A 288,358-nucleotide genomic window follows, 5' to 3' on the forward strand; every position below is an offset into this window, starting at 1 on the left:
ACTGCAGTCAACATCTGACAGGATTGGGTCTGTGTACATTTCTATCTGTGCAATCTGATTTCAAACAATATGCATAAAATAAAAGTATAATTTTCACTGTTTATTGTATAGCTTTACTAAATATAAAATACTTGAATGATTTCTCGTGTGAACTGTCCTCCAGGCTCTATAAATGTATGCATAATATCAGGTAATAACATTTTCCCCTTCCCTATTTTATATGTCTGAGTTTTATTTAAGCAGCATATTTCTACTGTCACCTACATACATGCACTGTAAATGTAGCTTGCACATCAATAATTATTTCATAAGTGATATTTGCTGATGAATATATTATGAAGAAAATGAGAGAAACAATTGTAAATATTACATTGAGATGGGTATTCTATCTATCTAGTAAAACAGTTCAATATTAACCTTACAGCATTACTTTCTATATACTTACAGTACAACGTTAGCATTAGAACACATTTATATTCATTTGTATATTGCACTTTATATTATTTACTTTGTTGTATATTTATTATAATTGGATTCTTTTCTGGTTTACGTTTTATTTTTACTTTATTATAGATGGGTTCTGTCTCCTGATTTAGTCTTTATTTTACTTTATTACAGAGGGCACCCTTCGCTGGTTTAGACTTTTTTTTAAACTTTTTTATAGAGGGTTCTCTTCGCTGGTTTAGACTTTATTTTACTTTATTATTGGGGGTTCTCTCCCCTGGTTTAGACTTTATTTTACTTTATTATTGGGGGGTTCTCTTCTCTGGTTTAGACTTTATTTTACTTTATTATTGGGGGTTCTCTCCCCTGGTTTAGACTTTATTTTACTTTATTATTGGGGGGTTCTCTTCTCTGGTTTAGTCTTTATTTTTCCTTTATTATAGAGGGTTCTCTTCCCTGGTTTAGACTTTATTTTACTTTATTATTGGGGGTTCTCTCCCCTGGTTTAGACTTTATTTTACTTTATTATTGGAGGGTTCTCTTCGCTGGTTTAGTCTTTATTTTTCCTTTATTATAGAGGGTTCTCTTCCCTGGTTTAGACTTTATTTTACTTTATTATAGAGGGTTCTCTTCCCTGGTTTAGACTTTATTTTACTTTATTATTGGGGGTTCTCTCCCCTGGTTTAGACTTTATTTTACTTTATTATTGGGGGGTTCTCTTCTCTGGTTTAGTCTTTATTTTTCCTTTATTATAGAGGGTTCTCTTCCCTGGTTTAGACTTTATTTTACTTTATTATGGGGGTGGGGGTTTCTCTTCCCCTGGTTTATTCCTTATTTTTTCTTTAATATAGGGTGGTTCTCTCCCCTGGTTTATTCTTTATTTTCCCTTTATTATAGGGGAGGGTTCTCTCCCCTGGTTTATTCTTTATTTTTCCTTTATTATTGGGGGTTCTCTCCCCTGGTTTATTCTTTATTTTTCCTTTATTATTGGGGGGGTTATCTCCCCTGGTTTATTCTTTATTTTTACTTTATGATAGGGGGTTCTCTTCTCTGGTTTAGACTTTATCTTACGTTATTACTTTATTATGGGGGGGTCTCTCCCCTGGTTTCTTCTTTATTTTTCATTTATTATTGGGGGGTTCTCTCCCCTGGTTTATTCTTTATTTTTCCTTTATTATAGAGGGGTTATCTCCCCTGGTTTAGACTTTATTTTACTTTATTATGGGGGTTGGTTTTCTCCCCTGCTTTCTTCTTTACTTCTCCTTTATTATTGGGGGTTCTCTCCCCTGGCTTTTTCTTTAATTGTCCTTTATTATAGGGGGGTTCTCTTCCCTGGTTTATTTTTTATTTTTCCTTTATTATAGGGGAATTCTCTTCCCTGGTTTGTTCTTTATTTTTACTATATTATAGGGGGTTCTCTTTTCTAGTTTAGACTTTACTTTATTATGGGGGGGTTCTCTTCTCTGGTTTATTCTTTACTTTTCATTTATTGTAGGGGGGTTCTCTCCTCTGGTTTATTCTTTATTTTTCTTTTATTATAGTGGGTTTTCTCCCCTGGTTTAGACTTTATTTTACTTTATTATGGTGTTTGTGTGTGTGTGTGGGGGGGGTATTTCTCTCGGTTTATTCTTTATTTTTTCATTATTGTAGGGGGGTTATCGCTCCTGGTTTAGACTTTATTTTTATTTTATTACAGGGGGGTTCTCTTCCCTGGTTTAGACCTTATTTTTACTATATTATAGGTGGGTTATTTCCACTGGTTTAACTGTATTTTGTATGAATAAGTTTTTTATTGGTGATGTGAACTTACAAATTTAAATATACGCAATGAAAATAAATTTTTTATCTAAGTGGACCTGTTTGCTTAAAGCATTCCTCTTTCTACTTTTCTTTGTATGTAACATTCTTGTTTTTCCTTTATCTGCTAAAAGTAATTATAATTTTTTTAAAAAAGTCACAGGACAATAAAATATGAAAGTGGTATATAAAATGAGCACATAAACCCATTTTAACACGGCAATATTCTAATTTGTATGCAGACATTATGTTTTGCAGTTTTCGGATCACACGTATTAAACACCTAATACAGAATTTGTATTTATTTGAGTTTTTGCCCATTGTTTTACATGTATTGTCTACAACATTACAAAAACTAGATTATGTATTTGTATATGATGTTTGTGCTGCAGTTCTGAGGGTTAATGCCCCCTCCTTTGGCTCTTCATCTTCCTTGAGCCTTCAATGTTTCTTAGTTTCCTCTAGAGGTCTCATTAGGGAAACCCTAACTGCTATTTTCAACGTTTCCTCAATCAAGTGCCCTTAAATAGTGCTACACAAACAAATTGGCGGCAAAAACCGTAGATCTTGTCACTAGTGAAACCAATCCAATATTTCATCCGTGTTTGCTTTGTAATTACAGGTTGGGCTTGTGGCTGCAGAGTCTTGGGGGCAAGTCTCCCAATTGTACAGTGCCTTGGCTGTTTTCCTCCTGAGCATTATTGTCAAGATATGGCACAGGCTTGGGAAAATCAGACATTTTTAGTCCGTGATGTATAGGAGTGCAGGAGCTAAGCAGCTTTCCAATGCAGTCATGATTCTCATTTACCTCATCCCCAGGTTTAATGGCAGTTACAGACTTAACTTTAACACACTTCAGCTCAAGCACCTCCATTACCATAGTTTAATGCATGATTAGGCCCGAGTCCCCCGCCATATTTTCCCTACTACTATGATTTGTTGCTTTTTCCACAGCTGCCTTTTTCTTGTTTCACTCTTGTTTAAATCCTCTTAAAAACTGTTTAAGGAAGAAAAAATAAATTCCGAACCACATTGCTGTTCACTTCAGTTTCCTGGTCAGATATGTTTAGTTTATGTCTGTGCCTGGCGATATATCACTCAGCTGTATCAGATGGGACCAGCGCTGAACACTGAGGCGTTGTGGCATGTTGTTTAGACTGATATGTGTAGAAAGGATCTAATGATGCTGCTGGCCACCTTAACATTTGAGGCTACTCCCCAGAGCAGGTCATTATTATTATTATTATTTATTATTATAGCGCCATTTATTCCATGGCACTTTACATGTGGGGAGGAGTATACATAATAAAAACAAGTACAGTAATCTTAGACAATACAAGTCATGACTGGAACAGGAGGAGAGGGGACCCTGCCCGCGAGGGCTCACAATCTACAAGGTACACTTAATCACAAAATAACTCTCCAGCAGAGCATGGTCTCTTCCATTAGGTGCACCCTCCAGAATATTCTTTCATTCTGTCACTGGGGGACGTAGACAAAAAAGGGCCCCTGGGCAAGAACACTATATGGACTCTTTACAGTCCAAGAGGTCCTCATAATGCACAATTTCACCTGCTTTGGGGGTGGCAGTGGCCCCTTATCTCTTGGGCCCCTGTGCAGCTGTGCAGGTTGCAGCAATGATATGTCCGTTCCTGAATTCTGTAGTGTTCTTCCTCGTCTGTCAGCACATTAGGCAATTTAATGTATGATGACTTTTGGAAACATGGCTAAGGTTGTAGGAGTGTGTTCACATATGTCAGGTTGTGTTCATATCTGTGTAGGAGGCTCTCATCAGACCTTCTGTAGAATATTCTGTCTTAGGCATTGTTATTTATCCCATCAAAGTGATGGACACCTTAGCAGAACCTGAGGAACCTAATTATTAGTTAAGGGGTCCATCAGGTGTCTGGCATTGGTCATTAGATCCGGCACTGTGATGTGATGTGTAGTATGAATGGACACCATGACGGAGATGTGCATCTTCATCAGTTTTTATGAGCCTATAAACTGGTGCCAAAACTAATGTATCACTTGTCACTTTTTCAACCTTTTTTGCTGCAAAACATATTTCGTGACCCGTTTTTACCATGAGCATTTAATGAAAACCAAATGAAGCCTATTCCACAACACCGTATAATCCTGAGACCCTGCAGACGTTGCCTAGTCAGACTAGACAGTCTTAAAAAGCACTAGATTTAGTAAAAATGGCTCATGCTGTTTTATCAGTCTGGTGTAGTTTAGTTTGTCTAGTCTAAGTTTGCTTGTGTTTTTGTCTGAAATTTACGCCAAAATGTTGGTGTCGCACATTAGACCACACCTCCTCTCTGGGAAGCCACACCTCTTTCAATAAAGCCATATCCATTGATGGCCAAAGCCCAAAATGTGTCCAAAATACATAATAAATATGGAGCTAGTCAGGAAGGAAAGTTTTTTTTGGCACATTTTGCTTGATAAATATGTTGCAATGTTCCTGAGAATATCAGCTGGGCACAGTATCTACTATATAATTGTCTAAGGGTCACTTCCGTCTGTCTTTCTGTCTGTCTCGCATGGATATTCATTGGTCGCGGCCTCTGTCTGTCATGGAAATGCAAGTCGCTGATTGGTCTCGCCAGCGGCCTGTCATGGCTGCCGCGACCAATCAGCGACGGCCACAGTCCGACTAGTCCCTCCCTACTCCCCTGCAGTCAGTGCCCGGCGCCCGCTCTATACTCCTCGCAGTCAGCGCCCGCTCCATACTCCCCTCCAGTCAGCCCTCACACAGGGTTAATGGCAGCATTAATGGACCGCGTTATGCCGCGGTGTAACGCACTCCGGTTACGCAGCTATTAACCCTGTGTGACCAACTTTTTACTGTTGATGATGCGTATGCAGCATCAATAGTAAAAAGATCTAATGTTACAAATAATAATAATAATAATAATAATAATAAAAAATGTGACCGCGACGTCATCACAGGTCCTGCGCTCATACCAACCCTGGGACCGAAAGCTGCCGCGTGCACCGCACACAGGCGTCAGGACTACAAGGGGCCCCTCGGAAGGTGAGTATATGTTTATTTTTTATTTTAAGCCTTTTTTAACCTGTTACATACGTGGCTGGGCAATATACTACGTGGCTGGGCAATATACCAAGTGACTGGCCAATATACTACGTGTCTGTGCTGTATACTATGTGGCTCTGTGCTGTATACTACATCGCTGTGCAATATACTATGTGGCTGGGAAATATACTACGTGGCTGTGCAATATACTACGTGGCTGGGAAATATACTACGTGGTTGGGCAATATACTAGGTGACTGGGCAATATACTACGTGGCTGGGCAATATACTACGTGACTGGGCAATATACTACGTTGCTGGGAAATATACTACGTGGTTGGGCAATATACTAGGTGACTGGGCAATATACTACGTGGCTGGGCAATATACTACGTGACTGGGCAATATACTACGTGGCTGGGCAATATACTACGTGGTTGGGCAATATACTAGGTGACTGGTCAATATACTACTTGGCTGGGCAATATACTACGTGACTGGGCAATATACTACGTGACTGGGCAATATACTATGTGGCTGGGCAATATACTACGTGGCTGGGCAATATACTATGTGGCTGGGCAATATACTAAGTCACTGGGCAATATACTACGTAGCTGGGCAATATAGTACGTGACTGGGCAATATACTACATGGCCGGGCAATATACTATGTGGCTGGGCAATATACTACATGACTGGGCAATATACTAAGTGGCTGGGCAATATACTATGTGGCCGGGCAATATACTACGTCACTGGGCAATATACTACGTAGCTGGGCAATATAGTATGTGACTGGGCAATAAACTACGTGGCTGGGCAATATACTACATGGTTGGGCAATATACTACGTAACTGGGCAATATACTACGTGGCTGGGCAATATACTACATAGCTGGGCAATATACTATGTGACTGGGCAATATACTACGTGGCTGGACAATATACTACATGACTGGGCAATATACTACGTGGCTGGCCAATATACTACGTGGTTTGGCAATATACTATGTGGCTGGGCAATATACTACATGGGCTGTGCAATATACTACGTGGACATGCATATTCTAGAATACCCGATGCGTTAGAATCGGGCCACCATCTAGTAAGTAATAAATACCTAATCCGACCACTTGCCTGTCAGCCCCAGAGATTTGGAAAGGATGGGTAACAAGAATACATAATCACCACTCCAGTCAAATCTGTTCTCTCCATGGTCACACAAGGAAGAGAAAAAAGATCAAGTTCATTTGAACGTTGGAGGTCCCAATGGTGGGGGCTTAATGTTCTGCTTAACATTATTAAAAATTCCCCAGATCTCAGTCTCATTAAAAAAACCTGTGGACAATACTTAGAAAACAAGAGGGCAAACAAAAATACAGAAATTATGATAAGTGCCAAGCACTGATTAGACAAGAATGGGCCGTCATCAGTCAAGATTGGGCCCTGAAGCTGATGTCCATCATGCTAGGGTGAATTGCAGGAGCCTTGAAAAATAACTGACAACACTGTAAACATTGAATCTTTACATAAATGTGATGTATTTGTCAATGCAAGGATAAAAATGTATAAAGTACTGTATTTTCTGGCGTATAAGACTACTTTTTAACCCCCGAAAATCTTCTCAAAAGTCGGGTATCGTCTTATACGCCAGGTGTCGTCTTATAGGGCAGGTGCGGAGTAATCTGTGGTCGCCGCATATTGTGGGGGGAGCGACCCCAATGACGAGGTGAGGGGGCGCCTCACCGGGAAGGTGTAAGTGAAGCAGAGGCAGAGAAGGAGATAATAGGATACAAGGGTGAGCCAGATGAGTGAAAGAGGAGTGATTTCCTAGGCACAGCACCGCTCTCGCTCTCTCTTTTTGCATAACCCTGGCATCCCAGACGCTGACAGTTTGCATCACTTACACCTTCCTGGTGAGGCGCTCCCTCACCTCGACATCGGGACCACTCCCCCCCACTATATACGTCGACCGCAGATTGCTCCGCACCCACCCCATAAAACGACACCCGGCATATAAGACAACCTCCGACTTTTGAGAAGATTTTATATTTTAACTGGAAAAGTTGGGGGTCGTCTTATACGCCGGAAAATACGGTACTTCTAATTATATTTCTGTAAACATAGAATCATCTGACTTATAAAAAATGTAAAGACACTGAAGCAGTAAACTTTGAGAAAACCAAAATTTGTTTGAGCAGTCTCAAAACTTTTAGCCACAACTGTAAAGAGATTTGACAGCAAAATTCCACAACTATTATTATTATACATTTTTATAGTCCCATTTATTCCATGGCGCTTTACATGTGAAAAGGGGCAAATATATAGACAAATACAATTAACATGAGCAGAAAACTAGGCACTAACAGGTACAGAAGGAGGGAGCAAAGCAGACGGAAATACAGATTAACACTGTATTAAAAAATCTAAGTATTTGGCAAAGGTTGTTGACCTGAATGTTAGTATAAAAAGTTGTATGGATTCCCCAAGTTAAAAAAGAGCCTTAATTCTATTAAATTTGGAATATTTAATAGCCCCTCATTGCTCCTCATTCAGCACTACATGGGTGCTCCACCAGTCTCCATACTTTCTATTTGACTCAGAAGGAGTGCTGTCTTGATCTTTTTTGTACTATCTATCTATCTATCTATCTATCTATCTATCTATCTATCTATCTATCTATCTATCTATCTATCTATCTATCTATCTATCTATCTATCTATCACACCTAAATCTGTCATTTCTATTCTGCAATCTATTACAGTACATGTCACATGGAGGCACATGGACGGCACACGCATACACATGGATAGCACACGGACAGCACACAACTACACACGGATGGCACACTTGGAAAAACAAGCAAGTTTGCAGTTTATAGGATATTAAAATTAGCAACTGTTCTTGAGATATTAACTCTTTTCTTTACAGTTCGCTGTCTAGGTGACTGACCGCCGCTGTTGTCTAGCACCGCACTGAAGCTGGTAAGAATTAGGAGACAACAGTATTCTCCAGCAATCCCAGACAGCTTCATATCGAACATTGCCCATAAAGCGATTAACCCTTTAATAGCCACCCTTTAGTAGCCTTTAAGGGCCAGGTTTCTTGCTGGCCCTTATGTTGCCACATCTTGCCTGCCTGGAAAGAGCAGTATGCTTAGCATATATTTTACTCTTGTGGTAAAGAATGGCACAAATTGGGTTGCTCATATACAGAACACATAATGTACAACATGCCATATGAGTAAAATCAATTTTACAAATCTTCATATTATGTTTAGTCCAATGGGGAAAAAGAAAGAAAACCCAACAAAGTAAAAAGGGACGCGTACAGTAGTTATGTGTTGGTAAGAACAATACACTTTTCTGTTTCGTTGCCTTAATGTGAAAGGAAAGTGGGATGGATGAATCAATAGATAATATTTTGAAACATTTTGTAATTCCAATAATGTCAAAATGTAAAATGGGAACTAACAAGAGGTTGTAGAGGTCAAAACTTGTCTAAACTTTTTCCCTAAAGCAACATATTTTAGCATTTAAAGACTTGAGATAGTTGACCAATTATCAGAAAAAGGAATGTAAATGTGTCTATTTATCTTTTCAGATGTTGTGAAATATGATCTCACGCACTAATAGTACAGGACAACTGATATAATTGAGTAGTTTTGCTTTTTTCAAGTAAGCATCATATTCCTTAAAATAAAAAAAAATCTAAAAAAAAAATTCTCAGCATGGCACTTGTTGGTTTCTGTCAAAAACTCATTGTATTTTAATATTTAGAATAATTACCAAATTCAACAAATGGAAACAGACCATCATTTTATAGACAAGTATCAGTCTGAAAATTGCTAGAAGTTTGCTTACTGATCATACTTTAACTATAAGCCCCTCTCACATGAAATTTGTGCACACCTAATTCAGATGCACTTGATGTATTTTGACCCTTAAGGGTATGTTTCCACGATCAGGATGGCCGGCGGCTTCGTCGGAGCGGCAAACCCGCTCTGCGGTAAGCTCCGCCCCCTTTCTGGGACGCAATGATGCCAGATGTGTTCATAGCACACATCTGGGATCATCGCACCCCACCATAGGGCCCTGTGCTATACCTTGCGGCGACGCAGCGTCGCCGCAAAGGTATATGGACATGCTGCAATCTTAAAAGACGCGCCGCATGTCCGGAGTCGCAGGGCCGCCGCGTGCGTGTTACCACGCATAGTGGAGACGGGATTTCATTCAATCCCTTCCACTATGCTGTAACATCTGGACGCTGCGTGTCTGACGCTGCGTCTCTATGCAGCGTCAAACACGCAGCGTTTCCTGCACGTGGAAACATACCCTAAGTGTTTTTTTTTCACATTTTCAGTGTTCCACCAGTTGTTCTATGCCCGAGTGGAAATAATTATGGAAAAGTTAGGCACACCAGTCCAGCCAGACAGTAACACGTGCTGCTCCATTTTATAATTTTTCTCCTGGACCAGTTTGGCATAACAGCCAAATGGTAATGATTGGCAATTCTACAGAAAAAAATGTGATCAATTCTGGAATCACTAGATATTTGTAAATGAGTAAACACTGTTGGTGACTAGAGATGAGCGAGCACTAAAAATGCTCAGTGCTTGATCCGAGCAATTCCTAATACTCCCATGCTCATTTTGAGTAACAAGTATAATGGGAGTCAGTGGGAAAGCTGAGCTTTTTCTGGCAGATCCAACAAAGAGGTCTAGGGGGCAATGAAAATGTTCAAATGGATGGGAAAAGTACTGAATGGAAGGATAACAGGTTGGGAAAGACCCCTGGAAGCATCTCAGACTCCCAGATCACTGCTGAGAACAATGGTGTCACACTTTTACTCCACTTTAAGAGTCATAATAAACATTCAAAATCGAAGAGAAATTGGAGTTTACAGGAAAAAAATATAAACATACATTTTTCCCTGTGTAATGACTTGTATATAAGGCAAAATTTAAAATGGATTAAAAAAAATAATTTAAGTAAACCTGAATTGATTTTTTTTTATTATTAAATAGGAATTTTCAGTGTAATTTATGAAGGAAGCAAGGACTGCAAAAAATAAGGGACTCAGATACACCCTGTATTAGACATAAAGGAGGGCTTTATATATACATTCTGTTCAAATTGTAATGTATTGGTGCCCGTAGACTCACAAAGGCTATGTACCAACGAAATGTACTCCAGACCATGGAATAGTTTATGGGTGAGAGGTATAATAGCAATAAGGGTACGTGCATATGTCAAGTAAAATTTCTGCACCATTTCTGCATTTCTTGGGAGGAAAAACGCATCTGCAAAAACACGCATATTTGGTGAGTTTTTGGTGCATTTTTTATTGATTTGGGTGAAGTCAATGGTGAAAAACGCATGGCAAAAACGCTCAGAGAATTGACATCATGCAGATTATTTTCTGCACCAAATCTATAAGTCAAAAATACTTAACTTGAGTATGACACTTTAGGTTTCTCATTCACTTTGCTGTCATCAGGTTTTGACACAAATCCACGCTGAAAAAATGCGACAAAAACTCACCAAATCTGCAACATGTGCACACAGCCTAAAATTTTTAACTATTTTTGAGGCTTATAGCAACGAAATCTACCAAAGAATATGTAAAACTCTATGGATGAACACTGTAATACTGAATTTTTTAAACAAGTGTTTTGAGGCTTTTATAGCAACAAACTGCACCTATGCATGAGTAATATAGGTAAGTTTTTGAACAAGTTTCATCTTGTGGCAGTAAAAAAGCAGCTGCAAAAAAATGTGTTTTTGAAGCATTTTTGACTGATTTGAGTAAAGTCAATGGCGAAAACGCAGGGCAAAAAGGCAGGAATTTTTTTCACACAACTGTAGGCCAACGAAATGTACTCCAGACCACGTAATAGTCTATATGTGAGCAATATAATACTGCTAAATTTTTTAACAAGTTTTTTTGAGAGTTATATAGCAATGAAATGTACCCCAGAAGTTGTAATATCCTATGGATGAGCAATATAATACCAAAATATTTTTAATCACATTTTTTGTGGGTTATATACCAACAAAATGGACTTCAGACCATGGAATAGTCTATGGGTGAGCAATATAATGCTAATAAACTTTTTAACAAGTTTTTTGAGTCTTATATAGGAACGTAAGGTACCAAAGAAGATGTAATACCCTATGGATGAGCAATATAATGCCAATATATTTTTAAACAAGTTTTTGGAGAGATATATACCAATAAAATGTACTCCAGACCACAGAATAGTGAATAGGTGAGCAATATAATACCGATAAACTTTTGAGCAATTTTTTTGAGGGTTATATACCAACGAAATGTACTCCAGACCACAGAATAATCTGAGTGAACAATATAATACTGATAAGTGTATGTGCATGCGTTGGGTAAAATTTTTGCACCCTTTTTGCATCTCTCTCTCGGCAGGAAAAACTTAGCTGCAAAAATGTGCAGTTTTGATGCATTTTTGCCATGTTTTGGACTGATTTGAATAAAGTCAATGGTGCAAAACAGAGGGCAAAAATACACAGTGTGTTGACATGCTGCAGATTATTTTTGGCACTAAATCTGCAAATCAAAAATACTTAACGTGTGTATGACACTTTTTGAACAAGTTTTTTGAGGGTTATACAGCTGCGTGAAAAAATGTTTGCCCCTTTCCTGATTTCCTATACTTTTGCATGATTGGCACACTTAAATGTTTCAGATCACCCAAAAATGTAAATATTAGATAACACAAGTAAACACAAAATGCAGTTTTTTAATCAAGGTATTTATTATTAAGGGAAATAGAAATCCAAACCTACAGGGCCTTGTGTGAAAAAGTGATTGCCCACCTAAAACATAAATTAAATGTGGTTTATCACATCTTTGGGAAACTGAGTTCAAATTCTCTAGCCACACGCAGTCCTGGTTACTGCCACACCTATTCTCAATCAAGAAATTACTTAAATAGGACCTGCCCGACAGAGTGAAGTAGACCGAAAGATTCTCAAAAGCTAAAGATTATGCTGCGATCCAAAGAGATTCTGGAACAAATAAGAAACAAAGTAATTGAGATCTATCAGTCTGGAAAGGTTATAAAGCCATTTCTCCAGTATTGGGACTCCAGAGAACCACAGTAAGAACCATTATTCACAAATTACAAAACATGGAACAAATGGTGAACCTTCCATGGAGTGACCAACTGGCCAAAATTAACCCAAAAGTGTAGCAATGACTCATCCAAGAGGTCACAAAAGACCCCACAGCAACATCCAAATAACTGTAGTCTTCACTTGCCTCAGTTAAGATCAGTGTTCATAACGCCACCATAAGAAATAGACTGGGTTAAAATGGCCTGCATGGCAGAGTTCAAAGACGAAAACCACTGTTGAGCAACAAGAACATACAGACTTGTCTCAATTTTGCCAGAGAACATCTCAATGATCCCCAAGACTTTTGGGAGGATACTCTGTGGACTGACAAGACAAAAGTTGAACTTTTTGGAAGGTGTAATCCCTATCACATCTGGCGTAACACAGCATTTCAGAAAAGAAACATCATACCAACAGTAAAATATTTTGGTGGTAGTGTGGTGGTTTGGTGCTGTTTTTCTGCTTCAGGAACTATAAGACTTGCTGTGGTTAATGGAACCATGAATTCTTCTGTCTACCAAAAAATCTTGAAGGAGAATGTCCGCCCATCTGTTCATGAGCTCAAGCTGAATTGCACTTGGGTTATGCAGCAGGACAATGATCCAAAACACACCAGTAAGTCCATCTCTGAATGGCTTAAGAAAAACAAAATGAAGATTTTGGAGTAGCCTAGTCAAGGTCCTGACTTTAATCTGATTGAGAAGCTGTGACATGACATTAAAAAGATGTTTCATTCTTAAAAATCATCCAATGTGGCTAAATTACAACAATTCTGCAAAGGCGAGTGGGCTACAATTCCTCCAGAGCTTTGTAAAAGACTCATTGCCAGTTATCATAAACGCTTGATTGCAGTTTTTGCTGCTAAGTGTGGTCCAACCAGTTATTAGGTTTAGGGGGAAATCACTTTTTCACACAGTGCTCTGTATGTTTGGATTTCTTTTTCCTTTAAAGGGAACGAGTCACCCCCAAAATCGAAGATGAGCTAAGCCCACCAGCATCAGGGGCTTATCTACAGCATTCTGGAATGCTGTTCGGTTCGGATCCGCTGAACGGACCTCTGTTCTCCAAACAGTTCGCCAAATGGTTTGCCAAATGTATCCGAACTCCAGTAGATTCAATGGGAGGAAAACCCAAACGCACTGACAACACATTAAGGGGTGACAAAAAGCTTCCCAATCAGCTAAAATTAGGGGCAGACACCAGAAAAAGTGGCATCAACAGACCCACAGTAGAAATTTGCAAATGGCACAGCAGCAGTCAGCCATGGGTCATGCATGAGGTATCAGGGTCTGGGTCTGGCCCAGCATTTACCACTTGGAATTGAAGTTTTAATGAGTACCCAGTGGTTAAGGGAGTGGTGTAAAACGTCTTAGCTGGGAGACCTCAAGCCTCATGCAACACCTTCAATGTTTTTATATTCCAGCCACACTCAGATGGCACGAACATCAGTTTTATAGACTACTATTGATAGAAACGTGTAAGAACAGTAGCATAGTTGACTGAAAAATTGACCCACAGTAGAATCTCTTATAATGTCACACAAGCAGTCAGCCAATGGCCATGCATGAGGCACCATGGTCTTGTCTAGCATTTACAGTTTGGAATTATTGTTTTAATGAAGACCTAGTTGTTAAGGGAGCAGTGTTAACCTTCTTAGCTGGGAGACCTCACATCTTATGCAACACCTCCAAATTTTTTTTATTCCAGCCACACTCAGATGGCACAAACATTAGTTTTATAGACTACTATTGATAGAAAAATGTAAGGAAAGTAATACAGGTAGTTGACTGAAAGTAAGTGCAGGCCTGCCTGTCTGGGAGACCTACTTACTTGGGCAACCCACCAGATAGAGACTGAATTTGGAGTCTCCACATTTCAAAAAAATAATTGTCACACAGCACAAAAGTGGCATCATATTCCACAGAGTAGAAACAGTATAATAGGCCTCTGACACACCTTCCCCCACAGGCAACACACCTGATGGAGACCCAACTTGGAGTCTCCACATTTCAAAAAATAATTGTCACACAGCACTAAAGTGACATCATATTCCACAGAGTAGAAAAAGTATAATAGGCATCTGACATACCTTCCCCACAGGCAACCAACCAAATGGAGACCCAACATGGAGTTTCCACATTTCAAAAAATTGTTTGTAACATCAGCAGTAGTAGCAACAGCAGGCACAGAAGACACTACAAAGATGACTCAGACTGCAACAAGGTGAGATCAATACTTGACACTAAAATCGACATCATCGCCTAGTCTGCCCAATCTGCAATTGGGATGCAAAAGTCATTTGAGATCCATGACTTGTTCATTTTAATGAAAGTTAGGCAGTCTACAATTTGAGGGGGCAGCCGGATGTTCTTATCTGTCAGCACTCCACAAGCAGTGCTGAAGACACGTTCTGAGAGAACGTCAGCTGCTGGGCATGACAAAACCCCCAAGGCGTGACAGGTGAACTCAGGTCACTCTTCCATTTTTTAAGACAAAATTGTAAAAGGTCCCAAAGCCCCCCTGATGGCATTGCTATTGAGCTCCAGATACTCCTGCACCAACCTCTCCAGTTGATCACGTGACAGACTTGTACTCTGTTCCGCTGGGGCATGGGCTTGTCTAAAAAATGTGTTAAAAGACTCACAGAAATTGCTTATATCTCTTACACTGCTGCTGCTAAGTCCACAACTGGGATGAACACTGTGTAACTCATTGCTGTCTTGGGGAAAACCACTTTTAATATTGTCTCTGAGTGTATTTCGATACTCCAGCATGTGTGCATCCATTTTCAGTGGGGAAGGCATCTGGCTAAATTTATTCTTGCACTGTGGATCTAACAGAGTGGCAACCCAGTAGTCAACACTATTTATAATCCTAAGAATATGGATGTCGTGTTGAAGATAGTGCAGCAAGAATGCACTCATGTGTCAGGCGCTTCCATGGGGTCCAAGTCCATGCTGTGTTGGTAGTGAGGTAACACTGAAGGTTGCTTTCTCCTTCCCCTCCCACCAATCATTGACAACAGAGAGAGTATCATTATCCTCTTCTTCTCCTGACTGTTGCATGTCCATCACCTCATCTTCCTCCTTTTGTTCCTCAGCTCCAGTATCTTTAGTAACAGTTTGTCTGGTACCATGAGCCCCCCTCGATCGCTGTAAGCCACCCTCCCATGGCACCAGCTATTATTCTAACTCGGATACCTGTCCACAACTCTTGAGCTTTGTGACTGCAATCTCCAAGGCATATCAACTTAAACACTGTCTGATTGCGGTGAGCCATGGCTGCGCGGAACAGAGGTGGAGAGATACTGTCTGCACTGATTGAACGCATATCTGATTAAGTGAGAGGTTGAGGTACAGGTGGAGGCCCTAGAGGAGGCGGAGAAGGCAGAAGTAGTGGGAGAACTATGAGATACAGAGGTTTGCTCCACAATCCTTGGGGATTCAAAGACTTGTGGAGCAGCCCCCTGATCGCCTGCCCTTACAGCCACCAGAGTCACCCAGTGCCCAGTCAGCAAGATGTAGCGCTCCTACCCATATTTGCTTGTCCAGCTGTCAGTGGTGAAATGCACCCTGGCAGACATAGATTTTTTTTCAGGAAATGGGCGATGTTTTCGGCGACATGCTGGTATAGCACAGGCACAGCTTTTTTTGAGAAGTAATGGTGATTGTGCAACTGGTACTGGGGGACTGCGATGACCATCAATTGGGCCTTGTGACTGTACCACTATAGTAGGTCTAATGATTTCTACGTGGAATACTGCCATTCTGATTAGACAGAAGTTTTTGCCAACCTTGAGTAAAAATGCTCATGAAAGTCAACACGAATCTGAATGGGCTACGTTAGTTACAAATTTGAGGTTGGTGAACGTTTGCCAAACACATTCGCTCATCTCTAGCCACAACCAAGTTGGCTACGGCATTACAGTGATGAGCAGGCAATCCTCGCATGCTTATTGGCTGTGTAACAGGCACCAAAAATGCGGGACGGATATTCGAGTTTTACATGGAGCACCACCCATCACTTGCCAAGTAATGAGTACATCCGAGCATCGTGGTACGCGTGTGATAACCAAGTGTCGCTGAGCATGTTCCCTACTTCCTATTGGTGACATGACTGAGTTTAGTTTTAGAAGGGTTGTCCAGCCTTAGGTTACTCTATGTGACTGCAGACTTTTAAATCCTCTCGTAGCACAGACTGCACACTGTGAGGTTTCTCCAATGCCGTCGCTGGGAGCTGTTCGTGCGTGACTGCAAGTAAGTGAGAATGACTGAAGATTTGTAGCCTTTTAAGTCAGATAACGATTTAAGACCCTGATGACTTTTCCCCATATTGCTGTTTTAGGAGTTAATTAAAACAAGGTACAGCGTTGCAAAAGAAAAATGATTGTATTTATATATGTACCCTGCTATTAAAGCCTGTATTTTATTGTACATCTCCAAGAAATATTTTGATGATAAGGCCAATACATAACATTCTTTATATAAAGCTGTTGCGCTGGGTTTAGATGTAACAGTACTGTACTCCTTATTTCAAGTGAAATTAAAAAGCATATAGCTCCAATTCACAATTAAGACCTTTGGGGACCAGGCTGTCTAACATAAAAATCCATTCAGATTTCCCTCTAGACAAATGTCTATATGCTTTTTAATTTCACTTGAAATAAGGAGTACTGTTTCATCTAAACCCAGCGCAACAGCATTATATAAAGAATGTTATGTATTGGCCTTATCATCAAAATATTTATTTTGCAATACTGTACCTTGTTTTAATTAACTCCTAAAACAGCAATATGCTATATAATTTGTATAATAATGGATCCCAATCAATTAGAATTACCGTAAGCCCAATTTATCCCTTTTAATTTGTTCTAGCAATTTTTATTTTTAATTTTTTAATTGTAATAATTATTAATCACTACTATTTTTAATTATAATCTAATAAAATTATATTTTAAATACATCAACATGCGATTAATTTAATATCCGATCCAAATAAGAGGCAATATATCCAGTAGTCACACTTGTTTCAGAGCTAAAATGATGGTTTGGTATGTAGAGGGTTAATGACAATAGGTGGGCATAGTGACTGAGCATAATATATGTATATATATGGAGTCGCCTGTAGGGGGCCGTAACCCTGATGAAGAAGTGCGATCCACTTCAAAACGCGTTCCTTGTTCTGACCCTTTTGAAACTCAATAGACCAGTGACATCACTTTTTGGTCTTGCAGCCGAGCAGTATTGGCCATCTTTTTTCTTCCTCGTTTGACCAGGGACGCCTCCGGCCCGGACGTCTCTGGCTCTGCACGCTTCGGTGCTTTCCCCCTGCTTAACGCTCGGCAGTACAGAAACTACACATACCATCCAGCTCTGCACGGAGTCATAACTAACAGCCGCCCACTCAGCGGACCTCGGAGCTTCTCCATTTGGCACTTCATTTCTCACGTACCGGACTATATAACTCCCCTAAAAAAGATATGTAGAACCTATAAACATGTTAAATGAATAGCCAGTACCTGGAGTATTATATGGAGTACTAAACACAGCACTTTGACACAGAAACCTCTGAGTGTGATTGTTTTAGCTGAATTTAACTCAAAGTTGACTTGTATGAGTGTACTGTTTTTCGGCGAGGTAAGACACTATTCCTAATTCGATCTCTCATAGCGCGGTATTTTCTATTTAATAATCTCATGTGAATATAGTCGACAGAAAGTAGCACAGATCTGTCTAAATAACAGCAGCTTCCCCCCCCCCCGCTTTTTTTTTTAAGCACAGTTACACATAGCGCCAGTGTGGTTTTTTGTCAGTTACACTCTGCATCCCATCTTAACTGAAAAAAACCAGAAATATAGTAAAGTTTGCAAATGTATTAAAAAAGAAAAACTGAAATATCACATGGCCATAAGTATTCAGACCCTTTGCTCAGTATTGAGTAGAAGCACCCTTTTGAGCTGGTACAGCCATGAGTCTTCTTGGGAATGATGCAACAAGTTTTTCACACCTGGATTTGGGGATGCTCTGCCATTCTTCTTTGCAGATCCTCTCCAATTCCGTTAGGTTGGATGGTGAACATTGGTGGACAGACATTTTCAGATCTCTCCAGAGATGCTCATTTGGGTTTAGGTCAGGGTTCTGGCTGGACCAGTCAAGAAAGGTCACAGAGTTGTTCTGAAGCCACTCCTTTGCTATTTTAGCTGTGTGTTCAGGGTCATTGCCTTGCTGGAAGGTTAACCTTCAGCCAAGTCTGAGGTTCAGAGCACTCTGGAAGAGGGTTTCATCCAGGATATCTCTGCACTTGGCCGCATTCATGTTTCCTTCAATGACAACCAGTCGTCCTGGTCCTGCAGCTGAAAAACAGCCCCTTAGCATGATGCTGCCACCACCATGTTTCACTGTAGGGATTGTATTGGGAAGGTGATGAGCAATGCCTGGTTTTCTCCACACATACGGCTTAGAATTATCACCAAAAAGGTCTATCTTCATCTCATCAGACCAGAGAATCTTATTTCTTATAGTCTAGGAGTCCTTCATGTGTTTTTTAGCAAACTCTATGCAGGCTTTCATATGTCTTGCACTGAGGAGAGGCTTCCGTTGGGCCACTCTGCCAAATCAGATCTGCGCAATCAGATATGATCGCTGGGCCAGCCAAACCCCTGTTTTAAATAGCTGTATTTTCACTCTGTAATATGGAAAGGATCTGGCTGCATTTTGCACTGCCAACAAGCAAATGGAGCAAAAAAGTGTACTTTGGATTGCTATTGAAGAAATTAATCAGGATTTAGATGCACAAAAAAAAAAATATTCCTGGCCACTAATACCTGGGGCTAAGTATATACGGTAAATATCTGTAATAGGCAGCAGCAGACAGTAATGGAATGGACCCTCTTGCTGTATGCAATGAAGTATGCCACATAATGCCTGCCTAGACTATCTAGCACTGATACATATGTACACCGTAATTAGTCCTCAGAAGGACTGTTGGTTTAGATAGATATGTGGATTCAATATGGTATACCTACACTAACTTATACACCACCAAATCTGTCCCTATCTCTGCAGCAACTATCCCTACACTGCCGGAGCTGACTGTGACGAGCAGGGCGGCGCCAGGTCTGTCTCATATAGATCTGATGACGCTGTGCGGTCTGCCAATCACTGTAATGCAACAACCAACAAGGCTGCGGCATTACAGTGTGTGGCTGAAAATCCCTGTGTGTTGATTGGCGCTCTAAAGAGCGCCAAACATGCAGGGCGGGGACCCGAACACCCGCCGAGCAACCCCGGAAATGCTCGCCTCTCACCGATGCTATTTAAGGTATGTTAATCACATATAAGCAGTCATATGATGACTATTCAAACCATTAGACAGCTGATACATGCTGCCCAATCCACGGTAAGCATGTATCAGGCACAACACCGCGCTGAGCCATGCTGTAGACTAGTTGGACCGTTAGGGCCCCCGATGGCTTCTTCCTGCCTGCTGCCCTGTATTGACAAGTCTCAAAGGCAGAGACCTTTAAAACCAGGGCAGTAGGTGGGGAGAAGCTATCAGGGACCAGCCTGCCAATTAATCTACAGTGTGTTTCGGTCCCTGGCGGCTATTCAAGTATGTTTTTCTCTGAAAGGCCGCAGCATTTCAGAGACAAACATAGCTACCTGAGAACATACAGCAAGTGCCTTATACATGCTGTCCATGGATTGAACAGCATGTAACAGCTCTCATATTCACTTTAAGTGTGTATAGGAGGGGACTCAAACTGAATTTTTGCCTCATCTGCCAGAGAACCTAGATCCACCTCTACTTAATCCATGTCTTTGAAAGAAAGCTAACTCTGCACTAATCATTTCTCGGTATTTGCATGAAGATGGAATGACTGTTAATATTGTATCTAAAGAGAAAAGTGAAATAGACAGTTCAGGTTGTAAACTGACATGTGATCTATGTACTACTGTTGTAAAGAAACATTTGTACTTGAGACCTTCAACAAATAAATGAATGCTTGAAAGTCAACATTATAAATTGTTGTCAGTTTTGAGGGGGAATCATGGGTGTATTTTTTGGAAGTTTTAGATTGTTCTGTCTTCCTCCATGTAGGATGCTGTGTGGATTCCAACATACGGCTAAACCTTCATCCACATCCCAGTAAACAGACTGTGTTGATGCTTAAGTCTTATTTATTAGGGTGATGATAACCAAAACTATAACGTTGAACAACAATGGTGGACAGTATTCATAGTAGATGATCGAATAGTGAATGATGTTGATGTACAAAGTAGATGTTCAGTGAATAATCATAGTGGATGACTGATCATAGTGGATGACTGGTGAAAAACTGTAAAGAATAACAGCACTTCAGTATATGCACATACAGGGTGCAATCACATAAATAACTGGGACATAACAGCAAGAATTATACAGAGTGCATTACACAGTAATTCTAACAGCACTGCCCTATTCTATACAAGAATGCATCTATCTAAATGCAGAGTACACATAAACCTAACTGCAAGCTGCAAAGCACATCTGCCTAACTATATCTGACTATAGGAGATGCATAAGGCTTAAATACTAACATAAACATAAGATGCATTAAACCTTTATAAACGTACCGAGATCCGTTAGGACAGGGGTAAGAAAGTAAGCGAGACAGGAGCACGTGTGAGGCAGATCTGAGGAAAAATGGCTACTGAAGCTTGTCTTCACAAGAAGAATGTGGGCGGAACTAACCCATAAGACACTCCTCTTAGGAGGGAAAGGTTGGTAAACATGAAAAGTAGGCAACTGATGACCTCCAGTGGCCACAACTTGAATATCATGATAATTAACTCTCTGCACATTAAGATGGGCAGAACACTCCCCGCTTGGCGTCAACAGATGCCACAATTAGGTTCTTTTGGGGAAAATAATAATACAAGCTCGGTAACGGGTCTGAGGAACAGTTTGTTTTCTCCAAGCTTGCACACTCTGACCTCTACTTTCCGCACTTTCCCATCTTTACTGGGCAGGGTCTTAATGACTAGGCCGAGTGGCCACTCGTTCCGATGTGACTGACTGTCTTTGACGAGTACAACATCGCCAGATTGAATGTTTGGGCGGTCTTTCTGCCACTTTGTCCTGCTTTGCAGAGTGGAAAGATACTGTTTCCTCCATCTATTCCAGAAGACGTTGGACGCGCTTTGTACCTGCCTCCATTGTCGTCTGTAGAGGTCTTTGTCATTGAATTCTCCGAGTGGAGCTTTCGGGACACAGGTTTTCTGTGTGAGTAACATTGCAGGAGTAAGGATGGATGGATCTCCAGAATCACTAGAAAGTGCTGTCAGTGGCCTGGCATTCATGATGGCTGAGACCTCTGCCAAGAACGTGGATAAACTCTCTTGTGTAAGTCTGGTGTTAGCTTGCAAGAAGATAGAGTCTAATATTTTGCGTGCTATCCCTATCATCCTCTCCCACGCACCTCCCATGTGTGAAGAGTGTGGTGGATTGAAGGTCCAGGTACATCCTTGCTCACCTAGATACCTTTCCACATTATCGATGTCCAGATTGGAAGGGATTTGGAGTTCTCTTGCCGCTCCGACGAAATTCGTACCTCGGTCAGAACGAATATGCTTCACAGGTCCTCTGATTGCGATGAAGCGTCGAAGTGCGTTTATAAAACTTGATGTGTCCATCGATTCGATTACTTCGATATGAACGGCTCTGATGGACAGACACGTGAATAGAACCGCCCAACATTTTGCTTCCATAAGTATTTTTCTAGTCCGTTGTGTAGCCACAGACCAAGGACCGAATACATCTAGTCCAACATTGGTGAAGGGAGGTTCAGAACTGAGTCTGTCGGGTGGAAGATTGGCCATCTTCGGATTTTGGAATGTGCCCCGGAGTTTGCGACACGTAACACAGTCGAAGATGAGTTTGCTCACTTTTCTCTTAGCTCCGACTATCCATAGTCCAGCTGCCCTTAGGTTTCCTTCAGTGAACAAATGGCCTTGGTGTCTCACCAAGACATGATGGTGTTGAATCAGCAGGGTTGTTACGTGATGACGTCCAGGAATTATCACCGGGTGCTTCTCTGAAACTTCTACCTCAGCTTCTTGAAGACGACCACCGACTCTCAGCAGCCCTTCTTGATCGACAATCGGATCGAGCTTCCTCAGCCCACTGACCTCAGGAATAGGTTGTCCCTTGTTGAGGTTGTCTATTTCTCTGCCATAGGTTTCTCTTTGTACGGCATGAAGTATTATAACCTTGGCTCTTTCCAGGTCGGGAGCAGTAAACGCAAGCCTGCAGTGATGCCAACCTTTACAACGTCTCTGGCTATCAGGTAGTGCTGACTTGTAGGACTGGGTTACATGAAATAGACAAGCTATAGCTCGAACAAGTGACTTCCATGTGGAGAACCTGCTGAACCGGTGAGATTCGAGGTGGCAGCTTGAAATCTCTGTATGTAGAGCAGACACTTGAGGTCGGATCTCTTCATCTGTGTCTGGACCCACTAGTTCGAAAGTTTCAGGCCTGCTGATGTGGGACATCGAACGGTACAAAGAGGTAGGACCTGTGAACCATGAAGTGTCCTTCAGATGACTGGGTGCAACGGATCTAGTCGCGTGGTCCGCAGGATTGTGGTGAGTAGGTACGTAGTGCCACTGATTAGGGTCGGTGGATCTTCTTACCCGAAGTACCCGGTTGCTGACATAGACGTAGAAGCGTCGTGTCTCGTTACAGATGTACCCCAGTACCACCTTGCTATCGGTGTAGAACTCTGCATCCCCGATCTTCAGGCCCATTGCATCCGAGACCAGCTCGGCCAACTCAACTGCGAGGACAGCAGCACAGAGTTCCAGTCTGGGTATCGTGTGTTCACGAAGTGGGGTCAATTTCGTCCGGCTCATAACGAACCCGATATGGCATTGTCCGCTTACGTCTGTGGATTTGAGGTACGCTACTGCTACAATCGCTTTGACTGATGCATCACAGAAAATACAAAGTGTTTGCGTTTTGACCTCTGTGGATGGCACAGGAGCATACGGTCGTTTCACACGAAGGTTGGTCAGGGCTTCAAGAGACATCCTCCACTCTGCCCACAGGTCAGCCTTTCCTGCTGGAAGTGGATCATCCCAATCAGTAGTGTCTTGGGTGAAGTCCCTGAGCATCAGCTTTCCTTGGATGGTTACTGGAGCTACGAACCCCAAGGGGTCGTATAAACTATTCACGAAGGAAAGAACTCCTCTGCGCGTGAAGGGTTTCTCATCCTTGCTGATCTGAAAGGTGAAGGTATCTGTCTTCAGGTCCCACAGCAATCCAAGGCTCCGCTGCATAGGAAGGGGGTCGATGCTGAGGTCTAAATCCTTTAGATCGCTGGAATAGTCTTCAGAGGGAAAGGCTTCCATCAACTCTCGGCTGTTGGAAGAAATCTTGTGTAACCTTAGGTTAGACTGAGCGAGCATGTCACGAGTCCTCTTTAGTAGACTGATTGCGGCCTCACTTGTCGGTGTGGACTTCAAACAGTCATCCACGTAAAAATCCTTTTCCACAAAGGACCTGACGTCCCAGCCATACTCTTCTTCACCCTTTTTGGCAGAATGTCGGAGGCTGTAGATTGCGACCGCTGGGGAAGCACTGTTCCCAAAGATGTGTACCCGCATCCGGTACTCTGCGATGTCTTCGTCCGGGTCGTTGTCACGGTACCAGAAGAACCTCAGGTAGTTTCTGTGTTCCTCTTTGACGAGAAAACAGTGGAACATCTGTTGTATGTCGGCCATAAATGCCACTGAATCTCTACGGAAACAGAGTAATACTTCCAGAAGTCTGTTGTTGAGGTCTGGGCCCGACAGTAAGACATCATTCAATGACACGTCTTCGCATTTGGCACTTGAGTCGAATACCTCTCTAATTTGACCTGGCTTCTTAGGATGGTACACTCCGAAGATGGGCAGGTACCAACACTCCTCTCCGTGTCGAAGTGCAGGTGCAATCTCTGCGTGGTTGTTCTGGAATATCTTTCCCATGAAGGTAAAGAAATGTTCCTTCGTCTCAGGTGACTTCTGAAGCTTGTGTCTTAGGGAGATGAATCTGCTGTAGACCAATTCCTTGTTGTTGGGTAGGCGTCTCCTCTGAGGTCGAAATGGTAGAGGTGCGACCCAACTATTCGCCGTATCCTTGACTATTTGTTCGTCCATGATGTCCAGGAATATCTTGTCTTCTATAGACATCGCTACCTTGTTGTCTTCCTTCGTCCTGTGGAAGACTGTACATCCTATGTGGTCTTGTTCACCTTCACAGGCGTGATCTTCATTGATAGGAACTGAGAAAGGGCAAGGTAGGGGAGTGCTGCTCGGTAGTTCCTTTACCAGCAGACTATTGGGACATGGCTGGAAGAGAGATGGACGTCCATTTTCTAGTGTGCTGGTAAGCATACTGTTGACTGAGACCGGCTTGTGTGCTCCTCCTAGACAGACATCTCCTACAATGACCCATCCAAGGTCTTGCCTCTGCGCGTATGGAGCATTCAGTGAGCCGTTGATATATTCTCTAGTCTTGTGGACTCGTAGTATATCTCTTCCCAGAAGTAAAGCTATTGGCACTTCTGGTTCCAACTTAGGTATCAGGTGGGCTATACGCTTCAGGTGTGGGTGATACGTTGCCACCTCTGGTGAAGGTATCTCAGACCTGTTGTCAGGAATCTGGTTGCACTCCAGGATGGTCGGTAGTGACAGACAGGTCTGGCCATCCATGGACTCCACTTTGTATCCGGTTGCTTTCCTCCCCGCCGTCTCGACGGTACCTGAACATGTCCTAAAGGAGTAGGGAGAACTGGGGCCTACAATGCTGAAGTTGTCAAAGAAGATGGACCTGGCTAAAGACCTATTACTTTGGTCATCTAGGATTGCATATATCTTGAGCGCTTTGTCTCTGTGGCCTGTTGGATAGACTCGGACAAGGCAGATTTTTGAGCAGGATCTTCCTCCCTTGAGTCCCTTACAGATCTCCGTACATTGAGAGGTGACCGCAGGGGTGTCTTCGTCGGTGTTCTTCTGTTTCTCATCGTGCTCCTCTGCTTGTGACAACACTCCTGGAGGTGGTCCAGGATGCAAGGCTGTATTGTGATCCGTGCTGCTGCATTCTGCACATTTCACGCTAGCTCCACAGTTCCTGGCGAAGTGAGAGGTCGTAGCACAGCATTTGAAGCAGATGTTGTTTTCCTTGAGGAAACCTTTGCGATCCTCTAAAGTCTTCTCCCTGAAGGCTCTGCACTTTAGTAGAGGATGTGGTTTCCTGTGTAGAGGACACTGCTTACTGACATCCTGAGGTTTGCTCTCTTCTGTAGGGGGCTTAGTTGTCTTGTGTGGAGGACCTGTGGAATCAATATCAGTTTTATGGACTGCCACGGGTGTCTTACTGGGTTTGACACCAGGGGTAGTGGAACATGACAGAGTGAAATCAAAACTAGGGTCATTTCTGATCTTGGCTTGCTGGGTGACAAACTCAACAAATACAGTAAAAGGAGGGAATGGTACGTTATGAATTTGTTTATACCGTGAACCATGTATAATCCACCTTTCTTGAAGATTGTAAGGAAGTTTTTGTACTATTGGATTGACACCCCTAGCAGTGTCTAAGAATGCCAATCCAGCCAAGTGACCTTCCTTCTGGGCGACCTGTAACTCTATCAATAAATCATTCAATTCTCTAAGTCTTTGATAACCCTTGGGCCCTATCTTAGGGAAATCATCAATTCTTTTGAATAAAGCATTCTCTATTACTTCTACGGACCCATAGCATTCGTCAAGTCTTTCCCACACTTTACGTAAACCTATGTGTGGGTATTCTATGTTAATGTCTCTTAGTCTTTTAGCATGCTCGACCGATTCAGTTCCAAGCCACTTTACCAGGAGATCTAAATCCTCACTACTAGAAAGGTCCAGTCCCTGAATGGCGTTCTGGAACGAAGCTCGCCACGACCTGTAGTTTTCGGCTTTGTCAGTGAACTTTACAAGTCCTTTTGTTACCAGTTCTCGGCGGGCAAAGAACTTTGCCAAGTCTATGGTGGCTTGATCAGTGTTGGTACGAGCCGGTATGTTATAGCCATGTCTAGTGTGTGGTGCGTCACCATGCCTGTGAGACGCTCTTGGCTTCGGACAGTCTGCATAGTACCTTTCTGGTGAAGAAGATGTCTCTTTAAGGTGAGGTGGGAGCTGTACCTTCTTCTCAGTGGAACGGTAGCTGTGGTCGACTCCTCTGTGTTGAACGTCTTCTTGTTTGTAGTAGTGAAGTTCGGGGTTTGATCGATGATAATTGGCGTAGGCTGATCGTTGTAGTCTGTCGAGGGTGTTGTCCATGCTGGAGTGTCGATGAACGTACTCTGCGACGCGCTGAGCTGGATCTTGCTGCTCTAGATCTGTTCCAAGATCTTTGCTGCGTCTCTCATAATCAGGATCCTTCATGGCTTCCAAGTACTCTGCCTTAGCTATTGCAGCTGCTGCCTCTTTGTCTACCATAAGTCTTTCTAGAGACACTTGCAGGCGCGCACCTTCTGCTTCTTGCTCTGCCCGCAAACGTGCGGTTTCAGCCTGCAAACATGCATTTTCTGCTTCATGCTCTGCCCGCAAACGTGCGGTTTCGGCTTGCAGGCGTGCAGTTTGTTCTGCCTGCAAACGTACCTTTTCTGCCTCATGCTCTGCTTGTCTCAGCTTTAGATGCATTTCTTTCTCGGCAAAGGAGGACCTCGCTTTGGCTGCTTCAGCTTCAGCACGAGCGACAGCAGCCAGCTCTGCTAATGATGACCTGTTAGAGCTTGCTCGTGACCTCGTCTTGAGTGAGGATGTGCTGTTTCGAGACATTGTGCGCTTAGCTGCGTACTGCTGAGTGTTTTGGCGGGAAACTGAGTCTAGGTGCGGTGAGCTTCCGCGTGGCGGGAATGATGTAGCTTCTCTTGGCGGGCTGCAGTATAGTCCCGCGGCTGTATGGCGGCTGCTGTGATACCCGAATGCGGAGCAGTGTGGGTGTTAGCGGTTCCGTACAGTCTGAACAACTACAGCCTGCGACCGGCTATCAGTTTCACTGAAGGCAGCTAATCTGGTCTTACCTGCGACTGGCGGTCTCGTTTTTCACTGTTCTGTCTTCCTCCACGTAGGATGCTGTGTGGATTCCAACATACGGCTAAACCTTCATCCACATCCCAGTAAACAGACTGTGTTGATGCTTAAGTCTTATTTATTAGGGTGATGATAACCAAAACTATAACGTTGAACAACAATGGTGGACAGTATTCATAGTAGATGATCGAATAGTGAATGATGTTGATGTACAAAGTGGATGTTCAGTGAATAATCATAGTGGATGACTGATCATAGTGGATGACTGGTGAAAAACTGTAAAGAATAACAGCATTTCAGTATATGCACATACAGGGTGCAATCACATAAATAACTGGGACATAACAGCAAGAATTATACAGAGTGCATTACACAGTAATTCTAACAGCACTGCCCTATTCTATACAAGAATGCATCTATCTAAATGCAGAGTACACATTAACCTAACTGCAAGCTGCAAAGCACATCTGCCTAACTATATCTGACTGTAGGAGCTGCATAAGGCTTAAATACTAACACAAACATAAGATGCATTAAACCTTTATAAACGTACCGAGATCCGTTAGGACAGGGGTAAGAAAGTTAGCGAGACAGGAGCACGTGTGCCTCTCTGCAGATCTGAGGAAAAATGGCTACTGAAGCTTGTCTTCACAAGAAGAATGTGGGCGGAACTAGACCCATAAGACATTGCTCTTAGGAGGGAAAGGTTGGTAAACAACATGAAAAGTAGGCAACTGATGACCTCCAGTGGCCACAACTTGAATAACATGATAATTAACTCTCATTAAGATGGGCAGAACATAGATACTGTGATGAACTTAAAAATATACCTACAGTGCGGAAAAAAATCATTTAGTCAGCAACCAATTGTGCAAGTTCTCCCACTTAAAAAGATGAGAGAGGCCTGTAATTGACATCATAGGTAGACCACAACTATGAGAGTCAAAATGAGAAAACAAATCCAGGAAATCACCTTGTCTGAATTGGCAAGAATTATTTTGCAAATTATGGTGGAAAATAAGTATTTGGTCACTTAAATACCTGCAAGATTTGTGGCTCTCACAGACCTGTAACTTCTTTAAGAGGCTCCTCTGTCCTCCACTCATTACCTGTAGTAATGACACCTGTTTGAACTTGTTATCAGTATAAAAGACACCTGTCAACAACCTCAAACAGTCACACTCCAAACTCCACTATGGTGAAGACCAAAAAGCTGTCGATGGACACCAGAAACAAAATTGCCATGCACCAGGCTGGGAAGACTGGATTTGCAATAGGCAAGTAGCTTGGCGTGATGAAATCAACAGTGGGAGCAATAATAAGAAAATGGAAGACATACAAGACGATTGATATTCTCCCTTGATCTGGGGTCCCAGGCAAGATCTTACCTCGTGGGGTCAAAATGATCATAAGAACTGTGAGCAAAAATCCCAGAACCACACGGGGGGACCTAGTGAATGACCTGCATAGAGCTGGGACCACCATAACAAAGGCTACCATCAGTAACACAATACGCTGCAAGGGAATCAGATCCTGCAGTGCCAGACGTGTCCCCCTGCTTATGGCAGTACAAGTCCGGGCCCAACTGAAGTTTGCTAGAGAGCATTTGGATTATCCAGAAAAGTATGGAGGGAATGTCATATGGTCTGATGAAACCAAAGTAGAACTGTTTGGTAGAAACAAAACTTGCTATGCTTGGAGGATACAAACTGCTCAGTTGCATCCAAAGATCATCATACCTACTGTGAAGCATGGGGGTGGCATCATGCTTTGGGGTGTTTCTCTGCAAAGGGACGACTGATCCGTGTACATAAAAGAAAGAAAGGGGCCATGTATCGTGAGACTTTGAGTGCAAACCTTCTTCCATCACAAGGGTATTGAAGATGAAACATGGATGGGTCTTTCATCATGATAATGATCCCAAGCACACCACCATGGCAATGAAGGAGTGGCTTCGCAAGTAGCATATGAAGGTCCTGGAGTGGCCTAACCAGTCTCCAGGCCTCAACCCCTGGAGGGAGTTGAAAGTCCGTGTTGCCCAGGGACAGGCCCAAAACATCACTGCTCTAGAGGAGATCTACATGGAGGAATGGGCCAACATACTACCAACAGTGTGTGCCAACCTTGTGAAGACTTACAGAAAACGTTTGACCTCTGTCATTGCCAACAAAGGATATATAACAAAATATTGAGATGAACTTTTGGTAATGACCAAATACTTATTTTTCACCATAATTTGCAAAATAAATCTTACCAAATCAGTCATTTTGACTCTCATAGTTGTGGTCTACCTATGATGTCAATTACAGACCTATCACATCTTTTTAAGTGAGAGAACTTGCACAATTGGTGGCTAACTAAATACTTTTTTCGCCACTGTATAACATTTTATATGGTTACTGTGAGTGCTTACAGTCATGGCCGAAAGTGTGGGCACCCTTGAAATGGTCCCAGAATATGAAGTATATCCCCCCAATATTATTGCAATTACACATGGTCTGTCCACAAGAGAACTGCAGTCTAGCTTTTTATGTCTCTGTGTCAGCAGTTGGGTCCTCCTTGGTCTCCTGTCCCAGTGTTTAATATCAGTCAAATGTCGATGGATAGCTCGTGCTGTCACTGATGCACCTTGAACCTGCAGGACGTCACCGCTGTGCTCTGCTTTACGGCCACCGCTGACAGTCAGTGAAGGGAAGCTGACGGCGGGGGACGTGACAGACATCGGAATGTGAGTATGTACTGTTTTTTTTTTAACTTTTACAATGGTAACCAGGGTAGATATCGGGTTACTAAGCGCGGCCCTGCGCTTAGTAACCCGATATTTAGCCTGGTTACAAGTGAACACATCGCTGGATCAGGGTCACACACGCCATTCCAGCGATGACAGTGGGTGATCAGCGACCAAAAAAAGGTCCTGATCATTCCCCAATGACCAACGATCTCCCAGCAGGGGCCTGATCGTTGGTCGCTGTCACACATAATGAGATCATTAGCGGGATCGTTGCTACGTCACAAAAAGCGTGACGTTGCAATGATATCGTTAACGAAATCGTTTTGTGTGAAGGTACCTTTAGTGTGGCACACAGACACACAATGCAAAGATTGAGTTAACTTCTCCCCTTTTTATCTGGTTTCAGGTGTTATCTTCATATTGCCCACACCTGTTACTTGCCACAGGTGAGTTTGAATGGGCATCACATAGTTGAAACAAAGTTGTTTACCCACAATTTTGGAAAGGTGCCAACTATTTTATCAGGATGATTTTTATGTGAAATGATGTCCGATTTGCCTTTTTTTCCACAGTTTTTTGTGTTGTTTCAATACACACCAAGGAAATAAACATGTGTATAACAAAACATCTAATTGCAGTAATTATCTGGGAGAAATATGAATGTATTTAAGATGGCACTTAGCAATATATGCATTGGAGCTGGAGTTAAAGGGAAGCTGTCATCAGAAAATGTCTTTTGTGTTAAATGTTTCATTTATTAATTTTGGATATTTTGTATTTGTGTCCATATCACAATATATATTGAAAATACAAATTAGAAATCTTACAATTTTCACACTGACCAATGGGGCTTTTTTAGACGCTAACGTTGTTTCAGGAAACAACATAAGTGACCTCCTATTGTAATTGGTGTAAACTGTATTGTAGCTGTGTATAGATATTTGACCTGTGTTTATAATCCTGCTTCTGATGATAAGAAGTCTTGCTGAAAACTCTTCCTGAAAGGACAGTAAAACCATGTTCACATGTTCAGTATTTAGTCAGCATTTTACCTCAGTAGTTGTAAGCCAAAACCAGGAGTGGAACAATCAGAGGAAATGTATTATAGAAACTCGTGTAAAACTTCTGCATTTTTTACCCACTCCTGTTTTTATCTTACAAATACTGAGGTAAAATGCTGACCAAATACTGAACGTGGTCTAAGTACGATCTAAAAAAGCCCCACTGGCCATTATACAAAATGCAATATTACCAATTTACTTTTTTTTTAAATAAAGATCGCGATATAAAAAAAATTGTCAAAAATACAAAAAAATTTTTTTAATGCAAAAACCTAATTTAAGAAAGAGCTTCTTAACCCCTTAACGGCCGCCGATAAGCCTTTTAACGGCAGTAGTTAAGGGTACTTAACCTGTCACCTGAATTTGGCGGGACTGGTTTTTGGTCATATGGGCGGAGTTTTCAGGTGTTTGATTCACCCTTTCCTTACCTGCTGGCTGCATGCTGGCCGCACTATTGGATTGAAGTTCATTCTCTGTTCTCCATAGTACACGCCTGCGCAAGGCGTAGCCAAGACTCCAGAGAACATGATTCAGGTTGGTTTTTACAGACCCCGGGTTGCGATCTCCGGTAATTAATCGTTTACTGGTGACTACACATCAGAGGAGAGATAAATAGGGTTCCCGATCCCCCCGATACTTACCGGTGTCTCCCAGTTTCCATGGGTCTTCCTGCTTCCTCCCCCCATGGGCGGCTCCATCTTTTCCCAGAAAAAAATGGCGGGCGCATATGTAGTGCGCCTGCCGAGATCTACCGGCTGGTACTCAGCAGATCTCGGGGTCTCGGCTGCCGGGGGTAGCCGAGATCCCAAAGAACATAATTCAGGTCGGTTTTTACCGACCCGGTTTTGCGATCGCTGCTACTAACAGTGTAGCGGCGGCCGCAAAAAAGAAGTCCGATGTGCCATGTCATTTCTCTCTCCTCTGATGTGATTGCACATCAGAAGAGAGAGAAATAGGGTCCCCAATCACCCCACATACTTACCAGTGTCTCACGGTGCTCCTCGGTCCTCCTGCTTCCTCCAGTGGGGGCCACCATCTTTAGCAGGGAAAAAATGGCAGGCACATGCGCAGTGCGCCCGCCGAGATCTGCCTGCAGGCACCCGTCAACAGTAGGAAGATTTTTCCTATTTGTTCATTTTGGTCACTCTGATAAACCCTATCACAGTGATCAAAATAAAAAAAAAAGTAAATACCCCCCCTTTATCACCCCCTTAGTTAAGGAAAAATAACAAAACAAAATTAATTTATTTCCATTTCCCCATTAGGTTCAGGGTTAGGGTTGGCGCTAAAATTAGGGTTAGGGTTGGGGCTAAAATTAGGGTTTGGGTAAGGGTTGGGGCTAAAATTAGGGTTAGGGTTGAGGCTAAAAATTATGGGTAGGGTTAGGGTTAGGGTAAGGCTTCTTTTACACTTACTGTTGTTTTGCATCCCGCTTTTGCAGTCCCAATAGATTTTTATGGGGCTGCTGAAAAAATGGGCTGCAATAATTATACGGAGCGCCGTACACCGTATTGCTGTGAGGGCCGTATTTACGGCTGTGAAAAAATATCGAGCCTGCTCGATATTTTTCACAGCTAACGGACACGACTTCCATTGTAATTCAATGGGGCCGCAAAAACAACAGAAGGTTGTTTTTGCAGTGCACCGTGACTTCCGGTTTTGCTGACCGCCGTTTTTTTTTCCAGTACTTTTGCCATAGTATTGCAAACCCGAAAAATAGCAATCCGCAAGTTTTTTTGCGGTCCATTATTTGCGTCAGAACGTGAAAATTGCTACAAAACAGTCCGCAGAAAAGGCCAGCAATAACAGTCAGCAAAAAACCCGGAAAGTGTAAAAGATACGTTAGATTTGGGATAAGGGTTAGGTTTGGGATTAGGGTTATGGATGGGATTAGGGTTAGGTTTGGGATTAGGGTTATGGGCGTGTTGGGATGAGGGTTAGGTTTGTGGTTAGGGTTATGGTTAGGGTTGTCATTAGGGTTAGGGGTTGTATTGGGGTTAGGGTTTTGATTAGGGTTATGGATAGGGTTGGGATTAGGGTTAGGGGTGTGTTGGGGTTAGGGTTGTGATTAGGATTAGGATTATGGTTAGGGTTGGGATTAGGGTTAGGGGTGTGTTGGGGTTAGGGTTTGAGTTAGAATTGGGGGTTTCCACTGTTTAGGTACATCAGGGGGTCTCCAAACGTGACATGGCTCCACCATTGATTCCAGCCAATTTTGCGTTGAAAAAGTCAAATGGTGCTCCCTCTCTTCTGAGCTCTGCCGTGCACCCAAACAGTGGTTTACCCCCACATATGGGGCATCAGCGTACTTAGGACAAATTGGACAACTTTTGGGCTCCAGTTTCTCCTGCTACCCTTGGGAAAATAAAAAAAAATTAGGGACTAAAAAATAATTTTTTGGGGAAAAACAAAGATTTTTTATTTTCACGGCTCTGCGTTATAAACTTCTGTGAAGCACTTGGGCATTCAAAGTGCTCACCACACATCTAGATAAGCTTCTTCGGGGGTCTGGTTCCTAAAATGGGGTCACTTGTGGGGGGTTTCTACTGTTTAGGCACATCAGGGGCTCTCCAAACACAACATGGCGTTCAATCTCAATTGCAGCCAAATCTGCATTGAAAAAAGTCAAATGGTGCTCCTTCTCTTCCAAGCTCTGCCGTACACCCAAACAGTGGTTTACCCCCACATATGGAATATTGGTGTACTCAGAACAAATTGCACAACATCTTTCGTGGTCTAATTTCTCCTGTTGCCATTGCAAAAATAAAAATTTGGGGGCGAAAAGATCATTTTTGTGGAAAAAATATGATTTTTTATTTTCACGGCTCTACTTTATAAACTTCTGTGAAGCACTTGGGGGTTCACAGTGCTCACTACACATCTAGGTAAGTTCCTTAAGGGGTCTAGTTTCCAAAATGGTGTCATTTGTGGGGGGTTTCCACTGGTTAGGCACATCAGGGGCTCTCTAAACACAACATGGCGTCTGATCTCAATTCCAACCAATTCTGCATTGACAAAGTCAAACGGCAGTCCTTCTCTTCCAAGCTCTGACGTGCTCCCAAACAGCGGTTTACCCCCACAAATGGGGTATTGGCGTATTCAGGAGAAATTGCACAACAAATTTTGTGGTTCATTTCTCTTTTTACACTTGTGAAAATAAAAAAATTGGTTCTGAAGTAAAATGTTTGTAAAAAAAAGTTAAATATTAATTTTTTCCTTCCACATTGCTTCACTTCCTGTGAAGCACGTAAAGGGTTGATAAAATTCTTGAATGTGGTTTTGAACACATTGAGGTGTTTAGTTGTTAGAATAGTGTCACTGTTGAGTATTTTCTGTCATAAACACCCCTCAAAGTGACTTTAAATTTGAGATGGTCCCTAAAAAAAATAGTTTTGTAAATGTTGTTGTAAAAATGAGAAATTGCTGGTCAACTTTTAACCCTTATAACTTCCAAACAACAAAAAAAATTGTTTCCAAAATTGTGCTGATGTAAAGCTGACATGTGGGAAATGTTATTTATTAACTATTTTGTGTGACATATCTCTCTGATTTAAGGGCATAAAAATTCAAAATTTGAAAATTGCAAAATTTTAAATTCTTTTGACATATTTCCATTTCTTTCATAAATAAGCGCAAGTAATATCTAAGAAATTTTACCACTATCATGAAGTACAATATGTCGCAAAACAACAATCTCAGAATCAGCGGGATCCGTTAAAGCGTTTCAGAGTTATAACCTCATAAATTGACAGTGGTCAGAATTGTAAAAATTGGCTTGGTCATTAAGTACCAAATTGGCTCTGTCACTAAGGGGTTAATCTCCAAGAACATCCAGCAAAACACAATTAATGGAATATGACTTTGACGTGAATGCAAGTCTGTATTATATTTATTCATTCATTTCATTTTGATTCAACTTCATAACATTTTTTTAATTTGTGTTTGTTTTTTTCAAGTATTTACTTATTATTTTAACAGAAATGTGAAGAAATACAAAATAGAAAAGTTCCAGGTAATTATTTTATGAAAAATAAACTTTGAGCAAAAGTCATCCTAAACAAGAAATAAATGTGGCATTTCCTCACCCGCAGTTAACGCCAAACACGTCAGCATCCCTATTAAGCTTAGTAATAAATTCCATTTTTAATTCAAGAAATTACACTTAAAAGCATGATCATTATTGGAAACAGTGGCAATTGGAATAGCATTGCTATTAATGATTACCTTCGCAAATAATAACTGGAATTGGATAAATGCTTTCAGCTGTGGACTCTTTCTTAATACCTTTTAGCAGGAACCGGTATTCCTCACATGCAGTGAATTAACTGCTTTGGAGGTGCCTAGATCTGTGACTAGTTGGATTTCCAAATGGAATTAACCCCATCCAGTCAGAATTGCTTGGAAAATATGTTCATTCAATGTTAATTATGGGAACATAATTATCAACCTCAGGATGCACATATAAGTTTAAATATATAAAACTGGGACTTTAGAAGAATCATAAGTAGCACTGTGGTTTGCGATTTCAACTCCAATGTACTAAGTTAGTATTGAAACTTTGGTGCAGTTGGAAAAAGTCCATAGATCAAAAAAGAAGTTAATTTTTTTACCTAAAACATTTACTTTTCTATATAATTAGGCTGAATTTGACAGAACCAATCCAGTTTTCAGTTAAGAGAAAACTGTTACGCTCTTTTCCATTCAAATTAATGACTGCTTGCGTAGCTAGTCTGTCTCATCATAGATAACCAATATGAAATTGTAGACTGCTACATATTGGGCTTTCGGCACAAATATTTTGCGAGTGGAAACTTTGGCCAGTCAGCTATTTCCTCTGCAGCATGAGATAAGTACTATTACATAGCACTGGTCAAATGACTGTAGGTCTGAACCATCAACCTTTTAATGAATGTCGATTAAGGGGTGCAAATCTGCAGATCTGTCCTTTTATGGTGGCATTGTAGAATGAGATTGTTAGGAAAAAGTATAGGTAATAAGGACATGTGTGTTGAACATGGGCATTGTAAAAAGCCACCCAGCCGTGCCTAATCAAGTTTTCTTATCCTACAATGTTGATCCAAAAGAAGACAAAAAGTCATGTAGGGATGCTTCATTTTAGGGGGTAAATTGCTTCCCGATATCATATATGGTAATTTGAATAAATCCCTGGATCAATGTTCGATTTACAGAAATCTAATACACATCATTTGTGATATTATAGGCATCTGGGTCGTTTAGTTAACATGGTAAATATATCCCATCTAATTTTATAGGGGTGCTTTTAAATTTGCATCACTGCAAACTCTGAGAACATTTCTTTATACACAGTGATTGTAGAGGAATGTTTATAATCTGGCACCACAAGGCCTTAGTAAAGACAACAAGGTGGTTGAAAATCAGTTTTAGAAAAAGAGCCAAGAAGCAAACTGTACCCATAGGTAATTTCCCCATTTTTCCCAGCTGGGATTATTTCAATGATATTTTTTATGATCTGAAATGCCATGGCATCAGTAATAACAGTATGGTGCTAGAATATTAGCTGTCATCTTTAGGCTATATGCATATGTTGTGGATTTTGATGCGGATCCGCAGCATTTTTGGATGCACGGAATTGCATCAAATCCACATTGTAGTGCACAAGCAATGTTAGTCAATCTGAAATTGAGAATTGTTATGCACATGCTGCGGAAAAAAATGTGCGGATTTGCAGCGTGTTATTTTCCGCAGCATGTCAATTCTTTTTGCGGATCTGCAGCATTTCAGCACCCATTGAATTCCATTGTGTCAGGCCAATCCGCAGCAAAAGGTTTAAAAAAGATCAGCGAATTTGCTGCAGATGTGCCTGCGAGAAATGCTGCAGATTGGGAGGGGGAAGAGTGTGCGGGTGGAACGTGGATGGAGACTATTTGTTTGGGCGGAGACTGTGTGTGTGCGGAGAAGATGTGCATGTCTGTGTGCAGGTGTCTGTATGTGTCTGTGTGTGTCTGTGTGTGGGTGTGTGTGGATGTGTGCAGGGCTGTGTGTGCGGGTCTGTATGTGGGCAGGCATCGTACGATGGGACTACTAGTCCTATCCAGCTATGCCTGCTGCAGTGACAGCTAGCCGAATGATGGGACAGTAGTAGTCCCATCATCCGGCTACTATGTTCAAGTGTAAAAAAAAAGACACATACACACATATAGACATACAGTACATACAACATACAGTACATACTCACCAATTCCTTAGTCCCCAAAGCCTTCGATCACCTGCAAAAAAATAAAATAGAATACCAACAGTATGCTCCTTGATCCGATGTAATCCATTTAATAATGAGTGTCCCACGACGATCTCCCGTGGAGAGCTGTCACATCGGCAGATGCGACCGCTCTCCAGGAGCTCCGGTGATACTGTGACAGGAGGTAATCCTCCGCACTGTATCCCTCCACCGCTGTGAGTGCAGAGTTCATACTGTCACTTGCGGCACTGCTGCATGGGAAAATTCTCATGCAGCAGTGTTGTAAAGTGAGAGGCCATTGAACCCTCAGCGATAACACTGCAGGAGCCATTGTCTCCTGTCAGTGTGTCACTGGAGGCCTATAGAGCTGTCACATCTCCTAATGTGACAGCTCTATAGGGAAGATCGTCGTGGGACACTTGTTATTAAATGGACTGCTTTGGACCAGGGAGTATTTGTGCTGGTTTATAATTTTTTATTTTTTTGCAGGAGATCGATAGCGTTGCATAGATTGGCTGAACAATAAAGATGGAAAAACTGTGTTGTGTTTTATTTCATTAAAACACTTTATTCGGGCTGTGTCTTTATTTAACCCTTTCACAACTATAGGATTAGTAATGGATAGGTATCTTATTGACTCCTCTCCATTACTAAGCCGCCTTGATGTCACCTTACAATTCAAAGGTGGCATCAACCCCCAACTATTACCCCATATGCCATACAGGGCAGTGGGAAGAGAGAGGCTAAGTGCCTGAATTGGCGTATCTTACAGATGCACCATTTCTGGGGTGGCTGTTTGCTGGTGTTCGTAGCTGGGGGGCAATATCCTTGGTCCCTTTCTAAGCTATGAATATCAGCCCGCAGCTGTCTGCATAGCCTTTTCAGGCTAATAATTATAGCGGAAACCCACATAGTTTTTTTTGGGGGGTCCCCCTATTTTAATAGCCAGTAAAGGCTAAATATACAGCTGCGTGCTGAGATACATAGCCTGGGAAGATCCATGGGTATTAGCCGATTCCCAGGCTATAAACATTGGGCCCCAGTCACTGGTTTTCCCTCTCTGGCGCAGAAAATTGTGCGGGAGCCCACGCCATTTTTCCAATTTTTTTAAAAATTAAACAGATATTGCATTTAAGGCCAGGATCACAGTTGCGAGAAACTCACATGAGTCTCGCACCTCAATACCCGGCACTGCCGCCTGCACTCGGACCAGAGTGTGCAGCTGCATGTATTTCTATGTAACTGAACACTCCAGTCCCAAGTGCTGGCGGCAGTGCCAGGTATTAATGCGAGCGACTTGTGCGAGTTTCTTGCAAGTGTGACCCTGGCTAACGCAGATTTTGTGTGTGTGTGTGTCTTTATTTAACTCTTTATGTACCATTTTATTATGTTTATTACTAAACATTGGGCTTGGTATTACCTATCTATCCATCTATCTATAGATACAGTATATCTATCTATAGATAGATATATCTTTAGATAGATGGATAGATAGTTCTATAGATAGATAATAGATAGCTAGGTAGATCTATTTATAGATAGATAGATAGATCTATATATCTATAGATCTATCTATCTATCTATCTATCTATCTATCTATCTATCTATCTATCTATCTATCCCATATCTATCTATCTATCTATAGATCTATTATCTATCTATCTATCTATCTATCTATCTATAGATCTATCTATTATCTGTCTATCTATCTATATGTGTATGTGAACATTATTCTTCAATGGAGTATGTAAATGAGGGGGTTGTACAAGAAATTACATTACAATTCTTTTTTTTTTGTTAAATAATAAATCTTTATTTAGCTTAAAAAAAGGATACAAATCCGCATGAAAAAAAACAGCATGAAAATCCGCATCAAAAAGGCATCAAATCCGCGGGGATTTTTATCTGTGTTTTCAGCCAAGAGATGCAGAATCTGCGCAGAAAGTTCCACAGGCAAATCTGCAACATGTGCACACATCCATAAGCTAAAATTGGTGCCTTTTGTTCTAGGCATGTCAAGTGTTGAGTAAGGCAGGAGTCAAACTAGCATATACTCATAGCATTGTATGCAATACCTTAATGACCCTCTATTACACGTCTTCTGCGAGCGTGAGCTGCGTGTCAGTGCTCTGTGCTCCGATCCTCTCAAATGAGAGAAACACAGCACAGGTGCAGAGGAGACGGAGAAAGTAATTTCTCCATCTCCTCCATTGCCCGTGTCTGAGGGAATTGCACTGCAATTGGATATAACCCTTGTATGGGTGCATGCAATCCAATTCTCGCAACTATTCGCCACATGCTGTTTTCGCATGCTAAATTGGAATGTTTCTTTATTTACCATATAAGTATAGGATTAGTAATGGAGAGGCATCTTATAGACGCTTCTCCACTACTAAACTGTGGGCTTGATGTCACTTGACCATACAAAGGTGACATCAACCACACAAATATGAACCCCACTTGCCATCGCTACAGGGCAAGAGAGAAGAGACGGGCAAAGCATTCGAATTGGTGCATCTAATAGATGTGCTTTTTTTGGGCAGCTGCGGGCTGCTATTATTAGGCTGGGGGGAGCCAATATACGTGTCCCCTTACCAGCCTGAGAATACCAGCCCCCAGCTGTCTGCTTTAGCTTGGCTGGTTGTCAAAAATGTGGGTGACCCCACACTGTTTTTTATACTATTTATTTAAATAATTAAAAAATATGGAATGGGGACCCCTCTATTCTTGATAACCAGCCTTGCTGAAGCTGACAGCTGAGGGTTGCAGCTCCCAGCTGTGAGTTTTGCATGGCTGGTTATCAAAAATACAGGGGAACCATGCCATTTAAAAAAAAAGATATTTATTTAGATTGCAGGAACTGGCTGATGAATATTCCCATCAGCCGCTCTTGCTCTCACTGTTATTAGTGGGAGCAGGCACCCGCTGATGGGAGCAGTAGTCCCATCAGCTGACATCAGTGACCGAAGGTAAACTTTATACCTCTGATCACAGCTGCGGGCTCCTGCTGTCATTTGACAGTGTGGGAACCGCCGTTGTCTGACTAGCTGCGATTATTTTACCGCCGATCAGAAGCAGTGTTTGCCGTGCAGTCATGCATATGTTCATGCCAGTGTTCGGCGGGCTAAACCTGAACAGTAACAAGGACTTTCTGGTGAATTTTACTGTTCAGGTTCGCCCATCTCTAGTTGACACAATTTAAGGTTTTAATACTACAGACAGGATAGAACCATCCTGAATGGGTACACCTTGTCATGGTAGGGATGGCTTTTACTCTTTTTTTGATCGAAATAGTGTTAACTAAGTAACTTATGTTATTTATGTATTTTTGCTATTTATGTATTTTCTTACTTTAGACTATATCCACATTTTGTATAGTTTTTTTCTTGGGTTTAACCTGTGAAATGGCCACAGTGTGAACATGCTCTTATACATTGCATGCATACCAACTTATGGTCTAGCTAATTTCTTTGGTTTTCTTACAAGATGTAGACTTTTTCCTGTACTGCTACTTGAAAAAAGAGTCTTCTAAAAACTGGCAGAAGGCTTGGGAGTTGATTTTCAGTCTATCCTCCACCCGAAGATAGACTGCACCCACAATTGTCACGCAGGCCATCATGTTAGTACCGCAAATAAGCATGGATGTGTCACCATGGCTCTCAAGAATGTGTGGACATCATAGAGATCCTCGAGGACAAGACGCTGGGGATAGCTCACACTCACATCAGTACTCACAATTATGTATACTTGTGACAGGTGTTGATGTGCAATTTCTTCTCAGTACGCTGATACCCCATATATTGGGGACAACGACTGTTTTGGCACACTGCAGAGTAGGACGGGAAGGAGTGCCATTTGACTTTTTGAGCGCAAAATTTGCTGGAATTATTAGCAGGCACTATATCACATTTGGAGAGACCTTAATCCCCCAGGTGCTTCACAGAAGGTTTTAACGTTCAGCCATAAAAAAAAAATCACATTTTACAGCAAAATTATTTTCACAAGGGTAGAAGGGGAAAATGAACCACAAAATAGCTCCTGAGCACACCAATACCCCATATGTGGTCAAAAAATACTTTTTGAGCACAGTTAAAAGCTTAGAAGGGAATTAGCCATATTGGAGTTCAGATTTTGCTGGACTGGTTTGAGGGTGCAATGTCGCATTGATAGAGCCCCTGAGGTGCCAGAACAGCGTAGCCCCACATACGTGAACCCATTTTACAAACTGCACCTCTCAATTAATTCATCTAGTGGTGCAGTGATCATATTGACACCATAGGTGTCGCATGCGGATGAGTGCGCTAAAAAAAGGATTACTGTCTTTGCATACGCATGCGCTCAACGCGCTTGCGTACTTTGGACTGCGCATGTCCAGGAACTGATTTAGATGCACCCATTGAGACATGCCCTTCTGGAAATATCAAACGCATGTGCATAAAAAGCATAAACGCATGAAAACACGCATACAAACGCTGCGTTTTTTTGTCGTCATGCGTAAGCTGATGCGGATAAAAAAGGCTGCTTTATCATGCGTTTGCATGCATTTGCGGTTGCGGACGATACACTGCACAAATGTGAAACTAGCCTTAGCCATACGGTGAGAATCGGGAGGGAATGAGCGCTATTTTCCTCCTGGAGCGCAGATTTTGCTAAAATAGTTTGCAGATTTCATATACAGTTACCTTATTTGGGAAATTATATCTACTATATATATCTACTATATATATTATACTATATATTTATCTACAGGTGTATTGACGATTTTAACTCAATGGGTGTTTTCCAGAAACAAGCAGTAGTGGATGTTGTTGAGTGAAAATTACAAGCTGCCTTTGCAGTGCCCAGTATGTTGTAGTCACCAGTACATTGTAATCAAAATAGCTTTATTTAAAGGATGACATACCAACAAGAGGCAAAAACTGCAGTCAAAAATGGGATAAAAACACATGTTAAAAACCCACAAGTAACCTAATTTCAGTGAACACATGCAGATTCACCTGCATTCAATAGCCGGCAGCACTCCGGACGCAGCGGACATGTGATGCGTCCAAAGTGCTGCCGATTCCTGACTGTGCACATACCCTTAAGAGTAGATGCAGTTACTGTAAAATGGGTGCTGTCATCGTGATGCACATCACAGAAGTGTTTCGAAGACCTGGATGGTGTTTGGGTTGATTTGTTGGAAAAGTCCTATATGTGCTTGGTCATATGATGACGTAAGGTGCGAGCAGCCTACATACTGTTTGGAACATTGCGTGCAAGAAATAATGTTAACTACTGAATTAATACTACAGTTAATAAAGGTATTTATAAGAAACCCCTCATTAGATTGCATAGACCTCACATATTTTGTATGTAGGGACATAGAGTACATTCTTTTTTACCACATTTAAAAATGCCTTTAGTAGAAAGCCTATTTTTTTCTTGGAGAATTATTTGTATGATAGTGGCTGGCATACACTATATTCTGATAGTAAGAGCCTTACAGGCTACAAAACTGCAGTCCATCTCCAATATTTGCTTTATGGTATCATCTGTGTATAGCATGGGTAAGTATTAATGATTGTAATAATTCATATGTAGTATATACTACATCTTCTAGAAAAAGTAATCATATCTTTATTTCTATTGTTATGTGCACAAGTCAGATGATCTTCTATAGTTTTGGCATCTGCCTTTGTTTTGGCTAGTTATATTAGATCTGTTGAATAATTATGCTCCACAGAACGTTCTTGAATATTAACGTGCTCAATTATCATCAGTGATGTCTCTTTCAGAGGCCGGTCTGTGTCCTCTGCGTTGTCTCCTTTCCAATGTCTGCTGACAGTTGTCGCTTCTCATTAGACACGGCGAGGTTGAGCACTGTCACTGTGCATTGTGCATGAGCAGGGAACTCACACATGCTCAGTAGAACAGACATCATTGATACCAGTTCGCTTCAGGTTGGAGAAATCAGCCGTGGCAATTACCGCAGTCCCTGCCCCCTGAAGATGTCCTGTTTCAGAATCATAGCATGCAATGGCGATTCTTAAAGGGAACCTGTCACTAGAAATGACGCTATTAATCTACAGATTTGCTGCTTATCTGCAGGTTTATAGAGCTATTATGCTGCCTGGCACCTCCATGTAGCCGAATGCAGAAGGAGAAAATGAACTTTATTCTCCCCGTCAGTTTCAGTCATGGGGGTGTATACTTAGAGTTATGACTGAACCAACGCCCCGGCCCTGACTGATAGTGACTCTGCGGCTGTCAGTCAGGGCCGGAGGTGCGGCTACAGCTGCTGCTCTGTATGCTCAGAGCGGTGTTTGAAATAGCATAGCGCCGCCCACGCCCGATAACCTGCAGATTAACTGCATATTTGCACGTTAATAGCGATATTTCTGGTGACAGGTTCCCTTTAAACACAACATCATAAAAACAGAAGTAGGGGGGAAAAAAGCAGAAAGAGAGAGCAAAGAAGGAAAAATAGGGAATTTAATCTACTATATAATTGTCTAAGGGTCACTTCTGTCTTTCTTTCTGTCTGTCTGTCCTTCTGTCTGTCACGGAAATTGCAAGTCGCTGATTGGTCACGGCAAAACAGCCACGACCAATCAGCGACGGGCGCAGTCCAACGGCAACATGGCCGCTCCTTCCTCCCGGCAGTCTGTGCCCGCTCCATACTCCCCTCCAGTCAGCGCTCACACAGGGTTAATGGCAGCGCTAATGGACCGCGTTATGCCGCTGTGTAATGCACTCCATTAACACTGCTATTAACCCTGTGTGACCATCTTTTTTATTATTGATGCTGCCTATGCAGCATCAGTAGTGAAAAGATGCAATGTTAAAAATAATAAAAAAAATTAAAAATCATTATATACTCACCGTCCGTCAGCCCCCGGATGCAGCCCAGACCTTTCCCGCTCTTCGCGACACTCGGGTCCATGCATTGTGGTCTCGTGAGATGATAATGTGCGGTCTCGCGAGACCGCTACGTCATCATCTCGCGAGACCGTAATACACTCTTGGGAGTGACCGGCACAGTCCGGCCGCTCCCTACTCCTCTGCAGTCAGTAGCTCCTCCATACATCCCCCAGTCAGCGCCTGCCACCCACATATCGCTGTAGCAGTCTGTTAAACTGACTGTGTTACACCACGGCATAAAGCGCGGGATTTAAATCACGCTTTGCTGATTGGTCGCGCCCAGTGCTCTGGTGATGGCAGGAATCATAATTCTTTATTATGGGGCACTCTTCATCTCAACCAGTCACTATTATACACAGCTTGGATATCGCCTACTATATTGTGAACCAGCAGAGATACACAAAACTAGAACCGATTATTTGGCATTAATGTAGAACTTCCAGTATATCATTCGGACTGCTGCCTTATCCCACTGTTTTAATCACATGACCCGGATGATATGACTGACATAATCACTATGTACACATATCGCGTGGGTCTACAGTTCTTAAAAAAGGTGGACAGGTGGTCTTGGGGCAGCTGAATGGTTGAAACAGGCTCAAGAGATTTGGTAAATCGAGTGACTCACACAGGATGGTAAATAGCAGAAATGAATGCACATTCGGACTTTTGTAGAAGTTGATACAACCCTGATACAACCCTGCCTAAGGTGGTCTCACACCAACCAATACTAACAAAACTACATTGTACGTAGACACTTTGAGACCTTTCCGACTATTATAATGGTAAAAACCATTTGTAAATTTATTCCAAAATGTTTAGTAGGAAGAACAATGCAATGACGTAATAGAGAGTTCTGATTAAAGTTTATCCAGTTATATTCATAAGGATTACTAAAACAGACATGACAGGCAATTAATTACAGTATCTTCTAAAATTTATAGCCAGTTAAACAATCTAATCTTTCAAAGAGGTTAAGCTAGCAATACTATTGAGATACTGTAGCTCATAGTGAAGATAAGGTGCTACACAAGAAAATTAGCATTGTATCACCAATGGGACTGAAGAAGGGGTGGAGTAGCTCTGGCCTGTGGGTCGTTTGCGGCCCACATGTCATTTGATCCAGCCCTCAAGACTTTCGATGAGCTGTTGGCCCTGGAATTTTTCTGTAGAGCAGTTGCACAAACATTCACTAATGAAAGTTGCAGTGAACGTGATGCTGGATTATGTCAAATGCTGTCCAGCAGATACGCCGAACTGTTGCATGATATATTTGCATCATTCACATATGTGAAGTATACAGCAGAGTCTCAGTGTATCTTATGTGATGTATACAACAGTATTTCAATGTATCCTATGTGATATATTCAACAGTCTCAGTGTAAATGATGTATATATATATTATATGCAGAAAGTGACGGTGCATCTCTAGAATCCGCCCTTTTCTCACCATGGAAACAACAAAAACCCTCACTGTTGCCCTGATCCACTCCCGCCTGGACTACTGTAATGCTCCATTAATTGGCCTCCCCCTCACTCGACTTTCCCCTCTCCAGTCCATCCTTAATGCAGCAGCCAGGGTCGTCCATCTGGCTAATTGTTACTCGGACGCGTCCACTCTTCACAAGTCGTTACACTGGCTGCCCATTCATTACAGGATACAATTCAAAGTGCTTGTTCTCACCCACAAAGCTCTGCACAGTGCGGCACCCCCTTAGATCTCCTCCCTCATTTCTGTCTATCGGCCTAACCGACCACTGTGCTCTGCAAATGACTTTCGACTAACCTCTGCACTAATCCGTACCTCAGACTCCCGACTCCAAGACTTCTCCTGTGCTGCGCCAATCCTCTGGAATGCTCTACCCCAAGATATTAGGATCATCCACAATTTGCATAGTTTAAGCGCTCCCTCAAAACACATTTGTTCAGAGCATCCTACCACGTTCACTAATCAAAATCATTTTATGTTTGTTTGTGTGTGTAGCCTATTCACTATCTCCATCTATCCCCCACCCCCTGAAGATGGCTGGACCATCATTATAAATACATCATTGTAAATACACACCTGTACTTTCTATCTCCCCCACCTCATTGTAAGCTCTCACTAGCTGGGTCGTCTTATTTCGCTTTAATTATTGTATTGTTAACGTTGTTACTTATGACTGTTGTGTTTGAAACTCTAAAGCGCTGCGGAATATGTTGGCGCAATATAAATAAAGATTATTATTATTATTATGCAATGTGATGTATACAACAGCTTAAGTGTTTCCTATGTGATGTATATGCATCAGTCTTGGTGTCATCTATGTGATATATAGTGGCATGTAAAAGTTTGGGCACCCCCGGTCAAAATTACTGTTATTGAGAACAGTTAAACAAGTTGAAGATGAAAAGATCTCTAAAAGGCCTACAGTTAAAGATGACACATTTACTTTGTGTTTTAGGCAAAAAAAAATCATCTTAAATTTTTTAAATTACAAAAAGGAAAATGAAGCGATGCAAAAGTTTGGGCACCCTGCATAGCTAGTACCTAGTAGCACCCACTTTTGAAAGTATCACAGCTTGTAAACTCTTTTTGTAGTCAGCCAAGAATCTTTTAGTTCTTGTTTGAAGGATTTTCCTTGGAAAATTCTTCCGGTTCTGTGAGATTCCTGGGTTGTTGTTGTGAATTCTGTTTTTGAACTCCCTCCTGTGGTCATGAATGGTACTTCGGCGAGTTCTGTCCATGGACTCCCTCTGGTGGCTGTGAGTGGAGCTGCTGCTTCTGAGGTTCCTTCCACAGGTGACGTAGTTTATTCTTTGGCTGGCTGTTCTATTTAACTCCACTCAGATCGTTACTCCATGCCAGCTGTCAATGTTCTTGTACTGGTTCAGTTCGCTCTTGGATCTTTCTGGTGACCTGTCTACTCCAGCAGAAGCTAAGTCCCTGCTAGTTAATTATTTGTTCATTGTTTCCTTGTACAGTTAGCTATCATGATTTTGCTTTGCTAGCTGGAAGCTCTGGGATGCAGATTGGCTCACGGTGCGGAGGTCTTTTTGCACACTCTGCGTGGTCTTTTGTAGTTTTTTGTGCTGACCGCAAAGATACCTTTCCTATCCTCAGTCTGTTTAGTAAGTCTGGCCTCCCTTTGCTGAAACTTGTTTCATTTCTGTGTTTGTGACTTTCATCTTAACTCACAGTCAATATATGTGGGGGGCTGCCTTTTCCTTTGGGGAATTTCTCTGAGGCAAGGTAGGCTTTATTTTCTATCTTTAGGGCTAGTTAGCTCTTAGGCTGTGAAGAGGCGTCTAGGTCATGTTAGGTACGCTCCACGGCTATTTCTAGTTGTGTGATAGGATTAGGGGTTGCGGTCAGCAGAGCTCCCACTTCCCAGAGCTTGTCCTGTGTGAGTTTAACCATCAGGTCGTTCCGGGTGCTCTTAACCACCAGGTCCATAAGAGTACAGCTGGCCCAAAGTATTAATGCATCTCAATAGAGGGATAAGAGAAATTCTGAGACCATTTTTTTTTCTCTGCAGTGTTTTTTGTCTTTCTTTTCCCCTTAACCTCTGGGTGGTTCAGGACACAGGTGTAGATATGGATATTCAAGGTCTGTCCTCTTGTGTGGATCATCTCACTGCAAGGGTACAAAACATTCAAGATTTTGTGGTTCAGAATCCGATGTTAGAGCCTAGAATTCCAATTCCTGATTTGTTTTCTGGGGATAGATCTAAATTCCTGAATTTCAAAAATAATTGTAAACTGTTTCTAGCTTTGAAACCCTGCTCCTCTGGTGACCCCGTTCAACAAGTAAAAATCATTATTTCTTTGTTGCGTGGTGACCCTCAAGACTGGGCATTTTCCCTTGCGCCAGGAGATCCTGCATTGCGTGATGTAGATGCGTTTTTTCTGGCGCTTGGATTGCTTTATGATGAACCAAATTCAGTGGATCAGGCAGAGAAAATCTTGCTGGCTTTGTGTCAGGGTCAGGATGAAGCGGAGATGTACTGTCAGAAGTTTAGAAAGTGGTCTGTGCTTACTCAGTGGAATGAGTGTTCCCTGGCGGCAATTTTCAGAAAGGGTCTTTCTGAAGCCCTTAAGGATGTCATGGTGGGATTTCCCACGCCTGCTGGTCTGAATGAGTCTATGTCCTTGGCCATTCAGATCGATCGGCGCTTGCGTGAGCGCAAAGCTGTGCACCATTTGGCGGTATTCTCTGAACATAGGCCTGAGCCTATGCAATGTGATAGGACTTTGACCAGAGCTGAACGGCAAGAACACAGACGTCGGAATGGGCTGTGTTTTTACTGTGGTGATTCCAGTCATGCTATCTCCGATTGTCCTAAGCGCACTAAGCGGTTCGCTAGGTCTGCCACCATTGGTACGGTACAGTCTAAATTTCTTTTGTCCGTTACTCTGATTTGCTCTCTGTCGTCCTATTCTGTTATGGCATTTGTGGATTCAGGCGCTGCCCTGAATTTAATGGACTTGGAGTTTGCCAGGCGCTGTGGTTTTTTCTTGGAGCTCTTGCGGTATCCTATTCCATTGAGAGGAATTGATGCTACGCCTTTGGCCAAGAATAAGCCTCAGTACTGGACTCAATTGACCATGTGCATGGCTCCTGCACATCAGGAGGATATTCGCTTTTTGGTGTTGCATAATCTGCATGATGTGGTCGTTTTGGGGTTGCCATGGCTACAGGTCCATAATCCAGTATTGGATTGGAAATCTATGTCTGTGTCCGGCTGGGGTTGTCAGGGGGTACATGGTGATGTTCCATTGCTGTCAATTTCGCCTTCCACTTCTTCTGAAGTCCCTGAGTTTTTGTCAGATTACCGGGATGTATTTGAAGAACCCAAATCCGGTGCCTTACCTCCTCATAGGGATTGCGATTGTGCTATTAATTTGATTCCTGGTAGTAAGTTTCCTAAGGGCCGACTGCTTAATTTATCTGTGCCAGAGCACGCCGCTATGCGGAGTTATATAAAGGAATCCTTGGAGAAAGGTCATATTTGCCCGTCATCATCACCGTTGGGAGAAGGGTTCTTTTTTGTGGCCAAGAAGGATGGCTCTTTGAGACCTTGTATTGATTACCGCCTTCTTAATAAGATCACAGTCAAATTTCAGTACCCTTTGCCGCTGCTGTCTGATTTCTTTGCTCGGATTAAGGGGGCTAGTTGGTTCACCAAGATAGATCTTCGAGGGGCGTATAATCTTGTGCGAATTAAACAGGGCGATGAATGGAAAACAGCATTTAATACGCCCGAGGGCCATTTTGAGTACCTGGTTATGCCATTCGGGCTTTCTAATGCATCATCTGTGTTTCAGTCCTTTATGCATGACATCTTCCGAGAGTACCTGGATAGATTCATGATTGTATATTTGGATGATATTTTGGTCTTTTCGGATGATTGGGAGTCTCATGTGAAGCAGGTCAGAATGCTGTTCCAGGTCCTTCGTGCGAATTCCTTGTTTGTGAAGGGGTCGAAATGTCTCTTTGGGGTTCAGAAGGTTTCATTTTTGGGTTTCATTTTTTCCCCTTCTACTATCGAGATGGACCCTGTTAAAGTTCAGGCCATTTATGATTGGACTCAGCCGACATCTGTGAAGAGCCTGCAAAAGTTCCTGGGCTTTGCTAATTTTTACTGTCGCTTCATCGCTAATTTTTCTAGTGTTGCTAAACCGTTGACTGATTTGACCAAGAAAGGTGCTGATGTGGTCAATTGGTCCTCGGCGGCTGTAGAGGCTTTTCAGGAGTTGAAGCGTCGTTTTTCTTCTGCCCCTGTGTTGTGCCAGCCAGATGTTTCGCTCCCGTTTCAGGTTGAGGTTGATGCTTTTGAGATTGGAGCAGGGGCTGTTTTGTCGCAAAGAAGTTCTGATGGCTTGGTGATGAAACCATGTGCCTTCTTTTCTAGAAAATTCTCGCCTGCTGAGCGCAATTATGATGTTGGCAATCGAGAGTTGTTGGCCATGAAGTGGGCATTCGAGGAGTGGCGACATTGGCTTGAAGGAGCCAAGCATCGCGTGGTGGTCTTGACGGATCACAAGAATTTGACTTATCTCAAGTCTGCCAAATGGTTAAATCCTAGACAGGCTCGATGGTCGCTGTTTTTCTCCCGTTTTGATTTTGTGGTTTCGTACCTTCCGGGCTCTAAGAATGTGAAGGCTGATGCCCTGTCAAGGACAGGGTGTTCCTGAGCCGGCAGGTATTCTCAAAGAGGGGGTAATTTTGTCTGCCATCTCCCCTGATTTGCGGCATGTGCTGCAGAAGTTTCAGGCTGATAGACCTGACCGTTGTCCAGCGGAGAAACTGTTTGTCCCTGATAGATGGACTAGTAGAGTTATCTCTGAGGTTCATTGTTCGGTGTTGGCGGGTCATCCTGGAATCTTTGGTACCAGAGATTTGGTGGCTAGATCCTTTTGGTGGCCGTCTTTGTCACGGGATGTGCGTTCTTTTGTGCAGTCCTGTGGGACTTGTGCTCGGGCTAAGCCCTGCTGTTCTTGTGCCAGTGGGTTGCTTTTGCCCTTGCCGGTCCCGAAGAGGCCCTGGACGCATATTTCCATGGACTTTATTTCAGATCTCCCTGTCTCTCAAAGGATGTCGGTCATTTGGGTGGTTTGTGATCGCTTCTCTAAGATGGTCTATTTGGTACCCTTGTCTAAATTGCCTTCCTCCTCTGATTTGGTGCCATTGTTTTTCCAGCATGTGGTTCGTTTGCATGGCATTCCGGAGAACATCGTCTCGGACAGAGGTTCCCAGTTTGTTTCGAGGTTTTGGCGGTCCTTTTGTGCTAAGATTTGTCTTTTTCTTTGGCTTTCCATCCTCAGACAAATGGCCAAACCGAACGAACTAATCAGACTTTGGAGACATATCTGAGATGCTTTGTTTCTGCTGATCAGGATGATTGGGTGTCCTTCTTGCCTTTGGCTGAGTTCGCCCTTAATAATTGGGCCAGCTCGGCTACTTTGGTTTCGCCTTTTTTCTGTAATTCTGGTTTCCATCCTCGTTTCTCTTCAGGGCAGGTTGAGCCTTTGGACTGTCCTGGTGTGGATACGGTGGTGGACAGGTTGCAGCAGATTTGGACTCATGTGGTGGACAATTTGACATTGTCCCAGGAGAAGGCTCAACGTTTCGCTAACCGCCGGCGCTGTGTTGGTCCCTGACTTCGTGTTGGGGATTTGGTTTGGTTGTCATCTCGTCATGTTCCTATGAAGGTTTCCTCTCCTAAGTTTAAGCCTCGTTTCATTGGTCAGTATAAGATTTCTGAAGTTCTCAATCCTGTGTCATTTCATTTGGCCCTTCCAGCTTCTTTTGCCATCCATAATGTGTTCCATAGGTCGTTATTGCGGAGATACGTGGCGCCTATGGTTCCCTCCGGTGATCCTCCTGCCCCGGTGTTGGTCAAGGGGGAGTTGGAGTATGTGGTGGAGAAGATTTTGGATTCTCGTATTTCGAGACGGAAACTCCAGTACCTGGTCAAGTGGAAGGGTTATGGTCAGGAAGATAATTCCTGGGTTTTTGCCTCTGATGTTCATGCTGCCGATCTAGTTCGTGCCTTTCATTTGGCTCGCCCTGATCGGCCTGGGGGCTCTGGTGAGGGTTTGGTGACCCCTCCTCAAGGGGGGGGTACTGTTGTGAATTCTGTTTTCGAACTCCCTCCTGTGGTCATGAATGGTACTTCGGCGAGTTCTGTCCATGGACTCCCTCTGGTGGCTGTGAGTGGAGCTGCTGCTTCTGAGGTTCCTTCCACAGGTGACGTAGTTTATTCTTTGGCTGGCTGTTCTATTTAACTCCACTCAGATCGTTACTCCATGCCAGCTGTCAATGTTCTTGTACTGGTTCAGTTCACTCTTGGATCTTTCTGGTGACCTGTCTACTCCAGCAGAAGCTAAGTCCCTGCTAGTTAATTATTTGTTCATTGTTTCCTTGTCCAGTTGGCTATCATGATTTTGCTTTGCTAGCTGGAAGCTCTGGGATGCAGAGTGGCACCTCCGCACCGTGAGTCGGTGCGGAGGGCTTTTTGCACACTCTGCGTTCTTTGTTCTTTGTTCCTGGCCTCCAGTCAATGTTCCAGTATTGGTCTTGCTCTCTCCTGGATCGTTCTTGTGGCCTGTCTGCCCTGCATAAGCTAAGTTCTGCTTGTGTTACTTTTGTTTGCTATTTTTTCTGTCCAGCTTGCTATATTGGTTTGTCTTGCTTGCTGGAAGCTCTGGGACGCAGAGGGAGCACCTCCGTACCATTAGTCGGTGCGGAGGGTCTTTTTGCGCCCTCTGCGTGGTTGTTTGTAGTTTTTTGTGCTGACCGCAAAGATACCTTTCCTATCCTCAGTCTGTTTAGTAAGTCTGGCCTCCCTTTGCTGAAACCTGTTTCATTTCTGTGTTTGTGACTTTCATCTTAACTCTCAGTCAATATATGTGGGGGGCTGCCTTTTCCTTTGGGGAATTTCTCTGAGGCAAGGTAGGCTTTATTTTCTATCTTTAGGGCTAGTTAGCTCTTAGGCTGTGAAGAGGCGTCTAGGTCGTGTTAGGTAGGCTATTTCTAGTTGTGTGATAGGATTAGGGGTTGCGATCAGCAGAGCTCCCACTTCCCAGAGCTTGTCCTGTGTGGGTTTAACCATCAGGTCGTTCCGGGTGCTCCTAACCACCAGGTCCATAACAGGTTGTCTTGCATGTACTGCAATTTTGAGGTCTAGACACAGATTTTTAATGATTTTCAGATAGGGGACTGTGAGGGCCATTGTAAAACCTTCCGCTTGCACTTTTTGAGGTAGTCTATTGTGTTATGTGATGAGTGTATTTTGACGTGTGTGTTTTTGACATGTGTTTAAAATCATTATCGATTTGTAGAATTCATCCTATTTTCAACTTCTGCTTTTTTGCAGAAAGTCTTTTGCTTGCATCAAGAATTTGTTGAAATTTCATTGAATCCATTCTTCCATCTACCTATGAAATGTTCCCAGTACCATTGACTGTAACAATACACCAAAGCATGATTGAGCCACTTCTCATGCTTAATGGCTGTATCACGATTCCTCTGCTCAGTGTGTGATTGCTATACTGTTCTATGGAAACTGTCTTGCTGAGTTGTCTGTGTCTGATTGACAGCTTGGCTGTTCAATCCTGTGATGGGTTTTCTGAGCTGTTAGTGCCTTGATTAACAGCTCAGCTGTCCAATCTGTGACTGGGAGGTGCGGGACTTTCTCCAGGTGTTCGGTGTTCTGGTGATTGCCCAGCTACTTAACTGAGCTGTCTGCCCCGATCCCTGCCAGATGTAGTTTGTGCTTCCTGGTGAGTGTTAGCCTGATTCTGTTGCTTTGAGTTTCGATCTTCCGCTGCTTGACCCCTTGGAGTGTTCAGACTATCGTTTGTCTTGTCGTTTGGCTTTTAATCTGCTATCTATTGCTATTGACCCTGGATTGTGACCTGACTTTGTCTTTTCCCTTGGCTATCTATGAACTCTCTTGGTATTGACCCTGGAACTTCTGACTATTCTGCCTCATTGTCTGTCCATGTGACTAGCGTCACGTTACGTCTGGCTATATACTTTTTTCCCTGAACAATGGATCCAGTTCATGCACTCTGTGATCAGGTGACAAATCTGACCCAGATGGTTCAGGATATGGCCAGGGATCACCAGAGGCTAGAATCATCACAGTCCCAGCTGCAGGGTCAATTTAGTACTCTGGGCGGTTACCAAAGCTCTCTGCTATGGACAGTAGTTATGACTTCTGGACCCGTTAACATACAATTGACCGCCCCCGAACCAGTTGTGGCACTTCCTGGCAGATATTCAAGGGAGAGCGATCAATATAGGGTATTTAAGGAGAGCTATAAATTATTTTTTACTCTACGACCCTGGTCGTCTGAGAAGGAGTCCCAGTGGGTGTGTATAATTATGTCCCTATTGTCCCAGACTTTGGCATTCTCTGTGTCCCCACTAGCCCCATAATGCTCTTCTGTTGATGCCTTTTTTATGCTTTAGGTATGATTTATAACAACCTGATAGAGTCCAGGTCGCAGAGGCTAAGATCATGAACCTGATGGGAGGGGGGCTGCACCGCTGAGGATTATAGTTCAGAGTTCCGGCAATTGTCATCTTAGGTGGAATGATGCTTCTCTCTGGCATCAATTTTGCTGTGGGCTTTCGCATACTCTTAAGGATGCTCTGGCTTTGCATTCTCCATCCTGTTTTTTGGGGGAGGCCATTCGTGTGAATATTCGAACTCGGGAAAGAACTGATGAGTTACAAGGGGTTTTGGTCAGTCTTCCCGAGTCGGTTTCCTTACCTGTGATGGTACTAATGGAGGTTGGAACAGCCAGCTCTCAGACTGCAGAGAGGAGACATCAGTGTGATCTGGGACTCTGCTTCTACTGTGGTTTCGCTGGACATTATTTCAAGGACTGCTCGATTTGCCCTCAAGCAAACATGCCATTGGGAAATACCTAAGTCTGGGTGATATTCTAAGAGGTCACCCAGGCTTCCAGGTACCTTTTTACTCCTCAGATAAAGTACTGTTTAACGTTGAACTATGTTTTCAGAACCTGTGGTTATCTACACTTGCTTTAATTGAGTGCGGGTCTGCTGCAAACTTTATTGATTCTGGACTGGTTCTTAAATTAGGATTAGGGACAGTTAGATTAGAAAGACCTATTCAGATTGTTGCTCTTGGCAAAATACCGTTACTCTAGAACTTTGTCCAGCTGGTAATGGTGGAATTCAAACTAAGAGTTGGAACACTCCATCTGAAAGACTTTGGAGATGTGTTCTCGGAGAAAGAGGCTGACATACTACCTCCCCATCATCCTTATGATTGTGCTATAAAACTTTTTCCTAATTCTAAACTGCCCAACGTTCGCTTGTATAATTTGTAGGGACCTGAACGAACCGCTATGAAAAAATAAATTAAAGTTGATGGAAGGGTCATACCCATCTCTCCTCCTCGTCTATAGCTGCAGGGTTCTTTTGTGTGAAAAAGAAAAATGGTGGCCTCCATCCTTACATTGATTTCCTTGAACTAAACAAAATTACGGGGCTAAATGGTTTTCTAAGTTTTAGTTTAGAGGGGCATATAATCTGATACATGTCCAGGAGAGTGATGAGTGGAAAATGGCATTTTTAATATCGGAGGGTTTGTTTGAAAATCTTGTCACCACGCGTTTTGGTGTAACCAATGCACCTGCAGTCTTTCAGAACTTTATGAATTACTTTTTTCTGATATTATTGGAAGGTTTATTGTGGTATATCTGGATGACGTTCTAATTTTTTCACCTGACCTGAATTCTCACTATGGTCACGTTCGGAACATGATTTAAGAAATACATTACAGCTCTCCCTAAACACCTTAAACTGATCCTTCTCCCCCCAAAAATTTGTCAGGAAATGCCACTACAGGTTCAGAAGAGACCAACTGCATGTCAGAAGGTACAGGAGTCATTGCTACAGTCGATGGTGGAGAGCTTTGGGAAGCATCCATAGTTCTAGAAAACTGACCCTGCGGCTGGGACTGTAAAGTTTCTAGTTTTGGTGTTCCCTTGCCAGATTCTGAACTATATGTGTTAGATTCGCAATCTGATCACAGAGTGCACGAATGGGATCCATTGGAGGAGAAATAAAAAGTACTTTTGAGGCCAGTCAAAATGTTCACAAATGTGACGCTAGACACATCCCACGGACAGTCCGTGAGTCAGAGAATTCAGATGTTCTGGGGTAAATACCAAAAGATCACATAGTAAACCAAGGTAGAATATGAAGTCGTAAGTCAGGTTACATGCCAGGGTTACATATCAGAGAAATAGCAGATAAACGAAGGGGCAATAACAAATGGGTAGTCAGAACACGGTCCAAAGGTCAGCAGCCGAAAATCAGAACTTACAGCACAGGGATCAGGCAAACACATGTCAGAGACCACAGACATAGAACAAGCTTTTGACTGGCAGTGATCTGGGCCAGACAGCTCTCCTAAATAGCAGGGCAATTACCAAGAACAGGGAGCACTTGTGAAAATCTCTGCATTTTCTAGTCTCAGATAGGTCAACCGAGCTGTCAATCAAAGCACCAACAGCTCAGCACAACCCATCACAGGAAAGGATGATAGAGCTGTCTAAATGTTTTTCTAAACTTGATCTTAGAGAGGCTTATAATCTGATGATTTTAACATCTGAGGGTTTATTCGAGGACTTGGATATGCCTTTTGGTTTAACCAATGCACCTACTGTCTTTCAGAACTTTATGAATTACATTTTTTTGATATCATTAGAAGGTTTATTGTGGTATACCTTGATGACACTCTAATTTTTTAACCTGATCTGAGTTCACACTATGAGCATGTTTGTTATGTTTTACAAAGACTTAGGGAACATTTTTTGGTTGCCAAATTAGAAAAGCGTACTTTCTCTGTTCAAGAAATATCATCGTATCTGCCGAAGGGTTTAAGATTGATCCTGGGAAAATGCAAGCTATAATTGATTGGGTTCAACCTTGCGACCTTAGAGCACTGTACACAATATAGTGAAAATATGCAGTATTCAGTGTATGCTATTATGCCACATGCACAATAGTCAGCATAAATGAAAATTTTATGGGTATAATAAAGGCATATAGTTATCCAAAATGATGACTGACCGTGCATATAGATGCAAATAACAAATAGTTAACATATATGTATTGTAGCAGTTCAACTCACTTGACGGTAAATGGGGGTAGAAAACAGGAACACTGTATCTTTGAGTCTTCTGTTGGTTTATTATACGGCAGCATAAACCAACAAGAAGGGGAAAGTAAACACAGCCGTTCAGGCAAAAACAGGAAAACAACAAAGAAAACAAAATGCCTTACTAGAGTCCATACGTTGCGGGTAACATCCTGCTCTGTAGCAACACAGTTTCAGTCTTTCCTCTACTGGAGAATCCTCTCTCCAGTCTTGTTGAACAAAGACTGAATCTGGAGCCAAGCCATTTAAGCCCCAGACCATGTGACTCTTCCCCATGTGACTGAACACATGACTATGACATCACACATGTCCTGTCAGCACACTGCGGTGCTGACTCTGTAGGTAGAGAAAAGGTGGACACCCTCCCACCCACTCTATAGATTTCCACATAAAAACCAGCCAATTACGGAACTTAGCTTAAACCTCACAGTGACAGCACGTATTGTGCTGGAGGAAATTATTCTGGGTTTTACATCACTGACGCCATTAAGTGTAGTGACACATATCTCCCCTTCAGCACTATACCAGTGACTTTGTTACAATATATATGAGTAGGTGTAGCACATACACAAATAGTCATCATAGGTACAGTTAGTGATAATTGGTTGATACATACGAAAATGGTAGCTGGGACTCTTGTATGATTCACCCATACCGACGCGTGTTTAGATGATACCTTAGTCAAGGGGTGACTTTTATCGGTTCCTTGGTGTTTTGCTCTCTTCAGTAATTGATATTCATATCCTAGACTTGCATATGTGCATAAGTGTTTTTCTGGACCCTTGGGACTCCCTTTATTTGGCTCCTATGTGATGTAAATACAGCATTCTCAGTGTATCCTATGTGATGTATACTGCATACCTCCCACTGGTTGAGTTTTATAATAGTTATGTCAGCTGTGATGAATTTCCCACATTTTGAGGAGCCATGTGTTAGGAACAACTGACTGCAGCGAGCAGTTCTTTTCCAGATATATCATTACAAGGAATCGCTTTCAGTCCCGACTAACCGATGCCAATCTGGAAAAGCAGCTGTGAGTAGCAGCATAATCAAGACCATCTAGCATCACACACCTCACCAAAGAGAAGTGGTTTCGACCATTACATTATGGGTGAGTTAATTAAAAATGTCTTACCCGATGTAGCAGGATCATTTTTAAGATCATAATTTTGTATCACCTGCAAATGATGTTACACGCATCCATATGTCCCTTGGTAGGAAAATGGTTCCTCACCCCTGGACTAAAGGATCGGACATGTTAAAAAACAACATGCATAATTGGTGTTTTCTAGGTAATAGGTATGTCATTGACACTATTTGGTGACAGTTTTGACCATTTATGGATAGTTTTGCAGCTATCTATTTTTGTATTCCTTTTATTTAGCAATGATGCAAATTAATAGGTGTAAGGTAATCTTATAGTCTGGATTACTAGATCTTGATACAACATTGTATAAAACCCACCTTAACCAAGGCTACCATTAGTAACACACTACGCCGCCAGGGACTCAGATCCTGCAGTGCCAGACGTGTCCCCCTGCTTAAGCCAGTACATGTCTTGGCCCGTCTGAAGTTTGTTCGAGAGCATTTGGATTATCCAGAGAATATTGGGAGAATGTCATGCAGTCTGATGAAACCAAAGTAGAACAGTTTGGTAGAAAGAAAACTTGTCGTGTTTGGAGGAGACGGAATGCTGAGTTGCATCCAAAGAACACCATACCTACTATGAAGCATGGAGGTGGCAACAACATGCTTTGGGGCTGTTTCTCTGCAAAGGGACCAGGACGACTGATCCGTGTACATGAAAGAATGAATGGGGCCATGTATCGTGAGATTTTAAGTGCAAACCACCTTCCCTCAGCAAGGGCATTGAAGATGAAACGTGGATGGGTCTTTCAGCATGATAATGATCCCAAGCACACTGCAAGGGTAATGAAGGAGTGGCTTTGTAAGAAGCACATGAAGGTCATGGAGTGGCATAGCCAGTTTCCAGATCTCAACCCCATAGAAAACCTTTGGAGGGAGTTGAAAGTCCGTGTTGCCCAGCGACAGGCCCAAAGCATCACTAGAGGAGATATGCATGGAGGAATGGGCCAACATACCACCAACAGTGTGTGCCAACCTTGTGAAGACTTACAGAAAACGTTTGACCTCTAATATTGCCAACAATGGATATATGACAAAATATTGAGATGAACTTTTTTTAATGACCAAATACTTATTTTCCACCATAATTTGCAAAATAAATCTTGCCAAATCAGACAAGGTGATTTTCTGGATTTGTTTTCTCATTTTGACTCTCATAGTTGTGGTCTACCTATGATGTCAATTACAGGCCTCTCTCATCTTTTTAAGTGGGAGAACTTGCACAATTGGTGGCTGACTAAATACTTTTTTCCCCCACTGTACATAGGGTAACATCGTTTTCAGATATTACAATTTCAACATCTCTTTTCTTTGAATTCTTCTACAATTACCTCATATAAAATCAAGACAGACAGAGTTATTAGGCAGAGCCGATGTAACTTTCCCTGCTGAAACTTCAGATACTCTCTAAGTACAAAGCAGTGACCTAAAACATAAATGATAAGTGGTGATATATGTATTTTAATTATAACACAACTGAGAAGCCATAGACTGATAAAGATATTTTAAGAGGGCATTTATCATATATTTAATTTCATTATGCATATCTACTCATCATAGTGGGATGTTTTGACTTCAAAGCTATGTGGGAAATACCTGTCATTATTGAGTATTTAATACCTATGACTGATTGAAATATATATATATAATTTTATGGTTACTGCAGGTGCCTTGAATTACTGAAGATCTAAGATTCCAGATGATATTAAATAGCCACTAATATTTAGAAAATTCTTATTTTGTCTATATTAAAAAAAATATTAAATATTAACCTTAAATTTAATATAAAATGATTACTAAAACAAATATGAAACAGTATATGAAAGATGATGTAACAACTAGGGATAAGCGAACGTGCTCGTTGATACTCAGTTATTACTCGAGTATCACGGTGCTCGGACGTACTCGTTACTCAGTGATTAAAGGGCGGTGCTCTATGTAAAACTCGAATTCCCAACACCCATTTTTGGCGCCTGTTACATAGCCTATAAGCATGCAAGGACTGCATGCGCATCACTGTAATGCCAAAGCCATCTTGGTTATGGCAATACTGTGATTGGTTGGCTGTGTGACATCATCAGGGGTTATAAAAGAACTGGCACCTCCAGACTTGACACACTGATGTCATTGCAGAGCTCTGTCACACTTTGTATTGGACGGAGGGAGTGCTTATATAGTCCTATGTGCACAATATAACAAATAAGATGTCTGTAGTTTTGATACTTGTGCTGAAGCTAAGCCATCATACTAACAGCCATTCCAAGGCTAATCATTTGCTTTGCTGTTTGTATCACATACAACCTGCATTTAGCCTAAAGAGGGAGAGAGAGTTGCAGGAGCAGGGAGAGTGACAGAATCCAGTCTGTAGACAGGGATTAGGGCTGTGCAGTCTGTTGGCAAATACAGGTGCTTCTCATAAAATTAGAATATCATCAAAAAGTTAATTTATTTCATTTCTTTAATACAAAAAGTGAAACTCCTATATTATATAGAGTCATTAAAAACAGAGTGATGTATTTCAAGTTTTATTTCTGTTAATGTTAATGATTATGGCTTTTGGCCAATGGAAACCCAAAAGTCATTATCTCAGTAAATTAGAACACTTTATAACACCAGCTTGAAAAATGATTTTAAAATCCAAAATGTTGGCCTACTAAAATGTATGTTCAGTAAATGTACTCAATACTTGGTCGGGGCTCCTTTTGCATCAATTGCTTCATCAATGCGGTGTATTATGGAAGCGATCAGCCTGTGACACTGCTGAGGTGTTATGGAAGCCCAGGTTGCTTTGATAAGTCTTCAGCTCATCTGCGTTGTTGGGTCTGGTGTCCCTAATCTTCCTCTGGACAATACCCCATAGATTCTCTATGGGGTTAAGGTCAGGGGAGTTTGGTACTTTTGGCAGTGTGGACAGTTGCCAAGTCCTGCTGGAGAATTAAATTTCCATTCTCCAAAAAGCTTGTCGGCAGAGGGAAGCATGAAGTGCTATAAAATTTTCTGGTAGATGGCTGTGCTTACTTTTGTCTTGATTAAAACACAGTATACCTACACCAGCAAATGACATGGCTCCCCAAGTCATCACTGATTGTGGAAACTTCACACTAGACCTCAAGCGGCTTGGATTGTGTGCCTCTCCACTCTTCCTCTAGACCCTGGGACCTTGATTTCCAAATTAAATGCAAAATTTACTTTCATCTGAAAACAACACCTTAGACACTGAGCTACAGTCCAGTTCCTTTTCTCCTTGGCCCAGGTAAGACGCTTCTGGCATTGCATATTGGTGATGAGTGAATGCAACACTTGTAGCCCATGTCCTGGATATGTCTGTGTGTGGTGGTTCTTGAAGCAATGACTCCGACAGCAGTCCACTCCTTGTGAATCTCCCCAAAATTTCCCAAAATCTCCCAAAAATCCAATCCCACTTCCTCCCCAACCTCACCACCACACTTATCCCATACCTATCCAAGCTCTTCAACCTATCACTAACTTCTGGCACCTTCCCTTCTGCTTTCAAACATGCCACAATCACGCCTACCCTTAAAAAGCCAACCCTCGATCCAACTACTATGTCCAGCTATCTCCCAATATCGCTGCTCCCATTTGCTTTCAAACTCCTGGAGCAACACGTCCACTCTGAACTTTCCTCCCACCTCTCATCTAATTTGCCCTTTGACAATCTACAATATTGTTTCCGCCCCATCACTCAACTAAGACAGCCCTGACCAAAATCACTAATGACTTACTTACCGCCAAAGCTAACGGACAATACTCTGTACTCCTCCTTCTAGACCTGTCCTCTGCTTTTGACACAGTTGAATACTGCCTCCTACTACAGATCATCTCCTCCTTTGGCATCAAAGACCTCGCCCTATCCTGGATCTCGTCGGACCTTTCCAACCGCACATTCAGCGTCTTCCACTCCCACACTACCTCCTCATCCCACCCTCTCTTTTGGAGTCCCCCAAGGCTCTGTTCTAGGACCCCTACTCTTCTCAATCTATACACATGGACAACTCATAAAGTCCCATGGACTCCAGTACCACCTCTATACTGCTGACACTCAGATCTACCTATCTGGCCCAGACGTCACCGCTCTGCTGTCCAGAATCCCGGAGTTTCTATCAGCCATATCCTCCTTCTTCTCCTCTCGCTTCCTCAAACTCAATGTGGACAAATCTGAACTCATCATCTTTCCTCCATCCCATAGATCTTCCTTACCTGACCTATCTATCGCAATTAACGACATCATGCTTTCCCCCATACCCGAAGTCCTGCCTCAGAGTAACCTTTGACTCTGCCCTGTCCTTCAAACTGCACATCCAAGCTCTCTCCACCTCCTGTTGTCTCCAGCTCAAAAATATCTCCAGAATCTGTCCTTTCCTCAACCTTCAATCTACTAAAATGCTTGTGCATGCCCTCATCATCTCCCGCCTTGACTACTGCAACATCCTTTTCTGCGGCCTCCCTGCTAACACCCTTGCACCTCTCCAGTCCATCCTTAACTCTGCTGCCCGACTAATTCAGCTCTCTCCTCGTTACTCCTCTACTTCCCCCCTCTGCAAATCTCTTCACTGGCTCCCATTCCCTCAGCATATCCAGTTCCAATTACTAATACTGACCTACAAAGCCATCCATTACCTGTCTCCTCCATATATCTCTGAACTAATCTCCCGATATCTTCCCTCACTCAATCTCCGGTCCTCCCAAGACCTCCTTCTCTCCTCCAGTCTTATTCTCTCCTCATCCAACCGCCTCCCAGACTTCTCCAGAATATCCCCCATCCTTTGGAATTCTCTGCCCCAACATGTCCGACTATCAACCACATTCGGATCCTTCAGGCGGAACCTGAAAACCCATCTCTTCAGGAAAGCCTACAGCCTGCACTGACCCCGCTGCCTCCTGATCACTACCGGAGATACTGCCTCACCAACACCGGAGCTCCGGCAACCCTCAACCTATTGTCTCCTTCCCCATAATCCTGTAGAATGTAACCCCTCTGTATCAGTCTGTCATTGTTAGTTTGTTTACTGTAAGTGACATCTGCAACTTGTACGTGACCCATTCTCAAGACTGTTTGAAAATTAGTCTTCATGTATGTCTGGGCCCACTGCAACCATTTCTGGTTGTGAACACTGTTTAGGGGTGGCCAAATAGTAGGTTTATGCACCACATCAAGCCTTTGAAGGATCCTACACCTAGACGTTTGAGGGACTCCAGTGGCACCAGCAGATTCAAATAACTGTTTGCTGCTTTGTAATGGTATTTTGGCAGCTGCTCTCTTAATCCAATGAATTTGTCTGGCAGAAACCTTCCTCATTATGTCTTTATCTGCATGAACTCTTAAGTTTTCATGAAATATATCTTTTATAGGGGGTGTCTTGATAATGGCCAATAACTTTCATCTGTTTTCTATTCCATTTGCACAACAGCATGTGAAATTGATTGTCCAATAGTGTTGCTTCCTAAGTGGACAGTTTGATGTCACAGAAGTTTGATTTACTTGGAGTTATATTCTGTTAAATGTTCCCTTTATTTTTTTGAGCAGTGTATTTATCTTTATATTAATAATAACACATTTTAGCAATCTTTTCAACTGAACAATCACTTGAATATTAGTTGTAGGAAATAAAAACTAGACTGAATCAAATTTATTCAATTGGTTAGTTATCATATATAATTCATGTGAAATATTGTTTGTAGAATATGTTCTACAGCAACGACTACAGTTTTTCCCCCTTTCATTCTTCTTTTCTCTTTCATGTTAGTTTTCTAGGGGATATTCAGACTGTCCAGTTCTGTGCTCAATTTTTTTTCCCTTAAAACCTCAATTAAGACTGTTTTTTGTCTTATTTACAGGTCCAGGGATTGTTACTAAGTGGAACATTATCTTTAAATACATTTTATTAACCCTAAATCATTGCATATTTTATCCTGAGCTGCTCTTTGACAACTAAATTGAACTTGAATTTCATTGAAATAAATATTTATGTAGAAGTAGCACTATGTTCCGTGATGCAAATGCCATTCTGCTCAACTATGTAAATAGCTGTAAAGATGTTTAAATAAAAATGATCCACAGTGAAATCTAAACATTTTTATAGCATTGACTTCAACCTCAGCACTGACTAATTGTTAGTGGAAGCTAAGGTAGATTTCCTTTTATAATAAAATGATATCTGTATTGATGTTTTATTGGAATAACTGTTATGAACTGGTGATTTAGAACCACAATGGCCATTTGTCTGAGGATGGAAAGCCGAGGAAAAAGACAAATCAATGCCCATCCTAGCACAAAAGGCTCGCCAAAACCTCGAAACAAACTGGGAACCTCTGTCAGAAATGATGTTCTCCGGAATGCCATGTAAACGAACCACATGCTGGAAAAACAATGGCACCAAATCAGAGGAGGAAGGCAATTTAGACAAGGGTACCAAATGGACCATCTTAGAGAAGCGATCACAAACCACCCAAATGACCGACATATTTTGAGAGACGGGGAGATCCGAAATAAAATCCATAGAGATATGTGTCCAGGGCCTCTTCGGGACCGGCAAGGGCAAAAGCAACCCACTGGCACGAGAACAGCAGGGCTTAGCCCGAGCACAAATCCCACAGGACTGCACAAACGAACGCACATCCCGCGACAGAGACGGCCACCAAAAGGATCTAGCCACCAAATCTCTGGTACCAAAGATTCCAGGATGACCAGCCAACACCGAACAATGAACCTCAGAGATAACTCTACTCGTCCATTTATCAGGGACAAACAGTTTCTCCGCTGGGCAACGGTCAGGTCTATCAGCCTGAAATTTTTGCAGCACCCGCCGCAAATCAGGGGAGATGGCAGACAAAATTACCCCCTCTTTGAGAATACCCGCCGGCTCAGGCAAACCCGGAGAGTCGGGCACAAAACTCCTAGACAGAGCATCCGCCTTCACATTCTTAGAGCCCGGAAGGTATGAAACCACAAAGTCAAAACAGGAGAAAAACAACGACCAACGAGCCTGTCTAGGATTCAACCGTTTGGCAGACTTGAGATAAGTCAAGTTCTTGTGATCAGTCAAGACCACCACGCAATGCTTAGCTCCTTCAAGCCAATGACGCCACTGCTCGAATGCCCACTTCATGGCCAGCAACTCTCGATTGCCAACATCATAATTACGCTCAGCAGGCGAAAATTTCCTGGAAAAGAAGGCACATGGTTTCATCACCGAGCCATCAGAACTTCTTTGCGACAAAACAGCCCCTGCTCCAATCTCAGAAGCATCAACCTCGACCTGGAACGGGAGCGAAACATCTGGCTGGCACAACACAGGGGCAGAAGAAAAACGACTCTTCAACTCCTGAAAAGCTTCCACAGCAGCAGAAGACCAATTGACCACATCAGCACCCTTCTTGGTTAAATCAGTCAACGGTTTAGCAATACTAGAAAAATTATTGATGAAGCGACGATAAAAATTAGCAAAGCCCAGGAACTTTTGCAGACTCTTCAGAGATGTCGGCTGAGTCCAATCATAAATGGCCTGAACTTTAACAGGGTCCATCTCGATAGTAGAAGGGGAAAAAATGAAACCCAAAAATGAAACCTTCTGAACACCAAAGAAACACTTTGACCCCTTCACAAACAAAGAATTCGCACGCAGGACCTGGAACACCATTCTAACCTGCTTCACGTGAGACTCCCAATCATCCGAGAAGACCAAAATATCATCCAAGTATACAATCAGGAATTTATCCAGGTACTCTCGGAAGATGTCATGCATAAAGGACTGAAATACTGATGGAGCATTGGAAAGCCCGAATGGCATAACCAGGTACTCAAAATGGCCCTCGGGCGTATTACATGCTGTTTTCCATTCATCGCCCTGTTTAATATGCACAACATTATACGCACCACGAAGATCTATTTTGGTGAACCAACTAGCCCCCTTAATCCGAGCAAACAAATCAGACAGCAGCGGCAAGGGGTACTGAAATTTGACTGTGATTTTATTTAGAAGGCGGTAATCAATACAAGGTCTCAACGAACCATCCTTCTTGGCCACAAAAAAGAACCCTGCTCCCAATGGCGATGACGACGGGCGAATATGACCCTTCTCCAAGGATTCCTTTACGTAACTCCGCATAGCGGAGTGCTCAGGCACAGACAAATTAAACAGTCGACCTTTAGGAAACTTACTACCAGGAATCAAATCGATAGCACAATCGCAATCCCTATGCGGAGGTAGGGCACTGGACTTGGGCTCATCAAATACATCCCGGTAATCTGACAAGAACTCTGGGACCTCAGAAGGGGTGGATGATGAAATAGACAGAAATGGAACATCACCATGTACCCCCTGACAACCCCAGCTGGACACAGACATAGATTTCCAATCCAATACTGGGTTATGGACCTGTAGCCATGGCAACCCCAACACGACCACATCATGCAGATTATGCAACACCAAAAAGCGAATATCCTCCTGATGCGCAGGAGCCATGCACATGGTCAGTTGGGTCCAGTACTGAGGCTTATTCTTGGCCAAAGGCGTAGCATCAATTCCTCTCAATTGAATAGGATACTGCAAGGGCTCCAAGAAAAACCCACAGCGCCTAGCATACTCCAAGTCCATCAAATTCAGGGCAGCGCCTGAATCCACAAATGCCATGACAGAATAGGATGACAAAGAGCAGATCAAAGTAACGGACAAAAGAAATTTTGACTGTACCATACCAATGGTGGCAGACCTAGCGAACCACTTAGTGCGCTTAGGACAATCGGAGATAGCATGAGTGGAATCACCACAGTAAAAACACAGCCCATTCCGACGTCTGTGTTCTTGCCGTTCAGCTCTGGTCAAAGTCCTATCACATTGCATAGGCTCAGGTTTATGCTCAGATAATACCGCCAAATGGTGCACAGTTTTACGCTCACGTAAGCGTCGATCGATCTGAATGGCCAAAGACATAGACTCATTCAGACCAGCAGGCATAGGAAATCCCACCAGGACATCCTTAAGGGCTTCAGAGAGACCCTTTCTGAAAATTGCTGCCAGCGCACATTCATTCCATTGAGTGAGCACAGACCACTTCCTAAACTTCTGACAATATATCTCTACCTCATCCTGATCCTGACACAGAGCCAGCAAATTTTTCTCTGCCTGATCCACTGAATTAGGTTCATCATACAGCAATCCGAGCGCCAGAAAAAATGCATCAACATCACATAATGCAGGATCTCCTGGCGCAAGGGAGAATGCCCAGTCTTGAGGGTCGCCACGTAATAAAGAAATAATGATCTTAACTTGTTGAACTGGGTCACCAGAGGAGCGGGGTTTCAAAGCCAGAAATAGTTTAGAATTATTTTTAAAACTCAGAAACTTAGCTCTATCTCCAGAAAACAAATCAGGAATAGGAATTCTAGGTTCTAACATAGAATTCTGAACCACAAAGTCTTGAGTATTTTGTACTCTTGCAGTGAGATGATCCACACAAGAAGACAGGCCTTTAATGTCCATCACTACACCTGTGTCCTGAACCACCCAAATGTCTAGGGGAAAAGAAAGACAAAACACAGTGCAGAGAAAAAAAAATGGTCTCAGAACTTCTCTTTTCCCTCTATTGAGAAGCATTAGTACTTTGGGCCTCCAGTACTGTTATGAACTGGTGATTTAGAACCACAATGGACCTGGTGGTTAAGAGCACTGAAAATGACCCGATAGTTACTAATAACATAGGACGAGCTCTGAGACGTGGGAACTCTGCTGACCGCAATCCCTAATCCTATCACACCACACTAGAGGTAGCCGTGGAGCGCTCCTAACCAGACCTAGGTGCCTCGGGCACAGCCTGAGAAACTAGCTAGCCCTGAAGATAGAAAAATAAGCCTACCTTGCCTCAGAGAAATTCCCCAAAGGAAAAGGCAGCCCCCCACATATAATGACTGTGAGTAAAGATGAAAATACAAACACAGAGATTAAATAGATTTTAGCAAAGTGAGGCCCGACTTACTGAATAGACCGAGGATAGTAAAGATAGCTTTGCGGTCAGCACAAAAACCTACAAACAACCACGCAGAGGGCGCAAAAAGATCCTCCGCACCGACTAACGGTACGGAGGTGCTCCCTCTGCGTCCCAGAGCTTCCAGCAAGCAAGACAAACCAATATAGCAAGCTGGACAGAAAAAATAGCAAACAAAAGTAACACAAGCAGAACTTAGCTTATGCAGGGCAGACAGGCCACAAGAACGATCCAGGAGAGAGCAAGACCAATACTGGAACATTGACTGGAGGCCAGGAACAAAGAACTAGGTGGAGTTAAATAGAGCAGCACCTAACGACTTAACCTCGTCACCTGAGGAAGGAAACTCAGAAGCCGCAGCCCCACTCACATCCACCAAAGGAAGCTCATGGACAGAACCAGCCGAAGTACCACTCATGACCACAGGAGGGAGCCTGACCACAGAATTCACAACAAATAACACCACTGCAGGCTGCAGTAATTTGGAATGCAAATATCAAATTATATCGGATTACAAAAACGTTTTTATGCTATTCATCATCACGTCTTCAAGGATATTGTTCTGTAAGAACAGCCGGACAATTGTCCCCCAGTTGAAGTATCTTCTACAAAGTCTGACAAAAACAGAACAATGATCTTCTAAAGAGCTGTGCTTAAAGGGTTCTCCACTACTAGGATTGCTAATCTTAATGAGCCCAAGATAACAAAAAAACCCTACAGTAACACTCATGAACAGTGCCATTTCTCCACACTCTGCACTATATGCCCTGCTAGTCTCCTGGAGTCAACATCACACTGTTAGGACAGAATGTGAAAGACTGCATCTGATCAGTGGTTGCTGATTGACTGCAATGCTCATATGATGCCCTCCGTCAGACATTAAACTACTGTAGGAGACACTGTACAGAGTGCTCTGGTCTAATAGATTATTAGCATAGGTTTTTTATTTTCCCACATTGCCCTAGGGATCATTAAAGGGATTGTCCGATCATAACTGATAAGTCTGCAGTCACTCTGTGTGACTGGAAACTTATGAATCTGGGGATTCACTGGTTTCAGACTCGGGAATGGAGTGTATGAGTTATACATATTTATGCCCAGGAGACCGGGATACCCAGCACTGGACCAATGGAGTCTGTCTCTTGAGGGGGATGTCACGGGTGGCTTGACCCGGTGCCGTGGCCTCAGGCAATGCACAGTGTAAGGGGTATCATGAGGGGACAGGCACTTACTTGATCAGCAGCAGGTTCTCCCAGCGGTGACGATCCCGATCCTGGATAGATGGCTATTGTCCAAATGAAAGACTGAGGCACTGAAACGTTTAACCAGTTTACTTTAACATAAAAGGATTTACAACCAGTCCTGTCACCGGAGTCTGTATGGGAACTCTGAGTTACTTTGACCCTGCCGGGGTCTTTGCCTCTTATTGTGCGCAATTTCTGTGTGGCCCTGCTGCTGTATGTGAACTGGCTGCCGGCCCAATCTGTCCCCTCCGGGTCCTGGTTCGACGGGCAACCCGAGTCCTTTTATCGGTTTACCCCCTCTGGGAGTACCGCTGAACTCTGTGTCTGTTGCTGCGTCCGGCCCTAGTGAAGCTGATATCACCTCACGTTTTTCCGGTTGCTGTATTATATATAATGAATACAGCCACGGATCCGGTATCCGTCTTTGCGCCTGTTCTGGGTAGTGATTAATGCTACCCGGTTCTCACAATGTCCATTTTCTCTGTCCCTCTTCTCCTCAGGCCGGTGATTTAGGCCTGGTAACAGTCACAGGGCTGTTAGAGATTCAACTGTATGACCTCTCACTTTCAGCTCCTTGGCCCAACTGCCATTTCTTCTCTCAGACCAGAATGGATCAAGGGGAGTCTCTGGAGCTCCCCCTTCTGGCCGGAGGTGGTAGTGCAGTCTTGCTATTTTAGTATTTGTACTTACTGTCAGTAACTATTTTTGTGGCAAATACCCCTAGGGGTGCCACATTCCCCCTTAGTTAAGAACAGTACTCCGGGACTGTGGGACAATAACATTTTGAAATAACAATTAATATGTACAGAGTCTTAAAAATGAAAAGTTACAAAAACCACTCAAGGAAACAAAAATAGAGTTCTGTAAAAAGTCACTTCAAATAGCGTCCATTAATACAGTTCTATCCTTGAAGGTATTAGGAAAGGCACTGTACTTAGTGTCCAGGAATTTAGTTCCATTTTTCCAACGGAGTTATCAATATAAAGTCTAAAGAAAGTTCAAAAAGAGCAAAAAGCAAAGTTCAAAAAGCAGTCTTTCCGGAGCTTTGATTTAGTGCCTCCGGGCTGATAAAAAGTTCAAGAATATGCAATAAGTTCATACAGACACGTCTCTGTAGGCACTGGGCTTAAACGTTGCAGACTGATAACAATGACTATACTACATTTTCTGTTTAACTATATATGGCATAACATATATACAATTTACATTATGAGCTTTATAGTTGGTAATCTGCATACCTGGCCGGTAATTGGCCCTGGGTACTACGCTGTGATCTACGTAATAGCGGTATCTCTTCATGTGGTGTACTACTGTCTACTGCGGATGTAGTATCTGCCCGCTCTGCTAAAGATAATTCCATGACTATGGAGTTGGCAAGTCCACCGTGAATGAGATTACTCTGATCAGAAATCTGTTCTTCCTGGCCTGGAACCTCCTGTAGTACGGGGTCAGCCTCTTCCTGTCTTGGGACTTCTGGTATTGGGTTCGGTGTTGGGTAAAAGGCCACCATGGGAACCACTACTGCACCATGGTATGTTAGTAGGGTTTTGGGAAAGTCTCCTATACAGGTGTGATACATTTCCTCTTCTTTTTCCTTTACTGGTTGAACCTGTATGGGTTGAATAACTTCTGGTTCTGGCTGGACAACTTCTGGCTCTTTCAATGCTTCCGGACACAATTTAAGATTGTCTCTTGACACTAGTACAGATGTTAAGCCTCCGTTTTTGCTAATGAGACACATTTTAGGATTATCCATTCTTGTTGGTAAAACTGTGTAGGGTACGGCTTCCCACTGATTGTCTAGTTTATTGGTTCGACGATTTCTCTTGAGCACTTGGTCACCCGGTCTTAATGGGGTCGCTAGAGCATTCTGGTTGAAAGTTCGCTCTTGTCTTTCTCTAGTTTGCTGAAGGCTTCTTTCCACACTCTCTTGCACTTGGCGATACTGCTTTTGCCGTATGATATCCCAATTGGAGTCTTGAACTTCTGCGTCTGGTTTCAGAATTCCCATTTCTAGATCGATTGGTAATTGGCCGGGTCTTGCACGCATAAGGTAAGCTGGGGTGCAGTTGGTGGAGCTCACCGGGACATGATTATACAGATCCACCAAGTCAGGCAATTTCTCTGGCCATTGATTCCTATCTGTCTCAGGTAAAGTCTTTAGTAGGTCTATTACAATATGGTTCATCTTCTCGCATAAGCCGTTTGTTTGTGGATGATAGGCCGTCGTCCGGATCTTTTTGCAACCATACATATTACAGAATTCTCTGAAGATCTCTGATTCAAAGGCTGTACCTTGGTCGGTGAGAACCTGTTCCGGATATCCATGGGGTCTACAAAAGTACGTTTGGAACGCTTTGGCTGCTGTTTTTGCTGTCAGATCTTTTACGGGTACTACTACCAAGAAACGTGAATAATGGTCCACGATGGTCAAGGCATAGACATAGCCGGACCGGCTTGGTGTCAACTTCACGTGGTCCATGGCTACAAGTTCAAGTGGTTGTTTGGTGATTATGGGCTGCAGTGGTGCTCTTTGGTTCTTTTGATCGTTTCTTCTGAGGTTGCACGGGCCACAATTTCTGCACCACTGTTCGATTGATTTTCTCATCCCGACCCAATAAAATCTTTCTCTTAGAAGTACTTCTAACTTTTTCCAACCAAAGTGACCAGCACCATTATGGTAAGCTTCGAGGACCATCTTCACATCTTGTTTAGGCACAATAATCTGCCAAACCAATTCATGTGTTTTCGGATTGGTGTATCTTCTACAGAGCTTCCCTTGATACAGGAACATTTTGCCTCTCTCTTTCCAGAGTTGATGCGTCTCTTCTGGGGCATCCTCATCGGGATATGCACTTTGCTCAGTCAACAGTTCCTTCACCAACTTCACAGCCGGATTGCTGTCTTGGGTGTCAGCCCATCTATGGTGTGCTAACGGATTAAAATTCACCTCTTGTTGTTTCTGATAGGTACTTGACTGATGATGTTTTCCCTTGGGACGATGGAAGGCTGGTAGTTCAATTTCTTCAAGCTCCCCCGTTTCCTCTTCTACATCTCTCAAGTGTGGCATCCGGGATAGGGCATCGGCATTTCCATTCTTGCGACCTGCTCGATACTTGATTATGAAGTTGTAATTAGATAACCGGGCTATCCATCGCTGTTCTAACGCACCTAATTTGGCTGTGTCCAGGTGGGTCAACGGATTGTTGTCAGTATAGACAATAAATTTTGCAGCGGCCAGATAGTGCTTGATACGCTCCGTCACAGCCCAAACTACTGCCAGTAGTTCCAATTTGAAGGAGCTGTAATTTTCTGAATTTCTTTCAGTAGGCCGGAGCTTTCTACTTGCAAAGGCGATGACTTTCTCCCGACCTTCTTGCTTTTGTGACAGCACCGCTCCTAGCCCCACATTACTGGCATCGGTGTAGAGGATGAAAGGTTGATGGTAATCTGGGTATGCCAGAACCTCTTCTCCGGTTAGTGCCTTGTTTAGTTGTTCAAAGGAGTCTTCCCTTTCGTCGTTCCACTGAAAAGGAGGGTTTCGGTTTGAAGGTTTCTTCGTCTGCCCTACCAAGGTGTCTTGCAAGGGTGCTGCCAACTTGGTAAATCCTTTTATAAATCTGCGATAGTAACCCACCAATCCCAGGAATTGTCTCACTTCTTTTGCGCTGGTAGGTCTTGGCCAATCCCTTATGGCGCTTATTTTCTCGGGATCTGGTGCTACTCCCTCCGAACTCACGATGTGTCCCAGGTACTGTACCTTTGGCTTGAGAAGGTGACATTTGGATGGCTTGACTTTCATGCCATACCTGGATAAGGCTTCGAACACTTCTGCCAGGTCTATTAAGTGTTGTTCGTAAGTCTTTGAGTAGACGATCACATCATCTAGGTACAGGAGGACGGTCTCGAAGTTCTTGTGTCCGAGGCAGCATTCCATCAGCCGCTGGAAGGTACCGGATGCGTTGCAGAGTCCGAACGGCATGCGATTAAATTCACATAGACCCATTGGTGTGGTGAATGCCGTCTTTTCCTTATCTCTCTCAGCCACAGGGACTTGCCAATACCCGCTTGTTAAGTCTAAGGTGGAAAAATAATTAGCAGATTTCAAAGCAGTTAAGGACTCTTCTATCCTAGGCAAGGGGTAGGCGTCTTTATGGGTGATGTTATTAATCTTCCGGTAGTCTACGCACATTCTCATGGTTCCGTCCTTTTTTTTGACAATCACTAGAGGGGCCGCCCAGGGGCTACAGCTGTCTCTTATTACCCCGGCCTGTTTCATTTCCCTCAGCATATCTTTTGCACATTGATAGTGAGCGGGCGGTATGGGTCTATATCTTTCTTTTATTGGGGGATGGTCACCTGTGGGGATTGTGTGTTCTACCCCTTCTATCCGTCCGAAGTCCAATGGGTGTTTACTGAAGACTTGTTCATATTCCGTCACTAGCCTATACACCCCTTGTTTTTGATGCCCCCTGTCTCCACTCCCCAGGTGGTCCTGAGTGTGTCCAGCAGCCCTTGGCTCTATTTTACATGCCGTGATTGAGCTTTGGTCATCTAGCCCCAGAGGCTTTGGTAACTGTGTGCATGCCTCTTCAGCATGGGAGTCTCTGCAGCTTTGGCACATTGAGTCTCGTACTTACTCTGCTAATAGATTTATTAGTCTTTGAACCTGATTGTGCCCTCAGCTGGGCTGGTTATCTGCACCTCCATATGTATCTTTATTCATTTCTATGGCAATTGGGGTTCATGTCTAGATGACTCTTTTTTTTTTTTTTTATGTGTTTGCACCATGGATACTGCCTTCACTATAACATGGTGCATCTAGGCATTGTGGATCTCCTTACAAGTCATTGTGACATATGCTGAATGTGGTAGCTATATGACTATTTGTGTACTTGCCATTTAGCTCTCTTTTTCAATATATTTTTTGTATGATAAAATAAGGTGCTGTTCACATAGACATCACACTCGGTAATAGTTAGGATTTTCTTTATATTTGTCATCTATTGATACTGGGGAGTTGGTTCATACAGGGGGATGGCTCTATTTTGGGCCTAAGTGTACCATGTATAGGTCACATGGATGACCAATGTTTTAAATGTTTTTAATGTGTGCTCTATGTGGTTTTCTGTGTCCGTTTATACACTTTTGAATAAAATTTGCCTTTTTTTACTTGATCCGTGCCTCCGGTGATCCCCGATTTTTGGTCTATTTCTTTCTCTTCTTTTTTGAAATGGTTCATATTATATAGACCTGGTTGGATCCCTTGGAATCTGTGGTGCCCCCTCTCTTTCTTATCAGGGCTACAGCTGTCTCTTATTACCCCGGCCTGTTTCATTTCCCTCAGCATATCTTTTGCACATTGATAGTGAGCGGGCGGTATGGGTCTATATCTTTCTTTTATTGGGGGATGGTCACCTGTGGGGATTGTGTGTTCTACCCCTTCTATCCGTCCGAAGTCCAATGGGTGTTTACTGAAGACTTGTTCATATTCCGTCACTAGCCTATACACCCCTTGTTTTTGATGGGTAGGTGTTGAATTTATGCCCACGTGTAGCTGTTGGCACCAATCCTCCATTTCTCCATCTGAGCCATTGCCTTCCACCTGACAGGTTGGTTCTAAGGGCTCAATGGTTGTGATGGCATTGTTGTCAACAGTATATAGCTTTGCCATTGTAGCATACCTTGGCAAAGTGACCTCTTCCTCTCCACAGTTCAAAAGTCGTACCGGCACTCGTCCCCGGTGTACCTCGACTATCCCTCGTGCTGTGAGTATAGTGGGCCTGCTGTCGGTGTACACTGGTTCTATTAAGGCTTGATAATCTCGTCCCTTAGTACCAATGGCTGCTCTACACCATACCAGCATTTCTGTTTTTGGTGGGATTACAATAGACGTTGGATCACTTACCCTCACACTGCCGATTTCTCCACCTGCAACTTCTACCTGTTGCCTTAACATCAATACTTTTATTTCCCTCCGGAGAACTCTCTGCTGGCAGGATTGGGCAGTTTCAGCAATTTGCTGTAAGACAGAAATGACTTCGGAAAAGCAGTTCTCTAACACATTCATTCCTATCAATACAGTTGGTTCACAGTTCCGCCGGTCAACATCAACAACAATTATACCCTGTTTCTTCAGTTCTACTTTACCAATCTTTATGGTCATCTCCCTGAATCCTAGTTTCGGTACCAACTTACCATTACTGGCCCATATATCTAGTTCAACATCAGAGGGCCCTTTATCAATATCTGCATCAGCCCAGTACCTCTTATAAAGGATATACGGTATAGATGAAATCTGGGAACCTGTGTCCAGCAAAGCGTTGAGGGGAATTCCGTCCAGCACGATAGGGATAATGGGTCGTCCTCCGATGTACCTGTCGTGCCAGGGTGTTGGGCCTTGAAAGTTCATTCCTGCGAAGCGGCCCGCATTCCCAGGGGATTCCCGTTTAAATCACAATCTGGTGCAAAGTGGCCCGGCTGCTGGCAACGGCGGCAAATGGGCTGTCCATCCGGTTGGTAGCGGTCGCGGGGTCGTCCTCTCCATGTCGGGTATCTCCGGGGTCTCATCCATGGAACATCCTCTCTACAGTTTGCCAACTCCATCTTGTGTCCTCTCATCTCCTGCATGGTTTTAGCCATTGAAGCAACAACATCAGCTAAAGAGTCAAGCTTTTGTTGAAGAGCCTCATTAGTACTGGGCCCCAGGGGCTTAGCAATGGCCCCAGACATAGCTGATGTCACTGGCACTCCCTGTTGTTGAGGTGCCTCTGCCATGGGTTGCGCAGGATCCTGATCCCGAGGTGCCTCTGCCAGCTGGAGACGTATAGCGCTCTCCTTTAATTGGGCAAATGTCAATTCAGGGTTCTTAAAAACAAGCATGCTCACATGCCCCCGGTGAGAAGGGGTGTAGAGTCCCTCAATAAATTGATCTCTTAGTAGTTTATCCGCTCCGGTGTTAAAAATGGGTTCAGCCAGTGTAAGTGATTTAAGGGCTTCCTGCAGGTTTAAGGCAAAGTCTCTCACGCCCTCATTAGCTTTTTGTTTGCAATTAAAGAATCGTATTTTAGCTTTGCTGCTGGCCGTGGTTTCAAATGTAGCTTTTAATCCAGCAAATATGCGTTCAACAGTGCCTTTTAGATCAGCTGCCCATGCTGTGACTTCTCGCTTAGCATGGCCACTTAACTGCATCATCAGGAGACTAACACGCTGAACTTCACCCACAGGGAACATGTCAAAATGGGCCAGCATCTTTTCTCTGAAATCGTCAAGGGTATTAGGCTCACCTTCATACATTGGAAGCCATGGGCCACCCGGGGTATATGGCATCAGCACCGGCATGATGGGCGCCACTCCTTGCACCGCTGTGCTACCGGACTCTCTATTGACACTCTGTCTTTCAGCTGCATTAGCGTTGCCGGGTGCTGCGGCGTCTCCGTGCTGCGACATACTGTGCCCCCTTAGTTAATCCGGACCCTTCCGGTCCTCCGCTTCCGTCGGGATAGTGTAGATTCGTTCCGCTGTGCAGCAGGATCGATTTTCCCCTTGCTCTGATGTCAGAGCGCTCAGCTTGGTGCTGCCCACAATGACACGCCCCCTGCTGCTCCCGCCCGCCGCGCGCTCAGTAATGGCGGATTCTGAAGTTTTTCAGTTAGACTGGGGCTCAGGTAATGGCGTAGCTCAATTAACAGTCTCGTGCCTAACGGTTATGAAGTGATTACCTCAGGGGATGGCGGCCATCTTTACTCCATTATAATCAATGGGGAAAAGTCACTTTCAATAGTTTTCAATGGGGAATGGATTTTTCTTTAATAAAGTCAATTTTCAAGATTTTTCATCCCAGTTTTCACAGTTTTGGGCTCCAATCACGGCACACAATTCCCGGTATACGGGCTGGCTAGATCCTGTTCGTGACGCCAATTGTGACGCCCAGGAGACCGGGATACCCAGCACTGGACCAATGGAGTCTGTCTCTTGAGGGGGATGTCACGGGTGGCTTGACCCGGTGCCGTGGCCTCAGGCAATGCACAGTGTAAGGGGTATCATGAGGGGACAGGCACTTACTTGATCAGCAGCAGGTTCTCCCAGCGGTGACGATCCCGATCCTGGATAGATGGCTATTGTCCAAATGAAAGACTGAGGCACTGAAACGTTTAACCAGTTTACTTTAACATAAAAGGATTTACAACCAGTCCTGTCACCGGAGTCTGTATGGGAACTCTGAGTTACTTTGACCCTGCCGGGGTCTTCGCCTCTTATTGTGCGCAATTTCTGTGTGGCCCTGCTGCTGTATGTGAACTGGCTGCCGGCCCAATCTGTCCCCTCCGGGTCCTGGTTCGACGGGCAACCCGAGTCCTTTTATCGGTTTACCCCCTCTGGGAGTACCGCTGAACTCTGTGTCTGTTGCTGCGTCCGGCCCTAGTGAAGCTGATATCACCTCACGTTTTTCCGGTTGCTGTATTATATATAATGAATACAGCCACGGATCCGGTATCCGTCTTTGCACCTGTTCTGGGTAGTGATTAATGCTACCCGGTTCTCACAATGTCCCTTTTCTCTGTCCCTCTTCTCCTCAGGCCGGTTATTTAGGCCTGGTAACAGTCACAGGGCTGTTAGAGATTCAACTGTATGACCTCTCACTTTCAGCTCCTTGGCCCAACTGCCATTTCTTCTCTCAGACCAGAATGGATCAAGGGGAGTCTCTGGAGCTCCCCCTTCTGGCCGGAGGTGGTAGTGCAGTCTTGCTATTTTAGTATTTGTACTTACTGTCAGTAACTATTTTTGTGGCAAATACCCCTAGGGGTGCCACACATACCTCCGGCCAGAGGGCATGACCTCGCTTTATTCGCTTGTTTTGAGCTGAGGCCGCAACCCAACCAGTGACATGGATGATCAGTGGGTGTGAAGAGCGAGGCCATGCCCACTGTTGGGAGTATGCAAAACTTACATGTAACCTCCATTCTTAGGTCTGAAACCGGTAAACCCCCGAAGCGCATAGTGGGCGCGCTGGGAGGATTCATAAGTCTGCAATCACACAGAGTGACTGCAGACTTATCGATTTTAACCAGACCTTTAAGGCTAGATCAACTCCATGTTTGTGGCCAATGTCTGGCACATACACTCTGTAGGTATGTTCCCGACTGAGATCACTTTTAGGATGGCTGCCGAGGCATCTGTACACCATAGACAGCCCTTGAAAAGAAATGTATGCCACACAGTATACATTTCTTTGTGGTAGCTCTCTGTATAGGAAACACAGTCTTCTGCACTTTCTTATACAGTGAAATAAACTGTATGCATGTATGTACCTGCCAGAATATATGAATAGGTGCCAATGTATACTGTAGGTTAAGTGTACATATGAATTGGGCATTTAAACTTAGAAAGACTTTTTTTTTTATAGTAGTGCAGAACCCCTTTAAAGGTAAAATGAGCACATGAAGGAGGGGAGGTCAAGTTTCAGGCTAACCTCTAGTTTCTTCGTCCCAGATAATATAGCACTTTGTGAGTTATGGTGATTTTACCATCTCCTTACTGAAGTACCCCGATAGCATTTTGTATGGTGTTATTTCTATTACATCAGGTCACATAGTCTGGGATATGCTCTCAACCCACTCGAAAACTTCCCCAAAGTGACGAGAACAATTCTTTAATGTCAATAGTAGGAGGTGGTTTTAATAAGCTTAGATAACTTTGTGGTCCATTTCGTGCTAATGTCATAGCAAAATATTATCACTCTCATTTTCAGTTATGGATATACTTGCAATTGTAGTAGTAGCATACAAAAAAATACAGTGACACATCTCCCTGAGGCCACAGATTCAAAAGGCTGCCTTGGACAGACTTGGCACGAGTCACTCTGGCAGATTCCAGAGAAGCCCCGATAACTTTTAACTCCTATATGGGGATCTGGTTTTACTATAGGACCCAGAGGAATGCTACCATGGAAGAACTGCCTTCCAGAGGTAGGAACGGTCGCCAAGCAGGGTCAAAGCCAAGAAGTCACATTGGGGACAAAGTCATAAAGCTAGCGGGTAGTCAAAAGTCGGGCCCAGATAAAAAAACAGGAAAATCTGAACAACAATAGCACAGGATAGCAGCAACATTGACTGGCAGTGGGAACTGGTTCTAAATGGTTTGTATAGAACAACCCCACCCCGTACTGACAGCAGTGAGAAATCAAACTAACATAATTAACCCTGTAGCTTATGAACTGGCCAGAACCACAAGTCCCAGGAATAAAACATGGTCGATATTATCAAGAATCCCCCGCAACCGTGGCATTGTGCTGTCTAGCGGCCAAATCAGGAACCTGCACAGATGTGACACCCTCACTTTGGTTAAAAGGTGTGATTGAATGCAGTTTATACACCCATGACTGCCTTAAATGCTTGGTCACTTTAAACAAACTTCTGTTCATATGCTCAGTAATATGTAAGAAAACGAACTGAGCTTCACTTACTCTACCCAGATCCCGCAGTGTGTTTCTGTTGTTGCCCTAGTGTCTGTTAATTGGTTGCAGTGATGATGTCATGTGGACAATACTGCAGTCAATCACTTAGCTTAACCCCTTAGTAAATTTTGATGGCATAAACTACTGAGATCAGTGATTGGCTGCAGCACTATCAATGTAAAGGCATCGCTGCAGCCAATTAACCTGGGGAGCTGTGGAAATACCCTAGCCAAATCCAGTGCTGTAAGTAAAGCTCAGTTATTTTAACATATCACTGAGAATATGGCCAAAAGTTGTTGAAAGAGGATGACCCCTTTAGCCTTCTTTTAAACTTTTCTGCAAAAACTATTTCAAGTTGTACAGGATGAATAGAAGACCAAAAATTCCTAAGTAGCAAGCCCGCTAGATTAGAAGAAGCTACATACCCTGGCAGAAGATCTTTCATTCCCTGAGGACAGCTAGACCTACGGTATCTACAAAATACAATGATTGTGTCAACTGATCATTGTTTTTGTGAAGCACAGTTAACTTTTAATTAACACTGATGTTGTCTAATATATCTTACTAGCTGACAGCTCATATTGTAGTAGGAAAAAAATAATAATAATAATAATCTTTGTGTAGTGCTAACATATTCTTCAGCATCATTATTCACTTCAATGATCAATGTGTTCTCTATATTCAGAGAGTCAGTCAGTTCCTAGCTTCTATTTTTCTTTGGTTTGCTTAATATCATAGTCTGTTATATACAGTTAGGGCCAGAAATATTTGGACAGTGACACAAGTTTTGTTATTTTAGCTGTTTACAAAAACATGTTCAGAAATACAATTATATATATAATGTGGGCTGAAAGTGCACACTCCCAGCTGCAATATGATAGTTTCCACATCCAAATCGGAGAAAGGGTTTAGGAATCATAGCTCTGTAATGCATAGCGTCCTCTTTTTCAAGGGACCAAAAGTAATTGGACAATGGACTCTAAGGGCTGCAATTAACTCTGAAGGCGTCTCCCTCGTTAACCTGTAATCAATGAAGTAGTTAAAAGGTCAGGGGTGGATTCCAGGTGTGTGGTTTTGCATTTGGAAGCTGTTGCTGTGAGCAGACAACATGCGGTCAAAGGAACTCTCAATTGAGGTGAAGCAGAACATCCTGAGGCTGAAAAAAAAGAAAAAATCCATCAGAGAGATAGCAGACATGCTTGGAGTAGCAAAATCAACAGTTGGGTACATTCTGAGAAAAAAGGAATTGACTGGTGAGCTTGGGAACTCCAAAAGGCCTGGGCGTCCACGGATGACAACAGTGGTGGATGATCGCCGCATACTTAATTTGGTGAAGAAGAACCCGTTCACAACATCAACTGATGTCCAGAACACTCTCAGTGAAGTAGGTGTATCTGTCTCTAAGTCAACAGTAAAGAGAAAACTCCATGACAGTAAATACAAAGGGTTCACATCTAGATGCAAACCATTCATCAATACCAAAAATAGACAGGCCAGAGTTAAATTTGCAGAAAAACACCTCAAGAAGCCAGCTCAGTTCTGGAAAAGTATTCTATGGACAGATGAGACAAAGATCAACCTGTACCAGAATGATGGGAAGAAAAAAGTTTGGAGAAGAAAGGGAACGGCACATGATCCAAGGCACACCACATCCTCTGTAAAACATGGTGGAGGCAACGTGATGGCATGGGCATGCATGGCTTTCAATGGCACTGGGTCACTTGTGTTTATTGATGACATAAGAGCAGACAAGAGTAGCCGGATGAATTCTGAAGTGTACCGGGATATACTTTCAGCCCAGATTCAGCCAAATGCTGCAAAGTTGATTGGACGGCGCTTCATAGTACAGATGGACAATGACCCCAAGCATACAGCCAAAGCTACCCAGGAGTTCATGAGTGCCAAAAAGTGGAACATTCTGCAATGGCCAAGTCAATCTCCAGATCTAAACCCAATTGAGCATGCATTTCACTTGCTCAAATCTAGACTTAAGACGGAAAGACCCACAAACAAGCAAGACCTGAAGGCTGCGGCTGTAAAGGCCTGGCAAAGCATTAAGAAGGAGGAAACCCAGCGTTTGGTGATGTCCATGGGTTCCAGACTTAAGGCAGTGATTGCCTCCAAAGGATTTGCCACAAAATATTGAAAATAAAAATATTTTGTTTGGGTTATGTTTATTTGTCCAATTACTTTTGACCTCCTAAAATGTGGAGTGTTTGTAAAGAAATGTGTACAATTCCTACATTTTCTATCAGATATTTTTGTTCAACCCTTCAAATTAAACGTTACAATCTGCACTTGAATTCTGTTGTAGAGGTTTCATTTCAAATCCAATGTGGTGGCATGCAGAGCCCAATTCGCGAAAATTGTGTCACTGTCCAAATATTTCTGGCCCTAACTGTATATATTATCTATGAATAAAGACAATACTTAATGCTTTCCATATTAAAAAGTAGAAAAAATGCTGGTACGATTCATTGGCTTGCATCATGTTGTGGATAGCATGATGGAAATAATGATTGAATTATTAAGAAATGTGATGTAAATTGAATGATAACAGAATGAAATAAACCTGCACCATATTTAAGTCTTTAAAAAAAATAAATTGACTTATCTGTTAGGACTAGCGGAACGCACCAAGTTTAAGATGAAATAGTATTAGGTGCGTTCGCAGTCCGAGGTCCACCGTGCAGGTGAAAACCCTGCTGCTAGTAGAGATGGACGATATGGCGGTACAATGTGAATACACACATGGATTAACTTCATCCTGTGTCAAGGAAGCGAACCCTGTTGCGTCACAGGGCCGCGGTACTGCACCAAGAGCGCAAGCAAGGAGTCTTAGAACTCAATCCCAAGACTCAGGATTTGAGTTCATAAAGACCTCATGCGCTCGACACCGCTACTGGGGTGTCAGAGAGACAGAAATAATAGTATTAAGAAGCACGAGAGTGCATGCGGTGCCGCACTGGTGGACGCCACTAGCCACCCAGGCTTGGGTCAGGAAAGCTCAGAGAAAGCGCACGGCGCCGCACTGGCGGTCACAGCAATTAGATGTAATGTGTGTAACGTGCTGATGGCTTGGACGGGCGCTAGATAGCTTCCATCATTCGCAAACAGTCAACAACACTAGGAATGGGAATGATTTAGGAGCTTTCATCCATCGACATACATCCATCTACACACACACATTATCAAGTCAATACTAGCACATGGCCGTGCGGCCATGCGAGCCTTAAATAGTTGCAGCACATTTAGGACCTTCATAGAAGGACCAATTGAGTTGCTGCAGTACCTGAGCATGTGACCCCAGATCTCCACTGAGAGATCTTGCCCTGGGCATGCTCAGAGTGCAAAGCAGGACTTAGTCCTAGCACCTACAAGGACCTTCCAAGAAGGACCAATGACCTAGCTGCAGTATCTGATCATGTGACCCTCGATCTCCACTGAGAGATCTTACTCTGGGCATGCTCAGAACGTTAAAAGCAGGACTTAGACCCAGAAGCGTCTGCTCGCCGCTGCCCAGCACTGACTTCAATGGCAGAAGCAGGAAATGCAGCAGTATCTCTTAGCACAGAGTCAGACTGAGCAAGACGTTGGGATCGACGTCTCCGCTGAGCAGGTTTCTCTGCGGCAGGAAAAGAATGGGAGACCGCAGTGGAGATGGCCCGAGATTCCCCCTGTGCAGAGGCAGGAACTCGACCCCTAACATTATCAACATCCTCCTTCAACCCTTGTGTCAATGTTTTACAATAGTGAAACTTAAAAATGTAATTAATATGCATTGTATTCACTTTTATGATCACTAGCAATCGCTAAACTAAATAGGGACTAACTATATTTAAATCGTCTAACCCAACACAACAATTCATAACTTTCTTTTTTGTCCTGATACTTTGAAAATTACTTTTTCAACTGTGCCTCAGTTTTCTGTTCTCTTTTGGTCTCCTCAACACAACGATGTAGAGCCAGAATGGAAGAGATGTAATAATTTGCATCTGTGAAAAAAAAACACAAAATGCAACCTAAAATAAAAAAAAAGTTTGCAGTAAAATTGCCACTTTACCAATACTTGTAATTGTTTCCAATGTTTTCTTGTGGGGAAAAAAAGTTTCTAGATACCTTGCAACCATATTACACATTCAGACTATGTAAATTTTTAACAATCTTTGTAAGAACCATTACAACTTTCTTTACCATAAGGAAAAGTTAAAGTAACCTATAAGTTGAGATACTGCAAATCGTGAGCCACTCTTTGTCACCTTGAAGGCTTGATCAATACTCATGTCATATATGAGTTTTATCAAGGTAAGTTTGACAAATTGAGACAAATATTAACCCCTTCATCACCTTGGGATTTTCCATTTTTTCGTGTTCGTTTTTCGCTCCCCTCCTTCCCAGAGCCATAACTTTTTCAATTTTCCATCAATATGGCCATGTGAGGGCTTATTTTTTGTGGGACGAGTTGCACTTTTGAACGACATCATTGGTTTTACAATGTCGTGTACTAGAAAATGGTAAAAAAAATTCCAAGTGCGGTGAAATTGCAAAAAAGTGCAATCCCATGCGTGTTTTTTGTTTGGCTTTTTTGCTAGGTTCACTAAAATGCTAAAAACTGACCTGCCATTATGGTTCTCGTGGTCATTTCGAGTTCATAGACACCAAACATGTCTAGGTTATTTTTTATCTAAGTGGTGAATAAAAATTCAAAACTTTGCTAAAAAAAAAATACATTTCGCCATTTTCCAATATCCATAGCGTCTCCATTTTTCGTGATCTGGGGTCGGGTGAGGGCTTATTATTTGCACGCCAATCTGATGTTTTTAGTGGTACTATGTTGGTGCAGATATGTTCTTAAGATCACCCATTATTGCATTTTAATTCAATGTCATGGCGACCAAAAAAACCCTAAATCGGGTGTTTCAAATTTTTTTCTCACTACTCTGTTTAGTGATCAGGTTAATCCTTTTTTTATTGATAGATCGGGCCATTCTAAAAGTGGCAATACTAAATATGTGTATATTTGATTTTATTTTTATTGTTTTATTTTGAATGGGGCGAAAGGGGGGTGATTTAAACTTTTATATTTCTTTATTTATTTCTAATTTTTTTAAACATTTCTTTTTACTTTTGCCATGCTTCAATAGCCTCCATGGGAGGCTAGAAGCTGGCACAACTGGATCGGCTCTGCTACATAGAGGCGAAGCATAGATCGCCTCTATGTAGTAGAATTACAGGCTTGCTATGAACGCCGACCACAGGGTGGCGCTCACAGCAAGCCGGCATCAACAACCATAGAGGTCTCAAGGAGACCTCTGGTTGTTATGGCGACGCATCGCTGACCCCGATCATGTGACGGGGTCGTCGATGAGTGCGTTCCCTGCCGTGCGGCCGGAAGAGGTAGTTAAATGTCGCTGTCAGTATTTGACAGCGGCATTTAACTAGTTAATAGCGTCGGGTGGATCGCGATTCCACTCACTGCTGTTGCACGCACATGTCAGCTGTTCAAAACAGCTGACATTTCGTGGCTTTCATGTGGGCTCGCCGCCGGAGCCCGCATCAAAACAGGGGATCTGACCTCGGACGTACTATCCCGTCCAAGGTCAGAAAGGAGTTAAAAATGTGTACAAATGTGAAAATAAATAAAATGTCATTGTTCAATTCAAATTGATAGGAAAAATGAAGAAATAAATTCTACTCTTAATTTTCCTCATTAGTTTTAAGTGTTTATGTAAGTGAACTGTCCTTCGTGAAGCTTTCACTTTCAACAGGGAAAAAAGGAAAGTTATAACTATGAGATCATAATATTCTCTTTCCAAGTAAGGACATATTGATTTTTTTTCTGCTCCTGAAAAATATGTTTGGAATGACGTCTTGGAAGGAAAGAAGAAAATACAACCCATTAGTCTTTAGCGAGATCGAAACACGTAGAGCACTAAAAGAGTAGACTCTGTTCCTAATCTGATCTTGTAAAGAAAAGGAAATGAATGCAATAGTCATGACTAGGTACATTGCAACATGCACACACACAGTTTCAGATTTTCTTTCCATGATTCATCATATTGCATATGCAATTGCACATATAGTAATGAAACCTCATTAGATTAACAATATAGTAAATCCAGTTAGACTATTAGACATAAAGGTTACTTATAGAGATCAGTGGATCGATCTACGGAGGACCGAGTTCGAGTTGAATTTCCTGGAATTTGTTCTTTCATGTCAATTCAAACATTTTGAGATTTGATTTGCAGCGTATAGCAAAAAAACAAGAACAAAATTCTCTTGCACCATTTCCCACACTGCTGACATGTAAGGCCTCCTTTACATGTCCTGGTGAATCCTGTACAGGATAATACTGGTAACATCGGTGGCCCATGTCCGTGTGCCATCCGTATGTACATATGTGACATCCGTGTGACATTCGTATATTCATGTGATGTCCACGTGTTCGTGTTTTACATCCGTATGCCATCCGTGAGTCCATGTGACACGTACCGATGCCTGGGAAATGTATAGTTCGCACTGAAGGCAGCTCTCATCATTGTCTTCTGATTGTGCTGAGATCAGGAAGACCAGGAGACAATGATGGGAGCTGTATTCAGGGAAAAGCAGTACAGTTCACGTTAATCACAGGCATCGGCTGCTGAAGGCAACTCTTACCATTGCTGCCTGGTCTATCTGTGATCAGCTCAGCCAGGCAACAATGATAGGAGTTGTATTGAACAGCATCTGTGTAACTCCTGTGTAAAATAAAGAATTAAAATGAAATAAAAAAATGACTTGGGCTCCCACGCAATTTTGATAACCAGCAGAGGGGAAGCCCATAGCTGAGGGCTGATGTTAATAATCTGAGATAAGATACAATAGCCCATAAGGTTCCCAGGCTATTAATAACAGCTCAAAGCTGTTTGCTTAGCCTTTCCTGGTGAATTTATGGGGGACCCAGAAAAAAAATAACATAGGGTCCCCTATAAATTCAAACCAGCAAAGGCAAAACAGATGGGTGTGGGTAAAAGTTAATAGCCAAGGCTTTAGCAATTTAGGGGTGTCTATAAGATACCAAATAGTATGGTGAAAAAAGTTATTTAATGTCAGCACAGCATAAAACCAATTGCAATATGTTTCGAGGGGAACTTCCTCAGGCATAAAAATGTACAATTGAAAACATGGAATGAGATTTGACTCTTAAATGATTGTTTTGTATACATCCCATCCCTTCATCACCCTTATTAACCCTCACAAGATAGCATGCAATTAACCAATCATGGGCAGGGTGTTACCACCACTAATGGAATTACTTTGCAAAAAAAAGATAAAATAAAATAGTATTTTTTTAATAAACCCCTCCAAAAACCCAGTTATACAACCTTCTCCATGGATAGGTTTAACCCTTTAGGGCCTAGGCAGTAGAGTCAAAAAATATAATACATCTCTCTTCTGCAGAGATTTCTATATCTGGCTAATGACTATTATGCTCCAATGGGAAGTGTTGTGAAACACTTTGGTTTTTGATTTTGTGTTGATATTGTATCTGTGTTTATACAATCTTTCCCTTAAGGATATGGTTGTTCTGCCTTTGTATCGAAGGCCGCATGGGCATTCCAGCAAATAGATGATAAAATTGTTACAGCAGTTGAGGAATTGATTTACATAAAAAATCTCCCCTGTGACATTACTCTTAAAAGTATTCTGTCTGGGGGTAAAGCATCCACATGTGTCTCATTTCTTGCCTCCATATTTACAGTTGTGATCAAAAGTTTACAATCTCCATCAGAATTTTAGCTTTCTTGGCCTTTTTTCAGAGAATATGAATGATAACACCCAAACTTTTTCTCCACTCATGGCTAGTGGTTGGGTGAAGACATTTATTGTCAGACTACTGTGTTTTCTCTTTTTAAATCATAATGACAACTCAAAATATCTAAAGATCACATAACCTGGTGATTTTGGCCTGATAGCATGCACAGAAGTTGACACAAATGGGTTTGAATGGCTACTAAAGGAAACATCATCACCTGTGACCCATTTGCTTGTAACCAGTGTGTGTGTATAAAAGCTGAGTGAGTTTCTGGGATCCAGACAGACTCTTGCATCTTTCATCCAACCACTGATATTTCTGGACTGTGAGTCAAGGGGAAAGCAAAAGAATTGTCAATGGATCTACGGGAAAAGGTAGTTGAACCGTATTAACAGGAAAGGGATACAAAAATATATCCAAGGAATTGATAATGTCAGTCAGCAGAGTTCAAACTGTGATTAGCAAATGGAAAATCAGGGGCTCTGTAAAAACAAAACCACAGTTAGGTAGACCAACAAAAATGTCGTCCACAACTGCCAGGAAAATTCTTTGGGATGCAGAGCAAAACCCACAAATAACATCAGTTGAAATACAGGATTCTCTGAAAACTAGCAGTGTGGCTGTTTCAAAAATGGGCTGCATGGTCAAGTCACCAGAAGAAAGCCTACAATATGCAAAACAGCACAGAGACAAGCCTCAAAACTTCTTGATAAAGGTAATTTGGAGTGATGAGACCAAAATTAAACTTTTTGGCCACAACCATAAACGTTACATTTGGAGAGAGGTCAACAAGGTCTAGGATGAAAGGAACACCATTCCTACTGTAAAGCACAGAGATGGATCACTGATGTTTTGGGGATGTGTGAGCTACAAAGGCACAGGAAACTTGGTCAAAGTTGAAGGAAATATGAATGCAACATGTTGTCAGGAAATACTGGAGGCAAATTTGCACTCATCAGCCTGGAAGCTGTGCATGGGACATACTTGGACGTTCCAACATGACAACAATCCAAAACACAAGGCCAAGTCGACCTGTCAATGGCTACAGCAGAACAAGGTGAAGGTTCTGGAGTGGCAATCTCAGTCTCCTAAACCTCAATATCATTGAGACACTCTGGGAAGATCTCAAGCACACAGTTCATGCTAGACAGGAATTTCTAGGAACTGGACGTTTTTTGCCAAAAAAAGTTGGAAGCTTTACCATCTGAGAAAATAAAGAAACGCATCCACAACTACCAGAAATGACAAACTGTCATTGATGTTAGAGGGGGCAATACATGGTATTAAGCAAGAAATAGGGTATGTGAACTTTTGATCAGGGTCATTTGGATGTTATGGATTGTCATTATGAATTAAAAAGAGAAAACTTAGTAGTTTGACAATAAAAGGCTTCACCCAACCACCAACCATGAGTGGAGAAAAAGTTTCGGTGTTATCGTTCATATTCTCTGAAAAAAAGGCCAAGAAAGCAAAAATTCTGCCGGGGTATGTAAACTTTTGAGCACAACTGCAAATACCCCCTTTAAATTTAGCCAATTTTTGTCCTTTCTGGTTCTATAGTCTTTCTTCAGTTTTGGATAGAAGTCAGCTACTATCTCTTTGATAGTCCTCGCTCTTCTAAAAACTATTTGCGGTCGTGTATCTAGAACCTTTGCTAGATGGGGATCAATTCTTAAAATATAGCAATGATTTTTTTAAAAACATTCTGAGTTTGTAGCACAATGCTGTTGAACATGGTAAATTATATTTATTAAATGTTGAGAATTTTTCTATTATTGTTAGAATGAGTAGAATGGGTAGAATGGGTATTATTTATGTAGCTAAGTCTGTTCATTTCTTTGTCTTTCTTTTTTGCTCCTTCAATAATAGTTCTGGGATAACCTTTTTCATTTATTCTAGCACCTATTTTTATTCATTTGCTGAAAACAATCCCTGTCATCTGTGCAGTTTTTTCTCATACGCACCATCTGACTGAAGGCCATATTGGTTTCCCACTTCCTCAAATGATTACTGTGAAAATAAAAAAAAAACCTTTGCATTTGCCTCTTTAAAGTGTGTTTTTATGCGAATTTCATTGTGCTTAGCATAAATTTTTAAATCCAGGAAGACAGCTTCCTTACGATGATATTCTTCACTAAAAGTGAGGTCCATTTCATTCTTATTTAGATAGGTGACACTTTTTAGAGTTTCTCCTCTCACCCTTTCCAAATGAATATCAAATTATCTATAAACTGTTTACAAAAAAACTATGTTAGATGAAAAAGGTGTATTTTGATTAATAAAAACCTTCTCAAAGGTCTCCACATAAAGGTTAGCAAAAACCGGAGCCCATTTTGTACCCATTGCAGTGCATTTGTGTAGCAGATAAAATACATAATCAAAGATGAAATAATTGTGTTTTAAAATAAATTTAATCAAATTAACTATAAACAATTTTGTGGCTTCTGCCACAAATGATAGCAAATTATCTATTACCTTAAGACCTTTATCTTGTGGAATACTTGTATAAAGGGCATTTGCACCCATTGTTACCCAGAACATATAATTTTCCCACACCTGATCTTTTAATAGGAAGAACAAGTTACCCGAATCCCACATGTATGCAGTTTTTTTCAGATCCTGTTTTTTTCCTTTACATTTTTTGTTGTGAAAAATGAATTGCTATACCGATAGGTCAAGAGTCAGAAGAGTGAAGTTCGTAGACAGCAGGTGCTTCCCACTTGGTTTCAGAAAATGGCTATGAAGGCGCTGCATGATGACCATGGGCACCAAGATGTTGAGAAGACCAGTAGTTTACGAGCACATCGGTTTTACTGGTTAAGTTAGAATAGATGCTGACGTTGAGAGTTACTGTAAATCTTGTGCGCAGTGTTTCCTGAGGAAAACTTTCCTTTCTTGGTCTGTCCCCCTTTCTCAACAGTATCAGTGATGGCCCTCTTGTGCATTCACTTCTTTTCAATTGAGCCTGTTGAAGGAAATATCAGCAACGTTATAGTGGTCACTGATCTTTTCACAAGATATGCTCAAGCTTGCACCACCAAAGACCAGAGGACCAAAACATTGTGGGAGAAATTCTTTGTGAATTATAGGCTGCCAGCACGTATCCATTGTGACCAAGGAAGAGACTTCAAGAGTCGACTAATCAAGGAATTGCGTGAGATTTGTGGGATCAAGAACCTAAGTGCCACACTGTTTCATCCTCAGGGAGATCCTCAACCTGAAAGGTTCAACCATACCCTCCTTAATATGATTGGAAGGGAAGCCAAATTACCACTGGATGTTAGTTTTGGAGTGTCTCCTGATCATTCATCTAGGAAGAACTACCTGAAGTACATGTCCCACCTGAAGGAAGAGATGAAGGGGGGCCTACTGACAGGCTGATTAAGTGGATCGAGGAGGTTGAAACAAAACTCATTACAACTGCTGAGACAAAGACCATATTTTACAGCCAGGAGATAGAGTCCTCATCCATCAGTTGAGCCTTCATGGAAAACACAAGCTTGCTGCCCGATGGTGGATAAGCTGCCTGATATCCCAGTCTACAGAGTGAAGCCTGAGAAAGGAAGTGGAACTGTTGGTGGAAGTGTCAAGACCTATCATCATCATCATCATTTGCTGCCTGTAGGGCAGAACATCTAATAGCAGCAGCCACAGAGCAATGGAGCTTGTCAAGCCAACTCATCTCCCCGTAGGAGTCTTTAACTTCGACAATAGACCAGTCCTATGGTGATTCCTGAAGATACTGAGAGCTATTCCAGTTATGAATTTGGGCCATACTTCAGATGGATAGGTGATCCGTGCTCTGTAACCCAGACTAGTCAGCTAAAGAAGATTCTCCAGAAGAGTATGGTTCAGCATCAAGCCCGTACTGTCACCAGTTGGAGGACAGTTTAGAAGATGAAAAAGAATCAAATGAAAAGATGACTGCCATGTGGCCTGAGCCTGAAGGTGAAGAGCTGGGAGTCGATGAGGGGGGTCCCTGTAGTACATACTCTTCCCAAACAGGACATTTTGCCCCCATGATGCTAGCATATGATCAGATGGGGCAAACTAGTGAGGTTCCCAGAGTAGTACACCCTCATTTCAATTATATATGGCTGTAGTTCCCCTCTGCTCTCATGTGGCCTGTAAGGGATTTGTTTGTGACTGGCTGTGGTAGTAGTCAAGTTTTTATTGCAGGTGGTGAGTCTTCATTTTGTGCTTGTGAGCCTAGAGAAGCTCACCAGGCAGAGAGTGTAACCCCTGGGGGAAAACTGGTGTCTGATTGGAGCAGATAGTGTTTCCTAGTAAAGCCCCCGTCACACACATCGAGATCGCTAGCGAGATCGCTGCTGAGTCACAAGTTTTGTGACGCAACAGCGATCTCAGTAGCGATCTCGCTATGTGTGACACATAGCAGCGACCAGGCCCCTGCTGTGAGATCGCTGGTCGTGTCGGAATGGCCTGGGCCATTTTTTGATCGTTGAGGTCCCGCTGGGTAGCACACATCGCTGTGTTTGACACCTTACCAACGACCTCGTTGACAGGACGTCCCATTGAATCATCATGAAATAGCATCGTTCTACAGGTCGCTACAGTTCGCCGCATCGCTGCTGCGTCGTTGGGGAGATCGCACTGTGTGACATCTCACCAGCAACCACATAGCGACGCAGCAACGATCCCTGACAGGTCGTATCGTTGTCGGGATCGCTTAAGCGTCGCTATGTGTGACGGGGCCTTAAGAGATATTGGTTCCTGCTTAGCTTCGTTGCCTTGGGAACCTGTAACACGAAGAGCAGCAGCAGAGGGCATGACTGATTGGCTGAGCAAGCTGTTGGAGAAGAGAGGACTAGATAGTACCAAGGATCATGAGGATTGTCAGCCATTGCAGAAAAGAGACAGCAGTGATCCAAAAGGAGAGCACAGTTTGCGGATTGATAGTTCTACAGCTCCATGTGAGCGGTCAGCGAGCCCTGGAGCTGCACTACAACAGAATAGCCAGGTTATCTGGGGTTTCCCACCTCCTCCCCGCTTCCCATCAAGGAGAAAAACTCTGCCTTGTATCCCTAAGCAATTGAATCCTGTGTGACTGTAGAACTGTCACATCAAAGAGTGAGTAGCTTGCTGTGACCTTTGGTTCCACTGGGGTCAAGTATAGAAAAGCTATCTATAAGGGAACATTGCTGGAGTTTGTGGTTCAACACACTTAGAGTTATAATAGGACCAGCTGTAGAGGGAATCTTGTTCCTATGGCATTATGTGCACCAATGTATTCTTCATGAGCGCCATCAGCCATGGCAACTGGGCCCCAACATTGAACCGTGTTGTTTCCAATGCTGCAGCCATGTATAGTTTAAGCAGTATTATTTAGGTGTGTGCTTGTGATTTAGATAAGTTTTGTGTTACTTAATGGATGTGTAAACCACTTTTTTTTAATTTTTCTGATGAATCATAAAAACAATTTGACATCTCGAAAGCATTAGGATATATCAATTAGCCATGTCCATTTCCTTTGGGTATATTTTACCATTGTGTTCAATAACTTAAAGACTTATTATCATGTACATTTAACAGAAGACACAGATAAATCATTATTACTATCAACCCACTCACTCATCTCTTTACAAAACAATTTCATAAAATGTTGAAGGGAGAGTTGTATTTATAGATTTTTTTCGACACGATTTATGTTCTTTTGTGTATACTGCTGTAAAACTATGGCACTGAGGTGTTGGAGGAATTTATTTCAAGCATAGCAAATAGTAAATCTTTTATACTATGAAATTCTTCCTTTCATTATTTGAAGACATTGGATTGCACATTATTTAATAAGTTATTAGAATTCAGGAGACTTTTAATGGTTTTTATTATTTTAGCTTTTGTCATAATTCTAATTTCCTTATAAACACTTGTGAAATAAAGCTTTACAATAGAGGTGTATTCTAAATTTAAGGTGTGGCAAATATAAAGCAAAAAAAAAAAAGGAAGAAGCCAGCACTGCTTATGGTCAGAACGCAATAACTGAAGTGCAATTGCACATAAATTCTAACTGTATTTCAAATATGAGACATTTAGCAAACAATTGATCAATTCTTTGAGCTACCCCGCCACTTCACGGCAATCTCATAATGGGGCAGTCCTAATCTTCGTATTTTATTTACGTTGAGCCATTATGGCTTCCTGAATGTATAAAAAAAAAAAAAAAAAAAGGACCACATTAAATGCGAACTGTACCTGGAGCATTTTCAGAATCACTCCCTTGGTGCCAGGAAAGGCAAGCGCAGGTAAAGGCCGATCAGGTCCAGTGCGGACATTTCAGATCTGGCTTCCACACTGCCAAACCCGCACCAAAGATGAAGGGTGAGACAGGCTGAGACACAGGTGCACAATTAACTTGAGCCTGAGGCGGGGCAGGGCTGCTGTGTGTGTGCACAGCAGCCTATCAATCACAGTGAACACAGAAAGAATGGCGCACATAACCCAGCGTGCGCGGCAACAGTGGTGGTCAGCCACATACCAATGCAAAGCAAAAAAAAAAAGGAAGAAGCCAGCACTGCTTATGGTCAGAACGCAATAACTGAAGTGCAATTGCACATAAATTCTAACTGTATTTCAAATATGAGACATTTAGCAAACAATTGATCAATTCTTTGAGCTACCCCGCCACTTCACGGCAATCTCATAATGGGGCAGTCCTAATCTTCGTATTTTGGCGGGTTTGGCAGTGTGGAAGCCAGATCTGAAATGTCCGCACTGGACCTGATCGGCCTTTACCTGCGCTTGCCTTTCCTGGCACCAAGGGAGTGATTCTGAAAATGCTCCAGGTACAGTTCGCATTTAATGTGGTCCTTTTTTTTTTTTTTTTTTTTTTTTTTTTTATACATTCAGGAAGCCATAATGGCACAACGTAAATAAAATACGAAGATTAGGACTGCCCCATTATGAGATTGCCGTGAAGTGGCGGGGTAGCTCAAAGAATTGATCAATTGTTTGCTAAATGTCTCATATTTGAAATACAATTAGAATTTATGTGCAATTGCACTTCAGTTATTGCGTTCTGACCATAAGCAGTGCTGGCTTCTTCCCTTTTTTTTTTTGCTTTGCATTGGTATGTGGCTGACCACCACTGTTGCCGCGCACGCTGGGTTATGTGCGCCATTCTTTCTGTGTTCACTGTGATTGATAGGCTGCTGTGCACACACACAGCAGCCCTGCCCCGCCTCAGGCTCAAGTTAATTGTGCACCTGTGTCTCAGCCTGTCTCACCCTTCATCTTTGGTGCGCGTTTGGCAGTGTGGAAGCCAGATCTGAAATGTCCGCACTGGACCTGATCGGCCTTTACCTGCGCTTGCCTTTCCTGGCACCAAGGGAGTGATTCTGTGAATGCTCCAGGTACAGTTCGCATTTAATGTGGTCCTTTTTTTTTTTTTTTTTTTTATACATTCAGGAAGCCATAATGGCACAACGTAAATAAAATACGAAGATTAGGACTGCCCCATTATGAGATTGCCGTGAAGTGGCGGGGTAGCTCAAAGAATTGATCAATTGTTTGCTAAATGTCTCATATTTGAAATACAGTTAGAATTTATGTGCAATTGCACTTCAGTTATTGCGTTCTGACCATAAGCAGTGCTGGCTTCTTCCCTTTTTTTTTTGTGGCAAATATACCCTGCATTTACGGTAGCTCTAAATTGACATCAGTTTTTGACACAGGTAAGTAATTACCTGGATGTCTCACTTGTCCACCTAGAGCTTTGGAAACATTTTTTACTGCAGAAAATAAACAGCATGTTGTCATATGGTATAGGTAGCAATAAAAGTCAACTTGAATATTCATACTAGATATGAGATAATTTCTCTTTATTACCTGTCACTGTCATGAGTGAATGGGGCATTAACTGTAATGGCTTATATGGCTGTCACCGACATGTTTTTTTCTTTTTCTCATGCATAGAAACAAACTGGCAGCCATGGCCACGGTGTAAATTGCCATTCCTATTGTGGAAGATTGTCTTTCTCACTGTTGTAGAGAGTTGTGGTTTCTCTCAACACCGCCAAAATGGGCAGGACAGGGGCACAGCGGGGGCATGATGTAACAACTCATGTAATTCATGATGAGCTGTGGCTTTGCCAGAGATCTTACTCCAGTGCCTGACTGCAGTAACATTTCTGGAGTAGTACAAGTAGGCAGACGCCACTTGTCAGACACTGAAGATTCATGAAGAGTTAATCAACCAATCCTAAATACAATTAGTGTATACCACTTCAACCAAAATATGTATAAACACAACCTGGATGCACGTAAATCTCAATGTCAAATAGAGGAACCGACGTCATATCACCTTCGATTGGGAAGTTATGATCCTTCATAGGTTTTGGAAGTTTTAGCTACAAACACCTAGGGGAGGGGGATGAGACCCATCTCGGGGGCGGAAAGGAGTGACCAAGGGGATAAAGACTTTAAGGCCATATGCTCTCTCATTGTCTTTGTCATACTTGCTGTTCACTTCTAAGGGGGGGGGGGCAAATGTCGAGTAACGTGCTTGGAGGAACTGGAACCAGCTGGCAGTCCATGCCCCCATGCGGCCCAGCACACATAGTAAAACATCAAACCAGAAAATTACATGAATCATCTGCTTATCTTTTATACTTCACCTGTATTTGCATATCTGACCATTGTATATGTATAGCCATTGTGCATATCGTGCATTGTCTAGTGTATCCTCAATGCAATTAAATATATAATTTAACCTTGAGCTGCTCTTTTATCTCGATCCATGAATCCAACCATCCGTGTTCTTGGTTTTAATTTCACATGCTGCTGGGACTGGTTTCTGGCCTGATATAATCCCGTTAACGAATTGTGCTTCTTTCTAACGAGGAACTGGTGGCAGTTCTACTAGCCTGGCAGCGCTATCTTTCACTGATGCTAGTGAAAGGGGCCTCTCAGCCTATCAGGGTTATGAGCGAGTGTGGTGCCATGTCAGTGGCTGGCCACATCCTCTCACTCCCTGTGCCTCCCTGGGCTCGTGTGGACATTGGGTGTTTGTGTAAAACTGTGCGAAGCTGTCTTTACGTGTCTCCAGGGGTGCAGAAATTCACAATGGTACAAATGCAGAGACTGTACCGCATGGTCCCTCAAACATAATAGCGACATCAGGAGGGGTGACGAGGAGCAAGTTCATCACAGGCATATGTAGGGAGAATAACATACTTTTGGGATAGCTAATCTCTACTGTAGACTGAAAACAGAACTGTATACATATAATATTATACTCCTATCGAAAGTCAAACTTACTGAAGCCTTGAATTGAGTAATGCCTGGAGAGTAATGGGTTGACTTTAATGCAAGGTTTACCAAAAATGTATTGTTAATTACACATTATAGAATGTATATGTAATATAAAATTTGGTATGAATTCCTGTATGCTTGCTATGGTTTGTTTATTTCAAATTCTTCTCCAGTGGCAAATGATAGGCTATATAATCAAAGTATCTACATATGGTAATAAGAAGAGAAACATTTCTCCATTTACATCTCAATAAAAAATGTACCTGGATACACAATTTAAATATGTTTAAATGGATACATTATCATTTATTTAGAAAACACAGCAGCAATGTATGCTGCGCAAAATAAGCCGGGCTGTTGGGTATAATGGGACATAACTTCTAAGGTGTCATCCCTCACAGAGCGCCCTGCTCCAATGAATCTTCAAAGTTTGCTTTCTTTGGACAGCAAAGGGTAAACAGCTTCTGATAAAGAGCAAGTTTTGCTGGAAGGTAGTGTGGGGAGCTACACATGCTATGAAGTGTTGCTTTCTGCAGAAATGATTTACTTGTGGAGGATAGGTCACTTCATCAATCTGGACAGTTTCAGCAACAAATAGTTTATAGCATGATTTATGTGATTCTGGCAAATATGTTATTTCAAGCTGTTTACTAATCTAGTGGAAGCCTACACTGCAGCGCACAGAAGGCCTGACTGCGCACTGTGATTTAGGCATATAAGGGATATGTTTCTTTCTTGCTTAGCCAATAATAACAAAAGCATGTACAGTAGTAATTACGTATCATCTGGACGATTTCACATTGTTCTGCATTCATCTGACTATGCGAGACAAAACCGACATGAGAACTATTGCAAATCAAGTTGTTATATAGTAGATTTTGTACAGCATATATTCTATATATGTAAATAGAATATAATTACCGTATACATAATTTATAGGCAAATGAGATGTTAAGTGCTCTAGGTGTGACAGAGCACTTAAAGAGGACATTTCACAAACAACTACATGATGAATTGTACATTCCTGCATACTCCTGCAGGAACATAGATCATAACTATTTTTTTACTATGTTGTAGAGATACAGGGTGCAAAATTACCAAAATCTTATGGGTTACTTTTTTTCATCTTGCAACTGGGTGGTTTATTCCAATCAACTCTATGGGCATTTACTTTCAACTCACTATGACACTGCCGATTCATAAAAAGTCAGCATCATGGCCTGGGATAAGTATAAGCCCATAGTTCTGACCAAAAAGAACTGCCCAGAGAGCCGGTCAGAGCTGTGCCAACCTGGTCATGTGAGATAATGTAACACAGCTTCAGAGTGGCTGGCAGAGTGAGGATTATCGTGGAAGCAGCTGCAGACCCAGGATGGCAGACCTACTTCGGGAAGGTAAGTATTACTACTCTCCTTCCCCACTACAACGAGCATTGCATAATAATTTTGAAGGTCATCAGCTTTGTTACTTTCACTTTTCAGAATTTATTTTAGTTCCTTATGGCAACAAACATCACTTCAAGGGGTAAGGTGATTTCACCCCTTGATATGAGTCGTATAATGAGGAGGAGACAAATATCATCCCTTAAAAATAAGCAGATATATCAGTATAATAAGAAGAGTGTTATGTACCCCTCTCCTCATTATACTGCTCGTAATACTTATAATCAAGGGGTGAAATCAGCCTCCTCTCACCTATTATTCTTGCAGTGATGCTCATTGCCATTATGGACAAAAATGGAGTCTGCAATGTAATAGTAGAAAAGATGGAGGCCATCAAAATTTTAAGGGAAATGTTCATTAAAAAGGGGAAAACAATTAGTAATACCTACCTACCTAACTGAAGTAGGTATGCTATCCTGAGATCTCACTATAATCCTCATTCTTCAGTCCACACTGAATCACCATTGCCACTGTATGACCCCACTTCATCATGTTTTAGGGGTCGAGTTCCTGCCTCTGCACAGTGGGAACATTGAACCATCTCCACTGCGGTCTCCCATTCTTCTCCAGCTGCAGTGGAGCCTGCTCAGCAGAGACGTCATTCCCAGCGTCTGGTTCAGCCTGATACGGTGCGGATGATTACTGCTGCCTTTCCAGGCTCAGCCATTGTAGCCAGTACTGGTCAGCGGCGAGCAGACGTCTCTGGGACTAAGTCCTGCTTTTCCCCTTCTGAGCATGCCCAGGGTATGACCTCTCATTGGAGGTCGAGGGTCACTTGCTCAGGTACTACAGCAGCTCCCAATGGTCCTCAAGGAAGGTCCTGAAGTTGCTCAGGTACTGTAGCAGCTCCCATTGGTCCTCTAGGAAGGTCCTGAAGTTGCTGCAGCTATAAAAGGTTTGCATGGCCGCACGGCCATGCGCTAGTATTAACCTAAGTCATGAGCTCAGCGCCAGTGTGATCATGCTTGCATGTGGTCAGGGTTCAGCTGAAATAAGCCCCTAGAATATCGGCACCTCCGGTGAGGAGTTTTGTGTGTGCTATGCTGACTGCATGACCACTGTCAGCTCTATTGGGTAGCTGTTCCCCTGTAAGGTTAACAGGGCACAGTGTTCTCTTTCTCAAGTGAATCTGTGAAGTAACAGAGTTCGCTTATACCGCCATATAGTACTGTCTTTTACTAGCAGCAGGTTCTCTCCTGCACGGTGGACCCCGGGTTGCGAACGCACCTACTACTCAATATATATATATACTCGCTGTGTTCCGCCAACCCTAACAGTGTGTCACTGCCAAAAAGTGCCAGAAGGGAGGCATTCTTGTTAGTGTCCCGCTGGGAACAGTTACATTGACAGTGTGGTCACCTGAGGTGAAGTCTCAAGTGACCACTCTGGCGTAGCTCTGACGATGTCTTTGGACAGTTTATTTTGCTCAAAGTTGTGGGCATATAATTTTTGCATGCTTTGACACTGCCGATTTATGATTGTGCAGCATCATAGGTGGTTGAAACTATATGTCCACAAAACTGAATGTAATAAATCGACCACGTTCTATGATAGAAAAAAATAACTCATAAGGTGTAGGAATTTCGGCACCCTGTATCTCCACAATGGAGTGGGTAAAAAAAGTAGTAGAAAACATTATGATTTACACTTCTGTAGGAAAAGTGAAGGAATTAATTATTTGACCCCTTGCTGATTTTGCCCACTGTCAAAGACATCAACAGTCTTTAATCTTAAGGGTAGGTTAATTTTAACATTGAGAGATAGAATATCAAAAATACAATCCATAAAATCACATTGGGGTTCAAGAGAGGCCTGGATGTCTTCCTGGAGCAGAACAATATTGTATCATACAATTATTAGGTTCTGTAGAAGGACGTAGATCTGGGGATTTATTATGATGGAATATAGGCTGAACTGGATGGACAAATGTCTTTTTTCGGCCTTACTAACTATGTTACTATGTTACTATGTTATATTGTATAAATTATATACATTTATTTGCATTTTGCAGTGAGAAATAAGTATTTGATCCCTCTGGCAAACAAGACTTCATACTTGGTGGCAAAACTCTTGTTGGCAAGCACAGCAGTCAGACTTTTTTGGAGTTGATGATGATGTTTGCGCACATGTCAGGAGGAATTTTGGTCCACTTCTCTTTACAGATCATCTCTAAATCATTAAGATTTTGAGGCTGTCACATAGCAAATCGGAGCTTCAACTCCCTTCATAAGATTTCTATGGGATTAATGTCTGGAGACTGGCTAGGCCACTCTAGGATCTGGCTGTATGTTTTGGGTCATTGTCTTGCTGGAAGACCCAGAGACGACCCATTTTAAATGTCCTGGCGGAGGGAAGGAGGTTGTCACTCAGGATTTTAAGGTACTGTACATGGCTCCATCCATTCTCCCATTGATGCAGTGAAGTAGTCCTGTGCCGTTAGTAGAGAAACACCCCCAAATCATAATGTTTTCACCTCCATGCTTGACAGTTGGGACGGTGTTCTTTGGGTCATAGGCAGCATTTCTCTTCCTCTAAACACGGCGAGTTCAGTTAATGCCAAGTACCTCAATTTTTGTCTCATTTGACAACAGCACTTTCTCCCAATCACTCACAGAATCATCCAGGTGTTCATTGGCAAACTTCAGATGGGCCTGCACATGTGCCTTCTTGAGCAGTGGGACCTTGCGGGCACTGTAGGATTTTAAACCTTTATGGCGTAATGTGTTACCAATGGTTTTCTTGGTGACTGTGGTCCCAGCTGCCTTGAGATCATTAGCAAGTTCCCTCAGTGTAGTTTTAGGCTGATCTCTCACCTTCTTCATGATTAAGGATACCACACAAGGTGATATTTTGCATGGTGTCTCAGATAAATGTCAATTGACAGTCATTTTATATTTCTTCCATTTTCTTACTATTGCACCAACAGTTGTCTCCTTCTTACCCAGCATCTTACTTATGGTTTTGTAGCCCATTCCAGCTTTGTGCAGGTCTATGATCTTGTCCCTGACATTCATAGAAAGCTGTTTGGTCTTGTCCATGTTGTAGAGATTAGAGTCTGACTGATTAATTGAGTCTGTGGACAGAAGTCTTTTATAAAGGTGACTGTGTGAGACAGCTGTCTTTAATACAGGTAACGAGTTGATTAGGAGCTTCTAACTGGTCTGTAGGAGCCAGAACTCTTAATTGTTGGCAGGGGATCAAATACTTATGTCTCAATGCAAAATGCAAATAAATTTATATAATTTATACAATGTGATTTTCTGGATTTTATTTTTGATATTCTATCTCTCAATGTTAAAATTAACCTACCCTTAAAATTATAGACTGATCAAGTCTTTGTCAGTGGACAATCTTACAAAACCAGCAAGGGATCAAATAATTATTTCCATAACTGTATATGTAGGAACATACAGTTTGAGGGGGTTGATCTTAATGACTGATTCTATTTAAGACTAGGGCAGTTTCAAATTTTTACACATCAGTTTTTTCCTCCCCTTATTCCAAGAGAAAACTTTTTCAATTTACCTTAAACTTACTGTAGATATATGAGGACTTGTTTTTTACAGGGCAAGTTATGATTGAGCAACGCCATACATTTGACCATATAATGAACTGAAAAATGGGGAAAAAGTAAGATGAAATGGTGAAAATGATGCAATTTCTGGCACTGTGTTTGCAGTTTTGTTTCTATGGCAATCATTGTGTAGTAAAATTGACCGAGAAACATAACTCTCCATGTCAGTACAATACCAACTAGGTCAATGGTTTCTATTACCATTTTCCAAGACGCATAACGTTTTTATTTTTTCCTTTGATGGAGGTAAGTGAAGGTTTATTTTTTGTATGGGGCGTAGATGGTTTTATTGATACTAGTGTAAATAACAGCATTCTATGTGGCTTAGAATAGATACATAGTTAATACAGTTGAGAAAAGAGAAATGTCTGTTAAGTTCAGCTGTGGGATAAGAAAGGACAGAGGAAAGTGACATCTGTACAATCACAATACAGTATATCATAGAATGGTACAGATGAAGGAGACCTCCAGGGACATCATGTCCAACCCCCTGCTCAAAGCAGGATTCACTAAATCATCCCAGACAGATGTTTGTCCAGCTTCTGTTTGAAGACTTCTATTGATGGAGAACTCACCACCTCTCGTGGCAGCCTGTTCCACTCATTGATCGCCCTAACTGTCAAAAAGTTTTTTTCTAATATGTATCTTCTCCCTTTCAGTTTCATTCCATTATGTTTCATGTTTCCATGTGCAAATGAGAGTGAGGATGATCCCTCTATACTGTAAAATCCCTTCAGATATTTGTAGACAGCTATTAAGTCTCCTCTTAGCCTTTTTTTTTTGCAAGCTAAATGTGGAGACATGAGGAGTCAGCTGGTGCCCTAGTCCACTAGCTGAAACTGCATGGACCAGGATTCATCCCATCGAACACCCATTCTCGTTTCAACATGGGCTTCACATTACTCACACCACACAAGGTGATGGTAAAACCGTGTGGCAATACTTTATTTAACCACAAAACAGGCAGGTAACCCAAAGAACAATCTCAACAAATTACCCCAAATGGTTCAAATTACAGTCTCACCATTCTGCTGTAACTGCTGTGACGGCTCCAACACAAAAGATTTCAGTTGAAACAAAGGAGAAACTTATCAAACTCTTAAAAGAGGGTAAATCATCACGCAAAGATGTTGGTTGTTCACAGTCAGCTGTGTCTAAAATCTGGACCACATACAAACAACATGGGCAGAAACAGTAAAAGAAATCAAGAACAAAAAATGTGGTAGCCAGTAATGGTTACTTTTTTAACCAAGCATAGGGGAAAATTATGGAGTCATTCAATTCTGAGGAAAAAATTATGGAATCATGAAAAATAAATAAACAAAAGGCCATGGAGCCATGATTCATGTCAGTCCACTTGTTGCAACTGCTCTCCAAGGTGTGATCACTCCTTTTTAGATGCAGACTAACGAGCAGATCTAATTTGATGTAGGTGTTAGTTTTGGTTATGAAAATTTACAGGGTGATTCCATAATTTTTTCCACAGAATTGAGTGACTCCATAATTTTTCCCCTATGCTGGGTTAGAAAAAGTAACTATTACTGACTGCCACATTTTTTGTTCTTGATTTATTTTAGTGTTTCTTAAAGCCAGAAAGTTGCCATTTGAAATGACTTTAGTTTTGTGCCATATCTGTGATCTGATTTTTTTCTACAAAATTAACCCCTTTACCCCCAAGGGTGGTTTGCATGTTATGGACCGGGCCAATTTTTACAATTCTGATCACTGTCCTTTTATGAGGTTATAACTCTGGAACGCTTCAACGGATCCTGGTGATTCTGACATTGTTTTCTCGTGACATATTGTACTTCATGATAGTGGTAAAATTTCTTTGATATTACCTGCGTTTATTTGTGAAAAAAACGGAAATATGGCGAAAATTTTGAAAATTTCGCAATTTTCCAACTTTGAATTTTTATGCAATTAAATCACAGAGATATGTCACACAAAATACTTAATAAGTAACATTTCCCACATGTCTACTTTACATCAGTACAATTTTGGAACCAAAATTTTTTTTTTGCTAGGGAGTTATAAGGGTTAAAAGTTGACCAGCAATTTCTCATTTTTACAACACCATTTTATTTTAGGGACCACATCTCATTTGAAGTCATTTTGAGGGGTCTATATGATAGAAAATACCCAAGTGTGACACACTTCTAAAAAACTGCACCCCTCAAGGTTCTCAAAACCACATTCAAGAAGTTTATTAACCCTTCAGGTGTTTCACAGGAATTTTTGGAATGTTTAAATAAAAATTAACATTTAACTTTTTTTCCCAAAAAATGTACTTCAGCTCCAATTTGTTTTATTTTACCAAGGGTTACAGGAGAAAATGGACCCCAAACCTTGTTGTACAATTTGTCCTGAGTACGCCAATACCCCATAAGTGGAGGTAAACCACTGTTTGGGCGCATGACAGATCTTGGAAGCGAAGGAGCGCCATTTGACTTTTTAATGCAAAATTGACAGGAATTGAGATGAGACGCCATGTTGCGTTTGGAGAGCCCCTGATGTGCCTAAACATTAAAACCCCCCACAAGTGACACCATTTTGGAAAGTAGACCCCCTAAGGAACTTATCTAGAGGTGTGGTGAGCACTTTGACCCACCAAGTGCTTCACAGAAGTTTATAATGCAGAACCGTAAAAATAAAAAATCATTTTTTTTCACAAAAATTATTTTTTCGCCCCCAATTTTTTATTTTCCCAATGGTAAGAGAAAAAATTGGAACCAAAAAGTTGTTGTACAATTTGTCCTGAGTACGCTGATACCCCATATGTGGGGTTAAACCACTGTTTGGGCGCATGGGAGAGCTCGGAAGGGAAGGAGCGCCGTTTGACTTTTCAATGCAAAATTCACAGGAATTGAGATGAGACGCCATGTTGCATTTGGAGAGCCACTGATGTGGCTAAACATTGAAACCCCCCACAATTGACACCATTTTGGAAAGTAGACCCCCTAAGGAACTTATCTAGATGTGTGGTGAGCACTTTGACCCACCAAGAGCTTCACAGAAGTTTATAATGCAGAGCCGTAAAAATAAAACAAATTTTTTCCCACAAAAATTATTTTTTAGTCCCCAGTTTTGTATTTTCCCAAGGGTAACAGGAGAAATTGGACCCCAAAAGTTGTTGTGCAATTTGTCCTGACTGTGCTGATACCCCATATGTGGGGGGGAACCACCGTTTGGGCGCATGGGAGGGCTCGGAAGGGAAGGAGCGCCATTTGGAATACAGACTTAGATGGAATGGTCTGCAGGCTTCACATTGCGTTTGCAGAGCCCCTAATGTACCTAAACAGTAGAAACCCCCCACAAGTGACCCCATATTGGAAACTAGACCCCCCCACGAACTTATCTAGATGTGTTTTGAGAACTTTGAGCCCCCAAGTGTTTCACTACAGTTTATAATGCAGAGCCGTGAAAATAAAAAATCTTTTTTTTTCCCACAAAAATTATTTTTTAGCCCCCAGTTTTGTATTTTCCCAAGGGTAACAGGAGAAATTGGACCCCAAAAGTTGTTGTCCAATTTGTCCTGAGTACGCTGATACCCCATATGTTGGGGTAAACTCCTGTTTGGACACACGGGAGAGCTCGGAAGGGAAGGAGCACTGTTTTACTTTTTCAACGCAGAATTGGCTGGAATTGAGATCGGATGCCATGTCGCGTTTGGAGAGCCCCTGATGTGTCTAAACAGTGGAAACCCCCAAATTATAACTGAAACCCTAATCCAAACACACCCATAACCCTAATTCCAACGGTAACCCTAACCACACCTCTAACCCTGACACACCCCTAACCCTAATCCCAACCCTATTCCCAACTGTAAATGTAATCTAAACCCTAGCCCTAACTTTAGCCCCAACCCTAACTGTAGCCTTAACCCTAACTGTAGCCTTAACCCTAGCCCTAACCCTAGCCCTAACCCTAGCCCTAACCCTAGCCCTAACCCTAACCCTAACCCTAGCCCTAACCCTAGCCCTAACCCTAGCTCTAACCCTAGCCCTAGCCCTAACCCTAGTCCTAACCCTAACCCTAGCCCTAACCCTAGCCCTAACCCTAGCCCTAACCCTAGCCCTAACCCTAACCCTAGCCCTAACCCTAGTCCTAACCCTAACCCTAGCCATAGCCCTAGCCCTAACCCTAGCCCTAACCCTAATGGGAAAATGGAAATAAATACATTTTTTTAATTTTTTTTATTTTTCCCTAACTAAGGGGGTGATGAAGGGGGGTTTGATTTACTTTTATAGCGGGTTTTTTAGCAGATTTTTATGATTGGCAGCCGTCACTCACTGAAAAACGCTTTTTATTGCAAAAAATATTTTTTGCGTTACCACATTTTGAGAGCTATAATTTTTCCATATTTGAGTCCACAGAATCATGTGAGGTCTTGTTTTTTGCGGGACGAGTTGACGTTTTTATTGGTAACATTTTTGGGCACGTGACATTTTTTGATCGCTTTTTATTCCAATTTTTTGTGAGGCAGAATTACCAAAAACCAGCTATTCATGAATTTCTTTTGGGGGAGGCCTTTATACCGTTCCGCGTTTGGTAAAATTGATAAAGCAGTTTTATTCTTCGGGTCAGTACGATTACAGCGACACCTCATTTATATCATTTTTTTAATGTTTTGGTGCTTTTATACGATAAAAACTATTTTATAGAAAAAATAATTATTTTTGCATCGCTTTATTCTGAGGACTATAAATTTTTTAATTTTTTGCTGATGTTGCTGTATGGCAGCTCGTTTTTTGCGGGACAAGATGACGCTTTCAGTGGTACCATGGTTATTTATATCTTTTTTTTTTGATCGCGTGTTATTCCACTTTTTGTTCGGCGGTATGATAATAAAGCATTGTTTTTTGTCTCGTTTTTTTTTTTTTTCTTACGGTGTTTACTGAAGGGGTTAACTAGTGGGACAGTTTTGTAGGTTGGGTCGTTACGGACGCAGCGATACTAAATATATGCACTTTTATTGTTTGTTTTTTTTATTTAGATAAAGAAATGTATTTGTGGGAATAATATTTATTTTATTTTTTTTCATTATTTAGGATTTTTTTTTTTTTTACACACTTGTAAATTTTTTTTTAAACTTTTTTACTTTGCCCCAGGGGGGGACATCATAGATCGGTGATCTGCCAGTTTGCACAGCACTCTGACAGATCACCGATCTGTCTGAGAGCAGTGCAGCGTTACCAAGTGCCTGCTCTGAGCAGGCACTTGGTAAGCCACCTCCCTCCCTGCAGGACCCGGATCCGCGGCCATCTTGGATCCGGGACTTTCTGCAGGGAGGGAGGTAGGAGACCCCCGGAGCAACGCGATCACATCGCGTTGCTGCGGGGGTCGCAGGGAAGCCCACAGGGAGCCCCCTCCCTGCGCAATGCTTCCCTGCACCGCCGGCACATCGCGATCATGTTTGATCGCGGTGTGCCGGGGGTTAATGTGCCGGGGGCGGTCCGTGACTGCTCCTGGCACATAGTGCCGGATGTCAGCTGCGATAAGCAGCTGACACCCGGCCGCGATCGGCTGCGCTCCCCCCGTGAGCGCGGCCGATCGCCTATGACGTACTATTCCGTCCGTGGGAAGTAAAGCCCACCCCACATGGACGGAATAGTACGTCTAATGGCAGAAAGGGGTTAAACAACTGAATGAACATCCTCCAAGGTCGGTGATTCCATAATTTTTGCCAGGGATTGTATAATCAGGCTTGTTAATAATACCGTATACTTCACCAGTGCCTACAATATATATACTTTAACCCCCTTCATGACCAGAGCTTTTTCGGTTTTGCGTTTTTGTTTTTCACTGCCCTCATTCCCAGAGCCATAACTTTTATATTTTCCGTCAATATAGCCATGTGAGGGCTTATTTTTTGCGGGACGAGTTGTATGTCTGAACGACACCATTGGTTTTACCATGTCATGTACTAGAAAACAGGTAAAAAATTCCAAGTGCGGTGAAATTGCAAAAAAAGTGTAATCTCATTTTTCATGCTTTCGAGTTGGGTGAGGGCTTCTTTTTTGCGCGCCGAGCTGACATTTTTAATGATATGATTTTGGTGCAGATACATTCTTTTGATCGCCTGTTATTGCATTTTAATGCAATGTCGTGGCGACCAAAAAACGTAATTCTGGCGTTTTGACTTTTTTCCAGCTACACCGTTTAGCTATCAAGTTAATCCTTTTTTTATTCATAGATTGGGCAATTCTGAATGCGGCGATACCAAATATATGTATATTTTTGATTTTTTTGTTTTATTTTGAATCGGGCGAAAGGGGGGATTTTTATATTTTTTATTTTTTTATATTTTTAAAACTATTTTTCTTTAACTTTTGGCATGCTTCAATAGCCTCCATGGGAGGTTAGAAGCTGCCGTAGCCCAATCGGCTCTGCTACATAGAGGCAATGCTCAGATTGCCTCTATGTAGCCGAATTACAGACTTGCTATGTGCGCTGATCACTGGGTGGTGCTCACAGCAATCCGGCACTGACAGCCATAGAGGTCTCAAGGAGACATCTGGTTGTCATGCCGATGAACCGATGACCCTTGATCATGTGACAGGGGTCACCAGTGCGAGTAATTCCGGCCCGATGGGCGGAAGCGCGATTTAAATGTCGCTGTCAGAGTTTGACAGTGGCATTTAACTAGATACTAGTGGGGGCGGATCGTGATTCTACCCGCAGCTATTGTGGGTACATGTCAGCTGTTCAAAACAGCTGTCATGTCCTGGCTTTGAGGTGGGCTTACCTCCGAAACCCACATCAGGACAACGGATACTGACATCAGCGTTTTAGTACGTCCGATGTCAGAAAGGGGTTCAATAATCAATAATAAGTATGGTCATTGTGAAGAATAGTGTTAGTTACTCTCTTATCTAGCTGTAGACTGATAAAGGTTGAGTTGCAGACCCAAGCATCTTAATTTCTGGATGTTACTACAAATAAAGTTGCACCTTTATCAATCATATCTGAGTGCCAAGCTTCTATATATTTCCTAACGAGATAGAATCCTACTTGTGCTAAATCTTACCGAAAGTGTCATGTTCACCCTTCTACCCCTTATACACAGTATGATATCCCCATAGCTCACCTATACACAGTATGATAAACCCATAGCTCTCACCTAACCTCGCATCATGGCTAGTTGGCTGACATACATAGGAAAGGCATGGTGGGGGGCGGGAACCATGGTTATGTCATTGTATCAGGGAATGCAAAGTACATCGGAGGCCCAATGTGATGACAGGTCCTCCCTAGCCCGTAACTTGTAAGTGCGTAACTCTGCCATTCTGTAGGCGTCAGGCCTAAAGCGACCTACAGGTTACAGAAAAGAGATGTTCCCTGCTCTACAATAGATTTTAACTGTCTCGTCATAATTTACACACTGATACTGAGTTGTAGTCGCATTGGGTAGGACTCTTTAAGTGAAGCCCTGGGGGAAATCTCCCCATCTGCTTTTCCACTGTAACATTGCCACTCTGTCTAACATGGACCTCCTAGCAGGAACTGCATAGACTGCTTCTATGGTGGTAAAAGTATTCCAACCATAAAAGGAGAGAGGGGTTGTTGAGCTCACCACGCTGTATAGTATTAGTCACGGTTGGAGATCCAAACCATGTAGAAATAACGCATGTCTGGTATATTCTCTCTATGAAATCCTAAACGTCTGTATAATAAAGGAATTCAGATAAGTTGATTCTGGTACATTGAAATTGTTATTTTTTGTTTTGTTTGGGTGTTGCCTATTCAATATACAATAATCCATATAATAGCTAGAATCTCTTACTGCATTCTTTTGCTTTCACATGATATAATGTAACAATTATTATTCTCTGTTAATGGACTAGTGGATAATTTACTGACGTTAAAAATAAAGTTTTGCAACAAACTCATTGTTAGAAGTTGGGGATTAACATCTGCTTTAGGAATCACGCAGGTGTTTGTGTTCATACAGGTTGTAGAAAGTGTTTGAGAAGTGACTCTGCACTTGTTTTACAGTCTGAAAGCCTGGACCTGTCATTAAGGTTATTTTGTGGCAATAGTAATAAGAATTTAGGCATGTCTAAAAGTCAGTGATGAGGTGAATGTTCTCACAAAGATGACGGTTCTCCATTCCCTACAGGACTGATTGATCTTGATAATAAATGAAAGTTTGGCAGGTAGTGGATTTCACAAGCATGCTTAAGATAATTCTAACCAACATCAAAAATCACAGACATGTCATAAATAATTGTCACTATGATTTTAATATAAAGTGCACTATTTTATTTTTTACAAATGACCGGACTAATATTAAACAGACTTAAAAAATATATTAATAAAGACATTTTCATGCTTTTCAATAATTACAGAAGTCAAAAGATTGGGAAATGTAATTTGTTCAATAGACTTTAACAATTTCTCTACTTTGCCCTTAGCTATCATACCTCATTTTTGTTTCATCCAACTTCTTTCTGCCTCTGCAGTTTTTTTTGGAGCTGTGTTTTTCCGTTCCGCTACAAAGCACATCTCACTGCCTCCAGAATCGTCAAGGGTGTTGGATGTCACAACCCCACCGATCTGGTATTGATTATTATTATTATTATTTATTATTATAGTGCCATTTATTCCATGGTGCTTCGCATGTGAAAAGGGATATACATAATAAAAAAGTAGAGAGGACCATGCTCACGAAGGTTCACAATCTACAAGTTAGATTGATGATAAAAGGCCATTGATATTAAAGTACTGGAATACCCCTTAAAATAAATATTCTAAATCTGAAAAGGCTGTTGTACTTATAGTGAAAATCAATATCAGAATGGCTGTAAAATCTTGAATTTAAAATGAGTATTTTATGACGAGTCTAGATGTGCCTGAACTCATAAAATTCTCATTTATATATTAAGCAGGACACTTTAAAAAAAAAAAGATCACGCGGCTCCATTCTGACAAGTAAGTGCATCAGAGACATTAGGGTGAAGAACTATTTAAAAATGTATGCAGTTTGTATTGTGAAAGCTGACAAATCTTTGTTAAGATACAAATTAAACATCCAATATTTATTAATGTTTCTCTGTTTAACCCCTTCATGACCTTGGGATTTTTCGTTTTTCCGTGTTCGTTTTTCACTCCCCTCCTTCCCAGAGCCATAACTTTTTTATTTTTCCGTCAATTTGGCCATGTGAGGGCTTATTTTTTGCAGGACGAGTTGTACTTTTGAACGACATCATTGGTTTTAGCATGTCGTGTACTAGAAAACGGGAAAAAAAATTCCAAGTGCGGTGAAATTGCAAAAAAAGTGCAATCCCACACTTGTATTTTGTTTGGATTTTTTGCTAGGTTCACTAAATGCTAAAACTGACCTGCCATTATGATTCTCCAGGTCAGTACGAGTTCATAGACACCTAACAAGACTAGGTTATTTTTTACCTAAGTGGTGAAAAAAGATTCCAAACTTTGCTAAAAAAAAAAAAAAAAAAATTGCGCCATTTTCCGATACTCGTAGTGTCTCCATTTTTCATGATCTGGGGTCGGTTGAGGGCTTATTTTTTGCGTGCCAAGATGACATTTTTAATGATAGCATTTTGGTGCAGATACATTCTTTTGATCGCCCGTTATTGCATTTTAATGCAATGTCGCGGCGACCAAAAAAACGTAATTCTGGCGTTTCGAATTTTTTTCTTGCTACGCCATTTAGCGATCAGGTTAATGCTTTTTTTATTGATAGATCAGGCGATTCTGAACGCGGCGATACCAAATATATGTAGATTTGATTTTTTTATTGATTTGTTTTGATTGGGGCGAAAGGGGGGTGATTTAAACTTATATTTTTTTTTATTTTTTTCACTTTTTATCACTTTTTTTAAACTTTTGCAATAGCCTCCATGGGAGACTAGAAGCAGGCACAGCACGATCGGCTCTGCTACATAGCAGCGATCTGCCGTTCACTGCTATGTAGCAGAAAATCAGGTGTGCTTTGAGCGCCAACCACAGGGTGGTGCTCACAGCTGTCGGGGATCAGTAACCATAGAGGTCTCAAGGACCTCTATGGTTACCATTCTGAAGCATCGCCGACCTCCGATCATGTGACGGGGGTCGGCGATGACATAATTTCCGGCCGCCCGGCCGGATGCAGTAGTTAAATGCAGCTGTCTGCGTTTGACAGCGGCATTTAACTAGTTAATAGGCGCGGGCAGATCGCGCAGATGAGCAAGGTTTTTTTTTTACTAGTCCTGGTTCTGGCTGTGCATCCCTTCCTGAAGACAGGGGGCGGCAGAGCGGAAACCAGAACATGTGATGCTGGTGCCGACTCTCCCTACTTCCCCTGCTGAGACACAGTGTTGCCCCTGCTCACAGCCTCACGGCCGGAATGTGACTGTGACTGACTGCTGAGTTGGAGTGGCGGCACCCTGTATCCCGACCCTGGGTCGTGTCCTGGACTCACATTGCTGGCCTGGAGGACTCACAGACAGTAGAGCAGTACATACACAGTAAGTAGTGTACACTGTCTCTGTCTGTAATGATCTCCCTCCTTACTCCTGCCCGCGCGCTGCCTGCTGCACGGTTCTGTCTGTGACTCACCTCACGGTCCTCACCCCTTCCCTTCCCTCACATTCCTCAGCCTCGTTTCTGCCTGTAATGCCTGAAGCTGGAGGAGCCATGAAAACACAGTCAGCAGCCCTTAATGTTTGATGTTTGATCTTTGCTCCTGGCAAATAGACCCAGAGAGTGAGTGGTGGGTTGGGGTATAATACACCCCCACTCACTCTAGTTGGGTCCTGGGAGCAAACATTGCCAGTGCTGGTGGGTGTGTGTGGCTGTATCGTATGTGTGTGTGCGTGTGCGGAGCTGTATGTATGGGCTGAGCTGTATGTGTGTGGGGCTGTATGTATGTATGTGTGTGTTTGCTGGCAGCAGAGCTGTATATGTGTGCGTGCGCGTAGAGCTGTATGTGTGTGCAGAGCTGTGTGTGTAGGGCTGTATATGTGTGTGTGTGTGCAGGCAGTGGAGCTGTATGTGTGTGTGTGCAGAGCTGTGTGTGTGGAGCTGTGTGTATGTGGAGCTGTGTGTGTGTGTGTGGAGCTGTATGTGTGTGTGTATGTGCAGAGCTGTATGTGTGTGCGTGGAGCTGTATGTCTGTGTGTGTCTGTGGGGTGCTGTGTGTGTGGGGCTGTATGTGTGTGTGTGCGGGCAGTGGAGCTGAATGTTTGTGCATGTGTGCGGACCTGTGTGTGCAGAGCTGTATGTGTGTGTGATGGGCTGTGTGTGTGTGCGGGGCTGTATGTGTGTGTGGCTGTATGTGTATGTGTGGGGCTGTATGTGTGTGTGCGGAGCTGTATGTGTGTGTGTGCGGGGCTATATGTGTGGGTGCAGAGCTGTATGTGTGGGGTTGTATGTGTGTGCGAAGTTGTATGTGTGTGTGTGGAGCTGTATGTGTGTGGGAGCTGTGTATGTGTGTGTGCAGAGCTGTGTGTGCGGAGCTGTATGTGCGGGGCTGCATGTGTGTTTGCAGAGCTGTGTGCGTGCGGGGCTGTATGTGTGTGTGCGGAGCTGTATGTGTGGGGCTGTATGTGTATGTGTGGGGCTGCATGTGTGTGTGCAGAGCTGTATGTGTGTATGTGCAGAGCTGTATGTGTGTTTGTGCGGAGCTGTATGTGTTTGTGTGTGGGGCTGTATGTGTGTGCGCGGAGCTGTATGTGTAGGGCTGTATGTGTGTGTGTGCGGAGCTGTATGTGTGTGTGTGCAGAGCTGTATGTGTGTGGGGTTGTGTATTTGTGTGTGCAGAGCTGTGTACGCAGAGCTGTATGTGTCGGGCTGTATGTGTGTTTGCGGAGCTGTGTGTGTGTGCGGGGCTGTATGTGTGTGTGCAGAGCTGTATGTGTGGGGCTGTATGTGTATGTGTGGGGCTGCATATGTGTGAGTGCGGAGCTGTATGTGTGTGCGGAGCTGTATGTGAGGGGCTGTATATGTGTGTGCGGAGCTGTATGTGTGTGTGCGGGGCTGTATGTGTGTGTGTATGAGGCTGTATGTATGTGTGCCACGAATGGCAAAAATCGCTGATGTGAAAGTAGCCTAAGTCACTTCCGACAGTGTCTGCATTAGGGTTCACACTCGCATGCGAGAAACACGGATGAGTATCGCACATCAATACCTGGCACTCAGGAGCGGAGCGTGTACTGCTATGTGGCCACAGGCTCCGATCTCAGTGCCGGGTATTGACGTGCGACACTCATCCGAGTTTCTTGCATGTGAGTATGAGCCCTTAGTCATACCAATGGGGGAGGCAGCACTAAAAGTGCCTGGGGAAGCACAAACTCTAAATACTGCCCTGTTCTCCATTCTTTCTGTCTTTGAAAATTGGATCCACAAACTTGCATTGCTGATTTTGATCGTAGACTCGGATCAAAATTGGGCATGTGTCTGATTTTTTCTTCGAACCACTTGGACATGTGCAAGTACATAAAATATCATGGGTACCAGTGATATCTGTGGAAACCATGGATAGCACTCATCAAGATAATTGGCTATGCGCACAATCCCATATGGTGTTGCTGATATTTGTCCTACCTTTTCCAGGTCTGAATTAGCCTCTTTTACCCAGCAAGCATAACAGAGTGGGTATAGTAGGGGCATTATGGAATATATATGCAGTACAGACCAAAACTTTGGACACACCTTCTCATTTAAAGATTTTTCTGTATTTTCATGACTATGAAAATTGTACATTCACACTGAAGGCATCAAAACTATGAATTAACACATGTTGAATTATATACTTAACAAAAAAGTATGAAACAACTGAAATTATGTCTTATATTCTAGTTTCTTTAAAGTAGCCACCTTTTGCTTTGATGACTGCTTTGCACACTCTTGCATTCTCTTGATGAGCTTTAAGAGGTAGTCACCGGGAATGGTCTTCCAACAATCTTGAAGGAGTTCCCAGAGATGCTTAGCACTTATTGGCCCTTTGCCTTTACTCTGCGGTCCAGCTCACCCCAAACCATCTCAATTGGGTTCAGGTCTAGTGACTGTGGAGGCCAGGTCATCTGGTGTAGAACCCCATCACTCTCCTTCTTAGTCAAATAGCCCTTACACAGCCTGAAGGTGTGTTTGGGTTCATTATCCTGTTGAAAAATAAATAATGGTCCAACTAAATGCAAACCCGATGGAATAGCACGCCGCTGCAAGATGCTGTGGTAGCTATGCTGGTTCACTATGCCTTCAATTTTGAATAAATCCCCAACAGTGTCACCAGCAAAGTACCTCCCAGACAATCACACCCTCCTCCATGCTTCACGGTGTGAACCAAGCATGTAGAATCTATCCGTTCGCCTTTTCTGCGTCACACAAAGACACGGTGGTTGGAACCAAAGATCTCAAATTTGGACTCATCAGACCAAAGCACAGATTTCCACTCGTCTAATGTCCATTCCTTGTGTTCTTTAGCCCAAACAAGTCTCTTCTGCTTGTTGCCTGTCCTTAGCAGTGGTTTCCTAGCAGCTATTTTACCATGAAGGCCTGCTGCACAAGGTCTCCTCTTAACAGTTGCTGTAGAGATGTGTCTGCTGCTAGAACTCTGTGTGGCATTGACCTGGTCTCTAATCTGAGCTGCTTTTAACCTGCGATTTCTGAGGCTGGTGACTTATCCTCAGAAGCAGAGGTGAATCTTGCTCTTCCTTTCCTGGGGCGGTCCTCATGTGACCCAGTTTCTTTGTAGTGCTTGATGGTTTTTGCCATTGCACTTGGGGACACTTTAATAATAATCTAATAATAATAATCTTTATTTATATAGCGCCAACATATTCCGCAGCGCTTTACAGTTTAACAGTTTCAAACACAAAAGTCATAAGACTTTCAAAGATTTCCCAATTTTTCAGACTGACTGACCTTCATTTCTTAAAGTAATGATGGCCACTCGTTTTTCTTTACTTAGCTGCTTTTTTCTTGCCAGAATACAAAGTCTAATAGTCTATTCAGTAGGACTATCAGCTGTGTATCCACCAAACTTCTGCACAACACAACTGATGGTCCCAACCCCATTTATAAGGCAAGAAATCCCACTCATTAAACCTGACAGGGCACACCCGTGAATTTAAAACCATTCCCAGTGACTGCAAAGCAGTCATCAAAGCAAAAGGTAACTACTTTGAAGAACCTAGAATATAAGACATAATTTCAGTTGTTTCACACTTTTTTGTTAAGTATATAATTCCACATGTGTTAATTCGTAGTTTTGATGAGTTCAGTGTGAATGTACAATTTTCATAGTAATGAAAATACAGAAAAATCTTTAAATGAGAAGGTGTGTCCAAACTTTTGGTCTGTACTGTATATATAGCATATCACTCACTTGAGTCACAGCAGGAACATGTTATCTCTAACAGTAACTTTTCTACAAACTTTAAATTCTGTCAATGACATCTCTATCAGTTCTGCTCCTTAAATCCTCTAAGACACAACTATATGGAAGCTAAGAAAGATTCTTCACAACAACAAATTCTCCTTGTTAATTTACTTGATAAGATGAACTGTAATCCTTTGTACCTGGGTGACATAGGGTCAGACAATATGGAGGACATGATTCAAACACCTAGCTGTGTGGCAGGCTCTGTCTGTTGTGGTGGTAATGTAAGGGTGCCGTCACACATAACGATATCGTTAACGATATCGTTGCTTTTTGTGATGTAGCAACGATATTGCTAACTAAATCGTTATGTGTGACAGCGACCAACGATCAGGCCCCTGCTTGGAGATCATTGGTCGCTGCGGAAAGTCCAGCACTTTATTTCATCACTGGATCTCCTGCTGACATCGCTGAATCGGCGTGTGTGACGCCGATTCAGCGATGTCGTCACTGGTAACCAGGGTAAACATCGGGTTACTAAGCGCAGGGCCGCGCCTAGTAACCCGATGTTTACCCTGGTTACCGTTGTAAATGTAAAAAAACAAACACTACATACTTACATTCCCGGTGTCTGGTCATGTCCCTTGCCTTCAGCTTCCCGCACTGACTGGTGAGCGCCGGCCAGCCGTAAAGCAAAGCACAGCGGTGACGTCACCGCTGTACTTTACGGCTGGCGCTCAGTCAGTGCTGGAAGCTGAAGGTGAGGGACTTGACCAGACACCGGGAATGTAAGTATGTAGTGTTTGTTTTTTTACATTTACAACGGTAACCAGGGTAAACATCGGGTTACTAAGCGCGGCCCTGCGCTTAGTAACCCGATGTTTACCCTGGTTACCGGGGACTTCAGGATCGTCAGACAGACAGCTCTCCAGCGATCAAACAGCGACGCTGCAATGATCGACATCATTGTCGGTATCGCTGCAGCGTCGCTTAGTGTGACGGTACCATAAGGGTGGTGGACAATGACTGTCACATTCCTGTCCCTGAAGACACTAATGTCATCAATGTATTGTAATGTGATATTTGCCAGTGTAATGTATAGTGTGTAGTAATGTAGGATAAGTAATTGAATGTAATGCATAGTGTAAGGAATGTTGAGAGTTAATGTTTGGGGCTAGCCTGCAGTGGGAGGGGCTACTGTTAGTGAGAGTGACTGCTTCCTGCTAGGAAGACAGATAGGGTCTGAAGTGCAGAGTGAGCAGTGCTGCTTACAAGGGTGACCCTAAATGGGAGGAGCCCGAATGGGAGGAATAGTGAGATCCTGACGATAAGTGGCCTTCCAGAGACAGGACCTAGGAGAGGACGCCTAGCTACAAGACTGTGAGCTTGTACCTCTGAAAGGTATCAGCCTTAAATGGGAATGAATGACGGTGACTAGTGAAGGGTTCCAAGCGGGAATTCTATGGTGCAAGCAGTGGAAGAAATAGGACATGGAACCGCTGAACAAGTAGAAGAGACTTGTTAATCATGACTGTAGCATTAAATCTGGGTTGTATACTACAGAGGAAAGATACTGTATGGAAAATGCTTCATGTAGTAAAGGAAAAGACTTTGTACCTGCTATACCTGGTATACAACACTTCCTAAATTGCTGTTTAGTAAAGAATGTTTTTTGAACAGTGGTCTCCCCCATTAAATGTGAAATATCTGGTCCTGCCAAGTCAGCAACATCGGTTAAATGCAGCCTACACGGGCGTAATGCCCTCACAGTACAACTCCACACACCCAGCCAGGAACTTAACTTTGATGTCACATGCTGCGGTGCAGGAAACAAATGCCTCTTCCGTGGCTACCACCCTGTACCACGTTACAGTAGAGATAGGTGTTCAGTTCCAGTGGGGCAAAACATCTGAGTGGGCCCATAACCAATAATCCTGATTGCAACTGTGGAGGCACATCAATAATATCACCATATGGTGACATATAATGGTAGATACCAGTCCTGCAGAACATACAAGTGATCACAGTACAGTTATAGATGGTGACTTACAGATTATGTTCTTTCTGATGGGAGTTGTTCATTTTTCACATCTTTTCCATTTGGCCCAGACCAACATGGCAACTTCTTCCAACCAACTCATTTGCAGAGATTGAAACAAAGACACAGTTGACTTCTCACATTTCCAGTAACATCCCCATGTATTCCTAACCTTCAAAAATGCCTCATCCTACTGATACCCCAATACTAAGTCACTGCCGCCATATGTGTCACTATTACTGCACTTGCTGTTTGGTACAATAACAGTGCTGCTCCTAGTACCCCACATAATAATAACCACTGCTGTGCCCCTTATATAATAATGATGCCTCATTTGTGCAGCACCCCCGGCCTGATCAGTGCAGCAGCTCAGCTCAGAGCAAGTGGCTGAGCGTCTGCACTAACAGCCAGCAACACTGCTTCCAGCCCATGTTTCCCAACTTTGACCCATTTAGAGAATTCGCTTCACCAGTTGAGTCCATAACACCTAAAACAGAATTGTGTTGGTAATTAGCTTGTTGAAATAATTTCTAGAAACTAATTGTTCTGTAAAATAAAAAGCAAAGCAAAAAAGTATTTTCTGAGTACCAAAACTATGTTACTCACTTTTTTGGTGAAAATTCACCTGCTGTGAATGCTCTAAAACGTGGAGAGATCAAATGAATTGATTTACTTAAACAGAATAATTGTTACGGTGATGAGGTAAATAAGCTCGTGAATGCATATTGTCAAATCTTAAAATCTGTTCGGTATAATTTTTTCCTCTTTATCTACTCCTACCCCCTTCCCATTTTTCTACATAAGCCATATACTATGCTCCATTTTCTGCTGGATCTGAAACATCTGCAAGCTGCCAATAACATGACATTTTAAATAATTCTTACACTCAATCAAAATCTCAGAGTCATTTGCTTAAAAAAGCAAGCTGCTGACATGAATCAGCTGGAGAAGGTGTAGACATTTGTCAAAGTAGATTTACCTTGTACTGGAAATGACAAGATTGTTTATTCTAATTGTTATGCACTGAGCATGCTATGTTAGTGTCATAAATAATGTCAGATCTATTTTTGTCTTTTTTTCCACTTGACTCTTTGTCTCTTACAGCATTGCTTTTTCTTACTGAAAATGAGGTGATGCACATGAAAAAGTAACTCACCAGGGATCTAATTTTCATGCCTTAAGCACATTTCCCCAGGTAACTTAAAAAAGAGATTTTTGTTATTAATTTATAATAACGTGCTTGATATCTTAAGCTGTTGTTATATTCAGTTTCCATCCAGTTATCACCAGTTATAACTTTTCTAATGTAACTTTAAATTGTGTTGTGTTGAATGCTTACTAGAACATACCACAAGTTGTGTTGTGTGGAGGCATCAGTGAATGGCCTTCTAAAGTCCCTTTTTTACATAATATAAAGCATAACTGTGGATTTAAACATTAACTATAACTGTGGATTTAACTTTTTTGAATTTACCAAATGGCTGAAATGAAACAAAGAGTGGAAAATTTAAAGGGGTCTGTAGGTGTTTGGTGGTGGCTTTGTTAAGGAGTCTTTTATGAGGGTCAGTTGATGTGGAGCAGGGGTGCCACTTCATAGAATCATAGAACCATATAATGTTTAAGTTGGAAGGGACCTCCTGGGTCATCTGGTCCAACTCCCTGCTCAAAGAAGGATTCACTAAATCATCCCAGACAGATGTCTGTCCAGCCTCTGTTTGAAGACTTCCATTGAAGGAGAACTCACCACCTCTCGTGGCAGCCTGTTCCACTCATTGATCACTCTAACTGTCAAAAAGTTTTTTCTAATATATAATCTGTGTCTCCTCCCATTCAGTTTCATCCCATTGCTTTTAGTCTTGTGCAAATGAGAATAAAGATGATCCTTCTACAATGTGACAGCCCCTGAGATATTTGTAGACAGCTATTAAGTCTCCTCTCAGTCTTCTTTTTTGCAAGCTAAACATTCCTAAATCCTGTAAATGTTCCTCATAGGAGATGGTTTTCAGAACTTGCTCCAGTTTGTTGATGTCTGTAACGAATGGAAATGGAGGCACAGATGGTGAAGTTCACATTTGTTTTCATTATAATTAAACATGGAACCTCTGGACCACGGTCAGGGGGGCTCCAAAGGGGGCGTGACTACATGAGCCCCAGACACTCATGGTAAGACCCCTCGAGCAGGGTCAGAATGGGATACATGGGGGACACGGGTGCTACCTCCAGTTAGACACAGGACTCGTGGTAGCTGACCAAGTGGGACAGTTGGACAAGCAGGGTTAGCAGGTGATGTAGAGCTAACCAGTGGGTACCGGGGGTACGGGTAGAAGCTGGTTCCAGCGGTACTGATGTTGTCCTGAGGTTCAGATGACAGATTGGTGGGATAAGACGGAACTGGAGTAAGCAGATTGGAGATCATCCAGGAAAGCCAGGTAACGGATAGCAGATGGAGACAAACAGTGTCAGCGGAGCACTGACAGAGACTTCAGAAACAGAAGCACATGCTAGCAGTAACTGGAAGTTAGCAACTGAGTATACTTGTTGCTCCGGTACCCTCCCTATGGTGGAGAGGCTAGAAATAGTAATCACTAACACCCAATTGGTCAGAAGCACCTTTTGGAAAATGAGAACTGTCTCTTTAAGAGACCGGGAGTGAGCGCGCGCGACCAAAGCACACAGCTCGAGGACCTGCTGGCTGCATGCCAGGAAGAAGAGGAGGAAGGGAAAGCAGAGGCCCTGTCAGGACAGCGTGGAGCCAGCACAGAGCGGGAGTCCCGACGGGGGCCCCGTGAAGGTACAGGGACCGGACCGGGTTTAACAATGTCTTTTATAAAATGTGGTGGCCAAAACTGGACAGAGTATTCCAGATGAGGTCTGACCAAAGAGGAGTAGAGGGCAATAATGACTTCACATGATCTAGACTGTATATTTCTGTTAATGCATGCAAGAATTATATTTGCCCTTTTTGCTGCTGCATCACACTGTTGATTCATGTTCAGTCTGTGATCTATTAGTTTATCCAAGTCTTTTTCACATGTGCTGTTGATTAGCCATATTCCTCCCATTCTGTATATGCTTTTTTAATTTTTATTTCCCAGATGTAGTACTTTGCCTTTTTTCCTGTTAAAAATCATTCTGTTAGTTACTGCCCATTGCTCCAATTTATTTATATCTTTTTGAATCCTCTCTCTCTCTCTTCGCTACCCAGGGTGCCAACCTCTGCTGTAAGTAAGAGATACATATAGGTTGATGCACAATCTATCTTCCCTATACTTTTCCAATGCGCTATTTTTGTGTTTTCTATCCCAGTGGATAATTTCTGTGGGACTATCAGTACCAGACCCTCTAAAATTCCTTTTTTATTAGGAGAATATTTCTTGGTATTTTTATAAATATTAGAAAAAGTTATTTTTTAAAGGGATCTTTTTCCATTTTATTTTTTGGTTTGGTTTTCCTTTCACTAAGACCCCATTATATTGTCTTGGTTTTGATGGTTGGCCACCCTGCTGGTTCCCAGCTACAAGGCATCATTACTTCCATCACTGGAGAGGATTTGAAAAATGCATGAATGCAAGCACAGAGGAGAAATTTGCCAATGCAGCTGGGGCACAACCAGCACAGCAGAAGGCAGGGTTACCATGGCCAAAATGTGCCAAAACTTTATGAGCACGCCACAACATCAGGCCCCACCATCTGATACAGTCCGTATCAGCAGAAGGCAATGTTATAACAAAATGGTGGAAGAGTACGTGTCCACACATCTCCCCGTACTAACAGACGGGTCTGCCAGGTTTAACTTCTGGGTCTTCAAATTGGACACATGGCCTTAGCTTGACCTTTATGCCTTGGAGGTGCTGGCCTGCCCTGTGGCAAGTGTGAACGTGTGTTTAACACGGCAGGGGGTGTCATCACAGACAGGCGCCTACATTCTATCCACATCCAACGTGGGGAAACTAACATTCCTTAAATAGAGCCCCATTCCTTAAAATGAACCCCTCAGGACTTGTCCATACCTTTGGATGACTAGACAACAATAACAGCTGCACCCAGCCAGTCTTTTATCCTATTTGCCATTCGTTTTATATGGGCACCTCCTCCTCAAATAAAAACCTAATGAACTGTGTTGGCTACCTCCTCCTCTGCTTCTTCCACCTACACTGTCACATCCATGTCCTCCACCTCCTCCTCCATTTGGACTTCCGCCCTCTGGTTGTAGCTTGTTAGATTATCTTGGGTTCATTCTATATTCTTTGAAGTCAATTCCCTAAATAAAAGAAAAACAGTGTTGGATTATATTCATCCTTTGCCTCTTCCACCCATACTGACATGTCCACCTCTTCCTCCACTTAGACTTACACTTCTTGTGTCACGTACAGTGTAGAAAAGACTAAGTGCAACACAAAGGGATAAGGGGAAGGGAACCCAACACTAGGGATGGGGAGTGAAGACTCCTAGGCAAATTTAACGTTACTCTGCACTAAGTGTCAATATAAAGGTTTCGCACCTATCGCCAAGCAGGATACCTAACCCCTGCCTGACTCTGGTGATAAGCCCTAGATAGTGAAGGACAGGATAGGCAATAGTCAATCCTCACTACCACTAAAGACAGATGGGATACACAAACAAGGGGAACACTTAGCTTGAGTAGACTCAAAGAGAAACACAGATGTCCTCCAAACACCAAAGAGGAGGAAAGCCATATGCTATAGTTCCAAGCCTTAACAGGGAAATGGAAATGGAAATATCACTGGCAACTCCCAACTGCAAGCTGCATTAAGCAGTCTTACATTACTTGAAAAATAAAAAGAAAAGGAAAATCCAGTCCTTTTGAGCCAAACTCCAATATTTTATATTATACTACCAGCAGATACCTGTTCAACCACATCCCGATGCAAACCCCGGCCACCAGAAACAAACAGAAAGGAGGTCTATGGTTGCCTTACCACCTGGATGACCCACAAGCACCTGTTCCTTTATTACTTTGTGGCAGAGATATGGTGGTACAAATAACCTTCCTGAAAGGCAGGAGGCAGGGACATCCCCCTGGGCCTCCAACACCTCTCCCTCCAGCTCAGGGTATAACGCTGAAATGACTACCCCTTTCTGCAAAATTAGGAAAGGGTCCTCATGGTCACCACCACCAGGGAAGCTCTGAGCCAAATTATCAAGTTTAACATTTTTGACCTTCAGCTATTTAAAGATGTGACAAGTTCTTAAGGTCAGTCATAACAGTAATAGGATGGACAGCCCCCCAACCAATGTCGCCATTCTTCAAATGACAACTTGATTACCAAAAGCTCCCTATTACCCACGTCATAATTTCTCTCAGCCGAAGAAATTATTTTTTTGAAAAGAAGGTGCATGAATGCCATTTACCTAGGGACGGACCCGGAGACAACACAGTTCCAACCCCCACCTCCGATGCATCAACCTCTGCAACAAAGGGTTGAGCAACCTCTGGTTGACTAAGTATAGGAGTAGTGGCGAAACAGCTCTTTAGGGAGGAAAAAGCCTACAGGGCAGCGTTCATTCATTTGGAAAAGTCAGACCCTTTCTTCATCACGTCAGTAAGGGATTTCACATTTAATGAATAATTCTGGATGAATTTCCAGCAAAAATTAGTAAAACCCAGAAAACGTTGCAGAACTTTCAGGTTCTCGGGATGGTCCCAATTAAGGACAGCATGGATCTTCTCCGGATCCATACGAAAACCTGAAGTTTACTACAGGTACCCCAGAAACTACACCTCCTGGACAACGAAACCACATTTTTTTTGGTTTGGCATACAATTTGTTATCTTTTAAAATTTGCAGCACCTGTCTAACATGCTCCAATGTGTCTCCTAATCAGGTTAGTAAACCAAAATATCATCTAGATTGACCACCACAAACCTACCCACCAAATGATGGAAAATATTAATGAAATGCTCGAATACTGCAGGTACATTATTCAGTCCGAAAGGCATGAGCAGCCTTTCGAAATGCCCCTCAGAGGTATTGAATGCCGTTTTCCATTAATTCCCTTCATTCCCTTCTCTGATTCTAACCAGGTTGTAGGCCCCCTTACATCCAACTTGGAGAACACCTTAGCTCCCATAATCTGACTGAACAGATTAGGAATCAGAGGAAGAGGGTATGGATCTCAAATGGTAATTTGATTTAATTTCTGGAAATCTAAACAGTGATGAAGACTGCCATCTTTCTTCACGGAGAAAATCCATTCCGCCACGGGCGAAGATGAGGGTCTGATGTGTCCCTTCTCCAGACTTTCCGCAATTAAATCCTTAAACAGTTCTTCAGGCAGTAATTCCCCCACTCAATTACTTCCCTAGCTTGCCAATTCACCATCGGATTATGTTTCACCAACCGGGTGGAAGGCCCAATACAATTGGAACTGGGAGATTAAAACTTAACATTTAATGCAGATAATTAAAAAGACATCCCTGGGAAAAAAGTACAGAAAAAAGTGCAAGTGTCAAAAAGGTGCGAAATATATTTTACAAGATGCGGTATCCCGCCATCTAAACTGCAACAATAACAGAGAGAAAGTCTGCAAACATTTGGATAAAGCAGAACTTGATTAGACGAACCATGCCACACATAGATTATCGTGTCCAATACCCTGGCATCTTTTCGGGTTACCTCTAGATACATATTATGATATCAATTACATCAATTAGACCATTCAACTTCATATAGAGGGTCCTTCAAAATATATAGAAACAACTCTGCTCATTCGGGGCATAATCCCCTTATTTTTGATCCACATGGCTAATAGCACATCAAACTGAGCAGTTATCTATAAAAGGCGGTATTATCACAGCAATCATACAATTATTAACATACAGCCTCCATTCAATGTATGTCCCGCATTCCTCAATGATATATTAACTCACTTAGGGAAATATAGCAATGCCTTATCATATATCGATTAATTGCATACTCTCAATCTCATTCTCCTAGTGAGTCCTCACTTATCAAAAAACTTTTTTTATACTCATCTGGGGACCGATGTGTACACCAAATCCTTCAGTGAGATTTAAGAGGTATCTAACTCAGCGACATGTTCAGCTCACAGCCACGCCAAGTAGCCTTTATGATGAATAGTGTCTCCCAATGCGTTTCATATCAGGTCGATTCTTCAAGGGAATATCGACATCTATCCTGCTGTATGGATGATGCATGCTTATCGTAGAAATGTTTGCCTTAAATCAACTAGTGCGCACCTTACCCTCCCACGTGTTTCCGGATACCGGGACTTTCATTTCCAGCTCTTGGAGCGCAGGTATTGTGTCATGAACTAATGCGTCACTTCCTGTGTTTGACACGCAAACAATCTCAAAGGACCGCACGTGCAATCCCATTAGAGATGCCCACCATTTATCCTGCACAGAAATGTCATATAAAATGCAAATTGGTTCTGTATAAAGCAAAAAACAATTGTATTCATAATTCCAGAGCCTATGGGATAGATCATTTTAATAGATCCATCTACCAGCAAAATAAACGCCAGTAAAAATCACTGGCTTGCCAAACCGCAATATTTACAAGTATTCCTAAATCCACCATATTAATAACTCCTACAATGTTTGGACCTATTATAACATATTGATAGAGCACATGTGCAAGTCAAACCCGAATCATCAAACAATGGGTAAATATTTATTTAGACGTCAAAGGACAAGTGGGACTACATTGGGTATAGTAAATATTTTATAATTTTAACCAAAAAGGATTAAAAAAAAAACTTTAGAAAAAAGGGGAAGGGGGGTGGGGGGTGGGAAGGTGGAGGTTGAGGCGCATATTAGGGACCTACAAACCTACAAGCAGAACTCAATGTTAGGAAAATTCAGGAAAGGATGAACTAACATCTATCCCTGATGTGCACAGGACAGACACACGTATGTGGTGCAAGGTGGAAGGGGGAAAAAATGGACAGTGGCAAAAGAAAGTCCTTGCCAGAAATAAGTGCTGGTGCTAATCAGCAGTGTACGTCTGATCAGGGGCTCGGCGGCTGCAGGAAACACACAGAGTGGTGCAAGGGGGGGGGGGGAATAATTAGTGAAAAAAAGGTTGTGGAAAACAGCGAGCACGATTGCGGATTACCAATTTGAGTAACTGATCAATGCTCAGTGGCTGATAGATGAAGAGTTGAGAAAAATGGACAGGGACAAAAAAGTTCTGGAAACCAGCGAGCAAGGACGTTGATCAGTGATTTGTGTCACTGATCAGTGCTTGGCCACTGCAGGATGCACCAAAAAGAGAAAATCTGCCAAAAATGAAATGATCAAGTGATGACCAGCGATCAAGTCCTTATCAGCGCTCGGCAGCAGAGGGGGGATGGGGAGTGGGAGAGAGGAGGAAAAATGGGGGAAAAGGGAGGGTAGTGGAATTGGGGTGGGTGATTTGAAATCAGGCAAGGATCAGGGATCAGAAACTCTTCTTACTCCTTCTTTCTTCAGCAGGAGTGGAGAAGATCAGGCAGCAGCAGCAGGAGCAAGATCTGTGATGTCACAGGCTTCTCTGGTACCACAGGGCCCTGCACAGCGCACAGACGGACAGAGTGACCAACTTGTACAAATCCGAAGATAGAATGAGGAAGTATAGGGCGGTCACTTACAGGACACAGAGCATCTGTGCGCTCTGATTGGTGCAATCAATTTTATCATCGATCACACCAATCAGAGATGGCCCTGGTGATCCTGGAATTGCCAGCTACCTGGCTATGATCAATTCTCTTACAGCACCAATTCGAGGCTGGACATCAGTGCTTCAGGCAATCAGATCAGAAATGCTGCAACTGGCTGTTCTGAATTCAACAGCCAATTACAGCAATCGTATTTGCCGGGGGAGTGTGTTGTCATCCCCCGGGACGACGACTCCATGTGCACAGCTCCAAGATGGCTCTGGAAAATTAATGTTAGCATTAAAGATGAGATGTATTCATACGTCCCAAGTCAATAAGTACCAGGTAACAGGGACATATAGATTCATCTCAGGTGGTAAAGTGGTTAAAAAAAGGGCCTAAGCACTAACAGGCAGATAGTTGCCTCCTGATTGCCTGTTGCGCCTGGCACCATTCTCCCCAGAGTGGTCACAAACTTTCAATGATGTCACATGAGCATGATGTCAGTAGTCCTGTTCTGTCAACAGGAAAACAAACTGCTGCTCTGTAAACAGCGAGCAGCTGAATCTTTACGGGTACACCAGGCACAGCAGGCAGGTAGTTGCCTCTGTTAGCAACTACATGCCTCTTTTTAAAAAGTCCTGAATATCCCTTTAAGAATCTCTGCTACACTGCAGTCATTGCCTGTATTAATTGCACCTGTTTGAACTTGTTACCTATATAAAGGAGACCAAGATCAAAGAATTCTCTAAGGACACCAGGGACAAAATTGTAGACCTGCGCAAGGCTGGGATGGGCTACAGGACAATAGGCAAGCAGCTTGGTGAGAAGGCAACAACTGTTGACACAGTTATTAGATATTAGAAAATGGAAGAAGCACAAGATGACTGTCACTCTTCCTCGGTCTGGGGCTTCATACAAGATCACATCTTTTTGGGTAAGGATGATTCTGAGAAAAGTCAGGAATCAGCCCAGAACCTGGTCAATGACCTGAAGAGAGCAATTGTGCAGCTAAAATAAAAATATCTTTTCAAAGTTTGTGTGTTGCTGGAACCGTGATTCCTGAATTTTGAGATGCACAAGTCAATATTTACTTTTTAATGAGATCTCCAAAATTCTAAAACTTAAACACAACTGTTTAGCTACCAAAGTATGCACATTGGTTAAAATATGAAAAGTTTGATTGCTTTAATAGTCTATTATTAATCACTTACATAGGCCACCTAAATACAGTGGCCACTTGCAGACACTTGCCTTTGGGATGTGAATGCAATGCGATTTTGTGGTCCCATTCTATTAAAATAAAGTCAAGGGCACTAGGCAGGGTTTCTTTACTTTTGTTTATTTTTTTCCTGTTTTTAATTCTCAACTTGAGATACTGTACATCAATGTATGCAGTAATAGGAAATGATGACAGTGCTACCTCCTCCTTATGCAGCAGTCCTGTGATATATACAGCTCTGGCAAAAATTAAGAGACCACTGCAAAATGTTCAGTTTGCCTGATTTTTCTCTTTATACGTATATTTTTGAGCAATAAATTTTATATTTTTTTCTGAAAAGGAGAAATGGTCAAAATTAAAAAAAAAATCTAGTGCTTTCAGATCTCAAATAATGCAAAGAAAACAACAATACTAATGTTTTAACTCAGGAAAAGTTCAGAAATCAATATTTTGTGGATTAACTATGATTTTTAATCACAGCTTTCATGCGCCTTGGCATGCTTTCCACTAGTCTTTCACACTGCTTCTGGCGCAAAAATTTAATCAGTTCTTCTTTGTTTGATGGCTTGTGACTATCCATCTTCCTCTTGATTACATTCCAGAGGTTGTTAATGGGGTTCAGGTCTGGAGATTGGGCTGCCCATGACAGGGTTTTGATGTGGTGGTCTCTTAATTTTTGCCGGAGCTGTATATTTATTTTCAAGTGTAGTTCCCATCCATTTTTGAGTTCATCCTCCTTTAGAGTTTTATGTATAACATATCATTCATATCAAGTTTGAATCTATCTTCATAAACTGATATTTGTTATGTCCATTGACCAACGGTTAACTTTTAGAGAGCTGCTATAAATAATTAATATGTTACATTAATTATGTAAGGTTGGTTTCACATTTGCGTTTAAAAACACAGCGTTTTAAAAGCAAATGCATGTGGTGAAAAAAACGCATGTAAACGCGTTAAAATGCCGCGTTTTTTAGACGCATGCGTTTTTGCATGTTTAAATACAAATGCGGCGTTTTGACGCGTTTACATGCATTTTTTTCCTACGTTTGTGCTTTTAAAACGCATGATGAGAAGTGTCTGACAGCTGCCAATCATCAAAATCAGAAAACTTATAAAACCACTATTTATTAATAAAATCAAGGCGACGAACCCAACCCAAAGTGACCAATAAACAAAAACAACCCAAAAACAACAAGTGCTATAAAAACACCATTGAACTGATGGGGATAGCTATATCACCCTAGTCAGGTAAGCTATATACTTTCCTACCTGGCTGCGGAGGTAGACACCCTAGGGGGAGCGTACTGGCGCCCCCGCTCCGCGATGACTGTCCCTAGGGGCCCTAGTGTACCCTATAGCCACTAATGACCACCTCTACCCAGCATCTAAAGGATCCTCTAGTGCTAACAGAGATCTGCTATGCTAGGGAAAGCCTATATCCCCAAAAAGAACAAGGAAAATAATAGACACTTATGGCGGTAGGTGAAAAAATGCATATATAAGAACAACAGATAGTACTCCGATATTGAGTGGGCAATAGCGGGTAGCTAAAGGAGATAGGATATATTACTACCAGACCGAACCATCTGATTCACATCGACTGGAGCAACCTCACTAAGCACCCCTGATACGCCACCAGTTTCTATAACATACTCAAAACATCGCTATGTACATAGGCTAACAGTACTCATCTGTCGGCATATCCGCACCACCGCCATCTTATAATGAACGCCTATATACTTACCCATAATGCCTTTACCTTTGATGGTAAACACTTCCACCAGCTCAGGGGCACAGCGATGGGGTGCCCTTGTGCCCCATCGTATGCTAATTTGTTCCTGGGCTGGTGGGAGGAGACCATCGTCTTTGGTGATGAAGAAAGGTGGTGGCATAAATTTATTTCCATCTGGTATAGATATATCGACGATGTTTTTATGGTATGGACTGGCACAAGGGAGGAGTTCACAATGTTTATGGGATGCTTGAACATCAATAAGGTGGGGCTGAAATTTACATCGGAGATCAGTGAGATAGAGTTGGCGTTTCTGGATTTGAAAATCGTAAAGGATGAGTCTGGGCAAGTAGCCACTAGCATCTATAGAAAGCCGACAAGCACTAACAGTCTGCTACATTGGGACAGCCACCATCCGGTCTCCCTGAAGAGGGGGATACCCAAGGGGCAATTCCTCAGACTTAGGAGGAATTGTTCCAGGGAGGATACATTTAAGTGTCAATCTGGTGATATGCTCAATAGGTTCAGAGAGAAGGGGTACCCGAGACCTGTCATGACCTTGCAAGGAGGACCGATAGACAAGGGTTGTTGCAGAAACACAGAAGAATGGAGGTCGAGGACACTGTAAGGGTCATCGGAACTTTCGACACACAGCATCATGAGGTCAGAAGGGCCTTCACTAGACATTGGGATATCCTTAAATTAGATCCAGATTTGACTGATGTGGTGGGTGAACGCCCTAATATTACATTCAGAAAGGGCCGCTCCATAAAAGATCTGCTGGTACATAGCCAGTACCAGCGACCAAAATCCATTGGGACTTGGTTGGATAGGAGGCCCTGTGGCTTTTTTAGGTGTGGAAATTGCAGTTTGTGTCAGTGGATGAGACCGTGTAAACAGGTTCAGAGCTCCACTACAGGTAGAATTTTCTACCAACGTGATTTTTCAAATTGTAAAACCATTGGTGTGGTATATGTGGCATCCTGCTCCTGTCCAAAGGATTATGTTGGAAAAACTAAGAGAGAGTTCAGGAGAAGAGTGGGGGAACATATGGGCGACATTCGCCATAAGAGAGATACCCCATTGGCGAAACACATGCACACCCACCATAGTGATGATCCAACAGGGGTGAGATTCACCATCCTGGAGGTGGTGAAAGTGAACCCGAGAGGAGGTAATCTGGATAAATTGATTTTGAGACGCGAATGTGAATGGATTTTTAGGATGGAGTCCCTGGAACCAAAGGGATTGAATGAGCAAATATCATACACATGCTTTTTGTAACTGTTCACGTATTATATTATACTCTCGGGGCACGTATTCCTATACTGCCTGTCAGGTTCGGCTTTATGAAATTTCTGGTCTATCCATTTTTTCGAGGGGATCCTCATGTTTGAGGATTCACATGGATCTCCATGACGTATCTAATATGCATTTGCATCCTTAGGGGTTTATCCTTTTTTTCTTTTTCTATGTCTCACCGTCCACTATCTGCTACTGCCGCAGTATGCTGTTATATCTTCTTTAGGTGCCCTGAGCTTATTGGCCCATTATGTATAACCGTGTATCATGGAATATAGACATTTTGAAATTGAGATATATATATATATATAAATACACCTGTAAGTATGCTGTGCTCTTTCATTTATAAATCTTAAGAGATAATGACAGCTGATGTATCTATGCAACTACGGTGTAAATTATACTCTGTATACCTTAATAGGGATGAAGATAAGAGTGATAATATTTTTGTGTAATCTTTCATCCTAAATAGATAACCCGCAAGTTGTGTATTATGCCCTATGCCCAAGACGTACATCAGCATCACTGTGATAGGTGGGCATCATGTGGCGATGACATAATGCGTATGCTAGACTTTATATGTTATACATTGTGGGATGAGCACGCCTTTATTAAAAGATATGTCCCTGTGCGGTTTATGCTACTTTATGAATCTGGGACGCGGTGTTCCTCGCTAGGTTTATCCAGTGGGTCAGCGGAAATATGCTGTGTTATGTGATTCTGACATGCGCAGTACTGCTTTCCAAACCTTTTGCTTTAGATATACACCGTCTTCAGCACGGCTGATGCGGGCTGACGATTTCGAGAGGCGGTGCCTGCGCTGTGTTCGTGCAGCTGATCAGCGAGACTACTCGATGCGGCAGAGACATGCGCAGTTGTAAGTCTTGCTCCCCCATCTAAGATACGTGCAGGGACACCTGCGCAGCAGGCGGTAGTCTATGTCCTCTTTGCGCAGACCGGCTTGGACATGCGCAGTTCAACTGGGGGCACGCTACAGGAAATGCACAGATGGCACCGCGTGTGAGCATGGCTGGCGGCGGATATATAAGCGGCTCAGGTGAGACTGGGCGCTTTAGCTATCTATCATCATAAGTGACACTACCTATCACTGTATCTGGCCTCCTGAAGAGCCGTGACAGGCGAAACGCGTAGAGGCGTTCATTATAAGATGGCGGTGGTGCGGATATGCCGACAGATGAGTACTGTTAGCCTATGTACATAGCGATGTTTTGAGTATGTTATAGAAACTGGTGGCGTATCAGGGGTGCTTAGTGAGGTTGCTCCAGTCGATGTGAATCAGATGGTTCGGTCTGGTAGTAATATATCCTATCTCCTTTAGCTACCCGCTATTGCCCACTCAATATCGGAGTACTATCTGTTGTTCTTATATATGCATTTTTTCACCTACCGCCATAAGTGTCTATTATTTTCCTTGTTCTTTTTGGGGATATAGGCTTTCCCTAGCATAGCAGATCTCTGTTAGCACTAGAGGATCCTTTAGATGCTGGGTAGAGGTGGTCATTAGTGGCTATAGGGTACACTAGGGCCCCTAGGGACAGTCATCGCGGAGCGGGGGCGCCAGTACGCTCCCCCTAGGGTGTCTACCTCCGCAGCCAGGTAGGAAAGTATATAGCTTACCTGACTAGGGTGATATAGCTATCCCCATCAGTTCAATGGTGTTTTTATAGCACTTGTTGTTTTTGGGTTGTTTTTGTTTATTGGTCACTTTGGGTTGGGTTCGTCGCCTTGATTTTATTAATAAATAGTGGTTTTATAAGTTTTCTGAGGTCTACTCTATGATTTAAACCGTTGTACCTCTTGTCTATATATTTTTGAGAGTACAATCATCAAAATCAACAAGAAAACCCACTTTAAACAGAAATAGCTAGGGTTAGGGTTAGGGTTAGGATCCCTAGTAACCCTAGGGATCCTAACCCTAACCATAACCCTAAGGGATCCTATCCCTAACCCTAACCCTATCCCTAACCCTAAGGGATCCTAACCCTAAACCTAAGGGATCCTAACCCTAACCCTAAGGGATCCTAACCCTAACCCTAACCCTATCCTTAACCCTAACCCTAAGGGATCCTAACCCTAACCCTAACGGATCCTAACCCTAACCCTAACCCTAAGGGATCCTAACCCTAACCCTAACCCTTAGGTGTTATGTTAACCAATTCAGTAACACAATGGACATAGCGGTCAGAACACATACAGTGATCTGACAAACACCCAAAAATAAAGAACGAGCTCTGAGACGTGGGAACTCTGCAGACCGCAATCCCTGATCCTATCAAACCACACTAAAGGTAGCCGTGGAGCGCTCCTGACCAGAACCTAGGCGCCTCGTCACAGCCTGAGAAACTAGCTATTCCTGAAGATAGAAAAATAAGCCTACCTTGCCTCAGAGAAATTCTCCAAAGGAAAAGGCAGCCCCCCACATATAATGACTGTGAGTAAGATGAAAACACAAACATAGAGATGAAACAGATTTAGCAAAGTGAGGCCCGACTAGCTGAATAGAACGAGGATAGGGAAGATAACTTTGCGGTCAGCACAAAAACCTAAAAATAACCACGCAGAGGGGACAAAAAGACCCTCCGCACCGACTAATGGTACGGAGGTCGTCCCTCTGCGTCTCAGAGCTTCCAGCAGGCGAGAAAAACCAATAAAGCAAGCTGGACTGAAAAATAGCAACAAAATAACATAAGCAAAACTTAGCTTTGCAGAGCAGCAGGCCACAGGAATGATCCAGGGAAAAAACCAGTCCAACACTGAAACATTGACAGGAAGCATAGATCAAAGCATCAGGTGGAGTTAAGTAGAGAAGAAGCCAACGAGCTCACCAGATCACCTGAGGGAGGAAACTCAGAAGCTGCAGTACCACTTTCCTCCACAAACGGAAGATCCCAAAGAGAATCAACCGAAGTACCACTTGTGACCACAGGAGTGAACTCTGCCACAGAATTCACAACAGTACCCCCCCCCCTTGAGGAGGGGTCACCGAACCCTCACCAGAGCCCCCAGGCCGACCAGGATGAGCCACATGAAAGGCACGAACAAGATCGGGAGCATGGACATCAGAGGCAAAAACCCAGGAATTATCTTCCTGAGCATAACCCTTCCATTTAACCAGATACTGGAGTTTCCGTCTTGAAACACGAGAATCCAAAATCTTCTCCACAATATACTCCAATTCCCCCTCCACCAAAACCGGGGCAGGAGGCTCAACAGATGGAACCATAGGTGCCACGTATCTCCGCAACAATGACCTATGGAATACGTTATGTATGGAAAAAGAATCTGGAAGGGTCAGACGAAAAGACACAGGATTAAGAACCTCAGAAATCCTATACGGACCAATAAAACGAGGTTTAAACTTAGGAGAGGAAACCTTCATAGGAATATGACGAGAAGATAACCAAACCAGATCCCCAACACGAAGTCGGGGACCCGCACGGCGTCTGCGATTAGCGAAAAGTTGAGCCTTCTCCTGGGACAAGGTCAAATTGTCCACTACCTGAGTCCAAATCTGCTGCAACCTGTCCACCACAGTATCCACACCAGGACAGTCCAAAGACTCAACCTGTCCAGAAGAGAAACGAGGATGGAACCCAGAATTGTAGAAAAACGGTGAAACCAAGGTAGCCGAGCTGGCCCGATTATTAAGGGCGAACTCAGCCAAAGGCAAAAAGGACACCCAGTCATCCTGATCAGCAGAAACAAAGCACCTCAGATATGTTTCCAAGGTCTGATTGGTTCGCTCGGTCTGGCCATTAGTCTGAGGATGGAAAGCCGAGGAAAAAGACAAGTCAATGCCCATGCTACCACAAAAGGCTCGCCAAAACCTCGAAACAAACTGGGAACCTCTGTCAGAAACAATATTCTCTGGAATGCCATGCAAACGAACCACATGCTGGAAGAACAAAGGCACCAAATTAGAGGAGGAAGGCAATTTAGACAAGAGTACCAGATGGACCATCTTAGAAAAGCGATCACAGACCACCCAAATGACTGACATCTTTTGAGAAACGGGAAGGTCAGAAATAAAATCCATAGAGATATGTGTCCAAGGCCTCTTCGGGACCGGCAAGGGCAAAAGCAACCCACTGGCACGAGAACAGCAGGGCTTAGCCCGAGCACAAATCCCACAGGACTGCACAAAAGTACGCACATCCCGCGACAGAGAGGGCCACCAAAAGGATCTAGCCATTAACTCTCTGGTACCAAAGATTCCAGGATGACCAGCCAACACCGAACAATGAAGTTCAGAGATAACTCTATTCGTCCACCTATCAGGGACAAACAGTCTCTCCGCTGGGCAATGATCAGGTTTATTAGCCTGAAATTTTTGCAGCACCCGCCGCAAATCAGGGGAGATGGCAGACACAATTACTCCTTCCTTGAGGATACCCGTCGGCTCAGATAAACCCGGAGAGTCGGGTACAAAACTCCTAGACAGAGCATCCGCCTTCACATTTTTAGAGCCCGGAAGGTACGAAATCACAAAGTCAAAACGGGCAAAAAACAACGACCAACGAGCTTGTCTAGGATTCAAGCGCTTGGCAGACTCGAGATAAGTCAAGTTCTTATGATCAGTCAATACCACCACGCGATGCTTAGATCCTTCAAGCCAATGACGCCACTCCTCGAATGCCCACTTCATGGCCAGCAACTCTCGGTTGCCCACATCATAATTTCGGTCAGCAGGCGAAAACTTCCTGGAAAAGAAAGCGCATGGTTTCATCAGTGAGCAACCAGAACCTCTCTGCGACAAAACAGCCCCCGCTCCAATCTCAGAAGCATCAACCTCAACCTGAAACGGTAGAGAAACATCTGGCTGACACACCACAGGGGCAGAAGAAAAATGACGCTTCAACTCTTGAAAAGCCTCCACAGCAGCAGAAGACCAATTGACCACATCAGCACCCTTCTTGGTCAAATCGGTCAATGGTTTAGCAATACTAGAAAAATTGCAGATGAAGCGACGATAAAAATTAGCAAAGCCCAGGAACTTTTGCAGACTTTTCAGAGATGTCGACTGAGTCCAATCATGGATGGCTTGGACCTTAACAGGATCCATCTCGATAGTAGAAGGGGAAAAGATGAACCCAAAAATGAAACCTTCTGCACACCAAAGAGACACTTTGATCCCTTCACAAACAAAGAATTAGCACGCAGGACCTGAAAAACCGTTCTGACCTGCTTCACATGAGACTCCCAATCATCCGAGAAGATCAAAATGTCATCCAAGTACACAATCAGGAATTTATCCAGGTACTCTCGGAAGATGTCATGCATAAAGGACTGAAACACTGATGGAGCATTGGCAAGTCCGAACGGCATCACAAGATACTCAAAATGACCCTCGGGCGTATTAAATGCAGTTTTCCATTCATCGCCCTGCTTAATTCGCACCAGATTATACGCACCACGAAGATCTATCTTTGTGAACTAACTAGCCCCCTTAATCCGAGCAAACAGATCAGATAACAATGGCAAGGGGTACTGAAATTTAACCGTGATCTTATTTAGAAGGCGGTAATCTATACAAGGTCTCAGCGAACCATCCTTCTTGGCTACAAAAAAGAACCCTGCTCCTAATGGCGACGATGACGGGCGAATATGCCCCTTCTCCAGGGATTCTTTCACATAACTGCGCATAGCGGTGTGCTCAGGCACGGACAAATTAAACAATCGGCCTTTTGGGAATTTACTACCAGGAATCAAATTGATAGCACAATCACAATCCCTATGCGGAGGTAGGGTATCGGACTTGGGCTCATCAAATACATCCCGGTAATCAGACAAGAACTCTGGGACCTCAGAAGGGGTGGATGACGAAATTGACAGAAATGGAACATCACCATGTACCCCCTGACAACCCCAGCTGGAAACCGACATGGATTTCCAATCTAATACTGGATTATGGACTTGTAGCCATGGCAACCCCAAAACGACCACATCATGCAGATTATGCAACACCAGAAAGCGAATATCCTCCTGATGTGCAGGAGCCATGCACATGGTCAGCTGGGTCCAGTACTGAGGCTTATTCTTGGCCAAAGGTGTAGCATCAATTCCTCTCAACGGAATAGGACACTGCAAGGGCTCCAAGAAAAACCCACAACGCTTAGCATACTCTAAGTCCATCAAATTCAGGGCAGCGCCTGAATCCACAAATGCCATGACAGAATACGATGACAAAGAGCAGATCAAGGTAACGGACAGAAGAAATTTTGACTGTGCAGTACCAATGGTGGCAGACCTAGCGAACCGCTTAGAGCGCTTAGGACAATCAGTGATGGCATGAGTGGAATCACCACAGTAGAAACACAGACCATTCAGACGTCTGTGTTTATGCCGTTCAACTCTGGACAAAGTCCTATCGCACTGCATAGGCTCAGGTTTAAGCTCAGGTAATACCGCCAAATGGTGCACAGATTTACGCTCACGCAAGCGTCGACCGTTCTGAATGGCCAAAGACATAGATTCATTCAGACCATCAGGCATAGGAAATCCCACCATGACTTCTTTAAGGGCTTCAGAGAGACCCTTTCTGAAAATCGCTGCGAGCGCAGCTTCATTCCATTGAGTGAGTACAGACCACTTTCTAAATTTTTGACAGTATACCTCTATCTCATCCTGACCCTGACACAAAGCCAGCAAATTTTTCTCTGCCTGATCCACTGAATTAGGCTCATCGTACAGCAATCCGAGCGCCAGGAAAAACGCATCAATATTACTTAATGCAGGATCTCCTGGCGCAAGAGAAAATGTCCAATCCTGAGGGTCGCCACGCAAAAAAGAAATAATAATTCTCACTTGTTGAGCTGGGTCACCAGAGGAGTGAGGTTTCAAGGCCAAAAACAGTTTGCAATTATTTTTGAAATTCACAAACTTGACTCTATCACCATAAAACAAATCAGGAATAGGAATTCTTGTTTCAAAAATAGGCTTCTGAACCACCAAATCTTGAATCTTTTGCACATTTATAACGAGATTATCCATTGAAGAGCACAGAGCCTGAATCTCCATGTCCACACCTGTGTCCTGAACCACCCAAATGTCTAGGGGAAAAAAAAGGAAAAACACAATGCAAAGGAAAAAAAAAATGGTCTCAGAACTTCTTTTTTCCCTCTATTGAGAATCATTAGCACTTAGGGCTTCCTGTACTGTTATGTTAACCAATTCAGTAACACAATGGACATAGCGGTCAGAACACATACAGTGATCTGACAAACACCCAAAAATAAAGAACGAGCTCTGAGACGTGGGAACTCTGCAGACCGCAATCCCTGATCCTATCAAACCACACTAAAGGTAGCCGTGGAGCGCTCCTGACCAGAACCTAGGCGCCTCGTCACAGCCTGAGAAACTAGCTATTCCTGAAGATAGAAAAATAAGCCTACCTTGCCTCAGAGAAATTCCCCAAAGGAAAAGGCAGCCCCCCACATATAATGACTGTGAGTAAGATGAAAACACAAACATAGAGATGAAACAGATTTAGCAAAGTGAGGCCCGACTAGCTGAATAGAACGAGGATAGGGAAGATAACTTTGCGGTCAGCACAAAAACCTATAAATAACCACGCAGAGGGGACAAAAAGACCCTCCGCACCGACTAACGGTACGGAGGTCGTCCCTCTGCGTCTCAGAGCTTCCAGCAGGCAAGAAAAACCAATAAAGCAAGCTGGACTGAAAAATAGCAACAAAATAACATAAGCAAAACTTAGCTTTGCAGAGCAGCAGGCCACAGGAATGATCCAGGGAAAAAACCAGTCCAACACTGAAACATTGACAGGAAGCATAGATCAAAGCATCAGGTGGAGTTAAGTAGAGAAGAAGCCAACGAGCTCACCAGATCACCTGAGGGAGGAAACTCAGAAGCTGCAGTACCACTTTCCTCCACAAACGGAAGATCCCAAAGAGAATCAGCCGAAGTACCACTTGTGACCACAGGAGTGAACTCTGCCACAGAATTCACAACACTTAGGGTTAGGGTTAGGATCCCTTAGGGTTAGGGTTTGGGGTTGGCTTATCAGTGTGTATTCTTGTGTTTTTCTATTAAAACACGTGCTTAAAAACACATGCTTTTACATAGACAGCAATAGGTTTTTTTGCCGCAAAAAAACGCATGCAAAATAACGCCGCTAGAAATTACTACATGTTGCATTTCTGAAACACAACGCATGCATAGAAAAGACGCATGCGGTGGCAAAACGCGGCAAAACGCATGCAAAAAAAGCATGCCTTATTAATGTTAAGTATAGGAAAAAAAACGCTTGCTTTTTTTGCGCTAAGACGCAGCGGCAAAAACTGCAAATGTGAAACCAGCCTAATATGTTAATATTTTCAGAAATCCTTATTTGTAAAGAGAATCAATTTATATAAAATGTATATAAACAGTTATTCTACTCTCCTTACCTAAACATGGGTGGGTTAGTCAGATGTAGTTGTCACTTACCATATGAAGACAAACAAATATTTCTGGTCGTCTAAGTTCTTATTTGTCCCAAAGCATTTTATTTACAGAACATTTGTCCCAAGACTAGGACTCCATGAGATAAACTCCCTCACCGATTGAGCACAGGTGGCTGTTTGTGTAAACTTCACAGTTTTAAAAGCTTAGTCAGTATGGCTGAAAAAGGTAACATAGCACAATAAAAACGTTTTCCATTTATGCTCATCAATTCTATGGGTATTCCATGTCAAATAAATGCTACAACAATCTACCATTAAAGTACACACTGGAAGTGCCAACATTAACACTTCTTATTGTTGGAATGTCGCCAAATCATTTTTCACAGCAATATTTAATGCAATCTAAAATGTCTTCACCACTAGATGTGTCAGCTATTGCCTACTTTCCTATATTTGGCAACGCACTGGAATAAAGTGTAGGATGTAGTGCCCATAATGCTCCTTTTTTCCAGTCTTTCTCTTTTGTTTTGACCATGATGAATGCAGTCCATTTGCTTAAGTGGGTTGGGCAGTTTTAATTGTTCTTCTATACATTCTACCTATCATTTACTGACATAGAATTACATCTAAGGAAAACAAATTACACATTATTTTTTCTTTCAATTTAACAAATGTATTACAATTACAGTAAGTGCAATGAGAAGGAGAGAGAGGGAGAGACTCGGGGACATATAATGGGTGCCATGGCACTGGTCCAAAAAATCTCTGTTCATTTCTTACAGCAATAATTCCATTACTTTCTTTTCTTTTTTTTTTCTTAACATAGGTTTCTTTGATAAATGTTCTTCCTTTTCCATTAAGGTTTATTTCCTTTTGCTTTAAATGAGTTAACTATGTTTATTTACAGAGTGAGGTATGTAATACTCTATATGTAGCTAACACATAGGTTACAGATGTCATTTGTAGAGCTCAGATACAATTTTAGGAATTTATATGTGAAATTGAGAGCTAATTTGACAGCTTAGGAAGCAAATTGGGCTGAAAATCTTTTTAAGTACAGTCAAACCTCATTAGAACTACTAACTGAGCTTCAATAGCAAAAAGTTTAGCACCAAAAATCTAAAATTAAAAAAAGAAATGATATTATTTTAGTGAAGTCTATATTAAAACTAATTTTGCCTCATTTATGAAAATTGCACAACAATTAATTAAACATAAATGTATTTTTTTCTTTGCTGATATGGCAAAATAAAAGCTACATTGTAATTGTCTCTTACGGTCCAAAAAATAAAGTTTTTCCTTTTAGACAAGTTTTAGAAATTATGAGGACCCCTTATTTTAGAATGTCAATTTCAATGCAGTTATTACCAGTGACAAGGAATCTAACTTCTAATATTAAGTGTAAATACATTTCATTCATTATTTTGCGAGGATTCCCTGATGCGTTATGCATATTCCAGGCCACATTCTGACTAGATGTGTGTGGCCTTGCTCAATGCAGATGTATTGAGCAAGGCAAGAAACAGTCTAGTTGGAATGTGGCCGGGAGTATGAATATCACATACTTTCGATCACATGACTGCTGCTCCCGGCACTGGAATGCACGGGATATGAGGATCAACAAGTCTACAGTCATGTATGGTGACTGCAGACTTATAGTTTTAGACTGGACATAAGCAATAGATATACTGTGATGAGTTTCTTTTTGGTATGAACTGTCTTTTCTAGCTCTGACATGTTAATTCAAGGAGTTCTAAGAAGAATGAGCTGAAAGTATGTGATATGGAAGACTAACATCAGATTATAGAAAGAATATGGATACAACAATTACTGCTAAAGTATATATAACCAGTTATTATGCATAACCCCTTACCATTTAATCCTGTTTTCTCCTCCCTACCAGAGCCCTAGCTTTCATATCTGACATGTGCCACTTTATATTGTAACAACATTTAAATACTTTTACATAGTGATTCGGACATTGTTTTTTTTTTCAAAGCACAATATTTTATGATAGTTGTGAATTTAAGTTGATAACATTTGCATTTATTTATAAAAATAATTTTCATTTTCACCAGCTGTTATGAGAGAAATTGCACCGAAAAATTTGTTAAGCAGTTGGTGCTAAAAAAGCAGAAACTCCCTACAAGAGACACTTGAACACTACACCCCTCAAGAAATTCATCTTGAGATGTAGTGACCTTTCTGACTTACAGGTGCACCACAAAATTTTATAATGTGAAAATGATATAATGAGAAAATGAAATATTATGTTTTCTTCCACAAAAATTTTATTTCAGCCTCCAACTTTTCCATTTCTAAAAGGCAAAAGGATAGAGTTGACAGCATAATTTGGAAAGCAAAGTCTCCTGAGTATGCCGATACCCCGTATATGGTTGGCACCTATTATTTGAGCATACATCATAGCTTGGAAGGGAAATTTTGGCTTGCATAGATCATGGACACCATGTCACATTTTGAATGCCCCATTTTTGGACTCACAGGTGGCTAACAAAATTTCTAACAATTGGGGAGTGAAAATGAAAAATTACACTTTCTTCTATAAAATGTTCTTTCAGCCCCAAATTTTTCCCTTTCAGGAGGGTAACAAGATGAAGTGGAATATACAATTGAAAGGCAATTTTCCCAGAGTACGCCAATACCTAATTTGTGGATGGAAATGCACATAGAATGGCTCAGAAGGTAAGTAGCACTACTTGACTTTTGAAGCACAATGTTATCTGGAATAGATTGTGGATGCCATGTCACATTTGCAGAGCCTTCAAGGTGTAAAATCAGCTAAAGTCTCCCACAAGTGCCCCCACTTTGAAAACTATACCATTCAAGCAATTCATCTTGTGGAGTAGTGATCTTTTAGAATTTACAGATGCTTCATGAAAGTTTATAACATTGAAACGTGAAAATAATTTTTTTTACATTTTTCCAGAAAAAATGGTTTTTTTTAGCCCTAATTTTTCCCTTCCACAAGAGCAAAATTATAGAATGCACCACCCAATTTGTAAGGTAAATGTCTCCTTAGTACACTGATATCCTATATGTAGGTAAGTATTGCTCAGAAGGGATGTTGTGTGGATTGTATTTTGGTTGCAATAGATTGTGGATGCCATTAGAAAATGGAAACAGAGGGCACTACTAATCAATAATTTGATTATAATCAAACAAAGGGGTTCTCCTGGAAGCATGCTAAATGGCAATAGATTAAGTAGGAGAGAGAAAGATGCATGCTGAAACAGCAGGGAACACACAGAAATTAAATAAAAATAGCTTTAATTAGTATATGCAACAACACATGCAACAAGACAGACTAATAAAAACAATAAGAAAAAATTGTTGAATGCCTGATTATGCCCATAATATGGTAATAACCAACCTCCACTAAATTCAGTTGGTGAAATAACAGTGTATGTCTCCAGTGAAAAATAAGTAAAGATTTTTAGGAAACAAAACATATATATATTTAATCTTATTATGTGGGTAAAGGTACCTTCACACTGAGCAACTTTACAATGAGAACGACAGCGATCCGTGACGTTGCAGCGTCCTGGATAGCGATCTCGTTGTGTTTGACACGCAGCAGCGATCAGGATCCTGCTGTGACATTGTTGGTCGTAGCTAGAAGTCCCAAACTTTATTTGGTCGTCAGGTCGGCGTGATTCGTCATGTTTGACAGCAAAAGCAACGATGCCAGCAATGTTTTTTCATGAAGCTAACAACCAGCGAGAACGATAAGTACGTCACTGGATCGCTCCTGCATCGTTCTGCTGTTGCCGTGTTTGACGTCTCCTAGCGACCTAAACAGCGACGCTGCAGCGATCGGCTCGTTGTCTATATCATTGCAGAGTCGCTTAATGTGATGGTACCTTAAGCCAATAAACCCATAGATGTACAAAAAAGGCTCAGTATAAGTCAGTCAAAAGCCCCTATTCACAGCACCATGTTAAAACTCAACTTGACAAAATCAACTTGACCCTCAACCAAAAAGAAGTTATGCATCCCTGCTATAATCAAATGTCATAACGCTTTAAACCTACTGTGCTTTCTAGCACTCCCTCTGACATTTGGGAAATGATGGGCCAAATGTGCCATAATAATTGAAATCAAGAAAGGGGCAGATACTTTTTCAAGACTGTACAATTTAAATTCAATTTTCCTAATGTAAGTCTTTATTGCACAGTGCATACGGTAAATCTACTTCTTCATTCAAGCTATTTTACTTGTATTTTATTTCAGCATTTTGTTAACAATACATATGAAAAATAATAAAAAAGCACACATGCTGAGCTTATCTCTTTTTACCTTGAGCTCACAGTTAATAATCATGTAGAAGTAGCACATTACTTTCTTGCATTTCCAGCAAGTAGGACAAATTTTAGCCTCCGGCATCTATTGCTGCCACAGACCTTACAAGGACTCTGTCAGGTAAAGTGTTAATTGGGTACATTTCCACAATTACGCCTAATCTTCTCGCCATTAACTCATGTGGTATTACCTACTTGCAGTAAGACTTTGAAACTCCTCAAGCTTTCACAAATTGCAGGAAGATATATTATTTTAAAGAGAATTTAACAAGTCAAAACTTTTAAATAAATTTTAAATAAAATTGTGACAATCTGTACATACAGTATCTTAACTACAGTACATCTGTTCATCTATGTCTTTACAAAAGTATAATTTATTGTACAGCTTGTTTAGTGGTGTTAGATAGGAAGTTTTTCCTCACTTTTCAATTATTCTGTGTGAACTTGTGTCGTTGTAGGTGGCAAAAGCCTGTGTGCATTGTGACCCGAGATTTGCCAGGTATTTTCAATTATACCCCATAATGTTTTACTATTTACCACCTGGGAAAGGCCACCATTCTTTTCCTTTGTATTGAGCAAGTAATGCATTAGTCACAGACTTTAATAAAAAATATAATGCACAGTGTTTCTAAAATCTTTAAATTTGCGCATCACTTAAAAAGAATGCCATACATTATATTTTTTAATTAATAATACATATTTTGATGGAGGAGAATAACCCAGGACACAACAAAGTAAACTCAATAGATTCCTCAAATTCAATATAATTTTATTGAATAAAAATAACAATGATAAAACATTAAACACAAAGGTGCCTCACAGACAGGGACACAGAATGAGCCTAATCAAAGAAGGTAATATGCATCTAATATAGTACTATATGGACTAATATAGGGATAAATCTAATGGAGCTTACAACAGTTTTCCATCATTATATCTATATGCTTAATGTAAAGACTTCAGTGTAGGTGCAGCGTACATTACAGCCACAATAGTACACAGGTAATAGCACCTAGTTAAAAGGAACTGTTGCTTCAGAGATGCTTCAGGTTTTATGTCCCTCCACTTTGAAGTGCGTTACGCCATGCTTCGTCCAGGGGGATGTCAGGGTGAGAGACGATTGCCAGATTATAAGCTGTACACTGTCCAATCAAGAGTGATCACATGTTGCAGAAGAGCAGCTGAAGCACAAAGCAAGTTCAGCGTATGACACCTCTACTTGGATTCACATTAGAAGAGTATTACTCCAGGTTATGCAAAGGTGGAACGCAAACTCCCGATGCCCACAAGAGGTGGAGGAGCACATCGTGGCCACATAATGCAAAGTAGCTACAAATAGGCTAAATTTTACAATTCTGACCAGTGTCAATTTATGAGGTAATAACTCTGAAATGCTTCAATGCATCCCATTGATTATTAGAATATTTTTCATGACATATTGTACTTCATGATAGTTGTAAAATTTATTCGATATGACTTGCGTTTATTTGTGAAAAAATTGGAAATTTGGTGAAAATTTTTGAAATTCAACAATTTTCAAACTTTTAACTTTTATGCCCTTAAATTAGAAAGTAATGTCACACAAAATAGTTAAGAAATAACATTTCCCACATGTCTACTTTACATGAGCACAATTTTTTGAAACTTTTTTTGTTAGGAAGTTAGAAGGGTTAAAAAGTTGACCGGCATTTTCTCATTTTCACAACAAAATTTACAAAACATTTTTTTAGGGACCACATCACATTTTAAGTGACTTTGTGGGGCCTATAAGACAGAAAATATGCCAAATTGACACCACTCTAAAAACTGAAACCCTCAGGATGCTCAAAATTGCACTCAAGAAGATTATTATTAACCCTTGAGGTGCTTCACAGAAAGTTTTGAAACGTGGAAGGAAAAACTGAACATTTAACTTTTTTCACAAAAATTTTACTCTAGGCCCAACTTTCTTTATTTTCACAAGGGAACTAGGAGAAAGTGGACACCAACATGTGTTGTTCAATTTCTCCTTAGCATGTGGATGCCCCATATGAGGAGGTAAAAGTACTGTTTGGGCGCACGGCAGGCCTTAGAAGGGATGGTGCACTCTTTAACTTTTTGAACGTAAAATTGTCTGGAGTCATTAGCGGATGCCATGTCGTGTTTGGAGAACCCATGATGCACTTGAACAGTGGAAGCTACACACAAGTGACCCCATTTTGGAAACTAAACTCCTCAAGAAATCAATCTAGATGTGTGATGAGCATCTTGAACTCCCAGATATATCACAGAAGTTTATAACGTTGAGCCGTGAAAATAAAAAAATCTAATTTTTCCCACAAAATTTTTTTTTGCCCCAAATTTTGTATTTTCATAAGGGTAACAGGATAAATTGCACAATACAATTTGTTGTGCATTTTTTTCTGAGTACCCTGATACCCAATATGTGGATGAAAACTTCTGCTTGGGTGAACGGCAGGGCTAGTAAAAGAAGGAGCACCATTTGTCTTTTTGAATGCAAAATTTGTTGGAATGATTAGATGTGCCTAAACAGTAGAAACCCCCCACAAGTGACACAATTATGGAAAGGAAACCCATCACAGAACCTATCTTGATATGTGGTGAGCACCTTGAACCCCCATGTGCTTCACAGAAGTTTATAACGTTGAGCTGTGTAAGAAAAAAAATCCAATTTTTCCCACAAAAATGTTATTTTGGTCCCAATTTTTTTATGTTCAGAATGATAACAGTAGAAAATGTAACTCAAAATTTATTGTGCCATTTCTCCTGAGTATGCAGATACCAAATATGTGGGGGAATACTACAGTGTGGGCGCTTGGCAAGACTCAGAAAGGTGTTGTGAATTCTGCTCTTGGGTTCCCTCCAGTGGTTGTAGGTGGGAATGCAGTTGTCTCTGAGTCACAGACCTGGCCAGGTGTATCGGATGATTACAATTCTGACTGGGATATTTAAGTGGGCAGGATCCTTTAGCCCTTGCCAGTAGTCAATGTTCCTTGTGAAGTGTTGGATCACTTTGCTCACTGCCTATTTCAGCAAAGATTAGTGTTTGGTTTTTGTTTCTGTGGCACACTGCCAGTGTGCTTGTTTCAGTTTTATTCCTGCTCTGATTGTAGGATTCACTGGAGTTGCAGATTTACGCTCCTACATCTTTTAGTAAAGATGTAGGAAGTTTTTGTATATTCTGCTGTAGATGTTTTGAAGGGTTTTTATACTGACCGCACAGAACTCTGTCCTATCCTGTCCTATTTAGCTAGAGTGGCCTCCTGTGCTAATCCTGTTTTTCTGCCTGTGTATGTTTTTTCCTCTCCGACTCACCGCCAATATTTGTGGGGGGCTGTCTATCCTTTGGGGATTTTCTCTGAGGCAAGATAGTATTCTTATTTACATCTTTAGGGGTATTTAGTTCTCCGGCTGTGACGAGGTGTCTAGGTGTGTTAAGTACACTCCACGGCTACTTCTAGTTGCGGTGTTAAGTTCAGGAATTAGTTTCTCGTGTAGACCAGCTTGCTGCTAGGGTGCAAGGTATTTCTGATTATATTTCAAACTCCTGCTTTAGAACCGAAGATTCCTATTCCTGATTTGTTTTCTGGTGACAGGTCTAAATTTTTGAGTTTTAAAAACAACTGTAAACTGTTTTTTGACCTGAGACCTCAATCCTCTGGTGATTCCATTCAGCAGGTAAAAATCGTAATTTCCCTGCTGCGTGGCGACCCGCAGGATTGGGCGCTTTCCCTGGAATCTGGGAATCCGGCTTTGCTTAATATTGACTCATTTTTTCAGGCTTTAGGACTATTATATGATGAACCTAATTCTGTGGATCAAGCTGAGAAAACCTTGTTGGCCCTGTCTCAGGGTCAAGAGGCAGCAGAATTGTATTGTCAGAAATTCAGAAAATGGTCTGTGTTGATTAAATGGAATAATGATGCTTTGGCGGCAATTTTCAGAAGAGGGCTTTCTGAATCCGTTAAAGATGTTATGGTGGGGTTTCCCACGCCTTCCGGTCTGAGTGATTCTATGTCTCTGGCCATTCAGATTGACCGACGCGCAGAACTGTACGCGCTGTGGCGTTATCCTCAGAGCAAATTTCTGAGCCTATGCAATGTGATAGAATTCTGTCTAGAACGGAACGACAAGGTTTCAGACGTCAAAATAGGTTGTGTTATTATTGTGGCGATGCTTCTCATGTCATTTCTGTCTGCCCTAAGCAGACAAAGAGGATTGCCAGTTCAATTACCATCAATACTGTACAACCTAAATTTCTGTTATCTGTGTCCTTGATCTGCTCATTGTCATCATTTTCTGTCATGGCGTTTGTGGATTCAGGCGCTGCCTTGAATTTAATGGATTTTGAGTTTGCCAAGCGTTGTGGTTTTCCCTTGCAGCCTTTGCAGAACCCTATTCCTTTAAAAGGCATTGATGCTACACCCTTGGCTAAAAATAAGCCCCAGTTTTGGACACAGGTGACCATGCGCATGGCGCCAGCCCATCAGGAAGATTATCGATTCCTGGTGTTGCATAACTTGCATGATGCTATCGTGCTGGGTTTTCCATGGTTGCAGGTACATAATCCTGTGTTGGTCTGGAAGTCCATGTCTGTGACTAGTTGGGGTTGTCAGGGGGTTCATAATGATGTTCCTTTGATGTCAATCTCCTCTTCTTCACCTTCTGAAATTCCAGAGTTTTTGTCTGATTTTCAGGATGTATTCGATGACCCCAAGTCCAGTTTCCTTCCACCACACAGGGACTGTGATTGTGCTATTGACTTGATTCCAGGCTGTAAGTTTCCTAAGGGTCGATTTTTTCATCTATCTGTGCCTGAACATACCGCCATGTATATATTAAGGAGTCTTTGGAGAAAGGGCATATTCGGCCATCTTCTTCACCGTTGGGAGCGGGGTTCTTTTTTGTTGCTAAAAAAGAAGGTTCCTTAAGACCCTGTATTGATTATCGCCTCTTGAATAAAATCACGGTCAAGTTTCAATACCCTTTACCTTTGCTTTCCGATTTGTTTGGTAGGATTAAGGGAGCTAGTTGGTTTACGAAGATTGACCTTCGGGGGGCATATAATCTTGTTCGTATTAAGCAGGGTGATGAATGGAAAACTGCGTTTAATACGCCCGAAGGCCATTTTGAATACCTTGTGATGCCATTCGGACTCTCTAATGCTCCATCTGTTTTTCAGTCCTTCATGCATGATATCTTCCGGACTTATCTTGATAAATTCTTGATTGTATATTTGGACGATATTTTGATTTTTTCCGATGATTGGGAGTCTCATGTGCAACAGGTCAGGATGGTATTTCAGATCCTTCGTGACAATGCCCTGTTTGTGAAAGGGTCTAGGTGTCTCTTTGGGGTGCAGAAAGTCTCTTTTTTGGGCTTCATTTTTTCTCCTTCGTCTATAGAGATGGATCCGGTTAAGGTTCAGGCCATTCATGATTGGATTCAGCCCACATCTGTGAAGAGCCTTCAGAAAGTTTTGGGTTTTGCAAATTTTTATCGCCGTTTCATTGCTAATTTTTCCAGCATGGTTAAACCCTTGACCGATTTGACGAAGAAAGGCGCTGATGTGGCGAATTGGTCCTCTGCAGCTGTCTCTGCCTTTCAGGAGCTTAAACGTCGATTTACTTCTGCTCCAGTGTTGCGACAACCGGATGTTTCTCTTCCGTTTCAGGTTGAGGTTGACGCTTCTGAGATTGGGGCAGGGGCCGTTTTGTCTCAGAGGGATCCTGTTGGTTCCTTAATGAAACCGTGTGCCTTCTTTTCCCGTAAATTTTCGCCTGCTGAACGCAATTATGATGTCGGCAATCGGGAGTTGTTGGCTATGAAGTGGGCGTTTGAGGAGTGGCGACATTGGCTTGAGGGAGCTAAGCACCGTATTGAGGTCTTGACCGATCATAAGAATTTGATTTACCTCGAGTCTGCTAAATGGCTGAATCCTAGACAGGCTCGATGGTCCTTGTTTTTTTCCCGTTTTGATTTCGTGGTCTCATATCTTCCGGGTTCTAAGAATATTAAGACTGATGCCCTCTCTAGGAGTTTTTTGCCTGATTCTCCTGAGGTCTTAGAGCCGGTCGGTATTCTGAAAGAGGGGGTGGTCCTTTCTGCCATTTCCCCTGATTTACAACGGGTTCTTCAGGAATTTCAGGCTGACAAACCTGACCGCTGTCCTGTGGGGAAATTGTTTGTTCCTGACAGATGGACTAGTAGAGTGATTTCTGAGGTTCACTGTTCCGTGTTGGCTGGTCATCCTGGCATTTTTGGTACCAGAGATTTGGTTGGTAGGTCCTTTTGGTGGCCTTCATTGTCACGTGATGTGCGTTCTTTTGTGCAGTCCTGTGGGACTTGCGCGCGGGCCAAGCCTTGTGGTTCCCGTGCTAGTGGGTTGCTTTTGCCATTGCCAGTCCCTGAGAGGCCCTGGACGCATATTTTGATGGATTTTATTTCTGATCTTCCGGTCTCCCAGAAGATGTCTGTTATCTGGGTTGTTTGTGACCGGTTGTCTAAGATGGTTCATTTGGTGCCCTTACCTAAATTGCCTTCCTCTTCAGATTTGGTTCCGTTGTTCTTTCAGCATGTGGTTCGTTTGCATGGTATTCCGGAGAATATTGTGTCCGACAGAGGTTCCCAGTTTGTTTCTAGGTTTTGGCGGGCCTTTTGTGCTAGGCTGGGCATTGATTTGTCTTTTTCTTCTGCGTTTCATCCTCAGACAAATGGCCAGACCGAGCGAACTAATCAGACCTTGGAGACTTATTTGAGATGCTTTGTGTCTGCTGATCAGGATGATTGGGTGGCCTTCTTGCCATTGGTCGAGTTTGCCCTTAATAATCGGGCTAGTTCTGCTACCTTGGTTTCGCCTTTCTTTTGTAATTTTGGTTTTCATCCTCGTTTTTCTTCTGGGCAGGTTGAGCCTTCTGACTGTCCTGGTGTGGATTCTGTGGTGGACAGTTTGCAGCAGATTTTGACTCATGTGGTGGACAAGTTGGTGTTGTCTCAAAAGGAGGCTCAACATTTTGCTAATCGTCGTCGGTGTGTTGGTTCCCGGCTTCGGGTTGGGGATCTGGTCTGGTTGTCTTCCCGCCATATTCCTATGAAGGTTTCTTCTCCTAAGTTTAAGCCTTGGTTTATTGGTCCTTATAGGATTTCTGAGATTATTACTCCGGTGTCTTTTCGACTGGCGCTTCCGGCCTCTTTTGCTATCCATAATGTCTTCCATAGATCTTTGTTGCGGAAATATGTGGAGCCCGTTGTTCCCTCTGTTGATCCTCCGGCCCCTGTGTTGGTTGATGGGGAGTTGGAATATGTTGTTGAGAAGATTTTGGATTCCCGTTTTTCGAGGCGGAAGCTCCAGTAACTGGTCAAATGAAAGGGTTATGGCCAGGAGGATAATTCTTGGCTTTTTGCCTCTGATGTCCATGCTGCTGATTTGGTCCGTGCCTTTCATCTGGCTCGTCCTGATCGTCCTGGGGGCCCTGGTGAAGGTTCGGTGACCCCTCCTCAAGGGGGGGTACTGTTGTGAATTCTGCTCTTGGGTTCCCTCCAGTGGTTGTAGGTGGGAATGCAGTTGTCTCTGAGTCACAGACCTGGCCAGGTGTATCGGATGATTACAATTCTGACTGGGATATTTAAGTGGGCAGGATCCTTTAGCCCTTGCCAGTAGCCAATGTTCCTTGTGAAGTGTTGGATCACTTTCTGGCTTCTCCTGCTCGCTGCCTATTTCAGCAAAGATAAGTGTTTGGTTTTTGTTTCTGTGGCACACTGCCAGTGTGCTTGTTTCAGTTTTATTCCTGCTCTGATTGTAGGATTCACTGGAGTTGCAGATTTACGCTCCTACATCTTTTAGTAAAGATGTAGGAAGTTTTTGTATATTCTGCTGTGGATGTTTTGAAGGTTTTTTATACTGACCGCACAGAACTCTGTCCTATCCTGTCCTATCTAGCTAGAGTGGCCTCCTGTGCTAATCCTGTTTATCTGCCTGTGTATGTTTTTTCCTCTCCGACTCACCGCCAATATTTGTGGGGGGCTGTCTATCCTTTGGGGATTTTCTCTGAGGCAAGATAGTATTCCTATTTCCATCTTTAGGGGTATTTAGTTCTCCGGCTGTGACGAGGTGTCTAGGTGTGTTAGATACACTCCACGGCTACTTCTAGTTGTGGTGTTAAGTTCAGGATTGCGGTCAGTACAGTGGCCACTTTCTCCAGTGAAAGTTCTCATGCAGCACCTAGGTCACCGGATCATAACAGAAAGGATGGAGTGATGTTTTGAAACACAGACTTTGATGGAAAGGTGTGCAGGTGTCATGCTGCATTTGTAGAGCCCCTGAATGTGGCTAAACAGTAGAACTAGATGGGGGGCACCTAGATGTGTGGTGAGCATCTTGAACCACCATTTGCTTCACAGAATTTTGCAATGTTAATATGTGAAAATGAAAACTTTTTCCCCACAAAACTATTTCTTTAGCCATAATTTTTTTCATTTTCACAAGAATGGAAGGAGAAAATAGACCCCAAAATTTGTTGTGCTATTTCTTCTGAGTACACAAATATCCTATAATAACATCTGTACCTCTGCAGAATCCCCGTTGAGGTTTCCACTCTCAGTCTGCTCCCCGCTGCCTGGCTTCAGTCTCTGGCTCCTCTCCTGCTTTTGCTTCCTGGCGCACTGCCAGCACCTAACCAATAGTGTGATAACGAGTGCTATTTCTGGTCCCTCTGTCATAGTGGGGGTGCCAGAGCAACAAGTGTTTCCTCTTGGTAGTTTCTGATACCTGTACTATTGTGCCTGCATGCTCTCTGTGTACCGCTAGTGACCTGCCAGTAGCCAGCTAATACTGTCTGTCTTCTCAGAGTCATGCTGTATGTCACTCCATCTCCCGGAATGTTACCAGTACTGCCTGTGCCAGTCCCATCCAGCTCAGCCGTCCATCACTCCATTACCCAGGACGACTTCACTACTGCCAGAGTCAGTTCTGTCTCGCTCTGCCGCTTCCCATCTGTCAAGTTCAGCGTCACCTGCTATCTCTGCCAGTCCACCTGTTCTGCTGAGACAACTTCCACTTGTCCGGGGTATCACCTGTGTCCCTTGGACATTCAAATCTGACACTGTCCTACATGGGTGTCTGGGGTTTGCATAGTCACGCCTCCTTCGGAGGCCCCCGGAACATGGTCCAGTGGTTCCTCTAAAACAGCAATAAACAAATGCACACTGCAACATCTGTGCCTCTGCTTCCATTCGTTACACCCACATCGGGTTGAAAACTACTTTGGAAGCACAATGCAAAGCTCATAAGGGAAGAAGCACCATATTGGGGTTCAGATTTTGATGGAATGAATTGAGGGTGCCATGTCACATTGGCAGAACCCCTGAAGTGCCAGAACTTCAGAAACCCTCCATATATGACTTAATTTTATAAACTACTCCCCCCAATGAATCCATCTAGGGGTGCAGGGATCATATTGACACCAATGCCTGACAGAATGTTACATCATTGGGCGGTGAAGAGAGAATAATTAAATTTTTACCACTAATTTTTTTTAGCCTCAAGTTTTTATATTTTCTAAGTGCTAATAGGAAGAAATAGACCCCAGTTTATTGTACAGTGTGGGCCATGTAAATGGATACACCTAGATAAAATGGGAATGGTTGGTGATATCAACTTCCTGTTTATGGCACATTAGTATATGGGAGGGGTAAACTGTTCAAGATGGGTGGTGACCATGGCGGTCATTTTGGAGTGGGCTATTTTGGATCCAACTTTATTTTTTCCAATGGGAAGAGGGTCATGTGACATATCAAACCTATAGAAAATTTCTCAAGAAAAATAATGGTTTGCTTGGTTTTTATTCTTTCATTAGTTATTTACAAGTTTCTCTTTGTTTACATCCATTGACATGTTGCAGAGGTTAACACGTGAGGAGCGGATAGAAATTGTGTTGATGTCTGGTGAACGCAGTACCTGGTCATTGCTGCAGATTAAAATGCAAGACACCCTACGCAAGAAACTGTCACCATTCCCATGTTATTTAGGTATATCCATATAAATGGCCCTCCCAAAGAAGTTTGCCTCATCACTGAACATAATGTTCTGTGTAAACTTAGGGTCCTGTTCAAATTTTTGTTTTGACCATTCTGCAAATTCAGTGTGCCGATCTGGGCCATCCTCGCCGAGATGCTGCGGCAGCTGAATTTTGTAAGGGTGCCATTTGTGAGTAGCTAATATCTGCCGAAGATATGTTCGACTGATGCCAGATCGGCGCTCTGAATTTGCAGAATTGCAACATTTTTACCACTAAAATTTTTTTTAGCCCCAGATTTTACATTTTTTTGCTGGGAAAAGGATACAAATTGCACAAACGTTTGTCCCACAATTTCAGCTGTATGTGGTAATACCCCATATGTGGCTGTACAATACAGCTTAGCCATAAGGCGAGACTCGGGAGGGGCAGAGCGCTATTTGCCTCCTGGAGCACATATTTTCTAAGAATAGCTTGCGTATTCCATATACAGAGCTTCTAAGAGCTAGAAGAGCAGAATCCTCCTTCAAGTCACCCCATTTTGGAAATTTTACCCCTTTGGGAATTTATCTACAGGTGCAGTGACGATTTTGACTCCATGGATGTTTTCCAGAAACAAGCAGCAGTGGATTTTGTGAAAATTGCAAACTGACATTGTAGTGTCAAGTACATTGTAGTGCCCAGTATGTTGTAGTACCCAACTCATGCGTCTGGAGACACGCAAGTAAGTTAGGCAGGCTCTCAAAGCTACAGAAATGCCAAACATGTGGATGATAAATGTGGTTTAGGCACACTAGAGAACAAAGGTGAGGGGGCCTTTGGACTTGGGAGCACAGAATTTGCTCAATTTCTTTTGGGGGACAAGCTATAGTGCTTTTCCAGAGCTTTTTATACTACCAGCAATGTGAAAGCCCCTATAATTCAGTTAACAGATAACTGACCTGTGTGGCGACACTTATATTGGGGTTTCCATTTAAATCTCCCACTGACATAATTCAGATGAAACTAATGAGGGATCCATTCACTATAATGAGGCAGCAGAGTTACTCTGGATGGCATCTTGCCTCTATTTAGCCTTGTCCTTCTTTTCAGAAGTGCACAAAATTGTGGACGACGGTATGCTTAAATAGACGGACACTGCCGGATCATTTGCCAGACGGTATCCACAGTGTCTCCATCTGCCTCTTTACAGGGAATCTTCCTAAGGGGGTTCCATCTGAATCACGTATTACAGCGATTTACATCGAAACCCTGGCATAAGTGCTCATCACAGAGCTCAGGATAAATGTGAGCAGAGGCTTACTGCAGTCTTTGGGAATCAGAATGAAAAGAAATCAACAGCTTGCGAAGAATTGGATTTTAATTATTTTTTATGCTGTTCATCGTGCATTATAAGTGGTTAGACGACTTTATTCGTCGGGCAGGTGCAATTACAGTGATATCAGATTTATATCTTTTTTTTATGTTAGGCTAGTGTCACATAATAAAAAACCCTTTTATTGCAAAAAGCATCGCTATAATTTGAGAGCTATCATTTTTCCATATTTCTACTGACAGAGTCATTTGAGGTTTTTTTTTTACGTGACGAGTTGACGCTTTTTATTGGTACATTTTTGGACACATTACATTTTTGAGAGGCAGAATGAACAAAAAAACAGCAATTCAGGATTTTTTTATGCCGTTCAGCGTGTGGTAAAATTGATAAGGCAGTTTCATTCTTTGGGTCAGTATGATTACAGCGATACCATACTTATACAGTTTTTTATGTTTTTGGTGCTTTTACACAATAAAAACTATTTTATAGAAAAAATTATTATTTATGCATTGCTTTATTTTGACAGCTGGCTTCTAAATGCTGCAATTAATATCGATCTCAACATTTAGGAGAATACACTGCTGGGAGCAGTGAGGCCGACCGCTCCTAGCAGTGAGTGCTGGCTGTCAGCTGTGATATCAACTGATCACCCAGCGGCGATCGTGCATGCACAGCTGCTGTTCTTGCAAAATCACCTGTATATTCTCAGTAAGTCCAAGGTCAGGAAACACTTCTCAACCAAGATGTACTGAGTATGTCCAAACTTGTGAAGGGGTTAAACAATATGCAATAATATAAAGTGATATGTACATTACATAGCATATAAAAAGATTATGGCTGGCAATATAAAAATAGACATTTGGTTAGGTATAAGCATTAGGAGGACATATTTATCAACACCAGATGGACATAAAAGGGTGTTACTGTCACGCTGCGACGGTCTCCAGTAAGGAAGAGGGGCCTCAAACTGTCTCTGAAACTGGGACCCTATCTTTCCCTGTCCCGGGGGTGCTCATGAAGGTAGAGAGGCCGAGCATCTGACCTTACTATGCTCCTGTTAGGCCGTCCTCGGTCCCACATCCACACATCCACCCTATGAGGCATGGGACAGAAATGTCAGGCCAACAAGACACAAAGAATCATAGAATCATAGAATCATAGAGTTGGAAGGGACCTCTTGGATCATCTGGTCCAACCCCCTTCTCAAAGCAGGATTCACTAAATCATCCCAGACAGATGTCTGTCCAGCCTCTGTTTGAAAACTTCCATGGAAGTAGAACTCACCACCTCTCGTGGCAGCCTGTTCAACTCATTGATCACTCTAACTGTCAAATAGTTTTTTTCTAATATCTAATTGGTGTCTCCTCCCATTCAGTTTCATTCCATTGCTTCTAGTCTTTCTTTGTGCAAATGAGAATAAAGATGATCCTTCTACAATGTAACAGCCCTTGAGATATTTGTAGACAGATATTAAGTCACCTCTCTGTCTTCTTTTTTGCAAGCTAAACATTCCCAAATTCTGTAAACCAGAGGTGTCAAACTGCAATCCTCAAGGGCTGAAAACAGGTCATGTTTTCAGGATTTCCTTGTACTGCACAGGTTATAATTTAATCACCTACACACATAATGATTACAGCACCTTGTGCAAAGCTAAGGAAATCTTGAAAACACACATGGTTTGCGGCCCTCGAGGAATGCAGTTTGACACCCCTGCTGTAAACGTTCCTCATAGGACATGCTTTGCAGACAGGTCACCATTCTGGTCGCTCTTCTCTGAACTTGCTCCAGTTTGTTGATGTCTTTTTTTAAAATGTGGTGCCCAAAGCTGGACACAGTATTCAAGGTGAGGTCTGACCAGAGTAGAGGGCAATAATGACTTTGCGTGATCTAGACTATATGCTTCTGTTAATACATGCCAGAATTGTATTTTCCTTTTTTGCTGCTGCATCACACTGTTGACTCATGTTCAGTTTATGATCTATTAGTATACCCAAGTCTTTTTCACATGTGCTGTTGCTTAGCCCTATGCCTCCCATTCTGTAAATGCTTTTTTCATTTTTATTGCCCAGATGTAGTACTTTGCAATTTTCCTTGTTAAAAACCATTCTGTTAGTTGCTGCCCACTGCTCCAATTTATTTATATCTTTTTGAATCTTCTCTCTCTCTCTTCTCTAGTATTAGAAAAAGAAAACAAAAAGCAGCACCAAAAGAAAGCAAAGGGTGCAAAAAATCCTTCCAGGTATATACCAAACCTCATACTATAGTCCAAAAAATGAAGGCAGCACTCCAATAGGAAAAAAGAAAGTGATTTATTGGCCCATGTGTGACGTTTCAGTCCAGGATGTGAACTTTTCTCAAGCCTTCTCTTCTCTAGTATTAGCTATCCCTCCTAGCTTTGTGTAATCAGCAAATTTAATTAGTGCACCCTCAATTTCTTCATCTAGATCATTGATAAAGATGTTGAACAATACAGGGCCCAGGACAGAACCCTGTGGTACCCCACTTGAGACATTTTTCCAACTGGATGTGCAGCCATTTACAACAACTTTTTGGGTCCGATCACTAAGCCAATTATGAATCCATCTAACTGTTGCCTTGTCCATTCCATACTTATAAATTTTTTCAATAAGGATGGTGTGAAATACTTTGTCAAATGCTTTGCTGAAGTCAAGCTATACTATATCTACAGCATTTCCCTGATCCACCCAGTCAGTGATTCTGTCATAGAAGGAAATTAAGTTAGTCTAACATGACTTATTAGTTGCAAACCCATGCTGACTCTGGTTATTCACTTCATTCTTATCCAGGTACTTACATAAATGTTGTTTAATAATTTGTTCAAAGATCTTTCCTTGTGTGGAAGTCAGACTCACCAGCCTATAGATCACTGGGTCCACCTTCTTCCCCTTTTTGAAGATAGGAACAACATTTGCTCTTCTCCAGTCTTATGGGACTTCTCCTGTTCTCCAAGAATTTTCAAAGATTATGGAGAGTGGTTCAAAAATTTCTTCTGCTCTCTCCTTCACTACTGTGGGGTGTAATTCATCTGGACCTGGAGACTTGAATTCATTTATGTTAGCTAAGTGTTTACTCACTATCTTTCTGTTTATAGATATCCTGGATTCTTCTACTCCTTTAATAGGACAGCGAAGATCAGTTGATGTTACATTTCCTTTCTGAGAGAAAACAGATGCAAAATAGGAATTTAAAAGTTCGGCCTTCCAACATCCTTTCTTACCATTTCATCATTTTCATCCTGTAAAAACCTATAGTATCCGGGACTTTTCTTTTACGTTTTACATATCACCAAAATCCTTTTTTACTGATTTTAACGTCTCTTGCAAGTCTTAATTCATTGTCAGCTTCAGACAGCATTATATTCTTCTTTAGATATGCCTCCCTCTTTCCATTTGATAAACATTTCTTTCTTCCTTTTTAGCATGTGTTTAAGTTCTGTGTTCATCTATCTTGGTTTCCTTAAATGCTCTGTATTCGTCCCTCTTTTGTGAATCAAATTTTTCAAGATTTCCCAACCTTTCTTGACATTTTTGTCCTTAAGGATATCAAGCCTTTGGATCCCTCCGATTCTCTTTCTAAGTCCCTTAAAATTTGCATTTCTGAAATCTAACCTTGAAGTCTGAGTCTTCACAGGTCTTCCTCCTCTAGTTAGCCAAAATTCTAAAATAGCATGGTCGCTACCTCCTAGGGTCCCAGCCACTCTTACCTCCTCAACCATTTCCTTCCTATTTGTAAGGATTAGATCCAAGGTAGCAGATCCCCTTGTTTTCTCCCCTACATTTTGGAAGATAAAGTTGTCAGCAAGAGAGGATAAGAATTTGCTTGACCTGTTAGTTTTACCTGAGAGAGATTCCCAACAAATGTCTGGATAGTTGAAATCTCTCATGACCACTATGTCATATTTTTTGGAGAACTTGGCCATTTGATGCATAAAGAGTTCATCCATATCTTCAGCTAGCACAGGTGGCCTGCAGTAAATGCCTACATTGGTGTTCTTTCGGTTGTTCTCTCTTACCCAGACAGTTTCCACAGAACTCCCAGTCTCTGAAGCTTCAATCTCTGTGCAGACATACGCTTTTCTAACATACAATGCGACACCTCCTCCTTGTTTATCAAGTCTGTTTCTTGCAAATAAGTTGTATCCTTCTAGTCTTCTATTCCAATCACGTGTATTGTCCCACCAAGTTTCAGTGAACCCAATGACATATTTCTTTTCCTGTGTTAGTAGTTCCAATTCTCCTTGTTTGCTGCCCATGCTTTGTGCATTTGTATAGGAACATTTTAGTTTGTGATTGATTTCTCTTCCGCCAATATTTTTATTATTTAGATTTTTTGTCTTTGTTCTTCCTTTCCACTTCTAATAGCAGAGTTCTCCATAGTAGTTGTTAGGTGTATGTCTTTTTCTGGCCTTTTGCTTCCCTTCCCACATTGCTCTAGTTTAAAGCTCTCCTGATGAGTGCAGCAATTCGACTTCCAAATACATGTTTTCCAGTCTTCGTAAGGTGCACCCCATCTTTAGCAAGCAGTCCATCGTAAATGTAGTTCACTCCGTGATCCAGAAATCCAAATCCTTGCTGATGGCACCTTCGACGTAGCCAGTTGTTCACCTGCAGAATCTTATTTCACCTCCTTGCTCCGTGGCCATCCATTGGAAGGATGGCAGAGAAGACCACCTGCGCTTCCAGTTCTTTCACTTTCTTACGTAAGTTTTCAAAGTCACTGCAGGTGGTTTCCAGGTCCTTTCTTGTGGTGTCATTTGTCCCCACATGTATTAGCAGGAATTGGTGGTCGTCTGTAGGTCTGAAGAGTCATGATATCCTGTCAGACACTTATTTAACTTTTGCACCTGGAAGACAGCACATTTCTCTTGAGGCTATATCCGGTCTGCAGATAGTGGCCTCTGTTCCTCTCAACAGGGAATCCCCCATGACAACAACTCTCCGTTTCTTCTTCACAACATTTTTCTTTCTCCATCCAGGAGGACTCTGAGGGTGTGCAAGGTTGTTCTTTGTGGGTAAAGTCTTATCTTGATGTATTTCTTCATTGTTCTGTGTGTGAGAGCTTGGTACTGGTTCCTGAGCAGTATGGGTGCTAACTGCCTCCTGATTCTCCTGCTTCTCTGTGTCACATTCTTCCATTTCTATGCTTCTTCAGGTGCACTTCGAATTTCTTCTCTTTCTGTAACATGAAGAGATAATTCTGCTCTGTCGAAGAACTCTTCACCTTCTTTAACCCCTTTCTGACATCGGACGTACTATCCCGTTGAGGTGGGGTGGGCCCCCATGACCACGGATGGGATAGTACGTCCAGCGCGATCGGCGGCGCTCACGGGGGGAGCGCGGCCGATCGCGGCCGGGTGTCAGCTGCCTATCGCGCTCACGGACCGCTCCCGGCACATTAACCCCCGGCACACCGCGATCAAACATGATCGCGATGTGCCGGCGGTGCAGGGAAGCATCGCGCAGGGAGCGGGGCTCCCTGCGGGCTTCCCTGAGCCCCCCGCAGCAACGCGATGTGATCGCATTGCTGCGAGGGTCTTACCTCCCTCCCTGCTTGTTCCAGGCCCGGATCCAAGATGGCCGCGGATCCGGGTCCTGTAGGGAGGGAGGTTGCTTCACAGAGCCTGCTCAGAGCAGGCACTGTGAAGGAGCCTGCACTGCTCTCAGATCGGTGATCTGACAGAGTGCTGTGCACACTGTCAGATCACTGATCTGTGATGTCCCCCCCTGGGACAATGTAAAAAAGTTAAAAAAAAATTTTCTAAATGTGTAAAAAAAAAAAAAAAAAAAAATTCCTAAATAATGAAAAAAAAAAAAAATATTATTCCCCTAAATACATTTCTTTATCTAAATAAAAAAAAAACAATAAAAGTACACATATTTAGTATCGCTGCGTCCGTAATGGCCCGACCTATAAAACTTGCCCACTAGTTAACCCCTTCAGTAAACACCGTAAGAAAAAAAAAAAAAACGAGACAAAAAACAACGCTTTATTATCATACCGTCGAACAAAAAGTGGAATAACACGCGATCAAAAAGACAGATATAAATAACCATGATACCGCTGAAAGTGTCATCTTGTCCCGCAAAAAACGAGCCGCCATACAGCATCATCAGCAAAAAAAAAAAAGTTATAGTCCTGAGAATAAAGCGATGCAAAAATAATTATTTTTTCTATAAAATAGTTTTTATCATATAAAAGCGCCAAAACATAAAAAAATGATATAAATGAGGTATCGCTGTAATCATACTGACCCGAAGAATAAAACTGATTTATCAATTTTACCAAACGCGGAACGGTATAAATGCCTCCCCCAAAAGAAATTCATGAATAGCTGGTTTTTGGTAATTCTGCCTCACAAAAATCGGAATAAAAAGCGATCAAAAAATGTAACGTGCCCGAAAATGTTACCAATAAAAACGTCAACTCGTCCCGCAAAAAACAAGACCTCACATGACTCTGTGAACCAAAATATGGAAAAATTATAGCTCTCAAAATGTGGTAACGCAAAAAATATTTTTTGCAATAAAAAGCGTCTTTCAGTGTGTGACGGCTGCCAATCATAAAAATCCGCTAAAAAACCCGCTATAAAAATAAATCAAACCCCCCTTCATCACCCCCTTAGTTAGGGAAAAATTAAAAAAATGTATTTATTTCCATTTTTCCATTAGGGCTAGGGTTAGGGCTAGGGTTAGGGTTAGGGCTAGGGCTAGGGTTAGGGCTAGGGTTAGGGCTAGGGTTAGGGTTAGGGCTAGGGTTAGGGCTAGGGTTAGGGCTAAGGTTAGGGCTAGGGCTAGGGTTAGGGTTAGGGCTAGGGCTGGGTTAGGGCTAGGGTTAGGGTTAGGGCTAGGGTTAGGGCTAGGGTTAGGGCTAGGGTTAAGGCTACAGTTAGGGTTGGGGCTAAAGTTACGGTTAGGGTTTAGATTACATTTACAGTTGGGAATAGGGTTGGGATTAGGGTTAGGGGTGTGTCAGGGTTAGAGGTGTGGTTAGGGTTACTGTTGAGATTAGGGTTAGGGGTGTGTTTGGATTAGGGTTTCAGTTATAATTGGGGGGTTTCCACTGTTTAGGCACATCAGGGGCTCTCCAAACGCGACATGGCGTCCGATCTCAATTCCAGCCAATTCTGTGTTGAAAAAGTAAAACAGTGCTTCTTCCCTTCCGAGCTCTCCCGTGTGCCCAAACAGGGGTTTACCCCAACATATGGGGTATCAGTGTACTCAGGACAAATAGGACAACAACTTTTGGGGTCCAATTTCTCCTGTTACCCTTGGGAAAATACAAAACTGGGGGCTAAAAAATAATTTTTGTTGGAAAAAAAAGGATTTTTTATTTTCACGGCTCTGCGTTATAAACTGTAGTGAAACACTTGGGGGTTCAAAGTTCTCACAACACATCTAGATAAGTTCCATGGGGGGTCTAGTTTCCAATATGGGGTCACTTGTGGGGGATTTATACTGTTTAGGTACATTAGTGGTTCTGCAAACGCAATGTGACGCCTGCAGACCATTCCATCTAAGTCTGCATTCGAAATGGCACTCCTTCCCTTCCGAGCCCTCCCATGCGCCCAAACGGTGGTTCCCCCCAACATATGGGGTATCAGCGTACTCAGGACAAATTGGGCAACAACTTTTGTGGTCAAATTTCTCCTCTTACCCTCGGGAAAATACAAAACTGGGGGCTAAAAAATAATTTTGGGGGGAAAGATTTTTTTTTAAATTTTCACGGCTCTACGTTACAAACTGTAGTGAAACACTTGGGGGTTCAAAGTTCTCTCAACACATCTAGATGAGTTCCTTAGGGGGTCTAGTTTCCAAAATGGTGTCACTTGTGCGTTTCTATTGTTTCGGTACATTAGGGGCTCTGTAAATGCAATGTGACACCTGCAGACCATTCCATCTAAGCCTGCATTCCAAATGGAGCTCCTTCCCTTCCGAGCCCTCCCATGCGCCCAAACAGTGGTTCCCCCCCACATGTGGGGTATCAGCGCACTCAGGACAAATTGGACAACAAATTTTGGGGTCCAATTTCTCCTGTTACCCTCGGGAAAATACAAAACTGGGGGCTAAAAAATAATTTTTGTGGGAAAAAATTTTTGTTTTATTTTTACGGCTCTCCATTTTTAAACTTTTGTGAAGCCCTTGGTGGGTCAAAGTGCTCACGACACATGTAGATAAGTTCCTTAGGGGGTCTACATTCCAAAATGGTGTCACTTGTGGGGGGTTTCTACTGTTTAGGTACATTAGGGGCTCTGCAAACGCAATGTGACACCTGCAGACCATTCCATCTAAGTCTGCATTCAAATGGCACTCCTTCCCTTCCGAACCCTCCCATGCGCCCAACCAGTGGTTCCCCCCACATATGGTGTATCGTCGCACTCAGGACAAATTGGGCAACAAATTTTGGGGTCCACTTTCTCCTGTTACCCTCGGGAAAATGCAAAACTGGGGGCTAAAAAAATAATTTTTGTGGAAAAAATTTTTTGTTTTATTTTTACGGCTCTGCATTATAAACTTCTGTGAAGCACTTGGTGGGTCAAAGTGCTCACCACACCTCTAGATAAGTTCCTTAGGGGGTCTACTTTCCAAAATGGGGTCACTTGTGGGGGGTTTCAATGTTTAGGCACATCAGTGGCTCTCCAAACGCAACATGGCGTCCCATCTCAATTCCTATCAATTTTGCATTGAAAAGTCAAACGGCGCTCCTTCCCTTCCGAGCTCTCCCATCCACCCAAACAGTGGTTTACCCGCACATATGGGGTATCAGCGTACTCAGGACAAATTGTACAACAACTTTTGCCGTCCAATTTCTTCTCTTACCCTTGGGAAAATAAAAAATTGGTGGCGAAAAGATAATTTTTGTGAAAAAATTTGATTTTTTATTTTTACGGTTCTACATTATAAACTTCTGTGAAGCACTTGGTGGGTCAAAGTGCTCACCACACCTCTAGATAAGTTCCTTAGGGGGTCTACTTTCCAAAATGGTGTCACTTGTGGGGGTTTCAATGTTTAGGCACAGCAGGGGCTCTCCAAACGCAACATGGCGTCCCATCTCAATTCCTGTCAATTTTGCATTGAAAAGTCAAACGGCGCTCCTTCCCTTCCGAGCTCTCCCATCCGCCCAAACAGTGGTTTACCCCCACATATGGGGTATCAGCGTACTCAGGACAAATTGTACAACAACTTTTGGGGTCCAATTTCTTCTCTTACCCTTGGGAAAATAAAAAATTGGTGGCGAAAAGATAATTTTTGTGAAAAAATTTGATTTTTTATTTTTACGGTTCTACATTATAAACTTCTGTGAAGCACTTGGTGGGTCAAAGTGCTCACCACACCTCTAGATAAGTTCCTTAGGGGGTCTACTTTCCAAAATGGTGTCACTTGTGGGGGTTTCAATGTTTAGGCACATCAGGGGCTCTCCAAACGCAACATGGCGTCCCATCTCAATTCCTGTCAATTTTGCATTGAAAAGTCAAACGGCGCTCCTTCCCTTCCGAGCTCTCCCATCCGCCCAAACAGTGGTTTACCCCCACATATGGGGTATCAGCGTACTCAGGACAAATTGTACAACAACTTTTGGGGTCCAATTTCTTCTCTTACCCTTGGGAAAATAAAAAATTGGGGGCGGAAATTTAATTTTTGTGAAAAAATATGATTTTTTATTTTTACGGTTCTACCTTATAAACTTCTGTGAAGCACTTGGTGGGTCAAAGTGCTCACCACACCTCTAGATAAGTTCCTTAGGGGGTCTCCTTTCCAAAATGGTGTCACTTGTGGGGGTTTCAATGTTTAGGCACATCAGGGGCTCTCCAAACAAAACATGGCGTCGCATCTCAATTCCAGTCAATTTTGCATTGAAAAGTCAAATGGCGCTCCTTCGCTTCCGAGCTCTGCCATGCGCCCAAACAGTGGTTTACCCCCACATGTGGGGTATTGTCGTACTCAGGACAAATTGTACAACAATCTTTTGGGTCCATTTTCTCCTGTTACCCTTGTTAAAATAAAACAAATTGGAGCTGAATTAAATTTTTTGTGAAAAAAAGTTAAATGTTCATTTTTATTTAAACATTCAGAAAATTCCTGTGAAGCACCAGAAGGGTTAATAAACTTCTTGAATATGGTTTTGAGCACCTTGAGGGGTGTAGTTTTTAGAATGGTGTCACACTTTGGTATTTTCTATCATATAGACCCCTCAAAATGACTTCAAATGAGATGTGGTCCCTAAAAAAAAATGGTGTTGTAGAAATGAGAAATTGCTGGTCAACTTTTAACCCTTATAACTCCCTAACAAAAAAAAATTTTGGTTCCAAAATTGTGCTGATGTAAAGTAGACATGTGGGAAATGTTACTTATTAAGTATTTTGTGTGACATATGTGACGCCCAGGAGACCGGGATACCCAGCACCGGACCAATGGGGTCTGTCTCTTGAGGGGGATGTCACAGGTGGCTTGACCCGGTGCTGTGGCCTCAGGCAATGCACAGTGTAAGGGGTATCGTGAGGGGACAGGCACTTACTTGATCAGCAGCAGGTTCTCCCAGCGGTGACGATCCCGATCCTGGATAGATGGCTATTGTCCAAATGAAAGACTGAGGCACTGAAACGTTTAACCAGTTTACTTCAACATAAAGGGATTTACAACCAGTCCTGTCACCGGAGTCTGTATGGGAACTCTGAGTTACTTTGACCCTGCCGGGGTCTTCGCCTCTTATTGTGCGCAATTTCTGTGTGGCCCTGCTGCTGTATGTGAACTGGCTGCCGGCCCAATCTGTCCCCTCCGGGTCCTGGTTCGACGGGCAACCCGAGTCCTTTTATCGGCTTACCCCCTCCAGGAGTACCGCTGAACTCTGTGTCTGTTGCTGCGTCCTGCCCTAGTGAAGCTGATATCACCTCACGTTTTTCCGGTTGCTGTATTATATATAATGAATACAGCCACGGATCCGGTATCCGTCTTTGCGCCTGTTCTGGGTAGTGATTAATGCTACCCGGTTCTCACAATGTCCCTTTTCTCTGTCCCTCTTCTCCTCAGGCCGGTGATTTGGGCCTGGAAACCGTCATAGGGCTGTTAGAAATTCAGCTGTATGACCTCTCACTATCAGCTCCTTAGCCCAACTGCCATTTCTTCTCTCAGACCAGAATGGATCAAGGGGAGTCTCTGGAGCTCCCCCTTCTGGCCGGAGGTGGTAGTGCAGTCTTGCTATTTTAGTATTCGCATTTAGTGTCAGTAACTATTTTTGTGGCAAATACCCCTAGGGGTGCCACATTCCCCCTTAGTTAAGAACAGTACTCCGGTACTGTGGGACGATAACATTTTGAAATAACAATTAATATGTACAGAGTCTTAAAAATGAAAAGTTACAAAAACCAATCAAGGAAACAAAAATAGAGTTCTGTAAAAAGTCACTTCAAATAGCGTCCATTAATACAGTTCTATCCTTGAAGGTACTAGGAAAGGCACTGTACTTAGTGTCCAGGAATTTAGTTCCATTTTTCCAACGGAGTTATCAATATAAAGTCTAAAGAAAGTTCAAAAAGAGCAAAAAGCAAAATTCAAAAAGCAGTCTTTCCGGAGCTTTGATTTAGTGCCTCCGGGCTGATAAAAAGTTCAAGAATATGCAAGAAGTTCATACAGACAAGTCTCTGTAGGTACTGGGCTTAAACGTTGCAGACTGATAACAATGACTATACTACATTTTCTGTTTAACTATATACGGCATAACATATATACAATTCACATTATGAGATTTATAGTTGGTAATCTGCATACCTGGCCGGTAATTGACCCTGGGTACTACGCTGTGATCTACGTAATAGCGGTATCTCTTCATGTGGAGTACTACTGTCTACTGCGGATGTAGTATCTGCCCGCTCTGCTAAAGATAATTCCATAACTATGGAGTTGGCAAGTCCACCGTGAATGGGATTACTCTGATCAGGAATCTGTTCTTCCTGGCCTGGAACCTCCTGTAGTACGGGGTCAGCCTCTTCCTGTCTTGGGACTTCTGGTATTGGGTTCGGTGTTGGGTAAAAGGCCACCATGGGAACCACTACTGCACCATGGTATGTTAGTAGGGTTTTGGGAAAGTCTCCTATACAGGTGTGATACATTTCCTCTTCTTTTTCCTTTACTGGTTGAACCTGTATGGGTTGAATAACTTCTGATTCTGGCTGGACAACTTCTGGCTCTTTCAATGCTTCCGGACACAATTTAAGATTGTCTCTTGACACTAATACAGATGTTAAGCCTCCGTTTTTGCTAATGAGACACATTTTAGGATTATCCATTCTTGTTGGTAAAACTGTGTAGGGTACGGCTTCCCACTGATTGTCTAGTTTATTGGTTCGACGGTTTCTCTTGAGCACTTGATCACCCGGTCTTAATGGGGTCGCTAGAGCATTCTGGTTGAAAGTTCGCTCTTGTCTTTCTCTAGTTTGCTGAAGGCTTCTTTCCACACTCTCTTGCACTTGGCGATACTGCTTTTGCCGTATGATATCCCAATTGGAGTCTTGAACTTCTGCGTCTGGTTTCAGAATTCCCATTTCTAGATCGATTGGTAATTGGCCGGGTCTTGCACGCATAAGATAAGCTGGGGTGCAGTTGGTGGAGCTCACCGGGACATGATTATACAGATCCACCAAGTCAGGCAATTTCTCTGGCCATTGATTCCTTTCTGTCTCAGGTAAAGTCTTTAGTAGGTCTATTACAATATGGTTCATCTTCTCGCATAAGCCGTTTGTTTGTGGATGATAGGCCGTCGTCCTGATCTTTTTGCAACCATACATATTACAGAATTCTCTGAAGATCTCTGATTCAAAGGCTGTACCTTGGTCGGTGAGAACCTGTTCCGGATATCCATGGGGTCTACAAAAGTACGTTTGGAACGCTTTGGCTGCTGTTTTTGCTGTCAGATCTTTTACGGGTACTACTACCAAGAAGCGTGAATAATGGTCCACGATGGTCAAGGCATAGACATAGCCGGACCGGCTTGGTATTAACTTCACGTGGTCTATGGCTACAAGTTCAAGTGGTTGTTTGGTGATTATGGGCTGCAGTGGTGCTCTTTGGTTCTTTTGATCGTTTCTTCTGAGGTTGCACGGGCCACAATTTCTGCACCACTGTTCGATTGATTTTCTCATCCCGACCCAATAAAATCTTTCTCTTAGAAGTACTTCTAACTTTTTCCAACCGAAGTGACCGGCACCATTATGGTAAGCTTCGAGGACCATCTTCACATCTTGTTTAGGCACGATAATCTGCCAAACCAATTCATGTGTTTTCGGATTGGTGTACCTTCTACAGAGCTTCCCTTGATACAGGAACATTTTGCCTCTCTCTTTCCAGAGTTGATGCGTCTCTTCTGGGGCATCCTCATCAGGATATGCACTTTGCTCAGTTAACAGTTCCTTCACCAACTTCACAGCCGGATTGCTGTCTTGGGTGTCAGCCCATCTATGGTGTGTTAATGGATTAAAATTCACCTCCTGTTGTTTCTGATAGGTACTTGACTGATGATGTTTTGCCTTGGGATGATGGAAGGCTGGTAGTTCAATTTCTTCAAGCTCCCCCGTTTCTTCTTCTACATCTCTCAAGTGTGGCATCCGGGATAGGGCATCGGCATTTCCATTCTTGCGACCTGCTCGATACTTGATCTTGAAGTTGTAATTAGATAACCGGGCTATCCATCGCTGTTCTAACGCACCTAATTTGGCTGTGTCCAGGTGGGTCAACGGATTGTTGTCAGTATAGACAATAAATTCTGCAGCGGCCAGATAGTGTTTGAAACGTTCAGTCACAGCCCAAACTACTGCCAGTAGTTCCAATTTGAAGGAGCTATAATTTTTTGGATTTCTTTCAGTAGGCCGGAGCTTTCTACTTGCAAAGGCGATGACTTTCTCCCGACCTTCTTGCTTTTGTGACAGCACCGCTCCTAGTCCCACATTACTGGCATCGGTGTAGAGGATGAAAGGTTGATGGTAATCTGGGTATGCCAGAACCTCTTCTCCGGTTAGTGCCTTCTTTAGTTGTTCAAAGGAGTCTTCCCTTTCGTTGTTCCACTGAAAAGGAGGGTTTCGGTTTGAAGGTTTCTTCCTCTGCCCTACCAAGGTGTCTTGCAAGGGTGCTGCCAACTTGGTAAATCCTTTTATAAATCTGCGATAGTAACCCACCAATCCCAGGAATTGTCTCACTTCTTTTGCGCTGGTAGGTCTTGGCCAATCCCTTATGGCGCTTATTTTCTCGGGATCTGGTGCTACTCCCTCCGAACTCACGATGTGTCCCAGGTACTGTACCTTTGGCTTGAGAAGGTGACATTTGGATGGCTTGACTTTCATGCCGTACCTGGATAAGGCTTCGAACACTTCTGCCAGGTCTATTAAGTGTTGTTCGTAAGTCTTTGAGTAGACGATCACATCATCTAGGTACAGGAGGACGGTCTCGAAGTTCTTGTGTCCGAGGCAGCATTCCATCAGCCGCTGGAAGGTACCGGATGCGTTGCAGAGTCCAAACGGCATGCGATTAAATTCACATAGACCCATTGGTGTGGTGAATGCCGTCTTTTCCTTATCTCTCTCAGCCACAGGGACTTGCCAATACCCGCTTGTTAAGTCTAAGGTGGAAAAATAATTAGCAGATTTCAAAGCAGTTAAGGACTCTTCTATCCTAGGCAAGGGGTAGGCGTCTTTATGGGTGATGTTATTAATCTTCCGGTAGTCTACGCACATTCTCATGGTTCCGTCCTTTTTTTTGACAATCACTAGAGGGGCCGCCCAGGGGCTACAGCTGTCTCTTATTACCCCGGCCTGTTTCATCTCCCTCAGCATATCTTTTGCACACTGATAGTGAGCGGGCGGTATGGGTCTATATCTTTCTTTTATTGGGGGATGGTCACCGGTGGGGATTGTGTGTTCTACCCCTTCTATCCGTCCGAAGTCCAATGGGTGTTTACTGAAGACTTGTTCATATTCCGTCACTAGCCTATACACCCCTTGTTTTTGATGGGTAGGTGTTGAATTTATGCCCACGTGTAGCTGTTGGCACCAATCCTCCAATTCTCCGTCTGAGCCATTGCCTTCCACCTGACAGGTTGGTTCTAAGGGCTCAATGGTTGTGATGGCATTGTTGTCAACAGTATATAGCTTTGCCATTGTAGCATACCTTGGCAAAGTGACCTCTTCCTCTCCACAGTTCAAAAGTCGTACCGGCACTCGTCCCCGGTGTACCTCGACTATCCCTCGTGCTGTGAGTATAGTGGGCCTGCTGTCGGTGTACACTGGTTCTATTAAGGCTTGATAATCTCGTCCCTTAGTACCAATGGCTGCTCTACACCATACCAGCATTTCTGTTTTTGCTGGGATTACAATAGACGTTGGATCACTTACCCTCACACTGCCGATTTCTCCACCTGCAACTTCTACCTGTTGCCTTAACATCAATACTTTTATTTCCCTCCGGAGAACTCTCTGCTGGCAGGATTGGGCAGTTTCAGCAATCTGCTGTAAGACAGAAATGACTTCGGAAAAGCAGTTCTCTAACACATTCATTCCTATCAATACAGTTGGTTCACAGTTCCGCCGGTCAACATCAACAACAATTATACCTTGTTTCTTCAATTCTACTTTACCAATCTTTATGGTCATCTCCCTGAATCCTAGTTTCGGTACCAACTTACCATTACTGGCCCATATATCTAGTTCAACATCAGAGGGCCCTTTATCAATATCTGCATCAGCCCAGTACCTCTTATAAAGGATATACGGTATAGATGAAATCTGGGAACCTGTGTCCAGCAAAGCGTTGAGGGGCATTCCGTCCAGCACGATAGGGATAATGGGTCGTCCTCCGATGTACCTGTCGTGCCAGGGTGTTGGGCCTTGAAAGTTCATTCCTGCGAAGCGGCCCGCATTCCCAGGGGATTCCCGTTTAAATCACAATCTCGTGCAAAGTGACCTGGCTGCTGGCAACGGCGGCAAATGGGCTGTCCATCCGGTTGGTAGCGGTCGCGGGGTCGTCCTCTCCATGTCGGGTATCTCCGGGGTCTCATCCATGGAACACCTTCTCTACGGTTTGACAACTCCATCTTGGGTCCTCTCATCTCCTGCATGGTTTTAGCCATTGAAGCAACAACATCAGTTAAAGAGTCAAGCTTTTGTTGAAAAGCCTCATTAGTACTGGGCCCCAGGGGCTTAGCAATGGCCCCGGACATAGCTGATGTCACTGGTACTCCATGTTGTTGAGGAGCCTCTGCCATGAGTTGCGCAGGCTCCTGATCCCGAGGTGCCTCTGCCAGCTGGAGACGTATAACGCTCTCCTTTAATTGGGCAAATGTCAATTCAGGGTTCTTAAAAACAAGCATGCTCACATGCCCCCGGTGAGAAGGGGTGTAGAGTCCCTCAATGAATTGATCTCTTAGCAGTTTATCCGCTCCGGTGTTAAAAATGGGTTCAGCCAGTGTAAGTGATTTAAGGGCTTCCTGCAGGTTTAAGGCAAAGTCTCTCACGCCCTCATTAACTTTTTGTTTGCAATTAAAGAATCGTACTTTAGCTTTGCTGCTGGCAGTGGTTTCAAATGTAGCTTTTAATCCAGCAAATATGCGTTCAACAGTGCCTTTTAGATCAGCTGCCCATGCTGTGACTTCTCGCTTAGCATGGCCACTTAACTGCATCATCAGGAGACTAACACGCTGAACTTCACCCACGGGGAACATGTCAAAATGGGCCAGCATCTTTTCTCTGAAATCGTCAAGGGTATTAGGCTCACCTTCATACATTGGAAGCCATGGGCCACCCGGGGTATATGGCATCAGCACCGGCATGATGGGCGCCACTCCTTGCACCGCTGCGCTACCGGACTCTCTATCGACACTCTGTCTTTCAGCTGCATTAGCGTCGCCGGATGCTGCGGCGTCTCCGTGCTGCGACATACTGTGCCCCCTTAGTTAATCCGGACCCTTCCGGTCCTCCGCTTCCGTCGGGATAGTGTAGATTCGTTTCGCTGTGCAGCAGGATCGATTTTCCCCTTGCTCTGATGTCAGAGCGCTCAGCTTGGTGCCGCCCACAATGACACGCCCCCTGCTGCTCCTGCCGGCCGCGCGCTCTGTAATGGTGGATTCTGAAGTTTTTCAGTTAGACTGGGGCTCAGGTGATGGCGTAGCTCAATTAACAGTCTCGTGCCTAACGGTTATGAGGTGATTACCTCAGGGGATGGCGGCCATCTTTACTCCATTATAACCAATGGGGAAAAGTCACTTTCAATAGTTTTCAATGGGGAATGGATTTTTCTTTAATAAAGTCAATTGTCAAGATTTTTCATCCAAGTTTTCACAGTTTTGGGCTCCAATCACGGCACACAATACCCGGTATACGGGCTGGCTAGATCCTGTTCGTGACGCCAATTGTGACGCCCAGGAGACCGGGATACCCAGCACCGGACCAATGGGGTCTGTCTCTTGAGGGGGATGTCACAGGTGGCTTGACCCGGTGCTGTGGCCTCAGGCAATGCACAGTGTAAGGGGTATCGTGAGGGGACAGGCACTTACTTGATCAGCAGCAGGTTCTCCCAGCGGTGACGATCCCGATCCTGGATAGATGGCTATTGTCCAAATGAAAGACTGAGGCACTGAAACGTTTAACCAGTTTACTTCAACATAAAGGGATTTACAACCAGTCCTGTCACCGGAGTCTGTATGGGAACTCTGAGTTACTTTGACCCTGCCGGGGTCTTCGCCTCTTATTGTGCGCAATTTCTGTGTGGCCCTGCTGCTGTATGTGAACTGGCTGCCGGCCCAATCTGTCCCCTCCGGGTCCTGGTTCGACGGGCAACCCGAGTCCTTTTATCGGCTTACCCCCTCCAGGAGTACCGCTGAACTCTGTGTCTGTTGCTGCGTCCGGCCCTAGTGAAGCTGATATCACCTCACGTTTTTCCGGTTGCTGTATTATATATAATGAATACAGCCACGGATCCGGTATCCGTCTTTGCGCCTGTTCTGGGTAGTGATTAATGCTACCCGGTTCTCACAATGTCCCTTTTCTCTGTCCCTCTTCTCCTCAGGCCGGTGATTTGGGCCTGGAAACCGTCATAGGGCTGTTAGAAATTCAGCTGTATGACCTCTCACTATCAGCTCCTTAGCCCAACTGCCATTTCTTCTCTCAGACCAGAATGGATCAAGGGGAGTCTCTGGAGCTCCCCCTTCTGGCCGGAGGTGGTAGTGCAGTCTTGCTATTTTAGTATTCGCATTTAGTGTCAGTAACTATTTTTGTGGCAAATACCCCTAGGGGTGCCACACATACCTCTGTGATTTAATTGCATAAAAATTCAAAGTTGGAAAATTGCGAAATTTTCATAATTTTTGCCAAATTTCCGTTTTTTTCACAAATAAACGCAGGTACTATCAAAGAATTTTTACCATTGTCATGAAGTACAATATGTCACGAGAAAACAATGTCAGAATCACTGGGATCCGTTGAAGCGTTCCAGAGTTATAACCTCACAAAGGGACAGTGGTCAGAATTGTAAAAATTGTCCCGGTCATTAACGTGCAAACCACCCTTGGGGGTAAAGGGGTTAATGGTTTTCAATGTAGCTAATCTCTCTTCTAGATTTTGCAACTTTTCCTCCAACAGGGACACAAGCTTGCATTTTTGGCAAGTGAAGTTTGGCTTTTCCACTGGTAAGTCTGTGAACATGTAGCAAGCAATGCAGCTCACCAAATGGCTCATGGCCTCTTCCATGTTCTTAATGTTAAAGAGATATTAAAGCGGTTAAAAACATGTCAAAATTCTAGCGGCTCGCGATTTACCGATGCCCTCCTTTCAGCTGCAATGGCCAAATTCCAGTGGTCTTTGAGCTCACGGAGACTGTTCACTTATCCCAGAATGGACTGGGAGTATGCAAATTCTCTCCTCAGGACGCCTTCCCTGGATACAAGGATAACAGAAACCTACTATCTTACAAAAGCACTAACCAACAATAGAGAACCAACAATAGAGAGAAGGATAGGGACAGGTTGAAATAAAATCGATGGGAATAGGCACCTGAAGATAAACACACATGCACTACAGCAAACTACAGATCAATACTACAACAACTCCACTTAGCTTTAGCACTAAGCACAAGAAAAATATTTTTTCACAGGCAGGGACTAAATGTCCAGAGCCAATATATATATAGGAGCAGTAAATGATAAGCAGTTGCAGCTGAGAGCAACCAGGCTGTATGTTCTCAGCCAGCACCGAAAGAGTCCTTAACACTCTCAGAACTGAAGGAAAGGAAATCCATTTAAATAGGACATTAATTACACCATCTCTAAAGAAGACCTGTGATTTATTACCCAACTTGACTTAGTAGGAATAGTAGTGTATGCTAAAGTGCTAGTGCTAAGAGAGCATAGAAATAATGCATATAAAGTATATGTGTGTATACCAATAGAAGTGTGTCACCCCAGGAGTCCGGTTGCCACAGGGAGTAATGTCATGCCTGGAAGCAAGGAGGTGTCCCCTTACTAGGTGTCAGTAGGAGAGAAGTAGAGCAGAACCTGGGGAGTGGAGCTGTGATTAAACTCGCTCCAGAGCTGAGCACTAGGAACTGGATACTGGAGTCCGTGGTTGCATCGGTACTGAAGTCCCGGCAGCTAAATCTGGAGGACAGGGGACTGTAGGTCTACTGGCCTGATCTAATATCCAGCAGCACAGCAGCATACCAGAGCCTAGAGCCGACACAAAGGAGCAGCAACTGTGATAGGCTCAAGCTGCCCGCCATGCGGGCAATGGTGAGTTTTTAAAAACAGAGAGAGACAGTTAGAAGCTGGAGAGTGAGCTGTTAGGCAGCAAGGAAAAAGGGAGGACAGTGCAGAAGGAAGGCCACCGTACCTTCCTGGCCTGGTGTACCCAAAAATTGCTTTCAGGCTGAACAGCTCTCCATTATGATTTGTTACCAATACCCGGTCTGTACTATCAACCATGAAGTAAAGGAAAAGAAAACTACAGCCCTTGTGTGATTCAGTGATCTCTTGCATCCTGAGTCCTGCACCACAAGGTACACGATGCCTGACATAAATGGGATGGGTAGCCCTGGGGCCCCGCTCCACCTGTGGGGAGCAGAACCATCCCAGCTGCGTCACCATCAGCCCCTGTGGTCTCCTTTAGCAGCATCGGCCATCCTTTGCCGAACACCACAGGTGGTGTCACGTTAAATCCCACATACATATTCCCTATTTTACGGCACAGCCAGGCCCAAAAGAACTGTCCGACCCGGTTCCGAATACCTCATGGCTCTGGTGGGCGTGTCAGAAGTGTGCAGTCTTTCTGGATAGTATGACTATACCCTAGGAGAGTACATCTTATAGCTTGAACTTATATATTAATGTGAATAATGGTGATTCATATGCATGAAGATAAATGATATGGAGAATGGTAGAGATGATGAAAGATAAAAAAATCTGCTACATCTCCTATATGTCCATAAAAGGTAATTGTAGAAAAGAATTGTAAAATGCATTGTACAGTGGCATGTACAGGTTTGGACACCCCTGGTCAAAATGACTGCTATTGTGAACAGTTGAACAAGTTGAAGATGAAATTATCTCTAAAACGCCTGTGTGTTAAAGATGACACACTTACTTTGTATTTTAGGCAAAAAAATTATATATTTCATCTTTTATATTTTCAAAATTACAAAAAGGAAAATGGGCCAATGCAAAAGTGTAGACACCCTTGAAGCATTTGAACAGGATTGCCCAAACTTTTACATGTCACTGTATTATAATAATAGTAGGATGCAATAAATTTGCATGTTTCATCTATACTGTTGAACAACTAAAATAATAATCAAGCTACCATAAATGTGGACTATAAGATGCACCCCAATAAAATTTGAGGTGTGTCTTATGGTCCTGTGCATCTTATAATCCGCAAAATATGGTAATTACATTAAAGACAATTATTATATCTAGAATTAGTTATATATATTCAAGCACAGAAAAGTGATGCAGCGCCACCACAGACATTCACGTAATATGTAAATGTACACATATCTATCTATATATCTATCTAGATAGTGTATATACAGCACTGTGCAAAAGTTTGAGGCATAAAAATGAATTTCCAAATGGACTGCTCTGTATTGAAAAAGAAAATCTATTATTTCTCCGTGCCCGTCCTAGACATACACTTTTTCCAACATGAAATAAATCCAAAACATACTTTTCTGAAGAAGAACAGTGTAAAAGTGATTCAGTGATGAAGAATGTCTCCTGAAGAGAGAAGTTGAGCATCACTCTCTATCCAGCATCCAGGCTCTAAAAGAGATCATTCTTGAAGAATGGAAAAACATAGATGTTGCAATATATCACCAATTTGTTTATGTCATGCCTATTAGACTTGGTGCTGTCCTTAAAAATTAGGGAGGTCATGCAAAAATCTAGATGTAGTTGTTTTTGATGTGGGGTATTCATTTTTGCATCAAGTAATGTGAGTAAAATTTAATATTTTGCAACAAAAGTTATAATATTAATGTTACTTTCATGTTATGGATTTAAAACATGTTCCATGAAATGCAGTTCTGTGGGAATTTTGGAAATTGTTCTTGTGTTCAGTGAGATATTGATTAAAATCTTACTTTTCAAAGGGGTATAATGATAATAATAACAATAACAATTTTATTTCTATAGCGCCAACATTTTTTGCAGCACTTTACATTTTAGAGAGGACTTGTACAGACAATGAAAAACTCTACAGATTAACAATAATCACATAAATCAACAGATACCAGAAGGAGTGAGGGCCCTGCTCACAAGCTGATGAAATAGACATGAAAGGTGGATGGTATAACAAGTAGTGTTGAGCATTCTGATACCGCAAGTATCGGGTATCGGCCGATACTTGCGGTATCGGAATTCCGATACCGAGATCCGATATTTTTGTGATATCGGGTATCGGTATCGGAAGTGTAAAATAAAGAATTAAAATAAAAAATATTGTTATATTCACCTCTCCGGCGGCCCCTGGACATCAGCGGGAGGATCCGGCGTCCGGCACGGCTTCTTTCTTCAAAATGCGCGCCTTCAGGACCTGTGGTATGACGTCCCGGCTTCTGATTGGTCGCGTGCCGCCCATGTGACCGCCACGCGACCAATCAGAAGCCGCGACGTCATTCCTCAGCTAAAGTCCTAGAATGAGCGCCTTTTAGGACCTGAGGAATGACGTCGCGGCTTCTGATTGGTCGCGTGGCGGTCACATGGGCGGCACGCGACCAATCAGAAGCCGGGACGTCATTCCACAGGTCCTGAAGGCGCGCATTTTGAAGAAAGAAGCCGTGCCGGACGCCGGATCCTCCCGCTGATGTCCAGGGGCCGCCGGAGAGGTGAATATAACAATATTTTTTATTTTAATTCTTTATTTTACACTTTAATATGGATCCCAGGGCCTGAAGGAGAGTTTCCTCTCCTTCAGACCCTGGGATCCATGAGGATACATTCCGATACTTGATGTCCCATTGACTTGTATTGGTATCGGATATCGGTATCGGCGATATCCGATATTTTTCGGGTATCGGCCGATACTATCCGATACCGATACTTTCAAGTATCGGACGGTATCGCTCAACACTAATAACAAGTGATTGTATTGTATGGTCCAGCCATCAATATAATTATTAGGGTTTTCACATAATACTGCATGAACTGGTCACCAACCAGTATATGTATAGACATAGAGGGCTATTAAATGCATGTACAGTGTGTGTGAACAGATGATATGATGGTCCTGGTTTTGAAGAAAACTTTGTAGGGGCAAAACAGGTATAGTTAGATACGTAAGTTGAGGCGATAGGCCAGTCTAAAGAAATGTGTTTTTAAAGCACTCTTAAAACTGTGGGTATTAGAGATTAATTGACATGTCTAGGGTAGTGCATTCCAAAGACTTGGTGCAGCTTGCAAGAAGTCTTGGAGACGGGAATGGGGAGCTTACAATTGTCACTGCATTGGTACTTTTTGCTAAGGATGGTGGTCTCAATGCTGAACTATAAGTGAGTATCCAACAAGATGAGTTACTTTGATCAGACAGAAAAATTTATGCACAAGAACCATTCATAAAAAAATAAAAAATGTTATTAGTAATATGAAGACAAAAAAAAACACAATCAAAATTTAAAATAGCGGGAAACCAAGAAAATGGCACCATCCACCCACCATATCACACCAATTTGAGAGGTATTCTATTTGGAAACTTGATTTTTCTATTTATTTAGATTATGCTGTGAAGGATTGGACTTTAGCTACATGTACGTACAACCTCTACATGTGATATGGTGGGTGGATGGTGCCATTTTCTTGGTTTCCCACTATTTTAAATTTTGATTGTGTTTTTTGTCTTTATATTATTAATAGTGTTGAGCATTCCAATACTGCAATATCGGGTATCGGCTGATATTCACAGTATCGGAGTTCCGATACTGAGTTCTGATACTTTTACAATATCGAATACCGGAAGTTCCCATAATGCAATGAGCCAGTTTGATTTTATTCAGCCAATGAGAAGTGTGGGCACATCCTGTTATGCATGTTAGGCGTGTTAACTAATGGCATGGCTGTGATTGGCTGCTGAAATGATGTCATGATGCACTATAAAAGCCGCCGCCGCCATTTTGGGTTCACTCTGCTGTGAATTTACTTAGGGACAGGACGCTGCTGTTCTGACTCTGAGGGACAGTTTGAGCTAGCAATTTGCTTTATTGTGCTTTACCCAGGCTACTTTAGCAACCGCTGTGTGAGAATTGAGAAGCTTTCTTTTGCCTTGCAGCGCTGTTCACGGCTGTCTGTGAGGTCTCTGTGTGAGTGCAGCTCACGCTGTAGTGTGTTCTGCAGCCACCTCCGGTTGTAGTCCGCTCAGCGTGCGTCACTGCCTCATACATTGTCCTTTTTTGCATTAGTGCAGCTCATTTTTCCTGATTTCTCTTATTAGTGTTGTTCCATCCGAATCCAGCTAGATTGCTTGAAAACACTATATAGGAGTAGATAGAGGAGCCTTTCTGCTGGCTTGTGCCCTGCAGCCCCAGCCACATTAGTATTAGCCTATTTCTTGGAGCCTCATCTATTGCATTGTAGGCTACCTTCCTGCATTGTATTAGCTACAAAAAGTTTGTAATACTATCGGTTTTACATCTTTGGGCACATCCAGTGTCTTTTTGTGAAAAAAACAAAAAGTTAATAAAGTTCACCAAACACTCCACTTTACAGTTGTGCAGGCCACATCAGCTCATATTAAAGTCTAGGCCACACTTTATAAAATTAGTGTTTCTTATACCTGTTAGCAGCTGTTCAGGAATAAGCACACTAAAGGCCCCTTCACATTAAGCGATGCTGCAGCGATACCGACAACGATCCGGATCGCTGCAGCGTCGCTGTTTGGTCGCTGGAGAGCTGTCACACAGACCGCTCTCCAGCGACCAACGATGCCGGTAACCAGGGTAAACATCGGGTAACTAAGCGCAGGGCCGCGCTTAGTAACCCGATATTTACCCTGGTTACCATCCTAAAAGTAAAAAAAACCAAACACTAGATACTTACCTACCGCTGTCTGTCCTCCAGCGCTGCGCTCTGCTTCTCTGCTCTCCTCCTGTACTGGCTGGGAGCCGGAAAGCAGAGCGGTGACGTCACCGCTCTGCTTTCCGGCTCCCAGACAGTACAGGAGGAGTGCAGAGCACAGCGCTGGAGGACAGACAGCGTTAGGTAAGTATGTAGTGTTTTTTTTTTTTTACTTTTAGCATGGTAACCAGGGTAAACATCGGGTTACTAAGTGCGGCCCTGCGCTTAGTTACCCGATGTTTACCCTGGTTACCAGTGAAGACATCGCTGGATCGGTGTCACACACGCTGATCCAGCGATGTCTCCAGGGAGTCCAGCGACGAAATAAAGTTCTGGACTTTATTCAGCGACCAACGATCTCCCAGCAGGGGCCTGATCGTTGGTCGCTGTCACACACAACGATTTCATTAACGATATCGTTGCTACGTCACAAATAGCAACGATATCGTTAACAATATCGTTATGTGTGAAGGTACCTTAAGCCCTTAGTTCTTTTCTGCCTATCTTTATCAGTCTACCAAGATGAAGAAGTAAGGGAGCAAGGCATGTGGTCGTGGGCATGGAGTTTCTGCAGGGAGAGGATGTGGGGATTCTGTGCCTGCTGCGGGCACCAGTGACTCAGCATCCCCCAATTTTACCAGGGAACAGTCCTTTATGCGCAGCTTTGTAGGAGCTCGCCGTACCCCGCTGGTGCGGGATAAACAAATTGAAGCCGTTGTCGGATGTATGGCAGCTAATGCATCGACTTCAATTAGTTCCAAATCCTCTCAGGTCCAAAGCACTGAAGAACACTCATCTGTCTCTTCACCACCTGCCAAATTGCCCAGGCAGTCAGAGAGCCCTGGACAGGAGCATCTCTACTTCTGTTCTCTGAATTTGTTGGCTTGGAAAGAGGGGGCCAGCCAAGAAGCATTCTAGAATTTGAAGAAGAGGTAGTATACAGTGATGAGCAACAGCTTTGTCTCTCTGAATCTGAAGAGGCGGGTGGTCCAGTGCCAATGGTCAGCACACCTCAGTACGCATCTGATGATGAGACTCAGGTCCCACTTTCTGTTGCGTACTGTGCTGCCGAGACTACCCAGGAGAAGCAGTCGTTTGAAGAGTTTAGTGTAGATGATGATGTCCTTGACCCATCATGGCGTGAGGTACAGGAAGGTTGTGGGAGCAGCTCTCAGGAAGAGATTCCCCGAACGGCCAAAAAAGGAGGGAGAGGGAGGGGGCAGACTGTTGCCTGTAGCCTCCACTTTGGCACCCATTAGGAGCATGCCTCTTCCAAACCCCAAAATGGGCGCTCCCAAGACTTGCAGTGCGTGGTCCTTTTTTGACACAGTTGCAGATTATATTTGCTTTGTCAAATGCAAGCTGTGTAATCAAAAAGTGAAAAAACGGAAAAGTGTCAGCAACTTCAATACCACAAGTATGTGGAAACATGTGCAGACCAAGCATGTGGTGGAGTTACAAAGACACACCAAAGACATAGGCCAACCTACAGCGCCACCTACCACCTCTTCAGTTCGTGTTGTAGCCTCTTCCTCCAGCTCACACACAGCTGGTTCGGCTTCCTCACAGGATCACCATGGAAGAACCACTGGCACTGTTGTACAGACACACAGTGTCATTCCACCCACAGCACCACATTCCCTGTCATCCTCACACTCCCAGGCCAGTCTACAGCCATTGGTAGCACAGGCATGGGAGAGAAGGTGCCTATACTCGGCAAACCACCCCCGAGCACAGGCTCTGAATGCTCACATTGCAAAACTATTGTCCCTTGAAATGCTGTCATTCAGGCTGGTGGAGACTGACACCTTTGTAACTTCATGGCATTGGCAGTCCCACAATACAACGTGCCCAGCCGCTTTTATTTCAGCAGGCAAGCTGTCCCTGCCCTGCAAAAGCATGCGGAGGGAAAAATTAAACATGCGCTCCTAAATGCCGTCAGTAGCCAGGTCCACCTGGCCACCGATGCGTGGACCAGTAACCATGGACAGGGACAATATCTTTCCCTCACTGCCCATTGGGTAAATGTTGTGGAGCCGAGTACAGATCTTGAGAGTGGCGCTGTACATGTTCTGCCAACTCCAAGGATTGCAGGAATCCAGTCTGTACACATTGACTCCTCCTCATACTCCAGTTCCTCTGAATCAGTGCTGCAGGAGCCGTCACAGTCTACCTTCACATGGACCCGTGAACGCTTACCTATTACGACCGATATGAGCACAGCCATGGCCAAACGTCAACAGGCCATATTGAAATTAATTTCTTTGGGGAATCGAAGCCACACAGCGCAGGAGCTCTGGAATGCCATCAAGCAGGAGAGTGACGTGTGGTTTGTGCCAGCGAATCTCCAGCCAGGCATGGTAGTGTGTGACAATGGCTGAAATCTCGTGGCAGCTCTGGGCCTAGGCAACCTCACTCACATCCCATGTCTGGCACATGTGCTCAACTTGGTCGTGTAGAGTTTTTTCATCTTGATGTACTGCTGTACAAGGTCCGCATAGAGTGCGCTCACCTGCGGCTTTGCAGAATGGCAAGATCAAGCATTGCAGCTCTGCAGCGCTGATTCCGCCTTCCGGAACATCGCATCATATGTGACCTACCCACCAGGTGGAATTCAATGTTACATATGTTGGAGAGGTTGTGTGAGCAGCAGGCAGCAGTAATGGAGTACCAACTGCATCAGGTGCAAACAAGTCGCACTACGCGCCTTTCACACTTCACCACCACTGAGTGGGCCTCTATGAAGGACATCTGCCACGCTTTGCATACCTTCGATGATTCCACGTGGATGGCGAGTGCAGATGATGTACTAGTCAGCATGACTATCCCCCTTATCTGCCTGCTTGAAAAAACACTGCAAGCGCTAAGGGAGGAGGTTGTGGAAGAGGTGGGGATGAGGAGTCACAAATGCCATCTGCTTCTGGACAGTCTGCGCAATGTGGTTCCTCACAAAGGCCTAGGCAGTGGACACTTAGTGAGGAGGATGAGGAGGAGTCAATGGAGGAGGAAGACATCTGTCAAGAGGAGGGAGGTACGCAATGCTCTAGTAGTCAGTATGTAGAGCGAGGGTGGGGTGATGCAGAGCAGGCAGAGATGACGCCTCAAGCAAGGGACAGCGTTTCTTGGCCAGTTGGCAGTCTGCAGCACATGGTTGATTTCATGCTGCAGTGCCTGAGAAACGATTGCCACATCGCCCACATTCTCAACACAGCTGATTATTGGGTGTATACCCTCCTAGATCCTCGCTACCGGGACAACTTGCAAAGCCTCATAACACCGTTGAACCGGGAGCGTAAAATGCGGGAGTAGCAAGACACCCTAGTGCATTCCATCATGTTCTCCATTCCACCCGAGAGCAGTGCTGCTAGTGCTTTACAAAGCAGCTTAGTGCGTTGAGGCAGTGGAGGAAGCTCTGCACAAAGTGGGAGCAGAAGCAGTGCCTCAGCACAAGGCAAGAACAGCATGGCCCAAAAGTGGCAAAGTTTTGTTTCCCTACCACAAATGTCTTTACCATCACAGACGGCTCCAGTCAGCAGGAGGCAACATTTCCATCACATGGTGACAGACTACATGTCTTGCCCTCTTAGCGTTCTCCCACACGGCTCTTCCCCCTTTAAGTTTTGGGTCTCTAAGCTGAATACATGACCAGAGCTTAGCCAGTATGCATTGGAGGTGCTGGCTTGCCCTGCTGCTAGTGTATTATTGGAATGCGTCTTTAGTGTTGCAGGTGGTGTATTAACAGACCATCGCATGCGACTATCCTCCTATAACGTTGACCGGCTTACATTTCTGAAAATGGACAAGGGCTGGATCTCGCAGGAATTTTCCAGTCCTCTTCCAGATTAAATAATTGGTTGGCAACAGTATCCAGGTCTCCTGTTGTGTTCATGTTTCTACCACCTGAACAGGGCTCTAACATTGCCATTTGATGCTCAGAAGTGCCGCCTGCACAGTCATCACATGCTCCAGTGTTATTGGGGTTCAGTAACGTTAGTTGATCCCCTGCTGTGTGTCCAGCAATTTCTCCTGCTCCGTCAACACTCACACTACTACAGATATTAAACTTGCTCCAATTAGGCCTCTGGCTACACTGTTTCTCCTGTAATCTCTGGGCTCCAACACCGCCAGTTGCTGCTTAGAAGTGCCGTTTGCACAGTCAACACTTGCTCATGTGTTATTGGAGTTCAGTAATGTGAGGTGATCCCCTGCTGTGAGTCCGGTATTTTCTCCTGCTCTGTCACTACTACAGATTTTAAACCTGCTCCAATTACGCCTCTGCCTCCACTCTGTTTCTAGTATTTGCCCTGGGCTCCAACACAGCCAGTTGCTGCTCAGAAGTGCCGTCTGCACAGTCAACACTTGCTCCAGTGTTATTGGGGTTCAGTAACGTCAGCTAATCCCCTGCTGTGTGTCTGGCAAATTCTCCTGCTCCATCCACACTCACATTTCTACAGATTTTAAACTTGCTCCAATTAGGCCTCTGGCTACACTCTGTATCTCCTGTAATCCCTGGGCTCCAACACTGCCAGTTGCTGCTCAGAAGTGCCGTCTGCACAGTCAACACATGCTCCATTGTTATTGGGTTTTAGTAACGTCAGCTGAACCCCTGCTGTGTGTACGGCAATTTCTCCTGCTCTGTCCACATTCACACTACTACAGATTTTAAACTTGCTCCAATTACGCCTCTGCCTCCACTCTGTTTCTAGTATTTACCCTGGGCTCCAACACCGCCAGTTGCTGCTCAGAAGTGCCGTCTGCACAGTCAACACTTCCTCCTGTGCTATTGTGGTTCAGTAACGTCAGCTGATCCCCTGCTGTGTGTCCGGCAATTTCTCCTGCTCTGTCCACATTCACACTACTACAGATTTTAAACTTGCTCCAATTACGCCTCTGCCTCCACTCTGATTCTAGTATTTACCCTGGGCTCCAACATCGCCAGTTGCTGCTCAGAAGTGTCTTTGGCACGGGTACTCCCTCCTGCCCAGCCTGGTTCCAGCACGCCACCTCTTTCCTGGTAGTGTCAACGTTACTTTGCCTCCAGTACATCGTCCTCTCGGGTTGCGGTTAGCCGACTCTATGGTGCCTGCAGTTTAGGTGCTTCCTATGTGGGCTGCGGGATCTGGCAATGAAGGCTGGTTCCGTAGTGCCAATGGGACAAGCTCCCCCTGTAGGACTGTGGGTTTCGGTAACTCCGGCCGGCTGGCGATCTTGCAACTTTTTTTTTTCATGTGTACCTTCTGCTGCCTATCTGAGTTCAAGTACGATTAACTGGTTCTTTGGAAGTCAATCTTGAATATGTCCCCCTGGGTTCCAGTAATGTCAGCTGGTTCCAGGCAGAGCCTTTGGCTTAGGTGCCTCCTTCTCGGTATCCGAGTTCCACCAACATCTGCTAATCCTTGGTAGTGCTGTCTGGCATGGGTCCCTCCTGCTTAGTAACCAGGTTCCAGTACCATCAGCTGGTCCTCGGTATTTCCATTGGCTCTTGTACTTTCTGCTACCCATCCGGGTTCCAGTACCGTCAGCTGGTTCTCGGCAGTGTCTTTGGCTCTTGTACCTTCTGCTACCCATCCAGGTTCCAGTACCATCAGCTGGTTCTCGGCAGTGTCTTTGGCATGGGTACTCCCTCCTGCCCAGCCAGGTTCCAGTAAGCCAGCTGTTTCTGGGTAGTGTCAACGTCACTTTGCCTCCAATACTTTGTCCTGTCGGGTTGCGGTCGGGTTAGCCGACTCTATGGTGCCTGCAGTTTATGTGCTTCCTATATGGGTTGCGGGATCTGGCAATGAAGGCTGGTTCCGTAGTGCCAATAGGACAAGCTCCCCCTGTAGGACTGTGGGTTTCGGTAACTCCGGCCGGCTCACAGCCTTACAACTTTTTTTTCATGTGTACCTTCTGCTGCCTATCTGAGTTCCAGTACCATTAGCTGGTTATTTGGAAGTCAATCTTGAATATGTTCCCCTGGGTTCCAGTAACGTCAGCTGGTGAAGAAGAACAAGATGAATAAGGTGAAGAAAAAGTTGATGAAAAAGATGCTGCTGCTGAGGATGATGAAGGAGAAAGTGTGGGAGAAGTAAAAAAGAAGGTGAAGAGCATGGAAGTAGTGAAACATAAATATCTGACAAAATATAAAAAAGCTTAACATAGTCAATATCTTTGTAACTCCGAACGTCTTAAAACAAATTAATTCCTGCTATCCCATTTGATTGGGCTAAACCTCTATGCCTTTAATGTCTCCTCCACCTCCCCCAATACATTCTACATTATTCTTAGTTTTTTTCCTTCATGTAGAATTAACCTACAAGGAAAGAGCGGGCTTATTTTCTTTCCGGTATTTGTGTCCCATTGACTTGCATTGGTTTCCGGTATCGGCGATATCCGATATTTTTTGGTTATCGGTCTGATCCAATCCAATCCGATATTTCCCGATATCGGAAGGTATCGCTCAACACTAATTATTAATTATTTTTTTTAATTTTTTTATGAATAGTTCTGGTGTACAAATTCTTCTGTCTGATTATCCTCCATTGTTCAGAACCCTATATATGTCCCTCAAATTTTTTTTATTGGCATCTCATTAGTAGTGTTGAGCGATACCGTCCGATACTTGAAAGTATCGGTATCGGATAGTATCGGCCGATACCCGAAAAATATCGGATATCGCCGATACCGATATCCGATACCAATACAAGTCAATGGGACACCAAGTATCGGAAGGTATCCTGATGGTTCCCAGGGTCTGAAGGAGAGGAAACTCTCCTTCAGGCCCTGGGATCCATATTAATGTGTAAAATAAAGAATTAAAATAAAAAATATTGATATATTCACCTCTCCGGCGGCCCCTGGACATCACGCTGGTAACCGGCAGGCTTCTTTGTTTAAAATGAGCGCCTTTAGGACCTGCGAATGACGTCGCGGCTTCTGATTGGTCGCGTGCCACTCATGTGACCGTTACGCGACCAATCAGAAGCCGCGACGTCATTCGCAGGTCCTTAATTCCTAGAATTAGGAGTTTAGTGAATGAGAATGACGTCGCGGCTTCTGATTGGTCGCGTGGCGGTCACATGAGCGGCACGCGACCAATCAGAAGCCGCGACGTCATTCGCAGGTCCTAAAGGCGCTCATTTTAAACAAAGAAGCCTGCCGGTTACCAGCGTGATGTCCAGGGGCCGCCGGAGAGGTGAATATATCAATATTTTTTATTTTAATTCTTTATTTTACACATCCCTATGGATCCGATACCGATACCCGATACCACAAAAGTATCGGATCTCGGTATCGGAATTCCGATACCGCAAGTATCGGCCGATACCCGATACTTGCGGTATCGGAATGCTCAACACTACTCATTAGTAATTATTTACATTATGCACTGGGTATGTGTTTTCATTGATTTATGCCATGTTTTATTGACCCAACCTCCCTATATAAGATGAGTTACTTTGTATACTCAAGTACTATGGGCATGAAAGGACAACATAGCATATGTCATGATTGGCAAAGAAATGGTTCAATGACAATGAAGTAGAGGTGCTGGAATGGCCCCCACAGTCTCCATACATCAACCCAATCAAACACTTGTGGCTAGAATTGAAAAAACACTGTTTTCATAACCAAGTGAGTGGACCAGTATGCACCAACTTTGAATATGTGTAGAAGAGACCTGAGATCAAATTTAAGTTGACACATGTTTAGCCCCTTCCCGACCCATGACGCCACGTAGGCATCATGAAAGTCGGTGCCAATCCGACCCATGACGCCTATGTGGCGTCATGGAAAGATCGCGTCCCTGCAGATCCGGTGAAAGGGTTAACTCCCATTTCACCCGATCTGCAGGGACAGGGGGAGTGGTAGTTTAACCCAGGGGGGTGGCTTCACCCCCTCGTGGCTACGATCGCTCTGATTGGCTGTTGAAAGTGAAACTGCCAATCAGAGCGATTTGTAATATTTCACCTATTATAACTGGTGAAATATTACAATCCAGCCATGGCCGATGCTGAAATATCATCGGCCATGGCTGGAAATACTAATGTGCCCCCACCCCACCCCACCCCTCCGATCGCCCCCCCCAGCCCCCCGATCTGGCCGGTACACTGCTCCGGCTCCCCTCCATCCAGTGCTCCGCTCCCCCCGTGCTCTTGTCCGCTCCCCCCGTGCTCCAATCACCCCCCCGTGCTCCAATCACCCCCCCTGCACTCCGATCCACCCCCCCGGTGCTCCGTTCCACCCCCCGTGCTCCATTCCAGCCCCCCCGTGCTCCGTTCCACGCCCCCCGTGCTCCGTTCCACCCCTCCCGCGCTCCGATTCCCCCCCGTGCTCCGATCCCCCCCCCGTGGTCCCCCCCACCCCATCATACTTACCGATCCAGCCAGGGTCCCGTCCGTCTTCTCCCTGGGCGCCGCCATCTTCCAAAATGGCGGGCGCATGCGCAGTGCGCCCGCCGAATCTGCCGGCCGGCAGATTCGTTCCAAAGTGCATTTTGATCACTGAGATAGATTATATCTCAGTGATCAAAATAAAAAAAATAATAAATGACCCCCCCCCCTTTGTCACCCCCATAGGTAGGGACAATAAAAAAATAAAGAAAATTTTTTTTTCCACTAATGTTAGAATAGGGTTAGGGGTAGGGTTAGGGTTAAGGGTAGGGTTAGGGGTAGGGTTAGGGGTAGGGTTAGGGCTAGGGTTAGGGGTAGGGTTAGGGTTAGGGTTAGGGGTAGGGTTAGGGTTTCGGTATGTGCACACGTATTCTGGTCCTCTGCGGATTTTTCCGCTGCGGATTTGATAAATCCGCAGTGCTAAACCGCTGCGGATTTATGGCGGATTTACCGCGTTTTTTTCTGCGCATTTCACTGCGGTTTTACAACTGCGATTTTCTATTGGAGCAGTTGTAAAACCGCTGCGGAATCCGCACAAAGAAGTGACATGCTGCGGAATGTAAACCGCTGCGTTTCCGTGCAGTTTTTCCGCAGCATGTGTACAGCGATTTTTGTTTCCCGTAGGTTTACATTGAACTGTAAACTCATGGGAAACTGCTGCGGATCCGCAGCGTTTTCCGCAGCGTGTGCACATACCTTTAGAATTAGGCTATGTGCACACTGTGCGGATTTGGCTGCGGATTGGCCGCTGCGGATTCGCAGCAGTGTTCCATCAGGTTTACAGTACCATGTAAACATATGAAAAACCAAATCCGCTGTGCCCATGGTGCAGAAAATACCACGCGGAAACGCTGCGTTGTATTTTCCGCAGCATGTCAATTCTTTGTGCGGATTCCGCAGCGTTTTACACCTGTTCCTCAATAGGAATCCGCAGGTGAAATCCGCACAAAAAACACTGGAAATCCGCGGAAAATCCGCAGGTAAAACGCAGTGCCTTTTACCCGCGGATTTTTCAAAAATGGTGCGGAAATATCTCACACGAATCCGCAACGTGGGCACATAGCCTTAGGGTTAGGGTTGGAATTAGGGTTGTGGTTAGGGTTGTGATTAGGGTTATGGCTACAGTTGGGATTAGGGTTAGGGGTGTGGGGGGGTTTGTGTTGGAGTTAGAATTGAGGGGTTACCACTGTTTAGGCACATCAGGGGTCTCCAAACGCAACATGGCGCCACCATTGATTCCAGCCAATCTCGTATTCAAAAAGTCAAATGGTGCTCCCTCAATTCCGAGCCCCGACGTGTGCCCAAACAGTGGTTTACCCCCACATATGGGGTACCAGCATACTCAGGACAAACTGCGCAACAATTACTGGGGTCCAATTTCTCCTGTTACCCTTGTGAATCTAAAAAAATGCTTGCTAAAACATAATTTTTGAGGAAAGAAAAATGATTTTTTATTTTCACGGCTCTGCGTTGTAAACGTCTGTGAAGCACTTGGGGGTTCAAAGTGCTCACCACATATCTAGATAAGTTCCTTGGGGGGTCTAGTTTCTAAAATGGGGTCACTTGTGGGGGTTTCTACTGTTTAGGCACACCAGGGGCTCTGCAAACGCAACGTGACACCCGCAGACCATTCCATCAAAGTCTGCATTTCAAAAGTCACTACTTCCCTTCTGAGCCCCGACGTGTGCCCAAACAGTGGTTTACCCCCACTCATGGGGTGTCAGCGTACTCAAGAGAAACTGGACAACAACGTTTGGGGTCCAATTTCTCCTGTAACCCTTGGGAAAATAAAAAATTCTGGGCTAAATAATTATTTTTGAGGAAAGAAAACATATTTATTATTTTCACGGCTCTGCATTATAAACTTCTATGAAGCACTTGGGGGTTCAAAGTGCTCACCACACATCTAGATAAGTTCCTTTCGGGGTCTAGTTTCCAAAATGGGGTCACTTGTGGGGGGTTTCTACTGTTAAGCCACATCAGGGGCTCTGCAAACGCAACGTGACGCCCACAGAGCATTCCATCAAAGTCTGCATTTCAAAACGTCACTACTTCACTTCCGAGCCTCGGCATGTGCCCAAACAGTGGTTTACCCCCACATGTGGGGTATCAGCGTACTCAGGAGAAACTGGAAAACAACTTTTGGGGTCCAATTTCTTCTGTAACCCTTGGGAAAATAAAAAATTCTGGGCTAAATAATTATTTTTGAGGAAAGAAAACGTATTTATTATTTTCACGGCTCTGCATTATAAACTTCTATGAAGCACTTGGGGGTTGAATGTGCTCACCACACATCTAGATAAGTTCCTTTGGGGGTCTAGTTTCCAAAATGGGGTCACTTGTGGGGGGTTTCTACTGTTAAGCCACATCAGGGGCTCTGCAAACGCAACGTGACACCCACAGAGCATTCCATCAAAGTTTGCATTTCAAAACGTCACTACTTCACTTCCGAGCTCCGGCATGTGCCCAAACAGTGATTTACCCCCACATATGGGGTATCAGCGTACTCAGGAGAAACTGGACAACAACTTTTGGGGTCAAATTTCTCCTGTTACCCTTGGGAAAATAAAAAATTGCAGGCTAAAAGATCATTTTTGAGAAAATAATTTTTTTATTTTATTTTCATGGCTCTGCGTTATAAACTTCTGTGAAGCACTTGGGGGTTCAAAGTCCTCACCACACATCTAGATTAGTTCCTTTGGGGGTCTAGTTTCCAAAATTGTGTCATTTCTGGGGGATCACATATGGGGTATCAGCGTACTCAGGACAAACTGGACAACAATATTTGGGGTCCAATTTCTCCTATTATCCTTGGCAAAATAGGAAATTCCAGGCTAAAAAATCATTTTTGAGGAAAGAAAAATTATTTTTTATTTTCATGGCTCTGCGTTATAAACTTCTGTGAAGCACCTGGGGGTTTAAAGTGCTCAATATGCATCTAGATAAGTTCATTGGGGGGTCTAGTTTCCAAAATGGGGTCACTTGTGGGGGAGCTCCAATGTTTAGGCACACAGGGGCTCTCCAAACGCGACATGGTGTCCGCTAACAATTGGAGCTAATTTTCCATTCAAAAAGTCAAATGGCGCGCCTTCCCTTCCGAGCCCTGCCGAGTGCCCAAACAGTGGTTTACCCCCACATATGAGGTATCGACGTACTCGGGAGAAATTGCCCAACAAATTTTATGATCCATTTTATCCTACTGCCCATGTGAAAATGAAAAAATTGAGGTGAAAAGAATTTTTTTGTGAAAAAAAAGTACTTTTTCATTTTTACAGATCAATTTGTGAAGCACCTGAGGGTTTAAAGTGCTCACTAGGCATCTAAATAAGTTCCTTGGGGGGTCTAGTTTCCAAAATGGGGTCACTTGTGGGGGAGCGCCAATGTTTAGGCACACAGGAGCTATCCAAACGCGACATGGTGTCCGCTAACGATGGAAATAATTTTTCATTCAAAAAGTCAAATGGCGCTCCTTCCCTTCCGAGCCTTACCATGTGCCCAAACAGTGGTTTACCCCCACATGTGAGGTATTGGTGTACTCAGGAGAAATTGCCCAACACATTTTAGGATCCATTTTATCCTGTTGCCCATGTGAAAATGAAAAAATTGAGGCTAAAAGAATTTTTTTGTGAAAAAAAAGTACTTTTTCATTTTTACGGATCAATTTGTGAAGCACCTGGGGGTTCAAAGTGCTCACTATGCATCTAGATAAGTTCCTTGGGGCGTCTAGTTTCCAAAATGGGGTCACTTGTGGGGGAGCTCCAATTTTTAGGCACACGGGGGCTCTCCAAACGTGACATGGTGTCCGCTAAAGAGTGGAGCCAATTTTTGATTCAAAAAGTCAAATGGCGCTCCTTCCCTTCCAAGCCCTGCCGTGCGCCCAAACAGTGGTTTACCCCCACATATGAGGTATCAGCGTACTCAGGACAAATTGGACAACAACTTTCGTGGTTCAGTTTCTCCCTTTACCATTGGGAAAATAAAAAAAATTGTTGCTAAAAGATAATTTTTGTGACTAAAAAGTTAAATGTTCATTTTTTCCTTCCATGTTGCTTCTGCTGCTGTGAAGCACCTGAAGGGTTAATAAACTTCTTGAATGTGGTTTTGAGTACCTTGAGGGGTGCAGTTTTTAGAATGGTGTCACTTTTGGGTATTTTCAGCCATATAGACCCCTCAAACTGACTTCAAATGTGAGGTGGTCCCTAAAAAAATGGTTTTGTAAATTTCGTTGTAAAAATGAGAAATCGCTGGTCAAATTTTAACCCTTATAACTTCCTAGCAAAAAAAAATTTTGTTTCCAAAATTGTGCTGATGTAAAGTAAACATGTGGGAAATGTTATTTATTAACTATTTTGTGTCACATATCTCTCTGGTTTAACAGAATAAAAATTCAAAATGTGAAAATTGCGAAATTTTCAAAATTTTCGCCAAATTTCCGTTTTTATCACAAATAAACGCAGAATTTATTGACCTAAATTTACCACTAACATGAAGCCCAATATGTCACGAAAAAACAATCTCAGAACCGCTAGGATCCGTTGAAGCGTTCCTGAGTTATTACCTCATAAAGGGACACTGGTCAGAATTGCAAAAAACGGCAAGGTCTTTAAGGTCAAAATAGGCTGGGTCATGAAGGGGTTAATCTGATAGCAGACGTGTCCAGAAGGATTCAAGCAGTGTTGAAAGTCAAAAGGTGGATTTATAAAATACTGACAAAAAAATAAAAAATAAAATTGAGAACTTTAGGAGCAAAACAGTAACAATGCAGTGACATTACAAGAATCTGCAAAATTAATCATATACTAAAATAGTTGCAAGTCAAATTTAAGTATGAGATATCCAAGATGATTGTCAATAATAGATGGCAGTTTCAAGTTCAAAGCAGAAGTGGATAATGAGATATGGAGCCTGAAAGTCAAAAGTTCAAAACATTGCCATTTTGCTCTTCATTGTATATACACAATGCAAAAGTTTTGATAGAAAATTGACTGATATTTGGAAATGTTTATAATTCACTTCACTGCCCCAGTTCCAGCTACTGAAAACAGCTCCAATGCATAATGCCGCCTCCAAAATGCTTTACTGTAGATATGGAGTTCTTTTGGTGATGTGCAGTTTTGGCTTTTACCACAAGCTTTGGCAAACTTGATGTAGATTTTTGCAAAACATGCTGTGACTTTGATACTTTTCTCTGTAAATCTTGCCTCATTACCCCACAAGTCAGCCATATGGATAATATGGGAGATTGTTGTCCTATGCAGTATGCAACCAGTAGTTGCCAGAAATAACTGCAACTGCTTTAATGTTGCTGTAGGCCTCCTGGACCAATTTTCTTGTTGTATTTTCAACAATGTTTGATGAACTGCCAGCTCAAGGTAATGTCACTGTTGTGCCAAATTTAAGAAACTTCTTGAAGGCCATTTTCACAATATTCTATGGTTTATACAATTCCTTCAAAATTTTTGCTTTACCCTTTCCCTGATTCATAACTTAAACAATAAGATCCATTTGCTTTGTTGTAAGCTGTGTTGACCATGGCATTTGCTTAAAATGCAACTGAGAAATTTCCAGGAAAATATTACAAGAACAGCAAAGCCTTATACAGAGATAATTACAATTACTTTAAAATGCATCTCTCACTAGAATGTAATTGACTTAGTGTTGAGCATTCCGATACCGCAAGTATCGGGCATCGGCCGATACTTGCGGTATCGGAATTCCGATACTGAGATCCGATACTTTTGTGATATCGGGTATCGGTATCGGATCAATAGGGATGTGTAAAATAAAGAATTAAAATAAAAAATATTGATATGCTCACCTCTCCGGCGGCCCCTGGACATCACGCTGCTAACCGGGAGGCTTCTTTGTTTAAAATGCGCGCCTTTAGGACCTGCGAATGACGTCCCGGCTTCTGATTGGTCGCGTGCCGCCCATGTGACCGGCACGCGACCAATCAGAAGCCGTGACGTCATTCCCAGGTCCTCAATTCCTAGAATTAGGAGTTTAGTGAATGAGAATGACGTCGCGGCTTCTGATTGGTCGCGTGCCGCCCATGTGACCAACACGCGACCAATCAGAAGCCGCGACGTCATTCTCATTCACAAAAACTCCTAATTCTAGGAATTGAGGACCTGCGAATGACGTCACGGCTTCTGATTGGTCGCGTGCCGGTCACATGGGCGGCACGCGACCAATCAGAAGTCGGGACGTCATTCGCAGGTCCTAAAGGCGCGCATTTTAAACAAAGAAGCCTCCCGGTTAGCAGCGTGATGTCCAGGGGCCGCCGGAGAGGTGAGCATATCAATATTTTTTATTTTAATTCTTTATTTTACACATCCCTATGGATCCCAGGGCCTGAAGGAGAGCTTCCTCTCCTTCAGACCCTGGGAACCATGAGAATACCTTCCGATACTTGATGTCCCATTGACTTGTATTGGTATCGGATATCGGTATCGGCGATATCTGATATTTTTCGGGTATCGGCCGATACTATCCGATACCGATACTTTCAAGTATCGGACGGTATCGCTCAACACTAATGACTAATTCTAAACGCAACCACACCCTTAAATTAAAGAACAAGTTCATACTTAAGCAATATGTTATTTTAGTTACTGTAGGTAATATTTATTCACCCTCAAATTGATTACACTTTTGTTTATCAATAGATTTATCAATAGATTTGTGACATTTCAAAAAGGGTGTGTATATCCACCATATACAGTATATATTCAAATATATATATATGTATAAAAATATGTATGTATTAAGACAAAGTCACTAGCAAAGTACTAGAGGGGACATATGTATCACTGAGGTTGTTAGCTTCAGTAACATAAACCTAGGAAAAATCATCCAGCACACTAAGGCTACTTTCACACTAGCGTCGTGTGACGGACGTCGCAATGCGTCGTTTTGGAGAAAAAACGCATCCTGCAAATGTGCCCGCAGGATGCGTTTTTTCTCCATCGACTTGCATTAGCGACGCATTGCGACGTATGGACACACGTTGCATCCGTCGTGTGACGGATGCGTTGTGTTTTGGCGGACCCTCGGCACAAAAAAAGTTACATGTAACGTTTTCTTGTGCGTCGAGTCGGCCATTTTCGGCCACATATGCGCGGACAAAACTCCACCCTCTCCTCCCCGGACATTACAATGGGGCAGTGGATGCGTTGAAAAACTGCATCCGCTGCCCCCTTTGTTCATTTATTTCACAACGTGTGTCGGTACGTCGGGCCGACGCTTGGCGACGGCCCCGTGCCGACGCTAGTGTGAAAGTAGCCTAAGTGATGAGAGGAGTTAATCAGTCATGTTTAGCTAGGATGATTGAACAGCTGTAGAGTGGGAGGAGTCCAGAGGATAAATACCCAGCCTTCTAGAGCATTTGTGTGTGGGTGCGTATGGCTGTGCAAGCCCTGGAGATGTGTTTTTGTGTTAAGGAAAGCTTGACGTATGAAGATTGCAGGTCTCCTGGGTTGCGACATGGAAGCTGAAATCGAAGCCAGGTGTGCTAACCAGCACTATTGTTTTACCTTCTGCCGGACAAAGGCTGTGTTTTCATTTTCTTGTGACATGGTTTATGAGGATTGCAATGAATCTGGCGGACTTTAAATAGAAGCGGTTCCTATATATAGTAAGAAGTTGTCAGGTAAAGTTTTTGACATCATGCATGTATCACCAAGGTGGCTAATTTCAGTGATGTATTTCCTGGGAAGCTGTACCAGTAACACTAGGTTACTGAGTGGTTTATTTGAGTAGCTTCCAGGTCCAGGATTTAGGAGTGACCAGAGAGCCTGGGTAAGAAAGGTCCTTACCATACTCCAGCCAGCGCCTTAAGGGCTTAATTAAAAGCAGCTGACACAGTTGAGAAGGAATTCTGTACCGGAGGTGAACATTTTGTGTTTGTGACTGAAGTTGTTTAAAGCACATTGAGTTCCTCCTACCTGCGACTCCGGGACTGGTAAGACCATTACAGTTACTGTATTTTGCCTTGCCTGAAAAAAAGACTGCTTATGTTGTATCCTATTGTGTTGAAGTAAGTAATTTCAGTTGAAGTGTGGAAAAATGCAATAAAAGTTACCTTATATTTGTACATACAAGTACTAGTGAAAAGATCTATGAAAATGACATAGATGACAAAGAAAGCATACTAATTGGTGTTATTTCAAAATACAAAGGCATACAACATAAGCTGATAGATTGTGTCATTATAAAGCTGCTTCTGTTCATGTCCAAAGGTTATGACATCAGAATGTGAATGCATATGTACAAAAGTCAATAAGCACGACAGCAGCATGAGTATATATGTGCAGTTTAAATGATGCAGTCACAGCATTTATATCAGGAATAGGTAGAGGCATAGAACATGCATTCACAAACAGTATGTCTGGAGGAGAAAAATGTCATAATGGCCATTTTTAGGATTGGTATATCAATTCCATAAAATGTGGGTATATCTATTGCAATAAAATAGAGGACAAAATGTCGATACTGTAGAAAAAGAATTGGCAACATACTTATGTGAAAATGACATCTACTATATAAAGCTGAATGTGTGTGTGTGTGTATGTGTGTGTGTGCATGTCCGGGATTGGCATCTGCACCGTCGCAGCTACAGCCACAAAATTTTGCACAGTCACACGTCTGGACCCCGAGAGCGTCATAAGCTATATTGTGAGGCGAAATTTTAACCCCGCGCGTTCCAATTCACCAAACAATTTTGCCCCTATCTACATAATGGGGAAAAAAGTGAAAGGAAAAGTGTTGGAGGCGTCGCAGCTACAGCACCAAAATTTTGCACAGTCACACGTCTGGACCCCGAGAGCATCATAGGCTACGTTGTGAGGTGAAACATTAACCCCGTGCTTTCCAATTCACCAAACAATTTTGCCCCTATCTACATAATGGGGAAAAAGTGAAAGGAAAAGTGTTGGAGGCGTCGCAGCTACAGCCACAAAATTTTGCATAGTCACACGTCGGGACCCTGAGAGCGTCATAGGCTATGTTGTGAGGTGAAATATTAACCCCGCGCTTTCCAATTCACCAAACAATTTTGCCCCTATCTACATAATGGGGAAAAGTGAAAGGAAAAGTGTTGGAGGCAAATTGACAGCTGCCAGATGTGAACAAGGGGGACTTAAAGAATGAGAGCGATAGCGCCAAAGAGTATATACCGTACAGTTGCTAAGGTGGGGCCCCGACATGGGATACTCACCACACACGGGGATATGAACACACAAAATGTGCTTGAACACATATCACCCTCAGCACACATTTCACCAGACATACACCAACCTCGCCACATAAAAGTCAAAACACAAAAGTCGCCACTCAAAACTCGCCACGCGCGAAACTCGCCACATGCACAAAAGTTGCAACACATGCAAAAGTTGCCTCACACAAAACTTGCACATACTCAAAAGGTACTACACATAAAACTCACCACGCGCAAAACTCGCCATGCGCAAAACTTGCTGCACACAACTTGCTACATTAACCTGTCACATGCAACTCAACACACAAAAAGTTGCTACACGCATGTTGCCACACAAAACTCATCTCACAAAAGTCGCTACATGCATGTCGCCACACGCAACTCAACACACAACTTGACAAACGAAACTCGCCCTAAAACACACACAAGTCTGGTATTATCCTTCAAAAATAAAAATCTGATTAATAAGCAGACAAACTACAAGAGCAACAAATGTACCATATAGGAAATACGGCAGCTGTCAGTCACATGACCTGTCTATTATGTGTATGTGTGAGCTAATATATACTGCCAGGGGGAGGGCTTCCTGTTGGATGGGGATTTATCAGGCTGCCAATTTAGCTTACAAATACTGAGGTAAAAATACTGACCAAATAATGTGTGAATGCGGTCTAATACAGGAGGAGATGACACACAGGTATATACTATATACAGGAGAGATGGCACAGAAGTATATACTATATACAGGAGGAGATGACACAAAGATATATACTATGTATAGGAGGAGATGACACACAGATATATACTATATACAGGAGGAGATGACATACAGGTATATACTATATACATGAGCAGATGACCTACAGGTATATACTATATACAGGAGGAGATGACACACAGGTATATACTATATACAGGAGCAGATGACCTACAGGTATATACTATATACAGGAGGAGATGACACACAGGTATATACTATAAACAGGAGCAGATGACCTACAGGTATATACTATATACATGAGGAGATGACACACAGGTATATACTATATACAGGAGCAGATGACCTACAGGTATATACTATATACAGGAGATGACATACAGGTATATGCTATATAGAAGATGACATACAGGTATATACTATATACAGGAGGAGATGACACACAGATATATACTATATACAGGAGGAGATGACATACAGGTATATACTATATATAGAAGGAGAAGACATACAGGTATATACTATATATAGGAGGAGATGACATACAGGTATATACTATATAAAGGGGAGATGACACAGCAGGTATATACTATATACAGGGGAGATGACAAACAGGTATATACTATATACAGGAGATGACATACAGGTGTATACTATATATAAGGGAGATGACAAACATGTACTGTATATACTGAGGTGAAAATGAGAGGTGTGAGGTGAAAATGAAAAGGTGTGAGTGCAAAATGAGAGGAGTAAGGGAAAATAGTGGAGTGATCGGAAAATGACAGATGTGAGGTCGAAATGACAAGTGTTAGTGGGGAATGAGAGGAGTGAGGGAGAAAATGAGAGATGTGACGGGGAAAATGAAAGATGTGATTGGGAAAATGAGAGGCATGATGGGAAAATAAGAGAAGTGAGGTGCTATAACTAACCACAGATATTCACTATGCCCAGGCAACGCCGGGCTCTTCAGCTAGTAAACTTATAAAAACACAAAGCCAATGGTTACAAAATACAGGGTGGGCCATTTATATGGATACACCTAAATAAAATGGGAATGGTTGGTGATATCAACTTCCTGTTTGTGGCACATTAGTATATGGGAGGGGGAAAACTTTCAAGATGGGTGGTGACCATGGTGGCCATTTTGAAGTCGGCCATTTTGGATCCAACTTTATTTTTTCCAATGGGAAGAGGGTCATGTGACACATCAAATTTATTGAGAATTTCACAAGAAAAACAATGGTCTGCTTGGTTTTAATGTAACTTTATTCTTTCATAAGTTATTTACAAGTTTATGACCACTTATAAAATGTGTGCACATCTCATATCTTCAAAGCATAGACAATTGCCTTCAGATGACCCCAGCATCTGAAACAAAGGATACTGGAAGCCTGTGCTATCATTTCTTCTGCAGTGTTGCTATCAGTGCGTCAAGAGTGTGAGAAGAGAGTTGCATTGACAATCCAACACAATGGGCAGCACTTTGAACACATTTTATAAGTGGTCATAAACTTGTCCATTTTGGATCCAACTTTATTTTTTGTGAGAGGGCTTGTGTTTTAGAAGTGGTTTTGGGAGTTCCAGTAGCCCTACCACCAGTGCCAGACACTATGCTCATGATGACTCACCACCAAGGAAATCTTCATCGCTACAGAGTCAGGTTGGTGTTTAATAAGTTTAACATAGAGGTTGATGAACATCTGCAAAGCTTTGAGACCCTGATGATGATGCACAAGGTGCCCACACCTGTTTAGGAAAAATACCTGTGGGTTAGTTTGACTGGCCAGGAACAGGATGCTGACTGGTCGCTTGGGCCTCAAGACTGGCTGGACTTTTGGACTATTAAGGATACCCTCTTGGCCCTTTTTACCATCACCCCGAGAGATATCGCACCAAGTTTTGGACTTTGTATCACCAGTTGGCCTCCTATATAGAATTTGGCAGCCAACTCTGATGACACTGCAGCCACTGGCTCTATGGTGAGGCTGCCCATTCCATTGATGCTCTCCGAGATGTGATCATGCTTTAGCAACTTATGAAGAAAATGGCCCTAGAAATATGAGAGAGGGTAGCTGACCAGTAGACCGAAACCCCAGAGCAAGCAGCTCAATTAGCTATAAGTTTACTGCCAATCGACCCCACTGGATACCCTATATGCCCACTGATCCAAGTAGACCACTCAACCAAATATTTGAATGGCCACCAGTCAATTGAACTTTACTGTTCTGCTAACCAGCAGAAATCCCACCAGCACAAAGATTTACAAACAGGATCTGTGATTTGCCCAACCTGCGATGCTGTTACATGTGCAGGCACTTGGACACATGTACTAAGGTTGTCTACAGAGACCAACCCATCTGGTCAATATATGCTATCACTGGGATACACCAGCAGAGGATGAAGTGATATACCCTGTTCACACTACAGTATATGGCAGATTGACCCACATACACCAACCAACCTCCATAGCCACATCCAGCCTGTCGAGGTTAGTGATATCAAGGCCCAGGGACCTCTTAACACTGGGTCTTCCAATACCCTGTTCAGTTCAAATATTGTCCTCCCAGAACACCATTTACCAGGCTGCCAAGTGAACATCTCCTGGGTTGGGGTTCTGATCATAGTTTTTCATTCACTCCCTACATCCGATCACTTGCTCATTCATGTCACTTACACCTCAAAAACATCTCTAGAATTCGACCTTTCCTTACCTTTGATTTTGATAAACCTCTTGCTGTTGCTCTTATTCATTCTCATCTGGACTATTGCAATTATTTACTAATCAGTCTTCCGCTTACTACACTCTCCCCTCTCCAATCTGTCCTAAATACAGCAGACAGGATAACGTTCCTTTCCAACTGCTACACCAATGCCTCTACCCTGTGCAAGTCAATGCACTGATTGCCTATCTGCTACAGGGTCCAATATAAACTTATCACTCTCATCCACAAAGCTCTCCACAGTTCTACACCACTCTACATCTCCTCCCTTGTCTCAATCTACCTCTATACCTGTGCCCTCCGCTCTGCTAATGATCAAAGACTAACATCTTCAATTATCTGAAACTCCCACTTCCATCTCCAAGACTTCTCGTGTGCTGCACCAATTCTCATGAATGCATTACCCAGGACAATTTGATTAATTCAATTCCCAATACCCATAGTTTTAAGCGTAGCCTAAAACCACATTTCTTTATGCTGGCTTATTGCCTCATCTCAATTATCTAACTATTCCCGTTTTGCCTCTGAAAATTTTTCTTCCAAATGAGTACTCTAATAGCATCTTTTCACACACTTTCCATGCACCTAATAGCCTTCTGCCTTTGTACTTGTACACAAACATGTTCATGTAGCTTTATTTGGATAGCCTATCTATTATATTGATGGCCGGACCATAGAACACAAGCACTATTTACCATTTACCTTTCGTGTCTCCCCTATTTCCTCATAGATTTGCGAGCCGGACCCTCACTCTGTTGGTATTTATTTCATTATGTGTTATTCTGTAATATCTTTACTGTCTGTACAAGTCCCCTCTAAAATGTAAAGTGCTGCAGAATATGTTGATGACATAGAAATAAAAATTATTATTATAGTAACTTACAGCTGATGTGCTTTTGATGCACTTTCCCCATCTTTTTCAACTTGTCCAGACCGAAATTACAACTTCTAGCCCTGACTTGTCTGCAGAGATTACAACAAAAACACATTTAACTTCTCACATTTCCAGCACTGCCCCATCTATTCTCAATCTGCACAAACGCCTCATCCTACTGATACGCCAATACTGAGCCGCTGCTGACATATGTGTTCCTACTACTACACCCGCTGTTTGGCACAATAACAGCACTCCTCTTAGTCCCCCACATAATAATGTCCCCCACTCTGCCTCTTACATAGTAATACTACCTCCTTTGTGCCCTCTAGATGGTAAAACAGACCCTTTGAAAATATTAATACACTGTGCAAATGCCATAGAAAGCAGTGTTCACATTTTGCCCCTTTGATGGCCACAATACTTTGAGTGACCCTGTAATAGTGCATATACATCCTAAGTGCACCCTTAATATTTAATAATGTACACTCAGTCCCCCAATGTGCCGCTCCTCTATACACAGTATCTTGGGCCCACAGCTCCGCTATACTCAGTATGATACTCCACAGCTCTTCTATATATAGTATAATGTCCCTAATGCTCCCTCCAAAACGCAGTACAATGACCCCCACAGAAGCCCTCGCACTGCATAATGGCCCCACTCTAGATCTGACACTGTATATTTGCCTTCATACTGTATAATAGCCTTCACAGTAGTTCCCACATTTGTTAGGGTTGGTGGAACGCACCGAATATATTTATTAAGTAAGATTGGTGCGTTTGCCACCCGGGATCTACCGTGCAGGAAAGAACCTGCTGCTAAGTAAATGGCGGCACTATATGGCGGTACAATATGAATACACACACGGGTTAACTTCACCCTGTGTGAAGGAAGCGAACCCTGTTAAGTCAGAGGACCGCGGTACCACACACAAGAGCGCAAGCAAGGAGTCACTGAGCTCAGTCCCAAGACTTGGGATCCGAGTCCGTCTAGACTACTTGCGCTCGACACTGCTAATGGGGTGTCAGCGTAACCAAAATAATAATTAAAGATGCACAAGAGTGCATGCGGTGCTGCACTGGCGGACGCCACTAACCACCCAGGCTTGGGTCAGGAAAGTGCTGTGAAAGCGCACGGCGCTGCACTGGCGGTCACAGCAATTAGACGCTATATGGTGTGTAACGTGCTGGTGGCTAGGTTGGGCGCTAGATAGCAATCACCCACCTTCCGCGAACAGTCATCCAATAGGGAGGGGATTTTAAAGAACGACTTTCACTCACAACACACAGACGTTTACAAATGTATACTAGTGCATGGCCGTGCGGTCATACGAAGCTTATATAGCTGCAGCACGTTCAGGACCTTTCAAAGAAGGACCAATGGATTTGCAGCAGTACCTGAGCATGTGACCCTAGACAGGGACATGCAGATGCTGGCCGTAATTAAGGAGAAAAGGAGTCTGACCAGTGGAATCGGCTACGGCGTTGTTCAATGCAAATTCCACCCAAGGTAGCAAAGATGCCCAGTCATCCTGCCTAGCAGAGACAAAATGTCGCAAGTATGTCACCAGAGTCTGGTTGGTTCTCTCTACCAACCCATTCGTCTCGGGATGATATGCAGAGGAGAGATTCAGCTCTATGCTGAGTAAACGGCAGAGCTCTCTCCAAAACCGAGACGCAAACTGGGGACCCCGGTCGCTGACAATTTTATCAGGCATTCCATGTAAGCAGAAAATATGTTTTATGAACAACACCGCCAAGGCCCGTGCAGAAGGTATCTGTGGAAGCTGCATCAAATGCACCATCTTAGAAAAATGATCGGTGACTACCCAGATAATGGTGCAGCTACGAGACTTGGGTAAGCCCACCATGAAGTCCATCCCAACCATCTCCCAGGGCTTGTCTGCCACCGGCATGGGGTTAAGTAACTCAGCAGGTCGTTGCCGAGGTGACCGATTCTGGGCGCAGGAGACACACGCCCGAATATAGTCCCCGACGTCACGGGCCATATGCGGCCACCAGTACGTCCTCGCCAAAAGCTCAGATGTCCTCTTGGTCCCAAAATGTCCACCCACTCTGGACGAGTGAGCCCAAGAGAGAACCTCTGGTCACAAATTCGCTGGTACGAAAGTCTTACCCGGGGCACGGACTCTAGCGAAACCGGAGCCACAGTTCTCAGGCTCTCTGAAGAGACAATAAGCCGAGGCTCCTCCTCCTCAGATGACACTACAGAGCGGAAGAGAGCGTCGGCACGAATGTTCTTCTCCCCGGAGAGAAAATGGAGAGTAAAATGGAACCGGGAGAAGAACAGGGACCATCTAGCCTGGCGAGAATTCAGCCGCTGGGCCGTCTGTATATATACCAAGTTCTTGTGGTCAGTGAACACTTGGAAGGGAAAGCGAGCTCCCTCCAAGAGATGTCTCCACTCAGAAAAAGCCAACTTCATGGCTAGCAACTCCCTGTCCCTGATGGAATAATTCCTCTCCGCTGGTGTGAAGGTCTTGGAGAAGAAGAAGCAAGGATGCTTCCGACCTTGAGCATCCTTTTGGAAAAGGACTGCTCCAGTACCAACGGATGAGGCATCCACCTCCATGATAAATGGTTTATCTACATCCGGGCGATGTAGGATGGGAGCGCTAGCGAAGTGTGACTTAATCGAGAGAAAGGCTTTGGAGACCTCCTCTGACCACAACTTGGTATTTGCTCCCTTCTTGGTGAGGGCAACCAAAGGAGCCACCAAAGTTGAGAAGTGTGGAATGAACTGGCAATAGTAATTAATGAACCCCATAAAGTGCTGCACCGCTTTAAGAGAATGGGGTTCCTGCCAGTCCATCACAGCCTGTAGCTTGGCAGGATCCATAGCCAAACCCTGGCAGAGATGATATAACCAAGGAAATGCATGGACTCCTGCTCAAACACACACTTCTCCAACTTGGCGTAGAGGGAGTTTGCCCGTAAGAGGTTGAAGACTTTGCGAACATCTCTCCGATGGGAGTCAATATCTGGAGAGTAGATGAGAATATCATCCAGATAGACTACGACCGAGGTGGTGAGCATATCCCGGAAGATGTCGTTCACAAAGTCTTGGAAAACGGCTGGGGCATTACAGAGCCCGAAGGGCATCACCAGATATTCATAGTGCCCATCCCTGGTGTTAAAAGCCGTCTTCCATTCATCCCCCTCACGGATGCGAATCAGGTTGTAGGCACCCCGCAGATCTAATTTTGTAAATACCATTGCTCCCCGTAGCCTATCAAAAAGCTCAGATATCAGGGGTAATGGGTGCTTGTTCTTAACGGTGATGGCGTTAAGACCCCTGTAGTCTATGCATTGATGTAAGTCTCCAGTCTTCTTCTGTACGAAGAAGAACCGAGCCCCTGCAGGTGACACTGACTTCCTAATGAATCCTCTAGCCAGATTCTCTTGAATGTACTGAGACATTGCCTCCATCTCTGGGAGAGATAACGGATAGACTCGACCCCGGGGAGGCTCAGCACCAGGCAAGATTTCAATAGGACAGTCATAGGGGCGGAGAGGCGGAAGAGTCTCCGCAGCCCTTTTGGAGAACACGTCTGCAAAGGGCCAATAGTGCTTGCGGAGAGAGGAAAGATCTGCGGGTACCTGTGTTGTAGCAACCTGAACGCACTCCCTCTGACATCTACCCTCGCAGGATTTACTCCATCCCAAAATTCTCCCGGAGGACCACTCTATATGAGGAGAATGATAGTGTAGCCATGGTATCCCCAACAGGACCTCATCAATTCCCTCAGGAATGACTAATATGGAGATAATCTCCTGATGTGATGGAGACACAGAAACTGTGATAGGAATGGTTTGGTGGGTAATCTGTGAGGGTAGTGTCGACCCATTTACCTCTCGAACGGTTACTGGCTTGGTGAGCATCACCAGGGGTATTGCGTGACGCTGGGTGAAAGCGGATGACATAAAATTACACTCCGCCCCTGAATCCACGCATAGCTCTACCATAAGAGTTGATGGGCCTATGGTAATTGTCCCCTTGAAGGACAACTTTGAGGCAAACGTCGCCGTGTCTAGTGTACCTCCTCCTACTGCCCCTAGATGCTGACGTTTCCCCGACCGCTGAGGACACTTGGAGGCAAGATGTCCTGACTGCTGGCAAGCATGACAAACCTTATGTGACTTGGATGCCTGGACTGGAGATTCCAAAGGTTCGGCGAAGGTGGGAGCCAGCCGAAACCTCTGCCTACACTGGGCTCGCTCCAACCTTCGCTCATGAAAAGAAGGTCTATGCGAGTTGATACAGCTATGAGCTCCTCCAGTGTGGCGGGAATCTCCCTAGTGGCCAAAGCGTCCTTCACATGGTCAGCCAGCCCCCTCCAAAATACGAGAATGAGGGTTTTGTCTGGCCATTCCAACTCAGACGCTAATGTCCGGAAATGAACAGCAAAATGGCTGACCATGGTTGAACCCTGAGTCAAAGCCAGCAGTTGGAGCGCTGTACCATGGGTGACTTGAGGTCCTACAAAGACCTGTTTCAGAGTGTCCAGAAACCGAGGAACACTCCGCACCACATGATTGTTGCGCTCCCACAGCGGCGTAGCCCACTCCAACGCCCTGTCCGACAAGAGAGATATTATGAATCCCACCTTTGCCCGCTCTGTGGGAAAACGTGCAGCCAGAAGCTCAAGGTGTCTACCACACTGGCTCACGAAACCCCTACAGTACTTACTGTCCCCAGAGTATTTCTCAGGCAAAGGGAGGTGAGATAGATTCGGAACAGGGGTGGCAGTGGGTAAAGCTGCTGCAGCCACGCTAGCAGCCTGAACAGCAATTGCGGTAACATCCACCGCCGAGGTTGCACGCTCAAGAGACGCCAACCGGCCCTCCAGCAGCTGGATGTAACCCTGCAATCGCTGTTCATCCGCCATTACTTAGCCAGATCCTGGCGCTAGTATAGTGATAGGCTTGGCGGAACGCACCGAATATATTTATTAAGTAAGATTGGTGCGTTCGCCACCCAGGATCCACCGTGCAGGAAAGAACCTGCTGCTAAGTAAATGGCGGCACTATATGGCGGTACAATATGAATACACACACGTGTTAACTTCACCCTGTGTGAAGGAAGCGAACCCTGTTAAGTCACAGGGCCGCGGTACCGCACACAAGAGCGCAAGCAAGGAGTCACTGAGCTCAGTCCCAAGACTTGGGATCCGAGTCCGTCTAGACTACTTGCGCTCGACACTGCTAATGGGGTGTCAGCGTAACCAAAATAATAATTAGAGATGCACGAGAGTGCATGCGGTGCTAAACTGGCGGACGCCACTAATCACCCAGGCTTGAGTCAGGAAAGCGCTGTGAAAGCACTGGCGGTCACAGCAATTAGACGCTATATGGTGTGTAACGTGCTGGTGGCTAAGTCGGGTGCTAGATAGCAATCATTTACCTTCCGCGAACAGTCATCCAATAAGGAGGGGATTTTAAAGAACGACTTTCACTCACAACACACACACGTTTACAAATGTATACTAGCGCATGGCCGTGCGGTCATACGAAGCTTATATAGCTGCAGCACGTTCAGGACCTTTCAAAGAAGGACCAATGGATTTGCAGCAGTACCTGAGCATGTGACCCTAGATCTCCATTGAGAGATCTTGCCCTGGGCATGCTCTGTGTGTGCAAAGCAGGACTTAGTCCTAGCACCTACAGGACCTTCCTGAGCATGTGACCCTAGATCTCCACTGAGAGATCTTGCCCTGGGCATGCTCAGTGTGTGCAAAGCAGGACTTAGTCCCAGAAAAGCCTGCTCGCTGCAGGGTACAATAGCAGAGCCTGGAGAGGCAGTAGTAACCCTTTGCATAGTACCGGTCTCAGCGAGACGCTGGGAGCGACGTCTCCGCTGAGCAGGCTCCACTGCGGCCGATGCAGAATGGGAGACCACAGCAGACACGGATCGAGATTCCCCCTGTGCAGCAGAGGAAACTCGACTCCTAACAACACTAGCCTCCAAACTATATAATGGCCTCCACAGTAGTCCCCACACTAACCCCCAAACTGTATAATGGCTGCCACATTAGATCCAATGCTGTACAATAGCTCCCAAACTTTATGAGAACCCTCACAGATGTTCCTACAATGTATAAGAGCCCCCTACATTGTGTGAGGGCCCCCCACAGTAGCACTTACACTGTTTAATTGCTTCCACATTAGCCCCAAATTGTATAATGACCACTGCATAAGCCCCTAAACTTTATAATTGCCCTGCATTAGCTTCCACATTGTATAATGGCGCTTACATTGGCCTCCAAAATGTATAACTGTCCATGCATTAGCCCTCAAACTGTATAACTGCCCCCACATTAGTCCCCAAACTGAATAATAACCACTATGTTAGCCCCCAAACTGTATAATGGTAAATATATTAGCCCTCAAACTTATGATGGCTCCCACATTAGCTTCCATGCAGTAAAATGGCTTCTGCACTAGCCTCAAAACTGTATAATTACCCCACATTAGCCCTAAACTGTACAATTACCCCCACATTAGCCGCAAACTGTATAATTGCCTCTGCTTAAGTCCACAAACTGTATAATGGCTCTCACATTTGCCACCAAACTAGATAAATGCCCCTGCATTAGCTTCCAAACATTATAATGGCCACTGCATTAGCCTCCAAGCTATTTAATCTCCTCCTACACTTTATAAGAGTTCCCACAGTAGTGCCTATAAGGTATTAGCCCACCTGTATAAAGGTCCCCCATTGCTAATGATGCACCCACAAGTTTTAATCAAAATAAAAAACATCAAATGCACATCTAATACAGGATATTGATGAGTTCTCCGGCGAGACTCGGACAGACCAATACAATGTCATAGTGCTGGCGCACGCACAGAACACCAGAGTCACGGCATGGCACGATGATGTCACCACACTGGGACTCAGATGTCCTCTGTGTGCATCAGCGTCTTGGCTGTAGACCGTAGGCTTAATTCAACCTGCAGTTTACAGAACTGTGTCTCCCTGCTGTACCACAAGGATTAACTTAATATTTTTTTTTGTGCATCTCACTTTTAACGGTAAGGGTTGCATACATTTAATGGTAGCATAGCTTCAGGTAGGCCCCTCTGAGCACAGGACCTGGGGTGACAGCATCCTCTGCCCCTCCGTTTGCTATGCTACTCTTTCTAACCTATCATCAAAGGAGAGGCCTTCCATCCCAACGAAAGTCCTAGTTGCCCTCACTTTAACTGATTCTAACATCCCAATATCCTTTTTAAAATGTATAGTCCAAAACTGGATCCAATACTGAATATTTTGTTTTACAAGATATATAGAGAGGGATAATGATACATTAAGCTCACTGGATTTTATCTCTCTTTATACCCCTGAAAATCTTGTTTGCATTTACAGCTGCTGCTTAACATTGACTACTGCTTCTCAGCTTAATTGAACCCAGAATACCCAAGTCCTTCTCCTGTTCTGTAATCCCAAGTATATTACTATTAACTGTATATACAGCAATAGAATTACCATAATTTTCGAATTATAAGATGCACCTTTTTTCCAAATTTTGGACAACAATCGGGGTGTGTCTTATAGTCTGAAGTAAGCAGCGGTGGAGCAGGGTCACAGGAGGTAGGGTGGCTCCTTCAGGAGGCCGGCAGCTGCGGCGGTAGGAGCGGGGCGATGCTGTGATGCCTGAGTTCTTAGAGGGTGTCAGCACTGGTGAGCGGAGTCCATTTCCCCTATGATATCACTGTGGTGGGCATTGAAAAATGGCTGCTAGAGGCGACGCATGCGCAGATTGAGGGAGCCTCCTGTAACTTTGCTGCACTGTAGCCGCCTCTCAGGTATGCTAGGAATGTAAAACGAACCACCATTATATTGACATTATTTTTTCCTATTTGCACTCCGAAATTTGATAATCCGCAAAATACGGTAATTCTTCCTTATTAGTCTACATTTATCAACATTAACCCCTTAATCCCCTTGATGACGGTGGATAAATGGTGTGGGCTCAGAAGCAGAGCTTGTACCATTCCCGGCAGATGATTCCAGTGTTATTTAGACATCATCATCCTAACAGTGTCGAGCGGAGAAGAGTTCCACCCACAGCTGATAACCTTTTATGCTACGTTTACACAGACAGTATTTGGTCAGTATTTTAAATCAGTATTTGTAAGGCAAAATAATGAGTGGAACAATCAGAGGAAAAGTATAATAGAAACATATGCACCACTTCTGTATTTATCACCCAGTCTTGATTATGGCTTTCAAATACTGATGTAAAATACTGATCAAATACTGAATGTGTGAAAATGGCCTCAATGCTACTATATGAGGAGCATTGCAACTATGGGTTGCAATGACAGTCTGGGGTCTGCTGAAGACCTCCATGCCTGTCATGATGGTGTTTCTATAAATACCAGCCTTTGGCAGTCATTAATAGACAATAATGAATGAGGCTATATACAGTAATACCGTGGTACTGATCTATATATTACAATAGATTGGATGATTGAAGTTTCAATCTAAAAATTACACACAACTTTACAGTAATCATCATCATTACTATACAGATTGGGGCTCACAATCTATGTTCCCTACCTGTACGTGGGAGGAAACCAGAGCACCCAGAGGAAGCCCAAAAATTCCTTGCTGCTGCTCACATAGCGAAGTGGGGAGAAAAATTAAAAAGCTATGGCTCATGAAATAAAGGTAGGAAAAAACAAAGGGGCCCAAAATAAAAATAGCCAGGTTCTTAAGGGGTTAAACTTCAACTGCCGTGTGTTTGCCTATGCTGATATCTAATCTAGGTAGTTCAGTAATATTCTGCAGTCTTGCTCAGTTTTATTATCCTACAAATTTTTATAGTGATGAGCGCACATGCTCGCCTCTGCTCGGTACTCGCCGGAGCATCTCACTGCTTGAGATGCTTAGAGCTCGCCGAGTATTTCCGAGTTTGCTCGGTGGAAGCTCGGGTCCCCGCCCTGCATGTTTGGTGCTCTTTAGAGAGCCAATGAACATGCAGGGATTGCCTGCCACACACTGTAATGTCACAGCCATGTTGGTTGTGGCATTACTGTGAATGGCTGGCCGCACAGCATCATCAGGTCTATATCAGACCTGGCACCGCCCTGCTCGTCACAGTCTACTCTGGAATCAGGCAGTGTAGGGAGAGTTGCTGCTGGGCCAGGGAGAGATTACATTGTGTCTTAGTTAGTGTAGGTATACCACAATATATTAGACACATATCCATCTCATCTAACAGTCCTTCTGAGGACTAATCCAGCTGCATATCAGTGCTAGGCAGGCAGGCAGTGTATGTGGCAGACTGCAGTGCATATAGCAAGAGGGTCCATTCCAGTTCTGTCTGTTGCTGCAGATTTGACAGATATTTCTAAACATAGCCCCAGGTGTCAGGTGCCAGGAATATTTTTTTGGGGGACCTTAATTCCTGATTATTTGCTTAAAATCCCTTTCCCCAGCTGTAACCTCTCACCTAACAAAAATATTCAACCTTTCTCTCACTTCCGGTATTTTTCCATCCTCATTTAAGCATGCCATCATACATCCATTACTTAAAAACCATCCCTCGATCAAAACTGTGCCGCTAATTATAGACCTGTCTCTAATCTTCCCTTCATCTCTAAACTCCTCGAACGCCTGGTTCACTCCCGTCTTACCCGCTATCTCTCAGATAACTCTCTTCTCGACCCTCTTCAATCTGGCTTCCGCTCTTTACACTCTACTGAAACTGCCCTCACTAAAGTCTCTAATGACCTACTAACAGCTAAATCGAATGGTGACTACTCCATGCTAATTCTCTTGGATCTCTCCACAGCATTCAACACTGTGGATCATCAGCTCCTCCTCACTATGCTCCGCTCCATTGGCCTCAAGGACAATTCTCAAGGATCCTTCACTGTATCTTTTGCTGGTTCCTCCTCCTCTCACCTTCCCCTTACTGTTGGGGTTCCTCAAGGGTCAGTCCTTGGGCAAACAATCAGTAGATTTGGTTTCCATTACCATCTCTATGCTGATGACACCCAATTATACACTTCTTCTCCTGTTATCACACTGACCTTTTTAGTAAACACCAGTGATTGTCTTACCACTGTCTCTAGCATCATGTCCTCCCTCTATCTAAAACTGAACCTGTCAAAAACTGAACTCCTCGTGTTTTCTCCCTCTATTAAGCTACCTTTGCCTGACATTGCCATCTTCGTGTGTGGGTCCATCATTACTCCAAAGCAACATGCCCGCTGCCTTGGGGTCATACTTGATTCCGAGCTTTCATTCACCCCCCACATCCGATCACTGGCTCGCTCTTCTTATCTGCATCTCAAAAACATTTCTAGAATTCGCCCTTTTCTTACTTTTGACTCTGCAAAAACTCTTACTGTTTCACTTATTCATTCTCGTCTGGACTATTGTAACTCTCTACTAATTGGCCTCGCTCTTACAAAACTCTCCCCGCTCCAATCTGTCCTGAATGCTGCAGCCAGGATCTTATTCCTCACCAACCATTACACTGATGCCTCTACCTTGTGCCAGTCATTACACTGGTTACCCATCCACTCAAGAATCCAGTACAAAACTACTACCCTCATCCACAAAGCACTCCATGGCTCAGCACCACCCTACATCTCCTCTCTGGTCTCAGTCTACCACCCTACCAGTGCCCTCCGCTCCGCTAATGACCTTTGGTTAGCATCCTCAATAATCAGAACCTCCTATCCCCGTCTCCAAGACTTTACACGTGCTGCGCCGGGATATGAAGCAGCTACCGGTAAATGTCAAAAGTAAAAATAGATACTAATAAAAGTAAAATTAATTGAGACATCAGCAGGTTAAGTGTTTTTGAATATCTGTATTGAATCAGGAGCCCCATATAATGCTCCATAAAGTTTATGATGGCCCCATAAGATGCTCCATATTAAAATATGCCCCATATAATCCTTCTTAAAGGTTAATAATGGCCCCATAAGATGCTCCATAGACACATTTGCCCAATATAATGCTGCACAAATGTTGATTATGGCCCCATAAGATGCTTGCCCCATATAGTGCTGCACAAACGTTATGGCCCCATAAGATGCTCCATACAGACACTTGCCCCATATATTGCTGCACAAATGTTGATTATTGCCCCATACAGACATTTGCCCATATATAGTGCTGCACAAATATTATGGCCCCATAAGATGCTCCATACAGACACTTGCCGCATTTGCTGTTGCTGCGATAAAAAAAAAAAAATCACATACTCACCTCTACGTCGCTCAGGCCCCCGGCACTTTCAATATTCACCTGACTTTGTTCCGGCGCCGCTCCATCTTCAGCGTCTTCTGCACTGACGTTCAGGCAGCCTACAATCCAAGGCGCAGGTGCGCCGGACCTACCCAGGACCCAGGTAATCCACGGCCCTATGACTCTTGACACTTATTACTCTGTTTACTTGCCTTATTAGTACTAAATCCTCTTTCCAACAACAGGTGTCCTTTTGCAAGCAGGATATCCTTTACACCGTTCAGTGAACTTTGCCAACAGGTAACATGGGCTATATCTTTTCCTACTCAGCATCAACTTCACATTTAATGGGTACATCTTAGCATAAGGGTATACACCCTACCATATATTTATGGCATAATCAATTGGGGCTAATTTCCCTACATTCAAACATATCCAGTCATATTTATCCTGATATTGTCTCTTGTACCCATTTCCCTCTAAAGGATTGGCTTTTTTGCCTTGGGATGTTATTTCATGACTTCTATGGCTTATTCCAGACCTATCTGTGACTTTTTCCAGATCTATAAATGACTGCAGTTATGCTTTGAATCATCATTTTATTTCTCGTAATCTTGTAAACTTATTGTTTTTACCATGTACATACTTGTATTTTATTTATTTATTTTTGTTTGTAATTATATTATGAAATTGATCTCTCATACCTTGCTTTTTCTTCTACAGAGACTATATAAATAGGACCACATGAGGGTCGAAACGTTAATGTTCTTGTCTCCTCACCATTTTCTCTATCCCTGCACCAATTCCTTATTCAGGAATTGTGTTATCGCTGCATCTACATCTGTATAATAAAGTCTTCACAAACATCGATCAGTAGTGTTTGGTGATTGAACTATACTCTATTACGGGGATTGTCATCCCACTTAACCAGCACCTCAGATCTCAGCACGAGTGCTCGCCACACTACCCGTATAACCTCGTGGTTCAGCGGTTTCTCAAAACCTAATCGGAGCTGCTGGATCTGCTTGTTAAAGTACGCCGCCAGTGTGCCCATTTTAGTAAGTCAGCTACAGCTTCTGCTGCCCTTGCCGTGCTCCAGCAGCTTTTCAGCTTCCGGCTCACCAACTGGTGTGTGATGTCCCCACGCGTTGGAACTCTACACTGCAGATGTTAGAAACGATTTGTGAGCAGAAGAGGGCAGTTGTTGACTACCAGCATCAACAAGGCCATAGGTATTCAGTTCATACTCCACACATAAGACCTCAGGAGTGGACAGGGGTGTCAGACATATGTAGCATCCGCCAAAACTTTGAGGATTCCATCAAGTTGGTGAGTGGCGATGAAGCCATAATTAGCATCACCATTCCACTTTTCTGTGTTCTGGGAGGAGGAGGAGGAGGAGGAGAGCATGGTCAGTTGTCCTCTTGGTGAGGACACGGAAGTCTTGCCTGTTTGCAGTCTGGCATGCATGGATGAGTTTATGCTTCACTGCCTTTCCTGTAACCCTCACGTTCTCAATATTTTGATTGACAGTCATTAGTCATTAGTGGTTGGTGATACTTCTAGACCCACGCTACAAGGAGAAATTTCTACCTCTTATTCCCAAGGCGGACAAGTCTACTAAAAGGGGGCAGAACCAGAAGGCCCTTTTTGCAGAATTATTTAAAAAAAATTCCCATCTGAAAACGCAGGTGGCAGAGGTCACAGTTTGTTGGACAACCAAGGAGTACAGGTGAGAGAGACACAACTCCAATCCAGCATAGGCAGGTGAACACTGCCAAAGTTCTGGGAGAGTTTTCTCAGAAATAATCATCTCCATTGTTGATAGGAGATCTTCAAGGACAAATACGTGGGTCTTCTGCAGACCCACGATGTGATGACAACCCATTGACGCTACGCGATAATGTAAAGGGTCGCCAATGACCATGTCTGTTAACGCGCTTCTGCCAGCGCGAGTTAAAGGGGTTTTCTTATGAACAAAATTAATTTAAAAGTTGATTTTATCCAAAACATCTTTTTATAATAATAATAATTTCCACAATTGGATGTGTTTAATTTTTTTTCCTGTGCTGAGATAGTGTTATAAATGTGCCCCTGCTGTGTACTGTTAATTGCTCTGTCTTAACATGCAGGGACATGATCATACCACAGCTCCTTGGCAGTGGTGAACGCAAAAACATATACAGATATTACAGCATGGGATCACAGCAGATTCATTTTGTGAGATAAAGCAATTCCCTGCCTGTTTTTAACCCCTTCACCCCTAAGCCTGTTTTCAGCTTCCTGACAAGGCCAATTTTTAAAATTCTGACCACTGTCCATTTATGAGGTCATAACTCTAGAAAGCTACAACGGATTTGGTGACTCTGAGATTGTTTTCTCATGACATATTGTACTTTATGATAGCGGTAAAATTTATTTGATATGACTTGCATTTATTTGCTAAAAAAACGGAAATTTGGCAAAAATTTGACAATTTTCAAACTTTTAATTTTCATGCCCATAAATCATAGAGTCATATCGCACAAAATAGTTAATAAATAACATTTTCCACATGTCTACTTTACATCAGCACAATTTTGGAAACATAATTTTTTTTTGTCAGGAAGTTATAAGGGTTAAATTTGACCAGCGATCTCTCATCATTACCACAATTTTTGCAAAACCATTTTTTTAGGGACCACCTCACATTTGAAGTGACTTTGAAGGACCTATATGACAGAAAAAAACAAAAAAATGACACCATTCTAAAAATTGCACCGATCAAGGTACTCAAAACCACATTCAAGAAGTTTATTAACCCTTTAGGTGCTTCACAGGATTTTTTGGAATATGGAAGAAAAAAATTAACATTTACTTTTCTTTCACAAAAATTTTCCTTTAGATGAATTTTTTTTTATTTTTGCAAGAGTAACAGGAGAAAATGGATCATACATTTTGTTGTGCAATTTCTCCTGCGCATGCCAATACCCCATATGTGGATTAAATCTAATGATTGGGCACACGGCAGTGCTCGGAAGGAAAGGAGCGCCATTTCCCTTTTTGTATGTAAAATTTGCTGGAATAATCAGCGGTTGGCATGTCGCATTTGGAGAGTCGCTGATATGCCTAAGCAGTGGAAACCCCCAACAACTGACACCATTTTGGAAACTAGACCCCCTTAGGGATATTATCTAGATGTGTATTGAGCACCTTGAACCCCCAGGTGCTTCACAGAAGTTTATAACGTTAAGGATTGAAAAAAAACATTTCTCCCTGATAAATCTTTTTTAGCTCCAAATTTTGCATTTTCATAAATTGCTCCATACAGTTTGTTATGCAATTTCTCCTGAATGCACAGATACCCCATATGGGGAAGAAAATCTAGATGTGTATTGAGCACCTTAAACCTTGTGCTTCACAGAAGTTTATAACATAGAGACGTGGAAATAAAAAAAATCACATTTTTGCAAAATAAATATTTTTTAGCTCCATATTTTCTTTGTAGATTTAGTTGAAACTTTTATTGGGAACATTTTACATAATGTTAGGGATCACATTTATCTGGTGCTCTACGCTGAGCACTTACTTTGGGGTTTCCATCTAAATCTCTGGGTAACATGACAGATGAAAATCGCAAGGGATCCATTCACTATAACGAAACAGCAGTTTAACTCTAGACTTCATCTGGCTTCTGCTCAGTGGTGTCCTTTTCAGAAGTGCACAAAACTGTGGCCGACAGCACTTTTATGCAATCCTAAAAAGATGGACACCACCGGATCAAAGGTCAGATGACATCCACAGTGCCTCCATCTGCCTCATTAAAGGAAATCATGCACTGAGGGTTCTGTCTGAATCAGGTATTTCAGAGATTTACACAGAAACTCTGATGTAAGCGCTCAGCGCAGAACGCAGGATAAATGCGTACCGAGGCTTACTGCAATCTTTGAGAGGTAAAATGAAAAAAATTAACAGCATGTTAAGAATTGGTTTTATTTATTTTTTATGCCATTCCTCATGCGGTATAAGTGATTATGTGACTTTATTCTGCTGGTCAGTGCGATTACAGTGATACCAGATTTTATCGGGTTTTATGTTTGACAGCTGTCACACACTAAAATACGCTTTTTATTGCAAAAAACTAGCCTTTGAATCACCATATTTTGAAAGCTATAATTTGTTCATATTTTGGCCAACAGAGTGATGTTATGGCTTGTTTTTTGCAGGACAAACTGATGTTTTATTGGCACCATTTTCAGACACATGCCATTTTTTGATCGCTTTCTACTCCGATTTTTGGGAGACAGAATGAACAAAAACCAGCAAATCAGGCATAGTTTTTTTTTTTAATTTTTATACCGATCTGCATGTGATAAAATCGGTAAGACAGTTTTATTCTTCGGGACAGTATGATTACAGTGATACCTCATATATATTTTTTTATGTTTTGGCTCTTTTACACAATTAAAACTATTTTATAGAAAAAAATATGTATTTTTGCATCATTTTATTCTGAGAACTATAACGTTTTTCTGCTGATGGAGCTGTATCGTGGCTTGTTTTTTTGCAGGAAAAGATGTCATTTTCCGCTGTACAATGTTTATATACATCTGGCATTTTTGTTTCGTTTTATTGAACTTTTTGTTTGGTGGTATGATGAGCATTGTTTTTTATTTTTGTTTTTATGGTGTTCACTAAAGGGGTTAACTAGTGGGATAGTTTTATAGAGCGAATCGTTACAAACGCGGCGATATCAAATATGTGTACTTTTAGTCTTTTTATTTATTTACATAAATAAATGTATTTATTGGAATATATATTTTTTTTTCTTTATTTAGGAATTAAAAAATATATATTTACACATTTTAATATATTTTTTCTTACTTTTTACATTGTCCCAGCATGGGACATCACAATATAATGTCAGATCACTGATCTGACACTCTACACTGTACACAGCAGAGTGTCAGATCAGGATCTGACAGGCAGGGAAGGAGGCATGCCAGCACCTGCTCTCAGCAGGGGCTTACAAACCACCTCCCTGCAGGACCCAGAAGGATCCGCGGCCATCTTAGTGCCAAGGGTCTCCATGGAGACCATCAGGACATTGTGATCCCATTGCGATGTTCTGATGGAAGCGTGCTTTTCTATGCCGCTGTCACTACTGACAGCGGCATCAAAGGGGTTAAATGCTGACACAGCTGACACCTGCACCCAATCGCCGCGGCACTCAGCATGAGATCGCACGATCGGTGCACCGTACTAGTACTGCTGTTTGCGGGAATGCACCTTCCGCAGAACAGTACTAACACTGTGCATGTTTTATCTCTACGAAATAATTATTTGCAATCCCATGCTATAATGTTTATATGCTTTTTTGCTTCTTCCCCTGCCCAGGAGCTGTAGTTTGATCAGACCACACTTCTGCACAGTCAGACAGAGTCATTGCTCTTGGTATCTGTTTTGATATGTGTTTATTGCTATGCTGTAATGTCTATTGTCTGTACAAATCCCCTCTATAAGGTAAAGTGCTGCAGAATATGTTGGCGCTATATAAATTTAAATATATTATTATTATTATTATTAATCCTACACAGTACACAGCAGGGGCACATTTATAAAATTATCTCAGCGCTGGAGCATTTTTTTTTAAATACATCAAAATATGGAAATTATTGTTATTCCAACACCTATTGATTAAAATGAACATTGTTCTTGGAATAACCCCTTTAAATGCTGCTGTCAGAGATTGACAGCAGCATTTAACAAGTTAACAGCCATGGATGGATCACGATTCCACCCACGTCTGTTAGAGGCACATGACAGCTGATGAAATCAGCTGTCAAGTATCAGGAAAGATGTGGGCTTAGTGCCAGAGCCTGCACCAAATACAGGGACACTACCTGTGACGTACTGATAAGTCTCAGGTCATGAAGGGGTTAAAAGCTCCTTATGTCCTCTAAGCATTTTTTCCCCTTCACAGATGGACTTTTCTCATTGAGATGTAGTACATCCCTACTGAAGTCAACAGAGAAGTCAGTCCACGTCTTCATAAACCCAAACACAAACTCTTCCCTCCTGCACAAATTTACGAAAGTCACTTATTTAACTCCTGCATCTCCTGCTGACTTTTTTAGCTCATTAGTAGCACTGACAGTATTTCTGAAAATACCACTGTAGAGGCCCGGAGCTTTAGCTTCTCTCCTTTAAATCATTTTTACGGAACTTCTATCTATCTTGGATTTGGTATGTCAAAAGTAAAAGAAAAGTCAAAGATGATGTAGGGTTTGTACAGAATTAAAAGGGTGAATTGGTTAAAAATGATGTTTAGAAGTTCGAACTTTTAAATTCCTATTTTTCTATCTTCACGGTGCTATTGAAGGAATAAACACTATAAACAGAGAGATGGTGAGGGAACACTTAGCTAATTTAAATGAATTTAAATCTGGTCCATATGAATTACATCCTAGAGTACTGAAAGAGCTAGAAAAGGAAATTGCAGAACCACTGGCCAAAATCTTTGAAAAATCTTGGAGAACAGGAGAAGTCCCAGAAGATTAAAGAAAAGCAAATGTTGTCCCTAGCTTCAAAAAAAAAAAAGAAAAGAAGATGGAGACAGGCAATTGCAGGCCAGTGAGCCTTACTTCTATGCCACGAAAGATCTTTGAACAAATTATTAAGCAGCATGTATGTAAGTATTTAGATAAGAATACAGTAGTTAGCAGAGCCAGCATGGGTTTGTGGCAAAATGTCATGCCAGACTAATCTAATTTTCTTTTACGATGGAATCACTGACTGGGTGGATCAGGAAAATGTGGTCGATAGAGTATATCTCAACTTCGGCAAAGCATTTGATAAAGTATCTCATACTATTCTGATTGAAAAAATATCCAAGCATGGGATTGACAAGTTAACTGTTAGGTGGAATTACAACAGGCTCAATATTCGTACTAAGAGAGTGCTAGAAAATGGTGGCAAATCCAATTGGGAAAATGTTTCAAGTGGAATACCACAAGGCTCTGTCCTGGACCCAATGTTGATCAACATTTTTATAAATTATCTAGATAAGGGAATGGAAGGAAAATGAGTCAAATTTGCAGATGATGTAAAGCGAAGAGGGATAGCTACCACTATAGAAGATATAGAAAAGGTCTAGATTATGATTTAGAATGATTTAACAGGGAGACATTTTTGCAAAAATTGTACGTTTATAACCAAACAGAGGCATGTTTGCCAATTTAAAATTTAGGCATACAGCCCAAGAGAAGCATGTATAGAACTTTAGGACCTATCAGAAGGAGGTCACCTTGCCACGGTTGAAGGGCATTCATGAATTGGCCAATTTATACATAGTAACATAGGAACATAGTTAGTAAGGCCGAAAAAAAGACATTTGTCCATCCAGTTCAGCCTATATTCCATCATAATAAATCCCCAGATCTACGTCCTTCTACAGAACCTAATAATTGTATGATACAATATTGTTCTGCTCCAGGAAGACATCCAGGCCTCTCTTGAACCCCTCGACTGAGTTCGCCATCACCACCTCCTCAGGCAAGCAATTCCAGATTCTCACTGCCCTAACAGTAAAGAATCCTCTTCTATGTTGGTGGAAAAACCTTCTCTCCTCCAGACGCAAAGAATGCCCCCTTGTGCCCGTCACCTTCCTTGGTATAAACAGATCCTCAGCGAGATATTTGTATTGTCCCGTTATATACTTATACATAGTTATTAGATCGCCCCTCAGTCGTCTTTTTTCTAGACTAAATAATCCTAATTTCGCTAATCTATCTGGGTATTGTAGTTCTCCCATCCCCTTTATTAATTTTGTTGCCCTCCTTTGTACTCTCTCTAGTTCCATTATATCCTTCCTGAGCACCGGTGCCCAAAACTGGACACAGTACTCCATGTGCGGTCTAACTAGGGATTTGTACAGAGGCAGTATAATGCTCTCATCATGTGTATCCAGACCTCTTTTAATGCACCCCATGATCCTGGTAAGTTTATCATTAACTAGGATCCCCAAGTCCTTCTCCCTGTCAGATTTACCCAGTGGTTTCCCATTCAGTGTGTAATGGTGATATTGATTCCTTCTTCCCATGTGTATAACCTTACATTTATCATTGTTAAACCTCATCTGCCACCTTTCAGCCCAAGTTTCCAACTTATCCAGATCCATCTGTAGCAGAATACTATCTTCTCTTGTATTAACTGATTTACATAGTTTTGTATCATCTGCAAATATCGATATTTTACTGTGTAAACCTTCTACCAGATCATTAATGAATATGTTGAAGAGAACAGGTCCCAATACCGACCCCTGCGGTACCCCACTGGTCACAGCGACCCAGTTAGAGACTATACCATTTATAACCACCCTCTGCTTTCTATCACTAAGCCAGTTACTAACCTGTTGTGAATTCTGTGGCAGAGCTCCCTCCTATGGTCACAAGTGGTACTTCGGCTGATTCTCTCTGGGAGCTTCCGTTTGTGGAGGAAACTGGTACTGCTGCTTCTGAGTTTCCTCCCTCAGGTGATCTGGTGAGGTCGTTAGGTGCTTCTCTACTTAACCCCACCTAATGCTTTGATTCATGCTTCCTGTCAATGTTCCAGTGTTGGACTTGTGTTTCTCTGGATCATTCCTGTGGCCTGCTGCTCTGCATAGCTAAGTGCTTCTTTGCTATTTGTTGCTATTTTTTCTGTCCAGCTTGTCTATTTGTTTTGCTGGAAGCTCTGGGACGCAAAGGGTGTACCTCCGTGCCGTTAGTTCGGTACGGAGGGTCTTTTTGCCCCTTTGCGTGGTTTTCTTTAGGGTTTTGTGTAGACCGCAAAGTTATCTTTCCTATCCTCGTTCTGTCTAGAATATCGGGCCTCACTTTGCTGAATCTATTTCATCCCTACGTTTGTCTTTTCATCTTACTCACAGTCATTATATGTGGGGGGCTGCCTTTTCCTTTGGGGTATTTCTCTGAGGCAAGGTAGGCTTATTTTTCTATCTTCAGGCTAGTTAGTTTCTCAGGCTGTGCCGAGTTGCATAGGGAGCGTTAGGCGCAATCCACGGCTGCCTCTAGTTGTGTTTGGAGAGGATCAGGGATTGCGGTCTGCAGAGTTCCCACGTCTCAGAGCTCGTTCTGTTATTTTGGGTTATTGTCAGATCACTGTGTGTGCTCTGACCTCCATGTCCATTGTTATACTGAATTGCCTTTCATAACAGTACAGGAAGCCCAAAGTACTAATGATTCTCAATAGAGGGAAAAAAGAAGTTCTGAGACCATTTTTTTTTCTTGGCATTGTGCTTTGTCTTTTTTTTCCCCTAGACATTTGGGTGGTTCAGTACACAGGTGTAGCGATGGACATTAGAAGTCTGTCTTCATTTGTGGATCAGCTCTCGGCAAGAGTACAAAAGATTCAAGACACTATTGATCAGAAATCTATGTTAGAACCAAGAATTCCTATTCCTGATTTGTTTTTTGGAGATAGAACTAAGTTTCTGAGTTTCAAAAATAATTGTAAGTTATTTCTGGCCTTGAAACCTCGTTCCTCTGGTGATCCAGTTCAACAGGTTTTGATTATTATTTCTTTTTTGCGCGGCGACCCTCAGGACTGGGCATTTTCTCTTGCGCCAGGAGATCCTGCATTAAGTAATATCAATGCGTTTTTCTTGGCGCTCGGATTGCTGTACGATGAGCCTAATTCAGTGGATCAGGCAGAAAAGAATTTGCTGGCTCTTTGTCAGGGTCAGGATGAGATAGAGGTATATTGCCAGAAATTTAGAAAATGGTCAGTGCTCACTCAATGGAATGAATCTGCGCTGGCAGCTATGTTCAGAAAGGGTCTCTCTGAAGCCCTTAAGGATGTCATGGTGGGATTTCCTATGCCTGCTGGTTTGAATGAGTCTATGTCTTTGGCTATTCAGATCGGTTGACGCTTTCGTGAGCGTAAATCTGTGCACCATTTGGCGGTATTACCTGAGCTTAAACCTGAGCCTATGCAGTGCGATAGGACTTTGACCAGAGTTGAACGGCAAGAACACAGACGTCTGAATGGGCTGTGTTTCCACTCATGCTATCTCTGATTGTCCTAAGCGCACTAAGCGGTTCGCTAGGTCTGCCACCATTGGTACGGTACAGTCAAAATTTCTTCTGTCCGTTACCTTGATCTGCTCTTTGTCATCATATTCTGTCATGGCGTTTGTGGATTCAGGCGCTGCTCTGAATTTGATGGACTTGGAATATGCTAAGCGTTGTGGGTTTTTCTTGGAGCCCTTGCAGTGTCCTATTCCATTGAGAGGAATTGATGCTACGCCTTTGGCCAAGAATAAGCCTCAATACTGGACCCAGCTGACCATGTGCATGGCTCCTGCACATCAGGAGGTTATTCGCTTCCTGGTGTTGCATAATCTGCATGATGTGGTCGTGTTGGGGTTGCCATGGCTACAAGCCCATAATCCAGTATTGGATTGGAAATCCATGTCGGTGTCCAGCTGGGGTTGTCAGGGGGTACATGGTGATGTTCCATTTTTGTCAATTTCGTCATCCACCCCTTCTGAGGTTCCAGAGTTCTTGTCTGATTACCGGGATGTATTTGATGAGCCCAAGTCCGATGCCCTACCTCCGCATAGGGATTGTGATTGTGCTATCAATTTGATTCCTGGTGGTAAATTCCCAAAAGGTCGACTGTTTAATTTATCCGTGCCTGAGCACACCGCTATGCGCAGTTATGTGAAGGAATCCCTGGAGAAGGGGCATATTCGCCCGTCATCGTCGCCATTAGGAGCAGGGTTCTTTTTTGTAGCCAAAAAGGATGGTTCGCTGAGACCTTGTATAGATTATCGCCTTCTTAATAAGATCACTGTTAAATTTCAGTACCCCTTGCCTTTGTTGTCTGATTTGTTTGCTCGGATTAAGGGGGCTAGTTGGTTCACCAAGATTGATCTTCGTGGTGCGTATAATCTGGTGCGAATCAGGCGAGGCGTTGAATGGAAAACTGCATTTAATACGCCCGAGGGTCATTTTGAGTATCTAGTGATGCCATTCGGACTTGCCAATGCTCCATCAGTGTTTCAGTCCTTTATGCATGACATCTTCCGAGAGTACCTGGATAAATTCCTGATTGTGTACTTGGATGACATTTTGATCTTCTCGGATGATTGGGAGTCTCATGTGAAACAGGTCAGAACGGTTTTTCAGGTCCTGCGTGCTAATTCTTTGTTTGTGAAGGGATCAAAGTGTCTCTTTGGTGTGCAGAAGGTTTCATTTTTGGGGTTCATCTTTTCCCCTTCTACTATCGAGATGGATCCTGTTAAGGTCCAAGCCATCCATGATTGGACTCAGCCGACATCTCTGAAAAGTCTGCAAAAGTTCCTGGGCTTTGCTAATTTTTATCGTCGCTTCATCTGCAATTTTTCTAGTATTGCCAAACCATTGACCGATTTGACCAAGAAGGGTGCTGATTTGGTCAATTGGTCTTCTGCTGCTGTGGAAGCTTTTCAAGAGTTGAAGCGTCATTTTTCTTCTGCCCCTGTGTTGTGTCAACCAGATGTTTCTCTTCCGTTCCAGGTCGAGGTTGATGCTTCTGAGATTGGAGCAGGGGCTGTTTTGTCGCAGAGACATTCTGATTCTTCAGTGATGAAACCATGCGCTTTTTTTTCCAGGAATTATGATGTGGGCAACCGAGAGTTGCTGGCCATGAAGTGGGCATTCGAGGAGTGGCGTCATTGGCTTGAAGGAGCTAAGCATCGCGTGGTGGTATTGACGGATCATAAGAACCTGACTTATCTCGAGTCTGCTAAGCGTTTGAATCCTGGACAGGCTCGTTGGTCGCTGTTTTTCGCCCGTTTTGACTTTGTGATTTCGTACCTTCCGGGCTCTAAAAATGTGAAGGCGGATGCTCTGTCTAGGAGTTTTGTGCCCGACTCTCCGGGTTTATCTGAGCCGGCGGGTATCCTCAAGGAAGGAGTAATTGTGTCTGCCATCTCCCCTGATTTGCGGCGGGTGCTGCAAAAATTTCAGGCTAATAAACCTGATCGTTGTCCAGCGGAGAAACTGTTTGTCCCGGATAGGTGGACAAATAAAGTGACCTCTGAGGTTCATTGTTCGGTGTTGGCTGGTCATCCTGGAATCTTTGGTACCAGAGAGTTAGTGGCTAGATCCTTTTGGTGGCCATCTCTGTCGCGGGATGTGCGTTCTTTTGTGCAGTCCTGTGGGATTTGTGCTCGGGCTAAGCCCTGCTGTTCTCGTGCCAGTTGGTTGCTTTTGCCCTTGCCGGTCCCGAAGAGACCTTGGACACATATCTCTATGGATTTTATTTCAGATCTTCCCGTCTCTCAAAGGATGTCAGTCATTTGGGTGGTCTGTGATCGCTTTTCTAAGATGGTCCATCTGGTACCCTTGTCCAAGTTGCCTTCCTCCTCTGATTTGATGCCATTGTTCTTCCAGCATGTGGTTCGTTTGCATGGCATTCCAGAGAATATCGTTTCTGACAGAGGTTCCCAGTTTGTTTCGAGGTTTTGGCGAGCCTTTTGTGGTAGGATGGGCATTGACTTGTCTTTTTCCTCGGCTTTTCATCCTCAGACTAATGGCCAGACCGAACGAACCAATCAGACCTTGGAAACCTATCTGAGATGCTTTGTTTCTGCCGATCAGGATGACTGGGTGTCCTTTTTGCCTTTGGCTGAGTTCGCCCTTAATAATCGGGCCAGCTCGGCTACCTTGGTTTCGCCATTTTTCTGCAATTCTGGGTTCCATCCTCGTTTCTCTTCAGGACAGGTTGAGTCTTCGGCCTGTCCTGGTGTGGATACTGTGGTGGACAGGTTGCAGCAGATTTGGACTCATGTAGTGGACAATTTGACCTTGTCCCAGGAGAAGGCTCAACGTTTCGCTAATCGCAGACGCCGTGTGGGTCCCCGACTTCGTGTTGGGGATCTGGTTTGGTTATCTTCTCGTCATATTCCTATGAAGGTTTCCTCTCCGAAGTTTAAACCTCGTTTCATTGGTCCTTATAGGATTTCTGAGGTTATTAATCCTGTGTCTTTTCGTCTGACCCTCCCAGATTCTTTTTTCATACATAACGTCTTCCATAGGTCATTGTTGCGGAGATACGTGGCACCTATGGTTCCATCTGTTGACCCTCCTGCCCCGGTTTTGGTGGAGGGGGAATTGGAGTATATTGTGGAGAAGATTTTGGATTCTCGTGTTTCAAGACGGAAACTCCAGTATCTGGTTAAATGGAAGGGTTATGCTCAGGAGGATAATTCCTGGGTTTTTGGATCTGATGTCCATGCTCCCGATCTTGTTCGTGCCTTTCATGTGGCTCATCCTGGTCGGCCTGGGGGCTCTGGTGAGGGTTCGGTGACCCCTCCTCAAGGGGGGGTACTGTTGTGAATTCTGTGGCAGAGCTCCCTCCTGTGGTCACAAGTGGTACTTCGGCTGATTCTCTCTGGGAGCTTCCGTTTGTGGAGGAAACTGGTACTGCTGCTTCTGAGTTTCCTCCCTCAGGTGATCTGGTGAGGTCGTTAGGTGCTTCTCTACTTAACCACACCTAATGCTTTGATTCATGCTTCCTGTCAATGTTCCAGTGTTGGACTTGTGTTTCTCTGGATCATTCCTGTGGCCTGCTGCTCTGCATAGCTAAGTGCTTCTTTGCTATTTGTTGCTATTTTTTCTGTCCAGCTTGTCTATTTGTTTTGCTGGAAGCTCTGGGACGCAAAGGGTGTACCTCCATGCCGTTAGTTCAGTACGGAGGGTCTTTTTGCCCCTTTGCGTGGTTTTCTTTAGGGTTTTGTGTAGACCGCAAAGTTATCTTTCCTATCCTCGTTCTGTCTAGAATATCGGGCCTCACTTTGCTGAATCTATTTCATCCCTACGTTTGTCTTTTCATCTTACTCACAGTCATTATATGTGGGGGGCTGCCTTTTCCTTTGGGGTATTTCTCTGAGGCAAGGTAGGCTTATTTTTCTATCTTCAGGCTAGTTAGTTTCTCAGGCTGTGCCGAGTTGCATAGGGAGCGTTAGGCGCAATCCACGGCTGCCTCTAGTTGTGTTTGGAGAGGATCAGGGATTGCGGTCTGCAGAGTTCCCACGTCTCAGAGCTCGTTCTGTTATTTTGGGTTATTGTCAGATCACTGTGTGTGCTCTGACCTCCATGTCCATTGTTATACTGAATTGCCTTTCATAACACTAACCCATTTACACACATTTTCCCCCAGACCAAGCATTCTTATTTTGTGTACCAACCTCTTGTGCGGCACGGTATCAAACGCTTTGGAAAAATCGAGATAGACCACGTCCAATGACTCACCGTGGTCCAGCCTATAGCTTACCTCTTCATAAAAACTGATTAGATTGGTTTGACAGGAGCGATTTCTCATAAACCCATGCTGATATGGAGTTAAACAGTTATTCTCATTGAGATAATCCAGAATAACATCCCTCAGAAACCCTTCAAATATTTTACCAACAATAGAGGTTAGACTTACTGGCCTACAATTTCCAGGTTGACTTTTAGAGCCCTTTTTGAATATTGGCACCACATTTGCTATGCGCCAGTCCTGCGGAACAGACCCTGTCGCTATAGAGTCCCTAAAAATAAGAAATAATGGTTTATCTATTACATTACTTAGTTCTCTTAGTACTCGTGGGTGTATGCCATCCGGACCCGGAGATTTATCTATTTTAATCTTATTTAGCCGGTTTCGCACCTCTTCTTGGGTTAGATTGGTGACCCTTAATATAGGGTTTTCATTGTTTCTTGGGATTTCACCTAGCATTTCATTTTCCACCGTGAATATCGTGGAGAAGAAGGTGTTTAATATGTTAGCTTTTTCCTCGTCATCTACAACCATTCTTTCCTCACTATTTTTTAAGGGGCCTACATTTTCAGTTTTTATTCTTTTACTATTGATATAGTTGAAGAACAGTTTGGGATTAGTTTTACTCTCCTTAGCAATGTGCTTCTCTGTTTCCTTTTTGGCAGCTTTAATTAGTTTTTTAGATAAAGTATTTTTCTCCCTATAGTTTTTTAAAGCTTCAATGGTGCCATCCTGCTTTAGTAGTGCAAATGCTTTCTTTTTACTGTTAATTGCCTGTCTTACTTCTTTGTTTAGCCACATTGGGTTTTTCCTATTTCTAGTCCTAAGAACCTTCTAGTGCTAAGAACCTTCATTGGGGAAGTTTATGTGGCACAAGATGTCATTAGCCCAATCTTTGAGTATTCAGCTGTGTGTGAATTGGCACCAGGCGTATTTTTTATTGGCCAATCTTTGTAAATTTTAGGGACCAGCAAAAGTTAAGAAATTTGACTTGAAGTTGATCATTCTCATATCAATCCGCTTATCTCTTATTCCTTTATCTATAACATTTTAAAATCCTCCATCCCACCCTCCTTGTGGTCCAAAAGGCAGTGGGCAATCAATAAATCAGAAGTATTTTTTGCGTGACTAGTTTCAGCAAAATGTTTTGATACTTAAATACAAGAAGAGGATGCTGCCTGTCTTAAGTAATGTAATTACCTTTACCAAACCATTATGCAAATGTTGTATGATTCTTAATAATAACACATGACCTTGCAATAGAAATAACAGGAATCTGAATTTCACTTTAAAGGGTGGTATAATTTTATTATTTTCAAATACCTGTAAAATATGCAGATGCAATCTCTTCAGATTTGTACAATGGATTATAAAGTGTTTGTCTCTCACAATGCCGACTTCCAGGCTTGTTTTGTCTAACGGGAAGTCGAGGCTGGTAAAGGAATTAAAAGCTAATTACAGTAAAAACAGAGAACAGCTTCTACTTTTATGTACAGCTAGCTGAAGAGCCCGGCGTTGTCTGGGCATAGTAAATATCTGTGGTTAGTTATAGCAGTCATGGCCAAAAGTATTGACACCCCTGCAATTCTGTCAGATAATACTCAGTATCTTCCTGAAAATGATTGCAAACACAAATTCTTTGGTATTAATATCTTCATTTAATTTGTCTAAAATGAAAAAACAAAAGAGAATGAAGCAAAAAGCAAAACATTGATCATTTCACATAACACTCCAAAAATGGGCCAGACAAAAGTATTGGCACCCTCAGCCTAATACTTGGTTGCACAACCTTTGGCCAAAATATCTGCGACCAACCGCTTCCAGTAACCATCAATGAGTTTCTTACAATGCTCTGCTGGAATTTTAGACCATTCTTCTTTGGCAAAATGCTCCAGGTCCCTGATATTTGAAGGGTGCCTTCTCCAAACTGCCATTTTTAGATCTCTCCACAGGTGTTCTATGGGATTCAGGTCTGGCCACCTTAGAAGTCTCCAATGCTTTCTCTCAAACCATTTTCTAGTGCTTTTTGAAGTGTGTTTTAGGTCACTGTCCTGCTGTTAGACCCATGACCTCTGAGGGAGACCCAGCTTTCTCACACTGGGCCCTACATTATGCTGCAAAATTTGTTGGTAGTCTTCAGACTTCATAATGCCATGCACACGGTCAAGCAGTCCAGTGCCAGACGCAGCAAAGCAACCCAAAAACATAGGGGACCTCCGCCATGTTTGACTGTAGGGACCGTGTTCTTTTCTTTGAATGCCTCTTTTTTTCTTCTGTAAACTCTATGTTTATGCCTTTGCCAAAAAGCTTTACTTTTGTCTCTTGCCCAGAGAACATTCTTCCAAAATGTTTTAAGCTTTTTCAGGTAAGTTTTGGCAAACTCCAGCCTTGGTTTTTTATGTCTTGGGGTAAGAAGTGGGGTCTTCCTTGGTCTCCTATCATACAGTCCCTTTTCATTCAGACGCCAACGGATAGTACGGGTTGACACTGTTGTACCCTAGGACTGCAGGGCAGCTTGAACTTGTTTGGATGTTAGTCGAGGTTCTTTATCCAACATCCGCACAATCTTGTGTTGAAATCTCTTGTCAATTTTTCTTTTCTGTCCACATCTAGGGAGGTTAGCCACAGTGCCATGGGCTTTAAACTTCTTGATGACACTGTGCACGGTAGACACAGGAACATTCAGGTCTTTGGAGATGGACTTGTAGCCTTGAGATTGCTCATGCTTCCTCACAATTTGGTTTCTCAAGTCCTCAGACAGTTCTTTGGTCTTCTTTCTTCTCTCCATGCTCAATGTGGTACACACAAGGACACAGGACAGAGGTTGAGTCAACTTTAATCCATGTCAACTGGCTGCAAGTGTGATTTAGTTATTGCCAACACCTGTTAGGTGCCACAGGTAAATTACAGGTGCTGTTTATTATACAAATTAGAGAAGCATCACATGATTTTTTGAACAGTGCTAATACTTTTGTCCACCCCCTTTTTATGTTTGGTGTGGAATTATATCCAATTTGGCTTTAGGGCAATCCTTTTTGTGTTTTTTCATTTAAGACAAATTAAATGAAGATAATAATACCAAACAATTTGTGTTTGCAATCATTTTCAGGAAGAAAATGAGTATTATCTGACAGAATTGCAGGGGTGTCAATACTTTTGGCCATGACTGTACACCTCACTTCTCTTATTTTCCCATCACGCCTCTCATTTTCCATCTCACATCTTTCATTTTCCCCCTCACATCTCTCATTTTCTCCATCACACCTCTCATTTCCCCCTCCCTCCTCTTATTTTCCCCCTCACTCCTCTCATTCCCCCCGCACTCCTCTCATCCCCCCTAACACTTGTCATTTCGACCTCACATCTGTCATTTTCCAATCACTCCACTATTTTCCCTCACTCCTCTTATTTTGCACTCACACCTTTTAATTTTCACCTCACACCTCTCATTTTCACCTCACACCTCTCATTTTCCCCTCAGTATATACATGTTTGTCATCTCGCTTATATATAGTATACACCTGTATATCATCTCCTGTATATAGTATATACCTGTATGTCATCTCCCCTGTAAATAGTATATACCTGCTGTATGTCATCTCCTCCTGTATATTGTATATACCTATGTGTCATTTCCTCCTGTATATAGTATATACCTGTATGTCATCTCTTCTGTATATAGTATATACCTGTATGTCATCTCCTCCTATATATAGTATATACCTGTATGTCATCTCCTGTATATAGTATATACCTGTATGTCATCTTCCCTGTATATAGTGTATACCTGCTGTATGTCATCTCCTCCTCTATATACCTATGAGTCATCTCCTCTTTTATATAGTAAATACCTGTATGTCATCTCCTCCTGTATATAGTATATACGTATGTCATCTCCTCCTGTATATAGTATATACCTGTATGTCATCTCCTCCTATATATAGTATATACCTGTATGTCATCTCCTCCTGTATATAGTATATACCTGTAAGTTATCTCCTCCTGTATATACAGTTATATGAAAAAGTTTTGGCACCCCTATTAATCTTAAGCTTAATGTTTTATAAAAATAGGTTTTTTTGCAACAGCTATTTCAGTTTCATATATCTAATAACTGTTGGACACAGTAATGTTTCTGCCTTGAAATGAGGTTTATTGTACTAACAGAAAATGTGCAATCTGCATTCAAACAAAATTTTGGAGGTGCATAAGTATGGGCACCCTTATCATTTTCTTGTTTTAAATACTCCTACCTACTTTTTACTGTCTTACTAAAGCACTTTTTTTTGTTTTCTAACTTCATTGATCTTTGAACTTCATAGTTTATGCAATCATGAGAAAAGCTACTTAAAGTGGCCACTTGCAAGTTGTTCTCCTGTTTGAATCTCCTTAAACTTAAGATTAATAGGGGTGCCCAAACTTTTTCATATAACTGTAGTATATACCTGTGTGTCATCTGCTCCTGTATATAGTATATACCTGTGTGTCATCTCCCCTGTATATAGTATGTAGCTGTATGTCATCTCCTCCAGTATTAGACCTCGTTCACACATTATTTGGTCAGTATTTTTACCTCAGTATTTGTAAGCTAAATTGGCAGCCTGATAAATCCCCAGCTAACAGGAAGCCCTCTCCCTGGCAGTATATATTAGATCACACATACACATAATACACACAATGTGACTGACAGCTGCTGTATTTCCTATATGGTTCATTTGTTGCTCTTGTAGTTTGTCTGCTTATTAATCAGATTTTTATTTTTGAAGGATAATACCAGACTTGTGTGTGTTTTAGGGCGACTTTCATGTGTCAAGTTGTGTGTGTTGAGTTGCATGTGGCGACATGCATGTAGCGACTTTTATGAGATGAGTTTTGTGTGGCGACATGCGTGTAGCAACTTTTTGTGTGTCGAGTTGCATGTGACAGGTTAGTGTAGCAAGTTGTGTGCAGCAAGTTTTGCGCATAGTGAGTTTTGCGCATGGTGAGTTTTATGTGTGGTGCGTTTTGAGTATGTGCAAGTTTTGTGTGAGGCAACTTTTGCATGTGTTGCAACTTTTGTGCATGTGGCAATTTTTCCGCATGTGCAAGTTTTGCGTGTGGCGAGTTTTCCATGAGGTGAGTTTTGCACGTGTAGCTAGTTTTGCATGTGGCGAGTTTTGCATGTGGCAAATTTTGCGCGTGGCGAGTTTTGAGCGGTGACTTTTGTATTTCGACTTTTATGTGGCGAGGTTGGTGTATGTGTGGTGAAATGTGTGTTGAGGGTGGTATATGTGATCTAGCATGTGGTAGTGTGTGGCGCATTTTGTGTGGGTGTTCATATATACATATATACTCTTTGGCACCATTGCTTTCGTTCTTTAGGTCCCCCTTGTTCACATCTGGCAGCTGTCAATTTGCCTCCAACCCTTTTCCGTTCACTTTTTCCCTATTATGTAGATGGGTGCAAAATTGTTTTGTGAATTGGAACGCGCGGGGTTAAAATTTTGCCTCACAACATAGCCTATGACGTTCTCGGGGTCCAGATGTGTGACTGTGCAAAATTTTGTGGCTGTAGCTGCGACGGTGCAGATGCCAATCCTGGACATACACACATACACACACACACACACACACACACACACACACACATTCAGCTTTATATGTTAGATAGACATCATGCCAAATATAAAGTCAGCAAATTCTACATTTCTTTATTTACAGCTGCTTGACAGAAATTATTTTGTAGATGTGAATGTGATATAATAATTGGATGTCAATATAACTGTTAGGACTTCATAGTAAAGGCTAACACAAGAAATATTATTGTTTAATAACATATATTTTTTCCATAGTAAAAAGTAGTAGGCAGCACTCCAAAGATGTGAGTAGGTGACTGAGTAGGGTTCCAATCAATAATAGTAAATCAATGTGAAACTTGGCACTTATAATTTCTGGATTCTTGAAAATTATTTTGGATTTTTGTAATCTGAATAAAATTGTTATTTTTTGCAAAGTCCTTCTGATTGTCGAGTTTCATATCAATATCTTCTTACTATAGTCTGTTAAAATAAGCTAAAACTCATAATATACAGTTGTGTGAAAAAGTGTTTGCCCCTTCCTGATTTCTTCTTATTTTGTATGTTTGTCACTCTTCAATGTTTCAGATCACAAAACACCTCTGAATGGCTTAAGAAAAACAAATTCAAGACTTTGGAGTGGCCTAGTCAAAGTCCTGACCTTAAAAGGTGGTTCATGCTCAAAACCCCTCCAATGTGGGTGAATTTCATCAATTTTGCAAAGATGAGTGGGTCAAAATTCCTCCCGGGCATTGTAAAAGACTCATTGCCAGTTACTGCAAACTCTTGATTGCAGTTGTTGCTGCTAAGGGTGACCCAACCAGTTATTAGGTTTAAAGGGCAATCACTTTTCCAAACGGGGCTCTGACGGTTTGGATTTCTTTTTCCATTAATCATAAAGACCTTCATTTAAAAATTGCATTTTGTCTTTACTTGTGTTATCTTTGTCAAATATTTAAATTTGTTTTCTGATCTGAAACATTTAAATGTGACAAACATGCAAAAGAATAGGAAAACTGGAAGAGGGCAAGCACTTTTTCACACCACTGTTTATCATGCAACAATGTGTTATGTAGTACTAAAGTTCCATATCTTTACATAGATATGAAAGAAGTTTAGGAGTTTACGCTTCATATTAAAGAATGGAACACATCAGAGAAATTTGACATAATGATTTACTTGTTGTGGGACACTTTTACTTCTTACTGAGATAAGACGTACAGTTATGTCATATGCTGACTACATGACTATCCCTGATGTCACATTTTTCAGATGATGGCTTTGATATTCAGCCATCATCTGTCTCTATCAGATGTGCATAGACTGGTGCTCTACCCGCTGCTGTTAACTTGTTAATTTTCATTGTTAATCTCAAACAGCGGCTTTACATTGTGCCGTCAGGGGGCATCATTCCAAGCACCGATTAGCACCCATGAGCCTATCACAGGGCACTGATTAGTTGAAGTGACAGCAGTGTGTCTGCTGAAGATTTCTGTGCGTGTCATGATGGTACTCCTGTGAAAGCCAGCTTCTGGCTGGTGTTCATACTAGACTGCATCACAGACAGATGCACTGATATTTTCCTTTAGAACTTGCTGATAAAATTCAGAATTCATTGTTCCATCAATAATGACAAGCCATCCTGGATTATAAGGAGCAAAACAGACCCAAACAATGATACTACCACCACTGTATTTCACAGATGGTATGAACTTATAATGATGTAATGCAGTGTTTTTCTTTGAAAAAAAAAAGTAGTTTTAGTCTCATCCGTTTACAAAATATTATTCCCATTGTCTCTTGGCTTGTCCAGGAGATTTTTAGTAAACTGCAGATGGTCAATAATATACTTTATAAAGAGCAGTGGATTTTTCCTTGCAGTCTTGCCATGCATACCATTATTGTTCATTTTTCTCCTGATGATGTATTAATTAAGATTAACATTACCTAACATGAGGCAGGTCTTTAGTGATAAGCTATTTTAAATACCTTTTTGACATCATGGACTATTACACTCCTTGCTTTTGCAGTGATCTTTGTTAATAGATCACTCATGGAAAGGATAATTAAGTGCCTATATTTTTACATAATTTGCTCAAACTTTTTAGACATGGTTTTCTAATCTTTTCTAACCTGATGAACATCAACAACAATTCTTTTACTTCTTTTGAGGGCCTCGGAAATGTCATATGCTCATGTAATGATACACTTCGACAAATGAGTTGTGAAGATCAGGCTTTGATAGAACCCTATTCTTTAAATAAATCAGATTACCACTCACACTTGATTGTCATCCCTTTGAAAACACCAGAATAATTTCGCTTTCAGATTATCTGCTAATACGAAAGACTTACATAGCTTTGCTACTAATAGACATGTGATATTGGAATATTTTCCCCAATAAAAAATTACAAAGTTTGATATTTCTGCCTCATTTGTTTGAGTTGGTTCTCTCCATTTATTTTTAAGACTTATGTTAATTTTATGCAGAATTCACCATTTATGCATATGATTTACAGGTGTTTAGGACAGTTATAGAAACTGATTGGCTCCTTTCACAGTTTAAATTTATTTTACTAGATTTTTAAAATGAGAATCATTACCACAGTATTGTATTTTTTGTAATCAAAATAATTAATGTTACAATGTGTATTGCATTATTTATTCCTGAAATAAATCAATTTTATTGGTCTTTGAGATATGCTCCACCTCCTCCTACTTCCCTATGACTGTAACAAGTGACTTGAAAACTCTAGTAGAGGAAGAATGTCACATTGATTTTCACTTAAACATATCTCCATTTTGAGATATAATATTTTTGTATGTATAAATTTAAAGTGAAGACAGCCTTAAAAACTCTAAACATTGTTACAGTGTAGATTATGTGCAGATAGTGTATCATTTCAGATCATATTAGGTGGAAAAAAGCAATAGGCAAATTTAGTAGCTTAGTAAGCCAAATATATTACTGCTCCATGATACGTTTCGAAGAGCTGGCCCTATTTCAACAAGGCAACAATATACTGCGTTCTATGCTATGATTCGCTTGACATGTCAAGACAAAGTGTTTCCCTTAAACTTGGACCTCTGTATAATTATTGGCATTGAAATTTCCATGAAATGCTATTTCACTTAAAATTGCCATAAATTTATAAACTGTTGTACATTGAAGAAATGATCCCTTAGGAAATGTGCATAAACCTATAACATTTTCATTAACAATCTGTTTTAAATTTACTACATGGAATTTGATTATACATGATAAAATAACTGAAAAGTATATAACCATGTAGCAGTTAAAGTATCAGTTTCCTGTGGTGGCTTAAAGAATTCTATTTTGTAGGGCTATACATCATAAATATTATGATGATTACAGGATTAAAATGTATGAACCTGGATATGTATCCCACTTCCTGCCACCTACCCAAAAGTGACATTGACATTAGCACTTAACTTTTCATCCTATCTTCTGTGGCTCTATTACTCTATTAAATCTACAACAGTTTTGCCAAAAGCCTATTATCAGAATTTTTGTGCACATTTATTTTATTTAATACAACTGATGTTTTACTGAACAAGATTTTGCCATACTGTGATTATGTTTCAAAAAGTTGAGACCCTTGGTATGACCTCGTGACACTTGACTTAATAACTTTTGGTGAAGTGGGTGACAATCAATCTTTGTATCTCCACCTGGAATTTCTTAAATTCACAAACTATAATGATGCATAAATTTGGCGATATAATACAGAACTTATTCATGGACTTTGGAACTTCTGGAATAAATGGCAGGGATACAAATGACTGCTTTCTTTTCCATGTATGATTTAAGCACACAGTTTCCACAATATTAAAATATATAACAAGAAGTTGAATGAATCTGGTCATGGTATCAACTGTTATTTCCAGTTCTTAAGTAATCAAATTTGGATTAGAAAAATAACTCCTTTTGTATTTTTTTATGGTTTCTGTCTGACTCAATAAATCCTTAATTCATTGTCTCATGATCTTATGCCGAGTGCTTCATTGTCAATTGATGGTTGAAAATATAACCTCTTATTAATATTATAGAACATTAAATTCATTTTCAAGATAATCATGATAACATGCTGCACTGGGTGCAAAAGCAAATTTGGCTTGTCAATATGTTAATTCCAGCATCGGGTTATTAACTTTGTCAGTTTTGGTGAAACCTTACAAGTGCAACACTGTAAGCATTCATTACCTTCTGTGGATACTGTTCACAGCAGTTCCTCTTTCAGTTCATCAACCATTAATATGTAAAGCTGGTTTAGTCTCTGTTTTGCCGGTCGCACATTATTAATGGACCCTTAATTTCTATCTCCTACCTAGGTTTTCGACATCTTACAAGATCTCATATGTCTAAAGACAGGAAATCACTTGTTTTGGTCTTTTTTGTAGTGCACAAGTTCACTAGATCAGATTAATCCCTTTTAGCCCTGCAACATAATATCACAATGTAGCCGGAAGGTAATTAACACGAAGTACTTTGTTATTAGACTGAAGTAATAGTACAGGAGTTGTGCCAGCAGTAACAACAATTTTGTGTGCTACTCAGCTTGGAATTATCTCCAATTTTTGACATTTAGAATCCTGAAATGCTGTGGTCAATGATGACTGTGGCATCTAAATTGTGTAACAGGATGAGTTCTTAATCTGTCACTGATTCACATACCTGCCCGCATCGACTTTTTTGTGAGGTGCTGATGGGTTATGGCTAGCTTGGCCTAATAATTGCCTTCAGGCCTATTGTGTACTTCAATGCTGGCAAATTAAAGCTTGATTTGGTCATGAATCAACTTGAAAAAATGTTCAGGAGACAATAGATAATAGTTAAAAAACTATTTCATCAGATTTACTCCTTGTCAAATTACAGTTAACTATAGAAGCCAAATAGCCAAAAAATGTAAATGGTACAAAATTTATACAAAATTTATTTTGAGGCCCAATTCAAGTTTTTAAACATTTTTTTGACAACTGATTGTCATCTATCATTTGTTGAACTGTCACATATAAATGGAGGAAGTAACATTTCAATCTGATATCTATATTTTGGTTGTAATGTTTGTTAGTTGCTTATTGTAACTAATCAATTAAGAAAGTTTGAACATGCAAATATGCCTTTGTTGTATCAATAATTACATGTATTTTTTATCACACGAATATGACTCCATACATATTAAGTGAAATAATCCATATGCCTAACGTTTTTAAAACATATTATGTAGTCAACAGTAGAATGCATAAAGAATACAGATTCTGAATGTTTTCCTTTGGTCTTTTATTGGGATGCATTAAAAGTTAAAGGAAATGAATTACTGAGATGGGATATTTAAGACCAGGCACCTGATAATGCCGACATAACCTGAGGCAAAGAGTTTTAATAAGACAGGAATACGAATCACAGGGGAACCTCCTTTATAGATGTGTAAATAAAGACTTGACATTAACAAAGTAAATGTACAGTCATTTACCAAGATACTTTTTATTGTAATGATTTGGGGGATCTGTATTATACCGAACATTATATTTGATTACTTTAGAATTAGACAATTTTAAATTTCCGACTATTAATCTATATAGAAATTTATATCCTATTAAAGGGAACCTGTCACCTGAATTTGGCGGGACTGGTTTTGGGTCATATGGGCGGAGTTTTCGGGTGTTTGATTCACCCTTTCCTTACCCTCTGGCTGCATGCTGGCTGCAATATTGGATTGAAGTTCATTCTCTGTCCTCCATAGTACACGCCTGTACAAGGCAAGATTGCTTTGCGCAGGCGTGTACTATGGAGGACAGAGAATGAACTTCAATCCAATATTGCAGCCAGCATGCAGCCAGCGGGTAAGGAAAGGGTGAATCAAACACCCAAAAACTCCGCCCATATGACCCAAAACCAGTCCCGCCAAATTCAGGTGACAGAGTCCCTTTAAGTATAAAGCTTAAACACTAAATTTATATTGACGATCAACTGAGTATGTAACGCTAAAGTCTTAGTCACCCTATATCAATTTTCATATAATATATTTCTTTATCATGTTTATGTGTTTAGTATTAGCACACATAAAAAGGTGTTAGGACTGGCGGAACGCACCAAGACAGATGATAAAGGTGCGTTCGCAGTCCGGGGTCCACCGTGCAGGTGAGAACCTGCTGCTAGCAATTAGCAGACAATATGGCGGTACACTAAAGTATACACGCGTGGGTTAAACCTCACCCAGCGTGAAGAAAGCGATCCTGTTAATTCACAGGACCGCAGTACCGCACTAGTGCGCGAGCAAGTGGTCAGCGGACTTAACCCCAGAAGGGATTGGAGCCCGATTAGACCCTTGCTGGCGTAACACCGCAACTGGGTGTGTAGAGAACCTTAAGCAATCTATGTGCACAAGAGTGCGAGCGATGCCGCACTAACGGACGCCACTAACCACCCAGACTCGGGTATGGAAAGCGCAAGGCAGGCGCACGGCGCCGTACTGGCAGGCACAGCTACAGGACGCTGTGATGTGTGTTAGTGCTGTAGGCTAAGTCGGGCGCTAGGTAGCAGCCATACACCTTCCGCGAACAGACATTCAATAGGGTAGGGGTTTCCAAGGACGACTTGCACTCACAACATACACACATAAGCAATTGTAAAACAATACTAGCGCATGGCCGTGCGGTCATGCACAGTTTATATAGCAGCAGCACAGGAAGTGGCCACAGCACTTTTGCCCTTCTAGGACCTGCCAAGAGGACCAATGGAATGTGCTGCAGAGCCTGAGCACATGACCCTCGATCTCCAACGGGAGACCTTACACTGGGCATGCTCAGTACATGCAGACAAGGACTTAGTCCCAGAGAAGTCCGCTCGCTGCTGACCAGCACTGACTTTAAAGGCAGAGACTGGAGAAGCAGCACTAACTCTCAGAACAGAGTGAGAATGAGCAAGACGCTGGGACCGACGTCCTTGCTGAGCAGGCTCCACTGCGGCTGGACAAGAATGGGAGACCGCAGCGGAAGTGGCTCGAGATTCCCCCTGTGCAGAACCGGGAACTCGACCCCTAACATTACCCCCCCTCCTAGGGCCCCCCCTCCTTGGGCCTCGCTACGTTCGAAGGCAGCAATGAGCTGCGGGGCCCGAATGTGCTCAACAGGCTCCCAGGACCTGTCCTCGGGGCCATAACCCTTCCAGTCCACCAAATAAAATTTTTTACCACGCACCACCTTGCACCCCAAAATAGCGTTCACCTCATAATCGTCCGTAGACGAACCCGATGTCCCAGCAGATGACTCGGAAAAGCGGGACATATACACGGGTTTCAAGAGGGACACATGAAAGGTGTCGGTGATACCCAGGCGTGGCGGAAGGGCCAAACGATAGACCACAGGATTAACCTGCTCGAGGACCTTGAATGGACCCAAGTAGCGAGGAGCAAATTTAGTGGACTCAACTCGCAGCCTGATGTTACGGGCGGAGAGCCACACCAAGTCGCCAGGAGCAAAGGTCGGGGCGGGGCGCCGATGAGCATCAGCGGAGGACCTCATTCTCTCCTTAGAGGCCCGAATGGCATCCTGAGTGCGGTCCCAAATATCCCGTGCCTCCACAGCCCAGTCTGCCACCCTGGAGTCGGCGGAAGACACGGGCATAGGCACAGGTACCCGTGGATGCTGACCATAGTTGAGGAGGAATGGGGTTTGTCCAGTGCAGTCGGCAACGGCGTTGTTCAGTGCAAACTCTGCCCATGATAGCAAGGATGCCCAGTCATCCTGCCTGGCTGAAACAAAATGTCACAGGTATGTGACCAAGGTCTGGTTGGCCCTCTCTACCAACCCATTCGTCTCGGGATGATAAGCGGAAGAGAGATTCAACTCAATACTGAGAAGACGACAGAGCTCTCTCCAGAACCGAGACGCAAACTGGGGACCCCGGTCACTGACAATTTTGTCTGGCATACCATGTAGGCGGAAGATATGTCTGATGAACAACGCTGCCAAGGCCCGTGCAGAAGGTAACCGCGGCAGCGGCACCAAATGCACCATTTTTGAGAAATGATCGGTGATGACCCAAATGATGGTACAGCCGCGAGACTTGGGCAAACCCACAACAAAGTCCATCCCGACCATCTCCCAGGGCCTATCTGCCACCGGCAAGGGATAGAGCAAACCAGCTGGCCTTTGACGCGGAGATTTATTTTTGGCGCAGGAGACACACGCCAGAACATAATCCCTGACATCCCGGACCATATGCGGCCACCAGTACGTCCTCGCCAGTAGCTCAGATGTCCTCTTTGTCCCAAAGTGTCCACCCACCCTGGACGAATGAGCCCAAGAGAGAACCTCCGGTCGCAAATTAATGGGCACAAAAGTCTTGCCCGGAGGCACAGACTCTAGTGATACCGGCGCCACGGTTCTCAGGCTCTCGGAAGGGACAATAAGCCGAGGCTCCTCTTCCTCCTCCTCAGTTGACATAAGGGAGCGAGAGAGAGCGTCAGCACGGATATTCTTCTCCCCGGCGAGATAATGAAGGGAAAAGTGGAACCGGGAGAAGAACAGGGACCATCTGGCCTGGCGAGAATTTAGCCGCTGGGCTGTCTGCAAATAGACCAAATTTTTGTGGTCCGTGTAAACTTGGAAGGGAAACCGCGCACCTTCCAGAAGGTGTCTCCACTCCGAAAAGGCCAACTTCATTGCTAGCAACTCCCTGTCCCCGATGGAGTAGTTCCTCTCCGCTGGCGTGAAGGTCTTGGAGAAGAAGAAGCATGGATGCTTCCGACCTTGAGCATCCTTTTGGTAGAGGACTGCTCCAGCACCAACGGACGAGGCATCCACCTCCAGTAGGAATGGCTTATCCACATCGGGACGATGTAAGATGGGAGCGCTAGCAAAGTGGGACTTAATAGAAGTGAAGGCCTTGGAGACCTCTTCCGACCACAATTTGGGATTCGCTCCCTTCTTGGTGAGGGCTACCAAGGGAGCCACCAGAGTTGAGAAGTGGGGAATGAACTGGCGGTAATAGTTTATGAACCCCATAAAGCGCTGCACCGCTTTAAGAGAATGGGGCTCTTGCCAGTCCATCACAGCCTGTAGTTTGGCAGGATCCATAGCCAATCCCTGGGCGGAGATGATATAGCCCAGGAAAGGTAAGGACTCCTGCTCAAACACACACTTCTCCAACTTTGCGTAAAGAGAGTTTGCCCGTAGGAGGTCGAAGACTCTGCCAACATCTCTCCGGTGGGAGTCAATATCTGGAGAAAAGATGAGAATATCATCCAGATAGACTACAACCGAGGTGGAAAGCATATCCCGGAAGATGTCGTTGACAAAGTCTTGAAAAACGGCAGGTGCATTACAGAGCCCGAAGGGCATCACCAGATACTCATAGTGCCCATCTCTGGTGTTAAATGCCGTTTTCCACTCGTCCCCCTCACGGATGCGAATCAGGTTGTAAGCACCCCGCAGATCTAGTTTCGTAAACACTCTAGCTCCCCGAAGCCTATCGAAAAGCTCAGATATCAACGGCAAAGGGTACTTGTTCTTAACTGTGATAGCATTAAGACCCCTGTAGTCTATGCATGGACGTAGTTCTCCATTCTTCTTCTGCACGAAGAAGAACCCTGCCCCAGCAGGTGACACTGACTTCCTAATGAACCCTCTTGCCAGATTCTCTTGTATGTACTGAGACATTGCCTCCGTTTCCGGGAGAGATAATGGATAGACTCGACCCCGGGGAGGCTCAGCACCAGGCAAGAGATCGATAGGACAGTCATAGGGGCGATGGGGCGGAAGGGTCTCCGCCGCCTTCTTGGAGAACACGTCTGCATAAGACCAATATTGCTTGGGGAGAGAGGATAGATCTGCGGGTACCTCAGTAGTAGCAACCTGAACGCACTCTCGGTGACACCTACCCCCACATGATTCACCCCATCCCAGAATTCTGCCTGAGGACCACTCGATGTGAGGAGAGTGGTACCGTAGCCAAGGTATCCCCAACAGGACCTCATCAATACCCTCAGGAATGACGAGTAGAGAAATAATCTCCTGATGGGATGGCGACAGGGACAGAGTAACAGGGATGGTCTGATGTGTTATCTGTGCGGGGAGTGTCGACCCATTCACCACTCGTACCGTTACTGGTTGGGATAGCATAACCAGGGGTATTGCGTGACGTTGGGCGAAGGCAGAAGACATAAAATTGCCCTCCGCCCCAGAATCCACGCATAGGTCTACCGAGTGGGAGGATGAGCCAAAGGTAATTGTCCCCTTAAAGGACAATTTGGAGGCAAACGTCGCAGTGTCTAGTGCACCTCCACCTACTACCACTAGACGCTGACGTTTCCTCGACCGCTGATGACATCTGGTGGCAAGATGTCCTGACTGTTGGCAAACCTGGCAACCCTGGAGTGCACGAGCAGTCTGGGACTTAGATCCCGCTCGTGACACCACCTTAGGTTCCTGGAACTCAGGAGCCTGAACTGGAGATTCCAAAGGTTTGGCGAAGGTGGGAGCCAGCCGAAACCTCTGCCTACACTGGGCTCGCTCTAACCTCCGCTCGTGAAAACGGCGGTCAATGCGAGTAGATACTGCTATTAACTCCTCCAGTGTGGCGGGAATCTCCCTAGTGGCCAGAGCGTCCTTAACGTGGTCAGCCAGCCCCCTCCAAAATATAGGGATAAGGGCTTTATCCGACCACTCCAGCTCAGATGCCAGAGTGCGGAAATGGACGGCAAAAAGGCTGACCAAGGACGAGCCCTGAGTCAGTGCCAACAGTTGGAGCGCCGTGTCATGGGTGACACGAGGTCCTAGAAAGACCTGTTTCAGAGTGCTCAGGAATAACGGAGCACTCTGCACCACATGATCGCCACGCTCCCACAGCGGCGTAGCCCACTGCAACGCCCTGTCCGACAATAAGGAAATTATAAAGCCCACCTTAGCCCGCTCTGTAGGGAAACGAGAGGCCAGAAGCTCGAGATGTATTGAGCACTGACTCACGAAACCCCTACAGGACTTACTGTCACCAGAAAATTTCTCTGGTAGCGGGAGGCGAGATAGCGTCGGTACAGGAGCGGCAGTGGACAAGGTAGCTGCAGCCACACTTGCAGCCTGAACAGCGACAGCAGTAACATCCACAGCTGAGGTTGAACGCTCAAAAGCCGCCAACCTTCCCTCCAGCTGCTGGATGTACCGCTGTAAACGCTGATCGTCCGCCATTTTACTAGCCAGACCCTGGCGCTAGTATTCTGTTAGGACTGGCGGAACGCACCAAGACAGATGATAAAGGTGCGTTCGCAGTCCGGGGTCCACCGTGCAGGTGAGAACCTGCTGCTAGCAATTAGCAGACAATATGGCGGTACACTAAAGTATACACGCGTGGGTTAAACCTCACCCAGCGTGAAGAAAGCGATCCTGTTAATTCACAGGACCGCAGTACCGCACTAGTGCGCGAGCAAGTGGTCAGCGGACTTAACCCCAGAAGGGATTGGAGCCCGATTAGACCCTTGCTGGCGTAACACCGCAACTGGGTGTGTAGAGAACCTTAAGCAATCTATGTGCACAAGAGTGCGAGCGATGCCGCACTAACGGACGCCACTAACCACCCAGACTCGGGTATGGAAAGCGCAAGGCAGGCGCACGGCGCCGTACTGGCAGGCACAGCTACAGGACGCTGTGATGTGTGTTAGTGCTGTAGGCTAAGTCGGGCGCTAGGTAGCAGCCATACACCTTCCGCGAACAGACATTCAATAGGGTAGGGGTTTCCAAGGACGACTTGCACTCACAACATACACACATAAGCAATTGTAAAACAATACTAGCGCATGGCCGTGCGGTCATGCACAGTTTATATAGCAGCAGCACAGGAAGTGGCCACAGCACTTTTGCCCTTCTAGGACCTGCCAAGAGGACCAATGGAATGTGCTGCAGAGCCTGAGCACATGACCCTCGATCTCCAACGGGAGACCTTACACTGGGCATGCTCAGTACATGCAGACAAGGACTTAGTCCCAGAGAAGTCCGCTCGCTGCTGACCAGCACTGACTTTAAAGGCAGAGACTGGAGAAGCAGCACTAACTCTCAGAACAGAGTGAGAATGAGCAAGACGCTGGGACCGACGTCCTTGCTGAGCAGGCTCCACTGCGGCTGGACAAGAATGGGAGACCGCAGCGGAAGTGGCTCGAGATTCCCCCTGAGCAGAAGCGGGAACTCGACCCCTAACAAAAGGTATGCTGTTTCGAGATGTATGAATGTGATTTTTGTATGCTGTTGTATTTAGTAAAATATGAGGTGATACTACATCTTTGAGGGTGTAACTATTAGGTGTCTAGATCCCGCCTCTGCACAGGGGGAATCTCGAGCCATCTCTGCTGCGGTCTCCCATCCTTCTCCAGCCGCAGTGGAGCATGCTCAGCGGAGACGTCGGTCCCAGGGTCTGGCTCAGGCAAATACTCTGCACCTAGTTACTGCTGTTCTTCCAGGTTCTGCCATTATAGCCAGGACTGGTCAGCGGCGAGGAGTCATTTCTGGGACTAAGTCCTGTCTGCTTCAGCTATATAAGGTTTGCATGGCCACACAGCCATGCGCTAGGATCAGCTTATGTTATGAGCTTTAGCTATTCAGTGGTCTTGTCTGCTTGTAGTCAGGGTCCGGCTGAAATAAGCCACTAGAATACCGGCACCTCCGGTGAGGAGTTTGTATGGTGAATTCAGGGCTGGCGTAAAGCCATTAGAATTCCAGCTCCACCGGAGAGGAGGTGTTTGTGTGCTTGCTACTCCCTGACCACTGATTGCTTTTGCTCTGTTAGGCAGCTGTGTTCCCCTGTGATGCTAACAGGGCACAGCATTTTTCCTTCTGTGTGACTCTGTGAAGTAACAGAGTTCGCTTATACCACCATATTGTGCCGCCATTTGCTAGCAGCAGGTTCGTCTCCTGCACGGTGGACTCCTAGCTGCAAACGCACCAATAATAATATCTAAATATACTCGGTGCTTTCTGCCAGCCCTAACAGTATCTTTAATGGTTTCATACAGTATTCAAATCCCAATTCATGTTTTATGGCAAGAGTAAGCATAGGAAAAAGACTCAATGTGCTCATTCTCAGTAATATCTGTCCCTTGAAGAAATTTTGCAACAGGTATCGCTTTCTAAAGAGAACCTGACATTACATTCATGCTGTCAAAATGATACACAGTGTGAATCAGACACTGACTGTATAAGTGTAGCCAGGTATGTTTACTCCAAAATTCTGTGGAGCTTCAGAGAAAAAAAACATACTTTAAAAAGCCAATCAGTCAATGCAATGGTTTTCCCGGTTCTTACTGGAATATGCACATTGTAGATTCAGTCCGAAGGCATCAAATCCATGAAGGAACCAAAAAAAAAACAAGGAGTAAATAAACATGTGTGAAAGAAATCAGTGTATATGGCAAAATTTAGTTTCCTCAAAGTGCCCCCGTTTTACGCTGATGACAGGTTTCCTCGCACTTGAAATTCTCTCAGTAAGCACTGAGCAGTTCATCAGGTAGTCACATGAAATAGCTTTAGATCTTGAAAGAGTTGCCAGTGAAGTTGAACACGTGTTGGATGGTTTTCCTTTTTCCTGTGTTCCAACTGATCCCACCCCATTTCAATTGGGTTGAAGTGGGGTGATTGTGGAGGCCATGTGATCTCAAACAGAATTCCATACCTCTCCTTCTTATAGCGTCTGGAGTTGTGCTATGGATCATTGTCTTTATGCAATACAAACGGCAGGCTTAGTAAGTGCACACCAGATGGGATAGTATATAATTGTCAAATGCTCTAGTAGCCATACTGGGTAAGTGTGCCTTGAATTTTCAATAAATCTCCAACAGTGTCACAAATGGTGGGCATCGCATATCTAGAATTCATCTGTCACCCTTTCTGCATCTCAGAAAGACATGGCGGTGGGTACCAAATATGTCTGATTTTGACTCATCAGACTACAGTACAGATAACCAATGATCATGGAGGGAAAAATGGTAACAAAATTCTCATTGGGGTCTGTTACAAACCCCCAAATATAACAGAAACCATGGAAAGTCTACTTCTAAAGCAGATAGATGAAGCTGCGACCCATAATGAGGTCCTGGTTATGGGGGACTTTAACTACCCGGATATTAACTGGGAAACAGAAACCTGTGAAACCCATAAAGGCAACAGGTTTCTGCTAATAACCAAGAAAAATTATCTTTCACAATTGGTGCAGAATCCAACCAGAGGAGCAGCACTTTTAGACCTAATACTATCTAATAGACCTGACAGAATAACAAATCTGCAGGTGGTTGGGCATCTAGGAAATAGCGACCACAATATTGTGCAGTTTCACCTGTCTTTCACTAGGGGGACTTGTCAGGGAGTCACAAAAACATTGAACTTTAGGAAGGCAAAGTTTGACCAGCTTAGAGATGCCCTTAATCTGGTAGACTGGGACAATATCCTCAGAAATAAGAATACAGATAATAAATGGGAAATGTTTAAGAACATCCTAAATAGGCAGTGTAAGCGGTTCATACCTTGTGGGAATAAAAGGACTAGAAATAGGAAAAACCCAATGTGGCTAAACAAAGAAGTAAGACAGGCAATTAACAGTAAAAAGAAAGCATTTGCACTACTAAAGCAGGATGGCACCATTGAAGCTCTAAAAAACTATAGGGAGAAAAATACTTTATCTAAAAAACTAATTAAAGCTGCCAAAAAGGAAACAGAGAAGCACATTGCTAAGGAGAGTAAAACTAATCCCAAACTGTTCTTCAACTATATCAATAGTAAAAGAATAAAAACTGAAAATGTAGGCCCCTTAAAAAATAGTGAGAAAAGAATGGTTGTAGATGACGAGGAAAAAGCTAACATATTAAACACCTTCTTCTCCACGGTATTCACGGTGGAAAATGAAATGCTAGGTGAAATCCCAAGAAACAATGAAAACCCTATATTAAGGGTTACCAATCTAACCCAAGAAGAGGTGCGAAACCGGCTAAATAAGATTAAAATAGATAAATCTCCGGGTCCGGATGGCATACACCCACGAGTACTAAGAGAACTAAGTAATGTAATAGATAAACCATTATTTCTTATTTTTAGGGACTCTATAGCGACAGGGTCTGTTCCGCAGGACTGGCGCATAGCAAATGTGGTGCCAATATTCAAAAAGGGCTCTAAAAGTGAACCTGGAAATTATAGGTCAGTAAGTCTAACCTCTATTGTTGGTAAAATATTTGAAGGGTTTCTGAGGGATGTTATTCTGGATTATCTCAATGAGAATAACTGTTTAACTCCATATCAGCATGGGTTTATGAGAAATCGCTCCTGTCAAACCAATCTAATCAGTTTTTATGAAGAGGTAAGCTATAGGCTGGACCACGGTGAGTCATTGGACGTGGTATATCTCAATTTTTCCAAAGCGTTTGATACCGTGCCGCACAAGAGGTTGGTACACAAAATGAGAATGCTTGGTCTGGGGGAAAATGTGTGTAAATGGGTTAGTAACTGGCTTAGTGATAGAAAGCAGAGGGTGGTTATAAATGGTATAGTCTCTAACTGGGTCGCTGTGACCAGTGGGGTACCGCAGGGGTCAGTATTGGGACCTGTTCTCTTCAACATATTCATTAATGATCTGGTAGAAGGTTTACACAGTAAAATATCGATATTTGCAGATGATACAAAACTATGTAAATCAGTTAATACAAGAGAAGATAGTATTCTGCTACAGATGGATCTGGATAAGTTGGAAACTTGGGCTGAAAGGTGGCAGATGAGGTTTAACAATGATAAATGTAAGGTTATACACATGGGAAGAAGGAATCAATATCACCATTACACACTGAATGGGAAACCACTGGGTAACTCTGACAGGGAGAAGGACTTGGGGATCCTAGTTAATGATAAACTTACCTGGAGCAGCCAGTGCCAGGCAGCAGCTGCCAAGGCAAACAGGATCATGGGGTGCATTAAAAGAGGTCTGGATACACATGATGAGAGCATTATACTGCCTCTGTACAAATCCCTAGTTAGACCGCACATGGAGTACTGTGTCCAGTTTTGGGCACCGGTGCTCAGGAAGGATATAATGGAACTAGAGAGGGTACAAAGGAGGGCAACAAAATTAATAAAGGGGATGGGAGAACTACAATACCCAGATAGATTAGCGAAATTAGGATTATTTAGTCTAGAAAAAAGACGACTGAGGGGCGATCTAATAACCATGTATAAGTATATAAGGGGACAATACAAATATCTCGCTGAGGATCTGTTTATACCAAGGAAGGTGACGGGCACAAGGGGGCATTCTTTGCGTCTGGAGGAGAGAAGGTTTTTCCACCAACATAGAAGAGGATTCTTTACTGTTAGGGCAGTGAGAATCTGGAATTGCTTGCCTGAGGAGGTGGTGATGGCGAACTCAGTCGAGGGGTTCAAGAGAGGCCTGGATGTCTTCCTGGAGCAGAACAATATTGTATCATACAATTATTAGGTTCTGTAGAAGGACGTAGATCTGGGGATTTATTATGATGGAATATAGGCTGAACTGGATGGACAAATGTCTTTTTTCGGCCTTACTAACTATGTTACTATGTTACTATGTTACTATGTAGTGTCCAGTCCGTGTGTTCATCTGTCCAAATAAAACTATTCTTGTTTACAGTCCTCAATAGTGGCTTATTTGACCATTGCTTCCTGCTTCTCACAGTCTCCTATGGACAATTGATTCTGAGATGTGTCTGTTACTTGATGTCTGTGTAACATATATCAGGGCTGTTTTCTCAAGTCATGTGAATGTGCAGTTTTTGAGACTGGTGAACTTATCCTTTACAGCAGAGGTAACTCTTATTCTTGCTTTTCCTGGGGTAGTCTTCATGTAAGCCACTTTCTTTATAGCTATTGATGATTTTGGCTTCTGGTCACACCACTCAACTGAAACTGCCCTAACTAAGGTCACCAATGACCTCTTAACCGCCAAGAACAAGCGATACAACTCTGTCTTCCTCCTCCTGGACCTGTCAGCTGCCTTTGACACAGTGGACCATTCCCTATTATTACAGACCCTCTCATCCCTTGGCATCACAGACTTGGCCCTATCCTGGATCTCATCATACCTAACACACTGAACATTCAGCGTCTCCCACTCACACATCACCTCCTCACCTCGCCCCCTATCTGTCGGAGTCCCACAAGGTTCAGTCCTAGGGCCCCTGTTCTTCTCCATTTACACCTTTGGCCTGGGACAGCTCATAGAATCTCATGGCTTTCAGTATCATCTCTAAGCTGATGACCCACAGATCTACATCTCTGGACCAGATATCACCACCCTACTAACCAGAATCCCTCAATGTCTGTCCACTATTTCATCCTTCTTCTCCGCTAGATTTCTGAAACTTAACATGGCAAAACAGAATTCATCATCTTTCCCCCATCTCACGTGACCCCCCAACGAACCTATCCATTACACTAAATGGCTGCCCACTCTCCCCAGTCCCACAAGCTCGCTGCCTCGGGGTAATCCTTGATGCTGATCTCTCCTTCAAACCACATATCCAAGCCCTTTCCACTTCCTGCCGACTTCAACTCAAAAATATTTCACGAATCGGTTTATTCCTCAACCAAGAATCTGCAAAAACCCTAGTCCATGCCCACATCATCACTCACCTTGTCTACTGCAACCTCCTGCTCTGTGGCCTCCCCTCAAACACTCTTGCACCGCTCCAATCTATTCTAAACTCTGCTGCCTGACTAATCCACCTGCCCCCCCGCTATTCTCCCCTCTGTCAATCCCTTCACTGGCTCCCCATTACCCAGAGACTCCAGTACAAAACCCTAACCATGACATACAAAGCCATCCACAACCTGCCTCCTCCATGCATCTGTGACCTCGTTTCCCGGTACTTTCCTGCACGCAACCTCCGATCCTCACAAGATCTCCTTCTCTACTCCCCTCTTATCTCCTCTTCCCACAATCGAATACAAGATTTCTCTCACGCATCACCCCTACTCTGGAACTCTCTACCACAACATATCAGACTCTCACCTACTATCGAAACCTTCAAAAAGAGCATGAAGACCCACCTCTTCTGACAAGCCTATAACCTGCAGAAACCATGGATTAACCAAACCGCTGCATGACCAGCTCTACCCTCGCCTACTGTATCCTCACCCATCCCTTGTAGATTGTGAGCCTTCGCGGGCAGGGTCCTCTCTCCTCCTGTACCAGTTATGACTTGTATTGTTTAAGATTATTGTACTTGTTTTTATTATGTATACCCCTCCTTACATGTAACGCGCCATGGAATAAATGGCGCTATAACAATAAATAATAATAATAATAATTTTGTTTGCCTGCATTTGGAGGCACCTTCAAGTTTCTAGCAATTTTCTGGATTCATTAACATTTATGTCTTAAAGTAATGATGGACTGTCATTTCTCTTTACTTAGTTCAGTGTTTTTTTTTTTGCCATATTCTGTCTTAACACAGTGATGGAATACAGTACAGCGCTGAATGGAACAGTGTATTTACACTATAAAAGACACATGATGATCTCAAGCACTTTCTGAATACTGGTGATTCCACAAGCTATCTCTTGCTGGGGCATTCTCCTCATTGGAAGCCATGAAAAAGTGGCTTGAGAGAGTGTCAAGGGTGTGCAAAGCTGTCATCACAGTAAAAGGGATACTTTCAGGAATCTAAGGTTTAATACCTATTCTAGTTAGTTTAACAGTAGTGATGAGCGAATATACTCGTTACTCGAGATTTCCCGAGCACGCTCGGGGGTTCTCCTAGTATTTAGTTTTCGGAGATTTAGTTTTTCTTGCTGCAGCTGAATGATTTATATCTGTTAGCCAGCATAAGTACATGTGGGGATTCCCTAGCAACCAGGCAACCCCCACATGTACTTATTCTGGCTAACAAATGTAAATCATTCAGCTGCGGCGCCAAAAACTAAAACTCCAAGCACTAAAAAATACTTGGAGGACCCCAAAGCATGCTCGAGAAATCTCGAGTAACGAGTATATTTGCTCATCACTATTTAACAGGTGTTTCTTTACTCATTGGAGCCAATTAATCAAAGCTTTTAGGGCCACAAAATGGTAAAACTGAAGAAATGGTGCAGCTTACTTGTTTATATACATTAAGTGCAATTTATAGGTGCAAATTTACAATTTGTCAATTGACAGACCAAACCTAGGATAAAAGCAATGAGCAAGTACCCTACAGTAAGTAATAAAATATATAGTAATAGTAAATGTTAACAACATAGGCCACTTAACTGACAACAAAGTGTACTCAATCATGCTAGTCCCTAACTCTAGTACTTCGCCTTGCTATGTGATAGCAAGCCTCAAAATCGATGGAAATGAGCAGAACCACTGAAAAAATAAGGTATAGGCCAATGTTTAATCCGTGGAAGCCATCTTGTGTCTCGTTTGGGCCTACCTAAAGCCACATGGAATATTCATGCATTGCTTGAGTATTGTGTCTATCCTTCTGTCTAGTTCCAGTCTCCAGCTCCTAGAACTCCCTTATCCCAGACTATTACCACTCCTCTCCAGATCATTCCCAGGATCTCCATTGCTACAACCAAGAACTCCGACTACCATTTGCTCTTCTGCTCTGCTCTCCAGCCATTGGTTTCCAGCCATGCTCCACCAGTATCGTAACAGGATACTCAAGCCTTACTTTGGAATCCGCTCAGAGAACAAGTTTGGAGGTTCATTTAAACAAAATTACCTGTTTGCTTTCTGACATCTATGCAGACATGCAACAATTGAGAATGAATTATGCAGGATTTCAAACACAGACATTCCATAGTGTTCTGTACAGGATCTGCAGAACATTGTTGTGGCTCCAGCCCATCCACTCATGTTTTACTCCCATCTTTCAGGTTCATTGGAGCCCAAAGCAAATATTGTGGATTTATTCACAAGTGCAGATTATATTTTGCTGCACACCCTACTCATTTTTCTACTGATGGATCATACGTGCTGTATATCATTATGCTACTGTCATATAAAGATTTAGCCTGGGCAAACCCATTTATTGAAACTTACAATGCTCAGCTTGATGACTTGGAGGCCTTCCTAGCAGCTATGAGCCAGATGTTTGATTATCCCAATTCTTGTGCAACAGCTTCAGCTACATTGATGGCTCTGCATTAGGGTAAGTGCACTTTCACGGAGTATGCCACAGAATTAAGATGGTCGGTAATTAATAATAAATGAAAAATTGATGTAAAATTATCTTTTTTTTAGAACACTCTGCAATACACTTAAAGATGAATTAGCATGGGCTGATGATCCTACAAACCTTGGTGACTGTATTCACCATTGTAGTCAAATCAACACCTGGTTATCTGTGAGAAAATTGGACAAGTGAAGTTCCACCCTGTCCGGTAATCATTATCTAATGAACTCAGACATGACAGCCTATTAAAATGTGAAAGTACTGAGAGAAAAGCACGGAGACTCTGGGAAAATCAGTATTTCTATTGTGGCAAGTCTGACCACTTTCTCATCAATTGTCATTCTCAAGTACATAAAACAGTAGCAGTGGTAGCAGATCCCAACTTTTCTAATGAAGAATCAGTCTTGTTGGAACCAGTGCCTCCAGGGAATACTGCCCGTTTCTCTTTTGTTGCACTCAACATTAAAAAGAAGAAAACAATTATTCTCATTGCTCCAAATCTATCAAGTTTCATATTGATTCGCAAAGGATTTCTACATCTGCCATGGTTTATTTGTAAGTGAACAGAAATTTTATGGACATTTCTTTCACAAAAACATGGGTTAAAGACTGAAAACAGACTTTCGTCTATCATAATGAAAACTGTTGATGGATCCCCACTAAAGCTCAGGGCCAGAGAATCAAAAGACTGAACCCCTGGAGATAGTTAAAGAATTAAATCAAATTGTTGTAAAGAATCGTTACCCTCTGCCTATGATTCCTGAGTTGCTAGGCAGAGTATGTCATGTAAAGTTGCTCCCGATACTGGATCTTCCTGATACAATGTTCCAGGAATGTTTACTGCTAGCTCTTCAGCCAAGCCTATGATAACCAGCGGTAGGCAGCGACGAGCGAATGCTCTGGAGACTTAAGTCCAGAAATCACCCTGCTGAACATGCCTGTGATGTTGATGTGGCAGCTCTGGACTGGTCCGCGAGCAAGGTCCTGTCCGACATGACATGAGCTGGACATATGAAAGGGCCTCAGAGTCGCACACGGGCATGCTAGTATCAATCTCTTTATGTGTGTGTCTGGGACTTTGCAAAAGTGTGGTCTTTATCAGCATGTGCAAGGGTTGGCGGTAAGCCATTAGAATTCCAGTTCTCTGGGGAGGAGATTGTCTGAATAAATTCAGGGCTGGTGTCTAGCCATTAGAATTCCAGCACCTCTAGAGAGGAGTTGGTTGAATACTTTTGCTGACTGTGTGCCCACTGTTTGCTTCTTTCCCTGTGTGCGAGCTTCCTTCCCCTGTGAGATTAACAGGGATCGTATCTAGCATCATTCCTATTCCATTACTTTGTGCGAGTGACACAGCTCTATAGCAGAGCATCTATTACGTTACTGTGTGTGAGTGACACAGCTCTATTGCAGAGCATCTATTCCATTTCTGTGTGCGAATGACACAGCTTCTTGTGCTGTTCACTGAGTGGCGTTTAACTCAGCGTGTGCAAGCAATCACTCGCTGTTTATTCCATCATTGTTCACACTTGCTGCAGTTTTACATCTCTTCATAGTGGACCTGGGGTTGCGATTGCACTTCTCTATTAAATTTATTTAGTGCAATTCGTCAACCCTAACGCAGTGTTTTGTGGCCTTTCTTAATTTACACAGATTTTTCATTAAGAATTTTTCAGGTATATTTGTACCAATCACCCAAGTAACAAAGAAAGGTATACCATTCGCTTGGGCTCCTCAAGCACAAGATGCTTTTTCTTGCCTGAAGACAACGTTAAGTACAGCTCCTATTCTGATTCATCCCAATCCTGAACATGCCTTTATTGTAGAAGTGGATGCTACAGTGTAGTTTGGGCCATTCTATCACAAAGAACAGCATGGTGGGGCAGCACGGTGGTGCAGTGGATAGCACAGCAACTTTGCAGAGCTGGAGTCCTGGGTTCAAACCCCACCAAGGACAACATCTGCAAAGAGTTTGTATGTTCTCTCTGTGTTTGCATGGGTTTCCACCGGGTTCTCCGGTTTCCCCCCACATTCAAAAAGACATACTGTTAGGGAATTTAGATTGTGAGCCTCATTGAGGACAGTGACGATAATGTGTGCAAACTGTAAAGCGCTTCGGAATATGTTAGCACTATATAAAGATTATTAATTAAAGAACTGAAATAAAAGATTTGTTACATCCTTGTGCTTATTTTTCCTGATGTTTGACATTGTCAGAAAGGTAATGCAGATGTGGGAAACAAGGAGCTCTTAACTATCATTGCTGCTTTCAAGGAATGGAGATATCATCCAGAAGGAGCAGCTCAACAAATTGTTGTGCTAACTGAGTATGGCTGGGTCACATTGCGTTAGTGCAATGCGTTTAGCGCTAGCGCTAGCGGGTTGCGCTAACGCAATGTTTTTAATGGGGCCGCGTCCCGGGGTCGCGGTAACGACCCCGCTCTCGCAGATCCCCGATCTGCGAGAGCGGGGAACGGACCGCGGGCGCGCCTCGGACGCTGCAAGCAGCGTCCGCGGCGCGCCAGGAAACACCGGCGCGTCGTTAGCGCGTGCCGAACATGGCACGCGCTAGTGCTGCGCGTTCCCATTGCCGTGAATGGGCGCGCTAACGGACGCGTTGCACGGCGTTAATTTCGCCGTGCAACGCTGTCCGTTAGTGCTTTCCCATTAACGCAATGGGAACCAAGCCTTGCAACTTTGAATTTGTCAGATCTGCAAAGTGTTTGATTCCTCAACCTTCACGATGGAGACTGGTTCTTATTTGATTCAAGTGTGCAACTAAAAGGTATTAAAACTGATCCATGACTCCAAATTAGCAGGGCACAAGGGACTTTGAAAATCACAAGAATTTCTGTCTTGCTTCTTTTAATGGCCCAGTTACCAAAAAAGGTGTTAACTAATGTTTCTTCCTGTAGCACCTATGCCATGTATAAAAGTCCCCGTACATCACACATGGGATTATTGCAACATTTGTCAATTATGTCTTGCCCTTGGGGTTTTATATCTATGGACTTTATTGTTAATCTAGTTTCAAAAGGAAAGACTTCCATCTTAGTCACAGTTGACCGACTCACCAAAGCAGTACATTATGTTCCCTGTATGGATTTTCCCTTTGCTAAAGAGACAGCTAATCTCATAATTCAGATTGAGTTTAATCTTCATGGAGTTCCAGACAAAGTTGTCTCTGTTCTTGGGGTACAATTTACATCAATACCCTGGAAGAATTTTTGTGCAGCATTGGACATTAACGTCAGCATTCCATCTTCAATCTAAAGGTCAGAGTGAACCCACAAATCACACATTGAAGCAATGTTTCTGATGCTATATTTTCCTTTTTCAGGATGACTCGGTTGATTTGCTTCCTATGGCAGAGTTTTCATACAACAATTTCCAAAATGCTTCATCTAAACAGACACCTTTCTTTACAAATTTGGGTTACCATTCCAAATGTTCTTCCTATTTTTCTCAGAGAAATGCCCATTTCTGCAGACACTAACTAATAAAATCTCTCCAAAAGAATCTGGAAATGATAAATGGCACGTTAAGAACTGCAAGGGGAGAAATATAAGGAAGCAGCAGACAAATCTCGCAGACCTTCTTCAAGCTTACAAGTGTGAGATGCAGTGTGGCTTTCTACTACAATTTTGAACCTTAATAAACCTAATCCAAAGCTGTACATATGATAAAAATTACAAACCACTCCATTTTTTGAAAGTGGAAAAACTTGTAAAATTGGCAGTGCATCAAATACTTATTTTCCCCACTATACATCCAGTGTTCCATGTTTCCTTACCAAAGCCATTTGTTTCAAATCTTTTTTCAGGATGCTGCCTACCTTCTCCTGATCCTTCTGAAGTGGATGGACAAGAACATTATACTGTCGAAAAAATTATGGATTCCAGAACATTCAGAAACATGTTGCAGAACTGAATAAAATGGCAAGGGTATGATCCTGAGAATAATTCCTGGGAACCCGAAGAAAATATTAATACTCCCTGACTGCTTAAAAAGTTTCACTAAAGGTATCCAGATAAACCAAGTCAAGCAGCGTCCAGATGCTGCTGTTGAAAGAGGGAAATAATTTAATGATTCTGTTGTCCCTCTTTCGATTGACAACTAGTGGCTGCTATTATTCACTTTGCTAAATTCTGCTGCATTTCTACTCCTTACCACTGGAGGCTGTTATTGTGTTCTGCAAGTGCTCTTTAGTAAGATGGCCAAGGTTGAACTTGTGTAGGCCATCTTTTTTCCTTTTTGGGCTTACTTAAAGCTACATGGTACATTCACTCATTGCTTGAGTAATGTGACTACCCTTCTGTCTAATTCCAGTCTCCAGCTCCTAGAACTGTCTTACCCAAACTGTCCCCACGCCTCTCCAGTTTGTTCCTACTATAACCATTACTACAACCAGAAACTCCAACTACTACTTGCTGTTCCTGCTCATATGTCTGTTACCATTGGATTCCAGCCATGCTCCACCAGTATCATAACAGACTGCTATACATTAAGCAGAACTGTGCTGTTCAGTTCCATTATTATTATTATTATTATTTATTTATATAGCACCATTAATTCCATGGTGCTGTACATGAGACGGGGTAACATCAAAATACAAATATCACTTACAGTAAACAAAACTAACAATAACAGACTGATACAGTGGGAAGAGGACCCTGCCCTTGCAGGCTTACATTCTACAGGAATGTGGGGACAGAGACAGTAGTTTGAGGGCTGCAGTAGCTCCTATGGTGTTGAGGTGGCCATGTGGTCATTACAGGTTGTAAGCTTCTTTGAAGAGGTAGGTTTTCAGGTTTCTTTTGAAGGATCCAAATGTGATGGATAACCAGACGTGTTGGGGCACAGAGTTCCAGAGAATGGGGGATATTCAGGAGAAGTCTTGGAGGCGATTGGGAGAGGAGCGAATAAGTGTGGAGGAGAGAAGGAGGTCTTGGGAGGACCGGAGATTACACGGAGATTACATGAGGGAAGATATTGAGAGATGAGTTTGGAAAAATGCGGAGGAGAAAGGTTATGGATGGCTTTGTAGGTCAGTGTTAGTAGTTTAAACTGATATGCTGGGAAATAGGGAGCCAGTGAAGGTATTTGCAAAGAGGGGAAGCAGGAGTGTAGCGAGGAGAGAGATTAATTAGTCAGGCAGCAGAGTTAAGGATGGACTGGAGGGGTGCAAGAGTATTAGAAGGTAGGCCACAGAGGAGGATGTTGCAGTAGTCGAGGCGGGAGATGATTAGGGCATGCACAAGCATTTTGGTAGAGTGAGGGTTGATGAAAGGACAAATTCTAGAAATATTTTTGAGCTGGAGGCGACAGTAGGTGGCGAGAGCTTGGATGTGCGGTTTGAAGGACAGGGCAGAATCCAGGGTTACTCCGAGGCAGCGGATTTTGGGGACAGGGGAAAGTGTGATTTAATTTATTTTGATAGAAAGATCAGGTAGGGAAGATATGCGAGATGGGGGAAAGATAATTCGTTCAGATTTGTCCACATTGAGCTTGAGGAAGCGAGAGGAGAAGAAGGAGGATATGGCTGAGAGACACTCTGGAATTCTGGAGAGCAGAGAGGTGACATCTGGGCCAGAGAGGTAGTTCCGAGTTTCATCAGCATGTAGATGGTACTGGAAGCCATAGGACCTTATGGGTATGTGCACACGTCAGGATTTCTTGCAGAAATTTTCCTGACAAAAACCGGACATTTCTGCCAGAAATCCGCATGCTTTTTTTCCCGCGTTTTTGACGCGTTTTTGATGCGTTTTTTGTGTGTTTTTTCCCAAATGCATAGAATAGCGGGAAAAACGCAGAAAATCTGCAAAATTAATGAACATGCTGCTTTTTTTTACCGCGATGCGTTTTTTCGCGGAAAAAAAACACATCATGTGCACAAAACATGCAGAATGCATTCTAAATGATAGGATGCATAATGTATGCGTTTTTAATGAGTTTTTATAGCGTTTTTACCACAAAAAAACGCGAAAAAAATGCAAAAAAACCTGAACGTGTGCACATAGCCTATGAGTTGTCCAAGGCTGAGTGTATAGATTGAGAACAAAAGGGCCCAAGGACAAAGCCTTGAGGGGCACCAACAGAGAGGGGGCGAGATGAACAGGTAGTATGGGAGTAGGAAACGCTAAATGTGCGGTTGGTGAGGTATGAGGAGATCCAAGATAGGGCGAGGTCTTTGACCCCAAAGGAAGAGAGGATCTGTAGTAGGAGACAGTGGTCAACTGTGTCGAAGCAGAGGACAGGTCTAGATGGAGGAGTATAGAGAATTGTTTGTTAGCTTTGACTGTAAGTAAGTCGTTAGTAATTTTGGTCAGGGCAGTCTCAGTGGAATGGTGGGGACGGAAGCCAGATTGTAGGTTGTCAAAGAGAGAGTTAGATGCAATGTGAGAGGAAGTTCAGCATGGACGCGCTGCTCAAGGAGTTTGGATGCAAATGGGAGCAAAGATATGGGGCGATAGCTGGACATGGCTTTTTGAGGATAGGTGTGATTTTGGCATGTTTGAAAGCAGTAGGGAAGGAACCAGAAGTTAGTGATAGGTTGAAGAGATGGGTTAGGAATGGGATTAGTGTGGTGGTGAGGTTAGGGAGGAGGTGGGATGGGATGGGGTCAAGTGCACAAGTGGTGAGGTGTGATTTGGGGAGAAGATGAGCAAGCTCCCCTTCAGTGATTTTGGGGAGGGAAGTTATGGGGTTTGGGCATTGATACAATACAATACAATACAATACAATATTGTTCTGCTCCAGGAAGACATCCAGGCCTCTCTTGAACTAATTCTCTTGAACTTCTTCTCTTGAACTAACATTGGTCTGGTATACAAAGGGGTTCTGGTGGTTTGACGACGAAGATTTGCCTTGTTTGGTCGATCTTATTTTTGAAGTGCGTGGCAATGTCCTCGACAACAATTAGGGAACTTGAAGGGGGCAGGTGTGGGCCGAGAAGGGAGTTAAAAGTGTTGTACAACTGTTTGGGGTTGTGGGATAAGGAAGATACAAGGGTTGTGAAGTAGGCCTGTTTAGCAGAGGTGAGAGCTGATTTGAATGCGAGTGTTGCTTGTTTGAGTACAGTGAAATCATCTTGTGAATGTCTTTTCTTCAGACGCCGTTCTGCAATTCTGGATACTTGCCGAAGCTTTTTAGTGATGTTATTGTGCCAGGGTTGTCTATTGGTTCGTCGCACTCTGCTATTCATGACAGGGGCGACCGTGTCAATAGCTGATTCAAGAGTGGCATTGTAGAAAGCAGTGGCAGTGTCTGTGTCGTGGAGTGAGGATATGGATGCTAGTGGTAGGATAGAGTCAGAGAGTGTGTGGGTGTCTAGGTGTGCGAGGTTCCTGCGTGGGTGCGCATGTTGCTGGAAATGGGTGATAGGTGAGGAGGACAGGGATGAGAAAGTGAGTAGATGGTGGTCAGATAGAGGGAGAGGGGAGGTTGTGAAGTTAGATAGGGAGCAGAAACGGGTGAAGACAAGGTCTAATGTGTGTCCGCTGTGTGGGTGGCTGAGGAGGACCACTGAGTAAGTCCGAAGGATGAAGTAAGGGACAGGAGATTGGAGGCTGCTGACTTGTGGGTGTCAATTGGGATGTTGAAATCACCCATGATGACGGTGGGAATGTCAGCAGAGAGAAAGTGAAGGAGCCAGGTGGAGAATTGGTCAATAAAGGCAGTGGTCGGGCCCGGAGGTCGGTATATGATGGCCATTTGGAGGTTGTAGGGGGAATAGATGCGGACAGTGTGGAGGATAAGGGAGGGTAGAGGTGGGATTGGGTTAAAGGTACAGTTGGAAGAAAGGAGAAGGCCCACTCCTCCACCATGTTTATTGCCAGGGCGAGGAGTGTGGGTTAAGTGGAGACCATCGCAACATAGTTTAGCGGGGGAGGCTGTGTCAGAGGATGTCAGCCATGTTTCGGTTATGCCCAGAAAGAAAAGATTACGAGAGGTAAAGAGGTCGTGCATCACATGGAGTTTATTGCAGATGGAGCTGGCATTCCATAGTAATCCAGAGAGAGGGTGCAGGGGGGTGGGTGTCCAGCCAGCGGACATACCAGGAATAGCAGGGTGAGGAAGATCAGGATTGGGGATGCAGCCAGTGGACATACCAGGAATAGCAGGGTGAAGAAGATCAGGAAAGTTGGGTGATGGTGATGGGATTGGGGGTGCAGCCAGTGGACATACCAGGTATAGCAGGGTGAGGAAGATCAGGAAAGTTGGATGATGGTGATGGGATTGGGGGTGCAGCAAGCGGACATACCAGGAATAGCAGGGTGAGGAAGATCAGGAAAGTTGAGTGATAGTGATAGGATTGGGGGTGCAGCCAGCAGACCAGGAATAGCAGGGTGTGGAAGATCAGGAAAGTTGGGTGATGGTGATGAAATTGGGGGTACAGCCAGCGGACATACCAGGAATAGCAGGGTGAGGAAGATCAGGAAAGTTGGATGATGGTGATGGGATTGGGGGTGCAGCAAGTGGACATACTAGGAATAGCAGGGTGAGGAAGATCAGGAAAGTTGGGTGATGGTGATGGGATTGGGGGTGCAGCCTGCGGACATACCAGGAATAGCAGGGTGAGGAAGATCAGGAAAGTTGGGTGATGGTGATGGGATTGGGGGTGCAGCTGGCGGACATACCAGGAATAGCAGGGTGAGGAAGATCAGGAAAGTTGAGTGACGGTGATGGGATTGGGGGTGCAGCCAGTGGCCATACCAGGAATAGCAGGGTGAGGAAAATCAGGAAAGATGGGTGATGGTGATGGGATTGGGGGTGCAGCCAGCGGACATACCAGGAATAGCAGGGTGAGGAAGATCAGGAATTTGGATGATGGTGATGGGATTGGGGGTGCAGCAAGCAGACATACCAGGAATAGCAGGGTGAGGAAAATCAGGAAAGTTGAGTGATAGTGATGGGATTGGGGGTGCAGCCAGTGGACATACCAGGAATAGCAGGGTGAGGAAGGTCAGGAATTTGGATGATGGTGATGGGATTGGGGGTGCAGCCAGCAGACCAGGAATAGCAGGGTGAGGAAGATCAGGAAAGTTAGGTGATGGTGATGGCATTGGGGGTGCAGCCAGTGGACATACCAGGAATAGCAGGGTGAGGAAGATCAGGAATTTGGATGATGGTGATGGGATTGGGGGTGCAGCAAGCGGACATACCAGGAATAGCAGGGTGAAGAAGATCAGGAAAGTTGAGTGATAGTGATGGGATTGGGGGTGCAGCCAGCAGACCAGGAATAGCAGGGTGAGGAAGATCAGGAAAGTTGGGTGATGGTGATGGGATTGGAGGTGCAGCCAGCTGACCATGAATAGCAATGTGAGGAAGATCAGGAAAGTTGGGTGATGGTGATGGCATTGGGGGTTCAGCTGGCGGACATACCAGGAATAGCAGGGTGAGGAAGATCAGGAAGTTGGGTGATGGTGATGGCATTGGGGGTGCAGCCTGCGGACATACCAGGAATAGCAGGGTGAGGAAGATCAGGAAAGTTGGGTGATGGTGATGGCATTGGGGGTGCAGCCTGCGGACATACCAGGAATAGCAGTGTGAGGAAGATCAGGAAAGTTGGGTGATGGTGATGGGATTGGGGGTAAAGCCAATGGACATACCAGGAATAGCAGGGTGAGGAAGATCAGGAAAGTTGGGTGATGGTGATGGGATTGGGGGTAAAGCCAATGGACATACCAGGAATAGCAGGGTGAGGAAGATCAGGAAAGTTGGGTGATGGTGATGGGATTGGGGGTACAGCCAGCATACATACCAGGAATAGCAGGGTGAGTAAGATCAGGAAAGTTGGGTGATGGGATTGGGGGTGCAGCCAGCGGACATACCTGAGGATGAAGCAAATCGATTGTCAGATTGGTAGCAATAACGAAGCATAGTAATAATAATAATAATAATAATAATAATAATAATAATAATAATAATAATAATAATGAAGCATGTATAGCAGGGGGTTATTTTTCTGGCATATTTCTGCTGTCATATTTGCTGTTATCCTTTTAGAGACATCCTTCTAAAGATGCTTACATCAGACCATTACAGGGGCTAATAATAGCACATTGACAGAGAATTGGGTGTAATTCCACCTCCAATCTGATATTAATGACCTATTCTAAGGATAACTTATGAAAATTATATGCCTGAACAATACCTTAAAGAAAATGGATCACTAAATCCTCTCCAAATATGTCAGCTCCCTTAATCTGCTTTCTGCAAGTTTTCTATACTCCTTCTTTGTGTCTTATCTGGCATAATACCATAATTATGTAATATTATAATCTGTAATTCTGTATTTATTTGCAGGTTATTATATATTTCACTATTGTCTGTAACATTAAATGTATCTTTTGCTTGAATCCGCAACATTGAGGTACTGTGAAAGATAAAACCTAGAAGAGTAAACCTATTATTTGTGCACGGACCTTGAACACGGACTTCTCCAGGAAGTTCACGCTTCTGTTCAGGTTTGGCACCCCACACTTCCGTTGTTTTCCACACTGTCATCTGCGTGACAGCGTGGCAAATGCCATCTCTGATTACTGCGGCCAGTCAGAGAGCTGCGGTTCCCAATATGATAACAGCAATAGCAGGTGCCGCTGATGGGAGTATTTATCAGCCGACTCCTGTGCTGTAAATAATGAATACATAAAACATGACATTGGGTCTCTTCTATTTTTTTATAACCATCACAAGCAAAATTGATAGCTGCGGTCTGCAACCCTCAGCTGTCAGCTTTATCATGACTGGTTATCAAGAAAAGATGGGTCTCACGACATATTTTTTAATTATTTAAATAAATCATTTTTTTAAAAATGGCATAGGGTCCCTACCATTTTTGACAACCAGCCAAGCTAAAGCAGACAGCTGGGTGCTGGTATTCTCATACTGGTAAAAGGCATTTGATATTAGCTTCCCCACCTAAAAATATCAGCCCGCAGCTGCCCCTGAAAAGGCTAATCTATTAGATGTGCCAATTCGGGTGCTTTACCCAGCTCTTCCCACTTGCCCTGGTGTGGTGGCAAGAGGGGTAATATATGTGGGGTTGATGTCAGCTGTTTTGTTGCCCCTGACATCAAGCCCAGAGGGTAGTAATGGAGAGGCCCCAATTACTAACCCCATAGTTAGATTCTAATAAAAACACAGCCAAAATAAAATTCTTTAATTGAAATAATGACACAGACTTCTTTATTTGAAATAAAAATAAAAAGCACAGTTATACTCATTTGCATGCCTAATCCATTGAAGCCCATGTCATCTGTAAAAGACAGAAAATAATTAACAACCATAATACTCACCATTATGCCTAAGCTACCGATGCCCATACTGTATCACCTGTAAAAGATGGCAAACTAATAAACAACCCTATCCCTCACCTGTCCGACATGAAGATAATCCATATCTGTCCCACGAAGATGCAGATGATTAGGATAGCGATCACATCAATGATGCAACTGCTATCCATATCAGCTAGCTGACACTGAGACTGGACTGTAATCAGGCAGTGAGCGGTACTGTTAGTGAGGTCACCAGGGTTCATCAGCTATGAGCTCCGGTGACCTTTCTCATGGGAGCTTAGCACTACACACTATAGCGCGATTGCGATCCTGTCTCAGGTTAAGCCGGCTGTCGTGGATAGAAGTCGCATCACTTATGTGACCACTATCCAAATCATCCAGATCTTCGTGTGACAGATTATATTCACATCAGACAGGTGAAGGATATGGTTGTGTATTAGTTTTTCTTCTTTTACAGGTGACATGGGCATTGGTGGATTAGGTGTAAAAGTGAGTATTACTGTGCTTTTTATTTGTATTTTAAATAAAGGAGTCTGTGTCATTATTTCAATTAACCCCTTTCTGCCATTGGACGTAATATTCCGTCCATGTGGGGTGGGCCTTAATTCCCAAGGACGGAATATTACGTCCAGCGCGATCGGCCGCGCTCACGGGGGGAGCGCCGCCGATCGCGGCCGGGTGTCAGCTGCTTATCGCAGCTGACATCCGGCACTATGTGCCAGGAGCGGTCACGGACCGCCCCCGGCACTTTAACCCCCGGCACACCGCGATCAAAGATGATCGCGATGTGCCGGCGGTGCAGGGAAGCATCGCGCAGGGAGGGGGCTCCCTGCGGGCTTCCCTGAGACCCCCGCAGCAACGCGATGTGATCGCGTTGCTCCGGGGGTCTCCTACCTCCCTCCCTGCAGTAAGTCCCGGATCCAAAATGGCCGCGGATCCGGGTCCTGCAGGGAGGGAGGTGGCTTACCAAGTGCCTGCTCAGAGCAGGCACTTGGTAACGCTGCACTGCTCTCAGACAGATCGGTGATCTGTCAGAGTGCTGTGCAAACTGGCAGATCACCGATCTGTATTGTCCCCCCCTGGGGCAAAGTAAAAAAGTAAAAAAAAAAATTTCCAAGTGTGTAAAAAAAAAAAAAAAAAAAAAAATCCTAAATAATGAAAAAAAAAAATATATATATTATTCCCATAAATACATTTCTTTATCTAAATAAAAAAAAAAAAACAATAAAAGTACACATATTTAGTATCTCCGCGTCCATAACGACCCGACCTATAAAACTGGCCCACTAGTTAACCCCTTCAGTAAACACCGTAAGAAAAAAAAAAAAAAACGAGGCAAAAAACAACGCTTTATTATCATACCGCCAAACATAAAGTGGAATAACACGCGATCAAAAAGACGGATATAAATAACCATGGTACCGCTGAAAGCGTCATCTTGTCCCGCAAAAAACGAGCCACCATACAGCGACAACAGCAAAAAAATAAAAAAGTTATAGTCCTCAGAATAAAGCGATGCAAAAATAATTATTTTTTTCTATAAAATAGTTTTTATCGTATAAAAGCGCCAAAACATAAAAAAATGATATAAATGAGGTGTCGCTGTAATCGTACTGAACCGAAGATTAAAACTGCTTTATCAATTTTACCAAACGCGGAACGGTATAAACGCCTCCCCCAAAAGAAATTCATGAATAGCTGGTTTTTGGTCATTCTGCCTCACAAAAATCGGAATAAAAAGCGATCAAAAAATGTCACATGCCCGAAAATGTTACCAATAAAAACGTCAACTCGTCCCGCAAAAAACAAGACCTCACATGACTCTGTGGACTCAAATATGGAAAAATTATAGCTCTCAAAATGTGGTAACGCAAAAAATATTTTTTGCATTAAAAAGCGTCTTTCAGTGTGTGACGGCTGCCAATCATAAAAATCCGCTAAAAAACCCGCTATAAAAGTAAATGAAAAAAATGTATTTATTTCCATTTTCCCATTAGGGTTAGGGCTAGGGTTAGGATTAGGGCTAGGGCTAGGGTTAGGGTTAGGGTTAGGGCTAGGGTTAGGGCTAGGGTTAGGGCTAGGGTTAGGGCTAGGGTTAGGGCTAGGGTTAGGGTTAGGGCTAGGGCTAGGGCTAGGGTTAGGGCTAGGGCTAGGGTTAGGGCTAGGATTAGGGCTAGGGTTAGGGCTAGGGTTAGGGCTAGGGTTAGGGCTAGGGTTAGGGCTAGGGTTAGGGCTAGGGTTAGGGTTGGGACTAGGGTTAGGGTTAGGGTTAGGGCTAGGGCTAGGGTTAGGGTTGGGGCTAGGGTTAGGGCTAGGGTTAGGGTTAAGGCTACAGTTAGGGTTGGGGCTAAAGTTAGGGTTAGGGTTTGGATTACATTTGCGATTGGGATTAGGATTAGGGGTGTGTCTGGGTTAGAGGTGTGGTTAGGGTTATCATTGGGATTAGGGTTAGGGGTGTGTTTGGATTAGGGTTTCAGTTATAATTGGGGGGTTTCCACTATTTAGGCACATCAGGGGGATCTCCAAACGCGACATGGCGACCGATCTCAATTCCATCCAATTCTGCATTGAAAAAGTAAAACAGTGCTCCTTCCCTTCCGAGCTCTCCCGTGTGCCCAAACAGGAGTTTACCCCAACATATGGGGTATCAGCGTACTCAGGACAAATTGGACAACAACTTTTGGGGTCCAATTTCTCCTGTTACCCTTGGGAAAATACAAAACTGGGGGCTAAAAAATAATTTTTGTGGAAAAAAAGAGATTTTTTATTTTCACGGCTCTGCGTTATAAACTGTAGTGAAACACTTGGGGGCTCAAAGTTCTCACAACACATCTAGATAAGTTCGTGGGGGGGTCTAGTTTCCAACATGGGGTCACTTGTGGGGGTTTCTACTGTTTAGGTATATTAGGGGCTCTGCAAACGCAATGTGACGCCTGCAGACCATTCCATTTAAGTCTGCATTCCAAATGGCGCTCCTTCCCTTCCGAGCCCTCCCATGCGCCCAAACGCTGGTTCACCCCACATATGGGGTATCAACGCACTCAGGACAAATTGGACAACAACTTTTGGGGTCCAATTTCTCCTTTTACCCTCGAGAAAATACAAAACTGGGGGCTAAAAAATAATTTTGAGGGGAAATTTTTTATTTTATTTTCACGGCTCTGCGTTATAAACTGTAGTGAAATACTTGGGGGCTCAAAGTTCTCACAACACATCTAAATAAGTTCCTTGGGGGGTCTAGTTTCCAATATGGGGTCACTTGTGGGGGGTTTCTACTGTTTAGGTACATTAGGGGCTCTGCAAACACAATGTGACGCCTGCAGACCATTCCATCTAAGTCTGTATTCCAAATGGCTCTCCTTCCCTTCCGAGCCCTCCCATGCGCCCAAACGCTGGTTCTCCCGCACATATAGGGTATCAGCGCACTCAGGACAAATTGCACAACAACTTTTGGGGTCCAATTTCTCCTGTTACCCTCAGGAAAATACAAAACTGGGGGCTAAAAAATTATTTTTGTGGGAAAAAAAATTTGTTTTATTTTTACGGCTCTGCATTATAAACTTCTGTGAAGCTCTTATTGGGTCAAAGTGCTCACCACACATCTAGATAAGTTCCTTAGGGGGTCTACTTTTCAAAATGGTGTCACTTGTGGGGGGTTTCAATGTTTAGGTACATCAGTGGCTCTCCAAACGCAACATGGCGTCCAATCTCAATTCCTGTCAATTTTGCATTGAAAGGTCAAACGGCGCTCCTTCCCTTCCGAGCTCTCCCATGCGCCCAAACAATGGTTTACCCCCACATATGGGGTATCAGAGTACTCAGGACAAATTGTGCCACAACTTTTGTGGTCCAATTTCTTCTCTTACCATTGGGAAAATAAAAAATTGGGGGCGAAAAGATAATTTTTGTGAAAAAAAAATGATTTTTTATTTTTACGGTTCTGCATTATAAACTTCTGTGAAGCACTTGGTGGGTCAAAGTGCTCACCACACCTCTAGATAAGTTCCTTAGGGGGTCTACTTTCCAAAATGGTGTCACTTGTGGGGGGTTTCAATGTTTAGGCACATCAGTGGCTCTCCAAACGCAACATGGCGTCTCATCTCAATTCCTGTCAATTTTGCATTGAAAGGTCAAACGGCGCTCCTTCCCTTCCGAGCTCTCCCATGCGCCCAAACAATGGTTTACCCCCACATATGGGGTATCAGAGTACTCAGGACAAATTGTGCCACAACTTTTGTGGTCCAATTTCTTCTCTTACCATTGGGAAAATAAAAAATTTGGGGCGAAAAGATAATGTTTGTGAAAAAAAATGATTTTTTATTTTTACGGTTCTGCATTATTAACTTCTGTGAAGCACTTGGTGGGTCAAAGTGCTCACCACACCTCTAGATAAGTTCCTTAGGGGGTCTACTTTCCAAAATGGTGTCACTTGTGGGGGGTTTCAATGTTTAGGCACATCAGTGGCTCTCCAAACGCAACATGGCGTCCCATCTCAATTCCAGTCAACTTTGCATTGAAAAGTCAAATGGCGCTCCTTCCCTTCCGAGCTCTGCCATGCGCACAAACTGTGGTTAACCCCCACATATGGGGTATCAGCGTACTCAGGACAAATTGTACAACAACTTTTGGGGTCCATTTTCTCCTGTTACCCTTGGCAAAATAAAACAAATTGGAGCTGAAGTAAATTTTTTGTGAAAAAAAGTTAAATGTTAATTTTTATTTAAACATTCCAAAAATTCCTGTGAAGCACCTGAAGGGTTAATAAACTTCTTGAATGTGGTTTTGAGAACCTTGAGGGGTGCAGTTTTTAGAATGGTGTCACACTTGGGTATTTTCTATCATATAGACCCCTCAAAATGACTTCAAATGAGATGTGGTCCCTAAAATAAAATGGTGTTGTAAAAATGAGAAATTGCTGGTCAACTTTTAACCCTTATAACTCCCTAACAAAAAAAAATTTTTGGTTCCAAAATTGTGCTGATGTAAAGTAGACATGTGGGAAATGTTACTTATTAAGTATTTTGTGTGACATATCTCTGTGATTTAATTGCATAAAAATTCAAAGTTGGAAAATTGCGAAATTTTCAAAATTTTCGCCAAATTTCCGTTTTTTTCACAAATAAACGCAGGTAATATCAAAGAAATTTTACCACTATCATGAAGTACAATATGTCACGAGAAAACAATGTCAGAATCACCGGGATCCGTTGAAGCGTTCCAGAGTTATAACCTCATAAAGGGACAGTGGTCAGAATTGTAAAAATTGACCCGGTCCATAACGTGCAAACCACCCTTGGGGGTAAAGGGGTTAAATGATTTTATTCTGGCTGTGTTTCTTTTAAAATCTAACAATGGGGTTAGTAATGGAGGTATCTTATAAACACTTATCAATAACCTCTGGGCTTTTTAAACTAACATCTGGGCTTTAGGTCAGTGGCCATAAAGCTACTGACAATAACCTCTCAATATTACGCCTCTTGCCACTGCACCAGGGCAAGTAGGAAGAGCTGGGCAAAGCCCCAGAATTGGCTCATTTACTAGGTGCACCTTTTCTGGGGTGGCTGCAGACTGGTATTTTTAGGCTGGGGAGGGTCAATACCCATGGCTCCTTCTCACTTTGAGAATACCAGTACGCAGCTGTCTGCTTTAGCTTGGCTGGTTTTCAAAATTGGTGGGGACCCCACACTGTTTTCTTTCATTATTTATTTACATAATTTTTAAAAATTGGCTTGGGACCACTCTATTTTTGATAACCAAGTTTTTGCCTGTGCTGGCTATCAAAAATAGAAGAGGCCCCAGATAATTTTTTTAAATTTATTTATTTATAGCACAGGGACTGGCTGACGAATACACACATCAGAGGCACCTGCTCTTGCTGTAATCAGCGATAGTAGGCATATGCTGATGAGAGGAGTACTCTCTCATCAGCCGACACCTGTGACTGGCTGTAACCTTTTTACCACCGGTCAGAGCTTCTGGCTAATGCTGTCATCTGACAGCGTAGTAATTGCAGCTTTCTGACCAGTGGTAAAGATCTTACTGCTGACAGAGCCCGTGATTGCCATGCTGACATGCATATGACAGTGTGACAAGCAATGGATGTTCAGTCCCCTCATTCATCTGAATGGGGTCTGCGTTTCGGTTCGGGTACTGTTATGGTGCCCGAACAAAACTTTTTTTAGATGTTCATCCAAACCCGCTGAACCCGAAAATCGAGAGGTGCGCCCATCACTAAAAATTACATATCTAGTTACAGGTACACCTGCTTTAGAGGATGCCAAAATAACTCCTTAAATCAGTTGGGTCAATATGAATAAATGAATGAGGTAAGCTTACCAAATGAGTTGTCTCTATGGCCTAAATGTACCACAATTGTTTCTGAATTCAGATGGTTGCTAGGGAATCTGTGACATTATTATTAATGACATCTTAGTTATTCCGTGTGAAAGCCTGCCCTAGGGACTGGATGTGTAAAAAATAGCAAAGCCAGTAATACTCACCTAGCAATGAAAGCATTCATTATTATTACTCTGCTCAAAGTCACCTGACTGCTACAGCCAATCACAAGTCACAGTGGCTTAAAAACTGGTGGAATGGTGATTTCTATGCAGTCCATAAAAATCAAGAAAAAAAGCTGAATGGCACTAAGAAACAGGTGAGTACTCACTGTTTGTGCGGGTTTAGCAGACTCCAGTAGGTTTAGCTGAGTCAATAACCCCACCAATCGGTAATCCACGGAATATGGCGTGCTTGCTTGAAGAAACATACGTGGAAATCCAAATAGGGAAGAAAGTAGCAGCACCACACAAGTCTTCCGATAAAAAACCTTTGTCCTTTATTTCAGCAACGTGCTGTGGACATGGTTACAGAGGGCAGGATAGTTGCAGAACAAGCTGGTTAGGTTAATGGACTACGGCCGTTTTGCGTGTTAAATGCTTCAATGGGACCAGATGAAACAGATGGTGTGTCATTTCCTTTTAAACGTCATCACATGACCTCATAGAATTTAAAATAATTAAAACATGTGAACAAAGGTTTTTTTTATCAGAAGACTTGTGTGGTGCTGCTTCTTTCTTCCCTATTTGGATTTCCACATACTGTATGTTTCTTCAAGCAAGCACGCCATATTCCGTGAATTACCGATTGGTGGGGTTGTTGACTCAGCTAAACCTACTGGACTTTGCTAAACCCACTCAAACAGTGAGTACTCACCTGTTTCTTAGTGCTATTCAGCTTTTTTTTTATTTTTATGGACTGCATATATTGTTATACATGAATTGAGCACAAAATTTGGTGTACAAGTGTGTCTGGCTAAAACACTTTTGGCCGACACTAAAAGCAGTAGTTTCACATAAAATGGAATTAGCAATAAATGCTGATGAGACCCCCAGGTAAATGAAGGGCTGATAAAAGTGTGGACGCTGGTAATTTTTTCATTGATTGTAACCATAAGTATGAACTTGAAATCATCAGCACCAAATCACTTGAACATAAGAAACAAACTTTGGCGGAAAGAGAAATTAGAATGTTTTGGACAATAGAATTGTTGAAATCTTATGCAGACTGAAAAAGAGTACCACATGGTTTGAGAGTTTTCAAAGAACTCTCGCAATTCCAGGATGATCCGTTATTTATTAACCCCTTCCCGACCTGTGACACAGCGTATGCGTCATGAAAGTCGGTGCCAATCCGACCTGTGACGCATATGCTGTGTCACAGAAAGATCGCGTCCCTGCAGATCGGGTGAAAGGGTTAACTCCAATTTCACCCGGCCTGCAGGGACAGGGGGAGTGGTAGTTTAGCCCAGGGGGGGTGGCTTCACCCCCCCCGTGGCTACGATCGCTCTGATTGGCTGTTGAAAGTAAAACTGCCAATCAGAGCGATTTGTAATATTTCACCTAAAAAACTGGTGAAATATTACAATCCACTCATGGCCGATGCTGCAATATCATCGGCCATGGCTGGAAACACTTATGTGCACCCACCCCACCCCACCGATCGCCCCCCCCCCAGCCCCCCGATCTGTGGTCCGCTCCCCTCCGTCCTGTGCTCCGCTCCCCCGTCCTCCTGTCCGCTCCCTCCGTGCTCCAATCACACCCCCCGTGCTCCAATCAAACCCCCCGGCACTCTGATCCCCCCCCCGCACAGCGATCCCCCCCGTGCTCCGATCCACCCCCCCGCACAGCGATCCCCCACCCCGTGCTCCAATCCCCCACCCCGTGTTCCGATCCACCCCCCCGTGCTCCAATCAACCCCCCCGTGTTCCAATCCACCCCCCCGTGCTCCGACGCCCCCCCGTGCCCTGATCTCCCCCCCTTATACTTACCTAGCCTCCCGTGATCCGTCCGTCTTCTTTGCTGGGCGCCGCCATCTTCCAAAATGGCGGGCGCATGTGCAGTGCGCCCGCCGAATCTGCCGGCCGGCAGATTCGTTCCAAAGTGAGTTTTGATCACTGAGATATAACCTATCTCAGTGATCAAAATAAAAAAAATAGTAAATGACCCCCCCCCTTTGTCACCCCCATAGGTAGGGACAATAAAAAAAAATAAAGAATTTTTTTTTTGTTCCACTGATGTTGGGGTAAGAACTAGGGGTAGGGTTAGGGTTAGGGGTAGGGGTAGGGTTAGGGGTAGGGTTAGGGTTAGGGTTAGGAATGTGCACACGTATTCTGGTCCTCTGCGGATTTTTCCGCAGAGGATTTGATAAATCCGCAGTGCTAAACCGCTGTGGATTTATCGCAGATTTACCGCGGTTTTTCTGCGCATTTCACTGCGGTTTTACAACTGCGATTTTCTATTGGAGCAGTTGTAAAACCGCTGCGGAATCCGCAGAAAGAAGTGACATGCTGCGGAATGTAAACCGCTGCGTTTCCGTGCAGTTTTTCTGCAGCATGTGTACAGCGATTTTTGTTTCCCATAGGTTTACATTGAACTGTAAACTCATGGGAAACTGCTGCGGATCCGCAGCGTTTTCCGCAGCGTGTGCACATACCTTTAGAATTAGGCTATGTGCACACGGTGCGGATTTGGCTGCGGATTCGCAGCAGTGTTCCATCAGGTTTACAGTACCATGTAAACATATGGAAACCAAATCCGCTGTGCCCATGGTGCGGAAAATACCGCGCGGAAACGCTGCGTTGTATTTTCCGCAGCATGTCAATTCTTTGTGCGGATTTCGCGGCGTTTTACACCTGTTCCTCAATAGGAATCCGCAGGTGAAATCCACACAAAAAACACTGGAAATCCGCGGAAAAGACGCAGGTAAAACGCAGTGCCTTTTACCCGCGGATTTTTAAAAAATGATGATGAAAAATCTCACACGAATCCGCAACGTGGGCACATAGCCTTAGGGTTAGGGTTGGAATTAGGGTTGTGGTTAGGGTTAGGGGTGTGTTGGGGTTAGGGTTGTGGTTAGGGGTGTGTTGCGGTTAGGGTTGTGATTAGGGTTATGGCTACAGTTGGGATTAGGGTTAGGGGTGTGGGGGGGTTAGTGTTGGAGGTAGAATTGAGGGGTTGCCACTGTTTAGGCACATCAGGGGTCTCCAAACGCAACATGGCGCCACCATTGATTCCAGCCAATCTCGTATTCAAAAAGTCAAATGGTGCTCCCTCAATTCCGAGCCCTGACGTGTGCCCAAACAGTGGTTTACCCCCACATATGGGGTACCAGCATACTCAGGATAAACTGCGCAACAATTACTGGGGTCCAATTTCTCCTGTTACCCTTGTGAAAATAAAAAAATGCTTGCTAAAACATCATTTTTGAGGAAAGAAAAATGATTTTTTATTTTCACGGCTCTGCGTTGTAAACGTCTGTGAAGCACTTAGGGGTTCAAAGTGCTCACCACATATCTAGATAAGTTCCTTCGGGGGTCTAGTTTCTAAAATGGGGTCACTTGTGGGGGGTTTCTACTGTTTAGCCACATCAGGGGCTCTGCAAACGCAACATGACGCCCGCAGAGCATTCCATCAAAGTCTGCATTTCAAAACGTCACTACTTCAATTCCGAGCCCCGGCATGTGCCCAAACAGTAGTTTACCCCCACATATGGGGTATCACCGTACTCAGGAGAAACAGGACAACAAATGTTGGGGTCAAATTTCTCCTGTTACCCTTGGGAAAATTAAAAAATTCTGGGCTAAATAATTATTTTTGAGGAAAGAAAATGTATTTATTATTTTCACGGCTCTGCATTATAAACTTCTATGAAGCAATTGGGGGTTCAAAGTGCTCACCACACATCTAGATAAGTTCCTTTCGGGGTCTAGTTTCCAAAATGGGGTCACTTGTGGGGGGTTTCTACTGTTTAGCCACATCAGGGGCTCTGCAAACGCAACGTGACGCCCGCAGAGCATTCCATCAAAGTCTGCATTTCAAAATGTCACTACTTCAATTCCGAGCCCCGGCATGTGCCCAAACAGTAGTTTACCCCCACATATGGGTATCACCGTACTCAGGAGAAACTGGACAACAAATATTGGGGTCAAATTTCTCCTGTTACCCTTGGGAAAATTAAAAAATTCTGGGCTAAATAATTATTTTTGAGGAAAGAAAACGTATTTATTATTTTCACGGCTCTGCATTATAAACTTCTGTGAAGCACTTGGGGGTTCAAAGTGCTCACCACACATCTAGATAAGTTCCTTTCGGGCTCTAGTTTCCAAAATGGGGTCAATTGTGGGGGGTTTCTACTGTTTAGCCACATCAGGGGCTCTGCAAACGCAACATGACGCCCACAGAGCATTCCATCAAAGTCTGCATTTCAAAACGTCACTACTTCACTTCCGAGCCCCGGCATGTGCCCAAACAGTGGTTTACCCCCACATATGGGGTATCAGCGTACTCAGGAGAAACTGGACAACAACTTTTGGGGTCAAATTTCTCCTGTTACCCTTGGGAAAATAAAAAATTGCAGGCTAAAAGATCATTTTTGAGAAAATAATTTTTTTTTTTATTTTCATGGCTCTGCGTTATAAACTTCTGTGAAGCACTTGGGGGTTCAAAGTCCTCACCACACATCTAGATTAGTTCCTTTGGTGGACTAGTTTCCAAAATGGGGTCATTTCTGGGGGATCTCTAATGTTTAGGCACACAGGGGCTCTCCAAACGTCACATGGTGTCAGCTAATGATTGGAGCTACTTTTCCATTTAAAAAGCCAAATGGCGTGCCTTCCCTTCCGAGCCCTGCCGTGCGCCCAAACAGTGGCTTACCCCCACATATGGGGTATCGGCGTACTCAGAACAAACTGGACAACAACATTTGGGGTCCAATTTCTCCTATTACCCTTGGCAAAATAGGAAATTCCAGGCTAAAAAATCATTGTTGAGGAAAGAAAAATTATTTTTTATTTTCATGGCTCTGCGTTATAAACTTCTGTGAAGCACCTGGGGGTTTAAAGTGCTCAATATTCATCTAGATAAGTTCCTTGGGGGGTCTAGTTTCCAAAATGGGGTCACTTGTGGGGGAGCTCCAATGTTTAGGCACACAGGGGCTCTCCAAACGCGACATGGTGTCCGCTAACAGTTGGAGCTAATTTTCCATTCAAAAAGTCAAATGGCGCGCCTTCCCTTCCGAGCCCTGCCGAGTGCCCAAACAGTGGTTTACCCCCACATATGAGGTATCGGCGTACTTGGGAGAAATTGCCAAACAAATTTTATGATCCATTTTATCCTATTGCCCATGTGAAAATGAAAAAATTGAGGCGAAAAAAAATTTTTTGTGATAAAAAAAAGTACTTTTTCATTTTTACAGATCAATTTGTGAAGCACCTGAGGGTTTAAAGTGCTCACTAGGCATCTAAATAAGTTCCTTGGGGGGTCTGGTTTCCAAAATGGGGTCACTTGTGGGGGAGCGCCAATGTTTAGGCACACAGGAGCTCTCCAAACGCGACATGGTGTCCGCTAACGATGGAGATAATTTTTCATTCAAAAAGTCAAATGGCGCTCCTTCCCTTCCGAGCCTTACCATGTGCCCAAACAGTGGTTTACCCCCACATATGAGGTATCAGTGAACTCAGGAGAAATTGCCCAACAAATTTTAGGATCCATTTTATCCTGTTGCCCATGTGAAAATGAAAAAATTGAGGCTAAAAGAATTTTTTTGTGAAAAAAAGTACTTTTTCATTTTTACGGATCAATTTGTGAAGCACCTGGGGGTTCAAATTGCTCACTATGCATCTAGATAAGTTCCTTGGGGCGTCTAGTTTCCAAAATGGGGTCACTTGTGGGGGAGCTCCAATTTTTAGGCACACGGGGGCTCTCCAAACGTGACATGGTGTCTGCTAAAGAGTGGAGCCAATTTTTGATTCAAAAAGTCAAATGGCGCTCCTTCCCTTCCAAGCCCTGCCGTGCGCCCAAACAGTGGTTTACCCCCACATATGAGGTATCAGCATACTCAGGACAAATTGGACAACAACTTTCGTGGTTCAGTTTCTCCTTTTACTATTGGGAAAATAAAAAAATTGTTGCTAAAAGATAATTTTTGTGACTAAAAAGTTAAATGTTCATTTTTTCCTTCCATGTTGCTTCTGCTGCTGTGAAGCACCTGAAGGGTTAATAAACTTCTTGAATGTGGTTTTGAGTACCTTGAGGGGTGCAGTTTTTAGAATGGTGTCACTTTTGGGTATTTTCAGCCATATAGACCCCTCAAACTGACTTCAAATGTGAGGTGGTCCCTAAAAAAAATGGTTTTGTAAATTTCGTTGTAAAAATGAGAAATCGCTGGTCAAATTTTAACCCTTATAACTTCCTAGCAAAAAAAAATTTTGTTTCCAAAATTGTGCTGATGTAAAGTAAACATGTGGGAAATGTTATTTATTAACTATTTTGTGTCACATAACTCTCTGGTTTAACAGAATAAAAATTCAAAATGTGAAAATTGCGAAATTTTCAAAATTTTCGCCAATTTTCCGTTTTTATCACAAATAAATGCAGAATTTATTGACCTAAATTTACCACTAACATGAAGCCCAATATGTCACGAAAAAACAATCTCAGAACCGCTAGGATCCGTTGAAGTGTTCCTGAGTTATTACCTCATAAAGGGACACTGGTCAGAATTGCAAGAAACGGCAAGGTCTTTAAAGGGAACCTGTCACCCCGTTTTTTGAGATTGAGCTATAAATACTGTTAAATAGGGCCTGCGCTGTGCGTTACTATAGTGTATGTAGTGTACCCTGATTCCCTATGTATGCTGAGAAATACATTACCAAAGTCGCCGTTTTCGCCTGTCAATCAGGCTGGTCTGGTCAGGTGGGCATGGTCACAGCGCTCTTTTCTTCCCCAGCTTTCCGTTAGTGGCGTAGTGGTGTGCGCATGTCCAGAGTTCCGACTTCCCTGCGCCCACGTGAAGACACAACGCGCGATCTGCGCTGTAATCCCTTGCATCGGTGGGGGCGGCCATCTTCCTGGGGCCGCGCATGTGCAGATGGAGTGCTCTGCTGCACGGGGCTTCAGGAAAATGGCCGCGGGATGCCGCGCGTGCGCATTAGAGATCGCGGCGGCCATTTTCCCAAAGCCGAGTTTGCATCTCGGCTTTGGGAAAATGGCCGCCGCGATCTCTAATGCGCACGCGCGGCATCCCGCGGCCATTTTCCTGAAGCCCCGTGCAGCAGAGCACTACATCTGCGCACGCGCGGCCCCAGGAAGATGGCCGCCCCCACCGATGCAAGGGATTACAGCGCAGATCGCGCGCTGTGTCTTCACGTGGGCGCAGGGAAGTCGGAACTCTGGACATGCGCACACCACTACGCCACCAACGGAAAGCTGGGGAAGAAAAGAGCGCTGTGAACACGCCCACCTGACCAGACCAGCCTGATTGACAGGCGAAAACGGCGACTTTGGTAATGTATTTCTCAGCATACATGGGGAATCAGGGTACACTACATACACTATAGTAACGCACAGCGCAGGCCCTATTTAACAGTATTTATAGCTCAATCTCAAAAAACAGGGTGACAGGTTCCCTTTAAGGTCAAAATAGGCTGGGTCATGAAGGGGTTAAACAAAGGGAGACTATACAGCTGGAATGCTCGCAAAAGTTAGTACAATTAGGCTGCCATCACACTAGCAGTATTTGGTCAGCATTTTACATCAGTATCTGTAAGCCAAAACCAGAAGTGGAACAATTAGAGGAAAAGTATAATAGAAACATATGCACCACTTCTGCATTTATCACCCACTCCTGGTTTTGGCTTACAAATACTGAGGTAAAATACTGACCAAATATTGATAGTGTGACGGCAGCCTTAAGGTACCGTCACACTAGACGATTTTACAACGAGAACGACAACGATCTGTGACGTAACAGCGTCCTGGTTAGCGATATCGTTGTGTTTGACACGCAGCAGCGATCTGGATCCCGCTGTGATATCGTGGGTCGGCGCTGAAAGTTCAGAACTTTATTTGGTCGTTCGATTGGCGTGTATCGTTGTGTTTGACATCAAAAGCAACGATGCCAGCAACGACGCCAGCAACGATCATAGGGGCCATCGCAGCGTCTTGCTCTAGCCAGGTAGGCGTTGTACATTAGAAAAGGAGATGCCTTTACAATACATTGCAGTGACGCCCATAATAGATGTTCATTTTAAAAGTGTTCTTGAAAAATATCAATTTACCATGATCACATAAACTTCCCATACTATGATAGCCTAGGTCCAATACATATAGACTGATTAATACAATAAAATATGCAATTACAAAGGATAGGGAACCGCACAGTGATAAAGTATTACATTAAATAAAAAAAAGGATACGCTATTACGCTACATTTCATTACAAAAGGAGACTCCCTCTGTCCTGACAAGCCTGGGAGGTGGTGTGTACATTCCATAAAGGGGGTCTTTACAATAGTAACATAGTAACATAGTTAGTAAGGCCGAAAAAAGACATTTGTCCATCCAGTTCAGCCTATATTCCATTATAATAAATACCCAGATCTACGTCCTTCTACAGAACCTAATAATTGTATGATACAATATTGTTCTGCTCCAGGAAGACATCCAGTCCTCTCTTGAACCCCTCGACTGAGTTCGCCATCACCACCTCCTCAGGCAAGCAATTCCAGATTCTCACTGCCCTAACAGTAAAGAATCCTCTTCTATGTTGGTGGAAAAACCTTCTCTCCTCTAGACGCAAAGAATGCCCCCTTGTGCCCGTCACCTTCCTTGGTATAAACAGATCCTCAGCGAGATATTTGTATGGTCCCCTTATATACTTATACATGGTTATTAGATCGCCCCTCAGTCGTCTTTTTTCTAGACTAAATAATCCTAATTTCGCTAATCTATCTGGGTATTGTAGTTCTCCCATCCCCTTTATTAATTTTGTTGCCCTCCTTTGTACTCTCTCTAGTTCCATTATATCCTTCCTGAGCACCGGTGCCCAAAACTGGACACAGTACTCCATGTGCGGTCTAACTAGGGATTTGTACAGAGGCAGTATAATGCTCTCATCATGTGTATCCAGACCTCTTTTAATGCACCCCATGATCCTGTTTGCCTTGGCAGCTGCTGCCTGGCACTGGCTGCTCCAGGTAAGTTTATCATTAACTAGGATCCCCAAGTCCTTCTCCCTGTCAGATTTACCCAGTGGTTTCCCGTTCAGTGTGTAATGGTGATATTGATTCCCTCTTCCCATGTGTATAACCTTACATTTATCATTGTTAAACCTCATCTGCCACCTTCCAGCCCAAGTTTCCAACTTATCCAGATCCATCTGTAGCAGAATACTATCTTCTCTTGTATTAACTGCTTTACATAGTTTTGTATCATCTGCAAATATCGATATTTTACTGTGTAAACCTTCTACCAGATCATTAATGAATATGTTGAAGAGAACAGGTCCCAATACCGACCCCTGCGGTACCCCACTGGTCACAGCGACCCAGTTAGAGACTATACCATTTATAACCACCCTCTGCTTTCTATCACTAAGCCAGTTACTAACCCATTTACACACATTTTCCCCCAGACCAAGCATTCTCATTTTGTGTACCAACCTCTTGTGCGGCACGGTATCAAACGCTTTGGAAAAATCGAGATATACCACGTCCAATGACTCACCGTGGTCCAGCCTATAGCTTACCTCTTCATAAAAACTGATTAGATTGGTTTGACAGGAGCGATTTCTCATAAACCCATGCTGATATGGAGTTAAACAGTTATTCTCATTGAGATAATCCAGAATAACATCCCTCAGAAACCCTTCAAATATTTTACCAACAATAGAGGTTAGACTTACTGGCCTATAATTTCCAGGTTCACTTTTAGAGCCCTTTTTGAATATTGGCACCACATTTGCTATGCGCCAGTCCTGCGGAACAGACCCTGTCGCTATAGAGTCACTAAAAATAAGAAATAATGGTTTATCTATTACATTACTTAGTTCTCTTAGTACTCGTGGGTGTATGCCATCCGGACCCGGAGATTTATCTATTTTAATCTTATTTAGCCGGTTTCGCACCTCTTCTTGGGTTAGATTGGTGACCCTTAATATAGGGTTTTCATTGTTTCTTGGGATTTCACCTAGCATTTCATTTTCCACCGTGAATACCGTGGAGAAGAAGGTGTTTAATATGTTAGCTTTTTCCTCGTCATCTACAACCATTCTTTCCTCACTATTTTTTAAGGGGCCTACATTTTCAGTTTTTATTCTTTTACTATTGATATAGTTGAAGAACAGTTTGGGATTAGTTTTACTCTCCTTAGCAATGTGCTTCTCTGTTTCCTTTTTGGCAGCTTTAACTAGTTTTTTAGATAAAGTATTTTTCTCCCTATAGTTTTTTAGAGCTTCAATGGTGCCATCCTGCTTTAGTAGTGCAAATGCTTTCTTTTTACTGTTAATTGCCTGTCTTACTTCTTTGTTTAGCCACATTGGGTTTTTCCTATTTCTAGTCCTTTTATTCCCACAAGGTATAAACCGCTTACACTGCCTATTTAGGATGTTCTTAAACATTTCCCATTTATTATCTGTATTCTTATTTCTGAGGATATTGTCCCAGTCTACCAGATTAAGGGCATCTCTAAGCTGTTCAAATTTTGCCTTCCTAAAGTTCAATGTTTTTGTGACTCCCTGACAAGTCCCCCTAGTGAAAGACAGGTGAAACTGCACAATATTGTGGTCGCTATTTCCTAAATGCCCGACCACCTGCAGATTTGTTATTCTGTCAGGTTATTCTGTCAATACATAACAATTACAAAAGGAGACGCCTTTACATTACATTATTAAATTAAAAAAGGTGACGTCAGAACATGACTTTACAAAAGGAGATGCCATGTGTCGCAATAGCCTGGGATGTGGTGTGTACATTATAACATAAAGGGAGTCTTTACAATACATTACAATGACAAAGGGGAGGACATAATTACATTAAAAAAGGTGATGCCATAACATCCATAACATGACTTTACAAAAGGAGATGCCATCTGTCGCCACAGCCTGCATGGGGATTACAACAGCCAGTACAAAAAGAAAGGCTTTTAGATTATTTAATTACAGAAATGGTGACGCCATAACGTTATACATTACATTACGAATGGAGTGGGTGTGATGTCTCCCTGTGAACTGTGATAGGCCACAGCGGGATCATCTGTAGGTAGGTTCTATAGCAAGGTTCCGATATAAAAACCTTGAGTCAACTTTTCAATCACTTGTGCGTACTTCAACTACGAGCATCTTGCAATAGGTTGGAAATCCAAAACTCTGCATCGTGTTCATTCTCCATCTCGTAAGCGTACTGGTTGGAAATCAAGATCTTTGCAGCGTCTTCGTTCTATAACCTCTCGTGAGCGTCTTGTTTGGAGATCTAGAATTCTGCTCCGTATTGATTTAACATCTCGTGAGCGTCGTGGTTGTAAATCGAGACCTCTGCATCGTCTTCGTTCTCTAGCTTCTTGTGAGCGACCTGTTTGGAGATCTTGAACTCATCAGCGTTCTTATTAGATCTTTCATGGTAAGTATATCTGTTGTTTTTATCTGCCATTTTCAAGCCCCAAAATTGGTGCTAATAATAGGAAAAAAGCACACGGACCATCCCATCCCTAAAATGGTGGCTACCAAAAGGAAATAGCGCACGGCCCATCCCATACAAGATAAGGCTGCTCACATTAGGAAAGGCACAGGGGCCACAACTTTCTTGCTTGCTGTTGCTTCATTTTTTTTTTTTTTTTTCAGATGTCTGCCAATGAACAAGACTGTGTTCGGGCACTCATAGAGATGTACCGCTCCCTGCCCTGCTTGTGGAAGATAAAATCGGCGGATTACAGCAACCGCTACAAAAAGAAAGGTGCGTATGAGAAGCTGGTGGCCATCTACAAGGAGCATCATCCCACTGAGACGGTGGATGAACACATTGTGCGTAAAAAGATCCAGGCTCTCCGCACAGTCTACAAAAAAGAGTTGAACAAGGTGGAAAAGTCGCTGAAATCTGGGGCCGGAACAGACGACGTCTATGTGCCCAAGTTGTGGTACTATGACCTGCTGGCGTTCACTCGGGACCAGGAAATCCCTCGCCCGTGCCAGACTGTCACAAGCATATGTGCACCATCGCCTAAAGAGAACCTGCCCGAGTCTCCGGACGAGCATGTAAGTACCCCCTAGCTTCCCTTCTAGTAGCATGCCGTGTGTCTTGTAGGTTTATGAGACTGCATGGTTTCCAATGATAATGATTCACATTTTTCATGTTTAATCCCCCTGTTAATAACAGTTGTCACTTCCTGTTCTGAGAAGTATGTCCAAACAGTCCTTCCCCCTCCTTTAAATGCATTTTTAATAATTTCCAAAGTCTATAACATAAAGATAAATACATTAACATATTGTGTCTTCCGCACATTTGTACGTACAGTATTGCTGCCCAATGTAGTTCAGCCCAGCTCTGAAAGCTCTGTAACCCCTGTGGTTTGCTACCTAGTTCCTCATAGCTTCCCATGAACAGGAATAGAGGTGTTGGGGAGGTGGGGCTCTGTAGGGCTGAGTTGTTTGTATGTTATTGACTTTTAATTTTTTTCTTTTTCCTTGAATCGCAGGTGCCTCTGCAACAGCGGGAAAGACCAGAAGGGAATGATGTCCAGTCCCATCAGTCCTCCAGAAGCCCGTGTCTCGAGGAACAGACACGTCCACAGCGGCCATCTCGAAAAAGAAAGTCGACAGCGGGGACACCTGTGGATCTCCTGGCAATGGCTAACAACGGTTAAACAAATTGGACGTTACCCAACGATCTCACGCGGAGAGATTGATGTTTGACGTTCTGAACGCGGCAGCCGCTGGAAAACTGAGTGACACATCTATGTTAAACATCACCGATCGTCAGCCCAGTAGCCAGTTTTATTTGGGACCACCACAGGAGCCCATGCACAGCACTCCTGTCCGCAGACCAGGCTCACATCATTCTCAGTTCTGGACACCACCTGCACCCCCTTCTTTTGCAGACTTTTCACAAGGACCTCCTACGGCCACGCACCAGTACAGCGAGATGGACACCTACTATCAAAATTTGTAGGGATCTTGTCTTGAAAACAATAGAGACTTCTGCTTTATAAGGTCCATAATCCACTCTGCCTACTGCCCTGCAGTCATTGGCCTGACGCCCGGTCATTAATCCCTGTGCCTATGCATCATCAATAGTTTTAAAAAACTTAATTTAAAAAAAAAAATAAAAAAAGGCTATCACACCTGCTATACTCACCCTCCGTCGCCTTTCCCACTCCCAGGACCGCTCCATTGAAAGCGGCAGCTTACGGTCCCAGGGAAAGGCGGCGTAGGGTGAGTATAGCACTACTTCAACGGGACTTCGGAAGGTGAGTATACTAATATATTTATATGTTAATAAACAAGTCCAATTTCTCCCTCCCCTACTCCGTAATCCCCTATGGATCATCAACAGTGAAAATGTAATGTGAAATAAAAAAATAAATAAAAAAAAGGCTATCACACCTGCTATACTCACCCTCCGTCGCCTTTCCCACTCCCAGGACCGCTCCATTGAAAGCGGCAGCTTACGGTCCCAGGGAAAGGCGGCGTAGGGTGAGTATAGCACTACTTCAACGGGACTTCGGAAGGTGAGTATACTAATATATTTATATGTTAATAAACAAGTCCAATTTCTCCCTCCCCTACTCCGTAATCCCCTATGGATCATCAACAGTGAAAATGTCATGTGAAATAAAAAAAATTAAAAAAAAAGGCTATCACACCTGCTATACTCACCCTCCGTCGCCTTTCCCACTCCCAGGACCGCTCCATTGAAAGCGGCAGCTTACGGTCCCAGGGAAAGGCAGCGTAGGGTGAGTATAGCCCTACTTCAACGGGACTTCGGAAGGTGAGTATACTAATATATTTATATGTTAATAAACAAGTCCAATTTCTCCCTCCCCTACTCCGTAATCCCCTATGGATCATCAACAGTGAAAATGTCATGTGAAATTAAAAAAAAAATTAAAAAAAAAGGCTATCACACCTGCTATACTCACCCTCCGTCGCCTTTCCCACTCCCAGGACCGCTCCATTGAAAGCGGCAGCTTACGGTCCCAGGGAAAGGCGGCGTAGGGTGAGTATAGCACTACTTCAACGGGACTTCGGAAGGTGAGTATACTAATATATTTATATGTTAATAAACAAGTCCAATTTCTCCCTCCCCTACTCCGTAATCCCCTATGGATCATCAACAGTGAAAATGTCATGTGAAATTAAAAAAAAAATTAAAAAAAAGGCTATCACACCTGCTATACTCACCCTCCGTCGCCTTTCCCACTCCCAGGACCGCTCCATTGAAAGCGGCAGCTTACGGTCCCAGGGAAAGGCGGCGTAGGGTGAGTATAGCCCTACTTCAACGGGACTTCGGAAGGTGAGTATACTAATATATTTATATGTTAATAAACAAGTCCAATTTCTCCCTCCCCTACTCCGTAATCCCCTATGGATCATCAACAGTGAAAATGTAATGTGAAATAAAAAAATAAATAAAAAAAAGGCTATCACACCTGCTATACTCACCCTCCGTCGCCTTTCCCACTCCCAGGACCGCTCCATTGAAAGCGGCAGCTTACGGTCCCAGGGAAAGGCGGCGTAGGGTGAGTATAGCACTACTTCAACGGGACTTCGGAAGGTGAGTATACTAATATATTTATATGTTAATAAACAAGTCCAATTTCTCCCTCCCCTACTCCGTAATCCCCTATGGATCATCAACAGTGAAAATGTCATGTAAAAACTAATAAAATATATATATTTTTTTAATTTGTCTCCATACTACGTGGCTCTGTGGATGGGCAAAATACTATGTGGGTGGGCAATGTGCAAAGTAGACATGCATACTGTACAATACCTAATGCGTTATAATCGGGCTATATATTATATATATATATATATATATATATATATATATATATATATATGTATATATGTATATACATACATACATACATACATACATACATACATACATACACCCACCCACACACACCCACACACACACACATCATGAAAGCGCTAGGGCAGAGGAGGTTGTTGACTCCCATGGTTCATATGTTTGATACAGAAGTAGAGTATTTGCATAGTTAGATATTTTTATTGGAATGGAATAAAAAGAACAAGAGAATGTACATAAATCGATATATCGTTATGTTGACATTGTTACTTGACAAAGTAATTGGATGGGTTATACAAAGAATGGTACACGAGAGCGGATGAACGAAAACAAATGTAATCCATAATAAATGGTAAAAGATATGCCTACAGTTGCGCTACTATTGTTGGTGCTGCCATGAGACAGCCCCTGGACCATTGAAAAAGTCACAGTATTTTTCCCTGCAATTTGTCGCGTCATCATTGTTCCTTCCGGATCCCAGACTTTCCAGGCCAGAAACCCTGTGCTCGTCTAGACGCCATTCTCCCTGGGTTATATCTCCGTTTGCAGGGTCAACAGAGTCTACATACTGTGGAGGGCTGTATGCAGTGGCATCACGGCGGCGCAGAAAGTTGTGGAGGACGCAACAAGCAAGAACCACAGAGTCAATAGACGATAGTTTCATGTTCATTGCAGTGTGGAAAACACGAAATCGGTTTGCCATGATTCCAAACGCATTCTCCACAACGCGTCTAGCTCTCGAAAGTCGGTAATTAAATATGCGCCGCTCAGGTGTCAGAGTCTTCTGGGAGAAGGGCTTCAAAAGGTTGGGATGCAGTGGGAACGCCTCATCTCCGACAAACACAAAGTTCATGTTTCCAGTAGTGTCACTGTTGGGAGGCAAGGCCAGTTTGTTTTCTTTCAAGCGGTCCCCAAAATCGGTTAGCTCCAAAACTCCGCCATCAGATAATCTCCCGTTGATCCCTACAGACACACTTACAAATTCGTAGTTCGCATTAACGAGGGCCATCAGAATAACGCTGAAATATCCCTTATAGTTATAATAAAAGGAGCCGGAGTGTGGTGGTTGGGTGATGCGGACATGTTTCCCATCCAAGGCCCATCCGCAATTAGGGAACTGCCATTGCTCATGAAATCCCCGGGAAATCTCTTTCCAATCATCCGGGGTCTCCGGGAAAGGCATGTAATTGTGGTGTAAAGCAGAGATAATTGCTTTACTTGTCTCCGGAATGATGACGCTGAGTAGGGTTCGGGAAATCGCAGCGCAGTAATGCAAGTCTTGCATAGACCTGCCAGTCGCCAGGAACCGGAGCGTGACAGCCAGTCTCTCATCCACAGGGACAGCAGCTCGCATCCTTGTATTTTGCCGCCTAATATAAGGTTCCACAGCTTCAAGTAGGACATTAAATGAATCCTCCGACATTCTCAGGTAGTTCTTGAAATCATGCGGGTTGTTCTCCTTCAGTTCCCTTATTAGGCCCATATGGGACAATTGATTCCTCTTCTGCAGCCACTGTCTGGTCCACATGCGGCGCTGTCGCTTTGCACGAGTGTTTCGCGCTTGAGCCTCCAGCTGGTTCTGAGCTTCTAACAGCAATGCAGCCGCTACAATCGCAGGTACATCCGAAAGAGACATGGCAACCTGAAAAAGCAAAATAAAAAATAATTAGTACATATGATTTGCTAAAGTGACACAAGACAACCAATACTGTAACATAGTGTTCACACATCTTTTTTTTTTTCTTGGTTATAAGGCAAAGTTCACATTAGCGTTTTGTTCGGCGCAGCCACGGCAATGCATTAGTCATGCGCCACTATATTTTACCTAGGGGCCTGAATTAACATGTGTTGCCCTATCGTTTTGTGAATCATGCGTCAGGACACAGAGGACGATGCATGATGCTTTTTTTTTTTTTCTGCCCCTAAAACCATGGAAAAGTTAATACATGGGTCACAAAAAGCGTCGTTGGGCATGTGCTCACATATCTGTTCAGCGCTGCGTCTCAGACGCTGCCCTGCTCAACAGAAATGTAAACATAGGATTTAATGGAAAATTATATATACATGTGTAATAAGCAGCGTTTAACACTACAGCCGCACCTCATTGACACCCCTAAATTACTATATAAGCTACTGCAACACTGAAACCAAGACAATGAGCGCTGTGACTTGGTAACGGGAACGCCAAAAAGGGATGTCTGGAGCCGGCGTCACAAACGCGACGCTGTGCATAATCAGAGACGCTATAGCGATGCCGATCGCGCGGCAGCTAGGACCTCCTCTGGGCGTGGTTAGGCGGTGCCGTACAGCGTCTATCTTTAGAAAATGGCGGCGAGACAGCGCTGTGCTCCTCTGGGGCAGGCCGAGGTGCGTTTTTTTGTGGACAGGATGGATGCCCTCGACTATGAGGGAAGGAGGAGCCGTCCTGCCCACCCCAATTTGCACAAGAATGCAGTGCTGGGCCGCATTGCAGTTATGATGGAGAGGAGGTTCAGCATCCGGCGCAGTGCACTGCAACTGCGCAAAAAGTGGGCCGACCTGCGCTATAAGCAGCCACTCCATCTGGCACACT

Source organism: Ranitomeya imitator, chromosome 1, assembly GCF_032444005.1.
Source record: "Ranitomeya imitator isolate aRanImi1 chromosome 1, aRanImi1.pri, whole genome shotgun sequence".
In the NCBI taxonomy this organism is placed as follows: Eukaryota; Metazoa; Chordata; class Amphibia; order Anura; family Dendrobatidae; genus Ranitomeya; species Ranitomeya imitator.